The sequence below is a fragment of the Mauremys reevesii genome, linkage group 15 (assembly GCF_016161935.1).
Source record: "Mauremys reevesii isolate NIE-2019 linkage group 15, ASM1616193v1, whole genome shotgun sequence".
Taxonomy (NCBI): Eukaryota; Metazoa; Chordata; order Testudines; family Geoemydidae; genus Mauremys; species Mauremys reevesii.
Window position 1 is genome coordinate 11,992,364 of NC_052637.1, and position 286,220 is coordinate 12,278,583.

A 286,220-nucleotide genomic window follows, 5' to 3' on the forward strand; every position below is an offset into this window, starting at 1 on the left:
ATTCAGGGATGTGAATCCCAGAGAGCCATAGAGAGAGGGAGCAACTTGCCCAGTCCCACAGATCAATAGGCAGCAATGGAAGCAGGAGTGACACTCCCTCTCAAAGGCAGGGGGATCGGATATTGGGGTCTGGTTGCAATTGCCAGCTGTGGGAGGGAGTGTGCAGCAGTGGTTAGTGAAGGGTCCATCCATGGCTCTGACACTCGGTGTGACCCTGAGCCGGTAGCTGAGGCCTGTTTGCCATCAGTAGGGTGGGGGTCCTGTGGCTACAGCCCAGGGGCGTTGGGAGGCTCCAGGAAGGTGTGTAAATTGCTGGGATGTCAGGATCCTGGAGCCATTGTCACCTCCGCACTAGGGCAGTGTTCTGCACCCCGCTGCTGCCGGTTGAGTTTCTCCCTCCCTTGGCAATAAGACAGACTCTTGTTTTCACAGCCAGTCGATTGCTCTAGTGTCATCACCCTGCCTGCTGGCTGGGCAGGGTAACTCCTCAGGTCACCACCCTCTCCAGCCAGCCTTGGGCTTGGAGAGTGAGGAGGAGGCAGAAGTGCCCAGCCTTCTGGCAAACAAATCCAGCTCCTGGCGGAGGCGCCGAGCTGGGAGAGGCCCTGACCAAGGCCAGATGGAGCTGGCTCAGGATGCGGTTTCGCAGACAGGACCCAGCCCAGGAGGGGCGCCGGGCAGGGAAGCTCTGGGGCTTGTTGTGTGGGCAACAGCGGCCCCAGGAGCCCAGCCCTCATTCCCAGCAGGAGGCAGCGCCCTACCCAGTCACTGAGGATCTTCCAGCCCCCTCAGGCCAGGAGGTGGAAGATCCCTGTCCCAGCACCAGCAGCTCAGCATGGGACAGCAGCAGCGCCTGGGACTCTGGCAGCAGCAAGGCCAATGGACGCTTCTGCTTTGTTCCAGGTGAGGAGCCAGGCTGGGCTCGGAGAGGGGTGAGGATGGGGATGTGAACCCCCTGGGCCCAGACACTCTCCCAGTGACATGGCGGGGGAGGGTCCCCATCCCAGGTGTCTGGCCTGAGCCACGTGAACCCCACTGACACCAGCAGCAGTCACACAGCTGCCCCTGCAGCAAGGGGAACTGGAGGTGGGGGCATCAAGAGCTGCTGCCACTTTATCCCTTGATGCTCTGGGGCTGGGGGAGTCGGCACCTCCCCTGGAGTCCTGGACAGTGGGGGAGGGGCTCTCTGCCATGGGCTTCTGAAGCTGTTGGAGGCTGAAGGCATCCCTGAGAGGGAGGTGTGGGGCCCGATCTCCCCTGGGTGCCTGCGGTGGGAAGGGGGGGTCTTTAATCCTACTATCCCCACCACACCCCTGTCCTTCCCCCAAGTGGCAGCAGGCGTCACCCTGTTACCTTCTCTCCCTTGTGCAGGGACCCCCAGGGATTCAGAGGAGGAGGAAGGGATGGACATGTCCACAGATGAAGCTGCTCTCAAGGTCATCAGAGAGCAGCTCCAGTGCAGAGAAAAGGTACAAATGTTCCCCACCTGGGCTGGAACCAAGATTGTCCTGTCCCTTCCCAGCATCCCCACCCCCTGCTGTGGGGCTTGTCCCTGATGATCCACCACCCCTAATGGGGCCTTTTTACATCCATGATGTGGGACCCCCAAAATGGGGGTGCTTGTCCCACAACAGTCGAGGTCTCCTCCCCCCACAGGCACTGTCCCAGTTCCTGATCCTGCTTGTGTAGGAGTCGTGGGGTATTTGGACACTAGGCAGGTCCCCACAATCCCCCATTGAGGTCTGAGCCTTGGAGCTGGTGTGGGTGGGGCAGGAAGGTCCCTAGCTAACAGGTTCTCTCTCACTATACCCCACTCCTGGTGGGTACAGGATGAGGGGAAGCAGCTCATGTTCCTGCAGGCCATCTGCCCCGCGTGACTTGCTGGGCAGGACAGAGGGCAGGACACGCTGGAGCCGCGCTGCTGCAAGGCGTCTGTGGTGGAGAGGATTGTGGTGAATGAGACACGTCATCTGGCAGCTGGAGGGAGGAGAGAGACATGGGATTGGCAGGGGTATCACCGCGCTAATGGGTGGGGGCTGGGTGGTGTTGGAGGAGGCAGGGGCAGCTCCAGGCCCCAGCATGCCAAGCACGTGCTTGGGGTGGCAAGCCACAGGGGGCGCTCTGCCGGCTCCGTGAGGGCAGCAGGCAGGCTGCCCTCTGCGGCTTGCCTGCGGAGGGTCCGCTGGTCCTGCGGCTTTGGCGGACCTCCTGCAGGCACGTGCTTGGGGCGGCAAAATTCCTAGAGCCGCCCCTGGGAGGAGGTAGCAGAGGGCAGGGATTGCTGGGGCTGAAGGAGAAATTGTGAGATTGGGCAGTGGGGGAATTGTGGGGCTAGAGGGCAGCTGAGACTGGGGGACGAGGAATCACATGGTCTCAGCTCGGTAGTTGGGATGGTGCTGAATGGGGGCAGTTTTGACAGGGAGGAGGAAAGAAGGGGATTCAGACTGAGCTGGGCAGGAATCCTGGAAGGGGGACAAGTTTGATGGGCAGGAAGAAATGGGAGGAGCAGGAGATAGTGGGGGATCCTGCTGGCCATGTGGGGCACTGGCTGTGTAATCTCCTCATTGGGAGGGGCCCGAATCTCTCACGCTCCTTTGTCTCCTTCACGTCTCACAGGAGCTCATTGAGGAGCTTCCTAAAGACTCTCCACCCAGCGCCATCCTCGCCAACTCCCTGGTTGCAGTGGGCAACCTCAGGTACCGAGACAGCTCCCCCACCCGCACTGGCTCCCCTTACCCCAGTGCTGCTCAGGCCCAAGGCTGGGAGTCACTGTCCCTCCCACTCCCAGGTCACCTCCCAGGAGTGGATCCTCTCGCAGAGCTGGTGGGGCGGGAAGGTTCACTCTCTCCTGGCTGGGCTGTTCTTTTCACTCCACTAACAACATTCCAGGGGCCTTGGGGAGGGGATCACTCCCGGGCTCAGATACAGGAGGGGCAGCAGGCTCCAGGGAACAGGCGCTATTTCTGTCCTGCCACTGTCTGTCTGTGACACCTTGGCCTTGTCATTCCCTAGCTCAGTGCCTCAGTTTCCATTCTCGCCAGCCTGTGCCTACATCCTTGTGCTTTCGTGTCCATGTTGGCGACAGTCCCACCTCCGTACTGCACAGTCTAATACCAGCTCCTCTCTCTTGCCAGCACCATGAAACCTGCCCTTGAGCCTGACCTAGAGACCCACCTCTTGTGAGATGCCCTTTGCTCCGTCTTCACCCTGGGCACAGAGAAGGACACCATCAACATCCAGGTACATCCTCCTCCTCCATCCTCCTCCTCTTCCAGAGTGGTCCTTGGTCCTGCTCCCTTGATTTGCTGGAGCTCCAGATTTAGGGGTGGAGTAGGCAGAGATGGAACAAGCTGCAGGGTTGGATCCTTCCCTCCAGAGGATTACCCCTCCCTGGGGGATTTCTTTCTTTCTTTCTTTCTTTCTTTCTTTCTTTCTTTCTTCCATATGCCCCGTTTTGTCCAGCAGCCCAGCTTCCATCCATAGCAACTTGGCTGTTTCATACTCTTCTGCCTACAAGGCCCTCTGCAGAGACCTGCTAAGCTCATGGATCAAAGATCCAGGTGTCATCAATCCTTGCTAATTGCCTGCAGTGGGATGTGAAGGAGAGAGGCCAAGAAATGTGTTTGGGAGTCTCACCAGTGCTTCCCAGAGACCCCTCTTCCCATCCTGTGGCAGGGGTAGGCCCAGTTTCCCTAACTCTGACCCATGCTTTGCAGGCTCTGCACAAAGTCATGCCAGAGCTCCTGGATGCCGTGCTGGGGAACCTGCTGGCAGAGTCCCCAGACGCAGACAGGTTCCACTACATCTTGGAGGAGAGCCCCATAAGCAGGGGTGGGAACCAATTTTACCTTAACTCTTTGGGGGACTGGTAAGGAGAGACTGGAAGATCCATTTTCTACTCTGTCCTCCTAGCTGGGTCCCCAGTGGGGCGTCCTTGGCTGGGGAGGTCAATGCAATGTAGTGTCAAGTCCTGCTTTCTTGAGGGACAGAGGAAGGAGCTGGGACTTCAAGCCAGAGTTCTGCCTGGTTCCACAGGGCTCCTGGCTGACTTGGGGAGTGAGAGTCTGAAAACCCACCTCCCCAACACACACACCCCATGAGATTCTGGAGCTGGTTCTCAGAGAAGAGGCACACGCTCCTTCCTAGAGAAACAGGAGGACCCCAGGGAATCAGCCCTTCTCTCTGATGTGATCTGAAATTCCTGGGGGGATTGTACTCTCAGTGACTCCCTACATCCCACCAAGGATTTTAGTAGCAGGGAAGGGTGAGGGTTCAGTTTCCTTTCTGGTGAACTGTTCAGGAATCAGGAGTTCTGGGAGGATGGGACCAGCCCCGACACCGAATCTTGTCCCAATCTAGAGAGACCCTGACAAGTTGTGACCTTCAGGATACAAGCTGCATCCTGGGGGAAAGAATCCCTTTCCAAAGCTCTGTGATCAATCACTCAGCTATTCCCCCCTGTGCATAATGTCTTGGGCCCCTGGGGCTGGGAGTTGGGGGGGCTCATTTGCAAAGCACCACCTGCCCATTAATCCTGACCTGCCTCATTTCCCCACAGCATGTCAACCTCTGGATCGTGTCCAGGGTGTCCCAGGAGAGAGCCAGGGCCATTAGGAGCAGCATGGCCCTGCTCAGATACGCAGTCACCCTCCCTGAGTTTGACGTAAGTGACCTCTGACCCCAGCTTCCTGACTCCAGGCGTAGGCGGGCTGGCTCCAACGGGCTGTAGGATCTGCTGCTGCAGGTGCTGTGGGTTCAGAGTGTTCCTCTTGGGGAAGCAGAGTCAGAGCAGGGAAAGAGATAGGCTGGAGTCAAGTTCTTCTTGTCCTGGTCAAGTGTTGTCCCTGGGCCTTTAAGGGGACCATGCTCCAGCCCCTGCTTGGCATCCCAAAGCAGCTCCTGGCTCCCTTGGCAGCAGAGCAAATGAAGGGTCTATCTAAGGCTCCTCTCCCCCAGCATCTCCTGCAGAGGGGCTAAGGGGAAGGAGCCTTCTGGCCCAGGGGGGACAGGGAGCTGACAGGAAAATGCTGATGGAGTCCCCTCTCCTCTCCCTTCCATTAGATCTCAGCAGAGTTCCCTAGGATGGGTCACCATGTGGCACAGCTGGCTCTTTTTGTCAGTGACCCAGACAAGGACATCAGCTGGCAGGCCAGGGAGGGGACTTACCGGCTGTACCAGCTGCTGCTCCAACAGAGGGGTAAGGAACCCACTGGCACATGGAACCCAATAGGGGACTGAGAGTGACCCCAGGTGGATAATGGGACCCCAGACAATTTCTCTCAGCCTGACCCCAGCTGGAGGACAAGTCTCTCTCTGCCTCTGTTCTTCTCAATTCCACTATGCAGACACCAATGGGATTGAAAAGACACAGAAAGTGCAACCAGAATGATCAAAGGGTCTCTCTCTCTCTCTCTCTCTCTCTCTCTCTCTCTCTCTCTCTCTCTCTTCCAGGGCTGATTATACATGAGGCAGAAGATCTGTGGTGCCACGACTGGCACCAGGACAGCAGGCTCCTGGGCTATAAGAACACAGCCAGGGTGGGGGAGGTAAGGACACTTGTGGCAGGGCATGACCCAGCTCAGGGAGTGGGACTGGCTGGGGTCCCTGCAGTGGATGCCTCCTGGAGACAGGACAAGAGCCCACTCCTTATTTCCAGCTCAGAGTTCCTCATCCAGCACCCAGTGGGACAGGCTGGTGCTAAAGGTCCCACATCGGAACCTCGCTAGTTGCCGTGATTTGAGTGTCTTACATGCAGCCATTGCTACATGGCATAAGCAGAATCCCCGGGTGGCTGAGTTAATAGATGATTATGGCTCTGGGTGTCTCTCTGCTCCTTGTCCCCCTGGCTGATCCCCAAGTGTCTGAGATATCAGAGGGGTAGCCGTATTAGTCTGGTTCTGTCTTATTTTAGTGAAGTCCGTTTGTATGGAAGTTTGGTTATTGATGAGAGTCTCCAGGTTGGAGAGCTCTTTTTTGATGTTTTCCTGTTTGCTGTATAGGATGCTGCTTTGATAGAGTATGGCATAATCTCTCACTGTGGTCTGTGTAGTATATAGATAGCAGTGGAGCCCCAGCGAGAGCAGAAGAACTTTTTTCTCTGGGAAGACCTCTTTGGACTTTCAGTGTGTGACAAGCTGAGCCCCAGAAGCATGGACTAAAGGTGGTGAGCTGGCCAGAGGTTTGAATTACCAGGCAGAGAGACTGCCATGGTGCTGGAGTGACCATTGATGGAGGACCAGAGGGCACCTAACAATGAGTAGATTCATTGATTATTGGCATAGTCAGCAGGACTGAATTCCCTCCGTCATTTGTGAGGGCTCATGGAAGTCGTGGTTACTGAAAGGAAGGTCCGTCCCCCCAAGTGGGATTTCCCATTTGAGTTCCAGGGACTGGTTAAGCAGCCAAAGCAGGGCTCAGGTTTCTCCAACAGCTCCTAGAAACCCAACAGAAGCAGAAGCAAGTGCAGGCAGAGCTACAGATGCAGCTGGTAATCTTGAGGGAGCAACAGCAATACCTGTGCAAAGGGAAATCAACCTGCTATGCCCATGGACAAAAAGAGAGCATGCTGGGGCTGTGCTGAGCAGGTTAGCCCAGGAAAGCAGGGCATGAGAAAGTGTACAAGCATACCTTAATGCCAACATGGGAACAAAAGATCTTTGGTTTGGGTGCAAAGAAGCAGGACATATCGAAAGACCAGGCCTGCATAGGAAATTCCTGAGTGGCAAAAGGAGGGGCCAGGGCCCCAAGAAGGTAGAAAGAAAGGAGAAGGTGTCCTCTTCGACAAACACACATGAGGCAGGCTAGGTGGAGATGGCAGGGATGCCCATGGACCTTGCAGACCCTCCTCCAACACACCTGCTGGGTGCTGCAGGGAGGTGAAGGATGAAATGGTTGGCACAGAGATGAATCAGTCACAAGAGTTGAGCAGTGGTGTGTGCTCAGATCCTGATGGAAAAGGTTTTGGGGGATGCAGCAGCAGTAGAAAAAAGGCTACAGAAGAATCTAGTGGCTTCAGAACAGGGCTCTGCAAGCAGTAGTTAATGAAAATGCGTGGCTGCAGGAAGAGAAGGATGGCCTCTGAGTTCTGGTGAGTACGAGGCTGTACGAGTGCACAGCCAGTGACAGCGATGAGATGGTGAGGGATGAAGATTGGACAAGAGTAGAACTTGCCCCCCAGGTTGGGCCGGATTTTAAGGAGGAGGGTATTTCACAGGATGGCTTGGCCTGTGGCTGCAAAGCCTGGAACTAGGACAAACTGATGACCAAGTGAGCCCCACCTGAGAGGAAACAAGGGAAAACAGCAGCAAAAGTACAGGAGCAGCCCTAGCTGTTCAGTATACGGCCTTGAGCCAAAACCTGGAGTCCAGGGTAGGACTGGGTTCTCCCACCGTCCCTAAGGAAGGGGACATAGAAGACCACAGAAACCCAAGAAGGGCAGATCAAGCCGAAATCAGGCTGAGGAAGAGCTCCCCACGAGGGTGAAAGGCCTAGTTTCTGTTCAAGACATTTCTGGACTTTGTTTGGAAGGAGCGTGACCCAGGAAGGAGTGGACCAAAGGACAGTCACCTGGCTGGATGGCTGAGTTCCCAGCCAACAAGCTGCAAGAGTGACTATCAATGGGGTTGCTAGCCCAGCTAGAAAGCTGTGAGACGAGGCCTGGCCAGGATCTAGCGGTGAGTGAACTCTGGTACAAAGCTGCTTCCATTATGGAAACAGCCTGGTATTGGAGCATGGGTGGGGACACCAGGGAGATGGGAGGGGTTACTGAGGCTGGGGTGGGGAGAAGCTGTGGGGCTGGGAGGGGAAGGACATGGCCCAGCTTATGGGAGGGATCCTGCTGGCTGTGTCTGGAGCACAGTGTAGCCTCTTCTATGGAAAGTTCCCATGGGTCAGTGGGGCCTGAATCTCTCCTGCTCCTTTGTTCTCTTTGGGCTTCACAGGAGATATCTGATGAACTGCTCATGGACTCTGTGCCCAGGACCACTCCGAAATTATTCGCTACCTTCAAAAAAACAGGGCACAGCTCAGCCTGTTAGGTAGGCTGGAGACTCACATTTCACTCACACACACAACACTGAGGTGCTTTGGGAAGCAGAGTAACAAAGAAGAGATTTAAGTGATACTAAGCAAGAGAAAGAGACAAATTTCAACCAGACAAACAAAATAAAACACACTTTGTAGTGACTAAAACTGAATCTTAAGAGTCACAATCTTGGCCTTAGCAGTTTCCAGACTGACATCTCAGCTTTCCTAACAGACCTTATTTGATGTCCCCATACGGTTGTGGAAGCAGGGAAAGCTTCAATAAGGATTTGAAGGGGATTTTAATGCATGTTAGTCAGTTAGCAAGAGTCAGGCCATACTGTAACCCTAATGACGTGAGACTTGTAGGAGCAAAGATAGTGCGAGGCGACAGGATAAGAACTGTGTACAAAGTTATTACGACCTTGCAATCACTAACCAAAATGCAGGCTTGCTTTTCTTAGGCTTATCTTATTGTCTCACTCCTTTCTGCTATGTATAAACAAAATGTAGTTGTTGCTTTTTACTGTCTGTATTATTGCTAGAAATTGTCTGTAACAAAGGTATAAAGGCTTGCTGTGATTGTTTACCAGTTGAGAGACCTGTCCAGGACTGGGGCGACCCTGTGTCCTATGGCACTCTCTCCCTCCATGGTAATTACTGGAGAAATAATAAAGTATTTGATTTTGCTGCACCCAAACAAAAAGCGAGAACTAAGTTTTTCTTTGACAATTTGGGGGCTCGTCCGGGATGGCAATGCCCATGGACCCACAGACAACTACTACGGATCATTCTCCTTCGAACCCCATGGCACCACATGAGAGGTATGAGACCTTTTGAAATCTCTATTGGGGTATCGGAGGAGGACTTTCCGTGAGGACGTCTGTCTCTGTTGGGCTCACGCCATCTGAACTTATTGACTGTGCAGCAGGATCAGATGCAAAGTGGTATTGGGGAGAGGCCCCAATAAGGTTAGTTTATAGCAGTACTGGGAACTGCTGAGTTGGCCAAGGTAAATGCATAAGGTAATGCATAGGTAATGCATTAGAATGCACCGGTGCTGAGGGGTTTTTACCGCCTCAAGAGGGGTTGTCATACCGCCTCATGGTATTGGTCCGGACCAGGTAAAGATGCATCGTGGTTAAAAAAAAAAAATTTAAAAAGAGATAAAAAGGTTAAAAAAGGGTTAAAAAAAAGGAAGAAAAAGAGGCCTTGGTGTGTGTGTGTGTACACCAGTGTGAGTGGCTGTTACCGGGCTAGCCCGGTAACTAGTGGATCTTTAGGAGATCCGCCCACGGTGGGCTGACTCAGCCTGGCATAGTCCGGCGAGGAAGCTGCCTGGGTCTAGGGGTGTGTGAACCCATCTTCCCTCCCCTTTCCCTTCCGTGTGGGCTACTGACAGTCTGATCATCTCCTTAGTTTTTGAGCTGCTAGCGCGGACAGGACACCCTCTCTGTGTGTGTAAGTGGAAAATGGGTAAGGGACAGTCTAAATATTCCACCTCACCCCCTAAGGGTACCCCAGCATATTACATGTACGTACATTATGGTCCTAAAACCTGCAGGTATTTAGCGAATTGGAATCTTCACACGCGTGAAAATCCATCTAAATAATGCCCATTAGAAGGTACCTTCAATCTAGATAAGATCATATATCTCAGTGGAGCTTTAATCACAAAGAAAAACCTCTGACACAGTGTGAGCAATTTGTCTAGGAATGGGTTAATTTGAAATTCGGCTTAGCCCAGAGATAAAGGAGAAGTTCTTTTGTGTTCAAGGTCATGAATCAGTGCGGACTATGCTAAGTGCAAAGAAAACTGCTTTCAGCCCCAGCTGCTTGTGGAAAATAGAGACAGGCAAACCAAAGGCAGTACAAGTTACAGAATTGGAATTATATTTGCAAAGCTTAACTTCCCAGTGAGACATGTGTGAGTATTAAAGTGGTTTAAGGCTTGGGGCATTCATGTTTTTCCTGTGTGAGGTGGGAGCATTCCCAATACTCTCCATTGTTGTTTTATTATTTTTAATGAAGCTTTAAAATTTGATTATATGCTCTGTCAGTCTGATCACCTGACATGAGGGATAAATTAGTAACAGGAATTTGTCACAGTTTGGTGAGCAATTATGTATGGGGGAGCCCTGCAGAATTTACACCATCTATCTGTTTTACCCTTGTTATTTTATGTTTGTTTTGTTTGGTGCTGTTGGTGTTATATGTTAAGAATAGCGTGATTACGGGTGAGCCTTAATAGAATAAGGAAATACTATCTGGTTTTGTTCTGTTTTGTTTAACTGGTTACTGTTGTTTTTCTGCTCTGTTCATTTGGGCGTTGGGTGTGTGAGCGGAACTGAACTTCTCGTTCGTAATTCCTCAGGGTGGAAGCCATGTGTGCGATGAAGCTTTGAGGTTGTCCTGAGATTTTACTGTCCCGCCCCCCTGTAACGGACAATGTAATAAAAGTGGAAAGATCTGGCTTAGACTGTAATTTTCTTTGCTCTCTGTGTAATTTTCTTTTCTGTTTAAGTGTCAGCAGACAAATGGGTGGGTCTCTGGGTAGACCCCCAAAGGGGTTTGGATTATGTGTTAAGTAAATGGCCTTTACCCAATGGCCATGTATTTTTGCCCAGGTGGCAAGCCTTACTAGGGAGGACTCGGGTAGTCTTGTAAGTAAAAATGTTTTAAGGAAAAGACCAGAAGGGTGGGGGCTAGTTGTGAAGCCCACCCTCCTAGCTAAACTGGTAGTGGCACAAGTTGTGCCTAGGATAGGGACGGCTCAGCAAGGAAAAAGGATCGGGCCCAGACGGGCAGGCAACAGACAGACAGATTGGAAAACACGTTGGAAACTTTTGAGGGTGTAGTGGAAAGAAGGAGTAAGTGAATATGAGCATGAGAATTTCAAATACTCAGAAGGATATTTGGAATGGTGATTTGAATTGGTAAAGTGGCTGTTGGAAGGGAGTTGCTGGAGGGAACAGCGGTTGAGCTTTGTAAAAATGCTAAAGAGAACAGTTTTTTGGTGTCTTTGACATGTTTGTGAATGAATTCAGGCACATAAATTTATTAGATTGTAATAATTTGGCTGTGACCAATTTTGTTGAATTAGCTGAAAATGGATATAGTGCTATGTAATTAAAATTGTATTAGGCTCTAACGGCACTGTAAGAGGTGATGTTTTCTGTCAGTGTTTAAAAGCAGGAGTTAACAGGAAAAAAAAGCAAGCCGGAGAGCATCTGTGTTAATGCAAATTAACTAACTGATAAGGTAGAGGCCGCTGAACCAGGGCTGTCTAAGAAGCACATACGAGAAAATATGGGGTAATTCCTCTGTTTTGCCTAGAATCAACAAGAGTATTTGTATATTTTAAGTATTTAACTGCCCCGAAGGGGTGGACCTCTGTTTTTGTCTTTCAGATGATCAAAGAAAATTAATGCCAGCTGCACAGCATTCAACGTACCATGATTTACTGGCACAGTCAAAATTATGTTGTGTGTTCTATGTTCTGTCTTGTGGTGTTTGTCTCATGGCCAGAATTGTTGTGTTTAATATTTTCATGAGATGGTCTGATTTGAAATCAAGCGGAAGTGTTGGATTGAAATGCAGATACTTGTTTTGTTCAACTTAGAATACAAAGTGTTTGGTTACATCAGAAAAATGTGATATACTAAAGTCTAATACATTTTCTTAAGTAAGAGAAAGAAACTACATTGGCCAAATCTTTTAATTTAGAGTGGTTATTAAAATTTGCATACTGCCAGTCTTTGGAAGCAAGGACATGAAAAGTTAACCCACTCCCCGTATTGTACAAGGGATCCTTCTGGTTACTTCAGACTTTTAGCCAGAGGGCTGGGGATGGTGGATAGCTATTGGACTAGAAATTATATTAAGTGAACTTCTCAAAGTGGGTGTGCTTGTCCTGGCTTGTCCTTCCAAAGTTCTGTAATATGGTTATTTTAGTGAAAGGGTATATGTGGCATACATTGAATGATAATACTTCTGTACTGTATAACAGTACTGTTTATGTGTTCATGGTATGAAAAAGGTGTATAAGTAAAGAGTAGAAGTTTCCTTTGTATGTTAACAAAAAAAAAAAGCCAAGAAGGGAGAAAAAAAAAGAGAATGGCTAACATGCGCTGGCCCCAGTCAAGGACACCACTTGGCTGCCTACCAAGGGAAGGGGGGGGGGTATGGTTGCTGCAGTTACACGAGATTGGTGTGCAGCGGCCAGCCCACTCTCCTCCTTGGGGACCTTTTGTAAATATTCAGATTGATTTTATTTAAATGTCTCAATGTTGTGGTTATGAATATGTATTAGTTTTAGTTGCTGTATTTACCACTTGGGTTGAAGCTTTTCCCTGCAGGACAGTAGATGTCTTTGCTTACAGATTTTGTACCACGTTTTGGCATCCCTGTGACTATCAACAGTGATTGTGGAACTCATTTTACTGGACAGATTGTAAAGGAGTTATGTGCAACTCACTGCCCTCACCACCCACGGTCTGCTGGGACAGTGGAACGCCAGAACGGGATTTTAAAGGATAAACTGGCCCAGATTTGTGCTGAAACGAACTTAAGGTAGCCAGATGCCCTTCTTTTGGCACTGATGAGTATGAGATCCATTCCCAAACGAAAGACTGGACTCAGCCCTCATGCAATTTTGACAGGACGCCCAATGTGACTACCAGCTGCACCCCCACTGACCCCAGCTCAGATGGACATTCATTTGACAGATAACATAATGCTTAAGTATTGTCAGGCACTAATGAAATGTGTTAAGTCTTTTTTTATACACAGGTGATGGAAGCACTACCAAAGGATCCTGTGCAACCTTGCCACTTGTTGGAACCAGGAGCCTGGGTCTACATAAAGATCCATCAACGAAAGACTGCCTTGGCTCCACGCTGGAAAGGCCCTTTCCAAGTCCTGCTGTCTACCAACACCGCTGTGAAGTGCCAAAGACTGACTGCCTGGACCCGGGATTCTTACTGCGAAAAGACCCCTCCACATCAGAAGAATTTTCCTACTGATGATTAGCCTGTTTTTCTTCTAGCTCTACTGTGCTTTTGGACAGCAGGAAAAAAGGACAAGGTGACGTACTGGCAACCTCTCCCTTGTCCACTGACAGACCAACTGTGCCTTTAGACTTTTCAAGAAGAAGCAAAGCCATTACAGGGTGATATGTGCTGGCAACCTCTCCCCTGTAGGATGCTAAACCATAATTGTTTTGGGAAAGAAGAAGACACACTCACTCCACTGACATTGCCAAAGTCCAGGAATTCCTGACTGAAAAGGACATTGAGAACTGACCCTGGTGAAGAAACAAAGAATTACATACTGGCAGGAAGAAATTTGTGGGACCCATGCTTGGGACTGTGGTATTAATTGGATTTTGGGGTTTATTCTACAGGCTGCGCCCTGTGTTCTGGATAAATCCTTCAGTATGTATTGCCCTCCCTAATTGGATTTTAAATGACATTGCCCTTATCCATTTTCACATCACTTTTACATACCCAGATTGCTCACAAGGGGCTGCCATTAGATTAGCACAATGGAGAACCTGGAATAAGAGGACATTGGGCAGATCCCTATGGGCTGGGGCTAATAGTGTCGTAGCCATTTGGACTATTCTTAAAGGCCATGGACGAGATGAGAAATTAGGCCAACTAGAAAAGGCCACTAGCCTTATTCTTAAAACTCAGCTATCTTGAGTACGGGCTGGAGTTGGTGAGTACTATGTCATTTCCGCCCTTAGTTCTATGACCCAGAAGTTACTGACAGAGATGGTATTGAATATCACTGAGGCTGGGAAGGCATTGCAGTGGGATCTAGACCAGACTTGGCCCACTGCCCTTACTGTCACATCAGGAGTGCCATCTGATCTGTGGTCATGCAGACATACTTGGACACTTTCTGGATGGAAGTGTGGACATTCACAGTGCTCCTTCCAAGCATATGGACCGGTTAGGGTGGGTGTGGGCTCCCACATACCGAATCCTGCTGGGTCCATGGGGAGGATGCATGTGGAACTGAATTATTTACCGAGACATCTGGGAAATTAGACCACCTGGTATATCCAACTGATTTCTAGACAGTACCCCTAGAATAACTCCTGACATTTTGGATAAGAATAGAGAGTCAATGGACATTTTGGCCGTTAGAACCACCACAGCTCAGTGTATCTATAAACTGAAGCTAGGGGAAGTTGTCACTGTTTATGACAATATTTGTTGAGAGGGTGGAGGTCAGGGAACTACCCTGACGGGACACCCACTTTTTCAAGCTAATGATAGCTGTGTGTACGTTAATGCCACCACTTTACAAGATATACATATTGATCTTACCACTGCTGCAGGCAATTATATCATTTACTGGCCTGCAGATAGAATGCAGGTAGCATGTTGCAAGTAGCTCTTAGATTTCAGGTATATTTTGATTGGACTAGGGTAGTGCCTGATCGGTTTCAAAATTTGCTTTCATTGTTACCAAAGGTTCAAAGAATCTCTGAATTGCAAGGGCAAATTCACATGCTTTAGAATATATATCAAGCTGGAAAGAATGCCTTTCATACAGCTTATAGAGTGTTTACTTTATGTACTAGGTATGATGTTTTGTGCTTTGTAATCACAATTGTACAACAGCCCCATTATATTATTCCTATGGGATTGTTATTGTTTGTAGTGTTGTTAGTTAGCTTGGGATTTATTGTTGTTGTTGTTGTAAAAGACGTGAGAATAGCACTACCTTTCATGTTCATGCTAATCATGCTTTGTCATTACATCCCTTGACAGCCCCTGAGGTTGACATATCTGCTGTAGAATCTGAACTCCACGAATTAATGCAAATGGAGATTTGAAAATATTTGTTGTACTAGAAGTACAAAAGGGGGGAGTGTGGAAGCAGGGAAAGCTTCAATAAGGATTTGAAGGGGATTTTAATGCATGTTAGTCAGTTAGCAAGAGTCAGGCCATACTGTAACCCTAATGACGTGAGACTTGTAGGAGAAAAGATAGTGCGAGGCGACAGGACAAGAACTGTGTACAAAGTTATTACGACCTTGCAATCACTAACCAAAATGCAGGCTTGCTTTTCTTAGGCTTATCTTATTGTCTCACTCCTTTCTGCTATGTATAAACAAAATGTAGTTGTTGCTTTTTACTGTCTGTATTATTGCTAGAAATTGTCTGTAACAAAGGTATAAAGGCTTGCTGTGATTGTTTACCAGTTGAGAGACCTGTCCAGGACTGGGGTGACCCTGTGTCCTATGGCACTCTCTCCCTCCATGGTAATTACTGGAGAAATAATAAAGTATTTGATTTTGCTGCACCCAAACAAAAAGCGAGAACTAAGTTTTTCTTCGACACGGTACAAAAATTCTCTATTGAATCCGCTGTTTTGATTGTTTTGCCTTTTGGTTTCAGACCCTCTGTTCTACTTCTGGGGTGCCTGGACTAGGGTGACCAGACAGCAAGTGTGAAAAATCAGGATGGAGGTGGGGGGTAATAGGAGCCTATATAAGAAAAAGACCAAAAAATCAGGACTGTCTCTATAAAATCAGGACATCTGATTACCCTAGCCTGGACCCTGATTGTAACATCTCTCTTCCAGTCTCTGGCCTAGCCTCTTACACAGATGTATGCTGCAGCCAGCCCAGCTCAGAAAGCAGTTGGGAGAGATGATCTCCTCCTGTCAAATCCAGCAACATGGGTCCCATTGAGGCTTAGATGGAAGATCCCATGCATCTCCTGGAGGTAAGAACCGTTCACTCTTCTGGGCACTTGGGGCTGTTGCAACAAAGAGGGGGCTCCTGTTACACAGTCTAGTTGTCATCATGACTTTTGTTTTTTTTTTATTCTCATAGGATGTGTCCGGGATCCTGGAGACTGTTTCCTGCTGGAGGTTTGAGCGGGGAGAGATCACTCACTGTCATGACCCATGGGTCATTAACCTGGGTCTGCAGGGTTCATGGGAGCAGCCACACTCCAGCAGGCCACCTGAAAGCCTACTAAAAACTGCTTACCTAGGACTTACGAAGTTCAGACCCAGTTTGAGGCTCCATTCCTGAGGCCTATTGGCAGAGTCCCAGAGCAGCTATTCAGCCCCCGGGACCTCCTCAAACCAACAGCAGGAACAAGAAGCTGTCTGAACACCCGAGCTCCCCTGTCTTTTGGACTATGTGTTAGCTGTTCCTGCTCCCACTCCCCAGGCTTGATTTCCTGTTACCATTCCTAATGTCTGATTTGTGTCCATTTATTTTTTTATGTAGAGACGGTTTGGTTTGGCCAATGTACATGGCAGAGGGGCATTCCTAGCACCCCCAGGCAAAGGAAGAAGCTGGCACCTATGGTCTTGTGTGCCTCACTCTGTCCTAACTTGGCTCCACAGGCAGGGTGCTGTGATTAACTTCTAATCCTAGTGGAATTCTGCACCGCTGGGCACACACAGAATTTTTTTTCCAACAGAAAATACATTCTGCTCCAGAAGTGCTGCAGTTCCACCTTTTCCCCACCAGAGGATGTGGTGGTGCCAGAACAGCCTGCTGCGTTCATGCTGCTGGCTATTCTTGTGCCACAGCAGCCTCTGGTGGCAAAGAGGTGGAACTGCAGCACTTCTTGGGCAAAAATGTATTTTCTGCAGAATTTTTTTCTGCAGAAAATAATTCTGCAGGACACATGAACTCAGTGTGTCTGCAGTGGTGAAGAATTGCCTCCAGAAGTAGAAAATGTGGCCAGTTACAGAGCAGGCTGTGTATCTGCTTGCATTTCCAAGAGCATCTCCGGTCAGTGCTTCCTTCCTGCCACAGTCAACTTCACTTTCTCGGGTCCAGGAAGCTGCTTCCCAAACTCCCCAGCCAGGGTCTAAAGGGACCTGTGGCCAAGTACAGAGGGGTTGTTGCACTCAGCAGCTGCAATTCTCACCCTCTTCCCTATGCTCCTCCTCCATTTTGCCCCTTTTGGGTTTCTTTGGTGGACTTTCCAGCTCAGTAACAGCCCCAGACTGGTTTTTCCTTTCTCTTGTGCATGAGGGATGGAGCCCTCTCCCCTCCAATGCTGCTGCTGTTCAAAGCATTCTGGAAATCACGTTGGCATCAATAGCTGCAAATGGCACAGACTTAGGAATTCATCTCTCCAGTCTCCTCCTTGGTGCTCCTGGAGATCATTTCTGTTGCCCTAAAACAAATGGAGGAGGGAGGGAGGAAATGAAGAAAAGCAGCAGAAACTCTGTGGGAGGGACAGTGAAATAAAGTAATCTGGATCTGAGTCCCATTCTGCTCCCCCCAGGCTGGGAGTGAGGCTGATCATCCTGGCAATGAGACCCAGGTAGATTATTACTCAGGGCATGTCTATACTGCAAAATTAAGTCAACCTAACTTGCATCTGCACACAACCATCACAGTCACTGCATCGCTTGTGCCTGTCTGCACTTTGCTCCTTGTATTGGTGGTGCCTGTCCTCACCAGAAGTGCTTGTATCAATTGTACTGTCAGTGTTGGGCCATTGTGGGATGGCTCCTGAAAGCCAGTAACAGTGGATGTAAGCAATGCAGTGTCTACTGGGGCACCAGATCCAGAGGGGCCATGGCCCCAACTTTTTAACATGGGCACTGTTTGAGGGGCAAGGAGCCACATCATTCCCCAAAATGCAAGCCTTGGGCAGATGTGGAATGGCACTGACAGGGGTGGCACTTCGTGGCAGGGGAGCCGATAAGGTGATCAGCTCCCCTCCTGTGAAGTGTAGCCCCTGCTGGCGGTGCCAGCCTCTTCCTGGTGTGGGAGCTGAAGCTGGCCTTAGCCCCCCTGCTTGCCATGAGGCCTGGTCCCTCTCAGTGACCCCACCCCTGCTGCTCCTCCTCTCCCTGAGGTCCTGTCCCCTGGCCTGCTCTGAGTGGCCCGGCCTGCTCTTGGGACTCCTGCCAAGGGAGGTGGAGGGTCTGGGGCACCCCAGGGCAGCCCGGATTCCCTGGGTGGCTCTTACCAGGGGGTTGGGCCTGGGGGGAAGAGGAGGAGCAGGAGTGGGATCACAGAGAGGGGTGGAGTCTCATGCCGCTCCCCCCACTTCTACCAAGGTTCCGGTGGTCCTGGTGTCTACACTGACACTGCCTTGACCTAACTACATTGGGTCTGTGCCTCTCGTGGAGGTGCAGTTATTAAGTCGGCATTGCAGGGTAGTTACGTCAGAAAGAGAGAGACTGAAGTATAGACACTTCCATAGTTCGGTCGACGTAAGCTCACTTGTGTCAACCAAACTCTGTGGTGTAGAGCAGACCTTCATGTCTAGGAAGATGGCTGATACTTTCCCTTCATACCAGGACCATCATACGATAACCCTGCTCTTTCACATTCACCCTCACCCAGGGCCGGCTCCAGACCCCAGCGCGCCAAGCGTGTGCTTGGGGCGGCATTTTGCCATCAGGGCGGCAGGCGGCTCCGGTGGACCTTCCGCAGTCATGCCTGCGGGAGGTCCACTGGAGCCATGGGACCAGGGGACCTCCCGCAGGCATGACTGTGGAGGGTCCGCTAGTCCCGAGGCTCGGGTGAACCTCCCGCAGGCATGCCTGCGGATGCTCCACCGGAGCTGCGGGACCAATGGACCCTCCGCAGACACGTCTGCAAGAGGTCCCCTGGAGCCGCGGGACCGGCGACCGGCAGCGTGCCCCCTGCGGCATGCCGCCGTGCTTGGGGTGGCCAAATTCCTAGAGCCGCCCCTGCCCTCACCTGCTGCTGATTCAAGTCATTAGAGTTAAAATCACTTAGCACAGATGGACACTGAACACTCAGAGGAGAAAATTTGCAGCTTAGGATAAAAGTTGAAAGACTTCACTAAAAAGGCAACTTCTGGTCTGACTAATGTCGGGGATCTCTCTTATCCCAGACGGCTCAGGTTTCATTGTCCGACTGCAAAGAGATAGGCAACGACCAGCAAGAATCCCACTATCAAGTTATTTATTGTAGCATGCCATACAACAGAGAACTGCCCATCTCACTCCATACAGAACCAGCTCCCCTTCACAAATTCAAACTGCTTTTTATTAGCTATTCCATCGCATCATCACTTACGTCGCATTATCACTGTACCTTCCCAGCATTTCTTCCCAGCATACAAAACAAAGAATAACTGTTACTTCTTCATAACTTCATGCTTAGTACAAAAAAGAATACATGTTACTTCAAAAAGTGTCTGTAAACATTTTTTTCCAGACTCTGCAAGCACTGTCTTATCTAGCAAGGTCACCCAGATGGTCTGTGCTGGCCTGTCTACCCCAGCCAGTAAATTTACTAGTAGGCCTTGCTGTGTTATTGCTAAGCAAAACAGGCATCAAGGCAAACTCATCACTAACTCCCAGGGATCCTGTAACTACTGAGGAGATTCTAGCACATTCAAGAGGTACCTAAAGAGTTCTCCCATCTCCCCCCTCCCTTGGGCCTGTGGCTAAGCAGAATCTGTGCTCTGTTCAGGAGGAATTGTGCTGTGGCGACCTGAGCACAGGGTGAAGGATCCCCTGGGTAACGTTCCTGCTCTGCCCCTCTGGGTCAAACCCACCCACATCCTCAAGAGCCAGTGCAACCCCCAACCTGACTTAACCCCAAACTTCAGGCTGCAAGGAGGAGAAGCAGCCCCAGTGCCCCATGGATGGGGGGAATCCAGCACCGCCAAGTAGTGTGACATGTTCCTTTCCAGCCCGCCTGGGTGTTTACTGCATATAACCATGTACCTCAGTAACTGTTCAGGGAGCTCTGGAGGCCACTGGCTGGTGCCAGTGCCTGACAACCTTCAAACGTGCCAGGATGTGAGACTAGCAAGCAGCTTATGAGATGAATGGCTGAAATGTGGCACATTGGTGTTTTGTTGCACATTGCTCATAACTTTTAGATAAAAAACATTTAGAAACCATAAGCCCATTTTAAACAGTTTTCCCCTTATTGTATGAATTAAACAAACCATTAAAAACAACACAAAACACACTGAACTACAACCTTCCTCGGCCTGGGTCTGCTACAGGCCTTGAGCCACGTCACTTCAGATCCCCACCACCCCAGCTCCAGGAACAACTGCTGTGCTGTATGTGGACCAGTCCCTAGCATAGGGACCAATGTTTTGCTGGTGGGTTACATAAAAATTTGCAATTCATCAGTCAAACATCTGTGCTCAGAACTGTGGGCTCCTATGGCCAGCTCTGGTGTGGTGTAACGATTAGTGACAGGAGAGCCAAAGAACAGAGAGTCAACACTCTCAGACTAAAGCTAGTGGGGCTAAGTGAGCTAGAACACGGAGACCCTGGTTCTATTCCCCATTTTAACTTCAGTGACCTTGTGAAACTTCTCTGGTAAATTAGGAGTAAAATGGGCTGCAAAGGTGTCCAATACTAGACTGCCCGCGAGGGCTGGGAAGGTAAAGTGAGAATTGCCCTCATGGTTCAGGGGTGGCAGGTTTGTAGAAATTTCGGTGGGACCCAGAACCTGCCCCCTGCAACTCAGCCCCCACCTGCCTAAGGCTCTGGGGGGGAGTTTGGGTGGGGGGAGGAGGTCCGGGGTGCAGGCCCTGGGCTGGGGCAGGGGTTTGGGATGCAGGACAGATGAGAGGTTGGGCTCTGGGAAGGAGTTTGGGTGGGGGAGGGGATCTGGGGACAGGCTCTAGGATGGAGTTTGTGTGCGGGATGCAGGCTCTGGGGATGAAGAAGGGGATGAGAGGTGCAGGCAGGAGTTTGGATGCAGGCTCTGGGAGAGAGTGGGGGGGTGCGGCACTTACCTGGGGCTACCCCCAGGCATTACCCCCACAGCTTCCTATTGGCCACAGGTGCACTTGGGGCAGGACACAGACCCACCCTCCCAGAGGCTACAGGGAGGGGCGGGCTGCCACGTGGATCGAGCAGGCAGGAAGTTGCTCAGCTCTGCTGTGGATCCGGTCCTGGGCTGTTTTAAATGGCCTGGGAGGCTCCCGAGGCAGAAGACAGGGCCAAGGGGGAGACCTGGGCCTGGGCCAGGAATATTCCTGGTGCCCAGGCACCAAGGGCCCATAGAAGTCACCACCCATGCTCATGTCCTCTCACTTGTTTCACTTTACCCTAGCCCATGATTTTTGACCTAGCTGTTGGAGAGCATCCCCACTCCTCCATCCTGCTGTTCCCCTCAGCAGTCTGGGGATTGTCTCATTGGCACAGTCAGCTGCAAGTGACATGGGCTGAGGGACTCATCTCTCCAGCCTCCCCCTCACAGCTCCTGGAGATCACTTCTGTTGGCCAAAAATAACTGCTTGTCACCTGTGTTTGACTGATGACTGCAACTCTCAGGCAATTCATCAACCAGCAGCAGTGAGATCCTTTGCTTGAGCCTAGCCGGGTGCTCATGAAGTAACCAGCTGCTTCCCTAGCAAGCTTTTCCCATCACAGCTGCAGCTCCTTTTCTGGCTCCAGAAGGCAGCTGGGCCTCAACCATCACCTGGTGGGAGGATCTTGGTCTCCAAACACCACTTAGTCCCTGGCCTTGCTGCTGGGATTGAGAAGAAGGGAGAAAATTGGGCGCAGGCTTTTCTGGGTGGGGGGCGGGGTCACCTGCCCCACTAGGGACCAGGCTCTCAATACAACTACGGCCCAGGCTGAGATCCTAGCACATTACACAGGCCCCTGAGCTGCCATCAGATGGACTTTCATCCTCTGTCCATATGGTGGGGGGGAGACATTGGGTTATTGCCCTGGGGGAAGCTGCTGGGGGAGGGAGGAGATTTACCTGCTCAAAGCCCCAGTGGGCTGGTTTTAAATTTAGCTCTGCACCAGATGATGAGCAGGGAGTGGCAGAGACTGTGGGTGAGGGAGAGATGTTTGTGTCTCTGTTTCTTATCCCTTCCTCCACAGGGATCTGTTCAGAAATGAGGGGTCCCCAGTGGAAAGCTTGTCTAGTGAATGAAAACAAAACTGGAGGGTATGGAAAAAACAAACTCCACTCTCAGGTTGGAAGCAACAAAATCAGAGACAACTTTATTTGAGCAATTGCAAAGGAAGAATACAGCTGGCAGAGAGCAGCTCTGGCTCAGTTTCTCCAAAGTACAAACAATATCACACAAGCATTTATACATTTCAGTGGCCTGCATTAATTAAAAACATCTGCAGTCTGTTTATGTTATGTCCTGCCCATTCCTGTATTTTCTCACTTCTGTTCTCAAAACATCATTATCTCAAGGCTGGGTCACACTGACTCTACTCAGCTGTCTTCCCACCTGCTTCTGATGTGAGCCCTGCTTCTATGGGTCCCACGAGATTAGGCTAAGACTTACCATGGCAGTTGCTCCATTTCTTACAACTGAGAGGCCTGTATTTAAATCCTTTAACCCTGTTTCCACAGGGGAGATGGGGCTGTGGGCAGCTGAGCATAGTAAGTGACTAGGTATCAGACACAGCCTGAGCATTTCAGAGCAGGCCTGAAAAATAGACTCATAGACTTTAAGGTCAGAAGGGACCATTATGATCATCTAGTCTGACCCCCTGCACAATGCACCCACCCACTCCTGCAACAAACCCCTAACCTAGGTCTGAGCCATTGAAGTCCTCAAATTGTGGTTTGAAGACCTCAAGCTGCAGAGAATCCTCCAGCAAGTGACCCATGTTGCAGAGGAAGGTGAAAAACCTCCAGGGCCTCTGCCAATCTGCCCTGGAGGAAAATTCCTTCCAAACCCCAAATATGGTGATCAGTTAAACCATGAGCATGTGGGCAAGACTCACCAGCCAGCACCCAGGAAAGAATTCTCTGTAGTAACTCAGATCTCACCCCATCGAACATCCCATTACAGACCACTGGGCATACTTACCTGCTGATAATCAAAGATCAATTGCCAAATTAGTTGCCAAAATTAGGCTACCCCATCATATCATTCCCTCCATAAACTTATCAAGCTTAGTCTTGAAGCCAGATATGTCTTTTGCCCCCACTACTCCCCTTAGAAGGCTGTTCCAGAACTTCACTCCTCTAATGGTTAGAAACCTTTGTCTAATTTCAAGTCTAAACTTCCTAGTGTCCAGTTTATATCCATTTGTTCTTGTGTCCACAAAATGATTCACTTTCACTCCTGTCCACCTGTAATGGGGTCTACACCCCCTGGCCCATACTGAGCAGAGTTTTGTAGGGGTAGGGGAGCCTCTCCGGCCTGCAGGCAAGCAGCCTGACCACACTCCCACACAGCTGCCTCAGCTGCTAATCATGGAGACAGGCACCCACAGCTGCAACCAATTGGGGAAACAAGGCCTGGGATAAAAGGAGAGAGCCCAGAGCTGGAAAAGGTACAGGAAGGGTAGATAAAAAAGTAAAAACCCCTGTCTCAGGGTTCTCTAGAGACACAGCCCAAAGGCAGTAAAGCAGATTTCTAGGCCTAATTAGATGCCAGGGGCCAATCAGGGGATAGCAGAGCCCCCTGAAAGCCCACATCAGGGAGTGGTGATTTCCCCGTTATCACCTGATTCTGTACAGACTGGCCGAGTGCCTGTGGGGAGTGTCAGTGAGGTGATTATCAGACAAACTCTGTGTCTGTGTGTCCCCATCCGTCTCCTCCTCTTTCTCTCCCAGGTTCTGGCTGCAGAGGGAAAGGTTTGCCCCGTAGTTAAGGTGCTAAGTTAGCCTGCACAGATCCTGGTTTTGCTCTGTGTGAAGTCAGGTAAGTCATTTATTTTGTCTGGGCCTGACTTTCTCCTTTTCTAAATGAGGGTAACAACCTTCCACATGGCACAGCAGCAGAGCCATTGTGTGCAGGGCCGGCTTTAGGCCTATTCCACCAATTCCCCTGAATTGGGCCCTGCGCCTAAGAGGGCCCTGGGCCCAGTGAGAATCCCTTCCCTGGCTAGAGGTGCCTTTTTAATTTTTACTCACCTGGCAGCACTTTGAGTCTTCAGCCGCACTTTGACTGCGGGTCCTTCAGTGCTGCCGAAGACGTGCAGTTAGTGAGGGACCTGCCGCTGAAGTGCCGCCAAAGACTCGGAGCACTGCCTGGTGAGTACAAGCCCCATGTGTTTTGGGGTTTTTTTTAGTCATCCCTGCCGGAGCCCTGCATTTCCTAAAGCCAGCCCTGATTGTGTGGGGAGGAGGGAGACAAATGAACCCATGTGCCTCCCGCACCCCCTGCCCCCAATTTGCTGCTTGGCTTGTAGTGACTATGCTCACACAGACTGAGCATGCTCAGTAACATCAGCTGAAGACACTGCCCTGACTCTGCCCCCACACTACTGGCAGGTACAGGTGTCTTTGCACAGCATCCTGATGAGTCTAAGCCAGGGGCAGCTCCAGGCCCCAGCATGCCAAATGCGTGCTTGGGGCGGCATGCTGTGGGGGGTGCTCTGCCGGTCGCCGGGAGGGCAGCAAGCGGCTCTGGTGGACCTCCCGCTGACGTGCCTGCGGAGGGTCGGCCGGTCGCGCGGCTCCGGTGGACCTCCCGCTGACGTGCCTGCGGAGGGTCGGCCGGTCGCGCGGCTCCGGGAGGTGGAGCCGCGGGACCAGCGGACCCTCCGCAGGCACATCAGCGGGAGGTCCACCAGAGTCACGCGACTGGTAGAGCGCCCCCTGCTGCGTGCCACCATGCTTGGGGTGGCAAAATGGCTAGAGCTGCCCCTGGTCTAAGCACATGGAAGTTTGTGAGTTGCTCAGACAGTGCAGCGCTGGGGGCCAGGTAAGGACCTACAATAGCTAGGAGTGCAGCTGTTTCCTGTCCACATCAAATCACAAAACCATCATATTGGGATTGTCACAGGCTTTCCTGATTTCACACTGACTCCTTCACTAGCTGGTGTTTCTCTTAATGCTACAGCTCTTGGAATCCTGTGATTATGTGACCATCTCAGCTCTCACTTTAACAAAGATCTGTTTCTTGCTCTCAGGGTTGAGTAGAAAAGGTTGAGAATGTGACCAGAGCGAATCCTGACTGCTCACACACAAGCAATCCAGAATATAATTTTTTAGAAGAAAAATCCTCATGTTTTCTTCAGCAGCCTCCTGATTTTTGCTTACATGGTGCTGGCAATAACTCCTTGGCAGTGATTAGTTTGTTTTCAGACCTACTTTTCCAGCAAAGGCTCTAAGGACCTAAATATAAATCTGAGCATTCTAAGTGATTCCGTTACGTCAGGGGGGCTGTGCTCATTTGCTGCTTGGGCCCACAGCCCAGCTCCATGCACATTCCCACACCTTGCCCTCTGTTTCCCTATCTGTTAACTCTGCTGTTTTAGATAAATGATGGCAGTAACTTAGGGGACTTTCCATGGGGGAGGGGGATTTAAGGACTGAGTTCTCAGTGGCACAGTATTGGCAACCCCAAACTTTTGAAAATCACGAGTCAGTACACCCAAAATGATGTGATTCCTTTGGGAGACCAAAATAAAAAAGTAAATGTTGATTTTTCTATTTGCCTTCTGATTCTCACGCTTTAGGCTAACTCAAGTCACATTTTAAGTTTTTCTCTGCAACCAAGAAAACTAGAAACTTCCTTTGTTTCGGTGTCCCTAAGTTCTGTTTGCCAGAAGCTGGGAATGGGTGACAGGGGATGGAGCACTCTATCACCTGTTCTGTTCATTCCCTCTGGGGCACCTGGCATTGGCCACTGTAAGAAGACAGGATACTGGGCTAGATGGACCATTGGTCGGACCCAGTCTGGCCATTGTTAAGTTCATGAGATTCATTATAAAATCATGAATGTTGGCAACACTTTTGACACTGCGTCCCCTTTACACTGAGGCAGAGCTGCCTTAGCCTACGTTAGCATCAGGACTTTGAAACACTGATTCCAGCTTAACCAATGTTTTTGGCCTGTGAATTGAAGATCCCTAGACTTGAAAGGATTAGATTTTATCGGTAGATGTCAGTAAATGTTGATTTCAGTTTGCCCACACAAACTGATGAAAAAACATTTCCATTGATAAGAACTGAAATTCACAAATAGGTAAGGTAAGAAAAATGCTGCTTGAGAACTTACTAGAGTTTAATTTAAGGATATTTACTTAGCATGTTTTGACATGAGATGTTGACAACTTGTGTATTAACAGTTACACTTTTTAACTTTTTTTGAATCTGTGTCTGTCATAAAATAATTGTCTGACTAAAATATTGTCTGATTTCCCCATCCCCCGCAATTTCCCACACTGCTGCTCACCATGTCAAGGTTCCTCCCCCACTCTGAACTTTAGGGTACAAATGTGGGGACCTGCATGGACACTTCTAAGCTTAATTACTAGCTTAGATCTGGTAACACTGCCACCATCCAGAAATTTCAGTGTCTGGATCACTTTCTGTCCCCCCAAAACCTTCCCCTCCCTGGGCAGCCTTGAGAGGCTTTTTCACCAAGTTCCTGGTGAACACTGATCCAATCCCCTTGGATCTTAACACAAGCTAAAAATCAATCAGGTTCTTATAAAGAAAGCTTTTAATTAAAGAAAGAAAGGTAAAAATTATCTCTGTAAAATCAGGATGGAAAATACTTTACAGGGTAATCAGATTCATATAGCCCAGAGGAACCCCTCTAGCCTTAGGCTCAAAGTTACAGCAAACAGAGGTAAAATTCTCTCAGCAAAAAGGAACATTTACAAGTTGAGAAAACAAAAATAAGACTAACCTGCCTTGCCTGGCTATTACTTACACGTTTGAAACATGAGAGGCTGATTCAGAAAGATTTGGAGAGCCTGGATTGATGTCTGGTCCCTCTTAGTCCCAAGAGCGAACAACCCCCAAAACAAAGAGCACAAACAAAAGACTTCCCTCCACCAAGATTTGAAAGTATCTTGTCCCCTTATTGGTCTTCTGGTCAGGTGTCAGCCAGGTTTACTGAGCTTCTTAACCCTTTACAGGTAAAAGAGACATTAACCCTTAACTATCTGTTTATGACAGGAGCCATGGCCACAGACAACCCCGTGAAAAGTCTCCAGGAGGAAGCTACATGCCCCATCTGTCTGGAGTATTTTAAGGACCCGGTGATTATAGACTGTGGGCACAATTTCTGCCGAGCCTGCATCGCCCAGTGCTGGGAGGGATCAAATACAGACAGCTCCTGCCCTCAGTGCAGAGAAACTGTGCAACAGGGAAACCTCAGGCCAAACAGGAAGCTGGCAAATGTTGTAGAAATAGTCAAACGGTTGAATTTACAGGCAGCAAAGGGAGCAGGAGAGGAGAGGGTGTGTGGGGAACACCAGGAGGCTCTGAAACTGTTCTGTGAAGAGGATCAAACTTCTGTCTGTGTGGTTTGCTATCTGTCCCGCGATCACAGAGATCACTGGGTGATTCCCATAAAGGAGGCTGCCCAGGAGTACAAGGTAGGGAATTGCTGTCAAGTTTAATGAGTAATAACTTTGGATTTTAATTACAGGCTGATTTCACTGCAAGTTGCCTGTCATGGGTGTAATGCATCATTCAGCTCTGTAAAGCCTTAATTGTACGGGAGATGCTGTAACAAAATGAATGACCTGGCAGTGTGGTGACAGAATCAGAATATCAAGTCTTAAGATACCTGATGTGGGAAACTTTTCTTTGAGATTCTGCCAGCTTCCACTGCTGAAATAAGGAGACTTTTTACACCACGGTCGGTGTTAACAGTCAGTGAGGTTTAAATCACAAGAGCTGCAGGCCAGTCTATGCAAGTATGTTACCTTCAGACTGGAGAACTGATCATTTAAATATCAACACTGTTAATTATTTTGTTCCCTGTGTGAGAGCAGAGAGGGAGAATTACAGCTCGTCACCATTTATTGCCACTGCTGCCTCCTTCCAGTGCCACAAGAGGATGATGTTAGGGAGATGCCACCTCCCATTTCCCCCCAGTAAAGAAGGACCAGGCCCAGAGAGCCTAGCAGAGTCCAGGGGTACATTCTAGTCCCATGAGGGGAGTCCGGCCCCAGGAGCCCCTTGGAGCCAATCAGCAACTCCATCCTGTTTTGAACAATGCACCATTTGAACATGTTACCGAAATATCGGGTTTGCTTAGCTGAGAGCTAATAACAGCTTGACAGGGATAAGGAAAGATGCTTTATTTTGCAGAAGAAAGGAGAACTTTGTATTAGATACAGAAGACTTTACTGCACACTAAGTGTTTACAAGCTTTTTATATATTTTTAGATAAAGACCATGCCGTGTTCATACTTTATTGGTGGTTATCGGACCCTGTGAAACCGTTATTTGGTTAGGGAAAACTGGCTTGGAGCAAGATTTTTTTTTTGCTTTGCGGCAGAAGAGGAAAGATAGTTGAAAAGTTCAGGGTACTGTGTACGTGAGGTTTTTGGAGGCTTTTGCCTTTACCTCTTGGCCGTTTGCAAAACTATGAAAAGGGCGGGGGGGGGGGGGGGGGGGCGAGCGACACCAAATAGTTTTTACAGGTTTTTTTTTTACAGCAGCCTCCTGCAATACAGAACACTTGTATTGCTTTCTGCCTATACCCATTACTGGAATGCTTTTATTTGTGAGATTTTTTTTTTTTTTTTTTGGCTTGGCAATAACAGTGGAAAGGGCAGCCCCTGAGTCCAAAAGACAAGAATAAGCGGTTTTTCCCAGAGTTAAACGGACCTGGGGGTCTGTGGAGGAACAAACATAAGTGGTAAAGTTATTTGAGTAGGTAACAAGTGGACCCCCGGGTCGCCGTTATTTCTTACCATTGACAGCGTTTGTTCTTTCCATTTCCATTTGTTATTGAGGTCGGGGCTGTCGTCCGGTACGTCGGTTTGGGCACTCTCTTTTCCAGTGACTAAGTTGCTTACAGTAATGGCATATATTATTTGCATGGCTTGGGGGGGGCCCCCCCATGATTTGCCTTTGGTTGTCACTTGGGGGGGGGTCCCTACCTTCCTCCTTGTCTTTCGCTCCCCGCGTTCACAAGGGCTGCTAGCATTCTCACCTGTTTGGTTTTTTGAATTTTATTTTTTTGTGTGTGATACACACGGGTGGCTATGCTTCCCAGTTTTTTTAGGGACTTTTTCTTAGCGCCTTCAAGCTGCTGCAACCACTTCTTAATGTCCGGAGCTGACTGAGAAATAAAAATAAGCCTGACCGTGGACTGTGTGTCCGCAGCTTTGGAGTCTATATTAGTAAAAGTACAAAATGCTTTACAAAGTGTTTTATAAAAATCGGAAGGGTGGGGTTTTTTTTTTGCACAGTATTATGGACTTTTGACCAATTTAGAGGGGTGTTTTTTTTGCTTGTTTTATATCTGTCAAAACATGGATTAGGGATTTTAAGTTTGCCTGTTGGGTTGAATTATTCGGATTCCATTGGGTAGGGTTAGTGAGAGCTATTAAATTACGCCTGTCACCAGCAGCCTCTGCTGCCTTCCGGGCCCCCCTTAGGACTTCTTGCTCTTTCTCCTCCGTGCGCAGTAGGCAATCTAAAAGTTGGCCCATGTCTTGCCAATTAGGATTATAAGACTGAAAAATAGCACGGAATTGCCTGTGAACGATGTCCGGGTCGTCTCTGAGGCGAGGCATAGTGTTTTGCCAGTTCATAAGATCTGCTGTAGTAAAAGGGACATGTACATAATGGTCTACAACCTCTCCATCCATAGTGGGTACCGGGATGGTCCGAAGGGGTGCCTGGGTTTTAACCGCATCCTCCCCATAGACTACTCCCTGTCTCGTACGAGACGGACTAATGGCGGTAGACAGAACAGAGTACCCACTACCCGTTGCTCCACTAGTGGATTCATTAACTTGAATTGTGGTTGCCTCAGTCTTCGGTGGGGGGGGGCACTGTCTTGGGCCCCGTAGACAAGGAAACCTGGTCTGCCACAGCCTGTGATATTGCTGCTGAGGGTGGCCGTGGTCTAGGACAATACATAGGGGGGGTATTTTTCCAACATTCGGCTTCACTTGGGGCAGAAGCTTTCGGGAATAGAGGGGCCTGGATTTTTATTTTTTTTAAAGGACGATGAGCCTCATCGTCCCACAAAAACCAATAGTTTATTTGACCAGGCGCTTGATTTTTTAATATCAGGCGCAAAGGAGTTAAATAAGTCGGAATATCAAAGGAGCCAAATTCAGGCCATGCAGTCCCCAGGGTTGGCCAGTTCTGGGTGCAAAGTTGTACAAAGCGCTTCCTTGATATACCTTTCTGAACACCGGGTAAAGGCCATTTACTTAACATATAATCTAAAGGGCTATCATTAGAGGGCTTTTCCAGAGACCCACTTATTTGTCTGCTGACACTCAATCTGAAAAGAGAATTACTCAGAGATCAGCGGGAATTGCGGTTTAATTCAGATTTTCCTACTTTTATTACACTGTCCGTTACAGGGGACGGGACAGAAGAAACTCTGTGAGGTTGTATTGAGATCCATCGCACACATGGCTTCGAACGAGAAATTACGAACGAGAAGTTCAGTTCCGCCCACACACCTAACACCCAAATGAACAGAACAGAAAAACAACAGTAACCGGTTAAACAGAACAGAACCAGAACCAGATAGTGTTTCCTTATCCTATTAGGGCTCATCTTATCAGAACATGAACCCCAGGGGCCACGGTGAAGCAGAGAAAGAGGGGCTAAACACCCCGTTGGCGCCATTCCCAGTTCGCCGCAGCCGTCCGGAGTCCAATGTCCGAGCTAGGAGAGTCCTGTCTGGAGTCGCCAGAAACTGTTACTGAAATATTGGGTCTGCCTAGCTGAGAGCCAATAACAGCCTGACAGGGATAAGGAAAGATGCTTTATTCTGCAGAAGAAAGGAGAGCTCTGTAATAGATACAGAAGACTTTACTGCACACAAGTTTTTACAAGCTTTTTATACGTTTTTAGACAAAGACCATGCCGTGTTAATACTTCATTGGTGGTTACCGGGCCCAGTGAAACCGTTATCTGGTCAGGGAAAACTGGCTTGGAGCAAGATTTTTCCTCAAGAGGAAAGATAGTTGAAAAGTTCAGGGTACTGTGTACATGAGGCTTCTGCCTCCACCTACTGGCTGTTTGAAAAACTATGAAAAGGAGGGTGGGGGGGGCACCAAATAGCTTTCACAAACAAATCATGGTGTCTCCTTTTGGTGACTCATGTGGGTGGAGCTTATTTTGTGGGTGGAGCTTCAAAGAATCCAGCCACCTTTGTTCCCACCCTCCTTCTGATCCCGGCTCATTTATGCAGATGTTTTGCTGAATGCAATGACTGCTTTTCCTCCTCCTTTCTCACTAGCCCCTGCTGGCTCCCTCCCTCCCACATTGCTTCCCTGCAGCAGCACCGCAGAGGTGTCACCGAACAGCTCCCCAGGAGCTCTCAGCAGCAGCTGGGCCCTTGGGCAGAGAGCGGGAGAGAACTCGAGGGCTCAGAGAAAAGAGAGAGTGAAATGGGGAAATTTCTGGAGGGGGGCTCAGGAGGCGGCTCTGGGGGGCTGCCAGGGGTGCCGCACAGAGCGGGGCTAATGGGAAGAAGCACGTTGCTGTGCTGTGTGAAGGAATCACACGCTGTCAAAGGGGAAGAGAGCCCTGGGGTATTACAGCTCTGGGGCAGTTATAATTATGGGTGGCACATTCCCCCAGACCGAGTGTTCCCTGGTCCTCACTGACCTCCAGCCACATCACAGCTTCACCCCGTGCAGTTAATGGGACTGGGCTGGCTCAGGTGCTTGGCTGCTGCCTGGGGGAGGCCACATGGGAGCCTGGACAGAGGAGAGCACAGTGGGGTCTTGTTCCTGGCCTGGGTCTGGGTACAGTGCAGCGAGGTGCTGCCCCAACCTCTTCACTGGCACCGGCAGGAGGGATCATTCAGAACCTTCCCAGCTGTTTCCCCTCTGGCCTGTGCTCAGTGATGTGAAGCTTTAGCTCAGACACAGGCTCTGAGGAGTCCTGAGTGTCTGTAGGGAGCAGAGCCCCTGCTCTGAGACTGGCGTCTCTGCTCCCACGGGGCCTTTGGGGCTGGCAGAGCCGAGTCTGCTGCCTCCTTCCAGGGTATTTACTGCTCGTGTATGAAATGCCAATATGGACAGTACTGTCCACCCATCAGACAAGCAGACTAATGGCTGTTTATCACACACAATGTCCCTGCAGGAGAAACTCCAGGGAGCCCTGGGCCCTCTGAGGAAGGAGCTGGAAGAGGCCCTGGCCCTGACGTCTAAAGAGGAGAAGAAAACCACAGAGTGGCAGGTGGGTGTCCAGGTTTATTCCTCCCTGAGCCCTTCCCCCTGCAGCGTTCCCAGGAATGACGGGGCTGTAAAGCTCCAGGAGGAGGTTATGAACCTGCTCTGGTTGTTTGCTCCATTTCCCAGGCTTAGTGCCAGCCATGGGCAGCGCATGCCTCCAGCATTTGGGGAGGCCGGGTGTGAGTGCCAGAACCTCCCCTTTGCCCGGATCATCACCCTGCCCACTGCTCCACCCCCATTTGGCCTTCTCTCCCCTAGGCCCTGTCCATGCTCCCCTCCTGCTCTGCTTTGGGGGAAGAGCTGGAGCGAGGGCTCCGGGTGGAGCGCAGGCAGCACTCCAAAGGCAGCAGGTCTGCAGCACCCTCCTAAGGGAGGGGCGCTGCATCCTGTTTGAGGAAGCCCAGCCTCCCCTGGCCTATGATACCTGCCATCCAGGGTGCTGGCAGCATCAGGCTGTGTCTCTGGTGGGGATTTCAGCACAGCAGCTCCTGTAGGCGGAGGAGGGGCAGTTCCTGGCCCTTGTACAGTGGTGCAGACCCACCCTTGAGATCTGATAGGGGCAAATTCTCAATATTGGGTGCAGTGTTTTCACTGTTACATGGCTCCTGTTTCCCTCCTGCAGATGGGGAGGGTGTGTCGGCTGCTACAGCCATCAGTTTTCAGTGGCCTCCGTGACAAAGCTCTGCAGCTTCTCTGCAGCCTGGAGGAAACAGATTGTTCCTCCGCGCTCTGCACCCACCATCCCTGCAGTGAATCTGCCCAGTGCCTGGGCCAGACACTGGAGCTGGGAGGATGATTTGCCCCCCCCCTCCCCCCAGCATCGGTGAGGTTCAGTGTCACTCAGCTGGCTGGGCTGGGGCCATGCTGGGAGCTGAGCTCTTCTGAACATCAAATTCAGTTGCGGGTGTGGAGCTCTGGAAAATCTGCCCCTAGGGTGCATCTACATGGCCCCAACAGCCAGCTGCAGGCTAGACACTGAGTAACACCCAGGGGTCTGGGTGGGCTTGTACAGCATGTGCTGCTGCTGCGGCTTCATAGCTACGAGTACCCGAGCTAGCCACATCAAAGCTAGCCTGGGTGTGTCTACACACGGTGATGTCACACCTTAATTGCTGTGTGGACACCCCCTGAGTGAGCAGAGCCAGGGCAGGTCAGTGTCACGCCAGGCGCCGCTTGGCCACTTTGCAGCCTCTGTTGCCATCCCGTGGCCACTTCATCCCAGTCACCTGCTACTGTTACTGTGACGTTTCCCAAAGAAGTAAATAGCCTTACAAACCTGATACTGACCTAATCCAATGCTTCATGGACAGAGGCCCAGTCCATGTAACTCAACATCTGGCTCATGTTTTCTCTGTGCCTTTACTATTTTTCTATCTCCAGAGCAAAGTGAAGAATAAGAGAGAGATGATTGCAGGTGAATTTAGCAAACTGCACACACTGCTGAGAGAGGAGGAGCAGCTGCTTCTGCAGAGCCTGGAGGAGGAGGAGAGGGAGACTCTGCAGAGACTAAGGGAAAATGTAACCAAACTCTCCCAGCGAAGCTCCTCTCTGCAGCAGCTGATCACAGAGATCGAGGAGAAGTGTCAGCAACCAGTTGTGGAGCTGCTAAAGGTGAGATGGCATCAAAATTCTCCATCCATCCAGAATTAGAACTCAGATCCCTGGGTCTGGATTTCAACAATTAGAGTAAATGTGTTCTGTGGTTTACTGACAAACAGAACATCCGGCTAAGGGCTCCTTCAGTTCCAAAATATCCCAGTTCATGTTAGAGGGGAATTCTCCTCATGGAGACCCAGTGAGGCCATGGGAGATTAAATGGATGATACAAGAATGATACTGAGCTGAACCCATCCCTGCTCTGACTCCAGAACATGGGACCCAACCCAGTCGATAAACACAGATACTGGTGGGTTGGGTCCCTAGAAAGGAGAATCCTTTAGCTAAATTCCTGTCTCACCTACATAAATGAAACCAGTGTTAATGCAAAATGGTGTATGAGATTTTACCACAAAAAAGTGAAGCCTGGGAGGGTTGATCTATTTTCTAGATGAGTCTGATGCCCAGAGTGAGATTCCCTCACTTTTATGCACGTTGTGTTAATACAGAACATTAATTCTCTTTTTCCTTTCAGGATGTGAAAAGCACATTGAGCAGGTGTGTTTCCTATGTTCATTGCTCTTATATTCTTGGTGGTGGTTCTGCGATGATGTGTGTACAGAGCAGCTGAGTGATGATGGGACGTTTTCTTCACAGGAGTGAGAATGTGAAACTCCAGGAACCAGAAGCTGTTTCTATTGACCTGAAGAACGTGTATAAAATTTCTCTTGACGTGAGGGAAGCACTGCAGAGATTTGGAGGTGAGTGGATTTTACTGGGACATTCAGCTGTGTTGTGCCTGCGGCTCTGGACAGAGCCTGGGACACCAGGACACGCTTGCGCCCAGCTGACAGGCTTGGAGCTGTGATAGCTGGATGCTGATGTGCTCAGTGCTGGGCAGTTTGCCTGCTACTTACAGCCACCTGCTGGTACTTGCCCCTGTATCTGACCAGGCCCCATCACTCTGACATCCTGACCCCTCCATGGCTGAGTCACTGGGTGTCCCTGAGCCAGGTGCTGTGAGGCCTTGACTGGGCCCATTGTGCTGGGAGCTGCACAGACGGGTAATGGGTGACGTGTCTGTGCCTCTCTCCTGGGACATGTGAGGGCTGCGTTGTGTGGCCATTGCTCAGCACTGCCTCAGCCCCCATTAGCCAAGGGTGGCCCAGCTTATGAGCAGAAGAGAGGCCAGTCTGGCTGCTGCGGTCTGACCTGAGCCGTGTGTTACTGGGTAACAGGCTGAATCCTACGGGCCCCTCGTCTGCTCTGAGCACAGCCCAGTGTGAGGTTGGGTCAGTGGTTTGCTGCTCAGTGAGTGAAAGTCACAAGAGTGTGACTGTGTCACAACGGCTGAGCGTGAGCTGCCCCCATCCAAACCCCTCCCCAAATCCCCAGCGCAGAAGCCAGGGGAAAAGGCACAAAGCTGACAGCGAGGAGGGACAGAGATGAAACTAAGGCAGAGGAGAGGGGGACTGGGAAGGTTCAGTGAGCTCAGTCTGTGATTGTTGAACTGGCTCTTTCATCCTCCCCTGCCGCTCCTCTCTTCCCACCCACCCCTAGCAGGGGCAGTCAAAGGGGCCAATCTGGATGTGTCAGTCCTGGCTGATGGAGGCTGCGCAGTCGGTGCCGGCTGCAGGGCCAGGATCTCAGGGCTCCGGGGAGCAAGAACCCCAGGCTGTGGGGGAAGCAGCTTCCTCTCTGTGATAGGCTGGAGCCAGCACATCCCTGTTCCCCTCCCCACTCACTGCCCCCAGCCCAGCACAGTCTGTGCCCACTGGGCCCTGAACACGGCTGGGCTCTGGGCCATTCCACACCCCGGGACCCTGAGCCCCTTAGTGCCTCGTTCTAGGGGATCACCAGCCTCTGGGGAGCCTCCTGTCAGCCCCCCAGAAGCCCCTTCCTGGGCAGGGTCCCAGGCCCTGAGTCACTCGCTGGCTGCTCCAGGCTGGCCAGGCCCAGGGTCTCCAGCAGGGCCATTGGTGCTGGCACCGCACCCGCTGCCAGAGCTCCCAGCCCCTGACCTGTGAGGGGGGACACTGCTGCTCTCAATGGCTGAGCCCATCTCTCTGCCGCTGCCTCTGCTGCTGCACTCGCAGACTCAGCCCGTGCCAGGGCCAATGCAGCTGCTGGGGCTGCTCCTTCCCTCGGCACCTGGATTCTCTGTGTCTGGGGCAAATGGCAGATTGAGTGGGCAGGGACCTGCTCAGAGACGCACACCGTGTGCCATCACGCTGGGAGTAACCCTTTCCTTCCCCCGACCCCAGCAACCCAGGCCGGTCAGTGCCACTCAACTGCCCGCGCTGTGACCACAGGGACCTGGGTCCAGCAGCTCGGGAGAGTTGCTGGGTGAATGTGTGGGGCAGAGTAACCAGGGCTCCCTGTGCCCCAGGGTCCCTGTGTGCAATGGGGAAGGCCCCACGCTGTCTTGCAGCCCTTAGGTGCTGGGCAGTGAGTGTTGTTGATATAGCGCCCACGAGTGATCCAGGCACTGCAGAGACAGAACAAGGGGCTGCTGGCCCCACAGGGCTCCTGGTCTGAGTGCAGACAAGGCCCAGCAAGGGCAGCAGCAAACATTGGGGGAGGGGGCACGAGGGTCCCATTGTGGGGCCAGGAACTCCCTGAGCCCATCCTGTGCCTGTCTTCTGGGTGTGGTAGACAGTATTGTAGTGACCCTGATGGCTCCATGCTGGGCCCTGGGTCACCCCCCAGGGAACAGGACAGGGCAGACGCAGCCTGAGGACAGGGGGAGCTGGAGGCTGTGGGGGAGAGGGAGCAGTCTGGGAGCTGGGACTGGGCTACTGGAAGCCAGGTGGGTGCCCAAACCCCTGTGCTGTGTTCAGTCTAGGTTCCCACTCTGATGCAGGCTCTGTTGGGGTCAGATGCTGTGGTGAGGGGCCCACACAGACAGACTGAAGAGTGTTAGGCTCTGTCTGCATGGGGAAGGGGCAGTAGTTCTGTTAAATGGGTTCCAGGTTTGTAGACTCATCATGGGGTGAGACCCTCATGTACCACCCTCAGCCGTTTCAGGGTGTCTTAGCAAGGTTTCTGCCTCAGTTTATTCTCTTCAGCACTCCTTAAATTACACCTCACAGTCTAAAAGATCTGAGAGAAAAGTCCCTTGCTGGGGTCCACTCTGAGTCCAAGTAAACCCCGAAATAAAATCTTTTCCTTCACTCTGCTCCAGCCTGCACCTCTCACTCAAGCTCCTCACTGTCCTCAAGTCAGGAGCCCTCAGTCCTTCCCGGAGCTGGATTTGGATTAGTTTCCAGATGACTCCAGCTCCTACTTCCCGGAGCTGGAGTCATTTCAGTCTGTGCCTTTATTCTCTGCATCCACTTTCTCCAGCCAGGGGCAGCTCTCCTGGGTTCTGTCCTGCTACAGCTGCTACTGTCATTGTCATCTCTGCAGCTCCTCCCCCTTAGGGGAGCTCCTCTGCCTAGGACAGTGGTCCCCAAACATTTTTTATCAAGTCCTCCCTTGCCTGGTTTGCGCCCCTGCCCTGGAAGCTGCTGTCAGGAGCTGGTCCAGGAACGGGGCTCCAGTTGGGGCCAGAAGCTGGGGGCCATGGCTGGGAGTGGACCTGCAGTTGGGGCCGGGAGCTGGGGGTTTCGGCCGGGGGCGGAACCACGTTTGGGGCTGGGGCTGCAGCTGGGTTCTCAGCCTGGAGCAGGGCCAGGAGTCAGTGGCTGAGGTCGAGGCCAGAGATGCAGCTGGGGCTTAGGGTGGGGCCAGAGTGGAGCTGGGGGCAGAGCAGGGCTGGGTTACGTTCCCTTCCCACCACCCATGGTGGCTGGTCCAGGCCCTGCCATGCCCCCCAAATGTTCCTCCACACCCTCTAGGGGGGCACAACCCACAGTTTGGGGACCAGTGCTCTAGGAGCTCCCCTTCCAGGCTCCTTGCTCTGGTGAGCTCTCCTGGGAGCTCCTCTCCTCAGCAGCTTCCTGTCCCTAGCTGAGCCCTGGTTACCCTTTATCAGCCTCATTAGCTGTTTTGCTGCCAACTAGACACCTAGGGATTTAATTACTTCCAGGTTGGTCTGGGTTGTCTCATTCTCCCTTACAGGAGCCTGTCACAGGTAGTCTGGTCCCTGACTCCCATAAAAGAGCCAGCTCTCTTGATACATTTCCCCTCACTCCCAGAGCCAGCCTGTATTCAAAGGGAGGCTTGACCATGGCTGACACTTGGTTATGTTCAGCTAGAAAAGTTTCAGACTCCAGGGAAGTAAATTGGTGGCCACTTACAGGACCTGCACGGAGCTAGGGCAGGCAGGGAGCCTGCCTTAGCCCCAGGCCCCCACTGTGCCACTGAGCAAACTTTTAATGTCCCAGTCCGTGGTGCCAAACGGAGCTGCCAGGGTCTCTTTTTGACCAGGTGTTCCAATAAAATAAAGACGCCTGGCAACCCTATGGACAGGTGCCAACCCTAGGTCCTGTCCACATGGCCCCGTAACACCCTGCTGAGCCAGGTACAGGCAGCCACATGCCAGCCCAGGCCCCTGGCAGGGACGCTGAGCTGCCAGCTGCCATGGTCACGAACAGTGTTAACTCTGTCACGTGCCACTCACCACACTTAGAGCCCCCTGGGCCCAGCCCCAGGAACTGCTGTAACCTAGAACAATAGCAATGCAGGGCTGGAAGGGACCTCGAGAGGTCACCTAGTCTAGTCCCCGACACTAGGTCAGGGACTAGAATATCCCTGGCAGGGATTTGTACAACCTGTTCTTATAAACCTCCAGTGATGGGGATCCTACAACCTCCCTTGGAGCCGGGTCCAGAGCTTCATGGCCCTGAGAATTAGCAAGTGTTTCCTCATCTCCAGCCTCAACCTCCCTTGCTGCAGATTGTGCCCATTGCTCCTTGGACAGGCCCTCGCCCTGCCCGCTGGGGCACTGGCTGTGTCAACAAGCCTGAGCATCGCTGTTATTGCACTGAACGGCTGGTGGCGCTGGGCTGACTCGGGGGGCAGTGAGGGCAGCTGGGGCCTTTCGCTCCCCAGTCACTGATCTCAGCCCAGGTTCAGAGTCCAGTTCCCAGCGGACAGGAGCTCACATCATAACTCACTTTAACGGCCACCTCACCATCCATCTCCGCAGGGAGGCCAAGGCCTGAATGGGCTGCAGGGATGATTCCTCCCCAGGGAGAGGCTCCAGCAGATGTCAGGGCTGAGCCATGTTGGCAGGACAGTGGGGAGCTGACAGGGCCTCTGTCTCCTTAACCTTCAATACAGAGCTCCAGCAGTTGGGGTGTAAAACCCCATTTGTATCCCCAGCACTGAACTCACTGACAGTGCCCCAAGGGTCCTCCCCTACTGGGGTTAGGGAGTGAGTAAGGGGCACTGGAAGAGGGGGCCCAGGGGGCCATGGCCCCATCACTTTTACCAATGGGAGGGCTATTCCCTCCCACTTTTTACCAGCTGTAAGGGTGAGCAACGCTGGGGGAGGGGGCCGAGAGGAGAGACCAGGGGGTCAGGGTGTTGGGGAAGAGGTGGTGTGAAGGCAGGGGCTCAGGAAGAAGGGGCAGTGTGAGAGCGAGGGTTCAGGGGTGCGGGGACAGGAGCTCAGGGAGAAGGGTTGGCATGAGTGGGTGACCCCTCTACTTTTAGGGAGCTTCCATCACTCCTGGGGAGAGCACCATCCCGGATCCTGATCCACGGGCACATCTGTGTGTTTGCCGGGTGTACAGAGCTCTCTGTGTGGAGACACCTTCACGCTCACCCAGGAACCTGTGCTGGGAGGCCCCACTGCCCAGGAGGATGAGGGCTCTCACTCCCCTGCCCTGGAGGTGAAGGGAGGAGCCCTGGGGCTGCTGTTCCCCTTCACCCCCTTCCTGGGATGGGGATGTGGACACAATGTCCCCTCTTGCACTGTGAGGGGCAGACCTGGCTCCACTCTGGGCTTCAGAGCCTGAGCTCCAGCTCCAGCTCCTGAGCTGAAAATCTATGCAGCTGTTTTTACTTCCAAAGAGGGAGCCCCGTAAGCCTGAATCTGTCCACCGTGTTCCAAGACTCACTGCTGCAGACTGTGTAGAAGGACCCAAAGTGTCTTCAGAGTCTGGGTGTGAAAGTTCCCAGTGTGTCTGTCCCAGGGCTGGTTAATGGGAGCGAGGGGGGTGGCTGGCACAGTCATTAGATGGAGACACCTGAGCTCCTAGGGCTCTGAGATGGTCTCTATGACCATTATCCGCTCTGGGAGATGCCCAGGTGCAGCTGTAGAAGATCTGTGCTGCTGGCAGAGTCCATGGGACAAATGGCTCTGGGCAGAGAGTTCAGGCTGGAGCCAAGTCTCCATTTTCAGCCTGATTTGTGGGGGTGAGATCAGGGGCCCCGGGGGCATTTGTCTTTAAAGGGCAAATTAAACAGCAGCTCAGGAGTGTTTCATAGCTGATGTCCTGAGCCTGGCCTGCCTGTAACTGTGTTTCTGGGGATGTTGACAGTCTGTCATTGCAAGTCACTGGGATTGGGGCTCCTAAGTTGCTCAGACAGGTTTGCAGTGGAGCTGGGTGAAATGTTTTGGACAAATAGTTTATTTGCTGCAAAATTATATTTCGGGTCAACAAACTATTCGTGAATCCGTGTCGGGTTTGCTGACTAGTTTCAATTAATAGAAAAAGGTGCCGCCCCTTCCCTTGTAGCCTTTTGCCCAGGGGCTGGGCCCTCAGCTGGGAGCCCCTTCCCTCATCCCCCTGTGCCCACCCCTCCTCTAACCCCACTCTGACCCCTGGCACCTGCCTCTCCCCAATCCCCTCTGCTAACACCTCCCTCTGCCCACCTGCCCTGCCTCTCACCCCTCTCTGCCCCTGGTGCTTGTCCCTCCCCTCCTCTGCCTCCCCGTGCCTGCCCTTCTGCTCAACCCCCTCAATCCCCTGGCACCTGCCCTTTCCCTTCCCCCTGCCCCCTCCTGCTGCCTGCCCCTTCCCTCCTCCTGCCCCCAGCACCTGACCCTCCCCTTGTCCCCTTCCTTCCTGGTGCCCAGCCCCTCCCCACCCACTGCCCCCCTGACCCAGCGCTCCGCTCCCCCCACTGCCCCCCTCACCCAAGCCCCCGTCTCCTTAATTCTTACCCATGCCCCACCCCTCCCCCTATGGCTCTGTGACACCTGCACCCCTCACCACCCCTCCAGTCCCCTGGTGCCAGCTCCTCCTCTGCCCCAAGTCCCAGCTCTACCCTGGCCCCATCTGCCTCCCTGGTGCCTACTGTTTCCTTTGCTTCCTTTGCCTGCCTGGTGCAAGTCCCTTCCCTCGCCCCCCTTTGGGATCCCTGGTCTCAGCCCTTCCCCTCACCTCAGCACTGCCCCACCCTCCTCCCCTCTCCTAACCTCTGGGTCCCACCCTCCCTTCATCCTCTGCCCCCTTGGTGCCCACATCTCCCTGCACACGCCTCTGCCCCCCTAGGGCCTGCCCTTCTCCACACCCCTCTCTGCCCCCCTTCTGCTCACCCGCTCCCTCACCCCCCATTCTGCCCCTTTGGGACCAATGCCTGTTCCTTCCCCCCCCCATGGTTCCACCTCCCCACTCCTCATCGTCTCACCCCCTGGCAGCTCACCCTGCCCTTGATTTCCCCTGGCCCATTGGAGCTCCCCCATTCCCTCACACCCCTCTGCCTCCTGGTGCCTGCCCCATCCCTTGCTTCTCTGTGCCCCCTGGGGTCCATCCCTTTCTTCTGCCCTGGTGCCCACCCCTCCCCTCGCCCCCTGCAGCGCCCTGGAACCTGCCCTTCCCTTCACACCTCTGACCTCCTGGTGCCCCTCCCTTCCCTTATCACCCCATAGCCCTTGTGCCCCTCCCCTCTGCCCCTTCCTCCACCTCCTCTGCTCCTGTCACCTCCCCCTCCCTTTCTTCTCCCAGCATCAGTCTGTCACTTCCCTTCCCCTGCCTCCCCTGACACCTTCTCACCCCTCCCCGGCTCTTCCTGCCCTTTCCCCACATTGTCTCCTCACAGGCAGAGGGATCCTGACTCCCCTCAGGCAACAACCCCCCCTCTCCCCGAGTGATTAACAGGACGCAGGTTAATTTCCCTTTGATCCCAGTGACCAGCCCCTCCCCGCGGCCCTGACTCTGTGACTCTCTCCCCAGTGGACGTGACTCTGGATCCAGACACGGCAAATCCCTGGCTCGTCCTGTCTGAGGATCGGAAACGTGTGAGATACGGAGACAAATGCCAGGATCTGCCCCAAAACCCTGAGAGATTTGATAGATATGCCATTGTCCTGGGCACTGAGGGGTTCACGGGCAGGAGGCGTTACTGGGAGGTGGAGGTGGGAGACAAGACGAGATGGGACCTGGGGGTTTGTAGCGAATCTGTGAGCAGGAAGGGGGAGTTTGCATACGCCCCTGGGAATGGATACTGGGTCGTATGGCTGAGGGATGGGGGATACAAGGCCGGCACCTCCCCCCCGACCTTCCTCCCCATGAGCATCAGGCCCAGCAGGGTGGGGATTTTCCTGGACTATGAGGCAGGTGAGGTCTCGTTTTACAATGTGACTGACAGGTCCCATCTCTTCACTTTCACTGGCACCTTATCCGGGAGGCTCTGCCCTTATTTCTATCCTGGTGCCAATGCTGGGGGTACAAATGCGGCTCCCCTGATAATCTGCCCAGTCCCAGCTCAGGCCGGAGGGAATCTCGGTCCCTGACAGTGACCCCGCGGCACAGACTGGCCCCTCCCAGCCCTGCTGCTCTTCCCGACCCTAGTGGTGGGGGCCAGTTACTGCAGCAACTGGAGATTTTGTGCTGACCAGACGCTGCCAGTTTTCCTTTTCAAGTGGAGGGTCCAGTTGAAAACCAGACACCTGGCAACCCCCAGCCCTCACCTTTCTCGGCCCCTGCTCCTGCCCCAGGGGTAGCAGATGGGGGTGGATGGGGTCGTTCACTCCTGTCAGAATTTTCTACCCCTGTGAAATCTCAATGTAAAAATATGAAAGAAAAATTATTATTCTAATTTAGAAAATATTTGTAAGTCTTTAAGGTGCCAAAGAAAAGAAAGTTACTCCAGGAAATTGATCACAATTCCTCTGGGTTCTCTGTCCACCACCTTCTGGAATGCTCTGTAAAAATAGTGACTGATTGGTTTAATTCCTTGAAATTAATGATTGAACCTAATTTCTTGAAGAGCTACTGAGCAGAGTATATGGGGAAGCACATGGCATTGCTAGGACTACTTTTTGTTTTAAACGTGATGTGTTATGAACATTTTCAATATAATAATTCAGTTCTGAAGATTTACTCACAATATGCCATTCATGGTTGTGTGCCCTAAACTTACCTTGATTATTTGAAAATAAATACCCTAAAATTATCCTGTGATGGATTCATTTGTATTTTATCTTGACTGCTGGTGTCTAGCTGGCATGGGCTGCTGAAGCTATGTGTTTTTACTAGTTTTTAACACAGGGAAATTGTAATCTAAAACTAGATAATTTTCCCCTAAAATCTTCTTCAGAAATATCTGCGTTCCTTTCTCTATTTCATACTGAATTATGTGTAATTACTGTGGTTTCTTATCCAGTCTTATTGTGTTATTACATGGGGAAAATATATTGCCAAATAGTAAAAAAACATGTTATATGTTACCCTATCTGACAAAATGTAAAATTGTGTTGTCACTCACAATTGACAGCATGAAGTGTCATAAAGAGATTGCAGGCAGTGTTTTTTTAAAAATGTATATCTATAAATGGGTTCCCCGATCAGTTCCTGCAACCCCTGGCTGGCAGACCTCTGTGTAAATTAAGCAGCAGGCAGTCTGCTGGGGAACCTCCACCAAGTGTCTGTGTTACTTTTTATGGTGCATCACAACATAGCAGCAGTTACAAGGAGCCTCCTTCCTGCTCCCTGGTTTAGACATTTATACTGCTGTTTTCTGCTCAGCGCTGAGCTAGTGACCTCATTAGGCTCCCTACAGGTGCAAGTGACCCCCTTTACCCTTCCAAACCTGAACTACTCAGTCCCTCCTACTCTAACTGCACCCGGTGCCCTGGGTGTGCTCAGTGAGGAGGGTGCTGGCTTCCAAAGAGCTCAGTTTGTAGCTGCTCACAGCCCCTGTCACACAGCCATGATTGTGTAATTGACCATACAGTGAAAATAACACCAAATGTAAACTGGTACCTCATTATTCAATTCAGAACCTAGATCTGCCAGTATCTGTTCTGTACAGCCATGTTGATATATAATTTTACTTGTCTTCTGCTCCCCCTCATGTGCTGTCATATGTGAAAGTAGAATGAATTATATTGTAAAAATAAGAATGGATTAAAGAAATGTTGTATGTACCTTTAAGCAGAAATAAGAAATGTTCAATTACAGGTGCCAGGAAAAGAAACAGCATCCCATAGTGCTGAGCATGTCTGTGAATGCCACAAGCAATCTCATGGCGTATGCGTTACTCGAGTCAATATCGTCAGAGTCCTCAATGTCAGTTTGGATCTTAAGGAGTAACTCGCCTGCCAAATGTGAAGTGCTGGCGAGACTCGTCAGCATATTCTTCAGCAGTTCGGGCTCCATTCCTGCAGACCGAAACGGAAGAGAGAGGGTGCAGTACAAAAAACATTTAAAGATGGTGCCAAATATGGATGGAAGCACAGGGATTGCTGGGATGCGAACCGATGCATCATGGGGCATTGAGACAGGACCCAGAATGCCCTGCACTGCCCCCCCTTCCTGCAAGCCACAGCGCCAGAATGGGAAGAGGTGCTCTGTGGGATAGCGGCCCATAATGCATCGCTCCCAATGCCGCTGCAACTGCTGCAAATGTGGTCACACCAGTGCGCTTGCAGCTATCAGTGTGGACAGACTGTGGCGCTTTCCCTACTGCAGTCTCCGAAGGCTGGTTTAACTCAAAGCGCTCTATATTTGCAAGTGTAGCCATGCCCTTAGGAACACCTGTACCCACCCCGTCTCCTTTTCACAGGGATTTGGCATCTCTACGTAGCAAGTGAGGTTCAGTTGAGGGTGCTCACCTCAGTCAGGGCAGACTAAGCACAGTTCTGCTGCCCTTTGCTAATGAAATAGGGCTAATGACATTCCATTACCCTGCATTCAATACTGGAGTGTTGTGTAACCCAACACCAGCCAAAAGTAATGATTTTGGCAGAGCAGTTTCTGACCTGATACAGCAGTCAGTATCTCGCTGGAGCAAGTGCTCTAAGGCCTGGTCTACACTACGCACACTACGCTGTGCACTTAGGCATAGTGGGCATATAGAAAACATGGTCTTACTCTGTCCCTAAAGTCTTTCCCCCAGCTCATCGCAAGATGTCAGGGAGAGCTCATTCCAGCCCTGCATATGAATTTTCTAGTGTGGATCAGGCCTCAGCAGTGTGATCTGGGTGCATGTTCCCAGCAGGTCTGTTCTTAGCTCCCAGGGATTCTCCAGCTGCTGGCTCCCCTGGGGGCAGAGAAAGGGGCTCAGATCTCTGTAGAGGGACAAGACTCCTCACATCCCAGCTCACATGAGGGGACTGGAGAGAGGCTCAGACACCCCAGAAAGGGTTGGCCCCACCAGTTCTTGACTTGCTATGTATCAGGGAGAGGGGATTGGATTGATAACACCTAGAAGGGCAGGGCCCCCCACATCTCAGTAAATATATGGGAGGCAGAGACAAGGCCTCCTGGACAACAGGGGGTTTGGGCCCCCCAGATGCTAACACATGCATAAGAAGCACTGAGAGGGACTCAGACAACCACAGAGGGACGGGGGCCCTGTGTGTCCTGGCATAAGTACAGGGGTCAGGGAAAGGGGCTCAGATTCCTCCAGAAGTGCAACCCCTGCCCCCCCACCTCCAACAAAATGTTTATTAATAGAGATAAATAGAAAGTTCCACATTTAGGAACAAGCGACATGGACCACACCAACAGAATGGGGGGGGGGCTGTATCCTGGAAAGCAGTGACTCTGGAAAGGATTTAGGGGTCGCAGTGACTCTAATGGGTTATTCCTGATTTACACCAGAGTCCTGTGTGTTTTCCTGTCCCTGCCCCATGGTGTGTGACTCTGGCTCTCCATTAGTTGTGTGTGGTTTGGAGTTTGATGTTCCTGCTGCTGGTCTCCCAGGCTGGGGGCAGGTCCCTGGCTCCTGCTTGACCTCCCTGAGCTAGAGCCCCCTGGTGGCCCTTGGGGCTGCACCAGGCCTGAGACGTTTACTTAGGGTACTTCTACTCTACGGGATTATTCCGAATTTACATAAACTGGTTAGCAAAACCGATTGTATAAAATCGAGTGCGCGCGGCCACACTAAACACATTAAATCGGTGGTGTGCGTCCACGGTCCGAGGCTAGCGTCGATTTCTGGAGCATTGCACTGTGGGTAGCTATTCCGTAGCTATCCCATAGTTCCCGCAGCCTCCCCCGCCCCTTGGAATTTCCGGGTTGAGATCCCAGTGCCTGATGGGGCAAAAATCATTGTCGCGGGTGGTTCTGGGTAAATGTCGTCGGTCACTCCTTCCTCTGGGAAAGCAATGGCAGACAATCATTTCACTTGTGTGATGAAGTAATAAAGAACGCAGGAATAAGAAACAGTGACTTGTTAGTGAGAAATGAGTGGAAGGCAGCCTCCTGCTGCTATAATAATCCAGACAGGACATTAAGCAGTGTGGGGGAGAGGAGCCCAGCATCCCACTGCTAGTCCAGGGACAATTGAATCTTTTCTTTACACATGAAGGGTGGGGGCTGATGGCTGATGTTGGTGTTGACTGCTGCAGCATCGCGTCTATCTGCAGCATTCAGTAAAGATAGGGTGACATGTAAAAGAGTCAAGAGAGGATTGTTTTCCCTTTCACTTCTGGGGGTGGGGGAGGTGTAAATTGCTGAACTATGCCCTGAACCACCGCGGACACTGTGTTTGACCCTAGAAGCATTTGGAGCTCAGCCAAGAATGCAAACGCTTTTCGGAGACTGCAGGACCTGTGGGATAGCTTGAGTCCTCCAGTCCCCGCTCCCTCCCTCCATGAGCGTCCATTTGATTCTTTGGCATTCCGTTAGGCTTGTCACGCAGCAGTGTGCTGAGTCCCTGCTATGGCGTCTGTCTGGAGATTTTTAAAAAATGATTTTGAATTTCGTCTTCTGTAACGGCGCGCTGATAGAACAGATTTGCCTGCCCTTACAGCGATCACATCCACATGATCCATGCTGGAACTCTTTCTTTATTTTGATTTTTAACTGTTTCACCACCCGTGCTGATCGGAGCTCCACGCTGGGCAAACAGGAAATATTCAAAAGTTCGCGGGGCTTTTCCTGTCTGCCTGGCCACTGCATCCGAGTTCAGATTGCTGTCCAGAGTGGTCAGTGGTGCACTGTGGGATACCACCCGGAGGCCAATACCGTCGAATTGCGGCCACACTAACCCTATTCCGATATGGTAATACCGATTTTAGCGCTACTCCTCTCATTGGGGAGGAGTACAGAAATCGATTTAAAGAGCCCTTTATATCGATATAAAGGGCCTCGTAGTGTGGACGGTTGTGGCATTAAATCGGTTTAATGCTCCTAAAACCGGTTTAAACGCATAGTGTAGACCAGGCCTTAGAGCACTTGCTCCAGCGAGATACTGACCTTGCCTGTGGAGCCAGGGGTCGTGTTACACACTGCTCCCTGTCACAAGCTCCAGCTGGTAGCAGTTACTGACACCGAGCTGGGGTTTTTCCCTGCACTATTGCAATTACCTACATCCACAGTTCCCCATGGGCCAAAGGTAGAAGCTCTGCCAGATGGAAGCACTCCCAGCACAATGAGCTACAACGGTGAAATCGGTTTTAAATTTGGGCACAAAACACATTCTAATGTAACATAATTTTTTAAATTAGAAAAATCTTGTTTTCATTTGTGTCCAAATTTAAAATAGACATTTCACAGGTGTAGCAAATTGTGACAGGAGGAGCTGCTATTCACCCATTTCAAATAGCTACCCATGGAACACATGCAGGTAGAAAAGTCTGACGGGGACCCCCTTGTCAAAGTCAGGACTCAAAGTTGGTCAGACCACTCTGTTTTATTAGCACAGCGCTCTGCTAATAACACCCAGATAATGTGAGCACCATGCAAGACACAAACTATCTTATTTATACAAGTAAAAGGGTGAGAACTTAATAAGATAACAAAGGAAGCAGAATCTGATAAGTTTACCTGGGCTAGGCATGCATATCTTATTTCCTTACTAACAATTACCGATCCTCTGTTAACGTTTCGCCATTAGCACCATTGTTTATGTCTAATGTTTCTTTTCCTGGCACCTGTATTTCAGCATTTCTTATTTCTGCTTAAAGTACATACAACATTTCTTTAATCCATTCTTATTTTTACAATATAATTCATTCTACTTTCACAATGCAGGGGGCAGGGATATGACAATGCCTCTAACGTGTCAGGAAAATTTCAGGGAGTAAAGACAAGAATTTTGGAAGAAAATGCCCAAGCCTATTTTTCTCCATGCAGTGCTCAGACGCTGATCCTCTGTGGCACCCACGCTATGGAAACCAGTGTAGAGGTAAAAACATATTTTGGAAATGTTCAGAAACTCTATAAAGTATTTGCTCTCAGCCCTGCAAGATGGAAAATTTTGCAGACCATTGCAAATATCTCTCTTCACTCTGTATCTAAAACTAGGTGGAGCACAAGAGTTGATGCTGCTCGCTCCCTAATCAAGAATCACACAGGCGTGCTGGAAAGTTTAATTAAAATTGAAGAGGAGCTTCATTTACCTCCCGAAATCCAGGCAGGTGTGGACTGTTTGATTAAGTGGCTACAATATGGTTTAAAGTGCTTCAGTGTATTGATGATAAGAACAAGGTCCTATAAAGTGCCAAATTAACAATGGAAGAGGGAGCTAAGCACATGAGCAACTTAGTCAAGGAAATTCAAACAATGAAAGATTCTTGGCCAATTTTTTTTTTTTTGAAGAAGCCAAACAAGTCACTTCAAGCCTTGGCATTGACCCAAAAATGAAAAGTGACTCAAGGATCTGGAAGAACAAGCGATTCTTTGATGACACAGGGGATGCAGACTATACATTTGACTCTCCCAATATTCAGTTCAAAATACAGGTGATCTTTCCTGACAATGGATTTGCTTCTATCAGAGCTAGGAGGTCTTGGTGAAAGAATGGCTGAAGTCTCAAATTTATTTTCGCCCATTTTGTGTCCACCAGATAAAGTGGATGAATCTTCTATAAAAAGTTTTGTTGACACTTTGGCCTATCCAAAAGATCTCCAGAGAGAAGATCTTAAAGAGGAACTTAGAATGTTTTACAAAATAAAAGAAGATTCCAATTTAAGAGTTGATGGACATATAACCTATGCACTTACACGTCTTAATGCTCTCTTCAAAAAAGGGCTGGAAAATGTGTTTCCAGAGATTTGTGTTTGTTTACACCTACTAACAGTGTTGCCAGTGTCGGTAGCATCGGGAGAGTGTGCCTTGAGTAATCTAACATTGATTAAAAATCATTTGCATTCAGCCACCGGGGAAGAAAGGCTGAACCATTTGCTCACTTTAAGCACAGAATATGAAATGGCCAAAGACATAAGTTTTGATGACATCATTAATGAGTTCACCAAAATGAAAGCGAGGAAAAAAATTGCAGCTGTATAATTAATGTTCAGAACAATTTGTAAAAAAACGATTTCATAAGAAGCATTATGTAGTTACAAATGTATACATACCATTAAAGCACTTAATGTTTTTAAATAATGTATTTTGTGTATTTTCAAATTATTAAAAATTAATTTTTGAATGTATTTCACTGGTTATTTTTTACATTTCCAAATACATGTTACTATAATATTGCAACGTTGCTTTGCTTCAGGCCCACCCAAATCCTCTGGGCAGCCCTGGCCCTTACTGTGCGGCTCAGAACAGCGTGTCTGGCTCCCCAGCAGAGCGCACAGCCCCGTCCCCACCCCTACAGAGTGCCACAGACAGGGCCGGCTCCAGACCCCAGTGCGCCAAGCGTGTGCTTGGGGCGGCATGCTGCAGGGGGCGCTCTGCCTGTCGCCAGGAGGGCGGCAGGCGTCTCCAGTGGACCTCTCGCAGGCGTGTCTGCGGAGGGTCCGCTGGTCCCGCGGCTCCAGTGGACCCCCGCAGGCACGTCTGCAGGAGGTCCACCGGAGCCACGGGACCAGCGATCAGCAGAGCGCCCCCCATGGCGTGCCGCCGTGCTTGGGATGGCGAAATTGCTAGAGCCGCCCCTGGCCACAGAGCAGCGCGCTGGGCAGCAGGGGAGGAGGAGAAGGAAGGAGCTTGAGAGCTCCTGGAGGCCTGATGCGAAGAGCCCGGCAGCTGGGGATCTGAGAATGCAGGGGAGGGGCTCGAGAACTGCCAGGCCGGTGATCACTGAAGCTGCAGGGGCGAGGAGGGGGAAGCGGAGACCCATACGAGTGGCACGATCTGGTCGGCTGCCCTGTCAGCCACGTGCACTCTGCATGGCGGGGAAATCCTGGACATTTGCAAATCCCCCCCCCCCACGCTATTTTTCTATGCAAAAAGCCGGACATGTCCAGAGGATTGGTAACCCTACCCTATCCACACCCCCACCAGGCCCCCTGGGATCCCACCCCCCTATCCAACCCCCCCCCAATTCCCATCCTCATCCGCTGACTGGCCTGACCCCTAGCCACGCCCACAGGGACACCAGGCCTGTCCACCCCCGCTACACTTGCTCCCTATCCCCTGACCACCACCCCTCCCCCAGAACCTCCACCCTCTCCAACTGCCCTCTGCTCCCTGTCCCCTGACTGTCCATCAGGACCTCCTGCCCCTTATCCAACCCCCCTGTTCTCCATCCCGTGACTGTTCCTTGGGACCTCCTGCCCCTTATCCAACCCCACCGTTCCCCATCCCCTTACCATTCTGCTTACAGCAGCAGAAGCTTGCAGCCACGCCACTGCGCTGCCTGGCAGGCTTGGTGGGCCAGAGTGCTGGCAGCGGCATGGTGAGCAGAAGCTGTGGGGGAGGAGCTGGGGCCTAGCCTCCCCAGCTGGGAGCTCAAGGGCCAGGCAGGATAGTCCCATGGGCCAGATGTGGCCCATGGGCTGTAGTGTGCCCACCTTTGTCATAGAAGCTCATGTAATAAGCTCTAGAGATCCCAAGTTCAATCCTGACCACTGGGGTCTATCAGCATTACACAAGCAGACACTGAAATCCAAAAATTTAAAGCTTTATAACCGTTAAAACACAAATTGTCAACATCACATTTCAAAAGATGCAAAATAACTATCCTGAAATAAAACTCTACTAAGTTCTCATGCAGCACTGTTCCTTGTGTGCCTGTCTGTACATTCTGATTATTGTCAATGGAAATATATTGTTGTTGGTTTGCGTGTGTAAAATGAAATCAACATTTATCACCATTTACTGATAAACTCTAATCCTTATAAGCCTATGATATTAAATTCACAAGCTAAAAACTTTGCTAATCTGGCATCAGTGTTTCAAAGAGCTGATTTTCACTTACATTAAGGCTGCTCTTGCTCAGTGTAAACAGGCCTCAGTGCAAGCACTGTCACCACCTCTCATGACTTTATCATGAGTCGCATTACATTTGTTGTGTTTGTTACAGCCCCAGCTCCTGGAAGCATGTGATGAGGTGAGACTCTCAGCTTTAGTTTTCTAAGCAATGGCAGTTTCTAGCCTTTTCAGTCTTTCCCTGCCAATTAGGGACTACAGAACCCTGCCTGGTTGTGCCAGACACGCTAGCCAGCTACAAACACAGACCCAGGTCAGAACCACATCCCACAAACCGCAGGCTTAACTGAAAGCAGCTTAAGAAGTGTTCTTGTCTCTAACATTCAGATGCCCAGGTCTCAATGGGGTCCAACCCCCCAATAAATCCGTTTTACGCTGTATAAAGTGTATGCAGGGTAAACTCATAAACTGTTCGCCCTCTATAACACTGACAGAGAGAGATGCACGGCTGTTTGCTCCCCTGGGTATTCATACATACTCTGAGTTAATTAATAAATAAAAAGTGATTTTATTAAATACAAAAAGTAGGATTTAAGTGGTTCCAAATAATAACATACAGAACAAAGTGAATTACCAAACAAAATAAAATAAAACATGCAAGCCTATGCCTAATACAGTAAGAAGCTGAACAGAGATAAAATCTCACCCTCAGAGATGTTCCAATAAGCCTCTTTTACAGACTAGCCTCCTTCTAGTCTGGGTCCAGCAATCACTCACTACCCTATCGTCACTGTCCTTTGTCCCAGTTTCTTTCAGGTATCCTTTGGTGTGGAGAGGCTCCCTCTTAAACCAGCTGAAGACCAAATGGAGGGGTATCCCAGGGATTTAAATAGATTATCTCTTGTGTGTGGATACCCCTCCCTTCCCCTGTGTAGAATTCCAGCTACAAGATGGAGTTTTGGAGTCACCTGAGCAAGTCACATGTTCATGCATGACTGAGTTCCTTACCAGTCAAGCCACATTCCTGCGAAAGCTCAGATGTGGACTGGCATCTCCAAGTTCAGTGCTGGTTTAAGAATTTCTTGATTGGGCACTTGCTGAGAATAGTCTTTCTTCAGGAAGCTGACCAACTGCTTCACTGAGGCTATTTAAAATTAAACAAGTACAAAGCCAATATTCATAACTTTAAATACAAAAATGATACATGCATACAAACAAGGTGAATGTATTCAGTAGATCATAACCTTTGCAGAGATATGCTATATGGTATAGGTAACATAAAACATATTCCATGTAATGTCATATTTATATTCATAAGCATATTTCCATAAAGCATTATGGGGTGCAACGTCACACGTTCTACATCTGTAAGTGTATCCATGCCCCTGGTCTTTCCTTGGAGGCAGAGCAAAGGAGTAGCAGGGGCTGGGGAAACTCAGAATCTTCCCTGACTGCAGGAAACTCCCATTCCTGTTGGGGAGCGGGCAGACAGCCACCAGGCAGCTTCAGAGCAGTTATTTGTCTGCCCATCTCCTCTCCACTTCCCATGCAATGATCCTGCAGCCTTCAGCTATGAATGCAATGCATGCAGGGAGTCAGCCACCTGTGTGCCTAGGGGTGTAGCAATGACAGTGATGGCCTCTTTGCCCAAGAACACTATCGCATATGATAAGAATGGGGAGACATGAAGACAGGGAGATAGTGGTGTAGAAAGGGTGATGGCCCCAGGGCCATGGAGGGATCTGGTGAGAGTAGCAGAGACATCAAAGACATGGTGGAGAGTGTAAAGAAACCATGTTCCAGGGGAGTCAGAATGGTCTAATGGTTCTGGTACTGGGCTAAGAATCAAGAGACCTGGGTTCTATTTCTGCCTTGCTGCGTAAGTCAGAAATCCTCAGTGCACAGACTGTAGATTAAAATAGGTTTGACTTCTTCAGGGACAAGAAACTGTCCAGAGCTGTGGCATTTGAGGCCCTTTCAATTATCATGTGCTGGTTCCATCTGACTGTTTGTGTTTCCACTGCTTGGTTTGGGTCCCTCTTAGATCTCCAAGGAGACCTTTGAATGCTCTGAGTAAGGCTCTCTGGTGTCATAGGAAAGACAGCAGAGAAAACCCAGGGAGTTAGAGAAGGTTCTGATCACCCTGGTGCCTCTGTCATATGCTTTGCAGCAGTTCCTACAGGATATCATGCCATGCAAATGTCCTGCTTAGATTGAACTTAACTTTACAAGCCCTGCAATGAAGTGGACCTGAGTGGATGGCTCCCTGTTAAATTATCTTTCCCCATGTTAAATACCTCTGAAGTGTTTTTAAACATCAGCCAAGCTAATTGTTTATCATTATCTGTATTTATTATTGCTGCACAATAAAGCCTCTAATCAGCTATTACAAGTGAATTAATGGATGATATGGTGCAGCAACGACTTCTATTGCCCATTGTGCTGGCCCAGCGTCACAGGGGCAGCAGGTTTGTATAATTTTTGGTGGTGCTCAGAATGGGTCCAAGTCCCAACCCACCCACCTGCCTTGTAAGCCGATCTCAATTTTTTAAAATAATGTAAAAATGAACTGGAAACAGTAAGCGTTTAACAATTTCCCACCGTTGCACAATATCACTATAGTAAGAACATTTATTTAACTAATAATATCAACTTTATTAATACCCTTTTCAGTACAGAAACAACCGAGTGGTCTTGGATCAATAACCCTCAATAGCAAATACTTTCTAAAATTAAAACAAAATGTAGCCCCTTCTTTTGCGATGTTCTTCAGGAATCAGCAAACGCTTTTCATCATTGTTCAGTGGGGGATGGGGCTGCCCCTTGCCCAGCCTGGGGCAGGAGCGGTGACTGCGGGGGGGGGGAGGGGGAGCAGGGTGTCACGACACTCACCCAATCCCCAACTGCTCAGGTCCAGGCCCCTTGTGGTGGGTGCTGGTGGAGGGGGGAGCTTTGTTTGATGTAGCCAGTTTGATGTGGCAGTGGCCGGAGAGGGACTGCAAAGCAGAGCAGCAGGAGGTCACTAGCTCTGCACTGAGAAGAAAGCAGCAGAATAAAAGTCTGAATCAGGGAGCAGGAAGGGGGCTCCTTGTAACGGCTGCTATGTTATGATGCACCATAAAAAGTACTAAAGACACTTGGTGGAGGTTCTCTGGCAGACTGCCTGCTGCTTAATTCACACAGAGATCTGCCAGCCAGGGGTTGCAGAAACTGATGGGGGAGCCCATTCAGAGTTAGAAATTAAAAATGAACATTGCCTGCAATCTCTTCATGCTGTCAATTATGAGTGACAACACATTTTTTGTCTTGTCAGATAGTGAAAACCGTGTTGCATATTAACCTATTTGCCAACATATTTTTCCATGTAATAACACACTAAGATTGGATAAGAAACCACACTAATGACACATAATTCAGTGAGAAATAGGGAAAGGAATGCAGATATTTTTGGAGGAAATTTTAGGGGTAAATTATCTATTTTTAGATTAAAATTTCCCTGTGTTAAAAACTAGGAAAAACATATATCTTCAGGAGCCCATGCCACCTAGATACCAGCAAACTGGTTAAAAGCCACAAATGAATCTATCGAAAGATAATTTTAGGGTATTTATTTTCAAATAATCAAGGTAAGTTTAGGGCACTCTGTCATAAATGGCATATTGTGAATCAATCTTCAAAACTGAATTATTACATTGAAATGTTCATAATGCGCATGCTCCGCTCAGCTAGCTCTTCAAGAAATTAGGTTCAATTGCTAATTTCACGGAATTAGATCAATCAGTCACTATTTTTACAGCGCATTTCAAAAGGTGATGGACAGAACCCAGAGGAATTGTAATGAGCAACTTTCTTTTCTTTGCACTCTAAACTTCACATGACAATAAAAATGTCACCCTTTCGACTGATTTATGGCTGAGAAGAAAGGTTTCCCAAGAAAGCTTTACCAAATTTCATGTTGTGTGTCATTAAGTGGCAGCATCTTTAATACAATGAAGTTAATTTGTTATGATTGAGTAAAGGAATACAACCCCTTCTCTATTTCTATATCAAACTACATTTGTTGTGTCCTTATAACCAAGAACACAAAGAGCCTGGCAGCACATTGAAATCAACAGTGGACACTGACAATCCATTGCCTGCAAATAATATTTCTAAAGAAAAATAAACTAAAAAATGGAGATTGAAGAAGAGATTTCTATCTGCAGGAAAATAGCATTTGAGGTTGAGGACTGGGTTTTGTAAATTGATGTGAGAAAAAGAAAGGAAGGGTCATATCTTGATATGTAGCTAGAAAGTTAAAAATCCTATGAACTAATGCTGACAGAAGTTCAAAGATTATTTTATAACCTTGTGTGAGTTAACTTAAATATATTGCTTATTTAATTCTATCATTTTTTCAACTATTAATTTTCAAAGGTGTAGTGCAGGATGTGAGTGTATATGCCCTGCCTTCCAGAGAGAACCAGTCAAGACAATAAAGAGAGGGGGAGAGAGAAAGCAGCTGCACATGTGTGGAGTTGTGATGTTTATGACACAAGTCAGACAATTTAATAGTTTATTTTGTTAAGATAAATATTTTGGATTTCTTGAAATTTCACAGTTGAAATACAAATGACGTTATTTAAAGACATTAAACTTCAATATAGATTTGAGGGAAGAATAAAAAATAAATGTAAATAATTCCATTTCTAAAAATATGTTTAGATGCTTGTTTCTGAAATATTGTTGAAATGTAAATTAAAATATTCTTGAATTTACACCTTGTTACAATAATATTTTCTAAATTAAAATATATATATTTTTCATATTTTACACTGAGATTTCACAGGGGTAGAAAATTCTGACCGGAGTGAATGACCCCATCCCCCACCACCTGCTACCCCTGGGGCAGAGGACGGGGAAAGGTGGGGGCTGGGGGTTCCCAGATGTCCAGTTTTCGACTGGAAACTCCAGTTGAAAAGGAAAACTGGCAGCGTCCGGTCAGCACAGAAAGTCCAGTTGCTGCAGTAACTGGCTCCCACCACTGGGGGCGGGAAGAGCAGCAGCGCTGGGAGGGGCCAGTCTGTGCCGCGGGGTCACTGTCAGGGACAGAGATTCCCTGCGACCTGAGCTGGGACCGGGCAGATTATCAGGGGAGCCGCGTTTGTACCCCCAGCGTTGAGACCTCTAGTCCTCTTTTAAATCCTGTTATAGTCCTAGCCTTCACAACCACCTCAGGCAAGGAGACCCACAGGTTGACTGTGCGCTGTGTGAAGAACTTCCTTTTATTTGTTTTAAATCTGCTGCCCATTAATTTCATTTGGTGGCTCCTAGTTCTTATATTATGGGAACAAGTAAATAACTTTTCCTTATTCACTTTCTTCACACCACTCATGATTTTATATACCTCTATCATATCCCCCCTTAGTCTCCTCTTTTCCAAGCTGAAAAGTCCTAGCCTCTTTAATCTCTCCTCATACAGGACTCATTCTAAACCCCTAATCATTTTAGTTGCCCTTCTCTGAACCTTTTCTAGTGCCAGTATATCTTTTTTGAGATGAGGAGACCACATCTGTATGCAGTATTCGAGATGTGAGTGTACCATCGATTTATATAAGGGCAATAAGATACTCTCCGTCTTATTCTCTATCTCTTATTCTGTTTGCTTTTTTGACCGCCTCTGCTCACTGCATGGACATCTTCAGAGAACTATCCACGATGACTCCAAGATCTTTTTCCTGACTCGTTGTAGCTAAATTAGCCCCCATCATATTGTATGTATAGTTGGGGTTATTTTTTCCAATGTGCATTACTTTACATTTATCCACATTAAATTTCATTTGCCATTTTGTTGCCCAATCACTTAGTTTTGTGAGATCTTTTTGAAGTTCTTCACAGTCTGCTTTGGTCTTAACTATCTTGAGCAGCTTAGTATCATCTGCAAACTTTGCCACCTCACTGTTTACCCCTTTCTCCAGATCATTTATGAAGAAATTCAATAGGCTTGGTCCAAGGACTGACCCTTGGGGAACACCACTAGTTACCCTTCTCCATTCTGAGAATTTACCATTTATTCCTACCCTTTGTTCCCTGTCTTTTAACCAGTTCTCAATCCATGAAAGGATCTTCCCTCTTATTCCATGACAACTTAATTTAGGTAAGAGCGTTTGGTGACGGGCCTTGTCAAAGGCTTTCTGGAAATCTAAGTACACTATGTCCACTGGATCCCCCTTGTCCACATGTTTGTTAACCTTTACAAAGAACTCTAATAGATTAGTAAGACATGATTTACTTTTACAGGAACCATGTTGACTTTTGCCCAACAAGTTATATTCGTTTATGTGTCTGACAATTTTATTCTTTACTGTTATCTCAACTAATTTGCCCGGTACCGACGTTAGACTTACCTGTCTGTAATTGCCAGGATCACTTCTAGAGCCCTTTTAAAATATTGGTGTCACATTAGCTAACTTCCAGTCATTGGGTACAGAGGCCGATTTAAAGGACAGGTTACAAACCTTAGTTAATAGTTCTGCAACTTCACATTTGAGTTCTTTCAGAACTCTTGGGTGAATGCCATCTGGTCCGGGTGACTTGTTAATGTTAAGTTTATCAATTAAGTCCAAAACCTCCTCTAGTGACACTTCAATCTGTGACAGATCCTCAGATTTGTCACCTACAAAAGCTGGTTCAGGTTTGGGAATCTCCCTAACATCCTCAGCCATGAAGACTGAAGCAAAGAATCCATTTAGTTTCTCCGCAATGACTTTATCGTCTTTAATCTCTCCTTTTGTATCTCGATCATCAAGGGGACCCACTGGTTGTTTAGCAGGCTTCCTGCTTCTGATGTACTTAAAAACATTTTGTTATTACCTTTGGAGTTTTTGGCTAGCCCTTCTTCAAACTCCTTTTTGGCTTTTCTTACTACATATTTACACTGAATTTGGCAGTGTTTATGCTCCTTTCTATTTACCTCACTAGAATTGGACTTTCACTTTTTAAAAGATGCCTTGTTATCTCTCACTGCTTCTTTTACATGGTTGTTAAACCACGGTGGCTCTTTTTAGCTCTTTTACAATGTTTTTTAATTTGGGGTGTACATTTAAGTTGGGCCTCTATTATAGTGTCTTTGAAAAGTGTCCATGCAGCTTGCAGAGATTTCACTCTAGACACTGTACATTTTAATTTCTGTTTAACTAATTTAATAATTTTTGCACAGTTCCCCTTTCTGAAATTAAATGCCACCGTGTTGGGTTGTTGAGGTGTTCTTTCTACCACAGGGATGTTAAATGTTATTATATTATGATCACTATTTCCAAGCAGTCCTTTTATAGTTACTTCTTGGACCAGATCCTGTACTCCACTCAGGACTAAATTGGGAATTGCCTCTTTCCTTGTGGGTTCCTGTACCAGCTGCTCCATGAAGCAGTCATTTAAAGTATCAAGAAATTTTGTCTCTGTGTTTCATCCTAGGTGACATGTACCCAGTCAATATGGGGATAATTGAAATCCTCCACTATTATTGAGTTTTTTATTTTGATAGCTTCTCTAAGCATTTCATCATCCCCTAGCATTTCATCATCACTGTCATTGTCCTGGTCAGGTGGTCGATAATAGATCCCTCTTGTTATATTCTTATTAGAGCACAGAGATTCTATGGAACATGTGGATTCATTTAAGATTTTTACTTCATTTTTTCCTACATTTTCTTTCACATTTAGTGCCACTCCCTCCACCCATGACTTGTTCTGTCCTTCTGATATATTTGGTAACCCAGAATGATTGTGTCCAATTGATTGTCCTCACTCCATAGAAACCTGGTGATGCCTATTATATCAATATGCTCCTTTAACACGAGGCATTCTAGTTCACCCATCTTATTATTTAGACTTCATGATCCTGGCAAAGAGCCCTCTACCACCATGCTCAAGGTTTCCAACTTTGTGAACGGGACAATAGACAGCAGTCTGAGTGATATCCTCCATCCACCCCTGGCTCTCCAATGATGTGTTTGCTACCCAAATCCACCAGATCCTGACTGATGTGGGTATCTGACCGAACTCTATATTCTGACTATAGAATGGCCTCCTCTATCACAAGGGTTGTATTCAAGTTCCAGAGCAACAGCCTCGGCTTCAGGAATTGAAACTATGCACAATTCACCACTTCAGGGCCATTTTGGCCAATTCAAGACCTCTGTAGCCTTAGTCTATTATATAAATGGACTTCATCATAGAACTGCCCTGCTCCCAGGGAAAACTCGGTAATCCTGGTTGTTGTTGACTTCCTAACAAAGATGGTGCAGTTCATCCCATTTGGTATTGTTCCTATTGCACAGGAAATGGCATGGTTCTTCCTGAAAAAATGTCTTCTGCTACCATGCGTTAACAATGGGCATTATATCAGACCAGGGCCCCAGTGCATCTCCCAAATATGGTGTCAATTTCTAGACTCTTTGGCATCAAGTTCCTCACCTCATCCACCTATCTCCCCCAGACTAATGTGTAAACAGAGAGGGTCAATCAAATCTTGGGGCAGTAGCTTTGCTGCCTTTTGAGTTATCACCAGGATGAATGGCATCTCCTGCTGTGCTATGCAGAGTTTGCATATAACAATGCAAGCCACACCTCAGTCCAACATAGCCTGTTTTTTACAAGCCATGGCTTTCACTCCCGCTACCACCCAGACTTGCCTGTGAGTTTCCCAGTATCAGCTGCTGCAAATTTAAACTCCCATCTACACTGAGTGCAGCAGGAAATCAAGGAACATTTGCAGTCCCCCAAAGATGCCTTTAAACACCATTCAAATCAAGACTGTTGGGCTCTTCCTTGTCTTGCCATGGGGGACAAGATGTGGTGCTCTCTGCCCACAACCTTCAGTAGAGCTACCCATCCATCAAACTAGACTTCCAGTACCTGGGCCCCTTCAAGATTATAGAATGGTTGAACCCACTGCCTCTCCGGTTATAGCTGCCTGAGTCCTTGAAGATCCACCCCATCTTTCACATCTCACTTTGAAAGCCCCAGACCAAGAACCCAGAACCCTAACTGCTCCAACTCACCACCACCACCCATAACAGTCCAGGGACAGGAGGGGTACTTGGTCCACTGAATTCTCAACTCTCAGCAAGTTAGGGGAAGGCTCCAGTACCTGGTGGACTGGAAAGTGTATAGTCCCAACGTGTGGTCTTGGGATTCAGTAGAGAACATTCATACCCAGGATCTATTGCAAGAGCTCCCTGGGAAGTACCACACAAAACTGGCCTATGAGGCCCCTATGAGTTGCCATCAGGGCCTGCCAGTCTCTTGGCAACCTAACCAGTTCAGCTGGCCTGTAGTAAGCTGTCTGATTGGCTACACTGCTTGATTTCCTTGGAAGAGTCAGCAGCCCAGCTCTTAAGTCCACCAGCAAAAGTGGCTCAGTGGCTGCTCAAACCATTATCCAATGGCTGGGCTGTGTCAGCTCCTGCACCGGCTTGTTTCCAGTCTTGTTCCTGTCTTATTCTAGCCCCGCTCCTAACTCGGCCCAAAACTTGCCCCTCTTTTGTCTCATTCCAAGTAACCCAGTTCTGATCCTCGGCTCTGATTCCTGACCTCGGACATCAGTTCTGACCCCTGGGTCTGGCATCAAGCTTCTGACTCCTGTTCTGACCCTGGGCTCTGACTCCTAGGCATGGTCACCCATGTCCTGGTCACAGACACTGAGGGCTTGGCTACACTTGAGAGTTGCAGTGCTGGTGGAGGCTTTCCAGCAATGCAACTTAGTAACTGTCCTCACCTGCAAGGCACATCCGGTGCTGCAACTCCCTGGCTGCAGCACTGGCTGTACACCTGGTCTGCTTGGGGTATAACGAGTGCAGCGCTGGTGATGCAGCGCTGCTCGTCAGGTGTGGCCACATACCAGCGCTGTTATTGGCCTCCAGGGTATTAGGAGATATCCCAGAATGCTTTTAACTAAATTACTCTCTTTGTTTTGTTATGATGCCTCTTTGTTTTGTTGTGAACTTGGGGCTCTGGGAGCTGCTTATCTAAAAAACAAACACAGCTCCTGTTTGCTGTGATCAATCTGTAACTGACTGTGAACAATCAACTGAGATAACCCACTACCTTTCTGTGAATGAGGCAGGCAGGGGGATGAGTGTTTGCTTGAGGAGAGAAACAGCGGGGGGTGGGGGAGAAAGGGAGTCTGTTGGAGCAGCTGCTTATCTGGTCTGCAGGTTGTTTGCAGTTAAGAGTAAATGAGGGGTCAAGGAAATTTTCAGATTTTGCAAGGCAGGGAACAGTGTCGGCTCCAAAAATCCACTCTCTCTCTCTCTCTCCCCTGCTCCCTGTCACACTCCACCCCACCCCCCTCTTTTGAAAAGCACGTTGCTGCCACTTGAACGCTGGGATAGCTGCCCATAATGCATCACTCCCAACAGCGCTGAAAATGCTGCAAATGTGGCCACACTGCAGCGCTGGTAGCTGTGAGTGTGGCCACACACCAGCGCTTCCCCTACACAGCTGTACAAACACAGCTGTAACTCCCAGTGCTGCACATCTGCAAGTGTAGCCAAGCCCTGAGGGATTTAATGCTTGTTTTGGTTCAGTCTTCACTAAAATTGTGACCAGATACTCAACACAATTAATATTAACAGCAAGGGGAAGGAATGCCATCCGAACTAGGGAAAAAACAGGTTAAAGTATATTTAGATAAGTTAAATGTATTGGAGCTGTCAGAGCCTTATAAAATTCACCCCAGGGCACATAAAGAACTCCCTGGAGCAATCTCAGAACAGTTAATAATTATTGTTGAGAACTAGTGGAGGACAGGTAAGGTCCCAGAGGGCTGGAGAAGGCACATTGTACCTATCTTTATGGAAGGGAACAGAAATGACCAAGGGAATTATAGACCAGTCAGCGAAACTTCAGTACCTGGAAACACACTAGAACAAATTATTAGCAAGCTCCCCTAAGAGGTGTGGGAGACCCCAGATCAAGTCCTTTCTCTCCCTCATACAGAGGGGAAGCGAACCTGGGTCTCTTCATATTGCAGGCCAATGTTCTAACTACTGGGATGGCACATCCTCCTCTGGCCAGATTTTGTCTGAGACTGGATCTGATGGTTGGCCTCTGAGCAGACCTGCTGGATCAGACCCTGCAGGTGAGATAAGCAGAGGAGCACTTGTCTTCTCCAGGGTCATGGTTCCTGCTAGGGATTGGGCAGGAGACAGGCGTGTGGGTGCCTAGTGGGGGAACAGTGCACATGACTATAGACAGAAATAAGCACCTAGGGGGCTGCTACTGCAAACACTTAGGATCCAGCCTCCAAGTGAGGTTCGGTTTTTGCTACTGGTAGCAAATTCCGATGGGAAGCAGCTCCGGACACACTGGCCAGCTTCAGCTGCGTGGATCTCAGCCCCTTCCCCACCTGGGCTCCAGTGCAGAAGTCCCCCACCACCACCCACGCTCAGATCCCCTTCCCGGATCCCGCCTTCCCCTGTATGAAATATGGAGCAATAATATATGAGAGAGCCCACAAGGGCCTGATCCTGCAAACCCTCCCGTTTGACACCTCACGTTGGTCTCAGGGGCGGGCTGCTGTGACTAAGGGCTGCTGGGGAGGACGCAAGAGGCGTCGGTCACTGGGAGCATCTGTGCTGAGCAACAGGGACACCGCACCAGATCTGGGCTCTGCTCCCCGCCTGCTCTCCGGGCTGCGGTTACAGCGTAGCAGTGCCGGGACCCGCTGCCTGCCCCCAGGATCCGCCTCCAGCCCCAGCCCTGAGCCCCCGGAGCTTTCACCGACACTCACACTTGGCCATTGCACTCCGGGGGGCGACTTTCTCCGGGGGCTGGAACCGGCCCCTGCGGCAGCCCTGAGCTCTGCCGACAGCAGCTCCGGAGCCTGCAGGTGATGGGGAGACCCGGGGGGCGAAGGGCGGGGCAGGAAAGTGACTCTGCAGTACCGGCCCCTCCTCTGCTCCCTGGGGGCTGCGAGTCCCAGAGCTGCTGCTGCCCCCCGAGCTTCTGCCGGAGCCGCCATTAAGTCACTTCTGATCCCCTCCCGTCCACCACCATTGACCAGCTGTTATTTCCCACCCCCATTCCCAGTCAGTGATTCCGGATTTCAGCCCCCCTCCCCCCCGCAGCATCCGCCGCACTTTCCTCATTCTGCCTCCATTCAGGGCCGGGGCGGGGCACTGGCTGGTCCTTTTTGCTGCTGCAGCTGCTGTGTTTCCGCAGGCGCGGGGGGAGGTTACTGAGAACCCAGCGGTCGCTGGGGAGCAGGAACAGCAGGGGAGGTGCCCTGCGGGGCTGCTACTTTCACAGCAATTTGCTCTGCTCCAACCAGCCCAGGATAGGGACCGGGACTTACACCGGCGGGGGGCGGGGTTCGGCCCAGTCAATTCAGCTACAAATGTAACAGGAATAACGCTAACGGGTCGGGTCTCAACCCTCCGGCGTCGTGACTCTCTGTACGGAGCGGGTGCGGCAGCCTCGGTGAGTGACATGGCGATTTATGGTGCAAACTCTCCCCAGGGAATGGCCGAGTCCCCCCTCCCACCCCCGACACTTTGTTATAGCCAGAGACAGTGAATCCCTCCCAGCCCCATCCCAGTCTGCAGGGCTATTGCCCGGGGCAGGGCAGGTGCTGTTACTACTGCTGCTCATATTACAGGCCCCTGCCAGGGCAGGAGGTGCTTCACCTGCCCCCCAGAGCTCTGTCAGTGGGGGTCGCTGGGGGGAGGCCCTGAGTCTGTGCCAGTGATTTCCCCAGGAATTGAAGTTAGGGGGCGAGGGATGTTTGAATTTACAGGGGGTGTCAGGACCAATGAAATATATAAAAGAGATATGAATAAAGTACATGTTTTGTTAGGATAATGCAAATTTAACATAGGATAATGCAAGTTACACCAAAACACATAACAGGGCTAGATTTCTTTAAAAAACATATTTTTTAAAAAATGTATTTAATGTAAATTGACTTTTGAAAAGAAAGCTATCATGGGGTAAGAGGGAAGTCCTCTCATGGATCAGTAACTGGTTAAAAGATGGGAAACAAAGGGTAGGAATAAATTATCAGTTTTCAGAATGGAGAGAGATAAATAGTGGTATCCCTGAGAGGTCAGTACTGGAACCATTACTGTTCAACATATTCATAAATGATCTGGAAAAATGGGTCAACAGTGAAGTGGTAAAAATTTTCAGATGATACAAAACTATTCAAGATAGTTAAGTCCCAGGCAGACTGCTAAGTGTTACTAAGGGATCTCACAAAACTAGGTGACTGAGCAACAAAATGGTAGATGAAATTCAATGTTGATAAATGCAAAGTAATGCACATTGGAAAACAATCTCAACTATACATACAACATGAAGGAGTCTGAATTAGTTGTTACCACTCAAGAAAGAGATCTTGGAGTCGTTGTGGATAGTTCTCTGAAATCATCCACTCAATGTGAAGCGGCAGTCAAAAAAGCCAACAGAATGTTGGGAACCTGAGCCGGTTTTTGTAGGTGACAAATCTGAGGAACTATCACATATTGAAGTGTCTCTAGAGGAGGTTTTGGAATTAATTGATAAACTCAACATTAACGAGTCAAGGGACCAGATGGCATTCACCCAAGAGTTCTGAAATAACTCAAATGTGAAGTTGTGGAACCATTAACTAAGGTTTCTAATCTGTCCTTTAGATCAGCTTCTGTACCCAATGACTGGAAGTTAGCTAATGTAACACCAATATTTTAAAAGGGCTCTAGAGGTGATCCTGGCAATTACAGACCTATACCAACGTTAGACTTACCATCAAATTAGTCAAAACAATAGTTAAGAATAAAATTGTAAGACACCTAGAAAAACATAAACTGTTGAGCAATAGTCAACATGGTTTCTGTAAAAGTAAATCATGTCTTACTAATCTATTAGAGTTCTTTGAAGGGGTCAACAAACATGGACAAGGGGAAATCCAGTGGACATAGTGTACTTAGATTTCCAGAAAGCCTTTGACAAGGTCCCTTACCAAAGGCTTTTACGTAAATTAAGCTGTCATGGGATAAAAGAGAAGGTCCTTTCATGGATTGAGAACTGGTTAAAAGACAGGGAACAAAGGGTAGGAATTAATGGTAAATTCTCAGAATGGAGAGGGGTAACTAGTGGTGTTCCCCAAGGGTCAGTCCTAGGACCCTATTCAACTTATTCATAAATGATCTGGAGAAAGAGGTAAACAGTGAGGTGGCAAAGTTTGCAAATGATACTAAGCTGCTCAAGACAGTTAAGACCAAAGCATACTGTGAAGAACTTCAAAAAGATCTCACAGAACTAAGTGATTGGGCAACAAAATGCAAATGAAATTTAATGTGGATAAATGTAAAGTAATTCACACTGGAAAAAATAACCCCAACTATGCATACAATATGATGGGGGCTAATTTAGCTACTACGAGTCAGGAAAAAGATCTTGGGGTCATCGTGGATAGTTCTCTGAAGATGTCCATGCAGTGTGCAGAGGCAGTCAAAAAAGCAAACAGATGTTAGGAATCATTTAAAAGGGGATAGAGAATAAGACTGAGAATATATTATTGCCCCTATATAAATCGATGGTACGCTCACATCTCGAATACTGCATACAGATGTGGTCTCATCATCTCAAAAAAGATATACTGGTACTAGAAAAGGTTCAGAAAAGGGCAACTAAAATGATTAGGGGTTTGGAACGGGTCCCATATGAGGAGAGATTAAAGAAGCTAGGACTCTTCAGCTTGGAAAAGAGGAAACTAAGGGGGGATATGATAGAGGTATATAAAATCATGAGTGATGTGGAGAAAGTGGATAAGGAAAAGTTATTTACTTATTCCCATAATACAAGAACTAGGGGTCACCAAATGAAATTAATAGGCAGCAGGTTTAAAACAAATACAAGGAAGTCCTTCTTCATGCAGAGCGCAATCAACTTGCGGAACTCCTTACCTGAGGAGCTTGTGAAGGCTAGGACTATAACAGCAACAAAGAATCCTGTGGCACCTTATAGACTAACAGACGTTTTGCAGCATGAGCTTTCGTGGGTGAATACCCACTTCTTCGGATGCAAGTGGTGGAAATTTCCAGGGGCAGGTTTATATATGCAAGCAAGAAGCAAGCTAGAGATAACGAGGTTAGTTCAATCAGGGAGATGAGGCCCTGTTCTAGAAGTTGAGGTGTGAAAACCAAGGGAGGAGAAACTGGTTCTGTAATTGGCAAGCCATTCACAGTCTTTGTTTAATCCTGAGCTGATGGTGTCAAATTTGCAGATGAACTGGAGCTCAGCAGTTTCTCTTTGAAGTCTGGTCCTGAAGTTTTTTTGCTGCAGGATGGCCACCTTAAGATCTGCTATTGTGTGGCCAGGGAGGCTGAAGTGTTCTCCTACAGGTTTTTGTATATTGCCATTCCTAATATCTGATTTGTGTCCATTTATCCTTTTCCTTAGAGACTGTCCAGTTTGGCCGATGTACATAGCAGAGGGGCATTGCTGGCTTATGATGGCATATATTACATTGGTGGACGTGCAGGTGAATGAACCGGCGATGGTGTGGCTGATCTGGTTAGGTCCTGTGATGGTGTTGCTGGTGTAGATATGTGGGCAGAGTTGGCATCGAGGTTTGTTGCATGGGTTGGTTCCTGAGCTAGAGTTACTATGGTGCGGTGTGCAGTTACTGGTGAGAATATGCTTCAGGTTGGCAGGTTGTCTGTGGGCGAGGACTGGCCTGCCACCCAAGGCCTGTGAAAGTGTGGGATCATTCTCCAGGATGGGTTGTAGATCCTGATGATGCGCTGGAGGGTTTTAGCTGGGGACTGTATGTGATGGCCAGTGGAGTCCTGTTGGTTTCTTTCTTGGGTTTGTCTTGCAGTAGGAGGCTTCTGAGTACACGTCTGGCTCTGTTGATCTGTCTCCTTATTTCCTCGTGCGGGTACTGTAGTTTTGAGAATGCTTGGTGGAGATTTTGTAGGTGTTGGTCTCTGTCTGTGGGGTTAGAGCAGATGCGGTTGTACCTCAGTGCTTGGCTGTAGACAATGGATCTTGTGGTGTGCCCGGGATGGAAGCTGGAGGCATGAAGGTAGGCATAGCGGTCGGTAGGTTTTCGGTATAGGGTGGTGTTAATGTGACCATCAATTATTTGCACCGTAGTGTCTAGGAAGTGGACCTCCCGTGTAGATTGGTCCAGGCTGAGGTTGATGGTGGGGTGGAAGCTGTTGAAATCGTGGTGGAATTTTTCCAGAGTCTCCTTCCCATGGGTCCAGATGATGAAGATGTCATCAATGTAGCGTAGGTAGAGAAGGGGCGTGAGTGGACAGGAGCTGAGGAAGTGTTGTTCCAGGTCATCCATAAAAATATTGGCATATTGTGGGGCCATGCAGGTGCCCATAGCGGTGCCACTGATCTGGAGATATATATTGTCATCAAATTTGAAATAGTTGTGTCTGAGGATAAAGGCACAGAGCTCAGCAACCAGCTGTGCTGTGGACAGTCTCTAAGGAAAAGGATAAATGGACACAAATCAGATATTAGGAATGGCAATATACAAAAACCTGTAGGAGAACACTTCAACCTCCCTGGCCACACAATAGCAGATCTTAAGGTGGCCATCCTGCAGCAAAAAAACTTCAGGACCAGACTTCAAAGAGAAACTGCTGAGCTCCAGTTCATCTGCAAATTTGACACCATCAGCTCAGGATTAAACAAAGACTGTGAATGGCTTGCCAATTACAGAACCAGTTTCTCCTCCCTTGGTTTTCACACCTCAACTGCTAGAACAGGGCCTCATCCTCCCTGATTGAACTAACCTCGTTATCTCTAGCTTGCTTCTTGCTTGCATATATAAACCTGCCCCTGGAAATTTCCACCACTTGCATCCGAAGAAGTGGGTATTCACCCACGAAAGCTCATGCTGCAAAACGTCTGTTAGTCTATAAGGTGCCACAGGATTCTTTGTCGCTTTTACAGATCCAGACTAACACGGCTACCCCTCTGATACTAGGACTACAACAGCATTTAAAAGAGAACTGGATAAATTCTTGGTGGTTAAGTCCATTAATGACTATTAGCCAGGGTGGGTAAGGAATGGTGTCCCTAGCTTCTGTTTGTCAGAGGATGGAGATGGATGGCAGGAGAGAGATTACTTGATCATTGCCTGTTAGGTCCAGTTCCTCTGGGGCACCTGGCATTGGCCACTGTCGGTAGACAGGATACTGGGCTAGATGGACCTTTGATCTGACCTGGTATGGCGGTCCTTATGTTCTTATGTTATGTTGTTATGAATCATTAAAAAAAGGGATAGATAATAAGACAGAATATATCATATAAATCCATGGTATGTGTACACCTTGAATACTGTGTGCAGATCTGGTCACCCCATCCCAAAAGAGAGAGATTGGAAATCGAAAAGGTACTGAGATGGGCAACTAAAATGATTTAGGGGTATGAAGCAGGAGGAAAAATTAAATTACTGGGAATTTTCAGCTTAGAAAAGAGAAAACTAAGGGAGGATACTATAGAGGTCTATAAAATCTTGACTGGTGTGAAGAAAGTGAATAAGGATATGTTATTTAATCCTTCACATAACACAAGAACTAGCAGTCACCCAATGAAATTAATAGGCAGCAGGTTTTAGAAAAACAAAAGGAAGTACTTTTTCACACAACATAAAGTCAACCCATGGAACTCTTTGCCAGGGAATGCTGTGAAGACCAAAACTATAACAGGATTTTAAAAAGAACTAGATAAATTCCTGGAGAATAGGTCCATCATTGGCTATTAGCCATGGTGGGGAGGGATGCAACACTATGCTCTGAGTGTCCCTAGCCTGTTTGCCAGATGCTGGGAATGGGCAACAGAGGATGGATCACTTGATGATTACCTGTTCTGTTCATTCCCTCTGGGGCATCTGTCCTTGATCACTCTCGGAAGACAGGATACTGGGAAATGTGGACCATTGGTCTGACCCAGTATGACCATTCTTATGTAAAAAATAATTATAATAATAAAAATGTTTAGTACAGAAACTCCCCAACATAATGACCTCTCATGATAGCAATGATGTGAGATAACAAGCTTGGCAAATACTGCATTTTAAAAATCTTGGCCTACTAGGAAACATATTTATATACATTTTCATTCCCAGTCACAAATCTAGCATTCTGGAGCAAAGTCACTAAAATAAAGTCCATCAAACAAATGTTTACTTAACGTGCCCCTCACTTTTCCCTCCACCACACCCCATTCACCAGTGTTGTCCTTGGTCAGTGGAGACTCAGAGTTCAGAGATGCTTTCACGTGAATACACCTCCCAGGTGAGGGGCAAGAAGGCCCCGTGCTCATTCCTCACCTGCTCACTGTTTGCTCTGGCCATGGCTGTTCGTTGTGCCACCGTTTACTCCACCACTCTGTTGCCAGTGGCCTTGCGCAGTCACCTTCTGCTGCCACCTGCCACTGTGACCTCAGCGAGTTGGTCTCTTGAGGTTCCAACAGCTCTCAGTGATTTCAGCTGAGCTCTCAGTGGGGAACCTCACTGCTAGTGCAGTCTGGGCCATCTCTTCCACAGAAACACTGTCCCCACAGCAGGACTAAGCACTTAGACCTGATTATCGGTGATTTCAGCTGCAGTGGTCACTTAACAGAACAAAGGACTCCCTATGGAGCCTAATCAGCTCTGTCTTTAAACAGTGGAGAGGGGAAAATCCTCACCCTCTCTCTTGATGCCCTTAATCAGCACAGGCTAAGTACAGTTCTACTGCCCTTTACTCATACAATAAGAACATTTCATTCCCCCCCCCTGCATTCAAGTGATTTGTAACCCGACCCCAGCCAAAATTTATCACTTGAGCAACGCAGCTCTGTTTGCTGGATACCTAGGTAGATTAGGTGTGGATGTAAATACAGTCTGGTCCTGAAGCCTTTCCCCCCAGTCCATAGCTCATCACTAGCTGTCAGGGAGAGCTCATTTAGCCTTTGCTTACAAATCACCGTTTGAAATTATGAGATTGGCCAACATCACCAAAGTGAATGCACTGACATTGTCATAAAAAACAACAGCTATATAAGGAAGCTAGTCTATGTTCATACTTTTGAAATCTATTATACTTTTTCAGATATATGTATTTTATTATACACTGTATATGCTTTTAAAATGTGTATTAATGTTTCAATTTCAATTCAAATTTCCAAACAGTCACTAAATTGGCATGTTTCAGAGTAGCAGCCATGTTAGTCTGTATCTGCAAAAAGAACAGGAGTACTTGTGGCACCTTAGAGACTAACACATTTATTTGAGCATAAACTTTCGTGGGCTACAGCTCACTTCATCAGATGCATAGAATGGAGCTTATAGTGAGGATATATATATATATATATATATATATATACACATACAGAGAACATGAAAAGCTGGGAGTTGCCCAACCAACTCTAAGATGCTAATTAATTAAGATGAGCTATTGTCAGCAGGAGAAAAAAAACTTTTGTAGTGATAATCAAGATGACCCATTTTTGACAGTTTGACAAGAAGGTGTGAGGATACTTAACATGGGCAAATAGATTCAATGTATGTAATGGCTCAGCCATTCTCAGTCTCTATTTAAGCCTAAATTGATTGTATCTAGTTTGCATATTAATTCAAGTTCAGCAGTTTCTCGTTGGAGTCTGTTTTTGAAGCTTTTCTGTTGAAAAATTCCCACCTTTAAATCTGTTACTGAATGGCCAGAGAGGTTGAAGTGTTCTCCTACTGGTGTTTCAATGTTATAATTCTTGACATCTGATTTGTGTCCGTTTATTCTTTTGCATAGAGACTGTCCGGTTTGGCCAATGTACATGGCAGAGGGGCATTGCTGGCACATGATGGCATATATCACATTGGTAGATGTGCACGTGAATGAGCCCCTGATGGCGTGGCTGATGTGATTAGGTCCTATTATGGTGTCACTTGAATAGATATGTGGACAGAGTTGGCACTGGGCTTTGTTGCAAGGATAGGTTCCTGGGTTAGTGTTTTTGTTCTGTGGTGTGTGGTTGCTGGTGAGTATTTGCTTCAGTTTGTGGGGGCTGTCTGGAAATGAGGACAGGCCTGTCTCCCAAGATCTGTGAGAGTGAGGGATCATCCTTCAGGATAGGTTGTAGATCTTTGATGATGCGGTGGGGAGGTTTTAGTTGGGGGTAACGGTAACGGCTAGTGGCGTTCTTTTATTTTCTATGTTGGGCCTGTCTTGTAGTAGGTGACTTCTGGGTACTCTTCTGGCTCTGTTAATCTGTTAATTTTTTTTCACTTTAGCAGATGGATATTGTAGTTTTAAGAATGCTTTATAGGGATCTTGTAGGTGTTTGCCTCTGTCCGAATGATTGGAGCAAATGCGGTTGTATTTTAGAGCTTGGTTGAAGACAGTGGATCGTGTGATGTGTCCTGGATGGAAGCTGGAGGTATGTAGGTAAGTACAGTGGTCAGTAAGTTTCTGGTATAGGGTGGTGTTTATGTGACCATCGCTTATTAACACAGTAGTGTCAAGGAAATGGCCCGCTTGTGTGGATTGGTCCAGGCTGAGGTTGATGGTGGGATGGAAATTGTTGAAATCATGGTGGAATTCCTCAAGGGCTTCTTTTCCATGGGTCCAGATGATGAAGATGTCATCAGTGTAGAGTAGGGGCATTAGGGGATGAGAGCTAAGGAAGTGTTGTTCTAAGTCAGCCGTAAGTCAGTTGGCATACTATGGGGCCATGCGGGTACCCATAGCAGTGCCACTAACTTGAAGGTATATATTGTCCCCAAATGTGAAATAGTTGTGGGTGAGGACAAAGTCGCAAAGTTCTTTGGCATGTAATTAGTTCACAAAACTGGCGGGGTGTTGGGGAAATTCAAGGGAGGTGTAAGAAAATCACTGGTCTATGCCCTGAAGTCCTGCTCAGGCCCCTTCCTGGCCACTTTGTGGGCAACACAGGCACTTGTGGCTGTCCCAGTCTAGGGGAAGTTACAGGCACAGCCTGGTTGCTGGGCGGATTTTACATCACCGCACAGCCCAGCAGGGGTCACATGGCTGGGGGCAGCATGAGCCTAAATCTCTTTGTCTCTAAGGGTGTGTCTACACTGCAGCTGCGGGGTGTGATTCTCACCACAGACAGAGAGACCCGTGGTTCCTTTGCTCAAGTTAGTGCAGTAAAAGTAGTGGTGTTAGCACGGGGAGGGGGATAGCATGGGTGAGGGCTCAAAATAGTCACTCAAATATATACCTAAGGGGGTCCAGGTGGGTTTGTTCTCGGGCACATAACCTGAGCTGCTGCCTTTGCTACCCCAGCTAGGGCTACATGCTAGTTTAGCTGTGCTAGCTCCAGCAGAGCTATCGCATGTCTCCCTACCCCACGGGGAACTCACTCCCAGCTGCAGTGGAGACATACCCTGAGAGAGGTATAAATGTTACAGATACGAGGGGCCACAGAGCTGAGGTGACCCTGTTCAGAATTCATCCCTGACATTTGCGCCAAGGCCAGAGGCAATGAGGGTGTGTCACTGGCATGTAAAATCATCAGCGCCAGGGACTGATCTGGGAGGTCCCCAGAGAGCCCTCACCTGGGACAGGTGTGGTCAGGTGGTGGAGCCACTTTACTCCAGCAGTCAGTGGCCATTCGTACCACACTGGCTTGTTTTCCTTAAGATGTCCCGTTCACAGTAGTGTCTGAATGCCCCAACTGAGATGGGGACCCCATTGTGCTGGGCGTTGGATACACCAATACTGAGGGACCGTCCCTGCTCTCCAGAGCATATTACAATCTATATTAGACCAGACAGCTCCACGAGTGCAGCCATGGACATCAAACCCTGCTCAGAGCCAGGGCAGATGAAGACTGTGGGGGAAATCCCTTCCCTTCCCTTCTGGTGCATGGTAGGCAGCAGTGAGACTTGTTACCTCCTCCCCACTGCCCTGTGTCACTGTCACTGCATCCCACTCACTCGCTGTCTGGTTTGTTATTTCTCCTGTTCCCCAGACCCAGCTACGATGACGGGGAAGGTTCCCTCGTTCTCCCCCAGCTCCACTGTGAGCTCCGCTCTGCCCGGCTACGTCGCTCTCTGCCTCGCTCTACAGGTTCACAGGCTGGAGTCAGGTAGGAGCTGCGGCCTCCTCACTGAGTTTGCTGCTATTACTATTGCTGGTCATCACCGTCCATCTACATCACTGCCTTGTTTTGTAAACCACGTCTGCTCAACCTGCCAACAACCAGTCACATGGAGAAACCACAGGGCACTGCTGGGTCCCCAGTAGCCATGTTTGCTACCTATACGCAATCTTGTCAGGCCTAGCTACACGCATGCTGCTGCTGTGACTGGAGGCTTCTAAGACAAAGAACATGGTGAGCGTCATTACAGGGCTCACCAACTATTTAAAGGGACATGACTAATTCCTATAGACTGCACTGCCAGACTGACTGTAAGTCACAGATCAGACTCTTCAGCCACAAACAGATCATGAATCCCTGACTCTGTGGCTATGAAATGAAAACCCACAAGTCACTCATACTGCACTAGGCACTTCTGACTAGGGCTGAGAGCAAGACCTCCTCTCACAATGAGGATGTGAGGATATTTGCTGGCTTCTTCATTCTGTACCCTTGGTGAAGGCCTTATTATGTCCCACTCCACCCCTGGGGCTGCCTGCACAGCTACTTGGGCATTTTCGTTTCTTCCTGCTGTGGTTTCTGTAATGATCTTGGGGCTCATTAAACAACAATTCAGTGAATGGGAAAGGAATAAAACAAGCTAGACAGCTTTTGTGGTGACCAGCTGTGCACAGCTACACTGTGTTCTCAACCTCAGATTCCAGGGCACCTCTCTAAATTCTGTTATTCATAATATTGTCCCTCATGAGGGGGCATCTCTAAGTTATAATCTTCTACAAACATATCTCTATATCTTCCCTCTTTAAAAAAAACAAAAAACAATTTTAACTCTTGTATATGTATATAGAAACAGCAAACCGCTACCTAATAACACATGCATTAAATTCTCAGCCCATCTAGTACGTTTCCATAAATCACATGTGTCACTTACCTAGAGATGTGATGTTACCAGTGTATCTCTCTGGAGTGAGTCTTTACTGCTCACTTTCCTCCAATTCCCCTTCTTCAGGCAGGTTAGCAAGTCTCTGGGCTTGGCTACACTTGCAGATTTGCAGCGCTGCAGCAGGGTGTGAAAAAACACCCTCTCCAGCGCTGCAAATTGCGGCGCTGCAAAGCTCCAGTGTGGTCAAAGCCCCAGCGCTGGGAGCTGCGCTCCCAGCGCTGTACGCTAATCCCCACAGGGAGGTGGAGTACGGACAGCGCTGGCGCTCCGACCACACTCGCACTTCAAAGCGCTGCCGCGGGAGCGCTCCTGCGGCAGCGCTGTGCAGCGCTAAGTGTAGCCATAGTCTCTGTGAGTATTTCAGGACATTTAATCTCCCTCTCTGATCTTCTCAGTATCATCCTTTCATTAGAGTCTGAGTTGTTATCTTGTTCCTTGTCAGTTTCTCCTTTGTCTGTTGATGATAAAGGATCAGTCAGTTGGGAAATGCCAGAGTCCACATCGACTGTCAATGTGTTGGAACTTTCTGGGATTATTCATAGATCCCTTTGATTGCGTCAAAATGTGTCCCTTTGATTTGTCTGAACTACAATCTATGGCAAATTGCCTAAAATCTGCAATGGAAAATGGAAGCCCATTATTGCTAAAGACTTCATCTAGAATTCCATGTCTGGAGAAGATTCCCTTCATGATGGCTATCACTGACTTACTATTAGTACTGTGCAGTGTGCAAATCTCTGGATACAGAGACTCATCCTCTGTGACTATTAAATAATCCTTTGATTGCCAGGTAAATAAGTCAGTGCCTGCCTTCTCAGAAGGGCTTTGTGGAACTGGATGAGGTCTCAGTGGCTCTGCTTGTTTGCATGGCTTCTATTTCAAGTAGTTTCCTACCACTTTAGTGATGATGTGATTGATCCATGGCCAATACAGCACTTCTCATGCTCATTGTTTGCACTTAAAGCCTTTTTGGCATGCAGTGTTCCTCCAGTTTAGTCAGTATTTTACTTAACTTCATGCTTTCACGTTCTTCAAACTTAAAGTTGATATAAATATCCAATGCTTCCACCTAAACAACAGGCAAAAAGATTGATACTTTCACTTTATCATTTTTCTCTTCTGCCCCTCTGGCTGCTAAATACAAGTCAAATCTCTGTCTGAATTTTTTCCAGTTCTCTGCAACATTGCCTGACAATTGCAGGCTGAGTGGAGGCTGGGACACATCCATTTTTGGCTCCTCCCCACCCCATCTTAAGCTAGTCAAACTTCTATTGTGCTCACAAAATACAAACAAAAGCCTTTCTCCTTCTCTGTTTGCTGCTGCATGTGCTCCCCTTGCCTCTGCTTTCAGTTGCAAACACAGGAGTTAACTTCAGAATGACTATTGTGTCCTTCTCATTCAGCACTTCTGACCCCATGTAATGATCTTGGGGTTCAGTAAACAACAAACCGGTTTATTAGAAATAAATCTTTTAATAAAACAAACCAGAGAACTTCTGTTGTGAATTGCTGAACACGGCTACACTGTGTTCTCAACCCCGGCATCCAGGGCACATCTCTAAATTCCTGTGTTTCACAGGGGCCAACTTTCAGCTTTCCCTGAGGGGTGCTCCACCCCTGCTCCATCCCGAGACCCTGCCCCCACGCCGCCTCTTCTCCCACAGCTCCACCCTTGCTCCCCTCTTCCCGCTCCTGCTTCTCCTACCCCAACTCAGCCCCCTCCCCTAAGCGTGCCCTGCCCCTCGCTCTGCCTCTTCCCATCCTCACTCCTCCCCCTCCCCCCAGCACCTCCTGCCCACCACCAAATAGCTGATGAGCGGCAGGTAGCAGGTGCTGCGGGGGAGGAGCTGATCTGCAGGGCCCTCTGAACAGCTGATCAGCAGGTGGCTGGTGGGTGATGAGCACCCACTATTTTTTTCCATGGGTGCTCCAGCTCCGGAGCACCAACGGAGTTCTCACCTATGGTATTCATAATACTGTTCCTTAGGTTCACCGGGGGAAGGAGACCAAAGCCCTGAGGTAACTGGGGAAATGGGACACTGGGAGGAAGCAGGAGAGTGCAAGAGGGGAGGACTCCTGCCTCATACTGAGAAAGCGGGACAATCAGCGAGTTATCTTAAGTGCCTATACACAAATGCAAGAAGCCTGGGAAACAAGCAGGGAGAACTGGAAGTCCTGGCACAGTCAAGGAACTATGATGTGATTGGAATAACAGAGACTTGGTGGGATAAGTCACATGATTGGAGTACTGTCATGGATGGATATAAACTGTTCAGGAAGGACAGGCAGGGCAGAAAAGGTGGAGGAGTTGCATTGTATGTAAGAGAGCAGTATGACTGCTTGGAGCTTCGGTATGAAACAGTAGAAAAACCTGAGAGTCTCTGGATTAAATTTAGAAGTATGAACAACAAGGGTGATGTCGTGGTGGGAGTCTGCTGTAGACCACCAGACCAGGGGGATGAGGTGGACGAGGCTTTCTTCCGTCAACTAGCAGAAGTTACTAGAACGCAGGCCCCGGTTCTCATGGGAGACTTAATCACCCTGATATCTGCTGGGAGAGCAATACAGTGGTGCACAGTCAATCCAGGAAGTTTTTGGAAAGTGTAGGGGACAATTTCCTGGTGCAAGTGCAGGAGGAACCAACTAGGGGCAGAGCTCTTCTAGACCTGCTGCTCACAAACCGGGAAGAATTAGTAGGGGAAGCAAAAGTGGATGGGAACCTGGGAGTCAGTGACCATGACATGGATGAGTTCGGGATCCTGACACAAGGAAGAAAGGAGAGCAGCAGAATATGAACCCTGGACTTCAGAAAAGCAGACTTTGACTCCCTCAGGGAACTGGTGGGCAAGATCCCCTGGGAAAATAACATGAGGGGGAAAAGAGTCCAGGAGAGCTGACTGTATTTTAAAGAATCCTTATTGAGGTTGCAGGAAAAAACCATCCCGATGTATAGAAAGAATAGTAAATATGGCAGGCGACCAGCTTGGCTTAACAGTGAAATCCTTGCTGATCTTAAACGCAAAAAAGAAGCTTACAAGAAGTGGAAGGTTGGACAAATAACCAGGGAAGAGTATAAAAATATTGCTCAAGCATGCAGGAGTGAAATCGGGAAGGCCAAATAACACTTGGAGTTGCAGCTAGCAAGAGATGTTAAGAATAACAAGAAGGTTTCCTCAGATATGTTAGCAACAAGAAGAAAGTCAAGGAAAGTGTGAGCCCCTTACTGAATGAGGGAGGCAACCTAGTGACAGAGGATGTGGAAAAAGCTAATGTACTCAATGCTTTTTTTGCCTCTGTCTTCACGAACAAGGTCAGTTCCCAGACTGCTGCATTGGGCAGCACAGTATGGGGAAGAGGTGACCAGCTCTCTGTGGAGAAAGAAGTGGTTCAGGACTATTTAGAAAAATTGGACGAGCATAAGTCCATGGGGCCGGATGCGCTGCATCCAAGGGTGCTAAAAGAGTTGGCGGATGTGATTGCAGAGCCATTGGCCGTTATCTTTGAAAACTCATGGCGAACGGGGGAGGTCCCGGATCATTGGAAAAAGGCTACTGTAGTGCCCATCTTTAAAAAAGGGAAGGAGGAGGATCCGGGGAACTACCAGGCCAGTCAGCCTCACCTCAGTCCCTGGAAAAATCATGGAGCAGGTCCTCAAGGAATCAATTCTGAAGCACTTAGAGGAGAGGAACGTGATCAGGAACAGTCAGCATGGATTCACCAAGGGCAAGTTGTATCTGACTCACCTACCTGCCTTCTATGAGGTGATAACTGGGTCTGTGGATGAGGGGAAAGCAGTGGATGCGTTATTTCTTGACTTTAGCAAAGCTTTTGATACTGTCTCCCACAGTATTCTTTCCAGCAAGTTAAAGAAGTATGGGCTGGATGAATGGACTATAAGGTGGATAGAAAACTGGCTAGATCGTCGGGCTCAATGGGTAGTGATCAACGGCTCCATGTCTAGTTGGCAGCCGGTTTCAAGCGGAGTGCCTCAAGCGTCGGTCCTGGGGCCGGTTTTATTCAATATCTTCATTAATGATCTGGAGAATGGCGTGGACTGCACTCTCTGCAAGTTTGCAGATGACACCAAACTGGGAGGAGTGTTAGATACGGTGCAGGGTAGGGAAGGATACAGAGGGACCTAGGCAAATTAGAGGATTGGGCCAAAAGAAACCTGATGAGGTTCAACAAGGACAAATGCAGAGTCCTGCACTTGGGATGGAAGAATCCCATTCACTGTTACAGACTAGAGACCGAATAGCTAGGAAGCAGTTCTGCAGAAAAGGACCTAAGGGTTACAGTGGACGAGAAGCTGGATATGAATCAACAGTGTGCCCTTGTTGCCAAGAAGGCTAACGGCATTTTGGGCTGTATAAGTAGGGGCATTGCCAGCAGATCGAGAGACATGTTCATTCCCCTCTACTCAGCACTGGTGAGGCCTCTTCTGGAGTACTGTGTCCAGTTTTGGGCCCTACACTACAAGAAGGATTGTGGAAAAATTGGAAAGAATCCAGCGGAGGGCAACAGAAATGATTAGGGGGCTGGAGCACATGACTTATGAGGAGAGGCTGAGGGAACTGGGATTATTTAGTCTGCAGAAGAGAAGAATGAGGGGGGATTTGATAGCTGCTTTCAACTACCTGAAGGGCGGTTCCAAAGAGGATGGATCTAGATTGTTCTCAGTGGTACCTAATGACAGAACAAGGAGTAATGGTCTCAAGTTGCAGTGGGGGAGGTTTAGGTTGGATATTAGGAAAAACTTTTTCATTAGGAGTGTGGTGAAGCACTGGAATGGGTTACCTAGGGCGGTGGTGGAATCTCCTTCCTTAGAGGTTTTTAAGGTCAGGCTTGACAAAGCCCTGTCTGGGATGATTTAGTTGGGGATTGGTCCTGCTTTAAGCAGGAAGTTGGACTAGATGACCTCTGAGGTCCCTTCCAACCTTGATATTCTATGAAGTAAAGTGTCAAAATTATAATCTGAAACACATCTCTACACACCCCAGCAGCAGTCATTGTGTTAGGTGCAGCTGTATTGAATGGTGGAGACATTAGCTGGAGCAGCTTGGTAGAGCTGTGCTTGTGATATGAAGAGATCTGGGTCTGAACCTCCCCCCCACACCAGCGTGTGATGAAAGGAGAGAAGTGCAGGTGTACCTTGAGGGATCCTGCATCCCTTAGTTCAGCACTGAGCTGTGTATTTGTGTCAGTAGCAGGGCTCAGGGGTCTGCTTGCCACGGGGATTGTGTGTGTGTTTAATGCTGGGTAAGGGAACATGTAGTGCTAGATGGAATCCTGGGAGTGAGGGTGAAGGGCTTGTAAGAGAGGGTGAAGGGTTTGTAAAAGGTAACTAATGTGGGGCTGTTTCTGGGCAGTCGCTCAATGTTGAGGGCAGAACAGGGGTGGGTAGCAGCTCACCTAAAACAAATGTTTCCTCAGCAAGGAGGTGTTTGTGCTGCAGTTGTCATGTGCCCTGATCTCTGAGTAACATGCTCTGTCTGCACAGGCAGGGTGTGGGTCTGTGCGCCAGGAGTTTATCAGGTCATCGCTCAAACAAGGCAGAGTTAAGGTCGCTTTGGCATGTACCTTAATTCGGCATTTGTTGGTTTTCAGAGGCCTGAGTTTTGCTGAACCCAGTTTTCTGGAAGGACCTGAGATACCTCTGGGAACCTTAACTCTGCAGTAGCGAAGATTTTTGTCAGTGACTTTCCTTCCTAGTTTCTTGAACAGAAAAAGGACTCTTTGCAGTAGACCGTAGTGGCCATTTAGGCAGTTGTAGTTCTTACTTAGGTTTGCAGTTGATACATGACTGTGGCTAGGTAATAACAAAAATCCCTAGCTTTTCTATAGTGTTTTTCATCAACAGAGCTCAAGGAACTTTATTCATTATTCCCATTTTACAGATGGGGAAACTGAGGCACAGAGCAGTGAAGAGACTTGCCCAAGGTCATCCATCAGGCCAGGGGGAGTGGGTGGGTGCAGGATAGCTCAGTGGTTTGAGCATTGGCCTGCTAAACCCAGGGTTGTGAGTTCACTCCTTGAGGGGGCCATTTGGGGATTTAGTTAGGGATTTGTCCTGCTTTGAGCAGGGGGTTGGACTAGATGACCTCCTGAGGTCCCTTCCAATCCTGATATTCTATGATTCTAAGTATAACAGAAAACTGCTGAGTCTGTCTCCTTCTCCACCCCCTGCCGCACCATCTCTCACAACATGTAGCCTCTCCCCTTCCCCTCCAACATTCCAGCTCTCCCTCCCCTTCCCACACCACTAAGTCATTAGTTAGCACTGTAGAAGCCTTTAATTTGTAAGACGTTGCTCCTTGCTGTCTCCAGATGGGGTAGAAATACCTGCGCTAGCTCTGATCAAGCTGTCCTGCTATAAATGGCAGAGTAGACACAGTGGCATGAGCAGCCTCCCTGAATATGTACCTAGGGCCCTGGGCAGGATCATACCTGGGGAGCTAGCCCTTCCCCTGCTCATACCACCACAGCTACACTTTCTCACACTAGCTCAGTCAGAACTAGTGGGTCCATGTCTACCCCTACTGGAAATTACACCTCCAGCTGAAGGAGTAGACGTCCCCTCAGTGTTACCAGCTCACAGCATTTTATCACAAGTCTCATGATATTTGATGTGTTTTTTAAAGCCACAACTCCTGCAGGCCTATGATTAGGTGAAAATCTCAGCTTTCATTTTGCTTTAAAGTAAGTTTCTATCCCTTGTGGTTGCAGATAAATGCTTGGAAATGTGACCCAAGTGAACTTTAAAGGTTCAGAAATCAGAAGGCAGAGAACAAGCCCAATTTTATGATTTAAAAAAAGTCTCTATTTTTAAGCCAATCCCATGATTTTTTGGGGGGCTGACTCCTGATTTTTGAACACTTCAAAGATGGCAATAGGCACCCTGCTGCACTTACATTCCTGTCTGTCTTGGTTCCTCTCCAATTTAATTTTCTTTTCCCCCAATATATTTCACAGCACAGTTTACAGTGACTGGACCTGGCCATCCGATCACTGTCTCCCTAGGTGAGGAGGCCGTCCTGCCCTGCCACCTCTCCCCCAGGATGAGCGCTGAGAACATGGAGCTGAGGTGGTTCCGATCCCTGTTCTCTGCAGTTGTGCACCGGTATAAGGATGGGCAGGATCAGTATGGAGAGCAGATGCTGGAATATCAGGGAAGGACAGAGCTGCTGAAAGACAATATCACCAGTGGGAGTGTTTCCCTGAGAATACGCAATGTCCAGCTTTCTGACCATGGACAGTACACGTGTTTCTTTCAATCCCATGTCTCATATGAAGAAGCCTTACTGGAACTGCAGGTGGCAGGTCTGTAGCTTCTTTTACCTCACTAACAGTGTAATAAATGGGGCAGGAGAGCTCATTGTGAGAGGATTCTGGATGCTTCTCATTCACACATTGATACCCAGAATCCCCTTTCAGATTCTAGTTACTGAGCAGCAGATGCTCTCTGAGAATGAACTGGAGCAATGTCACATCTGTGCTCTGCACTCTGCATATTTTCCTAAACCTGGCTTTGTTTTAAATCGAATGGAATAGAGTTAAAACATTCCTCAGCCATTAAAACAGCCCCACAATTCCCATGTCCCAGGCTCTGTTTCTATCAGGTCACTTTCTCAGTTTTGCTTATTTAAATATACAGTGTGCTCTGTACAATGTTCCCAGGATATTTCCATTTTATGAACCAGAGGTGGGTTGGTGCTGAGCGCTGGTGATTCCCAATGAAGTGCCTGAGCTGCTCAGCACTTCTCAGGAGCTGGGCACATATTTATTTATTAACTTGCCGTTTTCTCTGTTCGCTTTCTATTGGAATTGCCTTATTATTTTCCATCGAGGATACATTCAGGATCTAAGTTCCAAAGGTAGAAACAAGTATCAGGAAATTTATAGAGGAGGGAAAAGATCTCCCGATCCTCTGAGAAACACTTGCCATGCATGTTGACATAGTTTCCGGTGATCCCAGGTTCTGTACATGCAGAGGGAGAATTAATTCACTCTGCCTCCTCTTGTTCTCTTTGCTAAATGCATAGAGTTAACACAGGTTTATTCCATTTGACTCTAGTTTCAGGCTCTGACCCCCACATCTCTGTTGATGGTTACCAGGACAGAGGGATCCGGGTTGTGTGTCGATCAGCAGGCTGGTACCCAGAACCCAAGGCCCAGTGGAGAGATCGCCATGGGCAGCTGCTATCATCTGCCTCTGAAAAAATATCCAAGGAGGCCAGTGGCCTATTTCAAAGCCAGATTTCTATTGTTATAACAGAACATTCCAACCAGGGCTTGTCCTGTTCCATCAGGAACCCGCTCCTCAACCAAGAGAAAATATCAACAGTTTCCATAGCAGGTCAGTGCCCGCCCACACTGTGCCGGGGATAGAATGGATGTGGCAGATGTCAGTGGGGTGTTGTGTGATTGTGTGTTTATATATTTTTTTCTAGATACTCTCCTAGGAATGTTTCATGTAGTACATGCCAAAAAACTAAATCTGGTTAATGGAACCACCAGGGACCCAGGCCTGCAGTCCAAATTCAGGCAACACTCTCACTGGCTTAGCTGAGAGCTCTGTCTGAGTAAAGACTGAGGGTCTAAACTGTCACTATTATATTTGTGACCCGAGATGCCTAGGATAGGCCACCCTAAAAATGCTAAGGTCAGGGTAGGCTGTAAAAAGAAGAGCAGATTCTCCCAAAGGGCCACATTGCCAAATCAATACAAGTTAACCAAAATACCATGCTGCCAGCCAATCCTTAAGTAACTAAGGGTACGTCTATGGTACGAAATTAATTTGAAGTTATTTTATTTGAATTTCCAGAATCGAGTTCATACATTCGATGTTGTGTCCCCACTAAAGCGCGTGAATTCGGCGGAGTGCGTCCCCAGTACCGAGGCTAGCATTGCACTGTGGTAGCTATCCCACAGTTCCCACAGTCTCTGAGGCCCATTGGAATTGTGGGTTAAGCTCCCAGTGCATGATAGGGCAAAAACATTCTCGCGAGTTTTTCTGGGTGTGTGCCATCACTCACTCCTACCTCTGTGAAAGCTACAGCAGACTCCATGCTGCCAGCAGATGGTGCAGCACGGTGCACCGCCTGTCTCCTGGTATGTTGAATCCGCTGTGAATGTCCTCTCCTCTTTCTGTCTGCTCTTTCATCTAACCATTTCCCATGTTTCTCGGCCATCGTGAACAGAGCCGCACAGCTTCCGCCGCTTTCTCCAGATTGTCTGTCTTGGGCTACCGTGGCAGCTACAGAAGGCAACAATTCCTGCCCGTTTCTCATCCGTCATGAACAGAGCCACACAGACAATCTTGAGAAAGCAGCAGAAGCTGTCCTGGGCTCCTGTGGAAGCTACAGAAGACAACCATTTATCGCCTTTTATCAGCCATCTTGAACTGAACAGCTCATTTTGTGCCATTTTTCAAGGATTACCAGTGCAGGCGCCATTGCGCAACAAACATGGAGCCCACTCAGATCTCTGCTGCAGTTTTGACCATTGTAAATGAGCTATCATCAGCAGGATAAAAAAAAAATCTTTGAAATCTATTTCCCTATGTTAAGTTCTCCTCACACCTTCTATGGGTCATCTCGATTATCACCTCAAAGGTTTTTTTTCTCCTGCTGATGATAGCTCATTTCAATTGATTGGATTCTTCCAGTTGGTATGCGTACTTCCACCTTTTCATGTTCTCTGTATGTATAAATATCTCCTGTCTGTGTGTTCCATTCTATGCATCCGAAGAAGTGAGCTGTAGCCCACGAAAGCTCATGCTGAAATAAATTTGTTAGTCTCTAAGGTGCCACAAGTACTCCTGTTCTTTTTGCGGATACAGACTAACATGTCTTCTACTCTGAAACCTGATATTTAGGATTCTGTTTATCTCAAGAGCTAAGGTCTGCACTGTCATATCTGAATTTGGTCTGAATTTCCTGACTCCTATTTTGTGGCCATTAATCTCAGAAAACACCCTGTATGGCCATACTCTGCATGTACAATCCTCTTGGGGCTTTTACATGTACAGTAGAACCTCAGAGTTATGAATACCTCAGGAACGGAGGTTGTTCGTAACTCTGAAACGTTTGTATTCTGAACAAAGCGTTATGGTGGTTCTTTCAAACATTTACAGCTGAACATCGACTTACTACAGCTTTGAAACCTTACTATGCAGAAGAAAAATGCTGGCTTCCCTATGTTTTTAGCAGTTCACATTTAACACAGTACTGTGCTGTATTTGCTTTTCTATTTTTTGGTCTCTGCTGCTGCCTGATTGCATACTTCCGGTTCCAAATGGCGTGTGTTGTTGACTTGTCAGTTCATAACTCTGGTGTTTGTAACTTCGAGGTTCTACTGTATCTAAAAGAAGTGCTGTCATTCAACCGCGGCTACTGGATTTGAAGCAGGAATTAATTCAGGGCATTTCTTTGGCCAGTGTTGTGCAGGAGGACAGACTTAAATCAGGGGTTCTCAAACTTCATTGCACTGTGACCTCCTTCTGAAAATAAAAATTACTACACGATCCCCCCTGAATCTGAAGCCTGAGGGCTAAGCCCTGGGTGGCAGGGCAGTAGCCCAAGCCGTGCTGCCCTGGGCTGGCATTAAAAGGAGGTCGTGACCCACAGTTTGAGAACCATGGACTAACTGATCACAGTGGTCCCCTCTGGCCTTAACATCTATGAATCGATGACATATTTTAGTAAAAAGAATGTGTAAGAGTGCAGGAGAGGCAGGGAGGTTCTACACATGTCTACACATTGGCAAGGACTGACCACACATTGGCAAGGAGTTAAAGCCCTGGGCAGTGTGGCTTTTAAGACCTCAGGGAGCGAGATAACAGAAGCAGGAATCAGCATGAGGTCTCACTCCTTCCTAACACAGTCTGCAGAGCACTGGCCACAGGCTACCAGGAACATCAAGGGCCAATGCTCAGCCCAACCATGGCTAGGGCTCTAGTTTTGTACCTAAGGTATTTTCCAGGGGAAAACATCTGTGGGGGTCAGTTGAATGTCTAAGTTCCTGACTGCACATGTTTCAAGAGTACATCCTTTGGTGAAAGGGCATTTTCACTCTACTGTTCTGGTGCCACCTCAGCTTAGAGTTCAGAGTTTTCAGTCTGAGAATCTCCTCGTGCGTGAACATACTTCTGCATGTGGTGACCGATTGGATGATGAGTTTATAACCAGCGAGGCTCCCCCTTCCCTTCTGTCCTCTGTGTGTGTGTGTGTGTGTGTCACACTGATGTGTTGTGGGAAATGGGATCCACACCTCTCCATCCAGCCCTGGCATAGGGTCATGGGTTCAGGGGTAACTCTGGTTTCATTTGTTTTCCTGTTTCCTGCACATTGTTTTCTCACAGCTCTGACATTAAGAGAGACATTTTCACAAGCACCTCAGTGAAGTGACTTGAAACTCTCATCCCCACGGTCTCTGCTCCTCCTGGGCCCATCTACACTACAATTACAGCCATGGCAGGGTGTCACCCAGACCCAGTTACAACACAGCTCCGATCTGAAGTATAGTCAGGATGTCAGCCCTATTCCAGAGCTAAGATAAGACCTGGACTCCCCCGGCTTTGTAATAAATAGAAAATCCCAAAAAGTGTGTGTGTGTGTGGGGGGTGCCCAGTGCCCAAACTGTGGCCCTGCCTGCACCCCACCCCTTCCCCCTGAGACCCCACTCCCACATTGCCTCTTCTCCCTGAGACCCTGTTGTAATGCCACCCATTGCTTCCAGGGCCCTGCCCTCACACCACCTCTTCTCCCAAGGCCCCACTCCTACAATGCCTCTTCCCTCCATGACCCCAACCCCACTTCTCTCTGCTCCTCCCCCCGTTGCTTGCCCTTACGGCCAGTAAAAAATGGAAGGCCTTTGCTTTTAAAAGTGATGGGGCCATGCCCCCCTGGCCTCTCCTGTTCCAGCACCCCTGAATGGAGGAGCCATATCTCACCATGACATCCACTGGGGACTCCCATAAGATTCCTTCAGCCAGTCACTGGCAGTGTTGTCACCGATCACCAAAATCCAGCATTTCCCCTCAGTGGCCCAGATTCACAAAGAGACCGAGACACTGTGCGACTGAGCATTGCAGTGCTTAACCTTTAGGGACCTAGAAATCACTGGAGCAACACTGGGATCTGCAAAGCCGGAGTTAGGCACCCAGGCTCCCTGTGCAATGAATGGGGGGGAGACAGGTACCTAAGAACGGGATCCACAAAAGCAAGTACTCAAGGTGGAGAGCTGCCTTAGCTAGCCGCTGGGAGATGCTGATGAGAAGGGTGTTTCCTAAGCTCTGCCCCTATCCCAGAGTTCAGTGTCAGATGCAGGGAGGCACCTATCTCGGCTTGTGATCCAAGAATGGGAGCCCCTTGAGACAGGTTGCTCCCACTTTTGCAATGTCACCTGATGTATTGGGGTTCCACTGAGCCCACCTGTTCCAGCAGCTTGGGCTCCCTCACCCTGTCCTGCTATTCCAGGCCCTCATGCCTCCTTTAGTGCAAACACGGGTAGGGACACACCCAGCTCAGCTGCAGAAAGCGCCAGACACTGAAATCAGGTCTGCATGGGAGGACTCAGCTAGGAATTGCCCAGTACTCAGTGCACACCACCCTTGTAATGTAAACCCAAAATTGTATTGTCTTGCACTGCACAGAGAATTGTGCAACGTGAGCTTACTGAAATGCTCCCCCTCCCTGAATGTGGAGGAAGATGTGCACAGCTATTTGCCCTCCCCCACTTATGAATTCCACAAACTGGGTTTAAGGAAAACAAAACATGTTTATTAACTACAAAAGATAGAATTTAAGTGTTTATAGGGGACAGAAAACAGATCAAAAGCAGAATACTGAGCAAATAAAACAAGCACACAAACTAAGGTTAATACACTAAAAAAACTGGCTAAAAGTATACCTCTACCCCGCTCTAACGCGACCTGATATAACACGGGTTTGCATATAGTGTGGTAGCAGTGGGGCTCCAGTGGCACTTTAAAGGGTCTGGGGCTCTGGCTGCTGCAGGGAGCCCCGAGCCCTTTAAATCACTGCTGGAGCCTCGCCACCACTACCCTGGGGCTGCAGCAGCGGGGCTCGGCCAGCAATTTAAAGGGCCTGGGGCTCTGGCTGTTGTGGGGAGCCCTGAGCCCTTTAAATCACCACTGGAGCCCTGCTGCCCCTATTCCAATATAATTCAGCTATAACATGGTAGGGATTTTTGGCTCCCCACAACCGCGTTAGAGCAGGGTAGAGGTGTAGTAATTTTCTTACCCTAAATGTTTTAAGCATCTCTTTCACAGGCCAGACACCTTTTCCAGCCTGGGCTCAGTCCTTCCTTCCCCAGTTCAGTCTTAGGTGTTTACAGCAGTAATCTTGGGTGAGGATTCCATGAAGAGAAGATTTAACCCTGATTATCTCTCTCCCCAGCCTTAAATAGGATTTACATAAGGCAGGAATCCTTAGTTTCCCAGTTTGACCCTCACCCCCTCCTAGTGGAGGAATCCTAGCAGTCCAAGATGGAGTCCAGTACCAGGTAACACGATCACATGATCCTGCAGTGCCCATACTGTTTTCATACTGTCTGGTGGGTAATTGTCGCATAGTCAATATTCCTAACTTCAGATACAGAATTGATACATGCATACAAATTGGATAATCATATTTAGTAAATCAGAACCTTTCCAGAACCTCACATGATCCATTATGCATAAAACATATCTTAGTTATGCCATATTCATATTATAACAATAGCTCTATGAAGAATATGAGGCATAATGCCACACCCCTCACCTGGGGTCAGGCAGTTTAGGCAGCTAAGTTGTTTCTCGTGAGAATGAACTAGGGGCTAGCTTCACCCTGCACAAAATGGCCAGTGGAGGAGGAACCCTCCTTGTGTCTTTTCACCCAGTGGTTAGAGAAAGACAGGATTTGAAGAGAGGTTTCCCCCTTGCAGGGGAGTGCTGTAAGCACTGAGCTATGGGATACTCTGAGGTGGGTCTCTCTGTCTCTTCTGTTAAAGCTGATACACTTTGGATAAATAATTATAGAGACACGGGAGCAGGACACTCATCTCCCACATGGGTGCCTTAACCACCTGGCTGTGGAGTCACTAGTACTGCCTTTTTCTCTGTCCCAGGGACTATTAAGTAGTTAATACAAGCTGGTACAGCTTTAACTGGAGAGATTGAGGGTGCTCCAGACACCAGAATGTGCCTTGGTTAGTGCAGGCCCCTCAGCTATGAAAGTTCCCCGCTCAAATCCTGTCTCCCTACGCAGTGGATGGGGGGAACTGAACCAGGCCCCAGCATCCTGGGTGAGTGCTCCAACCACTAGGCTGGAAGATATAAGATGGGTGACACTACCTACTCTGGTTGGATTTTGAATAGAAACTGATAGGGAGAGGTATCTGGGTTCCTAGAGCGAGGCAGCAGTGAGCATGCCCAGAGGTATGTAGGGAACTTTTACCCTGAAAGGTTAGGCACTGAGTGAGTTTAGATGCCTGGAGGGACAGGGGAAAGCCAAGCAGAGGTTTTCCAGGTTGCAGTGGTGCTTAAAACTGGGGTTTAGGTGTATAAGCACCATTGTGGATCTGGGTCTCAGTGTTTGCAAACTAATGGTACTTTCCTTTGAAGAGCTGTTTTTCCCAAGAGTCAATCCCTGGATGGTGGCTCTGGGCGTGATCCTGTCTCTCCTGGCTGTTCTCATTGCCCTGACCACATACTGCTTCTGGAGGCAACACAGAGAGAAAGGTAAAGTGACAAGAAGGGAGAATTCAGTGTGACCAGAGGGACAATGTCATTAAAAACAAACCATGGGAATGAATTGGTTCAGGTAATTAATTCAGTGTTCTAAAGAGAGTTTGGAACAATCGGAGATGGACAGAGGCTGTGGGAGATGGAGGGGTTGAATTAATTATTATTCAGAAACAAAAAAGCTTCATTTAATGTGAATTCCAGTTGCTCTCATCAATAAACCGAACCATAAAAAATGAAGAAATACAACGTAAATGATTAAAAGTCAAGTACAATCTCCAATAAAACAACAAAAAGCATGTACGATGTCTTTAGAAAATGAAACACGACTCTTAGCTCCAACCAAACTACATCATAATGTATTGGTGTTAATATTTACTTTCAATTTTAATAACTATTGGTTTATACTAATTATATCATAGTATTTTTTCTTTATTAGTTATTTTAATGGTCCTTAAAATGACCAAAACATCTGGTTAAATAGTACCATTATTACAGTAATTGTAAAGATGACTCATTTTAGCTGTATTTCGTATTTATTGTATACATGTTTCTTATCTTTATCATCTGTATAGAATGATTGGTGGTGGCGCTCGGGCTCAGCCTTTGGCCCCAGCAAGTCTAATGCCACCCCTGGCAACCCCATTAAAATCACGACCCACAGTTTGAGAACTGCCGCTGAAGCTGAAGCAGGCTGGGCAGAAACGCTATCCCACAACAAGTGATTTCAGCTCTAGCAATCACTTAACAAAACAAAAGACTCCTAATAGAACCTTAACAAACTCTATCTTTGAACAGGAGGGAGGAACTGGTTACCTGTGCCTAGGGCTATGTCTACACTACACAGCTTTTAGCTGTGTGGTTGTGTCGCTACAGCCGTGCCGCAAAACTCATGCAGTGTAGCTGCTATTTGTCAACTCTCCTTCTCATAAAAAACTTCCACCCCCCACGAGCAGCGTTTGCATGGTCGGCAGGAGAGTGAATTTGTTGTTTAATTGCCAGTGTAGACATAGCCTAGAGCAGCGGGAGGCAACCTATGGCACATGTGCCGAAGGCGGCGTGCGAACTGATTTTCAGTGGCACTCACACTGCCCAGGTCCTGGCCACCCATCCGGGGGCTCTGCATTTTAATTTAATTTCAAATGAAGCTTCTTAAACATTTTAAAATCCTTATTTACTTTACATACAACAATAGTTTAGTTATGTATTATAGACTTAGAGAAAGAGACCTTCCAAAAACATTAAAATGTATTACTGGCACGCGAAACCTTAAATTAGAGTGAATAAATGACGACTCGGCACAGCACCTGAAAGGTTGCTGACCCCTGGCCTAGAGACTCTCAGGCAGAGTCCTGCCTCTCAGCAGGGACACTGGTCTCCACTGGTCTCTTCCCTTTCACAGGGTTCTGGCATCCCAGCCCCCTGCTTAGCGAGTTCATTTCAATTAAGAGAGACCCCCTCAATCAGGACAGGCTAAGCACAGTTCTGCTGCACTTTACTCATACAATAAGGATAACAACATTTCATTACCCCTGCACTCAGTACTAAAGTGATTTGTAACCCAGCACCAGTCAAAGTTGATCACTTTGGGCAAAACAACTTTGTCTGCTGGATACCTAGGCAGAGTCAGTGTGTTCATGTAAATACAATCTGGTTCTGAAACCTTTTTCCCTCCCCAATTAGCTGTCGGGGAGACTTCATTCAGACCCTGTTTACATCCTCCCCCCAGCTGAGAATGTGTTGTCCCAGCCAGTCACGCTCCGGTTTATACCAATTGCATGAGTTTGCCCCAAAAGATTTGAGGAAACCTATATGGCTTCCACAAGCCTGTGAGCTGAGTGTATTGCTTCTTCACTAATCACCCCAGGTGCATCGTAAACTATCCTGTTTACTGGCCTCATAAGCCTGTTGTACCTGTTGAGAGTGGGTATGGCAGGGGCAGGGGGAACTTCTTCTTGGGTTGGGGATGGTGAGTGTTCCTTGAGGTACCTCAGCTACTGGCACAGCCCCCTTCATTTCTTCTTCTGATATTGGAAGGTCCAGGGTACCAGGGACACCTTCCATTTGTATGTCCCCTCTGTCCAACAAGCTAGGTGTGTCATCACTGGCCTGTTTTTCTTCCAGGAGATCTGGGAATGTGGGTGGGACAAGCTCGTTATCCCAGGCTGATCTCATTGTTGGCAGGGCTGTGCCAGTAACAGGCCTAAATGCTTCTGCCATGGGGCTCAGAGCGCTGTGCCCAGGCCGTGAGCTGGCTGCAGTAGTTCATACCTCCATTGTAACCCTGCCAGGGACACGGTGGCTGATGATGTCATCATGCTCCGTGCAACAGTGTGTCTCTGCCTGTTTTCACTTCTGTGCTGATTGGCTGCCAGCTCCAACCCCCTCCCACCCAGTCCCATCACCCCAAACTCACCCGCACCCCATCCTGCTCCCCTCCCTTCCATTACAATAGAGAGGGGTTGGCAACCTTTCAGAAGTGGTGTTCTGAGTCTTCATTTATTCACTGTAATTTAAGGCTTCGTGTGCTGGTAATACATTTTAACGTTTTTTAGATGGTCTCTCTATAAGTCTATATATTATATAACCAAACTACTGTTATATGTAAAGTAAACAAGGTTTTCAAAATGTTTCAAAATGTTTTCCTCGTATGCAGCCTTCACTATCCCAGACTGGGGATAGTGGGCCACAGCGTAGAGGGGGCGGCTGCAGAGCCCTGATCCAAGGCCAGGAGCAGAGCCCAGGGGGGCCTGCTGGAACTCCAGGCCGGGAAGCAGGCTGAGCAAGGCTGGAGATCCAGACCCCGGCTGCAAGGGCGTCAGCGGCTCGAACTCCAGACCAGCAGCTGGGGTGAGTGGAGCTGGCGGCTGGTACCCCAAACCAGCAGCGGGCTGAGCAGGGCCGGAGGCCTGGACCCTGTCTGGCAGGGGGCCTGTGCTGGAACTCCAGACCAGAAGCAAGGTGAGTGGGACTACAGTGGGGAACCTGGATGGCAAGGGGCCAGCAGTTGGAATCCCAGAGCTACGGCGGGCTGAGTAGCTCAGCCCACTGCTGCTCTGGGGATCCGGCCACCGGCTCCTGCTAGCCGGGATCTCAGCCCGCTGCCAGCCTGGGGTTCCCTTCACCCAGGCCAGCAGCGGGCACTGAGTGGGGCCAGCAGCCGGAACGCCAGAGTGACGGCGGCTCAGCCTGCCGCTGCGTGCCATCGAAAATCGGCTCACGTGCCACCTTTTGGCATGCGTGCCGTAGGTTGCCGACCCCTGCAATAGAACCTCAGAGTTATGAACACCTTGAGAATGAGGTTGTTTGTATCTCTGAAATGTTCATAACTGAACAAAACGTTATGGTTCTTTCAAAAGTTTACAACTGAATAATCACTTAACACAGCTTTGAAACTTTACTGCAATTGCCCATCACCTCAGCCTCACTCCATCCCCTGTCCTGCTCCCGTCCCCCTCCCTTTCCATATAGCTCATCCCCTCCCCCCCGCACAGTGCAGTGTGACTGTTAAATGGTGGCACTGACGTGCCATTTGCACCATTGCTCTGCTCACTCTGCTTGTACGTTCTGCGCCTTCCCTGCCTTGTGCCTGTCCTGTCTGGTTAGACTGTGAGCTCTTCGCAGGAGGGACTGGTGGCTCCTCTGTATCTGTGCAATGCCCAGCACTGGCCTGGGCTGGCCGCTAGGCACTGCCATATCACAGAGAGGGGCACGTGATTTGTTAGCCATGTAGGCTGAGCTGTATAACCAGGTGGGCCCTCATCCCACTACGGCCAGGTCCTTCACCCCACCCCCCATTCGGGGCAGATCCCTGTTGATCTGGGTGAAAATTGGAAAACCAAATTCCATTAAATGTGGCTTTTCCATGTTTCTGATTTCCACCAAAATCCATAGGGTTCTGCACAGGGCTGGAGTCAGGGAGGGGAGGGGTCTGGCTGGATTGGGGACAAGTTACCTGGCTGAGGCAGTGGCTGGAGGGGGATGAGAGGCACCCTGACCCTCACCCTAAACTCTAATCCTAACCCTGAGGTCACTTCCTTGCCCTGTATCCTGAGATTTTAGTGGAAATCAGGCTTTTACAGGTTTCTATTTTTCACCAAAATCCAGAAGGTTCTGCCCACTGATGCCTAAAACATGCCCTGAAATGGAGCTGATGGGACGTGGTTTTCAAAAGTTATCACGTTGCAGACAGACAGACAGACAGAAATGCCATCGAGTTGAGTGTGGAGCCTCACTTCCCTCAGCCAATAATAATAGTTGAGCTTTAATCTCAAAGTAGTTGTTTTCTTTGGTGATAATTATCCAAACAGGCCTTTAGTGTGTGTTCACTAGGGCCCCAGTTCAGCAGTTAAGCACATGCTGCACTTGAAGCCCAGGAGTCAGTCCTTCCCTGTTCAGCGTGTGCTTAAGGGTTTCACTGAATCAGGCTCTAAAACAGAAGCACTAGTTGCTTCAGGAGAAGGTGTGAGAAACCCCCTAGTGGCTGATGACAGACTAACCTGCCCCCAGGGAAAGTTTCCTCCTGACCCCAGTCAGTTAGCAATTGGTTTGTGCCCTGAAGCCGGGGGGTGGGGTGTTCTCTACCTTCCAGAATGGTTGCATATTTTGAGAACTGTGATAAGTCTGGAGATTCACATTTCCATATCAATGCCTGGGCTTTTTTGAATCCTTTGCCCCTTTGGTTTTTTTCCCCTTTGCTTGTCTGTTTTGTTTTAATTCTACCCAGGAGAAATCTGTATGTTCTCATTATCAGTCTAAGGGTATGTCTACACTACGGGATTATTCCAATTTTACAGAAACCGGTATTTGGAAACAGATTATATAAAGTCGAGTGAACGCGGCCACACTAAGCACATTAATTCGGGGGTGTGCTTCCATGTACCGAGGCTAGCGTCGATTTCCGGAGTGTTGCACTGTGGGTAGCTATCCCATAGCTATCCCATAGTTCCTGCAGTCTCCCCCACCCATTGGAATTCTGGGTTGAGATCCCAATGCATGATGGGGCAAAAACAGTGTCGCGGGTGATTCTGGGAGGGGGTACTGAGGGCTCCAGCTATCCCACATCCCCGCAGTCTCCGAAAAGCATTTGCATTCTTGGCTGAGCTCCCAATGCCTGAAGGGTCAAAAACATTTTCCCGGATGTTTCAGGGTGTATGTTGTCAATGTACACCCTTCCCCCCCCCAAAAGAAAAGGGAAAAAAATCGTTTCTCGCCTTTTTTCAATGTCACCCTATGTCTACTGCATGCTGCTGGTAGACGGGGTGCTGCAGCGCTGAACACCTGCATCCTTTTCCCGGTGGCAGATGGTGCAAAATGACTGGTATCAATTGTCATCATCAGCCCGTGAGTGCTCCTGGCTAGTCTTGGTGAGGTTGGCTGGCGGCACTTGGGTAAAAATGGGAATGACTCCCAGTCATTCCCAGCAGACGGTACAGAAGGCTTGGTAACCGTCCTCATGATAGCAGCTGGAGGCTGAGCTCCATCAGCCCCACCCCCTTTCATGTCTAAAGAAGATTCTGTACTCCCTGGACTATCATAGCAGCTGGAGGCTGCGCTCCTCTCCCCCTCACCCTTTAATGTCCTGGCTGGACTATCATAGCAGCTGGAGGCTGCCTCTCCCTCATTTTATTTCACTAAAAACTCAGCGTTTCTTATTCCTGCATTCTTTATTACTTCTTCACACAAATGAGGGGACACTGCCATGGTAGCCCAGGAGGGTTGGGGGAGGAGGGAAGCAATGGGTGGGGTTGTTGCAGGGACACCCCCTAGAATGGCATACAGCTCATCATTTCTGTGGGATCTCTGGGGCTCTGACCTGGAGCGGCTGTGCTCTCTGGTTCTCTAGTACACTTGCCCCATATTCTAGGCAGGACTGACTCTATTTTTTGACAAAACATAAAGAAGGGAATTACCCGGGGAGTCATTCCCATTTTTGTCCATGTGCCCCCGGCCGACCTCAGCGAGGCCAATCAGGAGCACCCATGACAGCAGCAGATGGTACAAAAGGATTGATAACTGTCATTGCCAATTTCCAAATGCAAATGGTGCAAAATGACTAATAACCATCATCTCATTGCCAATTTACAATGGCAGATGGTGCAATAGGGATGGTAAATGTCTCTGCTACCTTGCAAAGGCAAATGAATGCTGCTGTGTAGCACTGCAGTACTGCGTCTGTCAGCAGCATCCAGTACACATACGGTGACAGTGACAAAAGGCAAAACAGGCTCCATGGTTGCCATGCTATGGCATCTGCCAGGGCAATCCAGGGAAAAAGGGCGTGAAATGATTGTCTGCCATTGCTTTCACGGAGGAAGGATTGAGTGACGACATTTACCCAGAATCACCTGCGATGATGTTTTTGCCCCATCATGCATTGGGATCTCAACGCAGAATTCCAATGGGCAGGTTACACTGCGGGAACTATGGGATAGCTAAGGGATAGCTACCCACAGTGCAACGCTCTGGAAATCAATGCTAGTCTCGGTACATGGACGCACACCGCCAAATTAATGTGCTTAGTGTGGCCGTGTGCACTCGACTTTATACAATCTGTTTTACTAAACCGGTTTCTGTAAAATCGGAATAATCCCATAGTGTAGACATACCCTGGGTCTCTTTCCTGAGTAGTTACAGTTACAATTTAGAACCCTATAACCGGTCTGAATAGCTGTAATTATTCCTTGCAATGTGCCTGACCTTACTTTGATCAATACTGAGTTTCATCAGCCCTCATGCTGCCCAAGCTTGGTCCCTCTGAAATAACTTAAGAGTTCTCTGGCCTTGTCTAACCTAAATAGTTCTGTGACATCTGCAAATGTTGCCACCTCTTGGCTTATCTCTTTTTCCAAGTACTGATAACTAGTGAACATGTGTCCTAACCGAAGACCCAACACTGAGGCACCTCACTGCTAACTCTTTTTCCATGAAAAAATTTCACCATTTATTCCTGCTCTTAGTTTTCTGTCTTTGAGCTGGTTTCTGATCCAGGACCATACTTTAGCCCTTACCCCATGATGACTTAGTTTCCTTAATAACCTTTCATGAAGAACGTTGTTAAAGGCTTTTGAAAGTCCACATCAGTTAGGCCAATAGAGTCTCCTTTGTGCACTATTTTACTGACATACTGAAAGCAATTTAATAGATTAGTGGGACACAGGTTTCCTTTCCAGCTCTGCTAGTCAGACCTTACCCTGTCATTCTCATAGAGCTGTTTTAGAATCTGTTTTAGTTCTTGTTTCAACCTGTATAGCAGGCACCGACATGAGCTCACTGGGCTGTAGTTTTCAGGATTACACCTACCAAAATGTTGAAGTTGTCTACAACATTCCCAGCCCTCCGATTCTCCAGACATGTAGCTGATTTTAATGAGAGATGTGTATTATTGTTAGCAGCTCAGCCCTATCGTCCTGATGTCATTTGAGAGCTCCTGGGATTTGCTATCTGGCAGGGATCTACACGGCTCTTGGTGGCTGCTGGCTCTTTAGTTTGTCAGTTTGTTCCAATATCTCCTCTTCACGCTTTGATTCCTGGTCTTTATTTCCTGAACAGAGCAGGACATGGTCCTCCCCAGGGCAGGTCTCTCCCCAGCAACCTCTGCGGTGGAAACTGATGCAAAGAAACCAGTCAGTCTCTCAGCATTGTCCTTGCCCTCCCCAATTGTTCCCTTTCCCTGCTACTGATCCAGGGGACCCATCGATTCTCTCACAGGGTTCCTGATTCTGATGGACTGAAATAATTCCCTGGTATTTGTTTTATATCTCTGGCTGCTGACTTTGCTAATTCCATGTTAGCCTCCTAATTCCCATCATGCACTTCACGCGATGTACTGCATACTCCTTTCTGCTGGCTTCACAGGGTTAATATTTTCCATTTGCAGAGGGATCCCTGTTTGGGTCTAACAACCGCCTGCACCTGACCAGGTGAGGTTACAGTATTTCTCCCCTTGCTGATTCCTTTGTTGCTCAGGGGTTGCAGGTCTCTGGCTGCTGATGTAGCCTCCAGGATGAGTCTAAAGATTGTAACTTCCCCACTTTAAGGTCTTTTTTACTCATTTTTCTTCTGCAAGATAATGTGATATTGACTCATTTTTCTGTGTTTTATTTTTAGACAAACTCCAGGCTGAGCTCAGTAAGTTCCATTCCCCCCCCCTCCCCCCGTTATCACCCTGTGTGACATTATCTCCTGCTCAGCGTGCTGGTGTTCAGGGGAGTTCTCACCCCTCTGTCTGTGTTTGGTTGCAGGGTGGAGAATCGCCCAGCTCTTCGCAGGTACTGTACATACCATTGATGTTTTATCCATAGTGAGGCCCCACCTCCCCCTGGTAGCGCTCTGCTCCCTTCCCTGCATAAAGCATTTTCCTATGACAGTCAATAGGCTGGAAACAGCAATGTCACTATGAGCAGATGGAAAGGGGCAGACAAAACCCAGGTTTATTGCAGAGCAGGGAAATGTCCCCTCTGGGAAAAGGCTGATTGGTGATGAAATGTTGCCCACTGGTGACTGAACTGCCAAGCTCTCTCCTCCCAGCAGCAGGCTCAGACCAGGCTTTTGCCCACAGCCTCCTTCTAGCGTAACAGGCCCAGACAGGAGCTGTTCAATGTCTCCCTCGATTTGGTGGGGAGGAAGGCCCTGTCCCTACTGCCAGGGCAGACACATTTTTATAACCAGCTTGTGACACTCCCCTGACCCAAGTTACAACAATCTGTGCCTATGCGGCAGCTTTTCTGCCTCACAGCCGTGTGCGTGTGTTTGTACCCAGCATGCAGCGTGACCATGCGTGTGCCCTGGTGCCAGGGCCGCCCAGAGGGGGAGGGGGGGGCAATTGGGGCAATTTGCCCCAGGCCCTGCAGTGGCCCCCACAAGAATACAGTATTCTATAGTAATGCATCTTTTTCTTATGGAAGGGGCCCTCAAAACTGCTTTGCCCCAGGCCCCCTGTATCCTCTGGGCGGCCCTGCTTGGTGCATGCTGGGAGAGTCTGGGCAGCTCCAGCAGGGATCGGAGAGCCCAGGGGCCATGCACACACATTGCCGCACCACTGGCCCAGGGGTCCATACACTCCGGGGTATCCGACCGCACAGAGCTGCGGGGGAGAGGGGGACACATCCCAGTCAGTTACACAAGCACTGCTGAGGGTCCTGTTAGGGTCGCCACCTCTGAGGTGCAAAAAACCCAGGACATCTGCCTGCTCCACATACACCACCTGTCCCCTCACCCTGGACACTGTCTCCCTATCCCACCCCCTGGTACTGTGTCCCTATCCCACCCCTGGGAGAGGGCGCCAGCCCCCATGGGCTCTTGTTCCTGGGACTGTGCCAGTCACCAACCTTGCCAAGCAGGACATGGTGCCAGATCTACTCCAATCCCCATGCCCCCACCCTGGCAGTGACCCCCACATCTGGTACCTGCACAGTGCAAATGAGCCCTGCTGGCCTTGAGCTCCCGATCTCACTCGCTGCTGCCAAGCTGCCCCATCCCTGCAGCTCCCAGACACTCTGCACCCAGAGCTCCCTCTGTGCAGGCACCGCCACCCTGCAGCTCCCCTGCTACAGCCACTGACACACCCGGAGCTAATAGTGTCCTGGGCAGACTCACAGATTTCCCAGGACAGCGGCCTGAACAAAGGGATGATCCTGGGAAACCTAGACTGCTGCCAACCCTATGTCCTGTCCACACAGCACAGTAACACCCAGCTGAGTCGGGTACAGGCAGCCAGACACGTGCCAGCCCAGGCCCCTGGCAGGGACACCGAGCTGCTAGGGTCACTAGCTGTGTTAATTCCCCCACATGCCCCACACCAGGCTTAGAGCCCCCGGGCCCAGCCCCAGAACAGCTATAACCTAGACTCATAGCAATGCAGGGCTGGAAGGGATCTCGAGAGGTCATTTAGTCCAGCCCCCCATGTTGGGGCAGGGCCTATCCCCGACAGGGGTTTGTCCTGTTCTTACAAACCCTCAGTGATGGGGATCCCACAGCCTCCCTCGGACCTGGGTCCAGAGCTTCACTGCCCTGAGAGTTAGAAAGTGTTTCCTCATCTCCAGCCTCAACATCCCTTGCTGCAGATTGCGCCCATTGCTTCTTGGACAGGCCCTCACCCTGCCCGCTGGGCACTGGGGGTATCACCAACTGTGAGCACCGCTGTTACTGCACTGCGGGGGGAAGGGGAACCAGCTGGCTCAGTGGGGCAGTGATGGGGGCCGCGGCCTTTCACTCCCCAGTCACCGATCTCAGCCCAGTCTGAGAGTCCAGTTCCCAGCGGACAGGAGCTCACATTGTAACTCACCTTAACGGCAGCCTCACCAGCCACCTCTACAGGGAGGCCAAGGCCTGAATGGGCCCCAGGGACGATTCCTCCCCAGGGAGAGGCTCCAGCAGGTGTCAGGGCTGAGCCATGTTGGCAGAACAGGGCGGGGCTCACACAGCTGCTGTGACGTCCTCGTACCCTCGATACACAGAGCTCCAGCAGCCGGGGTGTAAACCCCACTCGTACCCCCAGCACTGAACTCACTGACGCTGCCCCAAGGCCCCCTACCCGCCTGAGGTTGCGGGCAGGGGCGGCTCTAGGCACCAGCGGGCCAAGCGCCCGCTTGGGGCGGCATGCTGGGGAGGGCGTCATTTGGCTCCGGTGGAGCTCCCGCCGGCATGCCTGCGGCAGGTCCACCGGAGCCCGGGACGAGCGGACCTGCCGCAGTCATGCCTGCGGCGGGTCCCGTCTTCCCGCGGCTCCGGTTGAGCTCCCGCAGGCATGACCGCGGCAGGTCCGCTCGTCCGGGCTCCGGTGGACCTGCCGCAGGCATGCCGGCGAGCTCCACCGAGCAAATGACGCCTCCCAGGATGCCGGAGCCGCGGGAAGAGGGGACCCGCCGCGGGACTGGGGAAGGGCGGCGCAGCGCTCCGCGCTGCTTGGGGCAGCCTACTTTGTAGAGCCCCAAATCGCTCTGGACAGAGAGTTCAGGCTGATTTGTGGGGGTGAGATCAGGGCCCAGGGGGCATTTGTCTGCCAAGGGTAAATTAAACAGCAGCTCTGGAGTGTTTCATAGCTGATGTCCTGAGCCTGGCCTGCCTGTAACTGCGTTTCTGGGGATGTTGACAGTCTCTCGTTGCAGGTCACTGGGATTTGGGCTCCTAAGTTGCTCAGACAGGTTTGCAGTGGAGCTGGGTGAAATGTTCTGGACAAACAGTTTATTTGCTGCAAAATTATATTTTGGGTCAGCAGAATCTATTCATGACTCCGTGTCGGCTTTGCTGACTAGTTTCAATTAACAGAAAAAGGTGTCGCCGCTTCCCTTGTAGCCTTTAGCCCAGGGGCTGGGCCCTCAGCTGGGAGCCCCATGTTCAGTCCCCCCGTGTGATGCCATGAGAGCTTGAACCGCTGGGCTCTGAGTATCTGATGACGCCCCCCTGTGTCTAAACACTGCCAGGGGCACTGGGCCAGGGTGTGGGAGTGAGAATGACTCTACAGTCCAGTGTGTCAGCCCCCACACCCCGGAGACCCAGAGTCCAGCTCCCCTGCTCCAGTGATCCTGTAATTATTGATCCATAACCCCAGTGAGATGAGAGGGTTATGACCCCTGGCACAGCAGAGTCTCACTCCATGTCTGCCGGGGTTTCCTTGCACTGAAGTAGCTGCACTGTTCAGAGCAAACCCCTAGTGCAGACATGCTGTGTGGGTATGAACTGAGACTGACGCCTGGTGCAGCTTATCCCAGATGGAGGGGGCAGTAAGTGGGGAAATGCCCCCTCCCCTTCCTTCTGCCCTGGCCTCATTAGCAACAGCCCATTAGTGCACATTTATACCCTCCCAGAATCTTCCACTGTACTGCCCTCCCAGTGAGTCCAACCCAGACCACTGCCCCATGGGGGAGGGGCTGGGCCGAGGGAGGGGAGGGGCTGGCTATGGGGTTTTCCTGGCTGGAAGTTGGGGCCTCTGGGGCCTGCCAGCATGGTGAGTCCCAGCTGCTCCCCCTGGGGCAAGGCTGCACCCCCAGGGTATATGGGGACAGCATGGACCTGCTCTTAGCGAGAAACCAACCACACATGACCAAAAAGTAACAGAGAGGCCCAGGGAAGTAGAGCAGTCAACGGGAGCAGAGGAAAACCTTCCCATAGTTGGGACCCTCTTTCCAGATGGCACTGGGGTTGCCTCTCGCACTGAGGCTACTTCTCCGGGGGAGGGAACTCCAATTGCTAGGAAAAGGCAGGTGTTAGTAATGGGAGATTCGATCATTAGAAACATAGATAGCTGGGTTTGTGATGACCGGAAGAACCGTATGGGTGACTTGCCTGCCTGGTGCAAAGGTTGCGGATCTCTCGAGGCATCTAGACAGACTTAAGTGTAGTGCTGGGGAGGAGCCGGTGGTCGTGGTACATGTAGGTACCAATGACTTAGGGAAGGGTAGGAGAGATGTCCTGGAGGCCAAATTTAGGCTGCTAGGGAAGAGACTGAAATCCAGGACCTCTATGGTGGCATTCTCAGAAATGCTCCCAGTTCCACGCGCAGGGCCAGGTAGGCAGGCAGAGCTTCAGAGTCTCACTGTGTGGATGAGCTGATGGTGTAGAGAGGAGGAGTTTACATTCATTAGGAACTGGGTAAACTTTTGGGATGCAGGGAGCCTATACAGGAGAGATGGGTTCCACCTAAACCAAAGTGGAACCAGACTGTTGGCACTAAACATTAAAAAGGTTGTAGAGCAGTTTTTAAACTAGGAGATGGGGGACAGCCAATAGCTGCAGAGGAGCATGTGGATCGGACAGAGACTTCTCTTAGGGGAGAATCTGATGATAGAGAATCTCCAGGTTATAGTCAGGAGCAGAGGATGGGAGAGGATAATGTAAGGGCCGGATCAGATGATAAACAGTCACATAAGAAAGATTTTGACACATCAGAAAAGGGCAGACAAATAAACAGTGACAAGTTTTTAAAGTGCTTGTACACAAATGCTAGAAGTCTAAATAATAAGATGGGTGAACTAGAGTGCCTCGTTTTAAAGGACGATATTGATATAATAGGCATCACAGAAACCTGGCGGACTGAGAGCAATCAATGGGACACAATCATTCCGGGGTACAAAATATATCGGAAGGACAGAACAGGTTGTGCGGGGGGAGGAGTGGCACTATATGTGAAAGAAAATGTAGAATCAAATGAAGTACAAATCTTAAGTGAATCCACATGTTCCATAGAATCTCTATGGATAGTACTTTCATGCTCTAATAAGAATATAACATTAGGGATCTATTATCGACCACCTGACCAGAACAGTGACAGTGATGATGAAATGCTAAGGGAAATTAGAGAGGCTATCAAAATTAAGAACTCAATAATAGTGAGGGCTTTCAATTATCCCCATATTGACTGGGAACATTTCACTTCAGGACGAAATGCAGAGATTAAATTTCTCGATACTTTAAATGACTGCGTCATGGAGCAGCTGGTACGGGAACCCACAAGGGGAGAGGCAACTCTAGATTTAGTCCTGAGTGGAGCGCAGGAGCTGGTCCAAGAGGTAACTGTAACAGGACCGCTTGGAAATAGTTATCATAATACAATAGCATTCAACATCCCTGTGGTGGGAAGAACATCTCAACAGCCCAACACTGTGGCATTTAATTTCAAAAGGGGGAACTATGCAAAAATGAGGGGGTTAGTTAAAGAGAAGTTAAAAAGTACAGTGACTAAAGTGAAATCCCTGCAAGCTGCATGGACGCTTTTCAAAGACACCATAATAGAGGCCCAACTTCAATGTATACCCCAAATTAAGAAACACAGTAAACATAGGCAGCAGGTTTGTATAATTTTTGGTGGGGCTCAAAATGGTGGTGCCCCCCCGCTCCCACCCTATAAGCCGATATAAAATGAAGCTACAACGCATCAGTGCCACAAGATTACAAGGGTCAATTAAAAGTGGAAAGTCAGAAGCAGCACTTGCCTACTTCAATATACAGTATTATATTTTGTTGCACCTGTTGTGACAAAGTGGGAATGTTCTTAATGTTTTCTCTGAATACTGTGTGGGTGCCTCAGTTTCCCCTGCAAGATACCAACTGAAGGTGTTGGGGACAAAGAGATCAGGTGGCCTCCTTGTCCGGAAGAGACACAGAGGCCAGAGGAGGGAGTGTCAGTTTGGAGCTGGCTGGGGAAATGGGGAGAGACCCAGAACTTGGTTCTGGGCTCCCCACCCCCCAAGATGGACCTGACAGAGGGGTTCTGTTTTCTGTACCAACAAGCTCTGTTTAAACTGTGTTCCCGTCATCTAATAAACCTTCTGTTTTACAGTCTGGGTGAGAGTCACATCTGACTGCAGAGTTGGGGTGCAGGGACCTCTGGTTGCCCCAGGACCCGCCTGGGCAGACTCACTGTGGAAAGTGCATGATGTGGAAGGGCATGCTGAATGCTCCGAGGTCAGACCCAGGAAGGTGTAAGTTTCTTTCCCTGGAGACAGTATGCTCCGAGAGAGGAGGCTCCCCCAGAGTCCTGACTGGCTTTGTATGGATTTGTTCCAAAGCATCACAGCATCCCCTTCCACACCATGCACTTCCCAGAAGTCCGCACAGGCACTGACACTCCCTCCTCTGGCCTTTGGCCTGGTCTACACTAGGCGTTTAAACCAGTTTTAGGAGCGTTAAACCGATTTAACGCCACACCCGTCCACACTAAGAGGCCCTTTATATCGGTATAAAGGGCTCTTTAAACCGGTTTCTGTACTCCTCCCTAACGAGAGGAGTAGCGCTAATATCGGTATTACCATATCGGATTGGGGTTAGTGTGGCCGCAGATCGACGGTATTGGCCTCCGGGCGGTATCCCACAGTGCACCACTGACCGCTCTGGACAGCAATCTGAACTCGGATGCAGTGGCCAGGTAGACAGGAAAAGCCCCGCGAACTTTTGAATATTTCCTGTTTGCCCAGCGTGGAGCTCCGATCAGCACGTGTGGTGATGCAGTTAAAAATCAAAATAAAGAAAGAGCTCCCGCATGGACGATGCGGACGTGATCGCTGTAAGGGCAGGCAAATCTGTTCTATCAGCGCTCCGTTACAGAAGACGAAATTCAAAATCATTTTTAAAAAAATCTCCAGACAAATGCCATAGCAGGTACTCAGCGCACTGCTGCGTGACAAGCGTAACAGAAAGCCAAAGAATCAAATGGACGCTCATGGACTGGAGGACTCAAGCTATCCCACAGTTCCTGCAGTCTCTGAAAAGCATTTGCATTCTTGGCTGAGCTCCAAATGCTTCTAGGGTCAAAAACAGTGTCCGCGGTGGGTCAGGGCATAGCTAGGCAATTTACGCACCCCCCCCCCCCATGCCCAGAAGTGAAAGGGAAAACAATCCTCTCTTGACTCTTTTTACATGTCACCCTATCTTTACTGAATGCTGCAGATAGACGCGATGGTGCAGCACTCAACACCAACGTCCTTGCTCCCCCCAGGCTATGGATGGCTGATGGTACAATATGGCTGGTATCCGTCCTCATCATCAGCCTATTGGCACATGGGGCAGTGCAAAAGGACTGGTAACCATGCTGACTAGCATCTGTTAGGTTGATCAAGGGCGCCTGGCCCTAATTTTTCCTGGTAGATGGTACAGTATGGCTGATAACCATCATCATCATAGCAACAGGGGGCTGAGCTCCATCAGCCCCCGCCCTTCATGTGTAAAGAAAAGATTCAATTGCCCCTGGACTAGCAGAGGGATGCTGGGCTCCTCTCCTACACACTCCTTACTGTCCTGTCTGGACTATCATAGCAGCTGGAGGCTGCCTTCCTCTCATATCTCACTAACAAGTCACTGTGTCTTATTCCTGCATTCTTTATTACTTCATCACACAAGTGGGGGGACAATGCTACGGTAGCCCAGGAAGGCTGAGGGAAGAACGGAATCAACAGGTGGGGTTGTTGCAGGAGCACCCCCTGTGAATAGCATACAGCTCATAATTTCTGCAGGATCTGACACAGAGCAGCTGTGCTCTCTGGTTCTATGATACAGTGGTTCTCTAGTACACTTGCCCCTTTTCTAGGCAGGACTGATTCTATTTTTAGATACCAAAAAGTAGGGATTGACTCAGGGAGTCATTCCCAATTTTGGCTTTTGCGCCCCTGGCTAAGAGCAGCCAGGGGCACTTATGACAGCAACAGATGGAGCAGTGCAAAAGGACTGGTAGCCACGATCATCTTATTACCAATTTATGGAATGGTAGATGGTACAATATGGCTGGTAACCATCTCTGCTATCATGCAAAAGCAAAAGCATGCTGCTGTGTAGCGCTGCTGAATCGCCTCTGTGAGCGGCATCTAGTACACATACGGTGACAGTCACAAAAGGCTAAACAGGCTCCATGATTGCCATGCTATGGCATCTGCCAGGGCAATCCAGGGAAAAAAGGCACGAAATGCTTGTCTGCCGTTGCTTTCCCAGCGGAAGGAGTGACTGACGACATTTACCCAGAACCACCTGCGACAATGATTTTGCCGCATCAGGCACTAGGATCTCAACCCGGAAATTCCAAGGGGCGGGGGAGGCTGCGGGAACTATGGGATAGCTACAGAATAGCTACCCACAGTGCACTGCTCCAGAAATCAATGCTAGCCTCGGACCGTCGACGCACACCACCGATTTAATGTGTTTAGTGTGGCCGCGCACACTCGATTTTATAAAATCTGTTTTGCTAAACCGGTTTATGTAAATTCGGAATAATCCCGTAGTGTAGACGTACCCTTAGTCTCTTTTCCAGCATTAGGAGGCCACCCAATCTCTCTGTTCTCCAACACCTTCAGTTGGCACCTTGCAGGAGAGTGGCCCAGGCCATCAGTTACCAGGAGACAGGGTTTCAGCCATTCTCTGTGCAGACAGCTCACACTGTCCCTCTAGGGCTCTACAACAATCATACCCCCTTATCCCACCATCTAGATCCTTGAGAAATGCAGAGAGGAAACTGAGGCACCCACATAGTATTCAGAGAAAACATTGAGAACATTCCCACTTTGTAACACCTGGTATACGACTAGTTATATACTTTAAAGGGGTGTAAAATAGTCAAGTATCGTGCTAAACAAAATGATACTCCAAACTGACCACCAAATTTAAGTTGCACGTTTTTCCCCTCAGGTGAGGGCTCTGGGGTTGGGCTGGGGATGAGGGGTTCACAGTGCAGGAGGGTGCTCACTGCTGGGGTGCTGGGGGCTCAGGGACTGGGGTGGGGCAGGGTTGGGGATAAGGAACTGGGGATGCAGACAGGCTGCCCCAGGGCTATGGCCAGAGAGGACTCCCCCCCCCCGTTACCGGCAGCCGCAAGCTCCAGGGGAGGGACCCCACCTCCACCCCCACCCCCCGCAGCACACTCACTCTGCACCACAGTCACTGCACATGCTCCTAGGGCCTCTCTCAGGTCCAGAAAGCCCACTCACCTCCCCTATGGTGGGTACCGGGTGTCACGGAGTCCCTGGGTGATGCTCTGGAATTGCTCCTCACAAAGCCAGTCAGGACTTCGGGGAGCCTCCTCTCCCTTGGAGCAGACTTTTTCAGGGTGTCGAAGAAAAACTCAGTTCTCACTTTTTGTTTGGATGCAGCAAAATCAAATTCTTTATTATTTCTCCAGTAATTACCATGGAGGGAGAGAGTGCCATAGGACACAGGGTCCTGGACAGGTCTCTCAACTGGTAAACAATCACAGCAAGCCTTTATACCTTTTACAGACAATTTCTAGCAATAATACAGACAGTAAAAAACAACAAATACATTTTGTTTATACATAAGCTTTCCTCCTATCTCACTAGAAAAACAAGACTGCAAGACTGCACATTGCAAGGTCGTAATAACTTTCACACAATTCACTCTGTCTTACATTATCTTGCTTCCTCACGTCACCAGGGTCACAGTTAACCTAACTCATGCTAACTAACATTCATTAAGATCTCTTCAAAACCTTGTTAATTATTTACTGGCTTCCTCCCCCTTGTGTACTTCTAGTACAACAAACATTTCAAATCCCAATTTGCATCAAACCATGGATATCAGATTCTACAGCAAATATGTCAATCTTAGGGTTTTCATGGGATGTAATGACAATGCATGATCAGCACGAACATGAAAGGTATTGCTATTCTTACGTTATTTACAACAACAACAACAACAATATAATCCTAAATTAACTAACAACACTACAAATAATAACAATCCTATAGGAATAATATAATGGGGCTGTTGTACAATCGTGAACACAAAGCACAAAACATCATATCTAGTACATAAAGTAAACACTCTATAAGCTGTATGAAAGGCATTCCTTCCAGCTTGATATACATTCTAAAACATGGGAATTTGCCCTTGCAATTCAGAGATTCTTTGAACCTTTGGTAACAATGAAAGCAAATTTTGAAACCAATCAGGTACTATTCTAGTCCAATTAAAATGTAGCTCTTAGATTTCAGGTATATGTAACATTCTATCTGCAGGCCAGGAAATGATAGGATTGCCTGCAGCAGTGGTAAGATCAATATGTATATCTTGTAAAGTGGTGTCATTAACGCACACACAGCTATCATTAGCTTGAAAAAGTGGGTGTCCCGTCAGGGTAGTTCCTTGACCTCCACCCTCTCAACAAATATTGTCATAAACAGTGACAACTTCCCCTAGCTTCAGTTTATAGATACTCTGAGCTGTGGTGGTTCTAACGGCCAAAATGTCCATTGACTCTCTATTCTTATCCAAAATGTCAGGTGTCATTCCAGGGGTACTGTCTAGAAATCAGTTGGAGATACCAGGTGGTCTAATTTCCCCAGATGTCTCGGTAAACAATTACAGTCCCACAGGCATCCTCCCCATGGACCCAGCAGGATTCGGTATGTGGGAGCCCACACCCACCCTAACCGGTCCATATGCTTGGAAGGAGCACTGTGAATGTCCACACTTCCATCCAGAAAGTGTCCAAGTATGTCTTCATGACCACAGATCAGATGGTACTCCTGACGTCTGTAAGGGCAGTGGGCTAAGTCTAGTCCAGATCCCACTGCAATGCCTTCCCAGCCTCAGTGATATTCAATACCATCTCTGTCAGTAACTTCTGGGTCATAGAACTAAGGGTGGAAATTACATGTAACTCAGCAACTCCAGCCTGTACTGAAGATAGCTGAGCTTCAAAAATAAGACTAGTGGCCTTTTCTAGTTGCCCCAATTTCTTATCATGTTCGTGGCCCGGAAGAATAGTCCAAATGGCTACTACACTATTGGCCAGATGAAATAACCCAGCCCACAGGGATCTGGTCAATTCCCTTTTTGTCCAGAGGAAATAACCCAGGCCTTTTTGTTGTGCTAATCTAATGGTAGCCCCTTGTGAGCAATCTGGGTATGTAGAAAGCTGGATAAGGGCAATGTCAGGTAAAATCCAATTAGGGAGGGCAATACATACTGAAGGATTTATCCAGAACACAGGGCGCAGCCTGTAGAATAAACCCCAAAATCCAATTAATACCACAGTCCCAAGCATGGGTCCCACAAAGTTCTTCCTGCCAGTATGTAATTCTTTGTTTCTTCACCAGGGTCAGTTCTCAGTGTCCTTTTCAGTCAGGAATTCCTGGACTTTGGCAATGTCAGTGGAGTGAGTGTGTCTTCTTCTTTCCCAAAACAATCGAGGTTTAGCATCCTACAGGGGAGAGGTTTCCAGCACATATCACCCTGTAATAGTTGTGCTCTTTTCTAGAAAAGTCTAAAGGCACAGTTGGTCTGTCAGTGGTCAAGGGAGCTTTTTCCCTGCTGTCCAGAAGTACAGTAGAACTAGAAGAAAGAATAGGCTAATCATCAATAGGAAAATTCTTCTGATGTGGAGGGGTCTTTTTTGCAGTAAGAATCCTGGGTCCAAGCAGTCAGTTTGTGGCACTTCACAGCGGTGTCGGTAGTCAGCAGGACTGGGAAAGGGCCTTTCCAGCATGGAGCCAAGGCAGTCTTTCGCTGATGGATCTTTATGTAGACCCAGGCTCCTGGTTCCAACGAGTGGCAAGGTTGCACAGGATCCTTTGGTAGTGCTTCCATCACCTGTGTATAAAAAGACTTAACACATTTCATTAGTGCCTGACAATATTTAAGCATTATGTTATCCAGAAAATGAATGTCCATTTGAGCTGGGGTTAGCAGGGGTGCAGTTGGTAGTCAGCATCGGGTGTCCTGTCAAATTTCATGAGGGCTGAGTCCAGTCGTTTGATTGGGAATGGTTCTCATACACCTCAGTGCCAAAAGAAGGGCATCCGGCCACCTTAAGTTCGTTTCAGCACAAATCTGGGCCAGTTTATTCTGTAAAATCCCGTTCTGGCGTTCCACTGTCCCAACTGTGGGTGGTGAGGGCAGTGAGTTGCACATAACTCCTTCACAATCGGTCCAGTAAAAATGAATTCCACGATCACTGTTGATACCCACAGGGATGGCAAAACGTGGCACAAAATCTTTAAGCAAAATGTCACAACAGTCCTGACACCTGCTTTCCTGCAGGGAAAAGCTTTAACCCAATTGGTAAATACATCAACTAAAACAAATACATATCCATAACCACAATATGTAGACATCGAAATAAAATCAATCTGAATATTTACAAAAGGTCCCCAAGGAGGAGAGTGGGCTGGCCGCTGCACACCAATCTCGCGTAACTGCAGCAAACATTTCCCCCCCCCCCCTTCTTCCCTTGGTAGGCAGCCAAGCGGTGTCCTTGACTGGGGCCAGCGCATGATAGCCATTCTCTACTTTTTTTTTTCTTCATTTAACCTACAAAGGAAACTTTTACTCTTCAATTATACACCTTTTTCATACCATGAACACATAAACAGTACTGTTATACAGTACAGAAGTATTATCATTCAATGTATGCCACATATACCCTTTCACTAAAATAACCTTATTACAGAACTTTGGAAGAACAAGCCAGGACAAGCACACCCACTTTGAGAAGTTCACTTAATATAACTTCTAGTCCAATAGCTATCCACCATCCCCAGCCCTCTGGCTAAAGTCTGAGGTAGCCAGAAGGATCCCTCGTACAATATGGGGAGTGGGTTAACTTTTCATGTCCTTGCTTCCAAAGACTGTCAGTATGCAAAGTTTAACAACAATTCTCAATTAAAAGATTTGGCCAATGTAGTTTCTTTCCCTTACTGAAGAAAATGTATTAGACTTTAGTATATCACATTTTTCTGATATAACTAAACACTTTGTACTCTAAGTTGAACAAAACAAGTATCTGCATTGCAATGCAACATTTTCGCTTGATGTCAAATCAGACCATCTCATGAAAATATTAAACACAACAATTCTTTGGCAAAACACCACAAAACAGAACATAGAACATACAACTTAATTGTGACTGCCAGTAAATCATAGTATGTTGAATGCTGTGTAGCTGGCATTAATGTTCTTTGATTATCTGAAAGACAAAAACAGAGGTCCACCCCTTTGGGGCAGTTAAATACTTAAAATATACAAATACTCTTGTTGATTCTAGGCAAAACAGAGGAATTACCCCATATTTTCTCGTATGTGCTTCTTAGACAGCCCTGGTTCAGCGGCCTCTACCTTATCAGTTAGTTAATTTGCATTAACACAGATGCTCTCCGGCTTGCTTTTTATTTCTTTTAACTCCTGCTTTTAAACACTGAAAGAAAACATCACCACTTATAGTGCCTGTAGGGCCTAATACAATGTCATTACATAGCACTGTATACATTCTTCAACTGATTTAACAAAATTGTTCATAGCCAAATGAGTGCAATCTAATAATTTCTTTGCCTGAATTCATTCACAAACATGTCAAAGACACCAAAAAACTGTTCTCTTCAGCTTTTTCACAATGTTCAAGTGCTGTTCCCCCCAGCAAACACAGAGTTAATTTTTCATTTTCCCTTAAAAATCAATTGCTTTCTCCTTCCAACAGCCACTTTACCAATGCAAATCACCATTCCAAATATCCTTCTGAGTATTTGAAATCCTCATGCTTATATTCACTTACTCCTTCTTTCCACTACACCCTCAAAAGTTTCCAAATCTCTCTGTCTGTTGCCCGCCTGCCTGGGCCCGATCCTTTTTTCCTCACTGAATCGTCCCGTCCATGGACACTAGCTTGTTCCACAACCAGTTCTTAGCTAGGAGGGTGGGCTACTCAACTAGCCCCCACCCTCCTGGTCTTGTCCCCAAAACATTTCTACTCACAAGACTACCTGAGTCCTTCCTAGTAAGGCTTGCCACCTGGGCAAAAATACATGGCCATTCACTTAACACATAATCCAAACCCCTTTGGGGGTCTACCCAGAGACCCACCCATTTGTCTGCTGACACTTAAACAGAAAAGAAAATTACACAAAAACAAAGAAAATTACAGTCTAAGCCAAACTTTTTCTACTTCTATTATATTGTCCGCTACGGGGGGGCGGGACTGTAAAATTTCAGGACAACCTCAGAGCTTCATCGCACACATGGCTTCCACCCTGAGGAATTACGAACGAGAAGTTCAGTTCCACTCACACACCTAACGCCCAAATGAACAGAGCAGAAAAACATCAGTAACCGGTTAAACAAAACAGAGCCAAAGCTAAATAGTGCACCAAAACCAAATAGTGTTTCCTTATTCTATTAGAGCTCACCTATAATCATGCTATTCTTAACACAAAACACCAACAGTACCAAACAAAGCAAACATAAACTAACAAGGGTAAAACAGATAGATGGTGTAAATTCTGCAATTGCTCACCAAACTGTGACAAATTCCTATTACTAATTTATTCCTCATGTCAGGTGATCAAACTGACAGAGCATATAATCAAATTTTAAAGCTTCATTAAAATAATAAAACAACAATGGAGAGTGTTGGGAATGCTCCCACATCACTCGGGAAAAATATGAATGCCCCAAGCCTTAAGCCACTTTAATACTTACACATATCCAGACTGGCATGTCTGTGTATAATGTTCAGAGAAGGGAAATAGGTGGACGGGAGATTATCCTGTATACAGCTTGTCCAGCATTTCCAACATGCTGCCACTCTTGGGATGGCTGTTCTTTTACACCCTGGAATCTCCTGCGGCGTCTCTTTCAGAGATTCCAGTTCAGGTCAGCTGCCTGTCCGGCTTCAGGGTTGCAAAAACTGTTGGATCTCACTGAACCGTTAAGCTTTGCAAATGCAATCTCAGTTTTGTAACTTATACTGCTTTTTTTGGTTTGCCCTTTTTTTTTATTTTCCACAACCAGTTGGGGCTGAAGCAGTTTTACTTAGCACTTAGCATAGTCCGCACTAATCCATGACCTTGAAGACAAAACAACTTCTCCCTTATCTCAGGGCTAAGCCGAATTTCAAATTAACCCGTTCCTAGACAAATTGCTCACACTGTAACAGAGGTTTTTCTTTGTGAATAAAGCTCCACTGAGATATATGATCTTATCTAGATTGAAGGTACCTTCTAATGGGCATTGTTTAAATGAATTTTCATGCATATACAGATTCCAATCATTTAAATACCTGCGGGTTTTAGGACCATAATGTACATACATGTAATATGCTGGGGTACCCTTAGGGGGTAAGGTGGAATATTTAGACAGTCCCTTACCCATTTTCCACTCACACAGGAGAGACTCACAAGGAAAGGGGAGGGAAGATGGGTTCACACACTCCTAGACCCAGGCAGCTTCCTCGCCGGACTATGCCAGGCTGAGTCAGCCCACCGTGGGTCGGATCTCCTAAAGATCCACTAATTACTGGGCTAGCCCGGTAACAGCCACTCACACTGGTGTACACACACACACCAAGGCCTCTTTTTCTTCCTTTTTCTTTTTCTGTCTTTTTTTTAACCCTTTTTCAACCTTTTTATCTTTTTTTTTTTTTTTTTTTAAACCATGATGCATCTTTACCTGGTCCGGACCAATACCATGAGGCGGTATGACAACCCCTCTTGAGGCGGTAAAAACCCCTCAGCACCGGTGCATTCTAATGCATTTACCTATGCATTACCTTATGCATTTCCTTGGCCAACTCAGCAGTTCCCAGTACTGCAATAAACTAACCTTATTGGGGCCTCTCCCCAATACCACTTTGCATCTGATCCTGCTGCACAGTCAATAAGTTCAGATGGCGTGAGCCCAACAGAGAGACAGACGTCCTCACGGAAAGTCCTCCTCCGATACCCCAATAGAGATTTCAAAAGGTCTCATACCTCTCATGTGGCGCCATGGGGTTCGAAAGGGAATGATCCGTAGTAGTTGTCTGTGGGTCCGTGGGCGTTGCCATCCCGGACGAGCCCCCAAATTGTCGAAGAAAAACTCAGTTCTCACTTTTTGTTTGGATGCAGCAAAATCAAATTCTTTATTATTTCTCCAGTAATTACCATGGAGGGAGAGAGTGCCATAGGACACAGGGTCCTGGACAGGTCTCTCAACTGGTAAACAATCACAGCAAGCCTTTATACCTTTTACAGACAATTTCTAGCAATAATACAGACAGTAAAAAACAACAAATACATTTTGTTTATACATAAGCTTTCCTCCTATCTCACTAGAAAAACAAGACTGCAAGACTGCACATTGCAAGGTCGTAATAACTTTCACACAATTCACTCTGTCTTACATTATCTTGCTTCCTCACGTCACCAGGGTCACAGTTAACCTAACTCATGCTAACTAACATTCATTAAGATCTCTTCAAAACCTTGTTAATTATTTACTGGCTTCCACAAGGGCAAGAAGCTCACACGGCTTCACCTCCTGGGTCTCTCTTTGGAGCATTCAGCATCCTCTGCCCCTCCATGCCCTTCCCACAGTGAGCCCGCCCCGGCGGGGTCCTGGGGAAGCCACAGGGTCCTGCCCCCCCACTTTGCAGTCAGATGTGACTCTCAGCCAGCCAGTAACACAGAGGTTTATTCGATGACAGGAACAGGGTCTAAAACAGAGCTTGTAGGTACAGTGAACCAGACCCCTCAGCCGGGTCCATTCTGGGTGCAGTGAGCCAGAATCCCCTTGTCTGCACTTCACGCCTGGTCCCCAGCCAGCTCCAGACTCCCAAACCACCTCCAGCCCCCACTCCTCTCTGCTCAGTTCCTTTCCCCAGCCAGGAGGTCACCTGATCTCTTTGTCTCCAACACCTTCAGCTGGCACCTTTGCAGGGGAGGGGCCCAGGCAATCAGTTGCCTGGAGACAGGGTGTCGGCCATTCTCTGTGCAGACAGCATCACACTGGCCCTCTAGGGCTTTATAACAATCACACCCCCTTATCCCACCATCTAGAGCCTTAAGAAATGCATTGGGGAAACTGAGGCACACAGACAGTATTCAGAGAAAACTTTAAGCACATTCCCACTTTGTAACACCTGTATATGACCAGTTACATACTTTGAAGGGTGTAAAATAATCAAATATTGTGCTAAATACAATGATACTCCAAACTAACCACCAAATTTAAGTTGCATGTTTTTCCCCTCAGGTGAGGGTTCTGGGGTGGGGCTGGGGATGAGGGGTTCACAGTGCAGGAACGTGCTCGGTGCTGGGGATGCAGGCTTTGAGGTGGGGCAGGGCTGAGGATGAGGAACTTGGGGTGCAGACAGGCTGCCCCAGGGCTAGGGCCAGAGAGGACTCCCCATCACCACCACTGGCAGCAGCAAGCTCCGGGGGAGGGACCCCTCCTCTCCCCCCCTGCCTCCCACAGCACACTCACTCTGCACCACAGTCACTGCACATGCTCCTAGGGCCCCTCTCAGGTCCAGAAAGCCCATTCGCCTCCCCTATGGTGGGTACCAGGGCGGGGGAGGAGGTTGCCATCACAGGTGGCCTTCCACGTTGCTGCCCCTCACCATAACTTCATTGTGGATGGGGGATGGGACTGCCCCTTGCCCAGCATGGGGCAGAAGTGGGGTCTGCAGGGTGGTGGCTATGGGGCGGGGGAGCAGGGTGTCATAAAATTCACCCAAGCCCCAGCTGCTCAGGTCTAGGAAGCCTTCCTCTCCCATCCCTCCTGTGGCGGGTGGGTTGGTGGGTGCAGGGGGAGAGGGCATTGCCTTCACATGTGGCTTCCTGCCTCCTCTGTGCAGCCTGCTGCCCCTCACCATAGATTCACTGGGGGACGGTGGGAGGGGATGGCATGGGGCTGGCCCTTCCCCAGCGTTGGGCAGGAGTGGGGGCTGGGGCTGGGGCTGGGGCTGCGGCAGGGGGGGAATCATAGGGTCAAACACTCATGGAAGCCCCAGCAGCTGCTAAGGTCAGTGATGTCCGTCTCCTGGCCGGAAGTCCCCATCGCGTCTCCTCCAGGTAGGGGCAGGGGACGGGAGGGGAGGGCTGCCAAGCACAGCACGCCCCCATCCACTCCCCTCCTCCTCCTGAGGTGCTACAGCAGCAGCTAGCATTGCTCTTATGCTGTAGCCCAGGCCTGCACAACTCGTAAAGTGGCGAGGGCCACATTCCTCCAAAGAAAACAGCCGAGGGCTGAAACCTCCCGGCCCCGCAGAAACACCCCGCCCCAGGGCTGTCCAGCCCTGCAGAAACAAACCCTCCTTCCCCAGCGCCGCCCCACCAAAACAGCTGTGGGCCAAAAAGGAAGGTTGGGGGTGGGGAGGTGATACCTTATTTTAAATCAACCGGGGGCTCCCAGCTGAAGAGGTGGCTGGGAGCCCTCAGGGTCAAATTAAAGGGCTCGGGGCTCCGGCAGCTGGGGGAAGCCGGCAGTGTCAGCTCTAGGTTTTTTGCAGCCTCAAGCAAAAATATTTGTCTGCCCCCCGTCCCAGCCCTGGGCTCCCCCCTGTACCCCCCTGCTGCCCCAATCCTGGGCTCTCCCCACACTGACCCACACCCCCTGCCGCCCCAGCACTGGGCTTCACCCTTTCCTCCCAACCAGTGCCCCAGCCCTGGGCTCCCCCACACCAGTGCCTCCCCCACACACACACCTCCTGCCTCCCCAGCCCTGGGTCACTGGTAACGCTCCCAGGGCAGGTCATTCAGCAGGAATTTTGTATGTGCACAAAACACAGACTGGATTGGTTCCCATATGGTTACAGAGGTGCAGTAAAGTGGAACAATTTTCAGCTTGTGTGATTGGAGGATATCTGGATGTATATTATAAGACTGTCCTCCATAAATGAGGAAAAGTTGAGGTGCCTTTATTATTCTTTTGTTCCACTCTTTCTTTCTATGGGGAATTTGCCAATGCAATATCACTGTCTTCCTTAAACAAACAAAAAGGCAATGGCTGTTGAAAATAGCAATTCCAGTGCTAATAAGCATTTCTTGCTCAATTTTATCCTATTTTTTCTACAGCAAGTTACAGTGGATCAGCATATTTGATCTGGGAGAAATGAAGTAACAGCTGCCCAAACTGAGCTTGAGCACTCCTGAATTTTGAGGTGTTCAAATCTGGAAGGCAGGTGCTGCAGGGGGGCTTGTGGGCTCCACAGGGGAGCATGGCAGCAATGTGTATGGAGCTGCATGGAGCCAGACACGCTGGTCTGAGTGGCACAGTAAGGGTGCTGGGGGTTGGAGAAGGGGTAGGGAGTTCCAGGGGGCAGTCAAGGGACAGGAGCAGGGGTGGTTGGATGGGGAAGAGGTTCAGGGGGGCAGTCAGGGGACAGTCAGCAGTTGGATAGGCATAGGAGTCCCAGGGGTTTATCAGGGGACAGGTAGGGGATGGGGTCCTGGGGGAAAGCTGGGGGGGGTCTCAGGAGGGGGCAGTTGGGGACAATGAGAAGGGAGGCTTAGATAGGGGATGGGGTCCCAAGGGGAAGTTGGAGCAGGGGTCTTGGGAGGGAACAATCAGGGGACAAGGAGCAGTAGCATTTAGATAGGGGGTGGGGTCCTGTGGGGCAGTTAGGGGCAGGAGTCCCAGGAGAGGGGTATCAGGGAATAAGGACCACCAGCAGTGTTAGATAGGGGGTAGGGGTCCTGGGGGGCAGTTGGGGCAGAGGTCTGGGGAGGGGGCAAACAGCGGCTGCATGCTGGGATTTAAACAGCCCTGGGCTGCTGGCAGCCGCGGGAGCCGTGAGCCCTTTAAATCCCAGCCATGGCTTGGAATCTCTGCGGGCAGACCAGAGCCCTCTGACTCCCGGCTGCAGCTGAGATTTAAAGGGCTCTGGGCTCCCTGCCACTGCAGGCAACCCAGAGCCTTTTGATTCCAGGCCGCGGCTGGGATTTAAAGGGCTCAGGGCTCCCCACGGCTGCGGGCAACCCAGAGCCTTTTATTTCCCAGCCGCGGCTGGGATTTAAAGGGCTCTACTCTCCCCGCCGCTGCAGGCTGCCCAGAGCCTTTTGATTCCCTGCCGCGGCTGGAATTTAAAGGGCTCTACGCTCCCCGCCTCTGCGGGCAACCCAGAGCCCTCTGACTCCCGGCCGCAGCTGAGATTTAAAGGGCTCTGGGCTCCCCGCGGCTGCGGGCAACCCAGAGCCTTTTAATTCCCGGCCGCGGCTAGGATTTAAAGGGCTCTACGCTCCCCGCCGCTGCGGGCAGCCCAGAGCCTTTTAATTCCCAGCCACGGCTGGGATTTAAAGGGCTCTGGGCTCCCCGCCGCTGCGGGCAGCCCAGGGCCTTTTGATTCCCCACCGCGGCTGAGATTTAAAGGGCTCTGGGCTCCCCGCCGCTGCAGGCAACCCAGAGCTTTTTGATTCCCCACCGCGGCTGAGATTTAAAGGGCTCTGGGCTCCCCGCAGCTGTGGGCAACCCAGAGCCTTTTGATTCCCTGCCGCGGCGGGGATTTAAAGGGCTCTACGCTCCCCGCTGCTGCGGGCAGCCCAGAACCCTCTTACTCCTGGCCGCGGCTAGGATTTAAAGGGCTCTATGCTCCCCGCCGCTGCAGGCAGCCCAGAGCCTTTTAATTCCCGGCCACGGCTGGGATTTAAAGAGCTCTGGGCTCCCCGACAATGCGGGCAGCCCAGGGCCTTTTGATTCCCCGCTGCGGCGGGGATTTAAAGGGCTCTGGGCTCCCCGCTGCTGCGGGCAGCCCAGAACCCTCTTACTCCTGGCTGCGTCTGAGATTTAAAGGGCGCTGGGCTCCCCGCGGCTGTGGGCAACCCAGAGCCTTTTGATTCCCAGCCGCAGCTGGGATTTAAAGGGCTCTGGGCTCCCCGCCGCTGTGGGCAACCCAGAGCCTTTTAATTCCCGGCCGCGGCTGAGAGGCGGGGGTGGGGGGGCACTTCAAGCAGGGGAGAAACCTAGCTCCAAATATTGGTGGAGCAGAGCCCCTGACTGTGAATATTCCTGGGGCTTTAGCCCCAGGAGCCCATATAAGTTGGCGTCCATGACAGTAACAGAACTAAAAAAGAGCCACCATGGCTTAACAACCATGTAAAAGAAGCAGTGAGAGATAAAAAGACTTCCTTTAAAAAGTGGAAGTCAAATCCTAGTGAGGCAAATAGAAAGGAGCATAAACACTACCAAATTAAGTGCAAGAATGTAATAAGAAAAGCCAAAGAGGAGTTTGAAGAACGGTTAGCCAAAAACTCCAAAGGTAATAACAAAATGTTTTTAAGTACCTCAGAAGCAGGAAGCCTGCTAAACAACCAGTGGGGCCCCTTGATGATCGAGATACAAAAGGAGCGATTAAAAACGATAAAGTAATTGCGGAGAAACGAAATGGATTCTTTGCTTCAGTCTTCACGACTGAGGATGTTAGGGAGATTCCCAAACCTGAGCCAGCTTTTGTAGGTGACAAATCTGAGGATCTGTCACAGATTGAAGTGTCACTAGAGGAGGTTTCGGAATTAATTGATAAACTTAACAGTACATCACTGGGACCAAATGGCATTCACCCAAGAATTCTGAAAGAACTCAAATGTGAAGTTGCGGAACTATTAACTAAGGTTTATAACTTGTCCTTTAAATCGGCTTCTGTACCCAATGACTGGAAGTTAGCTAATGTAAGACCAATATTTAAAAAGGGCTTTAGAGGTGATCCCGGCAATTGCAGACCAATAAGTCTAACTTCGGTACGGGGCAAATTAGTCAAAACAGTAGTTAAGAATAATATTGTCAGACACATAGAAAAACATAAACTGTTGAGCAATAGTCAACATGGTTTCTGTAAAGAGAAATGGTGTCTTACTAATTCATTAGAGTTCTTTGAAGGGGTCAACAAACATGGACAAGGGGGATCCAGTGGACATAGTGTACTTAGATTTCCAGAAAGCTTTTGACAAGGTCCCTCAACAAAGGGTCATACGTAAATTAAGCTGTCATGGGATAAAAGGGAAGGTCCTTTCATGGACTGAGAACTGGTTAAAGGACAGGGAACAAAGGGTAGGAATAAATGGTAAATTCTCAGAATGAAGAGGGGTAACTAGTGGTGTTCCACAAGGGTCAGTTCTAGGACCAATCCTATTCAATTTATTCATAAATGATCTGGAGAAAGTGGTAAACAGTGAGGTGGCAAAGTTTGCAGATGATACTAAACTGCTCAAGGTAGTTAAGACCAAAGCAGACTGTGAAGAAATTCAAAAAGATCTCACAAAACTAAGTGATTGGGCAATAAAATGGCAAATGAAATTCAATGTGGATAAATGTAAAGTAATGCACATTGGAAAAAATAACCTCAACTATACATACAATATGATTGGGGCTAATTTAGCTACAACGCGTCAGGAAAAAGATTTTGGAGTCATCGTGGATAGTTCTCTGAAGATGTCCACTCAGTGTGCAGAGGCGGTCAAAAAAGCAAACAGATGTTAGGAATCATTAAAAAGCGGGTAGAGAATAAGACCGAGAATATATTATTGCCCTTATATAAATTGATGGTACGCCCACATCTCGAATGCTGCGTACAGATGTGGTCTCCTCATCTCAAATAAGATATACTAGCACTAGAAAAGGTTCATAAAAGGGCAACTAAAATGATTAGGGGTTTGGAGAGGGTCCCATATGAGGAGAGATTAAAGAGGCTAGGACTCTTCAGCTTGGAAAAGAGGAGACTAAGGGGGGATATGATAGAGGTATAGAAAATCATGAGTGATGTGGAAAAAGTGGATAAGGAAAAGTTATTTACTTATTCCCATAATGCAAGAACTAGGGGTCACCAAATGAAATTAATAGACAGCAGGTTTAAAACAAATACAAGGAAGTTCTTCACGCAGCGCACAATCAACTTGTGGAACTCCTTGCCCGAGGAGGTTGTGAAGGCTAGGTCTATAACAGCCTTTAAAAAAGAACTGGATAAATTCTTGGTGGTTAAGTCCATTAATAGCTATTAGCCAGGATGGGTAAGGAATGGTGTCCCTAGCCTCTATTTGTCAGAGGATGGAGATGGCTGGCAGGAGAGAGATCACTTGATCATTGCCTGTTAGGTCTAGTCCCTCTGGGGCACCTGGCATTGGCCACTGTCAGTAGACAGGATACTGGGCTAGATGGACCTTTGGTCTGACCCGGTACGGCCGTTCTTATGTTCTTCTGAGATTCCCTGGGGCCTGCCTCTCCCTTAGGGTGACCAGAAAGCAAGCATGAAAACTCAGGACGGAGTGAGGGGTGGGGGTAATAGGAGCCTATATAAGAAAAAGATGCAAAAATCGGGACTGTCCCTATAAAATCAGGACATCTGGTCACCCTACTCTCCCTCACCTCTCTGCCCCCTGGTGCTTCTCCATCCCTGTGTCTGCCCCTCTGCTCAATCTCTTCAATCCCTCTGGTACCTGCCCTTTTCTCTTACCTTCCACGTCCTTCTGGTGCCTGCCCCCTCACTCACTCCTCTTGTCCCCCAACACCTGACCCTCCCCTTGGCCCCTTCCTCCCTGGTGCCCATCCCCTCACCACCCTCTGCCCCACTGACCCTGCTCTCCTCTCGCCCCTCTGCCACCATCGCCCATGCCACCTTCTCCTTATTTCTCACCCCTGCCCCTCCCCTCGCCCTCTGGCTCCGTGACACCTGCACCCCTCACCACCCCTCCAGTCCCCTGGTGCCAGCTCCTCCTCTGCCCCAAGTCCCAGCTCCAACCTTGCCCCCTCTGCCCACCTGATGCAAGGCCCTTCCCTCGCCCCCTTTGGGACCCCTGGTGTCAGCCCTTCCCCTCACCTCAGCACTGCCCCACTCCTCCCCTCAGCCTCTCCTAACATCTGAGTCCCATTCCTCCCTTCATCCTCCCTCTGTCCCCCTTATGCCCACATCTCCTTGCACATGCCTCTGCCCCCCTAGGGCCTGCTCTTCTCCCTCTCTCTGCCCCCCTTCTGCTCACCTGCTCCCTCACTCCCCATTCTGCCCCTTTGGCACCAATGCCTCTTCATTCGCTCCCCCCCCATGGTTCCACCTCCCCCACTCCTCATCATCTCACCCCCTGGCAGCTCACCTTGCCCTGGATTTCCCCTGCCCCATTGGAGCTCCCCATTCCCTCACCCCCCTCTGCCCCCTGGTGCCTGCCCCTCCCCCACAGCCTCCTGGGGTCTGTCCTTCTTCTCCCATGGATCCCCCTCCCTTCACTCCTTGCAGCCCCCGGGAACCTGCCCGTCCCCTCACCGCACGCTGTCCTCTTGGTGCCTGCTCCTCTTTCCACCCCCATGCCCATGTGCCTGCCCCTCCCCCTTCTACTCCTGTCACCTGCCCCCCTTTCCTCTCCCAGCATCAGCCTGTCCCCTCTCCTCCCCCACCCCCACTGACACCTTCTCACCTCCCCCCCACAGGCTGATGGGCCCTGATTCCCCTCAGGCAACAACCACGCGCCCCCCCTTTGACCAGCCCCTGCCTCCGACACTGACTCTGTGACTCTCTCCCCAGTGGACGTGACTCTGGATCCAGACACGGCTCATCCCAACCTCATCCTGTCTGAGGATCAAAAATGTGTGAGACACGGAGACAAACGCCAGGTTCTGCCCAAAAACTTTGAGAGATTTGATCGTTGTTCCTGTGTTCTGGGTGCTGAGGGGTTCGCGGGCGGGAGGCGTTACTGGGAGGTGGAGGTGGGAGACAAGATGAGATGGGATCTGGGGGTTTGTAGGGAAACTGTAAACGGGAAGATGGACATCATATACACACCTCACAATGGATTCTGGGTCATGATGCTGGAGGATGGGGAATACGTGGCCTGCACCTCCCCCGCGACCCCCCTCCCCGTGAGCGTCAGGCCCAGCCGGGTGGGGATTTTCCTGGACTATGAGGCGGGCGAGGTCTCGTTTTACAATGTGACTGACAGGTCCCATCTCTTCACTTTCACTAACACCTTCCGCGGAAAGCTCCGCCCTTATTTCTTTCCTGGTTTCAATGCTGGGGGTACAAACGCGGCTCCCCTGATAATCTGCCCAGTCCCAGCTCAGGCTGGAGGGAATCTCGGTCCCTGACAGTGACACCCACATCACAGACTGTCCCCTCCCAGTGCTGCTGCTCTTCCCGCTGGACTTTTTGTGCTGACCTGACGCTGCCAGTTTCCCTTTTCAATGGGAGGTTCCAGTTGAAAACCAGACACCTGGTAACCCCCAATCCTCACCTTCCCTGTTCCCTGCCCCAGGGGTAGCAGATGGGGGTGGATAGGGGACATTTACTCCTGTCAGAATTTTCTACCCCGTGAAATCTCAATGTAAAATATGAAAGAAAAAAGATTCTAATTTAGAAAATATTATTGTAACAAGATGTAAATACAAGAATATTTTAATTTACATTTCAAATCTATATTGAAGTTTAACTTCTCTAATTAACGTCATTTGTATTTCAACTGTGGAATTTCAAGAAAATCGAATATTTATCTTAACAAAATAAACTACTAAATTCTCAGACTAGGTTGTTCAGTGACAATGTACATGTGTCATAAGCATCACAACTACACATGTGCAGCTGCTGTCTCTCTCCCCCTCTCTTTATTGCCTTGACTGGTTCTCTCTAGAAGGCAGGGCACATACACCCGCCTCCTGCACTACACTTTTGAAAATGAATAAGTGAAAAAATGATAGAATTAATTAAGCAATATATTTAAGTGAACTCACACAAAATTATATAATATTCATGTGATTTTTTAACTTTCTAGCTACCTATATTTGGTAATCAAGATATGACCCTTCCTTTCTTTTTCTCATCTCAATTAACAAAACATGGTCCCCAACCTCAAATGCTCTCCTCCTAAGCACAGAAATCTCTTCTACAATCTCCATTTTTTGGTTTATTTTTCTTTAGAAATATTATTTGCAGGCAATGCACTGTCAGTGTCCACTGTTGATTTCAGTGTACTGCCAGGCTCTTCATGTTCTTGGTTATAAGGACTCAACAAATGTAGATTGATAAAGAAATAGAGAAGAGGTTGTGTTCCTTTACTGAATCATCACAAATTAACTTAATTGTATTAAAGACGCTGGCACTTAATGACACACAACATGAAATTTGGTGAGGCTTTCTTGGCAAACCTTTCTTCTCAGCCATAAATCAGTTGAAAGGGTGATATTTTTGTTGTCATGTGAGGTTTAGAGTACAAAGAAATAAAGTTGCTCCAGGAAATTCATCACAATTCATCTGGGTTCTGTCTACCACCTTCTGGAATGCTCTGTAAAAATAGTGACTGATTTGTCTAATTCCCTGAAATTAGCTATTGAACCTAACTTCTTGAAGAGCTACTGAGCAGAATATGAGGGAAGGCACATCACATGGCGTTGCTAGAACTACTTTTTGTTTTAAACGTGATGCATTATGAATATTTTCAGTATAATATTTCAGTTTCACAATATGCCATTCTTGGTAGAGTGCCCTAAACTTACCTTGATTATTTGAAAATAAATACCCTAAAATTGTCTTGTAATCCATTCATTTGTGTTTTTATCCAGTCTGCTGGTGGCTAGGTGGCACGGCTTGCTGACATTATGTGTTTTTCCTAGTTTTTTAACACAGGGAAATTTTAATCTAAAAAAAGATAATTTTTCCCTAAAATTTCCTTCAGAAATATCTGTGTTCCTTTTTCTGTTTCCCACTGACTTATGTGTAATCACTTTGGTTTCTTATCCAATCTTATTGTGTTATTAAGTGGGAAAATATGTTGGCAAATAGTAAAAGCCATGTTGTATATTAACCTTTCTGCTAAGACATACAAATGTCCATCCATTTCTTCTTTCACCCCATCTCCCCTCCCGCTGCAATTGAAGGAAGCAACAGCCCTTTGCTTCCAGATGGCTGGACAAAGCTTTTCGCTTTTTTTACTTCTGACTATCTGATGAACTAGTTTTAAACAAAATCAGTACCTTAGTAAGATATAAAATCCTTTGTTATGCCTAAAACCTTTGGAAACATTTTTTAAAGTTGGTGAAATTTCATAAACATGTATTGTTATGGAGATCACACACAGTAAATTAGTGTTCCCTTTTTCTAAAAGCAATGAACATTGTTATGAACACACTAAACCTCTGTGACTGATTAATTTAAAATAATGTCTGTTTCAGTGAGTTAAATAGGTAGTAATGTGGAATGATTACTTTATGAAGGCTTAAGAGTACATTTAAAATATAAAATCAGCTTAGAAATACTGATTAAGAAAATGTAAAACAGAGAAGAGCTGCATCATGTATTCCATCATATTTAATGTTGTATTCAGCAAGACAGCTGACTCACCCTTACTACAGAGTTTTTGCAAATAAATATCTGACAAACTTCAGGGCATATCAAAAAACCTGTGACTGACATTTTTTATTCCCAAGTTTAGTGCTTTTAATTAGGTACCTTCTGCACGTCCATTCTGTGTGAGGGAGAGGGTACAGGGGTCTCTGTGGGGAACTGTGACTCTCCGCCACCGTGAGGCGGGCCGGGCATCTTGTTAGTCTTTCTGCCTTGTCCCTCTGCCCCCGCTGGGCTGCAAGCTCAGGCTGCCCTGGGGCATGGGGCACCAGTTTAACAATACTGCATAGGGCCCCATAAATCCTAAGGACGGCCCTAGGGGTGCCAAAAAGTGGTGCTGGGGCTTGGCAGGGAGGATCTGCCTTCTGGAGGCACTGGAGAACCAAAATGTCGGCTTGTGGGGGCGGCGAGCCCCAGCTATGGGAGAGCTGGCGCGGCACCGGGGGGCAGCAGCCCTTCAAAGGTGGCGGCGCCGCTAGCAGGCAGCAGCCGTGCCCCCTGCCCCTTCTGCCCAGGCTGGGGCCTGGCACCCCCCCCCCCCCCCCGGGCTCCTGCAGGCTGCAGCAAACGCATGCGGGCAGAGGCCCCGTGTGCCCCCCAGCTCCCCACTCACTAAGGTGACCAGATGTCTCCATTTTATAGAGACAGTCCCGATTTTGGGGTCTTTTTCCTATATAGGCTCCTATCCCCCCCATCCCGCTTTTTCACATTTGCTGTCTGGTCGCCCTACCCCTCACCATGCTCGGGCTCTGCGGCTCCTGGGCATGTGAGCTGCTGCTGGGCACAGGACCCTGAGCCTGCTCCAGGAGGGGCAGTGGTGGCGGTAGCTCACAGAGCCTGAGGGTGGCGAGGGAGGAGCGGGGGGGGGGCACACAGGGACCCCAGAAGGCAGCCCCTCCCTGCCGAGCTGCTATAGCGGCACAAGCCCAGCAAAGCCAGTGAGTGGACTTGGGGTGGGGGCCACTGGGGTGGGGAGGGCTCATGGGGGGGCTGTGCACCCTCCAGGGGAGTTCGGGGGCGGGGATGGGGGAGCCTGGTCTGGGGAGCAGTCCTTGGGCACGGCTGGCCCCTGGGGTCTATAAAGGCTGGTTGGGATTTGCCCTTCAATTAACCTATGTTATGAACACACTAAACCTCTGTGACTGATTAATTTAAAATAATGTCTGTTTCAGTGTGTTAAACCCTGGGCATGTGGGCAAGACTCACCAGCCAGCACCCAGGAAAGAATTCTCTGTAGTAACTCAGATCCCAGCCCATCTCACATCCCATCACAGACCACTGGGCATACTTACCTGCTGATAATCAAAGACCAATTGCTAAATTAATTGCCAACACTGACCGCTCTGTGGGCAATACTGGCACTGGCGGCTGACCCAGTTTAGGGGAACTTATAGGCACCTTCTGTTTTTTGGGAGGATTTTACACCATTGCACAGCCTGGCAGGGGTCGCATGGCTGGGTGCACTGTGAGCCCAGAGCTATTTGTCTCTAAGGGTACATCTACACTGCAGCTGGGAGGTGCAATTCCCACCATACACAGACAGACACATGCTTAAGCTAGTGCAATAAATACAGCAAGGTAGCATGGGTAGCAGCGCGAGCTAGCTGCCCAACATACCCACTGTGATCCTGGCATGTAACCCGAGCTGCTGCCTGGGCTACCAAAGCTACACTGCTGTGTTTTGTTCTGCTGGAACTAGCACACGTCTGTCTACCCCCCGGGGAAGCTCGCTCCCAGCTGCACTTGGAGACATATCCTTAGAGTGGTTTAAATGTTGTGGATCCCAGGGAGCACAGAGACATGGTGACCCTACTCAGAATTCATTCCTGACATTGCACCAGTGCTGGAGGCAATGAGGCTGGGTCACTGACATGTAAAATCATCGGGTCCAGGAACTGATCTGCTCCTTGGGAGATCCCCAGAGGTCCCTCACCCAGAACAGGTGTGGTTGGGAGATGGAGCCTAATTTTCCCACAGCAATCAGTGACTGAGGCCATTCATACCACATTCAATGGCCTTGCCTGCACTGGCTTGTTTTCCTTAAGATTTCCCATTACACGGGAGTATCTAAATGCCCCAAGCAAGATGGGTGCCTGATTGTGCCGGGCACCATACACACCAGTAGTGAGGGACCGTCCCTGCTCTCGAGAGTGTATTAAAATCTAAATAAGACCAGACAGCTCCACGGCTGCCAGCCATAGCGTGAACATGGTATGGGCTCATTGTTGGCACAGTGACATCTAACCCTGCTCAGAGCCAGGGCAGACGAGGACTGTGGGGGAAATCCCTTCCCTTCTGGTGTATGGTATGCAGCGGTGAGGCTTCTTACCTCCTCCCCACTGCCCAGTGGTACTGTCACTACATCACACTCACTCGCCATCTGGTTTGTTATTTCTCTGTTCCCCAGACCAAGCTACGATGACGGGGAAGGTTCCCTCGTTCTCCCCCGGCTCCACAGTGAGCTCTGCTCTGCCTGGCTACGTTGCTCTCTGCCTCGCTCTACAGGTTCCCAGGCTGGTGTCAGGTAGGAGCTCCAGCCTCTTTGCTGGGTTTGCTGTTACTATTGTGGGTCATCACCATCCATCTCACATTACTGCCTTGTCTTTTAAACCACATCTGCTCAACCTGCCAACAACCAGTCACATGGAGAAACCACAGGGCACAGCTGAGTCCCTAGTAACCATGTTTGCTACCTATACACAATTTCGTCAAACCTAGCTACACACACACTGCTGCTCTGACTGGCGGCTTCTAAGACATAGAACATGGTGAGCATCATTATGGGGTTCACCAACTATTTAAAGTGACACTACCCAATTCCTTTACACTACACTGCCAGACTGTATAAGATCAGACTCTTCAGCCCCAAAGAATCATGAATCCCCAACTCTCTGCTTATGAAACAAAAACACACAAGCCGTTCATACTGCACTAGGCACATCGGACTAGGGCTGAGAGCTAAACCTCATGTCTCAGTGAGGATATTTGCTGTCTTTATTCTGTGCTGTTGGTGAAGGCCTTATAGTGGCCCACTCCACCCCCAGGGCTGTCTCCATAGCTACTCGGGCATTTTGGTTCCTGCCTGCTGTGGTTTCTATCCTGCTAATTTAACCAACTCTCTCTGTATCTCCTGATGCTGAGTCTCTGCCCTGAGACCCTCCTTTCTGTGCAGTTCCACAATGGCTGGTTCTCTGCCCCCTGCACTTTTCTATCTGCCTCCTCCCCACTCTCCTTTAACTGACCTCTGACTTGCCTATAAAACCACCATTTGCAGAATAGTGAAGATCTGTTTTCATATCTTTTCACCTTGCAGGCCCTTACACCTCCCTACACCAGTTGGGAAGGCCCCTGCACTGGAGCAGCAAGAAAAATATTTGGTGTAACAGAGAACCAGGACCCCCAGTATCCATTATACCCAAGGTGTCCATAAGAAGTCAGAGCCCTGTTCAGATATAATTGGGAAATAGTCTAAAGTTCACATGTGAACTCTGTGTGACAGATATTGCAGCCACATGTGGCATTTAGAGTACTGTCAAATTAACTCTATGAATGTTCTGTATATTTTTGTACCCCCTTTATAAATAGGATCTATACGTGCTATGTGTAACTTTGTGGGCTCAGGATTGTAATATATTCCATGGGGGAGGGTACCCCGTCTCCTCCAGGATTTACAAACCATGGGGGATTGTTTCTTCTGGGACAGCTAACAGCTCCAGAGAGGTACTACCCCTAGGGAAAATTGCTTAAACTAGTTCAGACCAGGTCCCAGAAGCCAAAGAGAACACAGGCTTTTGGTACAAACCCTTGAGGCCTGGGATCTTGGGCTAGAAACCGACAGGATCTGTTAACCAACAGGGCAAACCCTTAGAGAAAGGTTTGAAAGACTTTGGACCCTACTAGAGCATCCCATGTGCCAGCTGAGAATCGTTTGGGATAAGTGTAATGTGTTCAGACCTTCAGTTGGTTTATGCTAATTTTACTCAGTCAAGCTTTTGTCCTTTAAGTTCTCTGCTTTGAATGAGCTGTTTGGTTACTGGTAACTGCTGGCATATGCTGTTCATAGCTCTGAGAGAGAAAACAAAGCACAAGTGCTAGACTTCGATCAGGCCTACTGGGAAAACCACAGTGAATTGCAAAGGGCCTGTAATCCTAAAACCCCAGTGTGGAGGGAGAGGGACATGGGTCCCTTTCTGTCCAGAGAGAGGCGACAGTTGAAGGCCTGAGGCTGAAGGGGATATTCCTGGAGCAGGCCACAGAGGGAGTCAGAGGTGAAGTTACCCCAAGCCTGTAACTCTCTGCACACATAGACATGTCTACGGCACTGCCTGGGTATGGGGTGTTCACTTCCAACAGAGGGAACTGTCTTACTGTGAGTCTTCCTGCTGAATTAATGCCACTCCCAGCCCCTCGCCAATTTAATTTCCATTTTTCATTGTACATTTCACAGCACAATTCACAGTGACTGGACCTGACCGTCCAATCACTGCCTCCCTAGGTGGGGAGGCCGTCCTGCCCTGCCACCTCTCCCCCAGGGTGAGTGCTGAGAACATGGAGGTGAGATGGTTCTGATCCCAGTTCTCTGCAGTTGTGCACCTGTACCATGATGGGCAGGATCAGTTTGGAGAGCAGATGCCGGAATATCGACGAAGAACTGAGCTCTTGAAAGATGACATCACCAATGGGAGCGTTTCCCTGAGAATACGCGATATCCAACCCTCTGACGATGGGCAGTACAAGTGTTTTTTTCAGTCTAATGTCTCTTACAAAGAAGCTTTACTGGAACTACAGGTGGCAGGTCAGTAACTTGTTCTGATACTTTGATGTCTTCAAGAGGGTAATAAGTGGAGTCAGAGGGTTCATTGTGAGATGATACCTGATTTTTCTCATTATAGTTGGACAGTAGCTCTGCTCTGGTTAAGGCTGATTCTAGTTTACTGTTTAATGGCTGTTTTTTTCCTTAGGGCTCTAAAATCCAGACATATACTCAGCTTGTCTTGAAAATTGCTGCAACACATTGGAGTCTGGGCTAGGGTTAGTGGACTAAATTTGAGGTCATTAGAGCAAGGAATTAATGAGATACACAAACACAAATAAAAAGTCAGGTGATATTAACATGTTGTGGTTATTACAACTTTTTTGTGCACACCTGGGGCCAAACAATGGCTGATCTTCCCCACACTGATGCCACCAGCTGGGATTGATCTTGGCAGGTGTCTGGTGCCCACAGGGTAACAGTGGTTGATGCACAGGGGCCAGTATCCCAGAGCCTGGTATAAGAGTGAGAGAGTTGAGGAATTTCCACCCCCCCATTCCCCAGGACAGGTGAAGGCAGGAGGCCTGATGCCTGAAGGTGCTGCCAGAGAGACCAGAAGGGGACAGGTGCAGTAGCATAGCTGTGGGGGGAGGAGGTGTAGCAGCCACCCCCCCTGAGCACATTATGCAAAAGTGGCACCTTAGGCACTGACTCTGTGGGTGCTCCGGGGCTGGAGCACCCATGGGGAAAATTTGGTGGGTCCCGTCCCCTGGCCCCAGCTCATCTCTGCTCCGCTTCCTCCCCTGAATGCTCTGCCCTGCTTCTCCCCCCTCGCCGCCATTTCCCACGAATCAGCTGTTCATGCAGGAAGCCTGAGAGGACGGAGAAGCGGTGAAGCGGCTTGGCGCTCAGGCTTAGTGAGGCGGAGACAGAGCCGAGGTGATCTGGGGTGTGTGCAGGGGAACCGTTCCCTGTCCCAGCTCACCTACCTCCCTTCCGCCTCCCGGGGCCTGAGCGCGAAGCTGCTGCTTGCTTCTGAGCCCTTCCACACTTCCCGCATGAACAGCTCATTCGCGGGAAGCGGGGGGGCTGTGAGCTCAGCCTGACCCGGTGCTCCAGGTGCAGCACGGCGGCGTGGCCTCCAGCGGAGCCTTGCGGCTGTAGCACCGCCAGCCACCTCCAGGCAGCACGGTAAAGGGGTGTGGATTGAATGGGGCAGGAGCGTGGGAGGGGGTTGAATGGGGCAGGGGTCCCAAGAGAGCAGTCAGGAAGGGGTTGGATGGGGTGGCGGGGGCAGTCAGGGGAAGGGGTTCCGGGGGTGGTCAGGGGACCGAGAGCAGGGGAGGTTGGAGGGGGCAGGGGTCCCAGGGGCCATCAGGAATGAGAGGAGGGGTTGGATGGGGCGGCGGCGGCGGGGCAGTCAGGGAAGGGGTTCCGGGGTGGTCAGGGGACAGAGAGAAGGGTGGTTGGATGGGGCAGGGGTCCCAGGGGGTCCCTCAAGCATGAGAGGAGGGGGTGGATGGGGCGGCGGGGGGCAGTCAGGGGACAGGGAAGGGGAGAGGATGGGTTGGGGTCCCGGGGAGGGGCGTCAAGGAAAGTGGGGGGGTTGGATAATTGACAGTGCAACCACGGGAGAGCCTGATCTGTGTACCTGTGCGGGAGAGCCTGCTCTGCTGTACTGCTGGGGAACATGCCTGGAGGGGATTGGTCATGGGGACAGTCCCAGCCCTGCAACCGCACCCACTGGCAGCTTCCTCTGGTAGCAGAAGTGGGGCTGTGTGGCCCCCAAGCAGAGACATGGGTGAGCTCTGTCCACCAAGATGAACCCTGGATCTGCTGGGTCAGCCCTTAGCCTATAGCAGTGGTTCTCAAACTTTTGTACTGGTGACCACTTTCACATAGCAACCCTCTGAGTGCAACTCCCCCTTATAAATTAAAAACACTTCTTAATATACTTAACCTCATTATAAATGCTGGATGCAAAGCAGGGTTTGGGGTGGAGGCTGACAGCTCACAACCCCCATGCAGTAACCTTGTGACCCCCAGGTTGAGAACCCCTGGCCTATAGCACCAGCTGGCCTCTGCTAAGGTTGCAACAATGATCTATACAGTCACAGTTTATGGCAGTAACATCACACCCTCCTCTTGAACTTACTGCCAGAGTCGTGAACACTGCCCATGACAGAGGCAGTACATGTAAAATCCCTGTTTGTATCTGGTCACACACCCTCCCAATACCTTTAAACCCTATGATGTCATTCATAGGTGTCCTAGCAAAGTTCTGGGTTTCTGGTCTATGGGAGCCTGAAAACATGCTGGGGTGCAGTATTGCTAACAGTATGCAGGTAGCTACATTGGTTAAAGTGTAGGAGTTTTGGCATTTAGCCACCAATGCCATGAGGTGGTGTGCCTCAGTTTCCCCTGCCACACAGCAGCGTAGGCCTGTTATGCTTTTGCTGCTGTGCCAAACTTCCAGCCTGTTTACAGGTATAGGCTGAAAAGTAACATGCTTGTGGGGCTGTCTTCTCACCGTCCCTAGCATGTACAAAAGTTTTTTTTCCACAAATCAGGTATGTCCCATATTTTTAAAGGGTTGACCCCTAGTATTAACTCCTGTGTCTTGACCCCCAGATGATGTAGCAAAAGACGCAAGATTAACAGCAAATCTACGGTGGACAGGGTCTGTTCCCACAATTTAGCTTGTTTAGTGTCTATTGCATTTCCCAATTCCTTTGTGTACCATGGTAGATGCTCTGATACAGATTCTTTTGCCCCTTTGGAGAAGGCATTCAATTCAGATGTGTGTTTGAGGGTTTGGCAAGGAAAGGGTGCACTGCAATCATGCTTGTCCTCGGCCCCTCCCTCGGGGATTTCTTTGGATTGGAACCCACCCCCTTGTGAAGCTACCCAAATGCAAAGCTTTCCCCCCCCAGCCTGGAAGAGACTGTTATCTTCTACAAGGGTACCAGGAATAACATTCTTTAATGGAGTGCTTTGGATTGGTGAGATCTCCGTTACTCTCCACTCTCTGCTCCCTACAGGTCAGCTGGGTGGACTCTCTCCTCCAGGAGATCTAAACCCCAGTCTTTCGTTAAAACCTGATCCACAGGAGAGGGGTCTGGCATTTTAGATGCAGATTTTTTACCCTCCTTCTGGGAAAAAGCCTCCCTACAAAAGGTGGGTGGACCCCCTCACCTTCTGTCTGGACGTCCCTCTCTGGGCTCCCCTCTGGGTCAGACACTCCTGTGTCCCCCAAAAGGGAAGGTGATCCTGGTCTAGCTGTGGGCTCACAGCTACCAGCTATGACAGACCCTTCACTGGCCAGCAAAATCCCCTCCCCCTTTCTCTCAGTTATGGCGTGCTTCCAGCTACAGAGTCCTTGGGGTCTGTTCCCACCTCAGCAGACACCAGGACCCCAACTTCCATCTCCCAGGTACATGTCTGTGCACCTCAGGGAAGAACCTGTCCCCTGCTGACTTGCAACTTCCTAGCAGTCAGCAGCTGGGAAGGCCTCCCTGTTACAAGGTGGAATATCCCCCTGCTCCAGGACAGGACAGGACTTGGCTCTATGCAGCCCCTCCTGCAGGGACTTGCCTGGAGCCCCAGGGCTACAGGAACTACTTTCTGACCGCTCCTTCCCCCAAAGCTGCATTTTCTACCGTTACAGAGGAATTAGAGACACTCTCTTATTTCCCCAGCAGAACATGGGGCTGGCTCACCAGGGCTGGCTCCAGACCCCAGCGCACCAAGCGCGTGCTTGGGGCAGCAGGCCGCGGGGGAGGGGGGGGCGCTCTGCCTGTCACCGGGAGGGCGGCAGGCAGCTCCAGTGGACCTCCTGCAGGCGTGCCTGTGGAGGGTCCGGAGGTCCGTGGCTCCGGTGGACCTGCTGCAGGCGTGCCTGCAGATGCTCCACCGGAGCCGCGGGACCAGCGGACCCTCCGCAGGCATGCCTGCAGGAGGTCCACTGGAGCCACGGGACCGGTAACTGCCAGAGCGCCCCCCGCGGCATGCCGCCGTGCTTGGGGCGGTGAAATTACTAGAGCCGCCCCTGGACTTCACCCTCCCTTCTGAAGCTTTCAGCACAAGATTCCTTCTTGCTGCTAACCAACCCTGGGACAGATTTTGCCACATCAAAGAAATCATCCACCAGCAGAAATGGTGCAAAGTTGTGTGCCATTGCTACAACAATCAGCTCAGCCTGCAAATCACCAGTTTCCATGTGTACCTTATCTAAAGGTGCAAGGACTTTGTAACCTCCCATCAGTTCTAATTCTGTGTTTATGAAAGGGAGAACCAGTCCCTTGTCTCTGCTCAGGAAACTGCAGGATTATGTAGCGGCCCCCAATGATTGGTAGAGAATATGACGAACATGTAGGTAAGCTAAAACAGTAGTAAATGAGAGGCAGAGTTGTCTGGTGGATAGCTCAGTGCACTGAGTGTCAAGGGACAGAGGTTCTAGTCTTGCCTTCACTACTGAGCTGTGTATGGACTTGGGCAAGTCTCTGTGCCTTTGTTTCCTCTCTCACCCTCTGTCCATCTTTCCTATTTAGACTGTAAACTCTTCAGGGCACTGACTGTCTCCTATGATGTGTGTATGGTGCCCAACACATCTGGGCCCCAGTCTCAGCTGGGACCTCTAATTGCTATTGTAAAACAATCACAGCCAGTAACTCTGATACACTTGTACTTAAAACCCTTCCAGTCACTCACTCCCATCCACAGCACAATAACTATCAGCTATGGGTAACCTGAGCTGCCAATCACGGTCACGACTTTATATTATACAGAATTCACTTTATTACCACAACAAGGTCATTCCCTTGTGTAATGTACATGTAACCAACCAAACCTTGGTTACACAAGTACCTGCTATAATTCCATGTTACTGCAGGAAGAGTGAGCAGGTTCAGTCTGGTCTGACAGTGGAACTCCCACCTGTGAATAAAAACACATGAGATAAAAATGCACATTTGGATGGTTATGGACACCTGTACCCTGAGTTGCTCCAGTCTGGAATAAAGACACCACAGTTTAGTAAAGCTGCTGAAACTGAAACAATCCTTAGGTTTATAAGAAGACAATCTGAGGATTAACTGAGACTCCCCATTGTTGTGTATTTGGTTGTCATGGTTTTTGTTGCTATGGCAACTGAGTTAGATTATTAGGGGATAGCTCAGCCTGTTTCGGCCGGCTGGGTTAGCTCTATGTCTGTAAATAAAATGGTAGTTTTGTTAGCTGTCTGCTCCAGGGCCGCCCGGGGGGGGGGGGGGGGGCAAAGGGGGCAATTTGCCCCGGGCCCTGGGCTCCGCAGGGGCCCCCAAGAGAACAGCTAAGGCTCCCGCCTCCGCCCCTCTCCTGGAGCCCTAGCACATCATGTCTCCGCCGGGGCCCCTGAGCCCCGCCCCGCTCAGAGCCGCGTGGTGAGGGGGCGGGGCTGGGAGCTCCGGGCTGAGCTCAGCTGCCTCCGCTCGGCGTGGAGCCCACACCCCCGCCCCCCCACCGCTCGGCTCTGAGCGGGATGGAGCTCAGGTCCCGCCAGACACACGCTGCAGCTGTCGGGCGAGGCGCTGAGACTCCGGGTGAGGAGGGAGCCAGGGGTAAGAGGCTGGGGCTGGGGCTGGGGCCGGGGGTGGGGGTTGGCTAAGGGGTAGGGAGTCCTGGGGACACTCAGGGCACAGGGAGGGGGAAGCGGTCAGGGGGCAGGGAATGAGGGGGGTTGGATTGTGGATGTTCTGGGGGGGGTGGATAGGGTCAGGGCCGCCCAGAGGGGGCGGGGCAAGAGGGCGTAGGAGTGTCTTTGTTCCCGGAGAGGAAGGACCCCCCAGTGGCGAATTACCGCCGAAGCAGGACCCGCCGCTGACGTGCAGCCCGGTCTTCGGCAGTAATTCGGCGGCGGGGGGCCCTTCCGTTCCGGGACCCGCCGCCGAAGTGCCCCAAAGACCCGAGGTGGGGACGCCCCCCGCCGCAGAATTGCCGCCGAAGACCGGGCTGCACTTCGGCGGCGGGTCCCGCTTTGGCGGTAATTCGGTAATCCTCTGGGCGGCCCTGGTCTGCTTTCTGGCCTCAAGTGATTTCTTCCTAAACTGGCTGCCCCCAAGGATATAACAAGTGGCGACGATGGATGGGATCCCGGTGCTGCTCCAGTAACAGAAGGAAGTAGAAGTCAAGGTGTTGCCGGCTCAAAGAGCCCGAGGCGGAGCAACAGCAGGGTTCGTTGCCCGGTGTGCGTCGCACTAATTATCACACCAGGGTGGAGAAGCAAAACCAGGTTTATTTGGGCCCCAAATATGGTGCCAGGGAGAAAAGCATTCTCAAATCCTGCACACCCGCGCGCAGGCGGGATCCCAGCATTTATACCCCCCTTGTTTGTGTAAGCCTTTTGTTCGGTTTTCCCCCTCACCCCTCCCTTCCCAGCAGCAGTTATTTAAAACATTACATTTCAGCGTGTTAGAAAACGTTCTCATCCATAAGCTTATCTGTTGGCCTTCACAGAACACAGACTGGAAGAGTATGGCCTACGAGTTCGCAAAGACAAGTGTGAATTCTTCAAGCCCTCTGTTGAATATTTGGGACACATCATTGATTCTGCAGGTCTTCATAAGGCCCCTGCAAAAGTTAAAGCTATTGTGGAGGCTCCCCCACCTGGAAATGTAAGCCAGCTGCGCTCGTTTTTAGGACTACTGAACTATTATGGAAAGTTCATCTCACAGTTAGCCCCACTGCTAAAACCACTTCATGAGCTCCTTGGGCAGAACAAGGCCTGGAAGTGGACTGTGATGTTGCATTTAACAAAGCTAAGGATGCATTGCTAAATTCTGAAGTTCTAACGCACTTTGATCCGTCCTTACCCCTGCAATTGGCCTGCGATGCCTCTCCTTATGGAGTGGGAGCAGTCGTGTCACATATTATGCCTTCGGGAGAAGAGAGACCTAATTGCTTTTGCTTCACACACTCTAAGCAAAGCAGAAACTAACTATGCCCAAATCGAACATGAGGCATTAGGAATTGTTTTTGGAATTTGGAAATTTCATCAGTACCTGTTTGGGTGAAAGTTTACTCTTCTCACAGACCATCGACCTCTGATGTCAATTTTTGGACCCTACACAGGCATTCCCCCATTAGCTGCTAGTCGTATGAAATGTTGGGCATTGTTACTTTCAGCACACACATATGAAATCAAATATCGGAAATCCACTCTGCACAGCAATGCAGATGGCCTCTCAAGGTTGCCTTTGCCAGTCAAACATCAAGATAGTGCCCAAAAGGAAATCTTCTACTTTGAACAGGTAGAGAATACACCCATCACTGCTACTCAGATAAAGAAGGCAACTCGCGTTGACCCAGTATTGTCCCAAGTTATGGACCTGGTGATGCATGGAAAATCTCAACAAACCTCTCCGGTCTCACCCGACCTTGTTACCTACATGTCCAGGAGGACGGAGTTATCGGTCCAATCTGGTTGTTTGTTGTGGGGGAGACGTGTCATTATTCCACCACCATTGAGATCACAGATGTTAGAACAGCTCCATTCCAGTCACTGTGGAATAGTGCGCATGAAGGAAATTGCACAAAGCTCTTTTTGGTGGCCTGGATTGGACAGTGCTATTGAAGAGAAGGCAAAAGCTTGTATGTCATGTCAGAGTGTGAGGAATGCACCCCAGTGGGCACCCCTACACCCATGGGACTGGCCTGAAAACCCGTGGCAACATATTCACGTTGACTTCGCTGGCCCCCTTGAAGGAAGCATGTTCTTGGTGGCAGTAGATGCCCATTCTAAATGGCCAGAAGTCTCTATAATGCAGGCCACTACTGCAGAGAGTACTATCCAAAAACTACGAGGACTCTTTAGTCGTTTTGGTCTGCCAGAACAACTTGTGAGCGACAACGGATCGCAGTTCATCTCTCAGGAATTTCAAAATTTTATGAAGGCAAATGGGATACACCACATCACGTCAGCACCATATCATCCATCCACCAACGGATTAGCTGAAAGATTTGTGCAGACAATGAAACACGCTTTGACATCAGCAAGGGGACAACACTCCATTCAAAAGCATCTGGATACCTTCTTACTTTCCTACAGAAACACACCTCATGCTACGACCCAGGCATCCCTGGCCTTTCTAATGATGGGACGACAGCTGCGCACTTGCTTTGATCTGCTGAAACCTTCTGAACCCCAACAAATTGCGCAACATCAGCAGCAATATCAAGTCATCAGACGGGCACCCAGAGCAAAAGACCGAACCTTTAGCCCGGGACAGCCAGTTTTGGCTCGGAATTATACTTCCAGAGCTAAATGGGTCCCTGCCACAATCATCACTCAAACAGGACCTGTTTCCTACACAGTCCGGACTGCAGAGAATCTTACCTGGTGGCAACATGTAGATCAGCTGTTGCCAGGTCATGCCAGTCCTCAGGACACATCTGCAGTTGAGGGGTCTGACTTCACCTCTCCTAGTGAGACATCGAATCACGAATCACCTGTTCCTGACTGTTCTCCTCCATTACTGCCGCCGGCTGAGATACCCCTTTGCCCAGCATGAGCTGATACCACCTCCTCACCCGTTCGTGCTGCGGACCCTGAGCCCATGGTACTTTCAGGTGCAACAACACCAGAAGTTCGCCGTAATCCACCTAGAGACAGAAGGCCTCCTCATCGGCTGGATCTTTAGCTAGGGCGAACCCACAGTTATGGGGCAAAATAATCCCCAGGGTTTAGCTGGGAATGGAGGCAGTCTACCCTCCTTCTCTAGTCTAGTGTGTGTTTTATTTAGGGGATGTTCTTATTGGGGGGGGAGGAATATGTTGTGTATTTGGTTGTCATGGTTTTTGTTGCTATGACAACTGAGTTAGATTATTATGGGATAGCTCAGCCTGTTTCGGCCGGCTGGGTTAGCTCTATGTCTGTAAATAAAATGGTAGTTTTGTTAGCTGTCTGCTCCCTGGCCTCAAGTGATTTCTTCCTAAACCGGCTGCCCCCAAGGATATAACACTCCTAAATCTAGACACATTCTTATCATTACATATGCTGAATGTTCCAAGGTCAGACCCAGGAAGGTGAAGCCGTGTAAGCTTCTTGCCCTGAAGACAGTCTGCTCCAAGGGAGAGGAGGCTCCCCAAAATCTTGACTGGCTTTGTGGGGAGCAGTTCCAGAGCATCACCTGAGGACTCCATGACAACTGGTGTCAGAGGTGGGATATACTGCTCCCCGTGAATGGCGCTTCTTGCAGTAAGTGACTGGGGAGCAGTAAAATGAAGGGGGGATGGGGACCAGGCGTGCTGAAGGCTCAGAGAGGTACGGTTCCAGGGAGCGATTAACCTCTGGGAGTGTGTGACCAGCAGGAAGGATTGTTGGAGTAACGGGGTCCCCCTGAGGACTGCAGCGAGGAGTCTCAGGGGCGGAAGAGCCTGCCACTTGACCCTGGGAGAGAGAAGGACTTCTGCAGTGACAGGATTCCCCTGGGGATTGCAGCGAGCAGTCCCATGGGCGGAGGAGTCTGAAGCTCGACCCTGGCAAAGAGGTGGTGACCATGAGAAGGGCTGGCACATGGGGGAGCTGAGAGCACATGGGCCTCTGAGTCCAAAGCAACTTGGGAACAACGGTGTGATGGCCTATCACCATCTCTTTAAGAAGGACATTGTAATCCTGTGCACAAAGATGGGGTTACGCATTGGGAAGTTCACCAAGGCCAGATAATCTTGCAACTGGAGGACTGGGACTGCTCTAAGGAGCAGATTCCTGACCCAGAGGGGACTACAGGAGGATCTGGAAGCAGCAGGAGCAGTAGCCAGACATCCTCAAGAGTCTGGTCCCCAACTGGATGGGGGTCTTCACGATTGGGTTCCCCATCGGGGGGTTGGACACAGATGAGACTGGAGCTGAGTCCGAGAGAGCAAGAGGACCATGTGAGAGAGCAAGAGCCTGAGAAAAAGCTGCAGAAGAAGCAACAGCATGGCTTGGCGATGGTGGAGCAGAGAGGTATAGGGGGCTTCCCAGGGGGGAGTGGGGATAGACCCCAGGCTGCCAATTCTGCAGGGAACCTCAACACTAAATTGCTGCCCCTGGTTAAGGAGCGGGGGATGTGGATGCCCACCACACTGCCTTCGAGCAGGCTGGGTGATTTGGATTGGAGGACCCTGCGGAAAAGCCCCGGTATCTAGCTCCCTTGCTGGGTCCAAAGGCCATAGATGCTGTAAGCCAGATGGGTGGAGTGGTGGATAGGCTCCCACTCCTGGCCCCAGCCTATATGTTGGCATGGTGTCTCCTGGGCTCAGGCCCCTCGGACCCCCAGTGGGAGTGGAAGGTGGTGGTCAATGGGGGGGGGGGGTGACTGGGGTGGTGAGACTCTGGGACAGAGAGAACTGTTGTCAGACCCCGGGTGATGCAGCCGCAGATGCTGAGGGACTGGGAATCCTGGGTGAAGGTCCCTGGGATAAAGGCCCTCACCCTGCCTATGGCCCAGATCTCTATGCAGACACAGGAGAAGTCAGGCTGGCTGGTAGTTAAGGGTCTCCAGGATATCAGCTGTGAGGTCCTGTCATGGGATGACTGTCTCTCTTTGGCACAGGATCCAGGCCCCACTCCTGTAATGGCCAAGGATTTGAATTTGAATCCCAGGAACAAATTGGCTAAGATGGAAATGGCCAGTGAAAATGCAAATGACCTGGCTGGCAGGAGGGAGGGAAGTAGAACTGTGGGGAATCGGGAGGCAGCTGGTGGTGCCCCAGGAATCCACAAGGTTCTTCCCTGTCGAGCTGCTGTATGGGAGGAAAGTGAGGGGATGGGACCTGGAAGGGGAGGATTGGGAGGAGGAGGAGGAAGACCCCTTGGTAGATCTCTTCCCTGAGTGGGAGCCAATCTCTCCATCAGGTGTTCCCCATTCAGAGTCACTGGGAAAGCAGCCCAAAAGCTGGACATGCTGGCTTTAGATGTGATCCAGCCATTCAACACCCAACGGTCCTCACCCGTGGGGCTAGTCCCCAAGGAAGACAGGATTATTTGGTTTTGTGGGGTCTATCGGAAGCTTAAAGCCCTCACAATGTCTGATGCCTACCCCATGCCTAGGCCTGGGGAGATATTAAGCTGAGGGGGATGGAGAACTTGGCCCTGGCGTACAATAACATGTGTGTCTTTAGCCAGACCTGGGAGGAACATGTGTCCCAGATGAAGAGGGTGCTGGGCTGCCTCAAGGAGGCAGGACTGACGGTAAAAGCTGAAAAGTGCAAGGTGGAGATGATCAGAGATTGGCCCATTCCCCAGACCAAGAAACAAGTCCAGGAAGATGGGGTGCTACTGGAGGTTTGTACCCCACATTAGCCCCCTAGCTGCCCCCATCCCTGAGCTATGACCGAGCAGTGCCAGAGGGCTCTCTGTGCACTAATCCAGGGCCTGGTAAATCTGGTAATCCCAGACTTTGCCAAGCCTTTTGCAGTGTTCACCGACGCCTCAGATGCAGGGCTGGACATGGTGCTGATGCAAGCCAATGCTGAGATGGGGAGACACCTCATTGCAAGGTGAGCAAGAAACTGCTGCCTTGGGAGCAGAACTATGCAGCCTCAGAGAAGAAATGCCTGGCCATGATGCAGGCCCTTAGAAAGCTGCAGCTGAATCTGTTTGGGCGGCACTTTATTGTGTATACTGACCACTCCCCTCCGATGTGGCGGCGTCAAATGCAAGGGGCTGATGCCGAGCTGCTGGTGACAGAGACATCTGTTCAGAGGGTGGCCAAGGTCAAGATGGGGGCTCTTAACCAAGAGAGCCTGAATTGAAGCCCTCTGAACTGGAGCACTGGGAAAAGACCCAATCTCAGTTTAAACCCCACGGTATTGGGGTGGCAAAAGGGTACGGGCTGCATAAACCTTCCCACATGCAGCCTGGAAGCGCCATCAAGCACAAAAGACCTACGAGAGGGTATGAAACTGGAAGGACCTGGTGTAACTCCCACCAAAGAATGGGAGAGGTGATGGGGCATTCATGGGAATGTTGGTGGGTTTGAACTTCTCTAGGTCACCAGCTAAAGTGACCTCACTCAGTTCAGTCTCGAAGAGGGGAGAGATGTGATGAAGTGGGACTATTCTTAATGTTTCCTCTGAATACTGTGTGGGTACCTCAGTTTCCCCTATGGATTTCTTAAGTCTCCAGTGTGCATAAATGGCTGGCACTCTGTATCCTGGCAACAAATGGCTGGGGCCCTTCCCCCCTGCAAGGGAATAGCTAAAGGTGAACAAAGAGATCAGGTGATCTCCTGGCCTGGGAAAGAGACAAAGACAAGAAAGGAGGGGCTGGAGGGGGGTTCAGTTTGGAGCTGGCTGGGGATGGGAAGTAAGTGCAGACAGCGTTGTCTGGCTCGCTGGGCTCCAGAATGGACCCGGCTGAGGTGTCCCATTCTTTGTACCTACAAGCTCTGTTTTAGACCGTGTTCCTGTCGTCTAATAAACCTCTGTTTTACTGGCTGGCTAAGAGTCACGTCTGACTGCGAAGTGGGGGTGCAGGACCCTCTGGCTTCCTCAGAACCCCACCTTGGCGGACTCGCTGTGGGAAGCGCACCGAGGGGCATATGCTGAATGCTCCAAGGTCAAACCTAGGAAGGTGGAAGCTGTGTGAGCTTCTTGCCCCGAAAACAGTCTGCTCCAAGGGAGAGGAGGCTCCCCAAAGTCCTGACTGGCTTTGTGGGGAGCAGTTCCAGAGCAACAGGGCTGGGAGCTGGGGGAGCAGAGCGGGTTGGGACCAGGTTGATCTGCTTCCCACTGCCTGGGGGGATGGGCCCGGGGGGATGGTGAGTGCGGGGGGATGGGCCCGACTCCTGCTGCCGGCGCCAGGCCCCCTGCTAATCCCCTGCACTGCCCTGGGCCTCCCTGCTCTGCTGCTGCCCCCAACAGGTCCTGACCCTGCACCCTGCAGCCCTTGAGCGCAGCACCCCCCTCGTGGAGCAGCTGCTCCCCCCACAGGGAGGGGGGGTGCAGGTGCTCAGGCTGCATAGGGCACCACTGTGACAGAATAGAGAGTGGGGAAGATTGACCTGGGAATGTTGCGTGGGAGTTTTACTGATACTGTCTGCATTGGTGATGGGATATCAGGGTGTGACTTCACCTGAGGGAGGATACCTGAGCATGTAACCTGAGCCAGGACGGGGCTGGGGCCAGGTGACACCTTCTGCCCGGGAAACTGGATAAAGGCTGGAGGAGGAGCCAGGGATGGTGGTGGTTGGGTGAGACTGCTGGAGAGGGTTTCAGTTTGGAGCTGGGTGGGGAAACGGAGGGAGACCCAGGGCTGGGGTCTAGGCTCCCTGCCCCCGAGATGGACCTGACTGAGCGGGTCCTCTGTTGTATGTACCTACAAGCTCTGTTTTGGACTCTGTTCCTGTCATCTAATAAACCTTCTGTTTTACTGGCTGGCTGAGAGTCACAGTGAATCAGAGGAAGTGGGGGGTGCGGGGCTCTGACTCCCCCACACTCCATGACAACCACCATAGGTAGGGTCGGCCCTGCTCAGACCTTACAATATGGCGGCAGGAAAGGGCCTCAGACCTTACACCTGCTAGTCTCCGATTAGCTGGAATCAGTGAACTGTTTAAAAGGAACAGCCACAGAAGCACAGGGTGGGTGGGAGGGGTTACATAATTTTCACTTTAGGCCCTTTAATCTCAGTTCTGTCTGTGGCTCTTGGGCATTTCCCATGAGTCTGTCGGACCAAAGTCTTATGAGTCACGTCCCTTCTGGGAGAGGACTCCGCAGCCTGTGCTCTTCTGGTCAAGAATCCGAGCGGGAGGGCTCCAGACACCCATCCCTCTTTGTCTCTCCTTGTAGATTGTTTCCCTCTCTAGGATGGTCTGTGTGAAATTTCCAAACCATCTAAGGGCCTCTCTTCACACAGACTGACCCTGCAATAATGAAATCAGTTTGAATTCACACCTTTGGGTAAGGTACAAGACTTGCTTCAGATTAAGATAATTTTATTTCAGTTTAGCTAATAGGTAATAAAAAAAAAAAACAAGTGTGATCTGGTGTGTGAGGCGTGACCTTAATCTGGTATTCCTTTTATCTAATGTTTGTGTTTCTGTTTTGCTGAGAGCATTTCCTGGCTTTCAGAGGTATCAGTTTTCTGCTATGCACTTCTGCACTCTAGAAGGGTACAAGGCCGTGCCAAGGCAACCTGAACTCCCCTATTTGTTAATTAATGTAAGGCTTGTTTACACATACATGTGCACTGGTTTCGATGAACTAGTGCAAAGCTCTGTGTGGTCACTCCTAAATGAGTTTGGAAATGACATATTGATTTTGCTTGGGTCAATTCCTTCCTGATTTAAGAGTGTTCACACAGGGATTTGCACTTGATTAACTAAACCAATTTAACTAAACTGGAGCAAGTTTGTGCATAGAGAAGCCCCGACATTAACATTAACTTTACTGTATATCAAATAAGAATCTGACCAGATTAACTGACTAACCACACACATGGACTCACATTTGGTTATTAGTTTAATAGGAAATATCTTTTGATAACAGTGTAATAAAGCATTTGGCTCACTACTGGGCACTGCAGGATTATCACAAGTTCATTTATTTCATCTGTAGGTTTGGGCTCTGCTCCTGACATCTCTGTGGTGGGACATCAGGACAGAGGGATCCGGGTTGTTTGTCGATCATCTGGCTGGTACCCGGAGCCCAAGGCTCAGTGGAGAGATCTCCAGGGGCAGATCTTACCATCCGCCTCCGAAAAAATATCCCAAGAGGCTGATGGCCTGTTTCAAACAGAGATTGCCATTGTTATAATGGAAAAGTCCAACCAGAAAGTGTCCTGCTGTTTCAGGAATCCCCGACTCAACCAGGAGAGAGAGTCAGCGATTTCCATAGCAGGTCAGTGCCCATCTGTTTCGCACATGGATAGACTGAGACCCTGCAGACATGGGCAGAGAGTATTTATCATTGTGTCTCCTGTTTATTGGCCTGAACCTTCTAGGTGCTGAGCACGTCTTGTAAAGTTCTGAGCAACCTCAGTTCTTAAAACCCATGGCTGCCGAAACCAGCTGACTCAGGCTAAGTGGCTCAAGCTAAGGTGCTATTAAATTGTAGTTTAGATGTTCGAGCTTGAGCTGGAGACCAGACTGTGGGACACTGTAAGGTGGGGGAGTCCCAGAATTCAGGCTTCAGCCTGAGCCTGAATGTCTCCACTGCAATTAAACAGCCCCATAGCCTGATCCCATGAGCCTGAGTCTGTTGGCACGGACCAGCTGCTGGTGTCTAATTACAGTTTAGGCAACCTATGCACATGTGCCAAAGGCGGCACGCGAGCTGATTTTCAGTGGCATTCACACTGCCCGGGTCCTGGCCACTGGTCCGGGGGGCTCTGCATTTTAATTTAAGAAGTTTCATTTAAAATTAAACATTTAAAAAACCTTATTTACTTTCCATACAACAATAGTTTAGTTATATATTATTGACTTGTAGAAAGAGACATTTTAACATTTTTAGAAGGTATTACTGGCACACAAAACCTTAAATTAGAGTGAATAAACGAAGACTTGGCACAGCACTTCTGAAAGGTTGCCAACCCCTGGTGTAGACATACCCTTTGACTCCAGTAGGAGCTGAGGGTGTTTAGCACCTTGCAGGCTGGGATGCCATTGGCCAGATTTTCATGACATCTCAGCATCCAGCAATCATCCTTCTTCTCATTGGGGCTGAGGGAGGGAATTCTCCTTTGTTCTTGTAGTATAGAGAGGACTGTGTTGGAATTGCAAGCTATCACTTTAGGAGAGGGAGGTTCCAGGTCCTGTTTCCAGGCTAGAGGGCTCTAGCAAAGCATGGGAGCAGAATCAGGGCTTGTCTACAGGAACAGTTATTTTGTGGCAAGCTGGGATGTAAATCTGCCTCTCACTAACCTGGTGTGCACTAACTGTCTGTGTGGACCCTGCTACATGCATTAAAAATTCCACGGTGTGCTTTGATCTACCCCACTTTGAAACGGGAACAGATCAAAGTGCACCACGGAACTTTTAGTGCAGTGCAGCAGGGTGAACACAGCCCGTTAGTGTGCAGTAGGCAGGTGCACGGTGGATTTACACCCCAGCGTGCTGCATGCTATCTGTGGCTATAGATGAGCCACTGTAAGGCAAGATGGGGTGAATTGTGCCCACAGCCTTAGGGAGGTGCCTCCCTCTCTGTTCTGGGGTTCTTGTGTATTCAGATTCTGGATTCTAAAACATAGAGTCATGATACACTGCAACCTTCCAGCAGGAGTATTTATGTTTGTATCTGTGTGTGTGTGTGTGTGTGTGTGAGGATCACAGTTCTCAGTGTGAGTGGGGGAGGGAATTCTCCTTTGTTCTCAGGTAAAGCTGTGGGTTCTGAGTATTTATGAGAATCTGGGTAATAAAGTCATTTTTCCTGACTAGCACAAGAGACCCCTGGGTATGGTCTGAGCATTGCTACTTAGATTACATCTCAAAATACCAGCAATAAAAGTTCAGGCCCAAAATATGCAGAAACAAAATCTTACCTAAGAGCACCTTAATTTTTAAAGAAAAAGGTTGTGATTTTATGTATTATCATCTACCAAATACCTTGTTTACTATCGAATAATAGTAAGAATGTTGTATTTGTAAAGCACTATTCATCTGAGGTCTCATAGTGCTGTACTTCTGGTTAGTCTATGATATGCCCAGTATTACCTGATTGTTATGTTCACAACACACACACGGATAATTAAATACTCTTCCTGAAAGGCTGCAATGTAACACTGCTTTATTTCTAATAATCCAGAACTCTAACAGCCAAATACAGAGAGAGACAAAGCAGGCTGCTCCCTAAGGCAGAAGCAAACCCATCCTGCTGTAGGCTGGCTCTTTGCAGACTGACTGCAGAAGACCCAGATGCACGTTCCCTACAGAGCCCTTTAGCCTGCAAGTAGGACCAGGAATCCCCTCAGTATTTAAAGTGACACTTGTAATTTCAAGTGTCAGCTTGTAATATTTACACAGTTTTCAGTACACGACACTAATCACTTAGCAAGGACTCTCTAGACAGCCATTGCTCCAAGGCCCTGGAAAGAGGACACTGGAGGAATTTTTAGTCTGAATCTCCAGGCTTGAGTTTTGTTTTAATGAATATCCTATATTAATGTATTTTGGGCCAAATTCTTTCATGTGCTGAACCCCACTGAGCACAGGTGAGTTGGGGTGTCAGGAAGCTGATCACAACTCTCTGATTCGGAGGGCCAGTCTGCACTGGCTGCAGTCTTGGGATCAGTTAGAGCAGCCTCGGGAATGCCTGTGGGGGACAGTGTAGCATAACGGAGCTGCACTCTACCCCCTCCCTACCCTCAACACACCCCCTCCCATTAATTAACCATGTTCAGTAACCAGGCTAAAGGTTGGGTTTTTATTGGCTTAATAATAAAGCACAAAGCAGCCACATCTCCCTGTGTATTTCCCTGTGAGACTCTTTTAACTAGTCACATTGTCACCACTGTCACAGAGTCCTGCCTTCATTCTGTGCATGTTTGCTCCCAAGTCAATGGCACTTTCTCTTGCAGAGCTGTTTTTCCCACAAGTCAATCCCTGGATGGTGGCTCTATGGGTGATCCTGGCTCTCCTGGCTGTTCTCCTTCTCCTGGCCAGTTACTGCTTCTGGAGGCAACACAGAGGAAAAGGTGATGTAACAAGATGGGGGAACTTGGTGATTGTTTATTTTATATATATATATAAAACCAAAAGTAAAGATACAGGGATTAAGGGGCTTTGATTCAATGTTTGGAGAAGTTTCAGGCAATGGGAGCTGGGCTGAAGGCAAAGAGGGAGCTGAATAAATTATGATCATGCTTGAACCAAGAAGTGTCAAGTGGTTTCACCCCTTCAGATCAAATGTGATTCTGAACTGTTCCCTGGGGATCAGCATGGCTCAGTTTGAAACACCATGTGAGGCTCAGGTTACTGGACTTGGAGCACTGACATATGTCACTTGGCTACTTACAGGAAAACCAGAATGCAAAGCCGGGCAGGGAGTACTTATGGCCCAGTTCCCCCTTTCAGTCTGTGCATGAACCCCCTGCCCCATCTCCCCATGCAGGTGAGTAGGAGCTGTGGATGGGCAAAGTAATGGCTGTGCTAACAGAAAGGGTAGCAGTTACCTTATCTACCCTAAGGGTATGTCTACACTGCTCACCTTACAGCACAGCTGTGGGCAAAAAGCACCCCAAACGAGCGGTAGTAGCTTTATCGTCAGGAGCGCGGCTCCCAGTGATTAAAGCGCTGTCTATACTGGCACTTTTCAACACTAAAACTTTTGTCACTCAGGGGGGTGTTTTTTCACTCCCCTGAACAACTAAAATTTTAGCGCTGAAACTGGTAGTGTAAACACAGCCTAAGATTTGTTTAACCTGAGATCCTGCTGCAGCAACAGGGCAATTAACTCTCTATTGCAATATAAGTGCTCAGATGTAGGTTTTTTTCCCCTTTAGTTCTAAAAGGCAGAAATTGTCCTTCAGTGATCTTTGTGTTTATAGGGCAGCTGGAGTTTCCAACGCTGCATAAGGGGTCTGAATGCCCGATTTTTGTTTAAAGTAATGGGCACTGAATGTGCAACCCCCCAAAGCAGCTGTGAAAGTCCCACCTGGAAGGTTTTCTCACCTGAAGTGCTGTGAACTGTATATAGAAATATACTAGTGCTGGAAGAATTGGGAAGGGGAAATGTCTGTTCCAATGATTTCCCAGTGTTGATGGAACCAGGTAATTCAGAGAAGCAGAGAGGAGTTGTGCTTTGTACTTGTGAAAGTTGGAACTGGATGTTGCACCTTTAGAACTGTTGCCTACACACTCTGTCAGCACCAGGTGCGAACTGGTTTAGTTTGTGACCTGTTACTTAATGAGGGGAGAAAAATAACAGAAATGTGGAAATGGCAGAGGTGCTTAATGACTTCTTTGTTTCTGTTTTCACCAAGGAGGTTGGTGGTGATTGAACGTCTAGTGTAGTGAATGCCAGGGAAAATGAGGTAGGATCAGAAGAGGCTAAAATAGGAAAAGAACAAGTTAAAATTACTTGGACAAATTAGATGTCTTCAAGTCACCAGGGCCTGATGAAATGCCTAGAATACTCAAGGTGCTGACTAAGGAGATATCTGAGCCATTAGTGGTTATCTTTGAAAAGTCATGGAAGACGAGAGAGATTCCAGAAAACTGGAAAAGGGCAACTATAGTGCCCATCTATGGGTATATCTACACTGGCAAGTATCTGCGCAACAAGTTACACCACTTTTATTAAAGTGCTGGAAATAAACCGCTGCTGTGTATCCACACTGGGCTCCTTGTGACGATGGAGCACATCCACATTAGCAGCTCTTGCAAGGGCAAAGAGAGCAGTGCACTGTGGTAGCTATCCCACCATGCAACTGGCCACAGGGTGCTTTGGGAAGGGTTTGCAATGCCTCATGGGGCAGGCACAGCATCACATGATGCAGATTTCCCAATCCCATTGTTCCATGGGCATCCTACTACAGCTGCTGTTCAACTGAAGTGTGTGACAGGGAGTGTGTGTGTGTATGGAGGGGGGGAGAGACAGTGTGTTTTAGGGGACAGAGATGAGTCAGCATGCTGTCTTGTAAGTTCACACAGCAGCAGCAAGCAACCAGTTTTGTGGTAGGGGGAGGGGGAAACCCCAACATCAGCACCCGCCTCCCTCCCCAGCTCTCTGCACAGCACTTGCCTCTCTCTCTTACACATTCAGGCCCCGTCTACACTGGCAAGTTTGTGCGAAGTAAAGCAGCTTTGAGTGCTGTAACTCCCGAGGTGTACACACTGCCAAGCCACTTAGTGCGCAGAATCTGTGCTGTTGTAGCACTCTAAAAAAACCCACCCCAACAAGAGGCGCTGGGGCTACAGCGCTGTGGTGCCAGTGTAGACAGTGTGGCGATTACAGCCCTGTGATTGGCCTCTACGAGGTGTCCCACAATGCCTTTTCTCACCTCTCTGGCCATCAGTTTCAACTCTACTGCCCTGCCCTCAGGTGACCATCAGCCCCAGCCTGTAAATTCTTTTACAAATTTGAAAGTCCCCTTCCTGTTTGCTCGGGGACAGGTGCAGTGGTCTCAGAGCATCTTTCCAGGTGGCCATGCCTGCTCCATGCACCAGGCCATCCCCCACTTGGAGCAATGCTGAGCTGCTGGATCTCATCAGTATTTGGGGAGAGGAGGCAAATACAGTGCAGTCAGAGCTCCACTCCAGCTGTTGGAATTATGATACCTACGGACAGATTTCTAGATGCATGACAGAAAGGGGCCATGACCGGGACACACTGCAGTGCAGGGTCAGAGTGAAGGAGCTGCGGAACGCCTACCACAAGGTGCGGGAGGCAAACTGCCGCTCTGGTGCTGCACCCACAAGCTGACAGTTCTATAAAGAGCTGGATGCGATACTCGCTGGTGACCCCACCTCCACTGCAAAGGACCCTGTGGATACTTCAGTGGCTTGCATGCCAGTTGACAATGCACCGAGCCAGGAAGAGGCAATCTTGGATGAAGATGGGGAGAGGGAGCCAGAGGCAGAGGATGACTCAGAGACCAGAGATGCATGCAGTCAGGAGCTCTTCTCTACCCCGGAGGAGCCTTCCCAGTCACAGCAGTCAGAGCTTGGCGAAGTGCAAACAGGAGAGGAGGCCCCTGGTAAGTGGATCTGATTTTGGGAATTGCTGAAGCGAGTTGTTGAGGGAAGAAGGGTTGCAGAAAGCAGGCTTGTCTCCCACCTCATGCCTAGTCTGAGCAGTGGAACAGGCTGTTGATACGCTCCCTCACTTCACAGGAATCTCCCTCGGAGATCTCCAGGAAACTCTCATGGAGATACTGGGCAATCTGCTGCCACAGGTTCCTCGGCAGAGCTGCTTTGTTTCTTGCCCCATTAACGGTATCTTTCCTGCGCCACTGTGCTGTCATGGGCGGGGGGCGAGAGGAACCATAGCTGCACACAGGCTAGCTGCATAGGGGACAGGCTGGAAGCTGCAGGCTTGGAGAAGACCTTCCCTTAATTCTCTGCTCACCCTCAGCAGCAAGATATCTTCCATAACAAACACCTCCCATGGAAAGTGTGGGGACAGGGCTGATTATCAGGCCCACCCTACAGAGTTGGCTCTCCCCAAGTGCCCAAGTGCCACGTGCTCAGTGTACAGCAGGGTCTGGGAACAGTGATTTACCCTCCCCCTGTTTTGGGGGGTCTTCTGGCTCATGTGTGCTTGCCTGGGGGTCAGCCAGTTAGTGACAGGTGTCTGAGTACTGGCTGTGTTTTCAAGCACTGAAACAGTGTTGTCTGTGTTGCAAACAATCCCGCTTCTGTAAAATGTTGCATTTAAACTTCACAGAGATGATCTTGGGAGCAGAGCCTCCCTCTTCGTTATTGGCGGCAGAATGACTGGGCAGAAATAGAAAGCGTCCAAGGAGAACTAAGGAGGACTTTATGCGTGAGGTTATGATGCACTCCGCCGCTGACAAACAGGGATTGAAGGAGTGGCGGGATAGTGAGAAGAGGGACCGGAAAGAGAACGCGGCACACCAGAAAGAAGCTACGGGATGGCTGTTAACAGTTAGGGAGCACCGAGCGGAAATGCTCCAGGTGATATTAGCTCTTCAAATTGAGCAGCTCCGCGTCCATCCACCGCTGCAGCCACTGTTGCAAAACTCTTTCCCATGCACGTCCCAGACACTGCTAACACAGGCCTGGTCTACACTAGGCATTTAAATCGGTTTTAGGAGCGTAAAACCGATTTAACGCCAAAACCGTCCACACTAGGAGGCAACTTATATCGATTTTAATGGCTCTTTAAACCGGTTTCTGTACTCCTCCCTAACGAGAGGAGTAACGCTAGTATCGGTATTAACATATCGGATTAGGGTTAGTGTGGACGCTGATCGACGGTATTGGCCTCCGGGAGCTATCCCACAGTGCACCAGTGACCGCTCTGGACCGCAATCTGAACTCGGATGCAGTGGTCAGGTAAACAGGAAAAGCCCCGCAAACTTTTGAATATTTCCTGTTTGCTCAGCGTGGAGCTCCGATCAGCACGGGTGGCGATGCAGTCCGAAATCAAAATAAAAAAAGAGTTCCCGCATGGACCATGCGGATGTGATCGCTGTAAGGGCAGGCAAATCCGTTCTATCAGCGCTCCGTTACAGAAGATGAAATTCAGAATCCTTTTTTAAAAATCTCCAGACAGACGCCATAGCAGGGACTCAGCGCACTGCAGCGTGACAAGCGTAACGGAAAGCCAAAGAATCAAATGGATGCTCATGGACTGGAGGACTGAAGCTATCCCACAGTTCCTGCAGCCTCCGAAAAGTATTTGCATTCTTGGCTGAGCTCCAAATGCTTCTAGGGTCAAACACAGTGTCCGCGGGTCAGGGCATAGCTTGGCAATCTACTCACCCACCCCCCACCCACCCCCAGAAGCGAAAGGTAAAACAATCCTCTGACTCTTTTACATGTCACCCTATCTTTACTGAATGCTGCAGATAGACACGATAGTGCAGCACTCAACACCAACATCCTTGCTCCCCGCCCCCCGCCATGGGCGGCTGATGGTACAAAATGATGGAAATCCATCCTCATCATCAGCCTCAGCTGATGGTACAAAAGGACTGGTAACCGTCCTCGTCATCAGCCTATTGGCCCTAATTTTTTCTGGTGGATGGATGGTGCAATATGGCTGGTAACCATCCTCATCATAGCAACAGGGGGCTGAGCTCCATCAGCCCCCACCCTTCATGTGTAAAGAAAAGATTCAGTTGCCCCTGGACTAGCAGTGGGATGCTGGGCTTCTCTCCTACACACTGCTTAATGTCCTGTCTGGACTATCATAGCAGCTGGAGGCTGCCTTCCACTCATTTCTCACTAACAAGTCAGTGTGTCTTATTCCTGCATTCTTTATTAATTCATCACACAAGTGGGGGGACAATGCTACGGTAGCCAAGAAAGGCTGGGGGAAGAACGGAATCAACAGGTGGGGTTGTTACAGGAGCACCCCCTGTGAATAGCATACAGATCATAATTTCTGCAGGCTCTGACACAGAGCAGCTGTGCTCTCTGGTTCTATGATACGGTGGTTCTCTAGTACACTTGCCTATATTAGGCAGCACTGATTCTATTTTTAGATACCAAAAAGGAGGGATTGACTCAGGGAGTCATTCCCAATTTTTGCTTTTGCGCCCCTGGCTGATCGGCCAGGGGCACTTATGACAGCAGCAAATGGTACAAAACGATGGAAGGTGCAATATGGCTAGTAACCAATCTTGGCTTTTGCGCCCCTGGCTGATCGGCCAGGGGCACTAGCAGCAAATGGTACAAAAGGACTGGTAGCCATGATCATCCTCAGTTCCAATTTATGGAAGGGTTTGGATGGTGCAATATGGCTAGTAACCATCTCTGCTGTCATGCAAAAGCAAAAGCATGCTTCTGTGTAGCGCTGCTGAATCGCCTCTGTGAGCGGCATCTAGTACACATACGGTGAGAGTCACAAACGGCAAAACAAGCTCCATGATTGCCATGCTATGGCATCTGCCAGGGCAATCCAGGGGAAAAAGGCACGAAATGCTTGTCTGCCGTTGCTTTCCCAGACGAAGGAGTGACTGACGACATTTACCCAGAACCACCCGCGACAATGATTTTTGCCCCATCAGGCACTGGGATCTCAACCCGGAAGTTCCAAGGGGCGGGGGAGGCTGCGGGAACTATGGGATAGCTAGGGAATAGCTACCCACAGTGCAACGCTCCAGAAATCGACGCTAGCCACGGACCATGGACGCACACCACCGATTTAATGTGCTTAGTATGGCCGCGCTCCACCCAATTTTATAAATTCTGTTTTACAAAACCGGTTTATGCAAATTCGGAATAATCCCGTAGTGTAGACGTACCCACACTGTTATAAACATCTTGGCTTCACTCTCTACCGGCAGCATTCCACTCCTCTCTCCTCACAGTCCAGCAGTGTGGACTCCGAATACCCACTGCATTCAACACCTATCCCTCTGCAGTTTGGCCCTGCCGAAGTACAGCACCCGCTGCATCCAGGGCCGGCTCCAGACCCCAGCGCGCCAAGCGCGCGCTTGGGGCGGCATTTTGCCGGAAGGGTGGCAGGCGGCTCCGGCGGACCTTCCGCAATCATGCCTGCGGGAGGTCCACCAGAGCCGCGGGACCAGCGGACCTCCCGCAGGCATGACTGCGGAGGGTCCGCTGGTCCCGCAGCTCGGGTGGACCTCCCACAGGCATGCCTGCGGATGATTCACTGGAGCCGCTGGACAAGCGGACCCTCCGCAGGCACGTCTGCAAGAGGTTCTCTGGAGCCGCGGGACCAGCGTGCTTGGGGCGGCCAAATTCCTAGAGCCGCCCCTGGCTGCATCATACTACTAAGGAGAAGGTTGGGTATGATCCCTGGACACACACAAATCTGTAGTCGTTCCAGGCCCCCTCCGCCTCTTGAGACCTTCCCTTCCCCCATCCTCTTCCCTGCTGATGATTTTTTTCATTTGACTCTCTCCTCTGGTTGTTGTCTTTCCATAAATGAATTGTGCTGGTTTGAAATCAATCTTTATTCTATTAAGTGAAAGCAAAGAGAGCACTGCAAAGCAACTTACAGTTATGTTAAGGCCTTCTCTTGCATCACGTGCACCAATCACCTCCTAGCATTACAAGCACTGCAATCCCGAGCATAGCAACAGATAATAGTGGCTTTCGGCTTCAAATTGTTGCCTCAAAGCATCCCTGATCCTTATGGCCCCGCTCTGTGCCCCTTTAATAGCCCTGGTCACTGGCTGTTCACACTCAGCCTCCAGGCACTGAGCCTCTGTGGTCCAGGCCTGAGTGAAGCTTTCATCCTTCCCTTCACAAATATTATGGAGTGTACAGCACTTGGCTATAAGCATAGGAATATTGTCATCTGCCATGTCCAGCTTCCCATACAGGCATCACCAGCGGGCTTTTAAATGGCCATATGTACACTCCACAGTCATTCTGCACTTGCTCAGCCTGTTGAACAGCTTCTTGCTGCTGTCAAGTTGCCCAGTTTATGGCTTCATGAGCCACGCATTCAGGGGTAGGCTGGGTCTCCCAGGATCACAATGGGCATTTCGACTTCCCCTACAGTGATGTTCTGATCAGGGAAGAAGGTCCCTGCTTGCAGCTTCTTGAACAGGCCACTGTTCCGAAAGATGGTTGTGTCATGCACCTTTCCAGACCAGCCTGCATTAGTGGCTGTGAAATGCCCACGATGATGCATAAGCAACTGGAGAACCACTGAGAAATATGCCTGGTGATTAATGTACTCGGAGGCTAGGTGGTCTGGTGCCAGAATTGGAATGTGTGTGCCATCTATCACCCCTCCGCAGTAAGGGAAGCCCATTTGTGCAAAGCCATCCACAATATCACACACGTTCATAGAATCATAGAATCTCAGGGTTGGAAGGGACCTCAGGAGGTCATCTAGTCCAACCCCCTGCTCAAAGCAGGACCAAACCCAACTAAATCATCCCAGCCAGGGCTTTGTCAAGCCTGACCCTAAAAACCTCTAAGGAAGGAGATTCCACCACCTCCCTAGTAACCCATTCCAGTTCTTCACCACCCTACTAGTGAAGAAGTTTTTCCTAATATCCAACCTAAACCTCCCCCTCTGCAACTTGAGACCATTACTCCTTGTTCTGTCATCTTCTACCACTGAGAACAGTCTAGATCCATCCTCTTTGGAACTCCCTTTCAGGTAGTTGAAAGCAGCTATCAAATCCCCCCTCATTCTTCTCTTCTGCAGGCTAAACAATCCCAGTTCCCTCAGCCTCTCCTCATAAGTCATGTGTTCCAGCCCCCTAATCATTTTTGTTGCCCTCCGCTGGACTCTCTCCAATTTATCCACATCCTTCTTGTAGTGTGGGGCCCAAAACTGGACACAGTACTCCAGATGAGGCCTCACCAGTGCTGAATAGAGGGGAATGATCACATCCCTCGATCTGCTGGAAATGTCCCTACTTATACAACCCAAAATGCCATTAGCCTTCTTGGCAACAAGGGCACACTGTTGACTCATATCCAGCTTGCCCAGAGTCATGGTCTTTCAGAGCAGAATGAGATTACTGGCCCTGCACACTTCCATCAACACGATTCCAATGATCGACTTTCCCACTCCGAACTGTTTAGCGACAGATCGGTAGCCGTCTGGAGTAGCCAGCTTCTGCAGTGCAATTGCCACGTGCTTCTCCAGCAACAGGGCAGCTCTCATTCTCATGTCCTTGCATCACAAGGCTGGAGGAGCTCATCACACAGTCCCATGAATGTGGCTTCCTCATCTGAAAGTTCTGCAGCCACTGCTCATCATCCCAGATGTGCATCATGATGTGATCCCACCACTCAGTGATTGTTTCCTGAGGCAAAAGCGGAGTTCCACCGTGGTCAGCACCTCTGGGAATTTCACAAGCAATCTTGTGTCATAGCTGGTATGCGTGGCGAGATCAATGTCACCCTCCTCTTGCCTTTGTAGTTTAAGGAATAGCTCCACTGCCATTTGTGACGTGTTGGTCAGTGCGAGCAGCATTCTGGTCAACAGCTCAGGATCCATTCCTGCAGCCTGAAGAGGCAGGGCGCAGCACACAAACCATTGAAAGATGGTGCCAAATGTGGACGGGAGCACACCTATTACTGGGATGCGAAGCAATGCATCACGGGGCATTGGGACAGGATCCAGGATGCCCCGCGACTCCTTCCACCTTCCCACAAGTCTTAGCAGCAAAAGAGAAAGAGGTGCTCTGTGGGATAGCTGCCCAGAGTGCACCGCTGTGAATAGCGCTGCAAGTGTGAACACGCTATTGCGCAGGCAGCTGTCAGTGTGGACACACAACAGCGGTTTCCCTTCTGTGCTGTCTGAGCAGCACTGTAACTTTGCCAGTGTAGACGTGCACACACACACACACCCTCTGCCTCCGTGTTCAACAGCAGGAGCATTCCATATTAGAGGTTTGCTTTGTGTCCCGGAGCAGATAAGCACAGCACGCAGGGGCTGTCAGAAATGGAGCTTTGAAAGAGGAGTGGCACAGCAGCTCATTGTTTTGAATTCGGCTGCCTGGGAGATTATGGGCTGCCCTTGAGGGATTATGGGACACTTCTGGAGGCCAATTGATTGCTTTCTGCACTATAATGTGTTTCCACTGCCAATACAGTGCTGGAGCCTCTGCGCTTTAAGGCTCACGACTCTTGTCAAGGTGTTTTGTTTTGTAAAATTGCAACTGAGGAATTTCTGTGCACAAAGTGGCTTGGCAGTGTGTACACCTCGGGAGTTACACTGCAGAAAGCTACTTTACTGCTCAGTAACTTGCCAGTGTAGCCAAGGCCTATAAAAAAGGGGAAGAAGGACAATCCAGGGAATTACAGACCAGTCAGCTTAACTTCTGTGCCCAGAAAGATAATGGAGCAAATAATCATGGAATCAATTTGCAAACATCTAGAAGATAATAAGGTGATAAGTAACAGTCAGCATGGATTTGTCAAGAACAAATTGTGTCAAACCAACCTGATAGCTTTCTTTGACAGGGTAACAAGCCTTGTGGATGGGGGGAAGTGGTAGATGTGGTATATCTTGACTTTAGTAAAGCTTTTAATACTATCTCGCATGACCTTCTTGTAAACAAACTAGGGAAATACAACCTAGATGGAGCTACTATAAGGTGAGTGCAAAAGTGGTTGGAAAACCGTTCCCAGAGAGTAGTTATCAGTGGTTCACAGTCATGCTGGAAGGGCATAACGAGGGGGATCCTGCAGGGATCAGTTCTGGGTCCGGTTCTGTTCCATATCTTCATCAATGTTTTAGATAATGACATACAGAGTACACTTATAAAGTTTGCGGATGATACCAAGCTGGGAGGGGTTGCAAGTGCTTTGGAGGGTAGGATTCAAATTCAAAATGATCTGGACAAATTGGAGAAATGGTCTGAACTAAATAGGATGAAATTCAATAATGACAAATGCAAAGTACTCCACTTAGGAAGGAACAATCAGTTGCACACATACAAAATGGGAAATGACTGTGGAAGGAAGGAGTACTGCAGAAAGGTATCGGGGGGTCATAGTGGACCACAAGCTAAATATGAGTCAACAGTGTAACACTGTTGCAAAAAAAGTGAACATAATTCTGCGATATATTAGTAGGAGTGATGTAAGCAAGACACGAGAAGTAATTCTTCTGCTTTACTCCACGCTGATTAGGCTTCAACTGGAGTACAGGTCTGTCTCATCTTACGCTGGGGTTACGTTCCACAGTCAGCCCGAAAAGCGAAAATCGTGTATAGTCAAAATTACATTGAGTGTAATGGCGAGCGGAATCGCCCACACTACAGAAACAGTATTTAAATTGTTATTTTTCTCATTTTTTTCTTGTTTTTGCCAACTGTGTAAAGCTGAAATCATGCATATTAAATGTGCCTAAGATGCGACAGACCTGTATTGTGTCCAGTTCTGGGCACCATATTTCAGGAAGGATGTGGACATATTGAAGAGAGTCCAGGGAAGAGTGACAAAAATGATGAAAGATTGGGTTTGTTTAGTCTGGAAAAGAGAAGGCTGAGAGGGGACATGATAACAGTTTTCAAGTTTGTAAAAGGTTGTTACAAGGAGAAGGAAGAAAAATTGTTTTTCTTAACCTCTGAGGATAGGACAAGAAGCAATGGGCTTAAATTGCAGAAAAGGCAGTTTTGGTTGAACATTAGGAAAAACTTCCTAACTGTCAGGGTGGTTAAGCACTGGAATAAATTGCCTCAGGAGGTTGTGCAGTCTCCACCACTGGGGATTTTTAAGAGCAGGTTAGATAAACACCTGTCAGGGATGGTCTAGATAATACTTAGTCCTGCCATGAGTGCAGGGGACTGGACTAGATGACCTCCCTTCCAGTTCTATGATTCTATGTGGCTTGAGTCCACAGTATCATAGGTGCCGACTGTGTGGGTACTCTGAGGCTGGAGCACCCACTGGGAAAAATTAGTGGGTGCTCAGCACCCACTGGCATCCAAGCTGCCCCCTCCCCAGAGCGAGTCTCAGTTGCCGGAGGCCCCACTGACCAACTCCTCCCTCTCCCTCCCAGCCCCTCCTGCCCACCACGAAACAGCTGTTTTGCAGCATTCAGGATGCTCTGGGCTTGGGTGAATAGTGGTGGAATGGGTTGGGAAGAAGCGGGGTGGGGGCTTGGGGGAAGGGCCTAGAAACGTACTTTTTCTTCAAGAAGAAAGTCTGTGCTCAGCAGCAACTGGCAGACATGACGTGACCTCCATTTCCAGCAACGTTGGTACCCCAGGGCTGACGCACCCAAGAGGACGAGCTCCCAGTGGAAAGAGCTGATCTTAGAGGCGATGCCTGTAGTGGCCCATCTACACCTCACTCCGTGGCTCACGCTGACCTGAGCACCCAGCTAAAGAAAGACACCTCCACCCCATTCTTAGCTGGGGAACCTCCCACTTAACCTGGCCTTACAGGGAGCTGTTCCCATCTATCATTAGGACCAAGGAGGCAGGCACCATCCTCAAGATTAGAAGTTGGCCTGGGATGGGAGTGCAGGGACCTTCACAGACAGGCCCTTCTGTGTCTCTCCCTTTGTTCCTCTATTTCATAACTACAGCAGAGCTGCATTAAACAATAATAGGAACTTTACCATAAATATGATGGAATGAAATCTCATCTCTCCCTCTTTTCTCCCCCTAGAGACGCTGCAATCTGAAGTGGAGAGTGAGAAAGTTCAGTGTCTGGGCTAGTTACATTAACTGATGTAAGGGTTATTCCTAGAAATATGACAGGGGAATCTCACTTCTCACCCTTTTTTCTCTCTAGAGACTCTGCAATCTGAACTGAAGAGCGAGAAAGGTCAGTGTCTGGGGCCAATGGGGTGGGTTACAGGTTATATGAGAATGTTTCCCAAAAATGTGGCGGGTCAGTAAACTAGAGATTGCCGGGCAGGGGAGACATTTGGAATGAAGCCAAAGGGAGGCAGGGACCCAATGTAAAGATTGTCACAGCTGGGGATTCGGGGGCTGCAGCACCTGCAGCAGGGACACAGCAGAGCAATGGGGAGCAGTGATGGGTAGGAAATCAGTAGAGCTCCTCCCTTCAGCAGGCGTTGTGGGGGAAGGTATTCGATTCCAATGGGGAGGAAGGGTAGAGGGAGAGTAAATGCGTGTGTTGGAGAAAGTGCAAAACACCCGTGGGATGGAACAATTACAAATGACCTGCTGGTGTTTGAAGGGGTGATGGGGAATGTCTCCGTATCGGCACCAGAGCCCAAGCAGTGAGGCCAGGGCTGCTCACGCTGACACAGACGGGCTCTGCAGGGGAAGGGGCCACTTGTCCTTAAACCCCATGGAAATTACAGACACAGCACCCTGAGCCCAGGCCCTGAATAGCCCTAGCCCAACCAGGACAGAGTCATTACTGGGGGCTGAGACTTGTCCGGTATTTAACAGAGTCCCTCACATGGGGATCCCCCCATGTTCTGGCCTTTCCATGGCTGTGTAAAGAGGGAAGGGGCAGGATTTCACCCTCAGTGACCATGTGCTGCAAGGTGTGTGTGTTTGTTCTGGTATCCAGGACCATGATGCATTTTGTACTTATGGGGAGGGAGGGAGAATGTATCTCCTCTCTTCCCTCCCTGTTTTACCATGCACAGAGGTCACACTGTATTTGGATAGAGAAGGGAGGGGCCTGAATTCTCTGTTTCTCACCCCAGCAATCTTTGATGACAGGTAGCTGCCCCACTGCCTTCTGCCCCAATATCTGACATTGCCCCATTGCTACCTTCCCCAGTACCTGTCCTCATCCAGCTATGAGAGAGACACACAGAAGTTGGATGTTTCTGCTAAAATGATCAGCAGTGAGAATGGTGACAATTAAATTGTCATCGATCAGGCCTTAGTGTCAGCATCCCCACCCCACTGTCCTGAGTGTGAGCAGCAAACAGCGCTGCCTGCGGACTCAGGCAGATCTCACTGGGCTGGAGCACTGCTTACACTGAGATCACCCGCTCAGTTATACCTTCATACTCATCAAAGCTGGGCACATTGAAAATAGGATTCTAGGTCACCACAGAACTGTATCATATTCGTGGGGGTGGAGGGGCCCTCTATTTTCGACATCTCAGACTTAAGAACACACCTCTGAACAGCATAATAACCCACAGAGACCTTCCTACCAACACTACAAAAAGGATTCTGGGTGGATTCTTCCTGAAGGTTGAAACAACTGACTGGACTTCTACATAGAGTGCTTCCGCCGAAGTGCACGGGCTGAATTCGTGGATAAACAGCATTCAGAGCACCCAGGATCAGGGGGATGCAATGTGGGCTTAAAGCTGCTGTAGCCGTCCTGTGCCCTGGGCTACGGGTTCTGAGCACAGAATCTCACCCTGACAGCTTAGATCACGGAGCACATTTATGTGACAATTCTGTAACTAGAGGGTTGCTTACTTCGCTGTGTAAGCGGGGGAATGGTCCCGCTATTGTGGGGAACTTTCCTGGTTTATACACTGCCCCAGTGAAGTGGGCTAGCGAAAGGATCTGAGTCCTCGATCCCACTCCCTGTCTGACCTCAAGGGCTCCCCTTCCACTCTCCTGTGTGGCAGAGTCCTCATAACCCCAACAAGGCTGTGCCCATGATTCCAGGGGGGCTTGACCCCCAACCTTGTTGTGGTCACCTAGGACAGGGGCTAGGGTGTCCCCACTCCGGGGTGCTCCCTCTGCACTGGATGCTTCCCTGACTCACTGATCATTGGAAATGGGAAAGGTTAAAGGAAAACACGTCACCCTGCTCTGTGGCACAGGGGCATCACAACCAGCGTCTCTGGAATGTCAGGGAAGTTCAGTCTGTTCCTCACAAGTCCCAGGCCCCTGCCCAGGCCCTGGCTGTGCTGCAGGGACACTGTGGGTCAGACACTTGCTCTGGCAGTATCCACACACTCTCAGGCTCCAGGTGGCAGGACCCTTCTTCCCAGCATCGCCCCTGCCCTGTCAGGGTTACGACCTCCATCCAAGTCTGGCCTGCAGGGCCTCTTGGCTGAGGGCGTCTCCCTGTACTGGGCCTTTTGCTCAGGGTCCCCCTCACTCTCCCCAGCTGCCCACCGCACCCGGCTCTGGACTGTTCCAGCCTCAGCTCCAGCTCCAGCTCCAGCTCCAGCTCCAGCTCCATTCGGCCTCAGCACGGCTGCTGCTGCTGCTCTGCCTTCAGCTCCCTGGGCTGCTTCTCTGGCTCTGGTTGCTACAGCTCTGCTCCCAGCACAGGTCTGCTCTGTAGGCTGCTTCTGTGACTCTGCTCCCAGCACAGACCTGCTTCCTGGGCTTCTTGTCTGGCCCCTCTGGCTGGCGCGACTCTGCTCCCCAGCTCAGCTTGGGCCCCTGCTCTCTCCTTAGCTTGGCCCCACTCTGTCTGACCAAGGCAATTCCAGCTCACACAGAGGATGGGACCCCCTGGCCTCCTGACTCCCTGATTAGCCTGCCCACCCTGTCAATCAGGCTGAACTGGAGCATTGGCCTCTCCCCATTGTTCCTGGGGACTGTCAGTCTCAGGGTCCTTTCTTTTGGTAGTGGGAGCTAGCCAACCAAAGCACCCCCACTGAGTGTTAGTCAGGGGCAACAGTCCCCTTACAATTGCTTACATAGGCCCAGGGGCTGCATCCAGCTGGGCTCCTCACCCCAGCCCCTCAACCTTCAAATGGGTCCCTCTCCTCCCCCCCACCCCCATTGTAGCTCTAACCCTACTGATTTTCGTGAAAAGCAGAAAACTGGAATAACTAATTTCCACTAAAATCAGGCTTTTTCTGATTTTCACCCACATCCGTCTGAGCAGGGTGGGGAGGCAAGGGGCCTGACTGGAATATGGGGGTGAGGAGTCCAGCTGGCAGGGGCTGGTTGAAGAGGAGGCAAGAAGCCCAGCTGGGAAGGAGGTGACTGGAGTAGAATGATGAGCCTGTTAACCCTAACTCTGACCTCACCCTCACCTTAAACTCTGACCCTGAGGCCACTGCCTCACCCTGTATCTCGAGGGATCAGATGGTGATTTTAGTGGGAATCGGGCTGTTACAAATTTCCAGTTTTCATGAAAATCAGAAGGTTCTTCCCACTGATGCCCAGAACATGCCCTGAAACACTGGCACAGATGGAACCTGATTTTCAAAAGTTCTCCCGTTACAGACAGACAGAAACACCATCGAGTTCAGTGTGGGGCCTCCCTTCACTCAGCCAGAGGGGAAAGGAGACACCATTTACTCAGTGTTTTACCTGCACTTGGCCTTGTGTCCCCAGTATAAGGGGGGCAGTGGGAATAGCTAGAGGCAGAGCCCCTGTGTGTGTTCTGCTTTCGACCAGCAGAAAAATGACTCCTATAAGTTTGCAATAATTGAGTTAAATCTTCTGCCTTGTAACCCACCTCTCCTGTTATTCACTTCCAGCGGCGCATCGTGCAGAGAATGGTGAGTCTCTTTGTTCATGTCACTGGGGAGGAGAGGGGAAATCTCAGACTTTACAAGAAGTTTCATAGACCCTCTGGGCAGATCTCAGAGCCCTCGCTGTGAACAGAAAGTCAGTCTGGTTTGTGCGGTGCACAGAGAAGCTCGGCCCCTCGGCCCTCACACTCAGGACACAGAGCGAACAGACCCAAATCCCACTCACTGAACTCCCAGGGGTTTGTTGCTCCAACACAGCTGGGGGGCTGGAGCAGGTTTGGGCTCACTCTGCATGTAGCCAGCGCTGTGCCCAGGCTGTGAGCTGGCTGTTGTAGTTCACATCCTCGGTGTAACCTTGTCAGGCAGATAGTGGCCAGGGACATGGTGGCTGATGATGTCATCATGCTGCTTGTGACAGTGTCACGCTGCTTATCTTCTCTCCTATGCTGATTGGCTGCCAGCTCTGACCCTACTCTGTGCCTGGGCTGGCTGCTAGGCACTGCCATATCACAGAGAGGGGCACGTGATTTGTTACCCATGTAGGCTGAGCTGTACACCCAGGTGGGCCCTCACCCCACTACGGCCAGGTCCTTCACCCCACCCCCCATTCATGGCAGATCCCTGTTGATCTGGGTGAAAATTGGAAAACCAAATTCCATTAAATGTGGCTTTTCCATGTTTCTGATTTCCACCAAAATCCATAGAGTACTGCACAGGGCTGGAGTCAGGGAGGGGAGGGGTCTGGCTGGATTGGGGACAAGTTACCTGGCTGAGGCAGTGGCTGGAGGGGGATGAGAGGCACCCTGACCCTCACCCTAAACCCTAATCCTAACCCTGAGGTCACTTCCTCGCCCTGTATCCTGAGATTTTAGTGGAAATCAGGCTTTTACAGGTTTCCATTTTTCACCAAAATCCAGAAGCTTCTGCCCATTGATGCCTAAAACATGCCCTGAAATGGAGCTGATGGGACGTGATTTTCAAAAGTTATCACGTTGCAGACAGACAGACGGTCAGAAAGAAACGCCATCGAGTTGGGTGTGGGGCCTCACTTCCCTCAGCCAATAATAATAGTTGATTTTCATAAAAGCTTTAACCTCAAAGTAGTTGTTTTCTTTGGTGATAATTATCCAAACAGGCCTTTAGTGTGTGTTCACTAGGGCCTCAGTTCAGCAGGATAGTTAAGCACATGCTGCACTTGAAGCCCAGGAGTCAGTCCATCCCGGTTCAGCGTGTGCTTAAGGGTTTCACTGAATCAGGCTCTAAAACAGAAGCACTAGTTGCTTCAGGAGAAGGTGCGAGAAACCCCCTAGTGGCTGATGACAGACTAACCTGCTCCCAGGGAAAGTGTCCTCCTGACCCCAGTCAGTTAGCAATTGGCTTGTGCCCTGAAGCCGGGGGGTGGGGTGTTCTCTACCTTCCAGAATGGTTGCATATTTTGAGAACTGTGATAAGTCTGGAGATTCACATTTCCATATCAATGCCTGGGGCTTTTTGATTCCTTTGTCCATTGGGTTTTTTTCTTTGCTTGTCTGTTTTGTTTTAATCCTACCCAGTATAACTCTGTGTGTTCTCATTATCAATCTAAATGTCCTTTTGTTTTACTTCTGCTAAACTCCTGGCCTCAATGCTATCTTGTGGCAACCTGTTCCACAGGCTAATTATGCATCCTATAAAACAGTGTTTCATAGGGTCATACAATCATAGGACTGAAGGAACCTTGAGAGGTCATTTCCTCTTACAGTTTGAAATTTGTTGCTTTTCTGTCTATTTGAGTTTCCTCTTGTTCTTGTATTAGGAGAGAAGGTAGTTGTGAGCACCCAATTTCTCTCTCTCATTCACTGCTTTGTGTTTCTCTGTCATCATGTCTCCTATCGAAACTAAAATGTGGCATCTTTTTAAATCACTTCTTATTCGGACGTGTCTTCAGGGCTCTAATTATTATTGTTGACCAGCTCTGTAATGTCCTTTCTGCAGGGCCGGCTCTAGGCACCAGCAAACCAACAGGGCCGGCTCCAGACCCCAGCGCGACAAGCACGCGCGTGGGGCGGCACTTGCCGGCAGGGGCGGCAGATTGGGCCGGCGGACCTGCCGCAGTCACGCCTGCGGGAGGTCCACCGGAGCCCCGGGACGACCGGACCTGCCGCAGGCATGACTGCGGAGGGGGCGCTCCTCCCGCGGCTCCAGTGGACCTCCCGCAGGCGTGACTGCGGACAGTTCGCTGGTCGCGCGGGTCAGCTGGACCTCCCGCAGGCATGACTGCGGCAGCTCAACCACAGCCGCCGGACCAGCGAACCGCCCGCAGCTCCGGGAGGTCCAGCCGAGCCGCGCGACTAGCGGACCCTCACCAGTCAAGCCCGCGGGAGGTCCGCTGCTCCCGGGGCTCCGGGGCGCCTCCCGCGCATGACTGCTTGGGGTGGCGGAATATGTAGAGCCGCCCCTGCAAACCAAGCACATACTAGGGGTGGCCCTGGCAGCAGCAGCAGCGCGTCCTGCGTGGGGGACGCCCAGGGGCCACTGTGGTTTGCATCGGGGAGCAGCACCCACACCTTGTGGCCAGGTGGGCTCTGAGCGTTGGACACTCAGGCTGGGGGCCACCCTGCGCGGCGCACAGAGCTGCCTGCCAGTGCTGCAGGGTGGCCGTCCCCCAGTGCTGCAGCTGGGGCTGGGCGAAGTGGCCTGAGCTACCCAGGGACTGCGGCAGGGCGGCCAGGAGCAGCAGCAGCAGCAGGGACATAGAGGGGACCGGTGACTGGGGTGCTGCCATACGGGGCCGGCATCCTGCTGTCCGGGACTCCGCTCACTCTGGGGCTGCCCTGCTCTGACTCCTCAGCCCTCTGCCAGGCAGTCCCCCGGCTCTGCCCTCCCAGGTCCCAGCCGGTCCTGGAGGCGGGAGCCCCGGCTGGAGGGACCCTCGGCTGAGGTGTGGCTCAGGAGCCCCACTGCTTACCCTGACCCTACCAGCGCCAGACCAGCTGGAGGCAAGGGGAGAGCAAGCAGAGTCAGCACTGGTGGGGGGGAGCCCAGAGCTGGGGCAGCAGGGGGTGCGGGTGGGGTGAGAGCCCAGGGATGGGGTGGCAGGAGGGTGCAAGGGGGAGCCCAGGGCTAGGGTGGGGGGCAACCAAATTTTTTTTTTGCTTGGGGTGGCAAAAAACCTAGAGCCGGCCCTGCCTTTCTGAGATGGGGTGACCAGTACTGTCACAGTGCTCAGGTGAGGGACTAGATAAATATAGTTTTCTATCTTGTTCTTTCTGCATCCTAACTCTTCATTCTTTAAACCATTGCTGCACACTGAGCAGAGATCTTCATGGAACTGTGCACAATGATGCCTGGGTCTCTTTCCTGAGTAGTTACAGTTAATTTAGAACCCTATAACCAGTCTGAATAGCTCTAATGATTCCTTGCAATGTGCCTGACCTTACTTTGATCAATACTGAATTTCATCAACTGTCGTGTTGCCCAAGCTTGGTCCGTCTGAAATAACTCAAGATTTCTCTGGCCTTGTTTAACCTAAATAGTTCTGTGACATCTGCAAATGTTGCCACCTCTCGGCTTATCCCTTTTTCCAAGTCACTGATAACTATAGTGAACACCTGTCCTAACCGAAGACCCAACATTGAGGCACCCCACTGTTAACTCTTTTTCCATGAAAGGGGGAGGGATAGCTCAGTGGTTTGAGCATTGGCCTGCTAAACCCATGGTTGTGAGCTCAATGCCTGAGGGGGCCGCTTAGGGATGTGGAGCAAAAATCAGTATTTGGTCCTGCTAGTGAAGGCAGGGGGCTGGACTCAATGACTTTTCAAGGCCCCTTCCAGTTCTAGGAAATAGGTATATCCTAGTATTATTATAAAAAAATCACCATTTATTCCTGTTCTTTGTTTTCTGTCTTTGAGCTGGTTTCTGATCCAGAACAATACTTTACCCCTCACCCCATGATGACTTAGTTTCCTTAATAACCTTTCATGAGGAACATTGTTAAAGGCTTGTGAAAGTCCACATCAGTTAGGCCAATGGAGTCTCCTTTGTGCACTATTTTACTGACATACTTAAAGCAATGTAATAGGTTAGTGGGACACAAGTTTCCTTTCCAGCTCTGCTAGTCAGATCTTATCCTGTCATTCTCATGTAGCTGTTTTAGAATCTCTTTTAGTTCTTGTTTCAACCTGTGTACCGGGCACTGACGTAAGGCTCACTGGGCTGTAGTTCTCAGGATTACGCCTACCAAAATTTTGAAATTGGCTATAACATCCCCAGCCCTCTAATCCTCCAGACGTATAGCTGATTTTAATGAGAGATGCATATTATTGTTAGCAGCTCAGCCCTATCATCTGATGTCATTCGAGAGCTCCTGGGATTTGCTATCTGGCAGGGATCTACACGGCTCTTGGTGGCTGCTGGCTCTTTAGTTTGTCAGTTTGTTCCAATATCTCCTCTTCACGCTTCGATTCCTGGTCTTTATTTCCTGAACAGAGCAGGGCATGGTCCTCCCCAGGGCAGGTCTCTCCCCAGCAACCTCTGTGGTGGAAATTGATGCAAGGAAACCAGTCAGTCTCTCAGCATTGTCCTTACCCTCCACAATTGCTCCGTTTCCCTGCTTCTGATCCAGGGGACCCATCCATTCTCTCACAGGCTTCCTGATTCTGATGGACTGAAATAATTCCCTGGTATTTGTTTTATACCTCTGGCTGTTCACTCTGCTAATTCCATGTTAGCCTCCTAATTCCCATCATGCACTTCACACGATGTACTGCATGCTCCTTTCTGCTGGCTTCACAGGGTTAATATTTTCCACTTGCAGAGGAATCCCTGTTTGGCTCTAACAATCGCCTGCACCTGACCAGGTGGGGTTACAGTATTTCTCCCCTTGCTGATTCCTTTGTTGCTCAGGGCTTGCAGGTCTCTGGCTGCTGATGTAGCCTTAAGGTGACCAGATGTCCCAATTGTATAGGGACAGTCCCGATTTTTAGGTCTTTTTCTTATATTCTTCTTCTTCTTATTTACTCCCTGTGGAGCATAAGGCGCCAACCACTCTCCTCCATTCATTTTGTTCTTGAGCGAGACAGCAGATTTCATCCCACTTCATTCCCATACCTTTCATTTCCTCTTCAATGGTCCTTCACCACGTCCCCAATGGTCTACCTCTCCTCCTTCTTCTTTGTGGTGTCCATCGTAGGGCAATACGAGGGTGTCTGTCAGTATCCATTCTCAACACATGCCCCAGCCACCTCCATCTTCGTTGTTTGGCTTCATCCACTATATTATTGATGCCCGTCAATCGGCTCACTTCAACATTGGTGATACGCTGCGGCCAATGTATGTTAAGAATTCGCCTAAGACACCTTCCTTCAAAGCCCCAAAGCCGACTTTCTATCTTTTTGTTGGTCCTCCATGTTTCCGCCGCATAGAGCAACACAGAGCGGACATTCGACCTGTAGATCTCTACCTTGGTTCTCATTTGCAAGATGGTTGACCTCCAAATATTCTGAAGTCTATAAAATGCATTTGCTGCAAGACCGATTCTGGTAGATATCTCCTTCTGAATATTGCCATCAGCCGATATGTAACTACCAAGATATTTGAAGTCGTTCACCTCCTCCAATTCTACGTCGCATAACACTGTCTTCGTCGAGCTGGCTGTTTTTACTTTCATTATTTTGCTCTTACCGGCATGGATATTAAGTCCTACGCACCTTGCTACTCTACCTACTCTATCAGTCTTCTCTTGGAGGTCCGTCTGAGAGCTTGAAATCAGGGCGATGTCATTCGCAAAGTCACAGTCTTTGACATGACCAGAGGGTCCCCATACGATCCCTCTTGGCCTATCTTCAGTGGCTTTCCGCATCACCCAATCTATGACCACAAGAAATAGGATGGGCGAAATAACACACCCTTGTCTAACTCCCGTTCTCACATGAAACCACTCGCTCTGCTGTCCTTCATGGCGAACACAGCACTTATCGCCGGCATACATATCTTATACATATCATAACCAAACTTCCATACAAACGGACTTCACTAAAATAAGACAGGAGATCTACATTACCCACTTCACCTCTCTAAAAAGGAAAAAGGACTGTAAGCTGTCTAAACTCCTACCTGCCACATGGGGCCACAACCGTGATACCCCTAACCCACCCAGCAATATCGTCAATCTATCCAGCCACACACTCAGCCCAGAAGAACAGTCTGTCCTATCTCGGGGACTCTCTTTCTGCCCTGCCACCCCCACCAACATGATACAGTTCTGCGGCGATCTGGAAGCCTACTTTCGCCGTCTCCGACTCAAAGAATACTTCCAGGACAACACTGAACAGCGCACTGATACACAGTTACCCTCCCACCAACAGCACAAGAAGAAGAACTCCACATGGACTCCTCCTGAGGGTCGAAATGACAGTTTGGACCTATACATTGAATGCTTCCGCCGACGTGCACAGGCAGAAATTGTGGAAAAACAACATCGCTTGCCTCACAACCTAAGTCGTGCAGAACGCAATGCCATCCACAGCCTCAGAAACCATCCTGACATTATAATCAAAGAGGCTGATAAAGGAGGTGCTGTTGTCATCATGAACAGGTCTGACTACCAAAAGGAGGCCATCAGACAACTCTCCAATACCAAATTTTACAAGCTACTTCCCTCAGATCCCACTGAGGAATACACTAAGAAACTGCACCATCTACTCAGGACACTCCCTACACTAACACCGAACAAATCAACATACCCTTAGAACCTCGACCAGGGTTATTCTATCTACTACCTAAGATCCACAAACCTGGTAATCCTGGACGCCCCATCATCTCTGGCATTGGAACTCTCACTGAAGGACTGTCTGGATATGTGGACTCCTACTCAGACCCTATGTTACCAGCACTCCCAGCTATCTCCGTGACACCACTGATTTCCTGAGGAAACTACAATGCATTGGTGACCTTCCAGAGAACACCATCCTAGCCACCATGGATGTAGAGGCTCTCTACACAAACATCCCACACACTGATGGAATACAAGCTGTCAGGAACAGTATCCCTGATGATGCCACAGCACAACTGGTTGCTGAGCTCTGTGCCTTTATCCTCACACACAACTATTTCAAATTTAATGACAATATATATCTCCAGATCAGTGGCACCGCTATGGGCACCCGCATGGCCCCACAATATGCCAATATTTTTATGGCTGACCTGGAACAACGCTTCCTCAGCTCCTGTCCACTCACGCCGCTTCTCTACCTACGCTACATTGATGACATCTTCATCATCTGGACCCATGGGAAGGAGACTCTAGAAAAATTCCACCATGATTTCAACAGCTTCCACCCCTCCATCAACCTCAGCCTGGACCTATCTACACGGGAGGTCCACTTCCTAGACACCACGGTGCAAATAAGTGGTGGTCACATTAACACCACCCTATACCGAAAACCTACAGACCGCTATGCCTACCTTCATGCCTCCAGCTTCCATCCCGGGCACACCACAAGATCCATTGTCTACAGCCAAGCACTGAGGTACAACCGTATCTGCTCTAACCCCGCAGACAGAGACCAACACTTAGAAAATCTCCACCAAGCATTCTCAAGACCACAGTACCCACATGAGGAAATAAGGAAACAGATCAACAGAGCCAGATGTGTACCCAGAAGCCTCCTACTGCAAGACAAGCCCAAGAAAGAAACCAACAGGACTCCACTGGCCATCACATACAGTCCCCAGCTCAAACCCCTCCACCGCATCATCAGGGATCTACAACCCATCCTGGACAATGATCCCACACTTTCACAGACCTTGGGTGGCAGGCCAGTCCTCGCCCACAGACAACCTGCCAACCTGAAGCATATTCTCACCAGCAACTGCACACCGCATAGTAACTCTAGCTCAGGAACCAACCCATGCAACAAACCTCGATGCCAACTCTGCCCACATATCTACACCAGCAACACCATCACAGGACCTAACCAGATCAGCCACACCATCACCGGTTCATTCACCTGCACGTCCACCAATGTAATATATGCCATCATATGCCAGCAATGCCCCTCTGCTATGTACATCGGCCAAACTGGACAGTCTCTAAGGAAAAGGATAAATGGACACAAATCAGACATTAGGAATGGCAATATACAAAAACCTATAGGAGAACACTTCAACCTCCCTGGCCACACAATAGCAGATTTTAAGGTGGCCATCCTCCAGCAAAAAAACTTTAGGACCAGACTCCAGAGAGAAACTGCTGAGCTCCAATTCATTTGCAAATTTAACACCATCAGTTTAGGACTAAACAAAGACTGTGAATGGCTTGCCAATTACAGAACCAGTTTCTCCTCCCTTGGTTTTCACACCTCAGCTGCTGGAACAGGGCCCCATCCTCCCTGATTGATCTAACCTCGTTATCTCTAGCCTGCTTCTTGCTGGCTTATATATACACACCTGCCCCTGGAAATTTCCACTGCTTGCATCCGAAGAAGTGGGTATTCACCCACGAAAGCTCATGCTGCAAAACATCTGTTAGTCTATAAGGTGCCACAGGATTCTTTGCTGCTTATACATATCTTTGAAGATGTTAATCACTTTCGAAGGGAATCCATATATTTTTAAGATATTCCAGAGAGATGGATGGTGGACGCTATCAAATGCCTTCTCGAAGTCGAGGTAATTAATAAACAGTGGCGAGTTCCATTCAAGAGATTGCTCCATTATCGTACGTAGTACAAATATCTGATCAACGCATCCTCTCCCACTCCTAAATCCTGCTTGTTCTTCCCTCAGGATCTCTTCTACTGCATTATCCCCCACCCCCTGTCCCAGTTTTTCACACTTGCTGTCTGGTCACCTTATGTAGCCTCCAGGCTGAGTTTAAGGATTTTAATTTCCCTGCTTTAAGGTCTTTTTGACCCAATTCTCTTCTGCAAGATAATGTGATATTGACTCATTTCTCTTTGTTTTATTTTTAGACAAACTCCATGCTGAGCTCAGTAAGTTCCATTCCCCCCAGTATCACCCTGTGTGACATTGTCTCCTGCTCAGCGTGTCGGTGTTCAGGGGAGTTCTCACCCTCTGTCTGTGTTTGGTTGCAGCATGGAGACGCGCCCAGATCTACGCAGGTACTGTACATACCACTGATGTTTTATCCATGGTGAGACCCATCTCCCCCTGGGAGGTCTCTGCTCCTTTCCTTGCACAAAGCATTTTCCTATGACATTCAATAGGCTGGACACAGCAATGTCACTGGGGTGGATGGAAAGGGGCAGGAGACCCGCCAGATTCATTGCAGAGCAGGGACATGCCCACTTTCGGAAAGGGCTGATTGGTGAGGGAATACTGCCCCCTGGTGTCACCTTTGCAGTGGGTACCTGGGCTCTGCAGGATGGACATTTTTATCTGTCCATAATTGAACTGAACTGCCAAGCTCTCTCTTCCCAGCAGCAGGATCAGACCGAGCTTTAGCCACAATTTTCTTCTCATGTAACATGCCCAGACAGGAGCTGTTCAATGTCCCCCTGGATTTGGGGTGAGGAAGGCCCTGTCCCCACTGCAAGAGCAAATACATTTTTATAACCAGCTTGTGACACTCCCTTAACCCAGTTACAACAAATTGTGCTGACCCAGCAGCTTTTCTGCCTCACAGCCGTGGCAGAGCTGTCTCTGTATGTGTGTGTTTGCTCCCAGCCTGCTACCTGACCGTGTGTGTGCCCTGGTGCATTCTGGGAGAGTCTGGGCAGCTCCAGCGGCTGTGTGCACATATTACACCACCATTGGCCCAGGTGTCCATGCACTTCAGGGTATCCTACCTGTGATACAGAAGGGCCAGGAAGTAGTGGGAGAGTGGTGGAGGGGAAGTATAAAAGCTCTAGGCTAATTAAGGCATGGTTCCCTGTAGATTAGGGAGGGTTGCTATGGGTTAATTGGAGCACCTGTACTCAATTAAGGCCCTGTTAGCAACCTAATAAAGCCCCCTGTTTCAGGCCCTCAGGGGAGGAGGAAGAAGAAAGGACTGGAGCTTGGAGATGTGTTGTGAAACTTGGAAGATCAGAAAACTTGAGTGAGGGTGGCCCACAGGGGAGGGAGACTCCCTCTCCCAGAGTCCAAGGACTGAAGGTGCCCCACCCAAGAGGGAAGAGGATAAGGACCCACAGGGGTTGAGAGGGGCTGGGACGCTGAGTGAGGCGCAAACCAGACCCGCTTCCCTCCTTTACCACCTTCCTGGGCCACTAGTGGAGCCCTTGGTTCCCCAAGAGCAGGGTCAAGGGTGGTATCTTAACCCCCCACCAAGAAAAGCGCAGGACCCACCATACTACATTGGCCATCTTGTCACATACCATGCCAAGCTGGGTGGGTAGGTGCCCAGGACAGTTACACAAATACTGTTAGGGGTCCTGTTAGGGTTGCCACCTCTGCTCCATGTATACCACCTGTCCCCCCTACCCAGGGCACTGTGTCCCTATCTCACCCCCGGGAGAGGGCACCAGCCCCTGCAGGCTCCTATTAGTTTGACTGCCCCAGGCACCAACCTCACCAAGTAGGACATGGCACTAAATGTCCCCTGCTACCCTCAGCGGTGACCCCCACAGCTGGTACCTGTGTGGTGGTGAATGGGCCCTGCTGGCCCCGAGCTCCCCATCTCACTCACTGCTCCCAAGTTGCCCTGTTCTCATGGCTCCCAGACTCTCTGGACCCAGAGCTCCCTCTGTGCAGCACCGACACCCCGCAGCTCCCCGCTACAGCCACTGACACCCAGGACTTGTCATGTCCTGGGCAGACTCACAGATTTCCCAGGACAGTGACCTGAACAAAGGGATGATCCTGGAAAAACCTTAACAGGTGCCAACCCTAGGTCCTGTCCACACAGCACAGTAACACCCAGTTGAGCTGGGTACAGGCAGCCAGCCCCGTACCAGCCCAAGTGTTACCTGCGCACATTAGGACACCCCACCTTTTCCCAGTCCGTAGGGCTCCAGGAGAAAAGCACCCACCCGTGCCTAATTCGTAGGGCTCAGGGCCACCCGTGCCCAATTCACAGGGCTCAGGGTGTAACTAACCTGGTCAATGTAAGTACCCACCCCCTTTCCCTATACGTAGGGCTCTGGGTGTATACTACTTCTGCAGGTGTGCCGGACCTTTTACCAGTGAAAGAGCCTTACACAGTAATATCCTGATCTTCTGTTTATTAACAATTACCAAGCAGAATACACATTAAGCAAACAATGCCATGCTCACCAATCCTGATCATGCAGGCAGACTTTCCCTGTTGGCCAGTCAAGGTTGGTCTTGTCTGGGTCCTAGTTGCTGCACGTCACGGTTGTGCAGAGGATTCTTAACAGCTCTGATCTTATGCTGAGTCTTGGGGGTGAGATTTTCTTCTTCCAGGTTTTTTCTTCTTATTCTTCTCTTCCCAGCAGGTCTCCTCCTTGGACCCCAGTTTATATAGTGAAACTTGAATCCTCCTTAGCTATACCTTAACCAGGCATTTTATTGAACTCTATCTGACCAGTGCTAACATATTGTAACATAATTCTCTGACCAATTATATCCCGCTACCCAAATTAACTTACACCCAGCAAAATTAATTATACAGCAAACAGGAACAATTAGAGAACCAGATAGAGGCCATACAGATAAACAATAGGGAGTGGGGACCATAATGAAAGAAATGAGGATTTCACAACCACAACTGTTAAGTGATTTCTTGCCAGACAGAATCCTGTCAAACTATGTTTTCTTTAACCATCTTAAGATCTGTTTCTTTATCTGGTGATTGTGGGTACCTTTAGGACAGGATCTCCTTCTTAACAGCCCCATCTTGCATTGTTTTAATGTAATTTAGATGGAATGTGAGGATGTGACTTCCTGCTTCTCAGCTAATGGCTGGTGCTCGGCTGCTTTTTTAATCCTTGTCCTTACACAGGCTCCTGGCAGGAAAACTGAGCTGCCAGGTCACTAACTGTGTTAACTCCCCCACACCAGGCTTAGAGCCCTCTGGGCCCACCCCAGAACAGCTGTAACCTAGAACCAGAGCAATGCAGGGCTGGAAGGGACCTCGAGAGGTCACCTAGTCCAGCCCCCCGTGCTGGGGCAGGGCCTAAACCAGCCCTGGCAGGGGTTTGTCCTGTTCCTACAAACACCCAGTGACGGGGATCCCACAACCTCCCTTGGAGCCTGATCCAGAGCTTCACAGCCCTGAGAGTTAGGAAGTGTGTCCTCATCTCCACCCTCAGTCTCCCTTGCAGCAGATTGCACCCACTGCTCCTTGGACAGGCCCTCGCTCTACCCGCTGGGAGTGTCACCAACTGTGAGCATCGCTGTTATTGCACTGCAGGGGGAACCAACTGGCTCAGGGGGGCAGTGAGGGCAGCTGGGACCTTTCACTCCCCAGTCACTGACCTCAGCCCAGGCTGAGAGTCCGGTTCCCAGCAGACAGGAGCTCACATTGTAACTCACATTAACGGCAGCCTCATGGTGGCAGGACAGTGGGGGGCTCACACGGCCACCGTGACGTCCTTGTACCCTCGATACACAGAGCTCCAGCAGTCAGGGTGTAAACCCCACTCGTACCCCCAGTACTGAACTCACTGACACTGCCCCAAGGCTCCTCTCCTCCTGGGGTGGGAGGGGGTGAGTAAGGGGCACCAGAAGAGGGGTAACAGGGGGCCATGGCTCCATCACTTTTAAAAGTGAGAGAGTTAGGCCTCCCACTTTTTACTGGCCATGAGGGTTAGGGTTAGAGTTAGAGAGAAGCGACTGGGGGGTCAGGGTCTTGTGGGGAAGAGGCAGCACGGGGAGCAGGGGTAGTGTGTGGACAGAGGCTTGGGGAGAAGGGGTGGCATGGGTGGGCAGGACCATGGTTCAGGCTCTGGTGACCCCTCTGCTTTTAGGGAGCTTCCGTGACTCCTAGGGAGAGGACCATCCCAGATCCTGATCCCAGGGGCCAGAGGTGCCAACTTTCTAATGTGCCAGAGGGTGCTCGACCCCCACACTGCCCCAGGCCCCAGCCCCGCCCTGCCTCTTCCCACCCTGTTCCGCCCCTCCCCAATGCACGCCCTGCCATTGCTTCTCCTACTCACCCCAGTGCCTCCTGCAGGCTGCTGACCAGCGGATCGTGGCAGGCAGGAGGGGAGGTGCTGATTGGCAGGGCTGCCAGTGCATGATCAGCACCCACCATTTTTTTTCTCATGGGTGCTGCAGCCTCAGAATACCCACAGATTCGGTGCCCATACACATCTGTGTATTTGCGGGGTGTGCAGAGCTCTCTGGGTGGAGACAGTTTCACACTGACTCAGGAATTGGTGCTGGGAGGACCCACTGCCCAGGTGGCTGAGAGCTCTCACTCCCCTGCCCTGGGGGTGAAGGGAGGGGCCCTGGGGCTGCTGTTCCCCATCCCAGGAATGGAGTGAAGAGGACATGGAGACAGACAATGTAGGCGCTGTGAGGGGCAGACCCGGCTCCACCCTGGGCTTCAGAGCCTGAGCTCCAGCCTGAGCCTGAATGTCTACGTGGCTATTTTTAGTGCCAAAGAGGGATCCCCACAAGCCTGAATCTGTCCACCCTGTTCCAAGACTCACTGCTGCAGGCTGTGTAGATGAACCCAAAGTGTCTCTAGAGTCTGGGTGTGAAAGTTCCCAGTGTGTCTATCCCAGGGCTGGTTAATGGGAGTGAGGGGGGTGGCTGGCAGAGTCGTTAGATGGAGACACCTGAGCCCCTGGAGCTCTGAGATGGTCTCTGTGGCCATTATCCGCTCCAGGAGATGCCCAGGTGCATCTGCAGAGAGTCTGTGCTCCTGGCAGAGCCCATGGGACAAATGGCTCTGGGCAGAGAGTTCAGGCTGGAGCCGAGTCTCCATTTTCAGCCTGATTTGTGGGGGTGAGATCAGGAGTCCAGGGGGACTTTTTCTATCCAGGGCAAATTAAATAGCATCTCTGGAGTGTTTCATAGCTGATGTCCTGAGCCTGGCCTGCCCGTAACTGTGTGTTTCTGGGAGTGTTGACAGTCACTCATTGCAAGTCACTGGGATTTGGGCTCCTAAGTTACTCAGACAGGTTTGCAGTGGAATTGGGTGAAATTTGGGTGCAAATAGTTTGTTTGCAGAAATATTATATTTCCGGTCAACTGAAACTATTCGCCAATTCATGTTGAGTTTGCTGAATAGTTTCAATGAACAGAAAAAGATGCCACCTGCCGCTTCCCTTCTAGCCTTTTTGCCCAATGGCTGATCCCTCAGCTGGGAGCCCCAGGATCAATCCCCCCATGCGATGTGGGGCAGGAATTAGAATGTGGGTCTTCCCCCTAAGGTGAGGGCTGGAACTGCTGGGCTCTGATGTGGGGCTCCCTCAATATCTCCTGCTGCAGTTGTCCCGCTGTGTCTAAACACTGCCATGGGCACTGGGCCAGAGCGTGGGAATGAGACTGACTCTGTAGCCCAGTGGGTCAGGCCCCACCTGGGAGCCCAGAGTCATAAGCGCTGACTCCATGGGTGCCTCAGCATCCACCGGCAGCTTCCCCCCCCCACTCCAGCTCACCTCCGCCTCCTCCCTTCCAGCGCTTGAGCCGCGAAACAGCTATTTCACAGGTCAAGGAGGGAGGGAGGTGGGATGAGGGAGAATGTGGCACATGGGGGAAGAGGCGGGGCCAGGGCGGGGATTTGAGGAAGGGATCCAATAAAGGCAGGGATGGGGTGGAGTTGGGGTGGGACTTTGGGCAAGGGGTTGGAATTGGGGTGGGACCAGGGGCGGGAAACGGTGGAGTCAGGGCGGTGCCAGGGGCAGGGGGGCACGAGCACCCGCCGGTGCCAGAGAAAGTTGGCGCCTATGCCCAGAGTTAATTATTGATCCATAACCCCAAGGAGGGGAGGGGTTATGGCCCCCGGCACAGCAGTGTCTCAGCCATGTCAGTGCCCACTGCAAACCCCTAGTGCAGATGCACTGTGTGGGTGTGAACTGGGACTGGCCCCTGGTGCAGTTTCTCCCAGATGGAGGAAGCAGGATCCTGTCTGAGGATTGAAAACAGGTGAGGTGCAGAGACACACACCAAGATCTGCCTGACAATCCCTAGAGATTTGATTATCTGATTACTGTGTCTTTGTCCTTTGTGTGGGGATGGCACCAATCTGCTCTTAGTAGCAAACCAACCACACACGGCCCCAGACCAACAGAGATTCCCTGGGGCCTGCCCCCTTCACTCCTCTACACCCATGGCACCTGCCTCTCCCGTAACCTTCCCTCACCCCTGTGATCACCTGGCCCCTGCCCCTATCCTCCACTCCCTCCTTTCAACCCCTTTCTGCTCCCCTTGTCCCCTGCCCCTCTCCCCTCACTTTATCTCCCTGGCACGTGCCTCTGCCCATCTAGAACTCCCCATCCCTTTGTCCCCCTGACCTCTTGGCACCTGCCCCTCTCCCCCAAATGCCATCTGAACCCTGGGGCCCACCCACCACTTCACCCCCTTCTACCGCCTGCAGCCCTCCTGACAGCAATTCTGGGCCCCAGGCATGCACACGCTGTGCCCGTGTGGGCGCCGTTCGCCTGACATTAGGGCGGTGCTGCGCCTACGCTGGCTGGGGTCCAGCGAGCTACCAGCTGCCTTGCTGGCCACGCTCTTCTGGCACGGCCAAGGCTTCCACATGCCCACCTGGTAGGGTTGCCAACTGTCTAATCACGCAAACCCAAAGACCCTGGCTCAGCCCCTTCCCTGAGGCCACACCCTTGTGCCACCCCTTCTCTGAGGCCCCACCCCTGCACTCTCCATCCTCCTTCCCTTTGTCGCTTGCTCTTCCCCACCCTCACTCACTTTCACCAGGCTGGGGCAGGGGGTTGGGGCGCAGGAGGAGGTGTGTGGAGTCAGGCTCTGGGAGGGAGTGTGGGCCCTAGCCTAGGACGCGGGTTGGGATGCAGGGTGGGGTCAGGAGGTCAACACTTACCTCGGGTGTCTCCCGAAAGGGACCGGCACACCGCTCTGGCAGCGGCTCCTAGGCGGTGGGGCCAGAGGGTCTCCAATACTGCTGCCAGCAGGCCCCGCCCCCACAGCTCCCATTGGCCGCAGTTCCCGGCTAATGGAAGCTGCGGAGTCAGTGCTCAGAGCGGGGGTAGCAGGTGGAGCCCACCCCCCAGGGGCCGCAGGGACGTGCTGTGCTGCCAGCCGCTTTCGAGAGTGGGGTGCAGCGAGGGTGGGCAGGAAGCGCTGCTAGTGGAGGCTGGGGTCCCTTGGGCCCTTTTACATCCCTGGGCCCCTGGGCAATTGCTGCCTTTGCCCCACCCCCACCCCTTTGGCGGGCCTGATCCCCTGGCATCCACCTCTCCCTTTCCCCCTCTAATCCCATGTCTCTCACCCTCCCCGTTGCCTGCATCTGCCCTCCTGTGCCTGCCACTGCCCTCGCCCCCGATTCCCACCCCACCCCTCATCCTCCTCTGCTCTCCTGGCTTCCACCCTTCTCCTCACCCCCATCCCAACCCTCGCCCACCTGTGCCCACCCTTCTTCTAGCCCCATTCTGATCCCCTTTGCCCATCTGGAGTCCTCCTGTCTACTCACCCCGGCCTCTGCCCCACTGGTGTCAGCCCCTCCCCACTGCCCTCCTTTTGTCTGCCCCCTGTTCAATCCCCCTGGCACCTGCCCCTCCTTTTCCCCCTTCCTGCCTGGTGCCCATTCCTCTCTCCCCACTATCCCCCCCCATCACCCACTCCTCTCTCCCTACTGTCCCCCCCATCACCCACTTCTGCCCTCCCCCCTTTTCCTCCTTTTCTTGTCCCTTTCCCTCCCCTTTTATCCCCTGGCACCTTCCCCAACCCCTGCCCCTTTGGCACCCACCCCTTCCCTTGTTCCCTCTACCCCCTCCTGCCTCCCCCTCCCCTTGCCCCTTGTTGGCCCTGGTCCCTGCCCCATCCCAAACGCCAACACTGTCCTCCCAGTGCCCACCTCTCCCCCACTCTGCCCCCCAGTGCCTGCCTCTTCCTTCTCCCACAATGACCCCCTCCCCTTGCCCCCAGCACAAGCTCCTTCCTCACCCCCTGTGCTCTAGTTCATCCCTTTTCCTCACTCCTTCTACCCTCTAGGTCCTGCTCCTCCCCACATGTTCCCTTGGCTGCCCTGGTTCCCACACCTCCCTTCACACCCTCTGTCCTTGTAGGGCCTCCCCTTTTCCACACTCCTCTCTCTGCCCCTCTTGTGCTCAACTGCTCCCTCACCTCCCGCCCTGCCCTCCTTGCGTCTGGTCCTCTGCTTGACCCCCCCAACCCTCCTGGGGTCTGCCCCTTCCCACCACCACCCGCTTGGTGCCCACCCTCCCCTCACTCCCCATTCCCCTCTGGTGCCTGCCCCACCCCTCACTGCTTTTGTCCCCTGGTCACCTGCGCCTTCCCCCTCCTTCCTTTGCCCACGTCATGCCCGCCCCTTCCCTTGCTCCCCTCTAGCCCCCGGTGCCAACCCCTCCTTTTTCACCCCCTCTGGCTCCCTAGTGCCTGTCCCTCCATTCACCCCTTGTGTCCCCTGGTGCAACCTCCTTCTCTTGCCCCCCTTTGGCCCCCTGGTGCCCACCCCTCCCATCATCCACCCTCTACCGGCCCCACCCCTTCCATTCCGCCCCCCCCCCCACTCTGTCCCCTGGCACCAGCCCCTCCCCTCTCCCGACTCTGCCCTCCAGTGACCATCCCTCCCCTAGCCACTGCCTCTCCTACAGGTTCCTGCCTCACTCTGTCCCCCTGGTGCCTGCCTGTTCCCTTCCCCACTCCCCGCATGATCCTGGTGCCTGCCCCACTCCTCATCTCCCCACCCCTGGCACCTGTCTCTCCCCTCAACTCCCATCTGCCCCTCTGGAGTGCACCCCTCTCCTCATTTCCCCTGCCCCTTGGAGCTCCCCCATTCCCTTACACCCTTTTGCCCCCTGCTACCTGCCCCCTCCTTTGCTTCCCTGTGCCCCCTGGGGTCTGTCCCCTTCTTCTTACCCCTGGAACCTGCCCTTCTCCCCCCCAACACTGATGGTGCCTGCTCCTTCCCTTGCCCACCATTGTTCTTGTGCCTGCACCTCCCCTCACTCATCTCTGCCCCTCCCCTTTCCTCTCCCAGCATCAGCCTGGCCCCTCCCCTCCCACCACTGACACCTCCCCCCCACACACCCTCCTGTTGTTCCCCTCAAGTTTGCTCTCATGGGCAGATGGGCCCTGACTCCCCTCAATCAACATACTCCCAGCAATTAATGGGACACAAGTTAATTTCCCTTTGATTCCAGCCCCTGCCCCCAGCACTGACTCTGTGACTCTCTCCCCAGTGGACGTGACTCTGGATCCAGACACGGCTCATCCCAACCTCGTCCTGTCTGAGGATCGGAAACATGTGAGACATGGAGACACACGCCAGGATCTGCCCGACAACCCTGAGAGATTTGATTCTTATCCCATTGTTCTGGGCACTGAGGGGTTCATGGGCGGGAGGCGTTACTGGGAGGTGGAGGTGGGAGACAAGATGAAATGGGACCTGGGGGTTTGTAGGGAATCTGTGAGCAGGAAGGGGTGGGTCACAGTCACACCCGAGGATGGATACTGGGCCCTGCGGCTGCGGGATGGGGGATACAAGGTCTGCACTTACCCCAGGATCCCCTTCCCCGTGACCGTCAGGCCCAGCCGAGTGGGGATTTTCGTGGACTATGAGGAGGGCAAGGTCACATTTTATAATGTGACTGATATGTCCCATCTCTTCACTTTCACAGCCACATTCTCTGGGACGCTCCGCCCTTATTTCAATCCTTGTCCCAATGCTGGGGGTACAAATGCGGCTCCCCTGATAATCTGCCCGGTCCCAGCTCAGGCCGGAGGGAATCTCGGTCCCTGACAGTGACCCCGCAGCACAGACTGACCCCTCCTGGCACTGCTGCTCTTCCCACTCCCAGTGCTGGAGCCCAGTTACTGTAGGTAACTGGACTTTTTGTGCTGACTGGATGCTGCCAGTTTCCCTTTTCAATGGGAGATTCCAGTCAAAAACCAGACCCCTGGGTACCCCCAGCCCCCACCTTTCCCCGTCCCCTGCCCCAGGGGTAGCAGATGGGGGTGCATGGGGATCATTCACTCTGGTCACAATTTTCTACCCCTGTGAAATCTCAGTGTAAACTATGAAAGAAAAAAGATTATTCTAATCTAGAAAATATTATTGTAACAAGGTGTAAATACAAGAGTATTTTAATTTACATTTCAACAGTATTTCAAAAACAAGCATCTAAACACTGTTAGAAATGGAATTATTTACATTTTTTTTATTCTTCCCTCAAATCTATATTGAAGTTTAACTTCTCTAAATAACGTCATTGGTATTTCAACTGTGGAATTTCAAGAAATCCAAAATATTTATCTTAACAAAATAAATGATTAAATTGTCAGACTGGTTGTTTATTGCAATATACATGTGTCATAAACATCACAATTACACACATGTGCAGCTGGTCTATCTCTTCCCCTCCCCCTTTTTTATTGTCTTGACTCCTTCTCTCGGGAAGGCAGGACACATATACCCACCTCCTGCACTACAGTTTTGAAAATTAATAGGTGAAAAAATGATATAATTAAGCAATATATTTAAGTTAACTCACACAAGATTATATAATATTTAAACTTCTGTCAGCATTAATTCATGCTATTTTTAAGTTTCTAGCTACGTAATCAAGATGTGAGCCTTCCTTTCATTTTGTCACATCAATTAACAAAACATAGTCCCCAACCTCAAAAGGGGTTGTATTCCTTTACTGAATCATCACAAATTAACTTAATTGTATTAAAGACGCTGGCACTTCACATGACATGAAATTTGGTGAATCTTCCTTGGCAAACCTTTCTTCTCAGCCATAAATCAGTCGAAAGGGTGATATTGTGGTTGTCATGTGAGGTTTAGAGTACAAAGCAAAGAAAGTTGCTCCAGGAAATTCATCACAATTCCTCTGGGTTCTCTGTCCACCATCTTCTGGAATGCTCTGTAAAAATAGTGACCGATTGGTCTAATTCCTTGAAATTAGTGATTGAACCTAATTTCTTGAAGAGCTACTGAGCGGAGTCTGAGGGGAGGCACATAACATTGCTAGGACTCTTTTTTGTTTTAAATGTGATGTTATGAAAATTTTCAATGTCATAATTCAGTTTTGAAGGTTTATTCACAATATGCTATTCATGGCAGTGTGCCCTAAACGTACCTTGATTATTTGAAAATAAATACCCTAAAATTATCTTTTGATGGATTCATCTGTACTTTTTATCCAGTCTGCTGGTGTTGAGGTGACATGCGCTGCTGAAGCTATGTGTTTTTTCCTAGTTTTTAACACATGGGCATTTTAATCTAAAACTAGATAATTTTTCCCTAAAATTTCGTTCAGAAATCTATGTTCCTTTCCCTATTTCTCACTGACTTATGTGTAATTACTGTGGTTTCTTATCCCATCTTATTGTGTTATTACATGGAAAAATGTTGGCAAATAGTAAAAACCATGTTGTATATTAATCTATCTGACAGGACAGATAAATGTGTTGTCACTCACATGAAGTGTCATGAAGCGATTGCAGGAAACGTTCATTTTTAAATTTCTAACTCTGAATGGGCTCCCCCATCAGTTCCTGCAACCCCTGGCTGGCTGACCTCTGTGTGAATTAAGCAGCATTCAGTCTGCCAGGGAACCTCCACCAAGTGTCTTTATGATTTTTTATGGTGCATCACAACATAGCAGCAGCTACGAGGAGCCCCCTTCCTGCTCCCTGATTCAGACTTCTATGCTGCTGCTTTCTTCTCAGTGCTGAGCTAGTGACCTCATCAGGCTCCCTACAGGTGCAAGTGATCCCCTCTGCCCTTCCAAACCCAAACTACTCAGTCCCTCCTACTCTAACTGCACCCGGTGCCCTGGGTGTGCTCAGTGACCAGGGTGCTGGCTTCCAAAGGGCTCAGTTTGTAGCTGCTCACAGCCCCCTGTCACATGGCCCTGATAGTGTAACTGACCATATAGTGGAAATAAGACCACATATAAACTGGTACCTCATGATTCAATTCAGAACCTAGATCTGCCGCTCTCTGATCTGCACAGGCATGTTGATATATAATTTTACATGTCTTCTTCTCCCCCTCATGTTCTGTCATAGTTTTAAGTGGAAATTCTTCTACCTATTTTGAAAAATCATCTGTAGCTGTCAGTACATACTGGGTATCACTTCTGTGGTACTGGATAGAGCCCGATTAAATCTGCTCCCAGCAATTCCCAGAGTTTAATTACCTAAGTGCAAGAACACAGGCTAAACTTATCATCTGGATCTTCTCTACGACATTTTTATTATAATCCCATCTATAGTAAGCAAAGTAAATGTTATTATGTGGTTTCCCTTTCTACCAAGGAAAGGACCACTTGGAGTTCCTCTTCCCCCAAAATATCCCCCCGAGCCCTTACACCCCCTTTCCCGGGGAGGCTTGAGAATAATATCCTAACCAATTGGTACAAAGTAATCAAAGACCCAAACCCCTGGGTCTTTGGACCATGGAAAAATCAGTCAGGTTCTTAAAAGAAGGGTTTTATTAAAAAGAAAAGGAAAAAATTATCTCTGTAAAATTAGGATGGAAAATATCTTTACAGGGTAATCAGATTCAAAGAGCGCAGAGAACCCCCCTCTAGCCTTAGGTTCAAAGTTACAACAAAACAGGGATAAACATCCCTCTAGCAAAGGTAAAATTCACAAGTTGGGAAAACAAAGATAAACTAATACGCCTTGCCTGGCTGTTACTTACAAGTTTGAAATATGAGAGACTTGTTCAGAAAGATTTGGAGAACATGGATTGATGTCCGGTCCCTCTTAGTCCCAAGAGCAAACACCACCAAAACAAAGATCACAAACAAAAACCTCCCCCCGCCGCTCAGGATTTGAAAGTATCTTGTCCCCTTATTGGTCCTTTGGGTCAGGTGTCAGCCAGGTTACCTGAACTTCTTAACCCTTTATAGGTAAAAGGATTTTGGTGCCTCTGGCCAGGAGGGATTTTATAGTATTGTATACAGGAGGGTTCTTACCCTTCTCTTTATAGTTATGACAAGGCCACTCTGGACCAAGATAAGTGTGTCAATATTGGGTTTTACACTGGTTAAGTAAACTAGTGCAACTTGGAATCTAGGCAAGGCCTCGTCTACATCAGACAGTTGCACCAGTTTCATTGAAATTGTGTTTTAAACCAATTTAGTTAAACCAGAGCAAATCCCTGTGTGGATGCTCCTCTTATTTCATGTTAAAAGCAGCTTACTGCAGTTTAGATTAACCTGATTCCTAATTGATTTAAGATGAACTGAAATAAGCCTTGTTCAAACCACAATAAGTGTCCACACAACCTTTCACTCAGGTTTAACTAAGCTGGTTTAAAAACTTATTTAAGATGCATCTCTAGGCAGGCCATTTGTCCGGTTTTGAGTCGGACTGTGCTGTTTATGGAAATTTTTGTCTCTCTCCAATACCAGACGTGGTCTTGTCTGGTATTATTATGGAGGATGCCATTTTGCAGAGCTTGCCACCCTGCTCCTGCCAGTCTGACCTCGGACACACTGGCGGGGGTGTTAGCCAAACAGCCCAAACCCTGACGAAGTTCCCTCACTCTGTTAAGCTTTTTTGGATTTATTAAGTTAGCAGTAATTTGTTTTAGAAGCTAAAGTAGTAATATGAAATGGATTTGCATCAAAATCATGATGTTCTGTTAGAAGCCTGCTTGTTAGAAAATGATTTAACAGCCCCTGTGCTCTTTCCTCTCATTGCTTGGTAAAAGAATGGACAGCTGTTCTGTGTGTGAATGAGGTCTGTGTGTGTAGCAAATAAGAGATAGGACGTTAGTAGCCTAATTACCGAAGAAAGAGTGAAGGAAACAGAGACACCAGTATCACCCTTGCCATGATGATCCAAGGAGGGCAAATTGACAACCCTGAAGCCCAAAGGCATCCTCCCCAAACTAACAAAGTATAAGATAAGGAGCAGCTGTGTAAACATCCAGTACCCAGTTTGTGATTAAGGATCCAAACATCAGTGATGGAAGGTGACTGTGAGAACAGCAAATTTATGATTCACAAATCCCAGCTGACACAGCAAAATCCATAGATTTACATGAGAGGCAACTGCTATAAAGATGGGCAGGAGCCGGGAGACTTTGGATTCGTTCTGCACCAGCAACGACGCATTGGAGGTGTCCGATGGAGGCCCAGCTCCCACTCGTGTTCGGTCTAGCTGGCCACTAGGCTGACTCGAGCAATGATAAGGACTGGTTTGGTGTGTATGTGCACGTGTGTGTGTGTGTGTGTGTGCATATATACTTTTTTTAATACATTTAACATTTTACATAAACACGGCATATTGCCTGTTCCCTGAAAAAGATTCTGTGAGTTTTTAATAAACATAACATTTCTGGTGGACAATTACAAGTCTGGGATGACGAGCAGTGGCTGCAGAAGTTTTGGATGAGAAAACTTCTGGAAGTTTCATGGAACTGTGTGAAGAGTTCGCCCCCACCCTGCGGCACAAGGACATGAGATTGAGAGCTGCCCTGATGGTGGAGAAGCGGGTGGCTATTGCAATTTGGAAGATTGCATGATGATGTGATCCCACCACTCAGTGTTTGTTTCCCGAGCTCAAAAGCGGCATTCCACGGTGGTGAGCATTTCTGTGAATGCCACAAGCAATCTCATGGCGTCTGCGTTACTCAAGTTGATATCATTGTTGGAGTCCTCACTATCAGTTTGGATCTTAAGGAGTAACTCAACTGCCAAACATGACATGCTGGCGAGACTCGTCAGCATGTTCCTCAGCACTTCGGGCTCCATTCCCGCAGACCAAAAGGGAAGACAGAGCGTGCTGCACAAAAAACATTGAAAGATGGTGCCAAGTGGTCCATGGAAAAAAAAGTTTGAGAGTCACTGCTCTCATTGATCATCACCTTAACAACAAAACAACATTAATTGGGACGACTTTAAGTGAGGAGTTACTATATATTGACTTAAAAGGCTGGGGGTGGGACAGGACTTGGACATTTCTGGGCAGCACCATAAATTACACAAACCGATTGCCCCTGCATGGGGACATGTTCTCCCATGGCACCTTCCAATGGAGGGAAGAATGTGACACATGAGTTGGAGTCTCTTCCTGGCTTCCAGATAACCAGTGATGACCTGTGCCTGCCAATAGTGGTGGTGGGGGTGGGGAGAGTGAGGGCATCTGGCTTCAGCTGTGTTATTGAGCATGCTCAGTCCATGTGAGCATGCTGAGTACAAACCTAGCAGCAACTCGGGGTGTGGGGAGGCAGAGGCAGGGGCGGCTATAGCAAGCCTGCGGCAGGTCCACCAGAGCTGGCTGCCACCCTCCCGGCAACCGGCAGAGCGCCCCCCGTGGCATGCCGCCCCAAGCATGCGCTTGGTGTGCTGGGGCCTGGAGCCGCCTATGGGCAGAGGATGTGACACTAGGTGCCTCCTCCCCCGCACATCGCCTCCGCCGATAACCCTCCTGCAGTAACACAAGTGTGTGCTCAGGAGAATGCTGTGCTGCAGTGTACATACCCTGCAAGATACTCACTGGAAGCATGAAGGGAAGTAACACTGCTTTTACCACGGGAGTCTAGGCAAGAAGGAAGAGAAGCTGGAAATTCTCATTGTGGAGGGGAAAGTGGATAGAACGGGGAAACCTGGTGGGACGATGTGTATTATTGGAATGTTAGTGTCACTGGTTACAACCCAAATAGGAAGGGGAGAGATGAAAAACAGTGGTGGGCTCGGAGGCACTTGACATTAGACACATCATTACCTGTTTAAATTTCTTGGTTATAGAGACCCCCAGGACCTCAAATGAACAGGGCTCAACCTGCTAACTAACATGGCCTAGTAGGGGAATCAGTAGGGGCTGGTACAATTCACTGAATCCAAACCAGAGAAGGTTCAGTTTCTCCTTTAGCACCTGTTTATGACTTGTGGGAAGACAATTGGGTTAGCATAGGGGACTTCCTATTTGGAGACAGATGGGTGAGGTCTCAAGTAGCCATTAGTAAATCATCCTTGGAGATTTAAAAAAAATTACAGATACTTTTCTAAGACTCTATTGTGCATCTCACCGTGGTGGTGATCACTGGCCTGCATGTTAACAGTTGCTCTGGGGCCAGTGATCGTGACTTGATTGTATTCAGTAAGAACCAATAGAGGACAGCTCCAACCAGCCCTATTTACATTTGGTGCATTGAACGGGCTAACTTTTCAAACATCTCTTTCCTTCTTGTGGTGGCGGCTGCCTCCTCTGCAGACTTGGCCCTCCAGCCCAGTCACTTCCAAACTTCTCCCCTTCCGGGGTCATCTAGAAATAAAAGCCAAGGAATCAACACTCAACAACTGGCTAGTAGGTGTGAGGGGAAAATGCCTCCTATGACGAAGTGAGGGGGGTTCTTGTTTTTTCCATGTTTTCCGGTGGGTTGCATGCAGAGGGAATGGGACTCAGTGTCCCCGGGTGTTACTGGTTTAACAAGCTGAGGGGAGAGGTTATTACAGAGGACCGGAGAGGGAACTTGGGACCCCAGCCGATGGCCTGGAGGATGGATAACCCAGTGACTGGTGACCTGGTGACCTGGAGATGCAGCTCAGGAGTCACAGCTGGGTCTGGCCAGTGAGAGGACAATGGGCTACGAAGAGAGGAGCCCATTGACCTGACCAGCCAGTTCAAGCCAGAGGGGGCCAGAGGAGGGCTGAAAGGAGAGGAGGCCCAGACCACCCAGTTTACAATCCTGTTTACCTGGAAAAAAGAGAATGGACAGAGGCAGGGCTTGGAGCCAGGGATATCAGAGGCCCAGCTGGGAAGCAGGGGGGCTCTGGGCTGGAGAGGGGGAGCAGACAGAGCCCACCAGCATGCAGGGGGACTGGGATGTGCTGTGCTGAGGGAGGCCAGGCTTGAGGCCCTGAGAGTTGCCTGTGCTGTGTTCAACCCTCAATAAACCCTCCTGTTTTACGCTGGCTGAGAGTCGCTCCAGTCTAGAGAACAAGGTTGCATCAACACCTTCGGGGGTGGAGGCCTGGGGTGTCCAGAGCGAGTGGACTCCCTGAGGGGGCCCATGGCGAGAAACAGGTGTGCTATAGCTCAGAGAGGTGCGGCTCCAGGAGATGGAGGGGCCTGAACTGTAGAGAGAGTGGACCCCCGAGAAGGGCTGTCACACTGGAAGGGGTGCCCTCCACAGACCGCACAGGGCCACGAGTGGGCACAATCTGTGAGTCCGTGACACCTCCCTCTCTGGGTATAACAGATGCACGTCCTCTCTTCCCTCAGAGAGGGACCTTCAGGCAGTTGCTGAGGGACAGAGCCAGCCTTCCCTCAGGGCCTGCCAGATAAAGGACCATCCTCTTGCCAAGTCTGCCCACAAGTGAGCTGTTCTGCTCCCTTTTAAATCCTCCCTTCGGTCTGTGCTTCCCTGCAGCTGTGTTGGGGTGGGGCTGGCTGAGGCCAGAGCAGCTCCTTAACCCCTTGTTGCCCAGTGTGAGATTTGTATTCCTCATGACAAGTCCAAACAGAGGGGAAAAAACCTTGAAGGTACAACTTTCCATACTGTTAATAGCTAACAAGCCTAGCAAGTCTGAGAGTCTATTTGGGCAAATTATTACCCCAACTAGCAGTAACAATATTAATTTGAATCCTTTATTTTATCCTGGCTTCTCTTTAACTCCTTGGAAGGTGATTTTAGATGATGCTTCATGCATCAAACATTCTTTTGCCCTGTGTCATCCTGGCATCTCTGTTGCCGGGCTCGGGAGGAGGGTTAGAGAGAATCCACTCTGCCGGAATAGGGGCTGCAACCTGGCACACTCTAGTTAAATGTGCAACAGGGTTTCCCTTCTGCCACAGAAGGGGCAGGTGTCCAGGATAGGGGTAAACCGTGTGAAGTTCATGCCCGTGCTCACGACCCTGTGGAGGAGCCACCAACTGATATCCCCGGCTGGCCTTGGAACCAGGATGGAGTATAGGCTGGTCCACCGGGACTTCTCACCCTCGAGAGGTGGCAGGAGGTCCCGTCACTTTGTGTTGGGGCAGGACGCGAGGGTGAGGAAGTGAAGGGTGTGGCACACGAGCATGTACAGATGTTTCCTTGGTTCAGTCTGGAATGGAACTGGCTGAAAATCGTGCAACCAGCTCAAGGTGAAAGGGCGGGAGGGGGGCGGTTGGATCTATGGGGCAGGGACCCGATGAAAAGGTCCAGAGGATCTGGGGTGGAGGGTGGATGGGGCGTGCCCTTTCGCTGGACTCTTCCTGGCAGATGCTGTGCTTTCATTCCTGGACACTACCAGGAGGCCCAGCTTCCATCCCTAGCAGCTTGGCTGTTCCATCCCCTACTGTGAACCTAACCTGCCTTTAAAGGACTATTCATGCCCCTCCCAGGCCTGCTTCAGTCTCTCCTGGTGGAGCACAGGCTGTCCTTATATCACCCAACAGGCCTGGATCCTAGTTGCATGCTGCTCTTTCTCCTGTGAGTCCTGCACATATTCCTTTCACCTGGGGATAGGTTCAGTTGAGCTGCAACCCCTTTAATGGCCATCTCACCCTGGGACAGCATGAAACTGGAAACCTGTGGGCTAATAGTAGCTGTTTCTATGAAAGGTGCTGAAGACACAGTGGAAGAGGAAATCCTTTGGACTGGATTTTAATTATTCCAAAGGAAAGTGAATGTGAGAAAATGTCCAGCATTATCCTCCTAGCAAAAGAAAAAGTTTAAGGTCAGAAAGGACCATTATGTCCATCTTCTGTATAGCACAGGCCCTAGAACGTCACCGAGTGCTTCCTCCAGAAAAGCTAGGACATGTGACTGAGCCAGAGCACATCTTCTGGAAATACATCTACATGCATTGGAGCCAACTGGTAAGAAAACAATCTTTCTTCTGCAGTGACGTGAAGTTAAAGAACATGGAGAAGAAGAAAACCTCTACTCGGGTTGTTACTGGAGCTGAAGCAGAGAGGCCAGGATAAACACAGCTAGGTGCCAGGACTGACTAGCAGCAGATCTGCCATTTTCTATTCCTGGCTTTTTGACCATGAGTGAATCTCTTTGCTTCTGGGTGCCTCAGTTTCCACAACAATAACTATAACTAGCTAATCAAGGTTCTGTTTTTTCTCTCTCCTATTTTGCAAGACGGAAAACTTAGATACATTTGGGGCCTGTCTACGCTACCGGTCTAGAGTGTCTTTTTAAGCTGATGACCTCCACATGTTGTTCAGAACCTATGGATAACACAAGCTCCTAAGTTTATTCTGTGCTTAACCTCTATGGAACAGCTGGGCTGGGTGGCCTTTTCTTGCTGGGCTGTGCGGAGCAGGTTCTGGGCACTAGGGATATGAAGAGGCTCTCAAGGACTAATTCTTGAAAATAAATATCAATCAACTGCAACACAATATAAAATCACTGCTGCTAACAATGGCGGGTGATAAAATACTAGCAGAGTGGTAATTAATGCTGTGGACAGGGCAGTGACACAGAGCAATCGGATCCCTTGATAAGCTAGCCCCATTCAAAGAAAACAAATTTGGAAAGAACCAAATGAAAGGTCCTATCCCTAGCAGCAAAGCATGCAGGCTGAATCTACAGAATGGGGACTTGTATCCAGGAAAGCACTAACTGTGAAGAGGATTTAGGGGCCATGCTGGGCAAGCCATTCAACATGAGCACCCAGTGTGATGCTGTGGTGAACAGGGCTAACACCATCTTTAGATGTATGAAAAGTGCAGTGAGTAGCACAGGGAAATGACACACCATCAGTAAGACTGATCTTGGAATACGGCATTCAGTTGTCTTTTGACAAAAGATTTTGAAATATTGGAGATGGGGCAGCAAAAAGCAATGAAAGGTTTTGAGGGGTGGAGAAAAATGCCTGCTAGCGAGCTATTGAAAGAGCTCAGCCTGTTTAGATTATCAAAAAGATTGGGAGGTGACATCATTAAAGTGTTGAAGTGACTTAATGGAAAGAAAATATTGGGCATTAAAGGGCTCATTAGTCTAGCAGAGAAAAGCATAACAAGACCCAGTGGCTGGAAACTGAAAGAGACCAATTCATATTAGAAATAGGACACAAATATTCAACAGTGAGGATGTATCACCAAAGGAACAAACTAGAAAGGGAAGTGGTGGAAATTGCCCATTTCTTGATGTCTTCTAATGAAGACTAGATGCCTTTCTGGAACATGTTTAGTGAAAAACTAGCTACCATGCTATACAGAAAGCATGTGATATGCAGGGTGTCAGATTACATGCTCTAATTGTCTCTTCTGTCCATAAAGTCTGCTAATTCATGAACAACTGAGCGTAGCATGGGGAAGAGCATCTCATGTTCTACTATGTAGTCGGTGTCATCCCCACAATGAAGAGTCATTGAGTGGGGTGATCCAGGGGAAGCAGCTCAAACATCTAGTGTGGCTGGACAGGGGCAGGACATCAGCACTGCAGGGGAGGGCTGGGTGTGGCAGTGACATCACAAAGGCCTTTGGCAGGACCTCCGCCTATTGGACAAATGTGGTGGGGAGGCGATGATCTCACAGAGAGATCTTGACATCAGCCAGGCAGGACAAGGGTGCAGGACAGAGGCAACGTTGGAGATCCCTGTGGCTTTGCTTCAGCACGTCTCCTTCTCGAGGTCTATCCTTGAGGACTGAGAGAGAATTCACTTTCATGTACGTGAGCACAAGGAGGACCCTCTTTGGAGTTTTCTCCTTTTCTTTTCTTGATTTTGCTAGAAAACAGACATCCCTGTATAGAAGGTAAGAGCCTCCGAGAGGTTTGGAACCTGTTCAGTCTGATCCATGAGATGCCGGCTGATTTTTAGGAAAGGAAAACACTAGATTGTGGGAGCAGCATTTTATTTCTGACCTAGGACTTTGTCCCTGAGAATTACTGGGGACATTGGGGTTTCTCCATTTTGTTTTCCCTTTTCCTGTCTCTCCCTCCTTTCTCTTCTTCTCTTGCATCTCTGTCCTTTTCTCCTGCTCTCCTTTCACCACCAGGACCTGTCTGTGCATGTGGAGTGGGGAGCGAGGAGGGGTGGGTTGCGCTCCAACTCTCTTTGCGGGAGGCCCTCCCAAAGACATGTGGCTGGAATAGTGCTCTAAGAGTGACTCTCTCCAGTGGTGACCTGGGACAGCTGGTGAGAACTCTCAGCCCTCTGATTCTCAGAGTCTCAGTGCTGATTGAGTGAGCATGGGGCTATTGTGAGGGAGGAAACTCAGGTCCTTGTTACTCTCTTTTGAGAAGACCAAGGAAATAAGCCAGAACCAAACATGTTTTTGATTACTCTTGCTGTTTTTCTCCATTCATTGTCTTTGAGTAGTTCGTGATTCTCTCTCTAATGGGCTAGTTCTTCTTAAATAGTTACTGAATAATTAGGTTTTAACAAAGCCATATGCAAACCCATGCTTCCAGTAACAAAGGAGTCAGACGACACCCTACAGAATGGGGGACAGTCCGCTGGAAAGCAGTGACCATGAAAAGGATTTAGGGGCCATACTGGACGAGCTGCTCAACATAATTTGTCAATGTGAAACTGTGGTAAAAAAGGTTAAAGCCATTCTTGGATGGATAGAGTATTGAATATGGAAAGGTAAGTGATCCAGCATTGGTGAGACTGATATTGGAGTGTTGAATCCAGTTCTTGTGTCCACATTTTGAGTATTATGTTACAAAAATTGGAGAGGATAGAGAAAAGATTCATAATTGAGTGATGGGGATGATGCCTAATAACGAGACATTGAAAAAGCTCAATCTGTTTAGTATGTACAAAAGAAGAATGAAAGGTGAGTTGCTTGAGTTCATGGAGAGAAAATGTTGAGTATAAAAGGGCTCTTTTATCTAGCAGAGACAAGCATGAGACAAGCAGAGACCCCATGGATGGAAGCAGAAATCAGAAAAAGTATAATAACAATAAGACCCAGATTTGTAAGAGGGTTATTCATCATTGGAACAAACTACCAAGAGAAATCATGGCTTCCCCATCTCTTGAGATCTTCTAATAAAGACTAGATGCCTTTCTGGAAAATGTTTGAGTAAAAGAAAAAATCAGCTTTTCTGACATACAGGAGGCCTTAGGATATGCAGGGGATCAGATAAAATGCTCTAATGATTCTTCTGGCCATAAAGTCTACTAACTTATGAAAACCTGATTGCAGCCTGGGGAAGAGCCTCTCGTGTTCTACTGTGTAGTCGGTGTCATCCCCACAATGAAGAGTCATTGAGTGGGGTGATCCAGAGGAAGCAGCTCAAACATCCAATGTGGCTGGACAGGGGCAGGACATCAGCACTGCAGGGGAGGGGTGGGTGTGGCAGTGACATCACAAGGACCTTTGGCAGGACCTCAGCCTATTGGACACAGGTGGTGGGGAGGCGATGATCTCACAGAGAGATCTTGACATCAGCCAGGCAGGACTGGGGTGCAGAACAGGGGCAACCTTGGAGATCTCAGTGGCTTTGCTTCAGCACATCTCCTTCTCGAGGTGTCTCCTTGAGGACTGAGAGAGAATTCACTTTCATGTATGTGAGCGCAAGGAGGACCCTCTTTGGAGTTTTCTCCTTTTCTTTTCTTGATTTTGCTAGAAAACAGACGTCCCTGTATAGAAGGTAAGAGCCTCCAAGAGGTTTGAAATCTGTTCAGTCTGATCCATCAGGTGCCAGCTGAATTCTAGGAACGGAAAACACTAGATTGAGGTGGCAACCATAGGACTTGTCCCTTAGAATCACTGGGGACATTGGGGTTTCTCCTTTTTGTTTTCCCTTTTCCTCTGTCCCTCCTACCTTTCTCTTCTTGCTTCCTTTGTCCTTTTCCTCTGCTCTCCTCCCACCACCAGGAGCTCTGTGTGTGCAGCGGGGGCCAGGTGGGGGGGGGGGCGTTGCGAGAGGCCCTCACAGAGAGGTGAGGCTGGAATAGTGCTCCGAGAGTGATCCCCTCGGTGGTGACCTGCACCATTCTTTGGGCTATTTGATGAGAACCCTTAGCCTCCCACCCCTCAAAGTCTCAACCTTGATTGGCTGAGGATGGGGCTATTGACAGGGAGGAAACTCTGGTCTTTGTTGTTCTCTTTTATGACCAAGCAGATAAGTCACAACCAGTTATATGTTTGACCAATGTTGATGCTTCTCTCCATTCATTGTCTCAGAGCAGTTCATGATCCTCTCTAACATTCCAATTCTTCTAAAATACTTACTGAATAATTACTATGAACAATTGTTGGTCTGTAGCTCATTTGAGAGCAACTCTACTACTGACTGGCTGCATCAGCTAAGACAAGTCACTGTTCCTTTCTCAGCCTTAGTTTCTCCTTCTGTCAAGTACAAATAACAATCCTCTCCCACCTACCTCTTGATGGGTGGATGATGGGGATCCATTGAAGAGTGTCACTAGTAGCAGTGCAGAATAGGAGGTGTCCTATCACATTGAACCATATCAGATTATGATATAATATTCTGTTTGATTGGTATTTTATTCTTTTGAAATTGTTAAGACCAGCAACTACTTAGCTCAGACTGAAGCATCTCATCTAACTTTCTAGATCACAGCGTCTCCTCTTTGTGTATGATGAGACAGTTTAATGCACTATGACAAACAGGAGATGATCTTGTTTTGCAAACAAATATTTGTTTGCAAAAAATTTTTATCCTACGTGTTATGATTTCAAGAAACAAAGTGGTTTAGTCTGAATGGAGTTTCTGACAGAAAATGGTTCCCATGAAAATTTTCACCCCTTATTTCCTGGGCTCTATCCCTGCCTCCATGGGGGTTGTTGTCTGTTAGTTAGAACAGGAGTCAGGACTATTGGTGTCTCTTTCTGGTTCTGTCACCACTTTGCTGCATGACACCTTGGGTAGGTCCAATGGGAGTAGGGACAATTCTCTAACTCCAGGCAGCAGTGAGCCTGGGTGAGAAGGGATGCTCAAGCTGTCTGCGAAGGAGAAAGGGATGTTTCCAGGTGTTGAACATCAAGAATTCTAAACTTTGCTAAAATGGCTAGTGTAGAGAAACAAGAAAGAGTTGGGGCCAAACTTTAACCATTGTCTTTTTTAAAGCTCATTCAGGGATGTGAGTCCCAGAGAGCCATAGAGAGAGGGAGAGCAACTTGCCCAGTCCCACAGATCAATAGGCAGCAATGGAAGCAGGAGTGACACTCCCTTTCAAAGGCAGGGGGACCAGACATTAGGGCCTGGTTGCAATTGCCAGCTGTGGGAGGGAGTGTGCAGCAGTGGTTAGTGAAGGGGTCCATCCATGGCTCTGACACTCGGTGTGACCCTGAGCCGGTAGCTGAGGCCCGTTTGCCATCAGTAGGGTTGGGGTCCCATGGCTACAGCCCAGGGGGGTTGGGAGGCTCCAGGAAGGTGTGTAAAGCGCTGGGATGTCAGGATCCTGGAGCCGCTGTCTCCTCCACACTAGGGCAGTGTTCTGCACCCCGCTGCTGGTGGCTGACTTTCTCCATTCCCTGGCAATAAGACAGACTCTTGTTTTCACAGCCAGTCGATCACCCTAGTGTCATCACCCTGCCTGCTGGCTGGGCAGGGTAACTCCTCAGATCACCACCCTTTCCAGCCTGCCTTGGGCTTGGAGAGTGAGGAGGGCGAGGGACATCTGCTGACCCTGAAAATCCATCATACCATCACCTAGAGCAAGTGAGTGGCATTAGGGTTCCTCGGTGGCTTCCCCCGTCTGTCTGGGGAGAGGCAGAAAGAGGGGGAGAGAACATCTCCAAAGGGGGATTTCATTTGCAAACAGCCCGCAAGAGCCCCTCACTCTCCGACTGGGCAGGGGCTTCTCCAGAGCCGTCTCCAGTTTGTTTGGAAAGGTCCCAGCAATGGAGCTCCCAATCCCTCCCTTGTGGGAAACTGTTCCCCAGGCTGAGAGTCTTTGAGATGGGCCAGACCCTGTGAGCTGCTGAGCATGGAAATCAATGGGGAATGAGGAGGGCCCTGGTCTTCCTGTGCCTTGGGATTTTGTGACTTTGACGTGGGGAATGGCTTCCCTGGAGAACTCCGGACTCCTGGGTTCTGTTCCTTTTCTAGCCTGGGCAGGGGACTGTGGCCTGGGATGACAGGAGGGGGTTGCTTGTCCAAAGTAACCGATGGTCTTTGGGACTGACCCCATTGCTCTAAAAGGATGAGACTTGCTGGATATTGCAGCAGCAGCAGCTGGGATTAGGAGGGGGAACATTGGGAGCAGCTCATGCAATGAACTCCTGCCAGTGTGTGTAGCTTGCACTCCCTGCACTCCTGTGGGGGGAGAAGGGGCTGCTCTGGTTGGAGCAGGGCTGAGGAGGGACCGAAAAGGCCCATGAGTGAAAGGCTGCCTTGAGCCCAGCCTCACACCTGCTCCCCGCTCAATTCCAGGATGGCCAGGCTCCTGAGGATGTTCAGGAAGAAGGCTCTGCAGGTGGCCCCAGAGCCTGAGGGAAGCAGCTGCCATCTTCCTGAGGGGCAGAGCCACCTCTCCGTCCCCGCTGGCGGGGAAGCAACTCCCGTCCAGGCCAGAAGGCGGAAGTGCCCAGCCTTCTGGTGAACAAAACCAGCTCCCGGTGCAGGCTCCGAGCTGGGAGAGGCCCCGACCAGGCCCAGATGGAGCTGGCTCAGGATGTGGTTTCGCAGACAGGACCCAGCCCAGGAGGGGCACCGGGCAGGGAGGCTCTGGGGCTTGTTGTGTGGGCAGCAGCAGCCCCAGGAGCCCAGCCCTCATTCCCAGCAGGAGGCATCGCCCTGCCTGGTCACTGAGGACCTTCCAGCCCCCTCAGGCCAGGAGATGGAAGATCCCTGTCCCAGCACCAACAGCTCAGCATGGGACAGCAGCAGCACCTGGGACTCTGGCAGCAGCGACACTGGACGCTGCTGCTTTGTTCCAGGTGAGAAGCCAGGCTGGGGTCAGGGAGGGTGAGGACGAGGATGTGAACACCCTGGGCCCAGACACTCTCCCAGTGATGTGGGGGGGGAAGTCCCCAGCCGAGGTCTCCTCCCCCCACAGGCACTGTCCCAGTTCCTGATCCTGCTTGTGTAGGAGTGGTGGGAGATTTGGACAATAGGCGGGTCCCCACGATGCGCCATTGAGGCCTGAGCCCTGGAGCTGGTGTGGGTGGGGCAGAAAGGTCCCTAGCTAACAGGTTCTTTCTCGCTATCCCCCACTCCTGGTGGGTACAGGATGAGGGGCAGCAGCTCATGTTCCTGCAGGCCATTTACCCCGCGTGTCTTGCTGCACAGGACAGAGAGCAGGACATGCTGGAGCCGCGCTGCTGCAAGGCGTCTGTGGTGGAGAGGATTGTGCTGAGTGAGGCACATCATATGGCAGCTGGAGGGAGGAGAGAGACATGGGATTGACAGGGGTATCACCGGGCTAATGGGTGGGGGCTGGGTGGTGTTGGAGGGGGCAGCAGAGGGAAGGGATTGCTGGGGAGAAGAGAAGGGAGAAATTGTGAGATTGGGCAGTGGGGGAATTGCGGGGCTGGAGGGCAGCTGAGACTGGGGGACGAGGAATCACATGGTCCCAGCTCGGTAGTCGGGATGGTGCTGAATGGGGGCAGTTTTGACAGGGAGGAGGAAGGAAGGGGATTGGGACTGAGCGGGGCAGGAATGCTGGAAGGGGGACAAGTTTGATGGGCAGGAAGAAATGGGAGGAGCAGGAGGTAGTGGGGGATCCTGCTGGCCATGTGGGGCACTGGCTGTGTAATCTCCTCATTGGGAGGGGTCAGTAGGGCCCGAATCTCTCATGCTCCTTTGTCTCCTTCGCGTCTCTCAGGAGCTCACTGAGGAGCTTCCTAAAGACTCTCCACCCAGCGCCATCCTCGCCAACTCGCTGATTGCAGTGGGCAACCTCAGGTACTGAGACAGCCCCTCCCCGCCTCGCTCCCCTAACCCCAGTGCTGCTCAGGCCCAAGGCTGGGAGTCACTGTCCCTCCCACTCCCAGGTCAGTCACCTCCCAGGAGTGGCTCCTCTGGCAGAGCTGGTGGGGTGGGAAGGTTCACTCTCTCCTGGCTGGGCTGTTCTTTTCACTCCACTATCATTCCAGGGGCCTTGGGGAGGGGCTCACTCCCAGCTCAGATACAGGACGGGCAGCAGGCTCCAGGGAACAGGCGCTATTCCTGTCCTGCCACTGTCTGTCTGTGACGCCTTGGCCTTGTCATTCCTTAGCTCAGTGCCTCAGTTTCCATTCTCGCCAGCCTGTGCCTATATCCCTGTGGTTTCGTGTCCGTGTTGGCGACAGTCCCACCCCCGTACTGCACAGTCTAATACCAGCTCCTCTCTCTTGCCAGCACCATGAAACCAGCCCTTGAGCCTGACCTAGAGACCTGCCTCTTGCGAGCTGCCCTTCGCTCCGTCTTCACCCTGGGCATGGAGAAGGAGACCATCAACATCCAGGTACATCCTCCCCCTCCATCCTCCTCCTCTTCCAGAGTGGTCCTTGGTCCCTGCTCCTTTGATTCACTGGAGCTCCAGATTTAGGGGTGTGGTAGGCAGAAATGGAACAAGCTGCAGGGTTTGATCCTTCCCTCCAGAGGATTACCCGAGGGATTTCTTTCTTTCTTTCTTTCTTTCTTTCTTTCTTTCTTTCTTCCATATGCTGTGTTTTGCCCTCCTCAGATTTGCAGTCACCCTCCCTGAGTTTGACGTAAGTGACCTCTGAGCCCAGTTTCCTGACTCCAGGCGTAGGCGGGCTGGCTCCAACGGGCTGTAGGATCTGCTGCTGCAGGGGCTGTGGGTTCGGAGTGTACCTCTTGGGGAGGCAGAGTCAGAGCAGGGAATGAGATAGGCTTGAGTCAAGTTCTTCTTGTCCTGGTTAACTGTTGTCCCTGGGCCTTTAAGGGGACCATACTCCAGCCCCTGCTTGGCATCCCAAAGCAGCTCCTGGCTCTCTTGGCAGCAGAGCAAATGAAGGGTCTATCTCAGGCTCCTCTCCCCCAGCATCTCCTGCAGAGGGGCTAAGGGGAAGGAGTCTTCTGGCCCAGGGGGGACAGGGAGCTGACAGGAAAATGCTGATGGAGTCCCCTCTCCTCTCCCTTCCATTAGATCTCAGCAGAGTTCCCTAGGATGGGTCACCACGTGGCACAGCTGGCTCTGTTTGTCAGTGACCCAGACAAGGACATCAGCCGGCAGGCCAGGGAGGGGACTTACCGGCTCTACCTGCTGCTGCTCCAACAGAGGGGTAAGGAACCCGCTGGCACATGGAACCCAATAGGGGACTGAGAGTGACCACGGGTGGATAATGGGGACCCCAGACAATTTCTCTCAGCCTGACCCCAGCTGGAGGACAAGTCTCTCTCTGCCTCTCTTCTTCTCCACTCCACTGTGCAGCCACCAATGGGATTGGAAGGACACAGAAACTGCAACCAGAATGATCAAAGTGTCTCTCTCTCTCTCTCTCTTCCAGGGCTGACCATACACAAGGCAGAAGATCTGTGGTGCCACGACTGGCACCAGGACAGCAGGCTCCTGGGCTATAAGAACATGGCCAGGGTGGGGGAGGTAAGGACACTGTGGCAGGGCATGACACAGCTCAGGGAGTGGGGCTGGCTGGGGTCCCTGCAGTGGATGCCTCCTGGAGACAGGACAAGAGCCCACTCCTTATTTCCAGCTCAGAGTTCCTCACCCAGCACCCAGTAGGACAGGTTGGTGCTAAAGGTCCCACATTGGAACCTCGCTAGTTGCCGTGATTTGAGTGTCTTACATGGAGCCATTACTATGTTGCATAAGGAGATCCCCCGGGTGGGTGAGTTAATTTAGGATTATGGCTCTGGGTGTCTCTCTGGTCCTTGTTCCCCTGGCTGATCCCCAAGTGTGTGAGAGGAGAGCACTGAGTCAGTCTGTTACTATTGCTTGATCAGACCCTTGTTTAATTCCCTGCACCCTGTAGAAGCAGAGAAAGGAGATGGGGGTTTGCCCAATTCCATTGCCAGTCAGGAAGCAGAATGTACCAACCTGGGAACTGGGTAGGGGACACAGTGAGCTCCAGAGCCAATATGGACCACATGCACCCCCCTCATGTCTCCAGACCCGGCCAGGGAATGGCAGAGTATCTGGACCTCAGCCACTGTTCCAAAGAAGCACATTGTCACTGCCCCAAGTTGCGGCTACTTGCTGCACAAGTAGAAAATCAAAGACACTCCCCCACCCCTTCCCCCGTCTCACAACTGTGGTGAGAACATCCAAACCTTGGAACACACCATAACCCAGTGCCCCCAGATTGGAATCAAAGGTGAAATGGGTGATTTCCACAACATCACAGAGGAGACCTTGGAATGGCTCCTGGAGCTACAAGTGCATCTACAGAATGCTGCTCTATAGACGCCATGTGAGAGAGACTGTGTGAGCTTGTCCTGCCTCCCACAAGCTGAATGGCTGCAGCAGAAGAAAAGTTTCCTAGGAGTGTTTGTGATGGGGACAGGGACATGAGTCTCCTTATCCTTGTCAGGTTGCAGATTGGATTCCTTTTGGAAGAAACCAAGGAGCTGCAGAGGCCTTACCCAGCGACTAGAGAAATCACTAATTTGGAGGGAATAGACCTTTGGTCTGTCAGCTCCAAACCCCACCCATGCGCACACACACTCCTCTAGCCACTGAGGTGCAGGAGATCTCTCTGCTGGAAGCAATACAGAGTCCCCTATCATCTCTGGGTGCTGCACAGCAGAGTGGGCCCTGCTCACCCACATTAGAGATCCATTTCCAGCCCATCATGGCCCCTGCGATAAATTGCCCTCCAGAAAGAGCCGCTCGAGGCTTTGGTCCCTAAACATCTGCCACCTTTTAATAAAGGGGCTTCCCTGAGCCATGGGACCCTGAAAGCCTCCTGGGGAATGAACAGCCTTGGCTACAGCAGCTCTCTTACCCTCCCTTTGGGGCACCAGAAGCTGAGGCCATTCTATCTCCAGGACTTGGAGGCTGGCTCTGGGCAATCTGCTAAAGCATCATGTCCTGTTGGTTTTAGGTTTCTGGAAAATTCTTCTCTGAGGGGCAGAGAAAATATTTCCTCCAGACAGCAATGCTGGCGATCCATGACCCCCTGCTGCGTGTCAACCAGGCTGGGCTGCTCCTCATATACTCCATCCTGGGGGAAGCCCAGCAGCTGATGGGGGACAAGGTGAGCAGCTGCATTAGACTCAGGAGCTTGGGGCAGGGCTCAGGCCTCATTCCCATCATATCACCATTGGCTGGCCTGGGAGCAAGGAGCCTAGTGGGGACTTGTGGACTTCATGGACTTGTGTTCTTAGGATGTGATGCTCTGCTATCACTCCTGGGAAGGGCAGGAGAGTCCCCTAAGTGCCCTCTGTGAACCTCTCCTGCCCCACAGAGCTGCAACCATTTCCCCATGGCCTAGTGTCCATGTCACCCAAGCCACCACCCATCACCGGCAGCCTGGGAGGCCAAGGACTGATGGGTGATGGCAACTGGCCAGGCAGGTCTGAGGCACATGGGTGGGGGAAGCTTATCCTGCTGCTGGCAGGGCTGGACCAGCTCCAGAGAGAACGGATTCAGTCAGCAAGGGCTGCTGACCTGCCCTTTTCACCAGGGCTGCCATCCTGTGGCTTCAGCATTTGTCACTGGGGTGACTTGGGGAAAGGTCTCAACCTCCCCATATCCCACTTCACTGCTGCCAGAATCCCTCCTGCCCCCCTCCCTGCCCTACCTGGGTGGGGATGGAGGTAGGGGTGGAGGAGAGGGTTCTACGATCTTGAGCGGTGTCCCCAGGTGGGTTGGAGGTGGAACAGCTGTCAGGGGCACCGAGGGGAGGTGGCAGGAGCTAACCCTACAAGGTTGGTTGTAACCAAGGAGGTTGGTTGGCACTGGAGGTCACTAGAGAGGACAAGAAGCCTCCATCCTGGGGATCAGGAGCATGAATCAGGAGCATGAATCTGGAAATGGTGCTGGTTCCAGGTGCCCTTAATCCTCCCTGATTCCTGGGCAGTGTCTCAGTCTCTGACATGTTCTCGTTCCTCTGCAGCTGGAGGATGACACAGCCAAGGTGATGTGCCAGCTCCGCATCATCCGGCACTTGCACCAGGTGCCCGAGGCGCTGCAAGGGCTGCGCCTCATCTGATGCCCTTAAAGGTTCCCCTCCCATGTTCAGCAACTCCCGCTCCCTGCTGCAGGTATTGCTCTGTCTCACTGTAAATGGGGGCTAGTGGAAGGGGAAATGGAGGCCCCTGTCACTGACAGAAACCCTCTTCCCTCTCTGTGCACCAGACTCCTCCGCTCTGACCCCAAACTTCCTTCATCTGGGGCATGAGCTCTTCCCCTCACTCCCATACCCCTCCCCTCTTTCCTTGCTCTGACCCCCATCCCATTCCCCCTGCTCCCAGGCAGAGATCTCCCTGCCCCATATGGCGCAGAAGGATCTTTGTGTCAGGGCTACAGACTGTCTGCCCAACTGAAGCTCAGGAAGCTCCACATTTGAGGAGGTGAGGATGGGGCAGAGGCTCAGGGCCTGCTTCACCTCCTGCCCTTTATTCTTCCTTTGGCCCTTCTATGGGCTCGCAGAGGGTGACATGAATAGGAACCTCCTTTCCACCTGTCTTTTAGGCCCTGGGGGGTGTGACAGCCTCCCAGATGGGTGCAGTCAGAAGCTGAGCCACCTCAAGGAGCAGTGGGGACAGGTCACCTTGTCCTATGAAATCAAGCAGTGCTAGTTCCCAAAGAGGCTGAGAGGGAAAACCCCGCTCCCTCATGGAGGTAAGAGCCATTTACTTCTTTGGGCATATGGGTCTCTTGAGGGAGAAATGGGATCCCAGCTGCATAGCCTGGTTGGGAGCTTCGCCCATCCCTGGAACAGAGACATCTCCATCAATGTGCCACTTTTGTTTTTTTCCTACCAAGAGGCTCCCCAGAGATGTCCTCAAACCTGTTCTCCTGGGAGCATTTCTGGGAGGAGGCTCCCATCCCTCAGTCTCCAACTCCATCATGAAGTCTCATTCACATCACAACTCCGCTCTCCAGCTCCACTTCCCGCAGCAGGACAAACGAACCTTCAGCTCCTAGAGACCTGACTCTGACCTCCTTCTGATCAGCAATGAGGTTTCACCATCCCCTCAACAAACCTGTCAGCCTCTGAATGATGAATGTCAGAGTCACCAGAACCAGCAAAACTTCAACTGCAGCCAGTCGTGCCTTTGTGAAGACAGCCCCTCTGGAAACCAGGTCTGAACTGGGGAGGTCTGAACTCAAAGACTCCTAGACTTTAAGATCAGAAGGGACCATTATGATCATCTAGTCTGACCTCCTGCACAATAGAATCTGACCCACCCACTCTTGTAATAAACCCCTAACCTATGTCTGAACTATTGAAGTTCTCAAATAATGCTTTAAAGACTTTAAGGTGCAGAGAATCCTCCAGCAAGTGAACCACACGTGCCCTATACTGCAGAGGAAGGTGAAAAACCCCCAGGGACTCTGCCAATGTGCCCTGGAGGAAAATTTCATCCCAAGCCCAAATATGGCGATCATCTAAACACTGAGCATGTGGGCAAGACTCAGCTCACCCCAGTAAGAGCAGGACTGGGCAGTGCAGGTCTGTAACAGGGAAAGGAGAGTGCTTTCCCCTGGGCTGCAGAGCCTGGGGCTTAGCCAAACTGATTACAGAATGAGTCCTACCTCAGAGGGACCATGTATTGGCCCCAAAAGAACCAGACTTCAGCAGTGATAAAGCCCAGCTGGGCTATGAACTGGAATGAGAACTAGATAGGAAGCTGAAAGCAGCAAGGAAAGCCTAGAAGGGAACTTGAGAAGAGAGGTAGGATGTGCCCAGGGAAACCTGCAGCAAAGAGAAAAGAGCAGCCCTAGCTGTTGAGTACAGAGCCCTGGGCTGCTACCAGTGTCAGGGTGGGACCGGGTTCCTCTACTGGCCCCAAAGAAGGGGACATACACGCACCCAGAGAGGGTTACCAAGCCCAGCAAGGGGGCTGCAGCCTCAGCCAGAGCAGAAGAACTTTTTTCTCTGGGAAGACCTCTTTGGACTTTCAGTATGTGACAAGCTGAGCCCCAAAAGCATGGACTAAAGGTGGTGAGCCGGCCAGAGGGTCGAATTACCAGGCAGAGAGACTGCCATGGTGCTGGAGTGACCACTGATGGAGGACCAGAGGGCACCTAACAATGAGTAGATTCATTTTGGCATAGTCAGCAGGATTGAATTCCCCGTCATCCCTGAGGGCTCATGGAAGTCTTGGTTACTGAAGGAAGATCCGTCCCCCCAAGTGGGATTTCCCATTTGAGTTCCAGGGACTGGTTAAGCAGCCAAAGCAGGTCTCAGGTTTCTCCAGCAGCTCCTAGAAACCCAACAGAAGCAGAAGGAAGTGCAGGCAGAGCTACAGATGCAGCTGGTAATCTTGAGGGAGCAGCAGCAATACCTGTGAGAGATCCTGCAAAGGGAAATCAACCTGCTACGCCCATGGACAAAAAGAGCAGACTCGGAGAGCATGCTGGGGTTGTACTGAGAAGGTTGGCCCAGGAGTGCAGGGCATGAGAAAGTGTACAAGCATAGCCTAATGCCAAGATGGGAACAAAAGTTCTTTGGTTTGGGTGCAGAAAAGCAGGCCATATCGAAAGACCCGGCCTGCATAGGAAATTCCTGAGTGGCAAAAGGAGGGGCCAGGGCCCCAAGAAGATACAAAGAAAGGATAAGGTGTCCTCTTGGACAAAAACACATGAGGCAGGCTAGGTGGAGATGGCAGGGATGGCCGTGGACCTTGCAGACCCTCCTCCAACACACCTGTCGGGTGCTGCAGGGAGGTGAAGGATGAAATGGTTGGCACAGAGCTGAATCAGGCACAAGAGTTGAGCAGTGGTGTGTGCTCAGATCCTGATGGAAAAGGTTTTGGGGGATGCAGCAGCAGTAGAAAAAAAGGCTACAGAAGAAGCTAGTGGCTTCAGAACAAGGCTCTGCAAGCAGTCGTTAATGAGAATGAGTAGCTGCAGGAAGAGAAGGATGGCCTCTGAGTTCTGGTGAGTACAAGGCTGTATGAGTGCACAGCCAGTGGCAGCGACGAGATGGTGAGGAATGAAGATTGGACAAGAATAGAACTTGCCCCCAGGTTGCGCCGGATTTTAAGGAGGAGGGTATTTCACAGGGTGGCTTGGCCTGTGGCTGCAAAGCCTGGAGATGACCAAGTGAGCCCCACCTGAGAGGAAACAAGGGAAAACAGCAGCAAAAGTACAGAAGCAGCCCTAGCTGTTCAGTATACGGCCTTGGGCCAAAACCTGGATTCCAGGGTAGGACTGGGTTCTCCCACCGTCCCTAAGGAAGGGGACATAGAAGACCATAGAAACCCAAGAAGGGCAGGCCAAGCCGAAATCAGGTTGAGGAAGAGCTCCCCACGAGGGTGGAAGGCCTTGTTTCTGTTCAAGACATTTTTGGACTTTGTTTGGAAGGAGAATGACCCAGGAAGGAGTGGACCAAAGGACAGTCAGGTGGTTGGAGGGCTGAGTTTCCAGCCAACAAACTGCAAGAGTGACTATCAACGGAGTTGCTAGCCCAGCTAGAAAGCTGTGAGACGAGGCCTGGCCAAGATCTAGTGGTGAGTGAACTCTGGTACAAAGCTGCTTCCATTATGGAAACAGCCTGGTATTGGAGTGTGGGTGGGGAGACCAGGGAGATGGGGGGGTTACTGAGGCTGGGGTAGGGAAGAAGCTGTGGGGCTGGGAGGGGAAGGACATGGCCCAGCTTGTGGGAGGGATCCTGCTGGCTGTGTCTGGAGCACTGTGTAGCCTCTTCTATGGGAAGTTCCCATGGGTCAATGGGGCCTGAATCTCTCATGCTCCTTTGTTCTCTTTGGGCTTCACAGGAGATGTCTGGTGAACTGCCCGTGGACTCTGTGCCCAGCACCACTCACAAATTATTCGCTACCTTCAAAGAAACAGGGCACAGCTCAGCCTGTTAGGTAGGCTGGAGACTCACACTTCACTCACACACAGCACTGAGGTGCTTTGGGAAGCAGAGTAACAAAGAAGAGATTTAAGTGATACTAAGCAAGAGAAAGAGAGACATTTCAAACAGACAAAGAAAACAAAACACACTTTATAGTGACTAAAACTGAATCTTAAGAGTCACAATCTTGTCCTCAGCAGTTTCCAGACTAACATCTCAGCTTTCCTAACAGACCTTATTTGATGTCCCTGTATGGTACAAAAATTCTCTGTTGAATCCACTGATTTGATTGCTTTGTCTTTCAGTTTCAGACCCTCTGTTCTCCTTCTGAGGTGCCTGGACCCTGATTTGTAACATCTCTCTTCCAGTCTCTGTCTCAGCATCTTACACAGATGTATGTTGCAGCCAGCCCAGCTCAGAGAGCAGTGAGGAGAGATGATCTCCTCCTGTCAAACCAAGCACCATGGGTCCCATTGAGGCTTAGATGGAAGATCCCATGCATCTCCTCGAGGTAAGAACTGTTCACTCTTCTGGGCACTTGGGGCTGTTGCAACAAAGAGGGGACTCCTGTTACATAACCTACTTATCATTGGGGGGAGGGATAGCTCAGTGGTTTGAGCATTGGCCTATTAAATCCATGATTGTGAGCTCAATCCTTGAGAGGGTCACTTAGGGATTTGGGGCAAAAATCAGTTCTTGGTCCTGCTAGTGAAGGCAGGGGGCTGGACTCAATGACTTTTCAAGGTCCCTTCCAGTTCTAGGAGATATCCTATTATTATGACTTTGTTTTTTTTATTCTCAGAGGATGTGTCCAGGATCCTGGAGACTGTTTCCTGCAGGAGGTTTGAGCAGGGAGAGATCAGTCACTGTCATGATCCATGGGTCATTAACCCAGGTCTGCAGGGTTCATGGGAGCAGGGTTCACTCCATCAGGCCACCTGGAAGCCTCCTAAAAACTGCTTATGTAGGACTTACAAAGTCCAGACCCAGTTTGAGACTCCATTCCTGAGGCCTATTGGCAGAGTCCCAGAGCAGCTATTTGGCCCCCAGGACCTCCTCAAACAAACAGCAGGAACAAGAAGCTGTCTGAACACCCGAGCTCCCCTGTCTTCTGGACCATGTGTTAGCTTTTCCTGTTCCCACTCCCCAGGCTTGATTTCCTGTTACCATTCCTAATGTCTGATTTGTGTCCATTTATTTTTTTATGTAGAGACTGTTTGGTTTGGCCAATGTACATGGCAGAGGGGCATTGCTAGCACCCCCAGGCAAAGAAAGAAGCTGGTACCTATGGCCTTGTGTGCCCCACTCTGTCCTAACTTGGCTCCACAGGCAGGGTGCTGTGATGAACTTCTAATCCTGGTGGAATTCTGCACCGCTGGGCACGCACAGAATTTTTTCCCCACAGAAAATACATTCTGCTCCAGAAGTGCTGCAGTTCCACCTTTTCCCCACCAGAGGATGCGGTGGTGCCAGAACAGGCTGCTGAGTTCATGCTCCAGGCTATTCTTGTGCCACAGCAGCCTCTGGTGGCAAAGAGGTGGAACTGCAGCACTTCTTGGGCAGAAACGTATTTTCTACAGAAAAGCATTCTGCAGGACACATGAACTCTGGGTCTGCAGTGGTGAAGAATTGCCTCCAGGAGTAGAAGATGTGGCCAGTTACAGAGCAGTCTGTGTATCTACTTGCATTCCCAAGAGCATCTCCAGTCAGTGCTTCCTTCCTGCCATAGTCAACTTCACTTTCTCGGGCCCAGGAAGCTGCTTCCCAAACTTCCCAGCCAGGGTCTAAAGGGACCTGAGGCCAAGTGCAGAGGGGTTGTTGCACTCAGCAGCTGCAATTCTCACCCTCTTCCCTATGCTCCTCCTCCCTTTTGCCTCTTTTGGGTTTCTTTGGTGGAGTTTCCAGCTCAGTAACTGCCCCAGACTGGTTTTTCCTTTCTCCTGTGCACGGGGGATGGAGCCCTCTCCCCTCCAATGCTGCTGCTGTTCAAAACATTCTGGAAATCATATTGTTCGCACCAATAGCTGCAAATGGCACAGACTTAGGAATTCATCTCTCCAGTCTCCTCCCCAGTGCTCCTGGAGGTCATTTCTGTGCCCTAAAATAATGGAGGAGGGAGGGGGGAAATGAAGAAAAGCAGCAGAAACTCTGTGGGAGGGACAATGAAATAAAGTAACTCTGGATCTGAGTCCCATTCTGCTCCCTCCAGGCTGGGAGTGAGGCTGATCATCCTGGCAATGAGACCCAGGTAGACTATCACTCAGGGCATGTCTATACTACAAAATTAAGTCAAACTAACTTGCATCTGCACACAACCATCACAGTCACTGCATCGCTTATGCCTGTCTGCACTTTGCTCCTTGTGTCGGTGGTGTGTGTCCTCACCAGAAGTGCTTGTATCAATTGTACTGTCAGTGTCAGGCCATTGTGGGATGGCTCCTGAAAGCCAGTAACAGTGGATGTAAGCAATGCAGTGTCTACTGGGGCACCGGATCCAGAGGGGCCATGGGCCCCCCACTTTTTAACATGGGCACTGTTTGAGGGGCAAGGAGCCACATCAACCCCCAAAATGCAAGCCTTGGGCAGACGTGGAATGGCACTGACAGGGGTGGCACTTCGTGGCAGGGGAGCCGATAAGGTGATCAGCTCCCCTCCTGTGAAGTGTAGCCCCTGCTGGCAGTGCCAGCCTCTTCCTGGTGTGGGAGCTGAAGCTGGCCTTAGCCCCCCCACCTTGCCATGAGGCCTGGTCCCTCTCAGTGGCCCCACCCCTGCTGCTCCTCCTCTCCCTGAGGTCCTGACCCCTGGCCTGCTCTGAGTGGCCCACCCTGCTCTTGGGAATCCTGCCAAGGGAGGTGGAGGGTCTGGGGCACCCCAGAGCAGCCCAGATTGCCTGGGTGGCACTTACCAATGCCTGACTCTGGCTAGGGCTGGGAAGGTAAAGTGAGAATTGCCCTCATGGCCAAGGGTGGCAGGTTTGTAGAAATTTTGGTGGTGCCCAGAACCTGCCCCCTGCAACTCAGCCTCCACCTGCCTAAGGCTCTGGGAAGGGGAGTTTGGGTGGGGGGAGGAGGTCTGGGGTGCAGGCCCTGGGCTGGGGCAGGGGATTGGGGTGCAGGACAGATAAGAGGTTGGGCTCTGGGAGGGAGTTTGGGTGGGGGAGGGGATCTGGGGGGTAGGCTCTAGGATGGCATTTGTGTGCAGGCTCTGGGGGTGCAGAAGGGGATGAGGGATGCAGGCAGGAGTTTGGGTGCAGGCTCTGGGAGGGGGTGGGGGGTGCAGCACTTACCTGGGGCTCCTAGGCAGGGTGGGCCAGGAGTCTCCATGTGCTGCTACCCCCAGGCATTACCCCCACAGCTTCCTATTGGCCACAGGTGCACTTGAGGCAGGACACAGACCCACCCTCCCAGAGGCTACAGGGAAGGGCGGGCAGCCACGTGGATCGAGCAGGCAGGAAGTTGCTCAGCTCTGCTGTGGTGCTGGTGCCAGTCCTGGGCTGTTTTAAATGGCCTGGGAGGCACCCGAGGCAGAAGACAGGGCCAAGGGGGAGACCTGCGCTCAGACATTGCTGGAGCTGGGCCAAGGCCAGGGCCAGGAATATTCCTGGTGCCCAGGCACCATGGGCCCATAGAACTCACCACCCATGGTCATGTCCTCTGGCTTGTTTCACTTTACCTCAGCCCATGATTTTTGACCTAGCTGTTGGAGAGCATCCCCACTCCCCCATCCTGCTGTTCCCCTCAGCAGTCTGGGGATTGTCTCATTGGCACAGTCAGCAGCAAGTGACATGGGCTGAAGAACTCATCTCTCCAGCCTCCCCCTCACAGCTCCTGGAAGCTACTTCTGTTGGCCAAAAATAACTGCTTGTCACCTGTGTTTGACTGATGACTGCAACTCTCAGGCAATTCATCAGCAGAAAACCAGCCAACCAACCAGCAGCAGCGAGCTCCTCTGCTTGAGCCTAGCCGGGTGCTCATGAAGTAACCAGCTACTTCCCAAGCAGCATCTCTGCCCAACAGGCCTTTCTCATCACAGCTGCAGCTCCTTTTCTGGCTCCAGAAGGCCACGCCCCAGATTCCCTTGGCCATTGGGCCTCAGCTATGACCTGGTGGGAGGAGCTTGGTCTCCAAACACCACTTAGTCCCTGGCCTTGTTGCTGGGATTGAGAGGAAGGGAGAAAATTAGGGGCAGGCTTTTCTGGGTGTGTGAGGGGTTACCTGCCCCACTAGGCCCCAGGCCCCCAATATGACTAGGGCCCAGGCTGAGATCCCAGCACATTCCACAGGTCCCTGAGCTGCCATCAGATGGACTTTCAGCCTCTGTCCATATGGTGGGGGAGGTATTGGGTTATTGCCCTGGGGCAGCTGCTGGGGGAGGAAGGAGATTTACTTGCTCACAACCCCAGTGGGCTGGTTTTAAATTTAGTTCTGCACCAGATGAGGAGCAGGGACTGGCAGAAACGGTGGGTGAGGGAGAGATGTTTGTGTTTCTGTTTCTTATCCTTTTCTCCACAGGGATCTGTTCAGAAATGAGGGATCCCCAGTGGAAACTTGTCTAGCAAATGAAAACAGAACTGGGGGGTGTGGAAGAAACAAACTCCACTCTCAGATTAGAAGCAACAAAATCAGAGACAACTTTATTTGAGCAATTGCAAAGGAAGAATACAGCTGGCAGAGAGCAGCTCTGCCTCAGTTTCTCCAAAGTACAAACAGTCTGTTTATGTTATGTCATCAGTCAAACATCTGTGCTCAGAACTGTAGGCTCCTAAGGCCGGCTCTGGTGTGGTGTAACGGTTAGTGACAGGAGAGCCAAAGAACAGAGAGTCAACACTCTCAGACTAAAGCTAGTGGGGCTAAGTAGCTAGAACATGAAGACCCTGGTTCTATGCCCCATTTTAACTTCAGTGACCTTGTGAAACTTCTCTGGTAAATTAGGAGTAAAATGGGCTGCAAAGGTGTCCAATACTAGACTGCCTGCGAGGGCTGGGAAGGTAAAGTGAGAATTGCCCTCATGGTCAGGGGTGGCAGGGTTTGTAGAAATGTTGGTGGGGCCCAGAACCTGCCCCCTGCAACTCAGCCCCCACCTGCCTAAGGCTCTGAGGGGGAGTTTGGGTGGGGGGAGGAGGTCTGGGGTGCAGGCCCTGGGCTGGGGCAGGGGTTTGGGGTGCAGGACAGATGAGAGGTTGGGCTCTGGGAAGGAGTTTGGGTGGGGGAGGGGATCTGGGGACAGGCTCTAGGATGGAGTTTGTGTGCGGGATGCAGGCTCTGGGGATGAAGAAGGGGATGAGGGGTGCAGGCAGGAGTTTGGATGCAGGCTCTGGGAGAGAGTGGGGGGGTGCAGCACTTACCTGGGGCTACCCCCAGGCATTACCCCCACAGCTTCCTATTGGCCACAGGTGCACTTGGGGCAGGACACAGACCCACCCTCCCAGAGGCTACAGGGAGGGGCTGGCAGCCACGTGGATCGAGCAGGCAGGAAGTTGCTCAGCTCTGCTGTGGTGCCGATCCTGGGCTGTTTTAAATGGCCTGGGAGGCTCCCGAGGCAGAAGACAGGGCCAAGGGGGAGACCTGGGCCTTGGCCAGGAATATTCCTGGTGCCCAGGCACCAAGGGCCCATAGAAGTCACCACCCATGCTCATGTCCTCTCACTTGTTTCACTTTACCCCAGCCCATGATTTTTGACCTAGCTGTTGGAGAGCATCCCCACTCCTCCATCCTGCTGTTCCCCTCAGCAGTCTGGGGATTGTCTCATTGGCACAGTCAGCTGCAAGTGACATGGGCTGAGGGACTCATCTCTCCAGCCTCCCCGTCACAGCTCTTGGAGATCACTTCTGTTGGCCAAAAATAACTGCTTGTCACCTGTGTTTGACTGATGACTGCAACTCTCAGGCAATTCATCAGCAGAAAACAATCAAACCAACCAGCAGCAGTGAGATCCTCTGCTTGAGCCTAGCTGGGTGCTCATGAAGTAACCAGCTGCGTCCCCAGCAAGCTTTTCCCATCACAGCTGCAGCTCCTTTTTTGGCTCCAGAAGGCTGCTGGGCCTCAACCATCACCTGGTGGGAGGAGCTTGGTCTTCAAACACTACTTAGTCCCTGGCCTTGCTGCTGGGATTGAGAAGAAGGAAGAAAATTGGGGGCAGGCTTTTCTGGGTGTGTGAGGGGGGAGGGAGGGAGGGTCACCTGCCCCACTAGGGACCAGGCCCTCAGTATGACTAGGGCCCAGGCTGAGATCCCAGCACATTACACAGGCCCCTGAGCTGCCATCAGATGGACTTTCATCCTCTGTCTATATGGTGGGGGGGAGGCATTGGGTTATTGCCCTGGGGGAGCTGCTGGGGGAGGGAGGAGATTTACCTGCTCACAGCCCCATTGGGCTGGTTTTAAATTTAGCTCTGCACCAGATGAAGAGCAGGGAGTGGCAGAGACTGTGGGTGAGGGAGAGATGTTTGTGCCTCTGTTTCTTATCCCTTCCTCCACAGAGATCTTTTCAGAAATGAGGGATCCCCAGTGGAAAGCTTGTCTAGCGAATGAAAACAGAACTGGAGGGTGTGGAAGAAACAAACTCCACTCTCAGGTTGGAAGCAACAAAATCAGAGACAACTTTATTTGAGCAATTGCAAAGGAAGAATACAGCTGGCAGAGAGCAGCTCTGCCTCAGTTTCTCCAAAGTACAAACAATATCACACAAGCATTTATACATTTCAGTGGCCTGCATTCATTAAAAACATCTGCAGTCTGTTTATGTTATGTCCTGCCCATTCCTGTATTTTCTCATTTCTGTTCTCAAAACATCACTATCTCAAGGCTGGGTCACACTGACTCTACGCAGCTGTCTTCCCACCTGCTTCTGATGTGATCCCTGCCTTTATGGGTCCCATGAGATCAGGCTAAGACTTACCATGGCAGTTGCTCCCTTTCTTACAACTGAGAAGCCTATATTTAAATCCTTTAACCCTGTTTCCACAGGGGAGATGGGGCTGTGTGGGCAGCTGAGCACAGTAAGTGACTAGGTATCAGACACAGCCTGAGCATTTCAGAGCAGGCCTGAAAAATAGACTCATAGACTTTAAGGTCAGAAGGGACCATTATGATCATCTAGTCTGACCCCCTGCACAATGCAGGCCACAGAATCTCACCCACCCACTCCTGCAACAAACCCCTAACCTAGGTCCGAGCCACTGAAGTCCTCAAATTGTGGTTTGAAGACCTCAAGCTGCAGAAAATCCTCCAGCAAATGACCCATGTCCCATGCTGCAGAGAAAAGCGAAAAACCTCCAGGGCCTCTGCCAATCTTCCCTGGAGGAAAATTCCTTCCAAACCCCAAATATGGCGAGCATGTGGGCAAGACTCACCAGCCAGCACCCAGGAAAGAATTCTCTGCAGTAACTCAGATCCCATCCCATCACAGACCACTGGGCATACTTACCTGCTGATAATCAAAGATCAATTGCCAAATTAGGCTACCCCATAATACCATCCACCCCATAAACTTATCAAGCTTAGTCTTGAAGCCAGATATGTCTTCTGCCCCCACTGCTTCCCTTGGAAGGCTGAATCTAGTGTCCAGTTTATATCCATTTGTTCTTGTGTCCACAAAATGATTCACTTTCACTCCTGTCCACCTGTAATGGGGTCTACACCCCCCCCCATACTGAGCAGAGTTTTGTAGGGGTAGGGGAGCCTCCCTGGCCTGCAGGCAAGCAGCCTGACCATGCTCCCACACAGCTGCCTCAGCTGCCAATCATGGAGACAGGCACCCACAGCTGCAACCAATTGGGGAAACAAGGCCTGGGATAAAAGGAGAGAGCCCAGAGCTGGAAAAGGTACAGGAAGGGTAAATAAAAAAGTAAAACCCCTGTCTCAGGCTTCTCTAGAGACACAGCCCAAAGGCAGTGAAGCAGATTTCTAGGCCTAATTAGCTGCCAGGGGCCAATCAAAGGAAGCCAATCATGGGATAGCAGAGCCCCCTGAAAGCCCACATCAGGGACTGGTGATCTCACCATTATCACCTGACTCTGCACAGAGTGGCCTAGTGCCTGTGGGGAGTATCAGTGAGGTGATTATCAGAAAACTCTGTGTCTGTGTGTCCCCATCCATCTCCTCCTCCTTCTCTCCCAGGTTCTGGCTGCAGAGTGAAAGGTTTGCCCTGTAGCTAAGGTGCTAAGTTAGTCTGCACAGATCCAAGTTTTGCTCTGGGTGAAGTCAGGTAAGTCATTTATTTTCTCTGGGCCTGACTTTCCCCTCTTTAAATGAGGGTAACAACCTTCCACATGGCACAGCAGCAGAGCTATTGTGTGCAGGGCTGGCTTTAGGCCTATTCCACTAATTCCCCTGAATGGGGCCCCGTGCCCAGTGAGAATCCCTTCCCTGGCTAGAAGTGCCTTTTTAATTTTTACTCACCTGGCAGTGCTTTGGGTCTTCAGCCGCACTTTGAAGGTGAGTCCTTCAGTGCTGCTGAAGACCTGCAGTGAGTGAGGGACCTGCTGCTGAAGTCTCGGAGCACTGCCCGGTGAGTACAAGCCCCATGTGTGTTGGGGTTTTTTTTAGTCATCCCTGCCCGGGCCCTGCACTTCCTAAAGCAGGCCCTGATTGTGTGGGGAGGAGGGAGACAAATGAACCCATGTGCCTCTCCCCCCACAGCCCCTGATTTGCTGCTTGGCTTGTAGTGACCATGCTCACACAGATTGAGCATGCTCAGTAACATCAGCAGAAGGCACTGCCCTGACTCTGCCCCCACACTACTGGCAGGTACAGGTGTCTTTGCACAGCAGCCTGATGAGCCTAAGCCAGGGGCAGCTCCAGGCCCTGGCAAGCCAAGCGCGTGCTTGGGGTGGCATGCCGTGGGGGGTGCTCTGCCGGTTGCTGGGAGGGCGGCAGGCGGCTCCGGTGGACCTCCCGCAGATGTGCCTGTGGAGGGTCCGCTGGTCCCGTGGCTCCTGGAGGTGGAGCCGCGGGACCAGGAGATCCTCGGCAGGCATGGCAGCCGGAGGTCCACCGGAGCCACGGGACCGGCGACTGGCAGAGCGCCCCCTGCGGCGTGCTGCTGTGCTTGGGATGGCAAAATGGCTAGGCCCTAAATATAAATCTGAGCATTCTAAGTGATTCCTTTACGTCAGGGGGGCTGTGCTCATTTGCTGCTTGGGCCCACAGCCCAGCTCCATGCACATTCCCACACCTTGCCCTCTCTGTTTCCCTATCTGTTAACTCTGCTGTTTTAGATAAATGATGGCAGTAACTTAGGGGGCTTTCCATGGGGGATGGGGATTTAAGGCCTGAGTTCTCAGTGGCACAGTATTGTCAACCCCAAACTTTTGAAAATCACGAGTCAGTACACCCAAAATGATGTGATTACTTTTGTGAGACTAAAATAAAAAAAAATGTTGAGTTTTCTATTTGCCTTCTGATTCTCATGCTTTAGGCTGGTAATAAAAAAGGTAATAATTGAAGATATACCAATCTCATAGAGCTGGAAGGGACCTTGAAAGGTCATCAAGTCCAGCCCCCTGCCCTCACTAGCAGGACCAATTTTTGCCCCAGATCCCTAAGTGGCCCCCTCAAGGATTGCACTCACAACCCTGGGTTTAGCAGGCCAATGCTCAAACCACTAAGCTATCCCTCCCCCTGCACTCAGGTCACGTTTTAAGTTTTCCTCTGCAACCAAGAAAACTAGAAACTTCCTTTGTTTAGGTGTCCCTAACTTCTGTTTGCCAGAAGCTGGGAATTGGCGAGAGGGGATGGATCACGCGATCACCTGTTCTGTTCATTCCCTCTGGGGCACCTGGCATTGGCCACTGTCAGAAGACACGATACTGGGCTAGATGGACCATTGGTCTGACCCAGTCTGGCCATTGTTCAGTTCATGAGATTCATTATAAAATCATGAATGTTGGCAACACTTTTGACACTGCGTCTCCTTTACACTGACTGAGGCAGAGCTGCCTTAGCCTACGTTAGCATCAGGCCTTTGAAACATTGATTCCAGCTTAACCAATGTTTTTGGCCTGTGAATTGAATATCCCTAGACTTGAAAGGATTAGATTTTTATCGGTAGATGTCGGTAAATGTTGATTTCACTTTGCCCACACAAATTGATGGAAAAACATTTCCATTGATAAGAACTGAAATTGACAAATAGGTACGGTAAGAAAAATGCTGCTTGAGAACTTACTAGAGTTTAATTTAAGGATATTTACTTAGCATGTTTTGACATGAGATGTTGACAATTTGTGTATTAACAGTTACACTTTTTAACTTTTTGAATCTGTGTCTGTCATAAAATAATTGTCTGTCTGACTAAAATATTGTCTGATTCCCCCTCCCCCCACAATTTCCCACACTGCTGCTCACCATGTCAAGGTTCCTCCCCCACTCTGAACTTTAGGGTACAGATGTGGGGACCTGCATGGACACTTCTAAGCTTAATTACTAGCTTAGATCTGGTAACACTGCCACCATCCAGAAATTTCTTTGTCTGGATCACTTTCTGTGCCCCCAAAACCTTCCCCTTCCTGAGCAGCCTTGAGAGACTTTTTTACCAAGTTCCTGGTGAACACCGATCCAACCCCTTGCTTCTTAACACAAGGAGAATTTAACCATCCCCTCTCCCTTCCCCCACGAATTCCTGGTGAGTCCAGATCCAATCCCCTTGGATCTTAACACAAGATAAAAATCAATCAGGTTCTTAAAAAGAAAGCTTTTAATTAAAGAAAGAAAGGTAAAAATTATCTCTGTAAAATCAGGATGGAAAATACTTTACAGGGTAATCAGATTCATATAGCCCAGAGGAACCCTCTCTAGCCTTAGGCAAACAGAGGTAAAATTCTCTCAGCAAAAAGGAACATTTACAAGTTGAGAAAACAAAAATAAGACTAACACTCCTTGCCTGGCTATTACTTACACGTTTGAAACATGAGAGACTGATTCAGAAAGATTTGGAGAGCCTGGATTGATGTCTGGTCCCTCTTAGTCCCAAGAGCGAACAACCCCCAAAACAAAGAGCACAAACAAAAGACTTCCCTCCACCAAGATTTGAAAGTATCTTGTCCCCTTATTGGTCCTCTGGTCAGGTGTCAGGCAGGTTTACTGAGCTTCTTAACCCTTTACAGGTAAAAGAGACATTAACCCTTAACGATCTGTTTATGACAGGAGCCATGGCCACAGACAACCCCGTGGAAAGTCTCCAGGAGGAAGCTACATGCCCCATTTGTCTGGAGTATTTTAAGGACCCGGTGATTATAGACTGTGGGCACAATTTCTGCCGAGCCTGCATCGCCCAGTGCTGGGAGGGATCAAATACAGATGTCTCCTGCCCTCAGTGCAGAGAAACTGTGCAACAGGGAAACCTCAGGCCGAACAGGCGGCTGGCAAATGTTGTAGAAATAGCCAAACTGCTGAGTTTACAGGCAGCAAAGGGAGCAGGAGAGGAGAGGGTGTGTGGGGAACACCAGGAGACTCTGAAACTGTTCTGTGAAGAGGATCAAACTTCTGTCTGTGTGGTTTGCCATCTGTCCCGGGATCACAGGGTGGTTCCCATAAAGGAGGCTGCCCAGGAGTACAAGGTAGGGAATTGCTGTCAAGTTTAATGAGTAATAACTTTGGATTTTAATTACATGCTGATTTCACTGAAAGTTGCCTATCATGGGTGTGATGCATCATTCAGCTCTGTAAAGCCTTCATTGTACGGGAGATGATATAGCAAAATGAATGACCTGGCAGTGTGACGACAGAATCAGAATATCAAGTCTTAAGATACCTGCTGTGGGAATCTTTTCTCTGAGATTCTGAATGTTTTTCAAACCCAGCTTCCACTGCTGAAATACGTGGAATTTTTACACCACGGTCGGTGTTAACAGTCAGTGAGGTTTAAATCACAAGAGCTGCAGGCCAGTCTATGCAAGTGTGTTACCTTCAGACTGGAGAACTGATCATTTAAATATCAACACTGTTAATTATTTTGTTCCCCGTGTGAGAGGGGAGAGGGAGAATTACAGCTCGGCACCATTTATTGCCAGTGCTGCCTCCTTCCAGTGCCACAAGCGGGTGATGTTTGGGAGATGCCACCTCCCATTTCCCCCCAGTAAAGAAGGACCAGGCCAAAGAGCCTAGCAGAGTCCAGGGGTACATTCTAGTCCAGGGGTCGGCAACCTTTACTATCAAAAGAGCCATTTTGCCCCCTCTTCCACTAAAGAAAAATAGTCTGGAGCCGCAAAACATAACACTGCTTATAAACTGTTAAAAGTTTTAATCTTTTTTTAATTTTACCTGTTACAACAACAGAATACAACAAACAGAAGTGCAGTGTGCATGTGTAGGCCTACTTTGAAATAAATTAAACACTGAACTATGCAGGCCTTTTTGAGTCCTTCCCGTATTTGTGTAAAATTAAAATAAAACGTAGCCCACTTTAATATAAAAAAACATATAGTTGCAGCTTAGCAGTTTTAAAAAAGTAAACATAAAATTAGGAATGTTTTTTGACAAGTCCATTTCAGTGTGCTCTCATCCTCTTCGGGTTTCTTTCTCGGCCAGCAATCAACCGAAGCACCTGAACATACAATAAAAAACTACATCAGCTCTGGGTCTGAAATAAATGTTTTTTTCTGAATAATAATAGCCTATTAAATGCTAGTGTTCTCACCTGTTTAATGTGACTTCTGTTTCTGAAGCTCGATGCTGATCTTCCCTATGTTGGGGCTGTAAGATGTGACTTTGATCTTCACACAGGACTGTAGGCTCTCATTTGTGAGGCGGGAGCGATATTTGGACTTTATGAAGTTCATGCTCGAGAAAACTTGCTCGCATAAGTATGTTGAGCCAAAGATGGACAGGACTCCAAATGCATACTTTTTCATGTTCATATACGTGTCGGGAATGGCACTCCATGTTTCAAAAACAAGTTTGTCGGGTTTGGGGAGGTTTTCAATATCATTCCATTTGTGCTCTTTAGCGAGAGTGGCCTTCTGACGGGCGACTTCTTCGAGATCCGCTGTCAGGCTTTTGAACTTGGACACCCATAAGTCTTTATCCGCTATGTCGGCCAGTTCAATTTCAAGATCGGGCTGACTTATCCCTGTGAATGCGGATATGTTCAGCAGGGATGGGTCGATGTCCAGCGGTGTGACAGAGAAGGACAGAGTGTTTTTTTCCTTTCTGAACTCGCTGAATCTTTCTCCAAATGCAGCTTGCATTGCCATAATTGCACGGTGTAAATAATCACAATTTATGTGATTGTTCTCTTCTTTGAACTCTCTCAGGGAGGGGAAGTGAGAGAGCGTACCTCTCTGTACATCTCTGGCAAACACTGTCATCTTGCGCTCAAACGGCAGAACATCCTCCAGCAACTGCAGGGCCGTGCTTCCCTTTCCCTGGAGATTTTTATTCAGCGTGTTTAAGTGACTTGTCATATCCACCATGAAATAAAACTTTTCCAGCCAATCGAGGTCTCCCAGTTTGGGATAGCTGAGGCCTTTGCTTTCCAAGAAGGTTGTCTGGAACATGTGAAAAGCAGCGAAGCGTTTCAGCATGTCTCCCCTTGACAACCACCGAACTCTGTTGTGCAGCAGGAGATCCAAATATGCGCTCTCGACTTCATCTAACCATGAACAAAACTGTCGGTGGTTTAACCTGTTTGCAATTATTTTGTTCGCTATCTTAATAACGAGGTTTATCACTTCCACACATTCAGGGGGGAATGTTTGAGCGCACAGTGCTTCTTGGTGCAAGATGCAGTGAAACGTCATCAGCTCTCGATCCAGCGACTTTTGAAGTAAATTCACAAAGCCCTTCTGTGCTCCTCTCATACGGGGTGCACCATCAGTAGACACTGACACCAGGTGAGTGGTGTTTATTCCTTTGGCTTTTAGACAACTCAAAACAGCCTCACAAATGTCCTGTCCCCGCGTTTGGCCCTTTAGCGGTATGAGTTCAATCACATCTTCCTGCGGCCCATCAGAGTTCGCATATCTGCATAACAGTGCTGTCTGCTCAATATCGTAAACATCACTTGACTCATCACAGGCAATTGAATATGTTTGAGCTGAATTGATGACATCAATTCGCTTACTGGTGATGTTTGTTGCCATTTTAATGGTCCTGTCCTTGACGGTCTTTGCAGAGAGAGGCATTTCTTTAATTTTCTGAATAATTTCCTGTTTGTTTTTGAATTCGGAGAATAGATGCTCTGATATTTTTATGAACGATTCTTTCATGTATTCTCCGTCTGTGAACGGCTTCCCCCTCCTTACGATCTCATGAGCTGCCACAAAACTAGCAGCTGTAGTTGAGTTTGGAGAGTTGATCCACTTCTTGAAAGTATGTTTGCTCTGCTCAACTTTCCGTAGTAGTTCTGAAATCGCTCTCTTTTGCCCATCTTCAGTTGGGTACTTTTCAGAAAATGCTGAGTGCTTGTTTTGAAAATGTCTTTCAACGTTACATTTTTTGTTGTTTGCTAATTTCTCGCCACATATCAAGCACACAGGTAAGCCAGCGTCGTTGGCAGTGAAGGCAAAGGAATCTGTCCATGCAGAATTAAACTCTCTATTTTCTTCTGAGATTTTTCTTTTTTGGGATGTATTCATGGTTAGCTTACCGCGGGGGTCGCACACTCAAGAAGCCGCCTGCAGGTAAAGGCAAGGGCTATAGACGTGGATGTGATGCATATTTTAATTGACAAATTATAAAAACTTTTTAAAAATTCGATGTTAAAATATCACCTCGAACTTCAAGATAACTGTGCAACAAAATAAACAAAAATAAAATATATAAATAAAAATTAAATTAATAAATAACCGTTATTCTTTTTTTTTCTTTTTTTTTCTTTTGTCAAGGCTGAAGGGAGCCACAACAAGGAGGCTGAAGAGCCGCGGGTTGCAGACCCCTGTTCTAGTCCCATGAGGGGAGTCCGGCCCCAGGAGCCCCTTGGAGCCAATCAGCAACTCCATCCTGTTTTGAACAATGCACCATTAGAACAGATCATGGTGTCTCCTTTTGGTGACTCACGTGGGTGGAGCTTCAAAGAATCCAGCCACTTTTGTTCCTACCCCCCTTCTGATCCCGGCTCATTGATGAAGCTGTTTTGCTGGATGCAAAGGCTGCTTTTCCTCCTCCTGTCTTACTAGCCCCTGCTGGCTCCCTCCCTCACTGCTTCCCTGCAGCAGCACTGCAGAGGTGTCACCGAACAGCTCCCCAGGAGCTCTCAGCAGTAGCTGGGCCCTTGGGCAGAGAGCGGGAGAGAACTCGAGGGCTCAGAGAAAAGAGAGAGTGAAATGGGGACATTTCTGGAGGGGGGCTCAGGAGGCGGCTCTGGGGGGCTGCCAGGGGTGTTGCACAGAGCGGGGCTGACGGGGCAGGAGCACGTTGCTGTGCTGTGTGAATGAATCACACGCTGTCAAAGAGGAAGAGAGCCCTGGGTTATTACAGCTCTGGAGCAGTTATAGTTATGGGTGGCACATTCCCCCAGACCGAGTGTTTCCTGTTCCTCACTGACCTCCAGCCGCATCACAGCTTCACCCTGTGCAGTTAATGGGACTGCGCTGGCTCAGGTGCTTGGCTGCTGCCTGAGGGAGGCCACATGGAGCCTGGACAGAGGAGAGCACAGTGGGGTCTTGTTCCTGGCCTGGGTCTGGGTACAGTGCAGCGAGGTGCTGCCCCAACCTCTTCACTGGCAACGGCAGGAGGGATCGTTCAGAACCTTCCCAGCTGTTTCCCCTCTGGCCTGTGCTCAGTGATATGAAGCTTTAGCTCAGACACAGGCTCTGAGAAGACCTGAGTGTCTGCAGGGAGCAGAGCCCCTGCTCTGAGACTGGCGTCTCTGCTCCCACGGGAACTTTGGGGCCAGCAGAGCCCAGACTGCTGCCTCCTTCCAGGGTATTTACTGCTCGTGTATGAAATGCCAATGTGTACAGTACTGTCCACCCATCGGACAGGCAGACTAATGGCTGTTTATCACACGCGATGTCCCCGCAGGAGAAACTCCAGGGAGCCCTGGGCCCTCTGAGGAAGGAGCTGGAAGAGGTTCTGGCCCTGACGTCTAAAGAGGAGAAGAAAACCACAGAGTGGCAGGTGGGTGTCCAGGTTTATTCCTCCCTGAGCCCTTCCCCCTGCAGCGTTCTCAGGAATGACGGGGCTGTAAAGCTCCAGGAGGAGGTTATGAACCTGCTCTGGTTGTTTGCTCCGTTGCACAGGCTTGGTGCCAGCCAGGGGCAGCGCATGCCTCCAGCATTTGGGGAGGCCGGGCGTGAGTGCCGGAACCTCCCCTGTGCCCGGATCATCACCCTGCCCACTGCTCCACCCCCATTTGGCCTCCGCTCCCCTAGGCCCTGTCCACGTTCCCCACCTGCTCTGCTTCGGGGGAAGAGCGGGAGCGAGGGCTCCAGGTGGAGCGCAGGCAGCATTCCAAAGGCAGCAGATCTGCAGCATCCTCCAAAGAAAGGAGCGCTGCATCCTGTTTGAGGAAGCCCAGCCTCCCCTGGCCTATGATACCTGCCATCCAGGGTGCTGGCAGCACCAGGCTGTGTCTCTGGTGGGGATCTCAGCACAGCAGCTCCTGTAGGCGGAGGAGGGGCAGTTCCTGGCCCTTGTACAGTGGTGCAGACCCACCCTTGAGATCTGATAGGGGCAAATTCTCAATATTGGGTGCAGTGTTTTCACTATTATGTGGATCCTGTTTCCCCCCTGCAGATAGGGATGGTGTGTCGGCTGCTACAGCCATCGGTTTTCAGTGGTCTCCATGACAAAGCTCTGCAGCTTCTCTGCAGCCTGGAGGAAACAGATTGTTCCTTCTGGCTCGGCACCCACCATCCCTGCAGTGAATCTGCCCAGTGCCTTGGCCAGACACTGGAGCTGGTAGGATGATTTGCCCCCCCTCCCCCCAGCATCGGTGAGGTTCAGAATCACTCAGCTGGCTGGGCTGGAGCCATGCTGGGAGCTGAGCTCTTCTGAACATCAAACCTAGTTGCGGGTGTGGAGCTCTGTGGAAAATCTGCCCCTAGGGTGCATCTACATGGCCCCAACAGCCAGCTGCAGGCTAGTCATTGAGTAATACCCAGGGGTCTGGGTGGGCTTGTACAGCCTGTCCTGCTGCTGCGGCTTCATAGCTACGAGTACCCGAGCTAGCCAGATCAAAGCTAGCCCGGGTGTGTCTACACACGGTGCTGTCACACCTTCATTGCAGTGTGGACACCCCCTGAGTGAGCAGAGCCAGGGCAGGTCAGTGTCAAGCCAGGCGCCACTTGGCCACTTTGCAGCCTCTGTTGCCATCCTGTGGCCACTGCATCCCAGTCAGCTGCCACTGTTACTGTGACGTTTCCCAAAGAAGTAAATAGCCTTACAAACCTGATACTGACCTAATCCCCTGCTTCATGGACAGAGGCCCAGTCAGTGAAACTCAACATCTGGCTCATGTTTTCTCTGTACCTTTACTATTTTTCTATCTCCAGAGCAAAGTGAAGAACAAGAGAGAGATGATTGCAGGTGAATTTAGCAAACTGCACACACTGCTGAGAGAGGAGGAGCAGCTGCTTCTGCAGAGCCTGGAGGAGGAGGAGAGGGAGACTCTGCAGAGACTAAGGGAAAATGTAACCAAACTCTCCCAGCAAAGCTCCTCTCTGCAGCAGTTGATCACAGAGATGGAGGAGAAGTGTCAGCAACCAGTTGTGGAGCTGCTAAAGGTGAGACTGCATCAAAATTCTCCACCCATCCAGAATTAGAACTCAGATCCCTGGGTCTGGATTCCAACAATTAGAGTAAATGTGTTCTGTGGTTTACTGACAAACAGAACATCTGGCTAAGGGCTCCATCAGTTCCAAAATATCCCAGTTCATGTTAGAGGGGAATTCTCCTCATGGAGACCCAGTGAGGCCATGGGAGATTAAATGGATGATACAAGGTTGATACTGAGCTGAACCCATCCCTGCTCTGACTCCAGAACATTGGACCCAACACAGGTGATAAACACAGATACTGGTGGGTTGGGTCCCTAGAAGGGAGAATCCTTTAGCTAAATTCCTGTCTCACCTACATAAATGAAACAAATGTTTAATGCAAACAAGACTTTACCACAAAAGAGTGAAGCTTGGGAGGGTTGATCTATTTTCTAGACGAAAGTTTGATGCCCAGAGTGAAACTCACTCAGTTTTATGCACATTGTGTTAATACAGAACATTGATTCTCTTTTTCTCTTTCAGGATGTGAAAAGCACATTGAACAGGTGTGTTTCCCATTTTCATTGCTCTTATATTCTTGGTGGTGGTTCTGGGATGATGTGTGTACAGAGCAGCTGAGTGATGATGGGACGTTCTCTTCATAGGAGTGAGAATGTGAAACTCCAGGAACCAGAAGCTGTTTCTACTGACCTGAAGAACGTGTATAAAGTTTCCCTTGACATGAGGGAAGCGCTGCAGAGATTTGGAGGTGAGTGGATTCTACTGGGACATTCAGCTGTGTTGTGCCTGGGGCTCTGGACAGAGCCTGGGACCCTAGGACACGCTTGCACCCAGCTGACAGGCTTGGAGCTGTGATAGCTGGAGGCTGATGTGCTCAGTGCTGGGCAGTTTGCCTGCTACTTACGGCCACCTGCTGGTACTTGCCCAGGTATCTGACCAGGCCCCGTCACTCTGACATCCTGACCCCTCCATGGCTGAGTTACTGGGTGTCCCTGAGCCAGGTGCTGTGAGGCCTGGACTGAGCCCATCGTGCTGGGAGCTGCACAGATGGGTAACGGATGACGTGTCTGTGCCTCTCTCCTGGGACACATGAGGGCTGTGTTGTGTGGACATCACTCAGCACTGCCCCAGCCCCCATTAGCCAAGGCTGGCCCAGCTTTCTGAGCTGCAGGAGGGGCTGGTCTGGCTGCTGTGGTCTGACCTGGGCCGTGTGTTACTGGGTAACAAGCTGAATCCTACGGGCCCCTCGTCTGCTCTGAGCAGAGCCCAGTGTGAGGTTGGGTCAGTGGTTTGCTGCTCAGTGAGTGAGACTCACTCACAAGAGTGTGACCCTGTCACAACGGCTGAGCGTGAGCTGCCCCCATCCAAACCCCTCCCCAAATCCCCAGCGCGGAAATCGGGGGCAAAGGCACAAAGCTGACAGGAGGGACAGAGAAGAAACTAAGGCAGAGGAGAGGGCGGTGGGAAGGTTCAGTGAGCTCGGTCTGTGATTGTTGAACTGGCCCATTCCTCCCACTCCAGCCCCTCCTCTCTTCCCACCCACCCCCAGCAGGGGCAGTCGAAGGGGCCAATCTGGATGTGTCAGTCCTGGCCAATGGAGGCTGCGCAGTCGGTGCCGGCTGCAGGGCCAGGATCTCAGGGCTCCGGGGAGCAGGAACCCCAGGCTGTGGGGGAAGCAGCTTCTTCTCTGTGACTGGCTGGAGCCAGCACATCCCTGCTCCCCTCACCGTTCACTGCCCCCAGCCCCGCTGGGCCCTGAACACGGCTGGGCTCTGGGCCATTCCACACCCCTGGCCCTGAGCCTGTCGGGATCCTGAGCCAGTCACCTCAGTGCCTCGTTCTAGGGGATCACCAGCCCCTGGGGAGCCTCCTGTCAGCCCCCCAGAAGCCCCTTCCTGGGCAGGGTCCCAGGCCCTGAGTCATCCGCTAGCTGCTCCAGGCTGGCCAGGCCCAGGGTCTCCAGCAGGGCCACTGGTGCTGGCACCGCGCTCGCTGCCAGAGCTCCCAGCCCCAACCGAGCCCGGCCTCTTGCCCCAGCACTGACCCCTCCCCTTTGGGTGGGGACGCTGCTGTTCTCAAAGGCTCAGCACGTGCCAGGGCCAATGCAGCGCTGCTGGGGCTGCTCCTTTCCTCGGCACCTGGATTCTCTGTGTCTGGGGCAAATGGCGGGTGAGTGAGCAGGGAGCTGCTAAGAGAAACACACACCATGTGCCACCGTGCTGGGAGTAACCCTTTCCTTCCACCCACTCCAGCAGTCCCTGCCAATCAGTGCCAGTCGACTGCCCGCGCTCTGACTGCAGGGACCCGGGTCCAGCAGCTCAGGGGAGTCGCTGGGTGAATGTGTGGAGCAGAGTAACCAGGGCTCCCTGTGCCCCAGGGTCCCTGTGTTGCAATGGGCAAGACCCCACGCTTTCACACAGCCCTTAGGTGCTGGGCAGTGAGTGATTATAAGTGATATAGCGCCCACGAGTGAGCCAGGAGCTGCAGAGACAGAACAAGGGGCTGCCGGCCCCACAGGGCTCCTGGTATGAGTGCGGACAAGGCCCAGCAAGGGCAGCAGCAAACCTTGTGGGAGGGGGCACGAGGGTCCAATTGTGGGGCCAGCCACTCCCTGAGCCCATCCTGTGCCTGTCTTCTGGGTATGGCAGACAGTATTGTAGTGACCCTGATGGCTCCATGCTGGGCCCTGGGTCACCCCCCAGGATACAGGACAGGGTAGAGGCAGCCTGAGGTCGGTGGGAGCTGGAGGCTGTGGGGGAGCGGGAGCAGCCTGGGATCTAGGACAGGGACATTGGAAGCCAGGTGGTTGCCCAAACCCTGTGCTGTGTTTGATCCAGGTTCTCACTCTGATGCAGGGTCTGTTGAGGTCAGACCTTGCGGTGAGGGGCCCACACAGACAGACTGAAGTGAGCGAGGCTCTGTCTGCATGGGGAAGGGGCAGCAGTTCTGTTACATGGGTTCCAGGTTTGTAGACTCATCATGGTGTGACACCCTCATGTACCACCCTCAGCTGTTTCAGGGTGTCTTGGCAAGGTTCCTGCCTCTCTTATCCTCTTCAGCACTCCTTAAATTACGTCTCACAGTCTAAAAGATCTGAGAGAAAAGTCCTCTGCTGGGCTCCACTCTGAGTTCAAGGAAACCCCGAAATAACATCTTTTCCCTCACTCTGCTCCAGTCTCCTGCTCTCACTGAAGCTCCTCACTGTCCTCAAGTCAGGAGTCCTCAGTCCTTCCTGGAGCTGGGTTTGGATTAGTTTCCATCGTGGAATCAGATGACTCCAGCCCTCCTTCCCGGAGCTGGAGTCATTTCAGACTGTGCCTTTACTCTCTGCATCCACTTTCTCCAGCCGGGGGCAGCTCTCCAGGGTTCTGTCCTGCTACAGCTGCTGCTGTCATTGTCATCTCTGGCAGCTCCTCTCACTTAGGGGAGCTCCTCTGCCTAGGACAGTGGTCCCCAAACATTTTTGATCAAGCCCTTCCTTGCCTCGTTTGCGCCCGAACCCTGGGAGCTGCTGTCAGCAGCTGGGCCAGGAACGGGGCTCCAGTTGGGGCCAGAAGCTGTGGGCTGTGGCTAGAAGTGGACCCGCAGTTGGGGCCGGGAGCTGGGGGCTTCGGCCAGGGGCGGAACCATGTTTGGGGCTGGGGCTGCAGCTGGGTTCTCAGCCTGGAGCAGGGCTGGGAGTGGGTGGCTGAGGTCCGGGCCAGAGATGCAGCTGGGGCTTAGGGTGTGGCCGGAGTGGAGCTGGGGACAGAGCAGGGCTGGGTAACAGTCCCTTCCTGCCACCCATGAGGGCTGGTCCAGGCCCTGCCATGCCCCCCAAATGTTCCTCCACACCCTCTAGGGGGTCACAACCCACAGCTTGGGGACCAGTGCTCTAGGAGCTCCCCTTCCAGGCTCCTTGCTCTGGTGAGCTCTCCTGGGAGCTCCTCTCCTCAGCAGCTTCCTGTCCCTAGGATCCCTTCAGCTGAGCCCTGGTAACCCTTTATCAGCCTCATTAGCTGTTTCTCTGCCAACTAGCCACCTAGGGATTTAATTACTTCCAGGTTGGTCTGGGTTGTCTCATTCTCCCTTACAGGAGCCTGTCAGAGGTAGTCTGATCCCTGACTCCCCTAAAAGGACCAGCCCTCTTGATACATTTTCCCCGCCCCCCAGAGCCAACCTGTATTCAAAGGGAGGCTTGACCATGGCTGACACTTGGTTATGTTCTGCTAGAAAAGTTTCAAACTCCAGGGAAGTTAATTGGTGGCCACTTCCAGAGGCTGCACAGACTTAGGGCAGGCAGGGAGCTTGCCTTAGCCCCGGGCCCCCGCTGCGCCACTGACCAGACTTTTAATGTCCCAGTCGGTGGCGCTAACCGGAGCCGCCAGGGTCCCTTTTCGACCAGGCATTCCAATAAAAACACAGACGCCTGGCAACCCTATGGACAGGTGCCAACCCTAGGTCCTGTCCACATGGCCCAGTAACACCCTGCTGAGCCAGGTACAGGCAGCCACATGCCAGCCCAGGCCCATGGCAGGGACACCGAGCTGCCAGCTACCATGGTCACTAACAGTGTTGACTCTGTCACCTGCCACTCACCAGGCTTAGAGCCCCCAGGGGCCTGGGCCCAGCCCCAGAACAGCTGTAACCTGGAACCAGAGCAATGCAGGGCTGGAAGGGACCTCGAGAGGTCACCTAGTGCAGCCCCCCGACCTAGGTCAGGGACTAGACCATCCCTGGCAGGGATTTGTCCAACCTGTTCTTACAAACCTTCAGTGACGGGGATCCCACAACCTCCCCTGGAGCCAGGTCCAGAGCTTCACGGCCCTGAGAATTAGCAAGTGTTTCCTCATCTCCAGCCTCAACCTCCCTTGCTGCAGATTGTGCCCATTGCTCCTTGGACAGGCCCTCGCCCTGCCTGCTGGGGCACTGGCTGTGTCACCAAGCCTGAGCATCGCTGGTATCGCACTGAATGGCTGGGGGTGCTGGGCTGGCTCAGGGGGGCAGTGAGGGGAGCTAGGGCCTTTCACTCCCCAGTCACCGATCTCAGCCCAGGCTTAGAGTCCAGTTCCCAGCAGCCAGGAGCTCACATCGTAACACACTTTAACGGCCGCCTCACCGGCCACCTCCGCAGGGAGGCCAAGGCCTGAACGGGCCGCAGGGACGATTCCTCCCCAGGGAGAGGCTCCGACAGATGTCAGGGCTGAGCCATGTTGGTAGGACAGTGTGGGGCTCACACAGCCTCTGTTTCTTATACCCTCAATACACAGAGCTCCAGCACCCGGGGTGTAAAACCCAATTCGTATCCCCAGCACTGAGCTCACTGACACTGCCCCAAGGTTCCTCTCCTCCTGGGGTTGGGGGGTGAGTAAGGGGCACTGGAAGAGGGGGCCCAGGGGCCATGGCCCCATCACTTTTACCAGTGGGAGGGCTATTCCCTCCCACTTTTTACCAGCTGTAAGGGTGAGTGACGGGGGGGAGGGGCCCAACAGGAGAGTCCAGGGTGTTGGGGAAGAGGTGGGGTGAAGGCAGGGGCTCAGGAAGAAGAGGCAGTGTGAGAGCGAGGGATCAGGGGTGCAAGGACAGGAGCTCAGGGAGAAGGGCTGGCATGAGTGGGTGACCCCTCTACTTTGAGGGAGCTTCCATCACTCCTGGGGAGAGCACCATCCCGGATCCTGATCCACAGGCACATCTGTGTATTTGCTGGGTGGGCAGAGCTCTCTGTGTGGAGACACTTTCACGCTCACCCAGGAACCTGTGCTGGGGCCCCACTGCCCAGGAGGCCGAGGGCTCTCACTCCCCTGCCCTGGGGGTGAAGGGAGGGGCCCTGGGGTTGCTCTTCCCCATCCCAGGAAGGGGGTGAAGGGGATGTGGACACAATGTCCCCTCTTGCACTGTGAGGGGCAGACCTGGCTCCACCCTGGGCTTCAGAGCCTGAGCTCCAGCCAGAACCTGAAAATCTATGCAGCTATTTTTACTTCCAAAGAGGGACCCCCGTAAGCCTGGATCTGTCCTCCCTGTTCCAAGACTCGCTTCTGCAGGCTGTGTAGAAGGACCCAAAGTGGCTCCAGAGTCTGGGTGTGAAAGTTCCCAGCGTGTCTGTCCCAGGGCTGGTTAATGAGAGCGAGGGGTGTGGCTGGTGCAGTCATTAGATGGAGACACCTGAGATCCTGGGACTCTGAGATGGTCTCTGTGACGGTTATCCGCTCTGGGAGATGCCCAGGTGCAGCTGCAGAGGGTCTGTGCCGCTAGCAGCATCCATGGGACAAATGGCTCTGGGCAGAGTGTTCAGGCTGGAGCCAAGTCTCCATTTTCAGCCTGATTTGTGGAAGTGAGATCAGAGGCCAGGGGGCATTTGTCTGCAAAGGGCAAATTAAATAGCAGCTCTGGAGTGTTTCATAGCTGATGTCCTGAGCCTGGCCTGCCTGTAACTGCGTTTCTGGGGATGTTGACAGTCTCTCATTGCAGGTCACTGGGATTGGGGCTCCTAAGTTGCTCAGACAGGTTTGCAGTGGAGCTGGGTGAAATGTTTTGGACAAATAGTTTATTTGCTTCAAAATTATATTTCGGGTCAACAGAAACTATTTGTGAATCCATGTCGGGTTTGCTGACTAGTTTCAATTAATAGAAAAAGGTGCCGCCCCTTCCCTTGTAGCCGTTTGCCCAGGGGCTGGGCCCTCAGCTGGGAGCCCCAGGTTCAATCCCCCCCATGTGATGCTTACTCCCCTCAGCCCTCCTGACGCCTGCCCCTCTCCCCACCCTCTCTGACCCCTGGCACCCGCCCCTTCCCTCGTCCCCCTGTGCCCACCCCTCCTCTAACCCCACTCTGACCCCCTGGCACCTGCCTCTCCCCAATCCCCTCTCCTAACACCTCCCTCGACCCACCTGCCCTGCCTCTCACCCCACTCTGCCCCCGGGTGCGTGTGCCGTCCCGCCTCTGCCCTCCCTGTGCCTGCCCTGCTGCTTAACCCCTCAATCCCCTGGCACCTGCCCTTCCCCTCCCCGCACCCTTCTGCTGCCTGCCCCTTCCCTCCTCCTGCCCCCCAACACCTGACCATCCCCTTGTCCTCTTCCTTCCTGATGCCCAGCCCCGCATCACCCTCTGCCCCACTGACCCTGCTCTCCTCTCGCCCCTCTGCCACCATCACCCATGCCACCTTCTCCGTATTTCTCACCCCTGCCCCTCCTCCCCTTTGGCTCTGAGACACCTGCACCCTCACCACCCCTCCAGTCCCCTGGTGCCAGCTCCTCCTCTGCCCCAAGTCCCAGCTCTACCCTGGCCCCATCTGCCTCCCTGGTGCCTGCTGTTTCCTTTGCCCCCTCTGCCTGCCTGGTGCAAGTCCCTTCCCTCGCCCCCTTTGGGATCCCTGGTCTCAGCCCTTCCCCTCACCTCAGCACTGCCCCACCCCTCCCCTCCCCCCCACCTAACCTCTGGGTCCCACCCTCCCTTCATCCTCCCTCTGCCCCCCTGGTCCCCACATCTCCCTGCACATGCCTCTGCCCCCCTAGGACCTGCCCTTCTCCACACCCTCTCTCTGCCCCCTTCTGCTCACCTGCTCCTCATCCCCATTCTGCCCCTTTGGCACCAATGCCTGTTCATTCGCTCCCCTCATGGTTCCACCTCCCCACTCCTCCTCATCTCACCCCTGGCAGCTCACCCTGCCCTTGATTTCCCCTGGCCCATTGGAGCTCCCATTCCCTCACCCTCCTCTGCCCCTGGTGCCTGCCCCTTCCTTGCTTCCCTGTGCCCCTGGGGTCCGTCCCCATCTGCCCTGGTGCCCACCCCTCCCCACCCCTGCAGCCCCTGGAACCTGCCCTTCACCCCCTCTGCCCCTGGTGCCTGCCCCTTCCCTTGTCCTCTTCTCCCATGCAGCCCAGCCCTCCCTCCCCGTGCAGTACCCTGCAACCTGCCCTTCCCTTCACACCCCTGTCTTCCTGGTGCCCTCCCTTCCTTATCACCCCATAGCCCTTGTGTCTGCTCCACCCCTATGTCCCTCCCTCCCCTGCTCCTGTCACCACCTCCTCCCCTTTCCTTTCCCAGCATCAGCCTGTCAATTCCTCCCCGACACCTTCTCACCCTCCCCGCTCCTCCTGCCCTTCCCCCTCATTGTCTCTTCACAGGCAGAGGGGCCCTGACTCCTCGGGCAACAACCCCAGTGATTAACAGGGATGCAGGTTAACTTCCCTTTGATCCCAGTGACCAGCCCCTCCCCCCGGCCCTGACTCTGTGACTCTCTCCCCAGTGGACGTGACTCTGGATCCAGACACGGCAAATCCCAACCTCGTCCTGTCTGAGGATCGGAAACATGTGAGACACAGAGACAAACGCCAGGATCTGCCCGACAACCCCGAGAGATTTGATAGATATGCCATTGTCCTGGGTGCTGAGGGGTTCGCGAGTGGGAGGCGTTACTGGGAGGTGGAGGTAGGAGACAAGACAGGCTGGGACCTGGGGGGTTGTATGGAATCTCTGAGCAGGAAGGGGTGTTAGACAAAAGGGCCAGATATATGCTTAAGCCAAATAAGGCCAGATATATGCTTAAGCTAAATATATGCTCAGGCATTTGTCATCTTCCCCTCCTGTTTTTCCAGTTGCTACCCCCGTCCAAAGTTTCATGGACACAAGATATATATATAATGTATACCAAAAATGGGAATGAGTTAAACAAATGTTCCACGACCATGGAAAAGGAATATGAGGAGGGGGTAAGGGGGAACAGATGCTTCCTAATTATTACCAGGCACAAATGAAAAGAATGCATAGGTTAGCAGAATTTGACATGCGAATCGAAGGTATAAAAGGACCTGTCTCGGACCTGTATAGTGTGCTCCTTTCTCAGGCACGAGCCGAGAAGGACACCCGCTCAGCTGACCGAATAAAGAATCTGGTAACCGTCCCCCCTGTCTCTCCGTGCCTCCTTGGGGTAATTGGAAAAGGCTCCAGGGAGAACGAGCCTATTTGGCTAACAATGGCACCCCAGATGGGACTTCTCTCCCTGTAGGGGGTGCTTGACCGGCGGCCGAGGACGACCTAGGAGAGTGGCCACCTCGGGCTGTGGTTTGCTCGAGCTCCAGGTCGCCTCAATCGGCCGGGACGGCTGCGCCCCCTCTATAGAGAACTCCACAGGTCACGGAAGCAGGGCGGACGAAGCAGAGGGGAGTCCAACTGCCGGACGCGGCCACTCCAGGCGGTAAGTGCGTTTGCCTGTCGGGTTTGAGGTATAATACCTAACAGGAGCGCCCCTGCAGTGTAGGTTGGACACAGGAACCCTCTAGGTAGCACGTGCATGGGATAGTGGACTGCAGTATGCTATGTTGTTATATCAAATGTGTAATGTTCCTTGTTAAATGATTACTTGCCAATGACTAACTCCACCAGTTCGTGGGCTGTTCTGGGCAATTACTGGGACTTGGAACAACCCCAGGGATTGATCCTGTTTTTGACAACAGTTTTCTTGTTCTTTCTATTAATGTTTTGTTGGAAACCGAAATTATAATCATTTGAGTAGGCAGTTAGGGAACCTGTGTGTGTATGAAAGGAGTGAATGCCGCTGACCAGGTCTGGGACTTAAGCTGATCCTAGCCGCCCCAAGATTTCAAGTAGAGGAAACTCGATGACCAGAAAATCTTGATCGCAAGGGGGGTCAGCCGAACCTCGTGACCCAGTGGAACCCTGAATGAATGATACTCCTCCTCTTCTTTCCCTCTAATAGATCAGGTCAAAATATAATGGGGTCCTCTCAAAGCACCTTTCTTGGGACACCCCTAGGTGTATGTTGAATAATTGAAAGCGTGACGCCAGGCTGATTATGGCATTGTATTATGTAAGGACAGTCTTATAAAGTTCTGTACTCTGGAATGGGCATCACTTGGGGTGGAATGGCCCGAGGGGGGAACACTCAAACCAGAGATCGTACAAGCTGTGCATAGCACTGTGACCCGGAATGGCAATTGGGATCAATATCCTTATATAGATATTTGGCAGGATCTCGTGGCCAACCCTCCCCCATGGTTGCAAAAATGTAGAACACAAAATCTTAAAACTCTGATGGCCCGTGTCCCCGTTAAAAAGCCCAGTCCCCCCATTAAGAAATCTTGTCCGCCAACTATAATTCCTTCTGCCCCTGATTATATGCCTCCTCCCCCTTTGTATCCTGGCCTCCCGGTCATAGCAGACAGCCCACCCCCTGCGAGTAATTCCCTAGACACAGGAGAGGATACCAACTCTGATCAGGACTTTTCCGATCAGGAGCCCTCCCCAATTGCCAGCCGCCTTAGGAACAAGCCTAAGAGTGGAGCTGACTCTGGAGAAATCCAGGTGAAGAGGGACGGGAGCTCAGCTCCCGATTGTAACCCTGAAAACAAGGTGACGGTTTACCCTGGTCCCACAATGACCCCCAAAAAGAGGGTGCGGAAAATGGCACCCAATTATACACCTGGGGACACTCAAGTAACCCTTACTCGCTCGTACACGATGCCCTTAAGGGAGACTTTGACCTCAAACGGTCAACTTACTATGCTTTATGTCCCCTTCACTAGCAGTGATTTATATAATTGGAAGCACCAGAATCCCCCGTTTTCGGAGGATCCAGCCCCGCTAACAACAGTATTCGAGACCTTGATCTCGGCCCATAATCCTACCTGGGGCGATATGAGAGTAGCTCTAAATACCCTACTCACTGCCGAGGAAAGGCGTTTAGTCTTCTTAAAAGCCCGTGAACAGCTAGAAGAGACAGAAAAAAACGCAGCCAAGCTGGCAGAACTATTGCCAGAAAGCCCTCCTGATTGGGGGCATGGTAGCAATGACTTAGATAAGCACCGCAACTATGCCGCCGCTGTAGTACAGGGCATGAAGCGCTGTATTAGAAAAACACCAAATTGGGCTAAGCTGTATAATGTTCGACAGGAAAAGAGTGAGAATCCAGCTGTTTTATGAACGTCTGTGTAACACTTGTAAGAAATACACAGACATTGATCCGACAGTGCCAATGGAAAGCAGGTGTTGATTCCTCTTCATTGGACAATCTTATGAGGACATCAGGAAAAAGTTGCAAAAATTGGAGGGGGCATCGGGTAAAAATATAAGGAGCTTTAGAGATTGCAATAAAGGTTTATGATCGCAGAGACGATGAGGAACGAAAGAAAGGGGCCCAGCTTGGCACTGGCCCTAAGGGAGGGAAATGAGGAGAAGGGGGCAAGGCTAAAGGACGACCGGGCCACTGGTAAAAGTAGGGGAAAGGGTCCCCATTTAGGTGAAATCAATGTGCTATCTGTAAGGAGGAGGGACATTGAAAACGAATGCCCCGCGACATGCCAAAGGAAAAGAGTACACGGACAGGGTTTTTCCTCCCCGTTTACTACAACGGTACAGGACTTTCGGAGAGAGATCTTCCCCATAGGGGGCTGGGGACCCAGCGGCCCCTCCTGGCAGCACAAGCTGCCAGCTTGGATCCCACGGTAAAAATTAAAGTGGAGGGCCGCCCAATTGAAGCCCTAATCGATACTGGGGCTACCCTTAGTCTACTCCCCCTCAATAAGGCTCCCCGGGGTAGAGCTCAGGGACGTGCCATTGTTCAGGGGATTGAGGGACAGACCACAGCTTTGGAGAAAACTCTCCCTCTCCTAGTAAAAGTCGGGGATCAACAAATCTCTCACCAGTTTGTTTGCAGTCCCTCTTGCCCCATAGCATTGCTCGGACGAGACATCCTCACTAAATTACAGGCGGAGATCTCGTTCGAGAACGGGAAAATGGAAGTTAGAATCCCGAAGCAACAAACCTCTAACTACCAGATGGCTCTCATAAGTGCTGGAAATCACTCCTCGGAATGTCAGGAGAGTGACGAGAGCCAGCTGCCGGGGGTTAATTCTGAGGTTTGGGCGGAGGGGGGAGGGACTGCCCGAGCTAAGAATGCTGCACCAGTCCACATCTCCCTTAAGGCGGGAAGTAGCCCGGCCCGAATTCGACAATACCCCCTTAAGTTAACCATTCGAATCGGGCTGAAACCTCTGATTCAAAAATTCCTGCAGTGTGGATGGCTAAGGGAAGGCACGTCCCCATACAACACTCTGATAATGGGAGTGCCTAAGCCTAATGGACAGTATCGATTGGTCCAGGACCTGAGACAGATTAACAAACTAATAGAAGCCCCCTACCCAGTTGTCCCAAATCCCCATACGATTTTAGGCCAAGTACCTAAAGACCACGGCTGGTTCTCGGTAATAGATTTAAAAGACGCCTTCTTTTCCATTCCCCTTGATTTAGAATCTCAAAAGTTGTTTGCTTTTGAATGGGAGGATCCGGACACCCACTACAAGGCCCAATATCTCTGGACCGTTGTCCCACAGGGGCTTACCTGTGCGCCTGAGATTTTTGGTAGCCAGCTAAAAAGGGACCTGGCCCCATTCCTAGCTAACCACCCTGCATGTAACATAGTCCAGTATTGTGATGATTTGCTCTTAAGTACTGAGACAGGGGCAGCCTGCAAGGAGCACACTATAGAGCTCCTTAATTACCTTGGGGAACAAGGATATAAAGTTTCACGGGAGAAAGCTCAATTAGTTAAGCAACAGGTCACCTTCCTCGGGTATCACCTCTGCTAAGGGAGTCGCAGTTTGGGGAAAGAAAGAATTCAGGTTATACTCGACAGCCCTCAGCCCCGGAACCCCCGAGAATTAAGAGCATTTCTGGGACTGACTGGCTTTTGTCGACTCTGGATTCCTGACTATGGGGGAAAAGCTAAACCATTATATGAGTCCCTAACTAAGGAAGGTTTGCTTCACTGGGTATGGACCAAGGAAATGGAAAAAGCATTTCGAGAGCTTAAAGAAGCCTTGGTTCAGCCTCCTGCTCTGGCTCTCCCAGATTCCCAAAAGCCATTCACCCTATACCTTCATGAAAGGAGAGGGGTGGCAGCTGGAGTCCTGTGCCAGAGGTCAGGGCCAACCTGGCGACCCATTGGGTACTATTCAAAAGTCTTGGACCCGTCAAGGGATGGCCTGCCTGTTTACGGTCAGAAGCGGCAACCGCCTCCTCGTACAGGAAGCCGAAAAATTAACCCTGGGTGGAGATACTGAAGTTGTGGTCCCCCACGGGGTGCCTCAGATACTGGGAACTGGTGCTGGGGAAAAGCATCTAAACCCCAGTCGACATACTAGATATGAAGTGGGGCTCCTGTTGGCCCCCAATCTGACCTTTAAGACAGTCAGTTCCCTTAACCCGGCCACTCTACTGCCCGACCCTCAGGCCTCCTCTGAGGCCGGTCCTATTCATGACTGTATTGAAGTCTTACAACAAGAGACCAAACCCCGATCTGATCTCTCAGACCTGCCCTGGCCCAACCCCGATGTTGAGGGATATGTTGACGGGTCTAGTTATGTGGTAAATGGCAAGCGATTTACTGGGGCGGCAGTAGTGATTAAGGATAAAGGGATACACAAATTTAAACTCAGCCCCAACTTATCTGCTCAGGCAGCAGAACTAGTGGCTCTCATTGAAGCTCTCCGCTTGGGAGCCGGGAAAACCCTTAACTTGTATACTGACAGTCGGTATGCCTATATGGTAGTGCATGCACATGGGACCCTGTGGAGAGAAAGAGGATTCATTACGGCCTCAGGCCAAAAGATTGCACATGGGAGCCTCATTAAAATGTTGCTCGAGGCCCTAATGCTCCCTCTCCAGGTTGCCGTGATACATGTGCGTGCCCATGGGAAAGCCCCAGAGGCCGAACAGCGGAGGTATAATCAGCTGGCTGATCAGGCCGCGAAGGAGGCCGCCCGAGATGGGGCCCTATGGCTTCTCATGGTTCAGGACACTGAGGCTAAAACCCCTCCTCCCCAATACACGGCCGAGGAGATAGGTCAAGCCCAGGCTGCGGGAGGCCGGCAGGTTTCCTCTGGATGGTGGAGACTGCCTGGGGGAGAGGTTTTTGTCCCCAGGCCAGTACTCCAGGAAATCTTCCGGCTCTTGCATAGAGAGGGACATTTGGGGTCTGGGGCAATGGTTGATTTGGCCTCCAGATCCCTTAAGGGGCTGGGTATGCACATGGAGGCCCAGAGAATTGTTAATAACTGTGCCGTCTGTCAACAAACTAACCAGAAGGGATGTGGCCCTCCTGCCCCGATGGGAGGCCGACCATGGGCTATGTTCCCTTTTCAAAGGTGGCAAGTTGACTTCGCTGAGGTGCCCCCTTGCAGGAGCTATAAATACCTGCTTGTATTTGTTGATCAACTTACGGGATGGGTGGAATGTTACCCCACCCGGCATTGTCAGGCCCGGGCTGTCACCAAGGCCCTGGTACAAGAAATACTTCCTCGTTTCCATCTCCCCGAAGTAATTGAGTCTGATAGGGGAAGCCACTTTGTTTCACAAGTGGTCCAGCAGGTGTCCCAGGCTCTCGGCATACAGTGGAAACTACATACACCCTGGAGGCCGCAGAGCTCGGGTCAAGTGGAAAGGATGAATAGAACTCTCAAAGATACTCTTACTAAAATATGCACAGAATCTAACTTAAAGTGGCTCGATGCTTTGCCACTCGCCCTCACCCGCATTCGGAGGGCCCCGCGAAAGGGTCTTAAACTTTCACCCTTTGAGCTGGTCTTTGGGTTTCCTCCCCGAGTACTTATCCCAGGGTTCCGGGAGGATGTAACCTGGGAAGTGGGAAACGACTTATTATGGAAACAGGTTTCCGGGTTGCAATCTGTTTTGTTACAGCTGCATCGATACGCGGCGCCTTTCCAGGCCCTTCCCTTGGACCAGACCGTGCATCCATTCCGGATCGGTGACCAGGTCCTTATCAAAAAGTGGAAGCGTGACCCTCTCACGCCGAGGTGGGACGGTCCACACACTGTTTCGCTCATCAGCCAAGCCACGGTTAAAGTCCTCGGGAGCGACAAATGGACACACCACACACGGGTTAAGCGGTTCCTGAACCCGAACCTGGAAGCCGACTCAACAGAAGATGACATCAGCCCTCTGTCCGCCCCGGCTCCGGAGGCCCGGGGTGGCACGGGCGAAGACACCGTCTGGGAATATCAAGGACTTGACGGACTGAAAGGACTATTTAAGAAAAAACGATAATGAACTTATTACTGATAATATTGCTTATGTATTCACACTGCTACTATGGTTGGGAAAATAGGTTTGTACAACTAGGGGAAACAATAGCTAATTCCTTTAATCTTAGTAGTTGCTGGGTATGTGGGGGCCCAGGGGATTGGAATGAGTGGCCTTGGGTAGCCCAGCCAGTACAAGCTAAATGGTGGATTAGTAATTTGAGTATAGTCCATGATGGAACGGGACATTGGACTGAGGATAGCAGTCCTTGGCGCCTCTATTCTTCTGGAGTAGGGATCCTTTGTCTCAATCGGACTCGACCAGAGGGAGTGTATGTGGGAGAAAGCCGATGTGACTGGACCCTATCTCTAGGGTTTGACTGCTACGATCACCCTAGTTGCCATACGTATGACTGTTCTAAATATCAAGGGCGATGGAACGACACCCACGTACAACTCACTAATCATAGCTGGGTACAGTGTTCTTTCCAACATCATCGCAGCGAGGGTTGTAAGGCAGTAGCAGGGGATCATTTCTTTGATTCCCTCTTTATAAGCTGCCAGCGCGATGATACCATCAGTAAGGACCATGTGGTACGCTGGTACCAATGGGCATGGCAACACTCTAATGGAATTCGGGTAGCCCATTTCAACCATTTCTGGTCTACAACCAATAGCCCTAAATTCGGTTGTAATTGTGGTTGGAGGGAAGGGGCTGGGGCATGGAAATGTGAATATTGCAATCCCGAAGGTACGTCCATCGTACTAGGGGGTCCCCTAGAGATGGGTAACTCTTTATACTATGAAGAACCGGGCCCCGAAGACGACCCCGAAACCTGGGAGGGCCCCTTTGCAAAAGGAAATTGGGCCCTAAAGGGTCACTATTGGATATGTGGGCAATACGCTTATCGAAGACTGCCCCCAAATTGGTCAGGAATATGTTACGTCGGCTACATTAGGCCCTTGTTCTTCCTGCTACCCCAGGTACAGGGAGGCAAATTGGGAGTCAAGGTGTACGATGATCTGATTAGGGAGAGGCGGTCTGTGGATTCCTCATTGACCGTTGGAAGCTCCCAAACGTGGGGAGCTCAGGAATGGCCCCCTGAGAGAATTATAAAACATTATGGGCCAGCTACATGGAATCCAAATGAATGGATCGCAGGGGCAAGAGAGCCCATTTACAACTTAAATCGGATAATCAGGCTGCAAGCTATCTTGGAAATAATAACTAATCAGACGGCTGAGGCTCTTGATCTCTTAGCCGATCAGTCCACTCAGATGAGAAATGTGATCTATCAGCATCATCTAGCTCTTGATTATTTGTTGGCAGAGGAAGGAGGAATCTGTGCAAAGTTAAACGAGTCTAACTGCTGCTTACAAATAGATGACAATGGAAAAGCAGTAAAACAAATAACAAAGGAATTGAGGAAGTTAGCCCACGTCCCGGTCCAAACCTGGGGTGGTTGGAATACGGATTGGTTTACGTCCTGGTTGCCGCAACTAGGATGGCTGCGAGAAGGTTTTCTTCTCTTTGTGCTTTTTATTACAACCCTACTAACCCTAGCTTGCTTCGCTCCCTGTGTAGTCACCTTGGTTCGACGAATGGTGAATCGAATGATACATCAACGGATGATGGCTATGTATCAGCCAGTAAAAGCTGAAGACTGGGGGCCGTAAGGCTCTCAAATTGCTTTTTAGGGGGGAATTGTTAGACAAAAGGGCCAGATATATGCTTAAGCCAAATAAGGCCAGATATATGCTTAAGCTAAATATATGCTCAGGCATTTGTCATCTTCCCCTCCTGTTTTTCCAGTTGCTACCCCCGTCCAAAGTTTCATGGACACAAGATATATATATATAATGTATACCAAAAATGGGAATGAGTTAAACAAATGTTCCACGACCATGGAAAAGGAATATGAGGAGGGGGTAAGGGGGAACAGATGCTTCCTAATTATTACCAGGCACAAATGAAAAGAATGCATAGGTTAGCAGAATTTGACATGCGAATCGAAGGTATAAAAGGACCTGTCTCGGACCTGTATAGTGTGCTCCTTTCTCAGGCACGAGCCGAGAAGGACACCCGCTCAGCTGACCGAATAAAGAATCTGGTAACCGTCCCCCCTGTCTCTCCGTGCCTCCTTGGGGTAATTGGAAAAGGCTCCAGGGAGAACGAGCCTATTTGGCTAACAGGGGGAGTACACATATGCCCCTGGGAATGGATGCTGGGTCGTGTGGCTGCGGGATGGGGGATACAAGGCCGGCACCTCCCCCCCGACCCCCCTCCCGTGAGCGTCAGGCCCAGCCGGGTGGGGATTTTCCTGGACTATGAGGCGGGCGAGGTCTCGTTTTACAATGTGACTGACAGGTCCCATCTCTTCACTTTCACTGACTCCTTCCGTGGAAAGCTCCAGCCTTATTTCTTTCAGGTCTCAACGCTGGGGGTACAAATGCGGCTCCCCTGATAATCTGCCCGGTTCCAGCTCAGGCCGGAGGGAATCTCAGTCCCTGACAGTGACCCTGTGGCACAGACTGGCCCCTCCCAGCCCTGCTGCTCTTCTCTCCCCCCCACCCCAGTTGTGGGGGCCAGCTACTGCAGCAACTGGACTTTCTGTGCTGATCGGACGCTGCCAGTTTCCCTTTTCATCTGGAGGTTCCAGTAAAAAACCAGACACCTGGGAACCCCCAGCCCCCACCTTTCCCCGTCCCCCCCGCAGGGGTAGCAGATGGTGGGGGATGGGGTCATTCACTCCTGTCAGAATTTTCTACCCCTGTGAAATCTCAATGTAAAATATGAAAGAAAAAGGATTATTCTAATTTAGAAAATATTTGTAAGTCTTTAAGGTGCCAAAGAAAAGAAAGTTACTCCAGGAAATTCATCACAATTCCTCTGGGTTCTCTGTCCACCACCTTCTGGAATGCTCCGTAAAAACAATGACTGATTGGTTTAATTCCTTGAAATTAATGATTGAATCTAATTTCTTGAAGAGCTACTGAGCAGAGTATATGGGGAGGCACATCACATGGCATTGCTAGCACTCCTTTTTGTTTTAAACCTGATGTGTTATGAACATTTTCAATGTAATAATTCAGTTCTGAAGATTTACTCACAATATGCCATTCATGGTTGTGTGCCCTAAACTTACCTTGATTATTTGAAAATAAATAGGCTAAAATTATCTTGTGATGGATTCATTTGTGTTTTTATCCTGTCTGCTGGTGTCTAGGTGACATGGGCTGCTGAAGCTATGCGCTTTTACTAGTTTTTAACACAGGGAAATTGTAATCTAAAATAGATAATTTCCCCCTAAAATCTCCTTCAGAAATGTGTTCCTTTCCCTATTTCACACTGAATTATGTGTAATTACTGTGGTTTCTTATCCAGTCTTATTGTGATATTACATGGAAAAATATATTGGCAAATAGAGTAACATACAACATGTTTTTTTACTTTCTGACAAAATGTAAAATTGTGTTGTCACTCATAATTGACAGCATGAAGTGTCAGGAAGAGATTGCAGGCAATGTTCTTTTTTAAATTTATATCTATGAATGGACTCCCCCATCAGTTCCAGCAACCCCTGGCTGGCAGACCTCTGTGTGATCATACAGTGAAAATAACACCAGATGTAAACTGTTACCTCCCTATTCAATTCAGAATCTCTATCTGCCAGTATCTGCTCTGCACAGCCATGTTGATATATATAATTTTACATCATCTTCTCCACCTCATGTGCTGTCATAGTTCTAAATGGAAATCCTTCTACCTCTTTTGAAAAATCATCTGTAGCTATCAGTACGTACTGGTATCGCTTCTGTAGTACTGGCTACAGCCCGATTAAATCTGCTTCCCGCAATTCCCAGGGTTTAACAACCTATGTGCAAGAACACAGGCTAGAGTTCTCATTTGGATCACATCGACATGCAAGTCTGGGATGGTGAGCAGTGGCTGCAGAACTTTCGGATGAAAAAAGCCACTTTCATGGAACTATGTGAGGAGCTTGCCCGCACCCTGTGGCGCAGGGACACGAGATTGAGAGATGCCCTGACGGTGGAGAAGCAGGTTGCTATTGCAATATGGAAGAATGCATGATGATTTCATCCCACCACTCAGTGCTTGTTTCCCAAGCCCAAAAGCAGCGTCCCATAGTGCTGAGCATGTCCGCGAATGCCACAAGCAATCTCATGGCGTATGCGTTACTCGAGTCGATATCGTCAGAGTCCTCACTGTTAGTTTGGATCTTAAGGAGTAACTCGACTGCCAAACGTGAAGTGCTGGCGAGACTCGTTAGCATATTCTTCAGCAGTTCGGGCTCCATTCCTGCAGACTGAAATGGAAGACCGAGCGTGCAGTACAAAAAACAGTTAAAGATGGAGCCAAATATGGATGGAAGCACAGGGATTGCTGGGATGCGAACCGATGCATCATGGGGCATTGAGACAGGACCCAGAATGCCCTGCACCGCCCACGCCCTTCCCGCAAGCCACAGTGCCAGAATGGGAAGAGGTGCTCTGTGGGATAGCGGCCCATAATGCACCGCTCCCAATGCCGCTGCAACTGCTGCAAATGTGGTCACGCCAGTGCGCTTGCAGCTGTCAGTGTGGACAGACTGTGGCGCTTTCCCTACTGCGGTCTCCGAAGGCTGGTTTAACTCAAAGCGCTCTACATTTGCAAGTGTAGCCATGCCCTTAGGAACACCTGTACCCACCCCGTCTCCTTTTCACAGGGATTTGGCATCTCTACGTAGCAAGTGAGGTTCAGCTGAGGGTGACTCACCTCAGTCAGGGCAGGCTAAGCACAGCTCTGCTGCCCTTTGCTAATGAAATAGGGCTAATGACGTTCCATTACCCCGCATTCAATACTGGAGTGTTGTGTAACCCCGCACCAGCCCAAAGTGATCATTTTGGCAGAGCAGTTCCCTCTGCTGTGCACTTAGGCATAGTAGGCATATATAAAACATGGTCGGTCTTTGTCCCTAAAGTCTTTCCCCCAGCTCATCGCAAGATGTCAGGGAGAGCTCATTCCAACCCTGCATATGAATTTTCTAGTGTAGAGCAGGCCTCAGCAGTGTGATCTTGGTGCATGTTCCCAGCAAGTCTGTTCTTACCTCCCAGGGATTCTTCAGCTGCTGGCTCACATGGGTGCAGACAGAGGGGCTCAGATCTCTGTAGAGGGACAAGACTCCTCACATCCCAGCTCACATGAGGGGACTGGAGAGAGGCTCAGACACCCCAGGAAGGGTTGGTCCTCACCAACTCTTGACTTGCTGTGTAGCAGGGAGAGGGGATTGGATTGATAACACCTAGAAGGGCAGGGCTTCCCACATCTCAGTAAATATATGGGAGGCAGAGACAAGGCCTCCTAGACAACAGGGGGTTTGGGGAGCCCCAGATGCTAACACATGCATAAGAAGCACCGAGAGGGACTCAGACAACCCCAGAGGGACGGGGGCCCTGTGTGTCCTGGCATAAGTACAGGGGTCAGGGAAAGGGGGCTCATATTCCTCCAGAAGTGCAACCCCTGTGCCCCACCCCCCAAAATGTTTATTAATAGAGATAAGTAGAAAGTTCCATATTTAGGAACAAGCGACATGGTCCACACCAACAGAAGGGGGGGGGGGCTGTATCCTGGAAAGCAGTGACTCTGGAAAGGATTTAGGGATTGCAGTGACTCTAATGGGTTATTCCTGATTTACACCAGAGTCCTGTGTGTTTTCCTGTCCCTGCCCCATGGTGTGTGACTCTGGCTCTCCATTAGTTGTGTGTGGTTTGGGGTTTGCTGTTCCTGCTGCTGGTCTCCCAGGCTCAGGGCAGGTCCCTGGCTCCTGCCTGACCTCCCTGAGCTAGAGCCCCCTGTGGCCCTTGGGCTGCACCAGGCCTGAGACCTTTACTTAGAGAACTTGCTCCAGGGAGCCACTGACCTTGCCTGTGGAGCCAGGGGTCCTGTTACAAACTGCTCCCTGTCACAAGTTCCAGCTGGTAGCAGTTACTGACACCCAACTGGGGTTTTTCCCTGCACTATTGCAATTACCTACATCCACAGTTCCCCATGGGTGAAAGGTGGAATCTCCGCCAGATGGAAGCACTCCCAGCACAATGAGCTACAACGGTGAAATCGGTTTTAAATCTGGGCACAAAACACATTCTAATGGAATATAATTTTTTAAACTAGAAAAATCTTTTTTTCATTTGTGTCCAGATTTAAAATAGACATTTCACAGATGTGGCAAATTGTGACAGGAGGGGCTGCTATTCACCCATTTCAAATAGCTACCCATGGAACACGTGCAGGTAGCAAAGTCTGACGGGGACCCCCTTGTCAAAGTTAGACTCAGGACTCACAGTTACTCAGACCACTCTGTTTTATTAGCACAGCGCTCTGCTAATAACACCCAGATAATGTGAGCACCATGCAAGACACAAACTATCTTATTTATACAGGTAAGAGGGCAAGAACTTAACAAGATAACAAAGGAAGCAGAATCTGATAAGTTTACCTGGGTTAGACATGCATATCTTATTTCCTTACCAACTATTACCAATCTTCTGTTAACATTTCGCCGTTAGCACCATTGTTTATGCCTGTTTCTTTTCCTGGCACCTGTATTTCAACATTTCTTATTTCTGCTTAAAGGTACATACAGCATTTCTTTAATCCTTTCTATTTTTACAGTATAATTCATTCTACTTTCACACCCTTCTGTCACAAATTACTTCCCCTGGACCACAAGATGGGCAACCCAGGAAATCAGTCAGCATTGAAATCACAGGATCACAAGGAATAAACTTGTGCTATTCCAAAAAACCAAAACTTCAATATTAAAGATACTAAATGACAGAAGAAACATTATAAGAGCAACACAAATAACACATTTAAAAGTGAATAATTAATTTGAATGAAACTACATTCACAGTGGGTGACATGAACCAGATTTAGGGAACCAGAACAGTAGATAAGACAAACAGATGAACAGCTCTGAGGACATATGTAGACGTGTCCCCTGTATGGAAACTGACAAGGAATTTTGCAAGTACCAAAAACAAAATTCTGACTTTTTTTTAAGGTGGAGTGTGTGTGTGCGTGCATGTGCATGTGTGCATGCACATAGGTGTGTGTGTTTGTTCATGAGTGTGTGTGTGAGGGGACTCCCATGGGAATCATCTTACTGGTCTGTGGGGGAGGGCTCTTGCCATGACTAATGGCTGCAGGGCAGAGGGGGCAGTAGCAGGTTGTGCTGGGGGAAGGGGCAGGGGATGCTGTGCAGAGGGGGCAGGGGGCACTGTGCGGAGAGGCCAGGGACACGGGGTGCTGGATGGAGGGGGTAGGGGCAGTGTGCTGAGCAGAGGGGGATGTTGCAGGGGGTCTCTGGTTGGGAGTGTCTGTCTGCACTGAGCAGCAGGGGCATGGCCCCATCTGGGCTATTTGCTTCCCCTCCTGCATCTGTTCCCTGTTGTGGAGGCCACTAGGGTTGGGGGGAGGGATCATGGGATTGATCAGAACCCAGCCCATTAGCTCAGCCCCAGAGATTCCATGGACATGGCCCAGCCCTCCCCTCAATCCCTGCTATGGGGGGCTGGGAGGGTCCCCCTCTCTGGGCTGCTGCTGCCCTGACCAGTGCAGTAGTGATCAGACCCTGCCACCTCCCACCTCAGCCCCCAGCAGTTGCCTTCAGCACCAGCCCTGAGCCACCTAGAGCTTTCATGAAAACTCAAGAGTTGGCTGTTAAAACTCCTGGGGGTGGGAGGGGAGAATGACTTTGTATGGTGTCTGGAACCAGCCTCTGGGGCAGCCCCAAGCTCTGCCAACACCAGCTCCCGAGCCAGAGTCTGCAGCTGAGGTGACAGACCCGGGGGGAGGGCCGGGGCCAGGCAGGAAAGTGACTCTGCATCAACGGCTCCTCCTCGCCCCAGCTCTGCTACTGCCCTCCCTAACCCTCCCCCCCACCCAGGCTCTGCTCCCCTGAGCACCTGCCTGAGCCGAGCCAGCCCCGGGAGAGCAAACACCCCGGGCCAAGGACTGAATCTCCCAGCCCGAGGGGAGTGGGGGAGGCAAGAGACGGGGAAGAGACTGGAAGAAGCAGCAGGAGCAGTCAGTGGGGAGGGAAGTTCCCATCTCCCAGATCCTGGGGAGATGCGATGGGGGAGGGGAGGTTTCCAGTCCCTCTGTGCAGATGCCCCAGGCAGGAGAGAGTTGGGGGGCTCCTTTCCCAAAGGGAATTTCACCTTGGGGATCCCCCTCTGCACAAACCCCTCCCCCTGGGGATAAAAACCCTGGTGGCCCCAAACAAGCCCTGAGCCTGAGCCACATGCAGCCCCCAGTTACTGATAGGCCCTGCCCAGCTGCTGTCCTACCCTGGCCCTGGGGGCCAGTGAGCCCAGCTGTCTCCCCAGCAGGGATCCCTCATCAGCCCTGTCCCAGCTACATGAAGACAAATCGCTTTTTATCTTGGAGAGAGTCAGAGACATGCAGGTCCCTGAATCTGTCTCCCTGGGATGAGGCTCTGTCCAGGCTCAGGGCCTGAATGAAGAGATGGTTAAGGTGGGGCTGATCAGTCCTTACTGTCCGTCTCTGGGCTCAGTGTCTCCCCAGGCTCTGTATGGCCCTGGGAGCTGGGCCCAAGCTCAGTGCCTCTCTTTGTGCCCTGGAGTGAGCAGCTCTGTGCTGTCTCCGCCCAAAGGCACCACCCACCCTTGGGCCTGGGAAGAACCGCCCCCAGCCACAGCAGCCCAGCCCTGTCAGGATGTGTCCCCCCCATCCCGCTCTGCAGGGAGCAGCTGCTGCAGACTTATCGATGACATAGGCCACTTGGCAGCTGCATCAAATTTACTTGGCCCTGTTCTCCTGCGCACCCCTGTGTGAACCAGGAATAACAGGTTTAATTTCACATCCTTGTTCCCATGAAAGTGCTGCCCTAACAGCAGCCGGCCATTTCCCTTCTGTCAGCTGCCTCCTGCTGTGGGCTGAGTTGGGAATAGTCATTAGGGACAAAGAGACACGTCCCATCCTCATATCACCCAGTTCCTGCAGCTTGGACTCTCCTCGGTTCCAGCCAGTCGCTCCATCTTCTCTCGGTGAAGACGCTGTACAGGGAACCGTGGTGCATGTGAGCACTGTACATTGCTCTCCCTCAGTCAGACTGTGTCTACAGTACAGTCTATGCCGGCACAACCTCTTTATGTAGATGCAGCCTGCAGCAACAGGGGTTTTTCCATTGGTGTAGAAACAGCACCTCTCTGAATGACATTAGCCATGCCTACAAAAGCCCTCCTCCAGCCTTTACCCTCTAATATCCAACATGGCCAGTTCTCCACAGAACTGGGGGCTGTGGCCCAGATCCACAAAGGGACTTAGACGTTGCCATGCCTAATTTTTAGGCGCTTGGAACAGCAATGGAACAGCCTTGTGATCCACAAAGCCTGTGTTAGGTGCCTGGGCTCCTTATACCGTGCATGGGGAGAGAGACAGACACCTGAGAAGGGGATCCACAAAAGCCAGCATGTTGGGCCAGGAGCCTCCTGTGACTAAGTGGGAATTTTCTGTAATACTTTTATGAATCCAATGTGTGCCACAGTTTCCCCTATATGCTGCACTGTTACCCAGTGGGTGAGAAAGGACTGTTTGCTCTCAGGACAGATGTGAATGTGATCTAGCTGTCTTGAGACTCAATGGGTCATTGGAAAAGGACTGACTGAGGCCAACCTCATATTAATGGAGAATCCTAGAAGACAATGGGAAACCATTACCCGGTGTGACAGAGTCCCTGGGGTGCAACCTGGACTGTGGGACCCCTGAGCCCGCCAAACCCACCAACTGGGGCTGCCTCACACTGTGATGCTGATGTGACGCTCCAAGCCTCTAGCAGGCACTGCACTTACACAGCCATGCACAGGCAGGGACACACCCAGCAGTGTTACATGAATGATCTCCCTGCCACTCATGAACAATCAATAGGGAGGCTCCAACCAATTCCCCCCAGGTCCACAGTCTTGCATACCAGAACTGTACCATCTTGTGCTGGTCAGAAGCCTGATCAGTGTAAGTTCATTACCTAGTTCACCACTTCATCAAAGGAAAGTGGACATGCACCAGCCTTTGTAACTTGAGCAGTTTCCCAAGCACTTTAGACAAACTTACTGGTCGGGATAAAACATTAAAATAAGTTTGTTAACTAGAGAAAGATTGATTGTAAGTGGTAAGCGTGAAGGTCAGAGATAGTTACTTTAAGAAAATAAAACGTAAACACGCATTCAAAATCCTAAACTTTTAGTCTAAGCAAGAGTTGAATCAAACAGCTTTTCTCACCCTGACAGATGGTAAAAGCAGGTTACAGTTCCTCAGTACACAGGCTGAGACTGCCTTCCTGTCTGGGAGCAAGCTTCCCCAGTTCAAAGCCTTGTCTTTCAGCTGTGCTGCTAAGTGTTGAGAGAGGCCAAGGGAGGATGTCACTGTCTCTCTTTTATGCTTTCTTCCAGCTTGCTAGAAAGATCTTTGCTGTACATGGGTTAGTCCTCCCCCATGGCGTACATGCCTTCTCCGAGAAGTCTCTGGGATAGTGGATTGTGCATTGATGAGCCATAAAAGCTGTTTGGCTTTTGATGGCTACTCCTTTGTTGTACCTGAAAGGCTGGTTGTGGCTTTTCCCAACCTCACAACATATTTCAGAGACACATACAGCAACACTTCATAACTTTCCATACAATGAGAGCACAGACAATCCAACAGGATATTATTTTTCAACAGATGAAGACTTTTAGAACGGTGCCTTGCAAGACATACTTATTACAAAACCTATCATAGTCATATCACAGTGGTGAATATGGGGTGGTTCCAGGTTGCTGCTCTGAGAAACAGAGTGTCACACCCGGACACTGCCACCTAGCAACCAACCACTCAGAGGCAGATGGAGTCCCCCACACCTCAGCAGGGAAGTGGAGCAAATATCCCCCATCTCGAGAACAAAAGACTGGAGTAGTGTGAGGTGGGGAATAAGAGTTGGCTGTGGAAGGACTTGGGGCTCTTCCCTGCGATCTGATCAAGGTGGTCAGAGGGAGAGACAGACAGAGCTTGAACAATGGGGTTCCCTGCAGCTTGGCTGGACTCTGGGCTGACCAGAAATGTCTATGCTTAAACCTTCAGTTCTCTGTGCTAACCTAAGGACTTCCTGTGCTGTTTCCAGATGATTAATAAATCTTTTGAGTGTCACTACAAATGCCAGATGAGGTGCATTAGTTCGTCAAGCATGGACATGTCTCTCCCAGAAGTCTATCTCAACTGCACTCACTGAACATGGCTCCTGGCGTGAAGTTGAAGTGCTGGAGCTCAGAGGCAAGGAGGCAGTATGGCTTACCCTGGAGGAGGAGTGAGCCTCCAGGGGGTCTGGCACACTGAACTGATTCCTCTTAGAGACTGTTTCAAAGCTGGGGGCTTAGCACTGATCCTGTGGATCTGTGACACCTCCTAAGGTAGCCAATGGGAGATGCTGGTGAGAAGGGAATGTCCTAAGCCCTGCCCCCCTCACAGAAATAGGTGTCACACTTCAGGGTAACTGCATCTCCCCTCAGTGATTCAGCAAGGGCACCACTCTCAGGCTCCCAGCGCTTCATAGAATGTCAGGATTGGAAGGGACCTCAGGAGGTCATCTAGCCTGACCCGCTGCTCAAAGCAGGATCCATCCCCAGACAGATTTTTTTCCCCCAGATCCCTAAATGGCCCCCTGAAGGATTGAACTCACAACCCTGGGTTTAGCAGGCTAATGCTCAAACCATTGAGCTATCCCTACTACTAGTAAGTAGTTTATTACCTGACCAGGGACTTGAACTTTGGACCCTCAGATTAAAAGTCTGATCTTCTACCAACTAAGCTCGTCAGGCCTCTGTTGGGTGGAGACCCCACGTCATTCTCCCATCTGACCAGGGTATATCCAGGCCGCACAGTGCCCGGCCTCCACTGTGTAATTCCCAGCAGCACAGACATGTTGCCCTGAACACCTGCTTGCTTTCCCTTCAGAGATGGATACAATGTAATTGCTACAGCAATAAAACACCACCCAGCTCTTCCTAAGCAAGCTTAGCTTTATTCTTAAAGTAAAAAGATGACATTAAATACAATAGAAGGACCTACACACATATTAATAAGCTCACCACACATCCCCAGGCTCATCAGTGCTTCAGCTCAGAACAAGCACCCAATGTAATGAGGCCTCAGCAGGCCAAGTCCTTCCAATCCTCCCCTAAGGATTGGGGCCCTCGGGGGACCAGGGTTCTGTCCATTTGCTGGACTAGGAAGAAGGCCCTGAGTCATTTTAAACTCAGGCTTTTATACAAGAAGCTTTTCTTTGTCTCTGGGTCACTAGAGAATCCAATTCCAACTAGCATATGTATGTCTCAGGTGCGGGCGGGGGTGGGGGGGGAACGGGCGACTTCAAGGGTGATAATGGGGGAAGTTCATTAGCATGCCCCCTCCCTACGTACAATGCAACAACAGCACTCACGGAATTGCATTTTTAAGACAATGGACCCCAAAAGTATTAACCCTAATTCTATAAGGTCTAACTTAATTCAAGCAAGTTTATCTTAATTCCATAAGGTGTGTTCAGGATATTACAGGATATTGTCAGTTTGTCACATCTCCCCCCTACCGAAGTGGAGGTAACGAGGGTGATGACCGGCGCCCTAGGGAACCCATTGGCTTATTGCCTTGATGGGTGTATGCCCTGGATGGCAGTTCTGCCATTGCTTTTCACAGTTTCATATTTTACCTGTTCAGATAACAAATATTCGGCTACTAAGCCGGCAGCATCCTTCTAAAATCCGTAGAGTCACTTGTCAACCATCCTGAATAAGTTCTCAGTTCAGACCCCAGGGGCTGAGCTTTCACATGCCAGTTCTTACCCTTGCTAGAGCCCAAAATCTTTGCATGTAAACTTGAGACCTGATTCTCCCCCTCCCTCCTCCCATGTGGTGTCTAGGGACTTTGTGGTGGTCCCTTTGTCCCCCAAGGGGTTGGCTGCCCCAATGCTGGATGGAGATTCCCCACCCGAGTCAAGGTGAGCTGAATTCCCTCTCCCCTCTGGCTCAGGATCCTTCACCATCTCCCAAGCAACTTCTGATCCACCTCTTGGGCATTCCCCCCTGGGTGGGTGCCATAGATTGGCAGTGCACTGCAGCTGCCTCCATGTCCTTACTTGTATCTGGAGACACTGCCAACCTCATGGTCTGTACAGCTCGTGGGTCCCTCCGATGGGTTAGCAGAGAGCTTAATTCCCTGAGCTGAGCTGTAGGGCCCAGGGGATTTTCCTTTCAGTCAGTAAGTCTTGTCCCTTCTCCGAAGCAGCAGGGATCTCACCCCTTTCCTCCTCAGGCCTTTGCCTGCAAACCTGGGGGTGTCACCTAACTCCTCTGGGACATGGGCGATGGGTGAGTCACCGGCACAGGGAGGCTAGGCCCCAGCCCGACCTTCTGCCTGAGCCCCGCCTCTCCCTTCCCCTTATCCTGAAGCCCAGATCCCTCTGCAGCTGTGATTGCCCCCCCCTCCAAAGCGCCAAATACCCCCCTTAACCCCAGAGCACTGGGCTGGAGGGCACCATGCAGCCCCCCAGAGCATCGAGCAGGCACGTGTTAGGGGGCTTATTCCTTCACTCTCACCCTTCCCTGGTCCTTCTCGCATGAACAGAGAGCAACAATACCCAAAGTCCGAAGGTGCAAACAATTCAATGTTTATTGGGGTGAACTTCCAGTAAGTTTAAATTTAAGTTCCTTTTCCTTATTTTCGAATCCCCACTTACTTCCTGTTTGCCCCTAATTTATATAGTAATATTTTCAGCTATACCTTAACCAATCATTCTACTAAAATTTACCTAACCAATCCTAACGTATTGTAACATGATTAGCTAACGAATTATATCCCACCACCTTAATTAGTTTACACCCAGCAAAATTAATTATACAGCAGACAGAAACAATCACAGAACCAGACAGAGACCATGCAAATAAACATACAAAACAATACAGAAGTGAGGGTTTCACAACTACAGCTATACAGACATAAGGGTTCTCCAGCTGTGTCTATTGATAAGTGAGTTCTTACCAGACAGAAAACTATCAAACTAAATTTCTAGGCTCTTCCCTTTCCCTGGAGGTGATAGATCGAATCACCTTCCTAACAGCCCCAGATTGCCTTATTTTATTATGACTAGTTTGGAATGTGGGGACGTGACCATACATTTCCCAGTTTATGGCTGCTAAAGAACCAGGCCTCAGACTGTCACAGTAAGAGAAGGCCACTACACAGACAGTGATTTTTGATTCTTTCTTTTATACTCTATAACTAGCTAAGTGATAAGAATACACCTAAGTTCTTAAAGTCTAGGCCTTTGCAGACAGGCCTGAATATCTATATCCTAACAGCACGTGGCCCCCATCCCTGGAGCACCAGGCGGGCACATGCCCCCCCAGCCTCAAAGCATCAGCCCCCCAGAGCACCGGCTGTGCACAGACCCCCCCCCCCCGCCTCCAGCCCCATAGTGGCAGGTGGCGCACAGCCCCCCTTTGCCCCCAGCTCTGGAGCACTGGGCGGCATGGCCCCAGTGCCAGGGCCCCACAGCACTGGGCAGCCCCAGATACGCCAAGTCCCTGGCCCCAGCCCCAGCAGGCTTCCCTTCCTGGCAGAGGAGCGGCCTGTCTGGACTGGGGCCAAGTAGCAGCAGAGGGAGGGGGCCTCTGGACCGAGCACGTGCGGGGCCACGCGGGGCTGTTTAGGCAGGCTCAGCCTTCCCCTGCCTATTAAACATGCGGCCCATGCTCTGGGAGTCTAAACAGGGGAATGTGACCCCCTTTCCCCATCAGCTATTCTATCTGCGGTTTGCTCACACGTCCTTTTGCCTGTCTGGAGCTACCTGAGGGGCCTGATTCAGCCCTTCTGAGTTCACAGCCATAACATCATTCCCCACAAGCAAAGACTGTGGAATACCGGACACCATAGCTACAGTCCGCACCCCCGACCCTTCCTGGGGCTGTGTAGAAACCTGTGACACAGGCAGCATGAAGCTTTTACACCCGGCGCCTCAATCCATATTTCACATCCTGGGAGCATCTGACAGGGTGGGGTGTGTGGAAGTAGGGAAAGAATTAATAAGGATTTGAAGGGGATTTTAATGCATGTTAGTCAGTTAGCAAGAGTCAGGCCATACTGTAACCCTAATGACGTGAGATTTGTAGAAGCAAGATAATGTGAGACAGAGTGAACTGTGTACAAAGTTATTGCGACCTTGCATTGATAACCAAATATGCAGGCTTGCTTTTTCTTAGTAGTAAGACAAATAAGATATCAGAAAAGCTTATGTATAAACAAAATGTATTTGTTGCTTTTTATCGTCTGTATTATTGCTAGAAATTGTCTGTAACAAAGGTATAAAGCTTGCTGTAATTGTTTACCAGTTGAGAGACCTGTCCAGGACTGGGGTGACCCTGTGTCCTATGGCACTCTCTCCCTCCATTGTAATTACTGGAGAAATAATAAAGTATTTGATTTTGCTGCACCCAAACAAAAAGCGAGAACTGAGTTTTTCTCTGACAGGTGTCACTACATGGGGCTTATCTATGGTCTTAGAAATCCCCGTATCTCTCCTTCCAGTGCATGTCTGTCTCCCCATTAACCGTCACCCACTCCAGCAGAGGCAGCTCTAGGAATTGCACCGCCCCAAGCAGGGCGGCACGCCGCGGGGGGCGCTCTGGCGGTCGCTGGTCCCGTGGCTACGGTGGACCTCCTGCAGACATGCCTGCGGAGGGTCCGCTGGTCCCGCGGCTCTGGTAGACCTCTGCGGGAGGTCCACCGTAGCCACCTGCCGCCGTCCCGTGGCACGCTGCCCCAAGCACGCGCTTGGCATGCTGGGGTCTGGAGCTGGCCCTGCACTCCGGTCTCCAGAGCCTGTACTCCGTCTCGGAGGGCCAGAAGTTGCTTGTACCTAATGCCCACATACACCACCTGCCCACAAGGCAGGCATTCAGTGCAATAAACTGGAGAGCCCCCATCCTGCTGCTGGACGTCTGCCTGCATTACTTTGATTCTTGTAGGGGGGGTTATAGACTGTTTATTAGGTGTCTCCGGCTATCACGCTCCCTTTCTAAATTCCCTCACAGAACTCCCTTGTTTGCTGCATCTCTCCACTGGTGCCTCTAGTTGTTCATGAGCTGGCTTTTTAACCCCCTGATCTCCCTGAATTAGCCCTCCCCATCATGAAGGGATCCTAAAGGGATCAGGGGAGATGTACATGTGCAGGTGGTGGGATAGGCAGGGCCGTCTCCAGGCACCAGCAAAGGAAGCAGGTGCTGGGGCAGCCAATGAAAAGGGGCGGCACATCCGGGTCTTTGGTGGCAATTCGGTGGCGGGTCCCCCAGTTCCTGTCGGAGCGAAGGACCCACCGCCAAATTGCTGCCGAAGAATGAAGTGGCGCAGCTGAGCTGCTGTCGAAATGCCACAGATCGGGGCCTTTCCAATCTGGTAATCAAACAGACAGAGTTCAGCAGAAAAATAGAAGTATGAACTTGCCCCTTGGCCTAACCATTGCCAGATGGTAATGGCTTGATGGCACCATGGCACAGGTAGATTAACTGTGCAAAAAGAGGGGAGTGTCAGGCTTTACGGTTTCTGCAGCCAGATAACAGGTCTACACTAGAAGCACTACGGCAGCACAGTAGGAAATCCACCTCCCAAGGTCGACAGAAGCAATGTACCATGGACCCAGCACTGTTTTCGCCAGGGTTAGGTTGGCTTAGCTGCATCTCTCAGGGGTATGGATTTTTCATACCCCTGAGCAATGGAGCTGGGTCGACCTAATTTTCAAGTGCAGACCTGGCCTGTGGCTGTGGGCCTGTTAGAGCTCCCACCTACCTGGAAACTCCACGAACAAACACTCATTTAGACAGAGTCCTCCCCCAGTAAAGAGCACTCCTTGCACAGGGCATACAAATGGTACACCGGGGCGGGGGTGAGAGGCTGGTGCTGGCACAGGACAGAACTAGGGCTGTTTGGTGACCTAACTGTGCATTTGCAGACTGTCTAATATTGGGGTTTGTTTGAAAGTGTCGCCTTAACTTAGAATCTCCAGGCTTTTGAACCTTGGTTTGTTCTGAGAAAACTACAGAATTCCCTTAGTCCTGAGAGTTTTCCCCTTCAGTGACACTTCTCTCCCCTGCAGCCTTTAGCTCCAGTTTAACAAAAGAGCTCCCCTCCCCCAATCTAAGAATTTCCTCAGGTCTTTGAGAATGGCGCGGCGGGGGTGGGGGCGGGCGGAGGGAAGGGATTTTTCAAGGTTTGTTCTGTAGCAGGAATTTTTGCAGGGGTTTAATTGCCAGATCAGGCCCAGATGGAGCTTAACATGTCTCCACTGGACTCTGCCCTGGTCCCTTCAGGTCCTGCTGAAATAACAGCTCAGCCTGGCCCAAGACTCTGGCCCTTTGTGCTCCATAGCGGCAGGTGGGTGAGTTAGTATCTGCAGCAGCTGCAGGGTTAAAGGAAACCATCTCTCATGTGTAGGGAGCTGCAGCCCCAGCACGTCTGCATTGAGAGTGTTTGTGAAAAGAGGGGAAGTGCCCCAGCAGCAGAGAACAGCACAGCAAGAGCTAGGACTGGCAGAGCCTGTTTCCATATAGAATTAACTTATGGGCTCAAATTTTCAGAACTGGAGAATGGAGCTTCGTGCCCTGAAAATGGGAGCTCAGCTCTGTTCCTGCTTCTGCCTGGAGACTGCAGAATGTGCCTGCGAAGAGCCTCACTGCACTGGCTGGTTGTGGGCATAGAGCTCCCCATGGGCCCCATCCTGCAGCCCTGGGTCAAGTGAGACTGAGAGCTGCCCTGCCGGTGGAGAAGCACATGGCGATTGCACGTTTGGAACCTGGCTACTCCAGACTGCTAGCGATCAGTCGCTAACCACTTCGGAGTGGGAAAGTCGACTGTTGGACTCTGAAAGTCCGTGACTCTGGGCAACGTGCGTGACATTGTGGATGCCTTTCCACAAATGGGCTTCCCTAACTGCCACTGCTGCTTCACTCTGCCACTGCCTGTTCCTCCTCTTCCTTCTCCTCAGACCACACACAACAGCACCCTCTTCCTCAGCACCGCACGCAGCCCTAATCCCAGCCAAGTGCCGAGGGGAGGCCAGAGGGCAGGGGGCTGGAAAGTAAGCCCAGCTCACACTCATCCTGTAGTGGTATGTCCTGTCCCATGGGGCTGTGCCTGGCTCCCCACTGCAGCTTGAGTGAGAGGCAGGCTCACGCTACAGCCCCTCCCCACACTGCCCCAGGCTGGGTTTAGGGTCACAGTGGAAGGTGCTGCTGGAAGTGGTCAGACCCCCAGGTCACCACACCCCCAGCAGGGAGCCAGGCCCAGCCCTGTGGGACAGGAGACACCACTGCAGGGTTTTGGGGTGTCCGTGTGCCCATGAACCGCTGATAAAACCACCCTGATATCAACTTCTCCTCATGTCTGTGCTCCTCCCACGTCTCATTCTTTATAAACCACTAGATGGGCTCTCTGGTCTGTGAGCCAGACATCAGCAACAACTTGATGTTTGCAGTCAGGATGTTCTTGGCAGGTATCTGAAGAGATGTGCAGCTTTCTGAGTCAGGGCAGACACCGTAAATTCCTCCAACCAACCTGAGTGTGCCCCCAGAAGCAGGTCATGGGGCTCCCAGAGGGGAACATCCCCAAGCCACTTCCTTCCCATGCCCTCCTGAGGTGTGCAGCTCTGAGCACGGTGAGATCCATGGCTACAGCTGCATAAACCAGAAGGGGCAGGGATCAAAGATAAAACCCAACTCCATCTACAGCCTGACAACGTGGGTCCCCAGACTGTGCCATCAAAACAGAGACACTCAGGCTGTGCCTTCAAACGGAGATCAACTCTAGCTTGTCAGAGTAAGCCACAAAGTCTGGACACCGATGGCTTCTGGGAAAACAATGCAGCAAAAACCAAGGTGCAGCACTGGAACTTTCTAGCAGTTGGCCCCAAGCCCCCAAATTCAATTCCCTGTATAGGGCTTGATCCTGCTTCTACTGAAATCAATGTCAACATTCCCACAGAGCCCACAGAGAAATGAAGCTACTGTTACTGCACTAAACATCGTGCCTATGATGCTCTAACCTGACCTGTTGACTCTTGATGCTGGTGATCTGGCTGTTCAGGCACCTTAATTCTGGCATTTCACATTTGCATGCTTGACTTCACCAACGTAACCATTTTTAATGTAGTTCTCTGTGTGGAATTGAATATCAGCTGTACCATTATGCAGTTCCAGTGTGTACTGTATTGCCTGCCTGCAGAGTGCCGTCACTGCATGCAAGGCAGAGTTCTGGGACTATAGCTTAGTCTACACTTGCAATTGAAGGACAAAACAACAAAAGTTTTGCCCCGGCAAGTGCAAGTGCAAACAGCACTTTGTCGACACAGCCTTGTTGCTAAAAGCTGTGTAGTGTAGACATAGCCTCAACGTTCTCCAGTTTACACTGTCTGAAGGACAGGAGGGTTTGACCAAAGCTTGCCACACAAAGCAAAGAGGTTCAAAACTGGAGGGGCTTTGAATTCTTAGTGTTCTGTAGCATTTATATTTACAGAAATTTCCAAAGCATCCGTAACCCTGACTTTCTATGTGAGCTTCGTGACACCCCCTCCTCTCCTGAGGGAGTGGAAAGATCCCTTCAGTGCACTTGTAACCCTCTGGTGAGAGTGTGTCACACACACCCCTGGATGGCTGAGCCACAGGGTTTGTAGGTTTTACAGCTCTGAACTTCACAGACTGACTCTAGCTCCAGCTGTAGAGACTTGTGCTAAGCGCTGCAGGTCCCCACTTCAATCCCCAGTGGGTGTTGGGGTGGGTTAGACAGTTACTGCCTGTGGAGCAGGGGATATGCTCTCCCTTCCAGGCTTACAGCAATGCACATCAGATTGGTTCATACTCTTCCCCCTCTCTCCATTGCCCCCTGTTCTCCCATCCCTTCTCCCCACCTCCAGCCATTCCTTCTCTCTTGCCTTTACCCTTCTCCCTGTCCTTCCCCCTCTTTTACTCTCACTCAGTTTCACTTTCCTGGTTTCTCCCCCTCCTCCTCTTGACTCCTCCTTTTTCTTCTCCTTCTGTGGCTGGGACTAGCAATACTTGCAGGTGGCCCTCCTGTTGAGTATTTGGTTTTCATGGTTTTTGTTCCTATGGCAACTGAGTTAGATTATTAGGGGATAGCCCAGCCAGCTTTGGCCTGTTAGGTGAGCTTCATGTCTGTAAATAAATGGTAGCTTTGTTAGCTGTCTGCTCTCTGTTCTCAAGTGATTTCTTCCTAAACCGGCTGTCCCCAAGGATGTAACAAGTGGCGACGAGGATGGGATTCCGGTGCTGCCCCAGCAACAGAAGGAAGTAGAAGTCAAGGTAAAGAACAAATAAACAAACAAAAACTGCTTGTTTGCACTAACTGTGATAGTGAAACTAAAAACCATGGCTACTCTGACTGGGCCACTGGAACCTTTTGATGAGAATATAGAGCAGTGGCATGTGTATACTGAGCATTTTGAGCTTGTTGTTATTGCAAATGACATTACAGAAGAGAAGAAGGTGCCAATATTCTTAAGTGTTGTAGGGGCTAAAACCTACTCCCTGCTACGCAGCTTACTACACCCTGTTAAGCCTGAGACTAAATCTTACAGTGACATTGTGGAAATCCTGGGGTCCCATTTTCCCCCAAAACCACTGGTAATTGCTGAAAGATACAGGTTCCACAAAAGAGACCAAAAAGAAGATGAAACAGTTGTACAATTTGTAGCAATTTTAAAAAAGCTAGCAGAACACTGTGAATTTAAGGAGATGTTAAATGATGCCCTGCGTGACAGGTTAGTGTGTGGCCTGCACAGTGAAGCTATATGGAAGTGCCTACTGACAGAGGCTCAGCTTACCTTACATAAGGCTGTTGATATTGCAGTCTCCATAGAACTAGCTACAAGGGAGGCGCAATCCATCGGTGCATCCCCTAGGGTACAAAAAGTGTCACAAGAACCTACCCACAAAACTGTGCAGAGTCAGGAATGTTACCGCGTGGTAAGCCGGGTCACCAGGCATCAGAATGCTGGTGTAAGGACCTGGTGTGTCGACACTGTGGCAAAAAGGGACACATTGAGTGTGCCTGTAAACAAAAGAAAAAGAGGCCTGTGGTCTGGCCGACAAAAAGAGGAACCCTGCATACCCTAGAGCAGATCCAGGATGATCAAAGTGACACCTCATCGCAAGAGGAAGTGCCACTGCATGTTTTGTCTTTGGCAATGGGCTCACATGAATACTGGGTAACCCCATTGTTGGATGGCAAACCTATACGCATGGAACTGGACACTGGTACAGCTGTCTTGCTGGTCTCCGAGACTGTGTATAAAGAAAAGCTACAGCATCTTCTGCTTAAGGCAACAAAAACTGTTCTGAAGACTTATACGGGAGAAGCTGTGCCCATGTTGGGCACTATTGATGTTAAGGTGGAGCTCAATGGACAGGCTGCTAAATTGCCACTGTTTGTGGTGAGAGGTTATTACCCAGCCTTAATGGGTAGGTCTTGGCTTGGGAAGATTCAGCTGAACTGGGCAGAAGTGCACCGGATGACTAAAGAAGAAGCCAGTCTAACCCCTATACTAAGGAAACATGCTGCTGTTTTTAGAAATGATCTGGGAAGTATGAAGGGAATTACTGTGACATTGAACATTAAACCTGACAATCCACCAAAATATCTGAAAGCCCGAACCGTGCCATATGCCATCAGGCCAAAAGTTGAAACAGACCTTGAGCGCGTGGTCACCAATGGAGTCCTAATACCAGTTACCCATAGCCTATGGGCCACTCCTATCATTCCAATAGTGAAGAAAGATGGCTCTCTCCGGATTTGCGGTGATTTTAAAGTCACTGTCAACCCAGTGTTGTGTGCAGAGCAATACCCGCTTCTCCGCATCAATGACCTCTTCGCAGGCCTGGCTGAGGGACAAAAGTTCAGTAAGATTGATCTGAGTCAAGCATATTTTCAGATGCACGTCGATGAAAAGTCCCAAGAGCTGTTGACTATTGTGACTCATAAGGGGCTTTATCGATACTGTTGCCTACCATTCAGAATAACATCTGCTCCCGCCCTGTTCCAGAGGGCTATGGACCAGTTCTTGTGTGGCTTGTCAGGAGTTCAATGCTATCTGGATGATATCCTGGTCACTGGAAGGAATGAAGAGGATCACTTGAAGAATTTAGAGGTTACCCAACAAAGACTGGAAGAGTATGGCCTACGAGTTCGCAAAGACAAGTGTGAATTCTTCAAGCCCTCTGTTGAATATTTGGGACACATCATTGATGCTGCGGGTCTTCATAAGGCCCCTGCAAAAGTTAAGGCTATTGTGGAGGCTCCCCCACCTCGAAATGTAAGCCAGCTGCGTTCGTTTCTAGGACTACTGAACTATTAAGGAAAGTTCATCTCACAGTTAGCCACACTGCTAAAACCACTTCACGAGCTCCTTGAGCAGAACAAGGCCTGGAAGTGGACTGAAGCCTGTGATGTTGCATTTAACAAAGCTAAGGATGCATTGCTAAATTCTGAAGTTCTAACGCACTTTGATCCATCCTTACCCCTACAATTGGCCTGCGATGCCTCCCCTTATGGAGTGGGAGCAGTCATGTCACACATTATGCCGTCGGGAGAACAGAGACCTATTGCTTTTGCTTCACGCAGTCTAAGCAAAGCAGGGACTAACTACGCCCAAATCGAACGTGAGGCATTAGGAATTGTTTTTGGAATTCAGAAGTTTCATCAGTACCTGTTTGGGCGGAAGTTTACTCTTCTCACAGACCATCGACCTCTGACATCAATTTTTGGACCCTACACAGGCATTCCCCCATTAGCTGCTAGTCGTATGCAACATTGGGCATTGTTACTTTCAGCACACACATATGAAATCAAATATCGGAAATCCACTCTGCACGGCAATGCAGATGGCCTCTCAAGGTTGCCTTTGCTGGTCAAACAACAAGATAGTGCCCAAAAGGAAAGGAGAATACACCCATCCCTGCTACTCAGATAAAGAAGGCAACTCATGTTGACCCAGTATTGTCCCAAGTTATGGACCTGGTGATGCATGGAAAAACTCGACAAACCTCTCCGGTCTCATCCGACCTTGTTACCTACATGTCCAGGAGGACGGCGCTATCGGTCCAATCTGGTTGTTTGTTGTGGGGGAGACGTGTCATTATTCCACCACCACTGAGATCACAGATGTTAGAATAGCTACATTCCGGTCACTGTGGAATAGTGCGCATGAAGGAAATTGCACGAAGCTCTTTTTGGTGGCCTGGATTGGACAGTGCTATTGAAGAGAAGGCAAAAGCTTGTATGTCATGTCAGGGTGTGAGGAATGCACCCCAGTGGGCACCCCTACACCCATGAGACTGGTCTGAAAACCCATGGCAACGTATTCACGTTGACTTCGTTGGCCCTCTTGAAGGAAGCATGCTCTTGGTGGCAGTAGATGCCCATTCTAAATGGCCAGAAGTCTTTCTAATGCAGTCCACTACTGCAGAGAGTACTATCCAAAAACTACGAGGACTCTTTAGTCGTCTTGGTTTGCCAGAACAACTTGCGAGCGACAACGGACCGCATTTCATCTCTCAGAAGTTTCAAAATTTTATGAAGGCAAATGGGATACACCACATCACTTCAGCACCATATCATCCATCCACCAGTGGATTAGCTGAAAGAGTTGTGCAGACAATGAAACACGCTTTGAATTCAGCAAGGGGACAACACTCTATTCAAAAGCGTCTGGATACCTTCTTACTTTCCTACAGATACACACCTCATGCTATGACCAAGGCATCCCCGGCCTTTCTAATGATGGGACGACAGCTGCACACTTGTTTTGATCTGCTGAAACCTTCTGAACCCTGACAAATTGTGCAACATCAGCAGCAATATCAAGTCATCAAACGGGCACCCAGAGCAAAAGACCGAACCTTTAGCTCGGGACAGCCAGTTTTGGCTCGGAATTATACTTCCGGAGCTAAATGGGTCCCTGCCACAATCATCACTCAAAAAGGACCTGTTTCCTACACAGTCTGGACTGCAGAGAATCTTACCTGGCGGCGACATGTAGATCAGCTGTTGCCAGGTCGTGCCAGTCCTCAGGACACATCTGCAGTTGAGTGGTCTGACTTCACCTTTTCTGGTGAGACACCGAATCAAGAATCACCTGTTCTTGACTGTTCTCCTCCATTACTTCCGTCAGATGAGATACCCCTTTGCCCAGCACAAGCTGATACCACCTCCTCACGCGTTCGTGCTGCGGACACTAAGCCCATGGTACTTTTGGGTGCAACAACACCAGAAGTTTGCCGTAATCCACCTAGAGACAGAAGGCCTCCTCATCGGCTGGATCTTTAGCTAGGGCGAACACACGGTAATGGGGCAAAATAATCCCCAGGGTTTAGCTGGGAATGGAGGCAGTCTACCCTCCTTCTCTAGTCTAGTGTGTGTTTTATTTAGGGGATGTTCTTATTGAGCGGGGAGGAATATGTTGTGTATTTGGGTGTCATGGTTTTTGTTCCTATGGCAACTGAGTTAGATTATTTAGGGGATAGCCCAGCCAGCTTCGGCTGGTTAGTTGAGCTCTGTGTCTGTAAATAAATGGTAGCTTTGTTAGCTGTCTGCTCTCTGGCCTCAAGTGATTTCTTCCTAAACCGGCTGCCCCCAAGGATATAACAATTTTGTGGGTGGAGCTTCAAATAATCCAGCCACCCTCCTGCACCGCATTCTGATCCCTGCTCACTTACGAAGCTGTTTTGCTGGATGCAGAGGCTGCTTTTCCACCTCCTGTCTCTCACTAGCCCCTGCTGGCTCCCTCACTCACTGCTTCCCTCCAGCAGCACCACAGGGGTGTCACCAAACAGCACCCTAGGAGCTCTCAGCAGCAGCTGCAGCAGCAGCCTGGGCCCTTGGACAGAGAGGAGGAGAGAACTCGAGGGCCCAGAGAAAAGAGAGAGTGAAATGGGGAGATCTCTAGGGGGGGCTCAGCAGGGGGCTCTGGGGGGCTGCCAGGGGTGTTGCACAGAGCGGGGCTGACAGGGCAGAAGCACGTTGCTGTGTGAATGAATCACACGCTGTCAAAGGGGAAGAGAGCCCTGGGTTATTACAGCTCTGGAGCAGTTATAATTATGGGTGGCACATTCCCCCAGACCGAATGTTCCCTGTTCCTCACTGACCTCCAGCCACTTCACAGCTTCACCCCGTGCAGTTAATGGGACTGCGCTGGCTCAGGTGCTCAGCTGCTGCCTGAGAGAGGCCACATGGGAGCCTGGACAGAGGAGAGCACAGTGGGGTCTTGTTCCTGGCCTGGGTCTGGGTACAGAGCAGTGAGGTGCTGCCCCAACCTCTTCACTGGCACCGGCAGGAGGGATTGTTCAGAACCTTCCCAGCTGTTTCCCCTCTGGCCTGTGGTCAGTGATGTGAAGCTTTAGCTCAGACACAGGCTCTGAGAAGTCCTGAGTGTCTGCAGGAAGCAGAGCCCCTGCTCTGAGACTGGCGTCTCTGCTCCCATGGGGCCTTTGGGGCTGGCAGAGCCCAGTCTGCTGCCTCCTTCCAGGGTATTTACTGCTCGTGTATGAAATGCCAGTATGGACAGTACTGTCCACCCATCGGACAGGCAGACTAATGGCTGTTTATCACACGCGATGTCCCTGCAGGAGAAACTCCAGGGAGCCCTGGGTCCTCTGAGAAAGGAGCTGGAAGAGGCCCTGGCTCTGACACGTAAAGAGGAGAAGAAAACCACAGAGTGGCAGGTGGGTGTCCGAGTTTATTCCTCCCTGAGCCCTTCCCCGTGCAGCGTTCCCAGGAATGACGGGGGGCCGTCCAGGATGAGGTTATGAACCTGCTCTGGTTGGTTGCTCTGTTGTACAGGCTTGGTGCCGACCATGGGCAGCGCATGCCTCCGGCATTTGGGGAGGCCGGGTGTGAGTACCTGGATCATCCCCTGTGCCTGGATTATCGCCCTGCCCACTGCTCCACTCCTGTTCTGCCCTATGCCCCATGCCCCGCTCCCACTCAGACCCCCTCCTCAGAGGCTCCCTGTTCACTGTTGCAGCTTGCTCCTCTCCCGCACCTCATAGGCTCCAACTCCGTAGGCACCAACTCCAGCCCCAGAGCACCCATGGGGAAAATTTAGTGGGTGCTGTGCACCCACCAGCAGCCAAACTCCCCTCCCCACCTCCTCCCCTGAGCTTGCCGCGTCCCTGCTCCTTTGCCTACTTCCCAGCGCTTGCCACCGCCAAACAGCAAACTCTGGGAGGGACGGAGGGGGGAGGAGCGGGAACACAGCATGCGCAGGGGAGGAGGCGGGGAAGAGGCAGGGGTGGTTATTTGAGGAAGGAGTTGGAATAGGGCCAGGGAGGGGGTGGAGTTGGGTCGGGGCAGGGGTGGAGTCAGGGTGGGGCCACGGGGCAGAAAGGGGTCAAGCACCCACCGGCGTGAGCAGAAGTTGGTGCCTATCCCCCACCCCTTCTGCCCCCAGGCCTTCTCGCCTGCCGCTTGCTCCTTTCTGCTCCCTCCTGCCTTAAGGGTGAGTGACGGGGGCGCACAGGAGCAAGTGACAGGGCCCCCCATACAGCTGACAGGCAGCAAGCGGCGGGTGCTGTGGGCTTCAGGGGAAGAGCAGGAGCGAGGGCTCTGGGTGGAGCGCAGGCAGCACTCCAAAGGCGACAGGTCTGCAGCATCCTCCAAAGGGAGGGGCGCTGCATCCTGTTTGAGGAGGCTGAGCCTCCCCTGGCCTATGGTACCTGCCATCCAGGGTGCTGGCAGCATCAGGCTGTGTCTCTGGTGGGGATCTCAGTGTAAGCGGGGGAATGGTCCCGCTATTGTGGGGAACTTTCCTGGCTTCTGTGCTACCCCGGTGAAGTGGGCGAGCGAAAGGATCTGAGTCCTCGCTCCCACTTCCTTTACCCAGAGGCCTCCCTGCCCTTGAGGACTCTCCTGTCTGGCAGAGTTCTCGTAGCCCCAACAAGGCTGGGCCCAGGATTCCTGGGGGGCTCGACCCCCAACCCTGCTGTGGTCACCTAGGACAGGGGCTAAGGTGTCCCCACTCCGGGGTACCCTCTCTGCACTGGGCACCTCCCTGACCCACTGATTATTCCATACAATATAAAGCAAATACAAGTTGTTTACTTAACAATTAATTTAAAGAAAAGAATAAGAAAAAACGGAAAAGGTTAAAGGAAAACACATCACCCTGCTCTGTGGCAGGGAACATTACAAACAGTGTCTCTGGACATCAAAGCACTTTGCAGTCTGTTCCTTGTAGGTCCCAGGCCGCCTTCTCAGGCCCTGGCTGTGCTGCAGTTATGCTGCCGGTTAGACACTTGCAATGGTGGTGACCACACACCTCCAGGCTTTGGGTGGTGGGACCCTTCTTCCCAGTGCCAGCCCCCCAGTCAGGTTAAGATCCCCCTCCCAGCCTGGCCTGCATGGACCCTTGGCTGGGGTGTCTTCCTGCACTGTGCCCTTTTACCAAGGTTCCCCCCTTGGCTGGCCCCAGTTGCTCACCACACCTGGCTCTCTGGCTGCACCTCCGCTCCCAGCACAGGGTCTGCTCTCTCTGCGCTGTGCCTCTGGCTCTCTGGCTGCAGCTCTGGCCCCTCTGGATCTGGCCCAGCTCTGCTCTCCAGCTCAGCTTGGGCCCCTGCTTTCTCCTTAGCTCGGCCCCCGCTCTGTCTGACTCAGGCACATTCCTGCTCACAAGGAGGACGGGACCCACCCTGGCCTTCTGTCTCCTTGATTAGCTGGCCCTCCCTGTCAATCAGGCTGACCTGGAGCATTGGCCTCTTGCCATTGTTCCTGGGGACTGTCAGTCTCAGGGTCCTGATTTGCCATCGATCCCTCCCCTTTTAGTGCTGGGAGCTAGCAACCAAAACACCCCCACTGAATGTTAGTAAGGGGGCAACAGTCCCCTTACATCAGCACAGCAGTTCCTGCAGGCAGAGGAGGAGAGGCAGTTCCTGGCCCTTGTACAGTGGTGCAGACCCACCCCTGAGATCTCTGAGAGGGGCAACTTCTCAATATTGGGTGCAGTGTTTTCACTGTTACAGGGCCCCTGTTTCCCTCCTGCAGATGGGGATGGTGTGTCGGCTGCTACAGCCATCGGTTTTCAGTGCCCTCCATGACAAAGCTCCGCAGCTTCTCTGCAGCCTGGAGGAAACAGATTGTTCCTTCTCGCTCGGCACCCACAATCCCTGCAGTGAATCTGCCCAGTGCCTGGGCCAGACACTGCAGCTGGGAGGATTTTCCCCCATTGGTGAGGTTCAGTGTCACTCAGCTGGCTGGGCTGGAGCCATGCTGGGAGCTGAGCTCTTCTGAACATCGAACCCAGTTTTGGGTGTGGAGCTCTGTGGAAAATCTGCCCAATCTGCATCTACATGGCACAAACAGCCAGCTGCAGGCTAGTGACTGAGTAATACCCAGGGGTCTGGGTGGGCGTGTACAGCCCGTGCTGCTGCGGCTTCATGCCTACCAGTGTCCGAGCTAGCTAGATCAAAGCTAGCCTGGGTGTGTCTACACATAGTGCTGTGTCACCTTCATTGCAGTGTGGACACCCCCTGAGTGAGCAGAGCCAGGGGCAGGTCAGTGTCAAGCCAGGCAGCGCTCGGTCACTTTGCAGCCTTCTTGCCATCACGTGGCCACTTCATCCCAGTCACCTGCTACTGTCACTGTGACCAGGGCTGCCCAGGGGGGGTAAGATGGGCAATTTGCCCCAGGTCCCGGGTCCCACCGATGCCCCATGAGAGTTTTTCAGGGACCCTGGAGCGGGGTCCTTCACTCGCTCTGGGGGGCCCGGAAAACTCTTGCAGGGCCCAGGCCCCCGGATCTTCTTCCACTCCCGGTCTTCGCCGGCAGGGGGTCCTTCCGCTCCGGGGCGGAAGGACCCCCCGCCGGCGAATTACCGCTGAAGTGGGACCCGCTGCTGAAATGCAGCCGGGTCTTCGGTGGTAATTCGCCGGTGGGGGGGCCCTTCCATTCTGAGACCTGCTGCCGAAGTGCCCGAAGACCAGCGGCGGTGCCCCCGCCGCTGAATTATCGCCGAAGACCCGACTGCATTTTGGCAGCGGGTCCCGCTTCGGCGGCAGGGGGCCCCCGCCGCGGGTCTTCGGGGCACTTCGGCGGCGGGTCCCGGAACAGAAGGGGCCCCCTGCCACCAAAGACCCCAGGCCCCCGGAATCCTCTGGGCGGCCCTGACTGACTTTACCTGTGATAGACACAGGACCAGGATGACAAAGGGTTTAAGCACCTAAAGAAGGTGCAAGGTGCCTTGTGGGATTTACAATAGCGTCTGAGCAGGTCAGGTGCCTAACTCCCACTGAATGTTCATAGGATTTACCCACCTGGCTCATTTTGGACCATTGATAAATCCCAGTAGGTGCCTGTCACCATCTTTTAATCCTGGGCCACAGATAACACAGAAGTTGGGCTGGAATCAGGGAACCCTGCTGTAGATCATACGCTCTGTGTTATGCTGGGGTCAGACTAGAGGATCAGAATGGCTTTATCACCTTTTGGCTTTAAAACCCTTGTTTCTGTGCCCTGGCCTCTGGGTCTCTGCTTCTGAGCTGTGCTGGGCTCCAGGGCGTGAGGAGATAGACATGGATAAATCACCTTCCCACAGCATCAGTCCTTTAATGCCAGTGCAGCTCAAAGCCAGATACGCACAGCTCGTCTGCAGAGAGCAACAGGTTTGAATCTAGTTCAATCGCACAATGAGGTGTGAAAGGATTCTCAGATACCTGTGCCATTAACTTCTAGATTCTGGTCTATAGATAGATATTGACCAAAACATCCTAGTGCTGGATGACTGAATGTGTCTTCTGTTGGGAAGAAATCCACAAGGACTAATACAGGAAGTTTGCTATTTCAATTAAATATGTTGGGGGATCAACATACAGGGGAAAATTAAGATGATAAATATGAATTACAATATGAACTGCTTAAGATCTTTACTATGAGTTTAATCAAATACCTACTGCTGATTGGAATTTTTCCTCCCATCGGGATTTTTTTTTATTTTTCACTGAAAACCATAAATCCATATTCCCCCAGTTATTGGCAAATGAAAACTTTCAGATAAAAATTGATTTGTTTTAAATCTCAAAACCAAAACAGTTTGTTTTTTTAAGTTTTAAGTTTTTTTACCAAACAATCCCAAAATGTTTGAGAAAAGCAGACAGATTCTGAGATTTGTTGTTGTTCAGCTGAAAAACCACTCTCCATTAAAAAGAACACAGCGGAAAATTTCTAACCAGCCTTAAACTTTAAATGAATTGGGGAACATTAATAGTGCCTGATAAGAGCCTGATTTCAAACCCATTTATTCTATTGCAGCTGTGTGATTTCTCTTTCAAAGGGATAGTTGTGAGGAGGTAACAAGTGAATAAACAGTAAAGTTGGCAGAACACAGGATATTTTATAGAGAAGAGCCCCTTTAAACCCTGGGTTAGAGTTGAACCAAGCAGCCAAGGCCTGTCTAGCCTGCTACCATTCAACGACATACGGGATCTCACAGGGAGTAGAACCCAGAACTCCTGGCCTAGCTCCAAACTGCATCTGGCTGAGTATAAATGGTGTAAATGGGTGTGCAGAAGAGAAACAGAGTAAGACATGGGGCTACATTTCCAAAGGTATTTAGGTGCCTAGTGACCTTTTCAGAAGCACCTAGGAGCTCACAACTCATTGATTCCAAGGGGTGTTGGGGCCCTGATGCTTTTGAGAATCCTACTAGGTGCCTCAATACCTTTAAAAATCTGCCCCAGAGTTCCTCTCTGAAAGCCCTTACAGTCCTAGTAGACACGGCGGGGGAGAGAGGGGGTTGAAACAGAGGCAGAAAGAAGGGAAATGATGGGTCCAAGGTCACAGAGCAGGTCACTGGCAGAGACAAGAACAGAGCCCAGGTGACCTGACAGCCAGTGCACCACACAGCAGAGAGTAAACGATACAACGTTTACTACTAGTCCTTTGTTAGACGCAGGCAGAAGTGCTGCTGGGAGTTGGTGCCATAAATCAATTTGGGAGCAGAGAATCAGCCGTCTAGGCATAGAGTTTGGGGTAGAAAAATTACAGATGAGCTGCTATTCACGATTCTAGTTGAGTCTACGTCATATTGCCCTGCAAAGGGGGAATCAAGCTGTTAGAATTTTAGTTTCAGTTTTATACCCAAGTTTTGAGCTTGTTGATGGTCGCAATAGAGGGACCTTCTTTACAAGAATTATTGGATTTGGAGTGTGCTTTGTTCCATCCTTCATATTGTATTTTATCAAGCCACCCCATGGGCAAAATCCTCAAATGGGATAAAGTGATGCAGCTCCATTGACTTTAAAGGAGCTGACCCAATTTACAGTAGTGTGGTAATGTGACTTATTGATTGTCAGAGGCAAGGAGCATTAACAACACCTAGTCATTGTAAGTGATGAGTTCTGTGCACCTTTGACATTCATATAATGAGATATTAGGGAAAGGGGGATCAGGGACATTCCCACTGTTGCTCTCATCCTGACCATTATCCATCTCATTCCCTCCACAGCCATCACACGATGTACTGAGGAAGAAAATGTCCAACCAAACCGTCGTGACCAAATTCCTTCTCCTAGGATTCTCTGATGTTCTGGAACTGCAGATTTTACCCTTTGGTGATTCTAGTGCTCTACCTGATATCCCTGCTGGGAAACTTTCTCATCATCACAGCCATAGCCCTTGACCATCCCCTTCACACCCCCATGTACTTCTTCCTGATGAATCTGTCCATCCTAGACCTCAGCTCCATCTCTGTCACCATCCCCAAATCCATGGCCAATTCCCTCATGAACAGCAGATCAATTTCATATTCTGGATGCGTCACTCAAATTTTTCTAGTCGTCGTCTTTGTTTCAGCAGGTTTTGCCATACTGACCGTCATGGCGTATGACCGATATGTTGCCATCTGCCAACCACTGCACTATGAGATGGTGATGAACAGGAGAGCTTGTGTCCAAATGGCAGCCAGTGCCTGGATCCGTGGTATTCTCTACTCTGCACTACACACTGGGAACACATTTGCAATATCTTTCTGTGGAAGCAACACGGTGGATCAGTTCTTCTGTGAAATTCCCCAGCTACTCAAGCTCGCCTGCTCTGACTCATACCACTTTGAAGTCGGGTTTCTTATCTTTAGTATGAGCTTAGCCTCCAGCTGCTTTGTTTTCATAATTGTGTCATATGTTCAGATCTTCAAAGCAGTGCTGAGAATCCCCTCTAAGCAGGGCCGGCATAAAGCCTTCTCCACCTGCCTCCCTCACCTCTTTGTGGTCTCTTTGTTCCTCTGTACTTCTGCCTTGGCCTACCTGAAACCCACCTCCAGCTCAACATCAGGTCTGGATTCACGGTGGCTGTTCTCTATTGTGTTGCCACCAGTGATGAATGCGATCATCTACAGCATGAGAAACAGAGATCAAGGATGCTCTGAGTAAATGGATAGGTTGAAGGTTAATCACTAAGAACAAAATGTCCATATTTCTCCTTCAATAGCAATTTCATTCTATGTGTCTTTATAAATATAATCAGCTGATGACATTATTGCTTCCATGAGAAAATACTGTGCAGTCAGTTTATGCAGAATTGGGTATTTCCACTAGTAAAAATACAGACAAACATGACTCAAGAATAAAAGGAGTTTCTATATGTTTACACAGCAATGTAAATAAGATCGTAATCTATCTATCGTGTACTGCTACCAATTACCATAGTATCTGAGACCGTTGCCTATAAAATCAGTAGCCATAGCAAAGTCCATAGGGAGGTGTCATAGGTTTATTCCCCACTTTGAAATTTAGCGTCCAAAAGATGGGGACCTGGATGGATCCTTCTAAGCTTAAATCCTAGCTTAGATCTGGTACTTCCTGCCACCAGCCAGGTTTCAGTGTCTGGCACACTCTCTGTTCCCCTTTCCATGGGAACATAAATCCAAACTCCTTGGATCTTAACACAAAGGGAAATAAACCATTCCCCACCTTTCTTTCCCCACCTGTCCCTGGTGAGTCAAACTAATCCCTGAGGTTTCAAACAAGGGAAAAATCAATCAGGTTCTTAAAAGAAAAGCTTTTAATTAAAGAAAGAAAATAGTAAAAAACTCTCTCTGTAAAATCAGGATGGAAGTTTACAGGGTACAGCTTATAAAAACAAAAGGGACTCCATCCCCCATAGCTTAAGTACAAGTTACAGCAAACAAAAAAATAAAATATGGTTCCAGCAAACACATATTTGCAAATACAGAAATTAATCAAAAGACTAATTTGCCTTTCTAATACTCACTATACTGCATGAAGAGAATATTTCAGGAAGCTTGGAGAGCCTGGATATACGTCTGGCCCCTCTTAGATCCAAAGAGAGAACAGCCCCCAAAACATAGAACACAAACAAAGACTTCCCTCCAATCCCTGAAATTATCTTGTCCCTTGATTGGTCCTCTGGTCAGGTGTCCGTCAGGTTTACTGAGCTTGTTAACCCTTTACAGGTAAAAGAGACCTTAACTCTTAACTATCTGTTTATGACAGGAGGTCTCTGGCTCGTCTTATATTTTGGGATAATAACACAGATTGAGGTATCAATGCATTTGTTCTTTGTGTTTTTGGTTTGTTTGTTTCGTTATTTGTGTATTTGTCACATTTTTAGCTGATTTTTGCTAAACTGGTTGGTTGGTGGTTTGGTTTGTTTCTTTGTTTTAGGAGGTTTTGAAGGTGGAAAAGCCTGAGGAGATTATGAGTGTTTGGTGAGACAGAATTTTAATGTTTGTCCTGTCTTGGGAGTGTCAATATGTCATCTCTTTGATGGAGTTTTCTGAGCAAACTGAAGGTTTACTCCCCACAATGATAAGAATGCAAAAGGGGTTTCTGGGTGGCTAAGTTCCTGCTGAAATGATTATGTGTATACTGTTGGGATATTATTGTATTATTAAAGATGTTAGGCATCTTTTTATTATTTTAACCTAAATGAATATGTAAAAACTGTCATTCTTGCTATGGTGGAAAGGCTGTTTGAAAGAAAACTTTTCCAGAGTTTCCTAAAGAAAATCTGACTCAGAATTAGAAAGCCAAATTAGGTTTCCATGGAAGTGACTGGGGTTTAGCCTCACATCAACAACATCAAGATTAGGCCAATAGCTTATATACACAAGGATCCAGATTTGGCTGACAGCACTCCGGAGAAAGTGAGTGTGACAGAGATGTAAGGGTCAGATTTCCCAACGCAGCTAGACCAGCACCAATGCAGTTTAATACTGATGAGGTTCTGGCCCAAAGTCTCTGGGCTACACTTAGTAGTGACATGAACAATGGTGTAAGTTTCTTGTCTGGGGTCATTTTATTCTAACTCTGGTTTAAGTGCACTGCTCTGATGTGGATCTACTCACTTCTAAGCTGAGAGATGATCTCAGAACTTGGCCAGTTATTAGTATTAGAATATCATTTTTGTGCATGGTTGTGTACACTACATATATGACAGACAAAAGCAGAGTATGTGATTAAGTAGACAGACAGACAGGACCATTCCTTGTCTTAACACACAACCTTTTTTTAGTCATAATGATAGATTTCTATTTGATTGTGAATTATGTTAGTTAGCTAGATAATGAATAATCTATGGAAATTATTATTATTCTTTTCCTATTAATGATTGTCTATGTCCAGATCATAATTTTCTTACAAGCACTCCTTATTAAACCATTATTTAACAAGGATTTTTTATGACTATAACTTACTCCATCGCACATTTACAAACAGCTCATCAAAAGTACTTGGTGCCAGACTCTGACACTGTCTCCATTTCTCTCCTTTCCCAGTCAACTAAAGCCTTACAATTGCTGCATTGGAATTACTCTCCCCTTCTGGCTTCTTTCAATAATTAGGATTCTGGGACCTGACGTGTCAGTGACTTTTGGCACCACACCGATGAATGGAGTAGAGAGAGAGAGATCAACATTGACAAGGACTTGCACAGAGAAAGGATGCAGTGCCACTGTCCATGTCATCAGTGTGAGGGGTATTCTGATGTGAGGGTCCCACAGTCACTCCAGTTGAAGCGGTTCCACTTTGGAAAAATAATTAAAGAGTTATTGGAGCAGGGGAACTGGACACTGGGTCTGCCAGGTGAGTGCGCTGACCACTAGGCTACAGGGTAATTCTCATGTTCTCTCTCTCTCCCTCTCCGACCCAACGATTCTTTAATTATTTAATCCAAAGTGGAACAACTTGAACGGATTGAGGGAGCCCCACATTGGAATATCCCACAGCCCAGTGATTAGGGCACTGGGTGGCAGATCCCCCTTCAAATCCCTTCTCCTTGGGCAGAGGGGAGACTTGTACTGGGGTTGTTCCCCATGCCAGGTAAGTACCCTAACCACTGGGCTAAAAGTTAAACAGGAGGGCCTTCTCCTTGACACACAACACCATAAGTGCCTGACCCCAAGGATAGGGTTCCCAGTTATGGATCACAAACAGGGATAGGTGACACCCACTAGCTCGACCTAGGCAATTATCTCTGTGAGGGGGTGGGGATTGGCATCTTGTCATCTCCCATTGGTTAGGTTAGGCGCCCCCACCGCATGCTGGCAACTGTGGATCCCATTTAGGAACAGGGATCCTGGGCTCCGAACACAGGCTTTGTGAATCATGGTGATTTTCTAAGTGCCTAAAAGTTAGGTGCTGCAACGCTCAGTGTTAGAATACCGAAGGGCAAGATTTTAAAAGGCATTTAGGTGTCCAGGTGGGATTTTCAAAAGCATTTAGGTACCTAAATCTGATTGAAATCAAAAGGTGTTTTGAAAGTCCCATTAGATGCTTAAATACCTTAAAAAATCAGAGCCTAATTCCTTCTGTGAATCTATCCCTGAGTGTCTGAGATCCCCTAAGAGGCTTTAACAATATCATCCCAGAATGCTGGGGACAGATCCAAAACCACTATTTTTGAGCCCTTCCTGACACTGAAGGGCTTTGTAAATGGCAGCCATATCCAGAAATGGGTTCTACAAATGGTCCTGTCTCTTTAACATGAGCCGAACACAGACCCCAGGACCAAACACTCATGAATTTGAGGTTTTAAAATATAGGCCTGCTCCCATCTCAGCTGGGACCATCTGACCTCTACATCATGCAGAACAATCTGGTGCCAGCAGGGTATAAGTAAAAGGTTGTTATTCATCAGATATCTGACAGTCAGTGGTAGGTGGACAGCTTTGAAAATAAGGCTGCTTTGAAAATACCAGCTGAGGCTTTGTCAAGTGGAAACTTATCTATTGTCAGATTTTACAAATGGCCCCTCTCTTCATCCTTGGCCAAACAGAAACATCCATCCCTCAGCTTTGCAGTGTTCAGCATCCAGCCTTGCATTCATCACTGCCTAGGGGCGAACAGGGACCATTCCCCCGCCAGGCCGCTACTTACTATGTTGGCATAAGCATAAAAGTTTGTGCCTTGTGATGGCTTAATAGTGGCCTTAAGAAATGGACTAGGGATCTTTGTGCAGTTCCTAGAAGACGTGTCCCCACTGAGCTTTTTAGTTTAGTGCTGTCTGTAGTAAGAGAAAAATTAATGTAATGGCTGAGACAGAATGAATGAAATTCTGGGCCATTCATAAGAACATAAGAATATAAGAAAGGCCGTACCGGGTCAGACCAAAGGTCCATCTAGCCCAGTATCTGTCTACCGACAGTGGCCAATGCCAGGTGCCCCTGAGGGAGTGAACCTAACAGGCAATGATCAAGTGATCTCTCTCCTGCCATCCATCTCCATCCTCTGACGAACAGAGGCTAGGGACACCATTCTTACCCATCCTGGCTAATAGCCATTTATGGACTTAGCCACCATGAATTTATCCAGTCCCCTTTTAAACATTGTTATAGTCCTAGCCTTCACAACCTCCTCAGGTAAGGAGTTCCACAAGTTGACTGTGCGCTGCGTGAAGAAGAACTTCCTTTTATTTGTTTTAAACCTGCTGCCTATTAATTTCATTTGGTGACCCCTAGTTCTTGTATTATGGGAATAAGTAAATAACTTTTCCTTATCCACTTCCTCAACATCACTCATGATTTTATATACCTCTATCATGTCCCCCCTTAGTCTTCTCTTTTCCAAACTGAAGAGTCCTAGCCTCTTTAATCTTTCCTCATATGGGACCCTCTCTAAACCCCTAATCATTTTAGTTGCTCTTTTCTGAACCTTTTCTAGTGCTAGAATATCTTTTTTGAGGTGAGGAGACCACATCTGTACACAGTATTCGAGATGTGGGCGTACCATGGATTTATATAAGGGCAATAATATATTCTCAGTCTTATTCTCTATCCCCTTTTTAATGATTCCTAACATCCTGTTTGCTTTTTTGACCGCCTCTGCACACTGCGTGGACATCTCCAGACAACTATCCACGATAACTCCAAGATCTTTTTCCTGACTCGTTGTAGCTAAATTAGCCCCCATCATGTTGTATGTATAGTTGGGGTTATTTTTTCCAATGTGCATTACTTTACATTTGTCGAAGAAAAACTCAGTTCTCACTTTTTGTTTGGATGCAGCAAAATCAAATACTTTATTATTTCTCCAGTAATTACCATGGAGGGAGAGAGTGCCATAGGACACAGGGTCCTGGACAGGTCTCTCAACTGGTAAACAATTACAGCAAGCCTTTATACCTTTTACAGACAATTTCTAGCAATAATACAGACAGTAAAAAACAACAAATACATTTTGTTTATACATACGTTTTCCTGCTATCTCACTAGAAAAACAAGACTGCAAGACTGCACATTGCAAGGTCGTAATAACTTTCACACAATTCACTCTGTCTTACATTATCTTGCTTCCTCACGTCACCAGGGTCACAGTTAACCTAACTCATGCTAACTAACATTCATTAAGATCTCTTCAAAACCTTGTTAATTATTTACTGGCTTCCACACTCCCCCCTTTTGTACTTCTAGTACAACAAACATTTCAAATCCCAATTTGCATCAAACCATGGATATCAGATTCTACAGCAAATATGTCAATCTTAGGGTTTTCATGGGATGTAATGACAATGCATGATCAGCACGAACATGAAAGGTATTGCTATTCTTACGTTATTTACAAGAACAACAACAACAATATAATCCTAAATTAACTAACAACACTACAAATAATAACAATCCTATAGGAATAATATAATGGGGCTGTTGTACAATCGTGAACACAAAGCACAAAACATCATACCTAGTACATAAAGTAAACACTCTATAAGCTGTATGAAAGGCATTCCTTCCAGCTTGATATACATTCTAAAACATGGGAATTTGCCCTTGCAATTCAGAGATTCTTCGAACCTTTGGTAACAATGAAAGCAAATTTTGAAACCAATCAGGTACTATTCTAGTCCAATTAAAATATACCTGAAATCTAAGAGCTACATGTAACATTCTATCTGCAGGCCAGGAAATGATAGGATTGCCTGCAGCAGTGGTAAGATCAATATGTATATCTTGTAAAGTGGTGTCATTAACGCACACACAGCTATCATTAGCTTGAAAAAGTGGGTGTCCGTCAGGGTAGTTCCTTGACCTCCACCCTCTCAACAAATATTGTCATAAACAGTGACAACTTCCCCTAGCTTCAGTTTATAGATACACTGAGCTGTGGTGGTTCTAACGGCCAAAATGTCCATTGACTCTCTATTCTTATCCAAAATGTCAGGTGTCATTCCAGGGGTACTGTCTAGAAATCAGTTGGAGATACCAGGTGGTCTAATTTCCCCAGATGTCTCGGTAAACAATTACAGTCCCACAGGCATCCTCCCCATGGACCCAGCAGGATTCGGTATGTGGGAGCCCACACCCACCCTAACCGGTCCATATGCTTGGAAGGAGCACTGTGAATGTCCACACTTCCATCCAGAAAGTGTCCAAGTATGTCTTCATGACCACAGATCAGATGGTACACCTGACGTGTCTGGAAGGGCAGTGGGCCAAGTCTGGTCCAGATCCCACTGCAATACCTTCCCAGCCTCAGTGATATGCAATACCATCTCTGTCAGTAACTTCTGGGTCATAGAACTAAGGGTGGAAATTACATGTAACTCAGCAACTCCAGCCTGTACTGAAGATAGCTGAGCTTCAAAAATAAGACTAGTGGCCTTTTGTAGTTGCCCCAATTTCTTATCATGTTCTTGGCCTGGAAGAATAGTCCAAATGGCTACTACACTATTGGCCAGATGAAATAACCCAGCCCACAGGGATCTGGTCAATTCCCTTTTTGTCCAGAGGAAATAACCCAGGCCTTTTTGTTGTGCTAATCTAATGGTAGCCCCTTGTGAGCAATCTGGGTATGTAGAAAACTGGATAAGGGCAATGTCAGGTAAAATCCAATTAGGGAGGGCAATACATACTGAAGGATTTATCCAGAACACAGGGCGCAGCCTGTAGAATAAACCCCAAAATCCAATTAATACCACAGTCCCAAGCATGGGTCCCACAAAGTACTTCCTGCCAGTATGTAATTCTTTGTTTCTTCACCAGGGTCAGTTCTCAGTGTCCTTTTCAGTCAGGAATTCCTGGACTTTGGCAATGTCAGTGGAGTGAGTGTGTCTTCTTCTTTCCCAAAACAATCGAGGCTTAGCATCCTACAGGGGAGAGGTTTCCAGCACATATCACCCTGTAATAGCTGTGCTCTTTTCTAGAAAAGTCTAAAGGCACAGTTGGTCCGTCAGTGGTCAAGGGAGCTTTTTCCCTGCTGTCCAGAAGTACAGTAGAACTAGAAGAAAGAATAGGCTAACCATCAATAGGAAAATTCTTCTGATGTGGAGGGGTCTTTTTGCAGTGAGAATCCTGGGTCCAAGCAGTCAGTTTGTGGCACTTCACAGCGGTGTCGGTAGTCAGCAGGACTGGGAAAGGGCCTTTCCAGCATGGAGCCAAGGCAGTCTTTCGCTGATGGATCTTTATGTAGACCCAGGCTCCTGGTTCCAACGAGTGGCAAGGTTGCACAGGATCCTTTGGTAGTGCTTCCATCACCTGTGTAAAAAAAGACTTAACACATTTCATTAGTGCCTGACAATATTTAAGCATTATGTTATCCAGCAAATGAATGTCCATCTGAGCTGGGGTTAGCGGGGGTGCAGTTGGTAGTCAGCATTGGGTGTCCTGTCAAATTTCATGAGGGCTGAGTCCAGTCGTTCGATTGGGAATGGCTCTCATACACCTCAGTGCCAAAGGAAGGGCATCTGGCCACTTTAAGTGTGTCTCAGCACAAATCTGGCCAGTTTATTCTTTAAAATCCTGTTCTGGCGTTCCACTGTCCCAGCAGATTCTGGGTGGTGAGGGCAGTGAGTTGCACATAACTCCTTTACAATCTGTCCAGTAAAAATGAATTCCACGATCACTGTTGATACCCACAGGGATGGCAAAACGTGGCACAAAATCTTTAAGCAAAATGTCACAACAGTCCTGACACCTGCTTCCCTGCAGGGAAAAGCTTTAACCCAATTGGTAAATACATCAACTAAAACAAATACATATCCAGAACCACAACATGTAGACATCGAAATAAAATCAATCTGAATATTCACAAAAATTCCCCAAGGAGGAGAGTGGGCTGGCCGCTGCACACCAATCTCGTGTAACTGCAACAACCATTTCCCCCCCCCCCCTTCCCTTGGTAGGCAGCCAAGCGGTGTCCTTGACTGGGGCCAGCGCATGTTAGCCATTCTCTACTTGGCTTTTTTTTTCTTCATTTAACCTACAAAGGAAACTTTTACTCTTCAATTATACACCTTTTTCATACCATGAACACATAAACAGTACTGTTATACAGTACAGAAGTATTATCATTCAATGTATGCCACATATACCCTTTCACTAAAATAACCTTATTACAGAACTTTGGAAGAACAAGCCAGGACAAGCACACCCACTTTGAGAAGTTCACTTAATATAACTTCTAGTCCAATAGCTATCCACCATCCCCAGCCCTCTGGCTAAAAGTCTGAGGTAGCCAGAAGGATCCCTCGTACAATATGGAGTGGGAGTGGGTTAACTTTTCATGTCCTTGCTTCCAAAGACTGTCAGTATGCAAATTTTAACAACAATTCTCAATTAAAAGATTTGGCCAATGTAGTTTCTTTCCCTTACTGAAGAAAATGTATTATACTTTAGTATATCACATTTTTCTGATGTAACCAAACACTTTGTACTCTAAGTTGAACAAAACAAGTATCTGCATTGCAATGCAACATTTTCGCTTGATGTCAAATCAGACCATCTCATGAAAATATTAAACACAACAATTTTTTTTGGCAAAACACCACAAAACAGAACATAGAACACACAACATAATTGTGACTGCCAGTAAATCATAGTATGTTGAATGCTGTGTAGCTGGCATTAATGTTCTTTGATTATCTGAAAGACAAAAACAGAGGTCCACCCCTTCGGGGCAGTTAAATACTTAAAATATACAAATACTCTTGTTGATTCTAGGCAAAACAGAGGAATTACCCCATATTTTCTCGTATGTGCTTCTTAGACAGCCCTGGTTCAGCGGCCTCTACCTTATCAGTTAGTTAATTTGCATTAACACAGATGCTCTCCGGCTTGCTTTTTATTTCTTTTAACTCCTGCTTTTAAACACTGAAAGAAAACATCACCACTTATAGTGCCTGTAGGGCCTAATACAATGTCATTACATAGCACTGTATACATTCTTCAACTGATTTAACAAAATTGTTCATAGCCAAATGAGTGCAATCTAATAATTTCTTTGCCTGAATTCATTCACAAACATGTCAAAGACACCAAAAAACCGTTCTCTTCAGCTTTTTCACAAAGTTCAAGTGTTGTTCCCCCCAGCAAACACAGAGTCAATTTTTCATTTTCCCTTAAAAATCAATTGCTTTTCCTTCCAACAGCCACTTTACCAATGCAAATCACCATTCCAAATATCCTCTTGAGTATGTGAAATCCTCATGCTTATTTTCACTTACTCCTTCTTTCCACTACACCCTCAAAAATTTCCAACCTGTTTTCCAATCTCTCTGTCTGTTGCCTGCCCGTCTGGGCTGATCCTTTTTCCTCGCTGAATCGTCCCGTCCATGGACACTAGCTTGTTCCACAACCAGTTCTTAGCTAGGAGGGTGAGCTCCTCAACTAGCCCCACCCTTCTGGTCTTTTCCCCAAAACATTTCTACTCACAAGACTACCCAAGTCCTCCCTAGTAAGGCTTGCCACCTGGGCAAAAATACATGGCCATTCACTTAACACATAATCCAAACCCCTTTGGGGGCATACCCAGAGACCCACCCATTTGTCTGCTGACACTTAAACAGAAAAGAAAATTACACAAAAAACAAAGAAAATTACAGTCTAAGCCAAATTTTTCTACTTCTATTATATTGTCCGCTACGGGGGGGCGGGACTGTAAAAATTTCAGGACAACCTCAGAGCTTCATCGCACACATGGCTTCCACCCTGAGGAATTACGAACGAGAAGTTCAGTTCCGCTCACACACCTAACGCCCAAATTAACAGAGCAGAAAAACATCAGTAACCGGTTAAACAAAACAGAGCCAAAGCTAAATAGTGCACCAAAACCAAATAGTGTTTCCTTATTCTATTAGAGCTCACCTATAATCATGCTATTCTTAACACAAAACACCAACAGTACCAAACAAAGCAAACATAAACTAACAAGGGCAAAACAGATAGATGGTGTAAATTCTGCAATTGCTCACCAAATTGTGATAAATTCCTATTACTAATTTATCCCTCATGTCAGGTGATCAAACTGACAGAGCATATAATCAAATTTTAAAGCTTCATTAAAATAATAAAACAACAATGGAGAGTGTTGGGAATGCTCCCACATCACTCGGGAAAAATATGAATGCCCCAAGCCTTAAGCCACTTTAATACTTACACATATCCAGACTGGCATGTCTGTGTATAATGTTCAGAGAAGGGAAATAGGTGGACGGGAGATTATCCTGTATACAGCTTGTCCAGCATTTCCAACATGCTGCCACTCTTGGGATGGCTGTTCTTTTACACCCTGGAATCTCCTGCGGCGTCTCTTTCAGAGATTCCAGTTCAGGTCAGCTGCCTGTCCGGCTTCAGGGTTGCAAAAACTGTTGGATCTCACTGAACCGTTAAGCTTTGCAAATGCAATCTCAGTTTTGTAACTTATACTGCTTTTTTTTTTATTTTCCACAACCAGTTGGGGCTGAAGCAGTTTTACTTAGCACTTAGCATAGTCCGCACTAATTCATGACCTTGAAGACAAAACAACTTCTCCCTTATCTCAGGGCTAAGCCGAATTTCAAATTAACCCGTTCCTAGACAAATTGCTCACACTGTAACAGAGGTTTTTCTTTGTGAATAAAGCTCCACTGAGATATATGATGTTATCTAGATTGAAGGTACCTTCTAATGGGCATTGTTTAAATGAATTTTCACGCGTATACAGATTCCAATCATTTAAATACCTGCAGGTTTTAGGACCATAATGTACGTACATGTAATATGCTGGGGCACCCTTAGGGGGTAAGGTGGAATATTTAGACTGTCCCTTACCCATTTTCCACTCACACAGGAGAGACTCACAAGGAAAGGAGAGGGAAGATGGGTTCACACACTCCTAGACCCAGGCAGCTTCCGCGCCGGACTATGCCAGGCTGAGTCAGCCCACCGTGGGTCGGATCTCCTAAAGATCCACTAGTTACTGGCTAGCCCAGTAACAGCCACTCACACTGGTGTACACACACACACACCAAGGCCTCTTTTTCTTCCTTTTTCTTTTTCTGTCTTTTTTTTTTTTTTTTAAACCATGATGCATCTTTACCTGGTCCGGACCAATACCATGAGGCGGTATGACAACCCCTCTTGAGGCGGTAAAAACCCCTCAGCACCGGTGCATTCTAATGCATTTACCTATGCATTACCTTATGCATTACCTTATGCATTTCCTTGGCCAACTCAGCAGTTCCCAGTACTGCAATAAACTAACCTTATTGGGGCCTCTCCCCAATACCACTTTGCATCTGATCCTGCTGCACAGTCAATAAGTTCAGATGGCGTGAGCCCAACAGAGAGACAGACGTCCTCAGGGAAAATCCTCCTCCGATACCCCAATAGAGATTTCAAAAGGTCTCATACCTCTCATGTGGCGCCATGGGGTTCGAAGGGAATGATCCGTAGTAGTTGTCTGTGGGTCCGTGGGCGTTGCCATCCCGGACGAGCCCCAAATTGTCGAAGAAAAACTCAGTTCTCACTTTTTGTTTGGATGCAGCAAAATCAAATACTTTATTATTTCTCCAGTAATTACCATGGAGGGAGAGAGTGCCATAGGACACAGGGTCCTGGACAGGTCTCTCAACTGGTAAACAATTACAGCAAGCCTTTATACCTTTTACAGACAATTTCTAGCAATAATACAGACAGTAAAAAACAACAAATACATTTTGTTTATACATAAGTTTTCCTGCTATCTCACTAGAAAAACAAGACTGCAAGACTGCACATTGCAAGGTCGTAATAACTTTCACACAATTCACTCTGTCTTACATTATCTTGCTTCCTCACGTCACCAGGGTCACAGTTAACCTAACTCATGCTAACTAACATTCATTAAGATCTCTTCAAAACCTTGTTAATTATTTACTGGCTTCCACACATTTATCCACATTAAATTTCATTTGCCATTTTGTTGCCCAATCACTTAGTTTTGTGAGATCTTTTTGAAGTTCTTCACAATCTGCTTTGGTCTTAACTATCTTGAGTAGTTTAGTATCAGCTGCAAACTTTGCCACCTCACTGTTTACCCCTTTCTCCAGATCATTTATGAATAAATTGAATAGGATTGGTCCTAGGACTGACCCTTGGGGAACACCACTAGTTACCCCTCTCCATTCTGAGAATTTACCATTAATTCCTACCCTTTGTTCCCTGTCCTTTAACCAGTTCTCAATCCATGAAAGGACCTTTCCTTTTATCCCATGACAGCTTAATTTACGTAAGAGCCTTTGGTGAGGGATCTTGTCAAAGGCTTTCTGGAAATCTAAGTACACTATGTCCGCCGGATCCCCCTTGTCCACATGTTTTTTGACCCCTTCAAAGAGCTCTGATAGATTAGTAAGACACGATTTCCCTTTACAGAAACCATGTTGACTATTGCTCAAGAGTTTATGTTTCTCTATGTGTCTGACAATTTTATTCTTTACTATTGTTTCAACTAATTTGCCCGGTACCGACGTTAGACTTACCGGTCTGTAATTGCCGGGATCACCCCTAGAGCCCTTTTTAAATATTGGCGTTACATTAGCTAACTTCCAGTCATTGGGTACCGAAGCCGATTTAAAGGACAGATTACAAACCTTAGTTAATAGTTCCGCAACTTCAAATTTGAGTTCTTTCAGAACTCTTGGGTGAATGCCATCTGGTCCCGGTGACTTGCTAATGTTGAGTTTATCAATTTATTCCAAAACCTCCTCTAGTGATACTTCAATCTGTGACAGTTCCTCAGATCACCTACAAAAGCCAGCTCAGGTTTGGGAATCTCCCTAACATCCTCAGCCGTGAAGACTGAAGCAAAGAATCCGCAATGACTTTATCATCTTTAAGCGCTCCTTTTGTATTTTCATCATCAAGGGGCCCCACTGGTTGTTTAGCAGGCTTCCTGCTTCTGATGTACTTAAAAAACATTTTGTTATTACCTTTGGAGTTTTTGGATAGCTGTTCTTCAAACTCCTCTTTGGCTTTTCTTATTACACTCTTGCACTTAAGTTGGCAGTGTTTGTGCTCCTTTCTATTTGCCTCACTAGGATTTGACTTCCACTTTTTAAAGGAAGTCTTTTTATCTCTCACTGCTTCTTTTACATGGTTGTTAAGCCACGGTGGCTCTTTTTTAGTTCTTTTACTGTTTTTCTTAATTTGGGGTATACATTGAAGTTGGGCCTCTATTATGGTGTCTTTAAAAGGGCCCACAACTTGCAGGGATTTCACTTCAGTCACTGTACCTTTTAACTTTTGTCTAACTAACCCCCTCATTTTTGTATAGTTCCCCCTTTTGAAATTAAAGGCCACAGTGTTAGGCAGTTGAGATGTTCTTCCCACCACAAGGATGTTGAATGCTATTGTATTACGGTCACTATTTCCAAGCGGTCCTGCTATAGTTACCTCTTGGACCAGCTCCTGCGCTCCACTCAGGATTAAATCTAGAGTCGCCTCTCCCCTTGTGGGTTCCCATACCAGCTGCTCCATGAAGCAGTCATTTAAAGTATCAAGAAATTTTATCTCTGCATTTCATCCTGAAGTGAAATGTTCCCAGTCAATATGGGGATAATTGAAATCCCCCACTATTATTGGGTTCTTAATTTTAATAGCCTCTCTAATTTCCCTTAGCATTTCATCATCACTATTACTGTCCTGGTCAGGTGGTCGATAATAGATCCCTACTGTTATATTTTTACTAGAGCATGAAATTTCTATCCATAGAGACTCTATGGAACCTGCGGATTCGCTTAAGATTTTTACTTCATTTGAATCTACACTTTCTTTAACATATAGTGCCACTCCTCCCCCTGCATGGCCTGTTCTGTCCTTCCGATATATTTTGTACCCCGGAATGATTGTGTCCCATTGATTGCTCTCAGTCCACCAGGTTTCTGTGATGCCTATTATATTTATATCCTCCTTTATCACAAGGCACTCTAGTTCACCCATCTTATTATTTAGACTTCTGGCATTTGTGTACAAGCACTTTAAAAACTTGTCCCTGTTTATTAGCCTGCCTTTTTCTGATGTGCCAGATTCTTTTTTATGTGACTGTTTATCATCTGATCCGGCCCTTACATTATACTTCTCATTCCTCTGCTCCTGACTATAACCTGGAGATTCTCTATCATCAGACTCTCCCCTAAGAGAAGTCCCAACAGAAGTTGAACATCAGATACTAGAAAACTGCAACACTGAATTCCTCCAAGGTTCTATCCCTAGTGGGACTGAACTATTGTCCATCACCAATAAAAGTTACTCTTGTAATTAAACCCATGGGGCAAAGAGCTAAGAAAGTGTGGACTGGTTCAGAACCTTTGAATCAGCTTCAGATCAGATT

At 49.8% G+C, this 286,220-nt stretch overlaps 4 protein-coding genes, 1 long non-coding RNA gene and 1 pseudogene across 16 annotated transcripts; 5 read left to right on the forward strand and 1 right to left on the reverse strand.

Annotated features, from left to right (window-relative positions):
• Nucleotides 1-23,299: 23,299 nt before the first annotated feature.
• On the forward strand, nucleotides 23,300-43,228 carry LOC120383798 (E3 ubiquitin-protein ligase TRIM39-like). 2 transcript variants are annotated; one of them, XM_039502055.1, is made up of 7 exons: nucleotides 23,300-23,654; nucleotides 26,867-27,288; nucleotides 31,988-32,083; nucleotides 33,460-33,690; nucleotides 34,211-34,233; nucleotides 34,333-34,436; nucleotides 41,745-43,228. In XM_039502055.1, exons 2-7 carry the CDS (start codon nucleotides 26,872-26,874, stop codon nucleotides 42,302-42,304), a joined length of 1,431 nt encoding a protein of 476 aa, XP_039357989.1. In that variant the 5' UTR covers nucleotides 23,300-23,654; nucleotides 26,867-26,871; the 3' UTR covers nucleotides 42,305-43,228. The 2 variants fall into 2 exon arrangements, with proteins under 2 accessions (XP_039357989.1, XP_039357990.1); XM_039502056.1 differs by having other exon boundaries at nucleotides 23,300-23,503.
• Nucleotides 43,229-63,416: 20,188 nt separating this feature from the next.
• Nucleotides 63,417-181,702, forward strand: LOC120383794 (annotated as a pseudogene).
• LOC120383815 lies at nucleotides 146,456-162,899 on the reverse strand. The gene is made up of 2 exons (XR_005588533.1): nucleotides 162,506-162,899; nucleotides 146,456-146,722 (listed from the first exon to the last, which is right to left on the reverse strand). It is a non-coding gene; the product is annotated as an uncharacterized LOC120383815 (long non-coding RNA).
• A 12,264-nt stretch (nucleotides 181,703-193,966) lies between the features above and the next one.
• Nucleotides 193,967-210,932, forward strand: LOC120383810. Of its 8 annotated transcripts, none has more exons than XM_039502079.1 (13): nucleotides 193,967-194,100; nucleotides 195,982-196,137; nucleotides 196,852-197,357; nucleotides 198,245-198,324; nucleotides 198,760-198,865; nucleotides 199,514-199,649; nucleotides 199,875-199,969; nucleotides 201,429-201,581; nucleotides 202,443-202,590; nucleotides 203,021-203,170; nucleotides 206,663-206,868; nucleotides 208,567-208,605; nucleotides 210,869-210,932. In XM_039502079.1, the coding sequence occupies exons 5-9, from the start codon at nucleotides 198,764-198,766 to the stop codon at nucleotides 202,536-202,538; spliced, it is 582 nt and encodes a 193-aa protein (XP_039358013.1). In that variant the 5' UTR covers nucleotides 193,967-194,100; nucleotides 195,982-196,137; nucleotides 196,852-197,357; nucleotides 198,245-198,324; nucleotides 198,760-198,763; the 3' UTR covers nucleotides 202,539-202,590; nucleotides 203,021-203,170; nucleotides 206,663-206,868; nucleotides 208,567-208,605; nucleotides 210,869-210,932. The 8 variants fall into 8 exon arrangements, with proteins under 8 accessions (XP_039358013.1, XP_039358012.1, XP_039358008.1 ...); XM_039502078.1 differs by lacking the exon at nucleotides 196,852-197,357 and adding an exon at nucleotides 197,650-197,776; XM_039502074.1 differs by lacking the exons at nucleotides 193,967-194,100; nucleotides 195,982-196,137; nucleotides 196,852-197,357 and adding an exon at nucleotides 206,275-206,370 and having other exon boundaries at nucleotides 198,131-198,324; nucleotides 206,726-206,868.
• Nucleotides 210,933-214,194: 3,262 nt separating this feature from the next.
• On the forward strand, nucleotides 214,195-240,897 carry LOC120383805 (E3 ubiquitin-protein ligase TRIM39-like). Of its 4 annotated transcripts, XM_039502066.1 has the most exons (8): nucleotides 214,195-214,561; nucleotides 217,501-217,913; nucleotides 222,319-222,414; nucleotides 223,791-224,021; nucleotides 224,538-224,560; nucleotides 224,660-224,763; nucleotides 232,238-232,498; nucleotides 240,771-240,897. In XM_039502066.1, exons 2-7 carry the CDS (start codon nucleotides 217,506-217,508, stop codon nucleotides 232,483-232,485), a joined length of 1,110 nt encoding a protein of 369 aa, XP_039358000.1. In that variant the 5' UTR covers nucleotides 214,195-214,561; nucleotides 217,501-217,505; the 3' UTR covers nucleotides 232,486-232,498; nucleotides 240,771-240,897. The 4 variants fall into 4 exon arrangements, with proteins under 4 accessions (XP_039358000.1, XP_039357999.1, XP_039358002.1 ...); XM_039502065.1 differs by lacking the exon at nucleotides 240,771-240,897 and having other exon boundaries at nucleotides 232,238-232,891; XM_039502068.1 differs by lacking the exon at nucleotides 240,771-240,897 and having other exon boundaries at nucleotides 214,195-214,411; nucleotides 232,238-232,891.
• LOC120383796 (endogenous retrovirus group 3 member 1 Env polyprotein-like) lies at nucleotides 233,024-240,772 on the forward strand. The gene is made up of 2 exons (XM_039502054.1): nucleotides 233,024-233,185; nucleotides 238,705-240,772. Exon 2 carries the CDS (start codon nucleotides 239,070-239,072, stop codon nucleotides 240,720-240,722), a length of 1,653 nt encoding a protein of 550 aa, XP_039357988.1. The 5' UTR covers nucleotides 233,024-233,185; nucleotides 238,705-239,069; the 3' UTR covers nucleotides 240,723-240,772.
• Nucleotides 240,898-286,220: the final 45,323 nt, after the last annotated feature.

Excerpts from the sequence above, each read along its gene's own strand:
- LOC120383798 (XM_039502055.1), top strand. The coding sequence starts at position 26,872 with ATGGCCACAGACAACCCCGTGAAAAGTCTCCAGGAGGAAGCTACATGC. Across the intron at positions 27,289-31,987 it reads AGGCTGCCCAGGAGTACAAG|GAGAAACTCCAGGGAGCCCT; the intron begins GTAGGGAATTGC and ends ATGTCCCTGCAG. Across the intron at positions 32,084-33,459 it reads AGAAAACCACAGAGTGGCAG|AGCAAAGTGAAGAATAAGAG; the intron begins GTGGGTGTCCAG and ends TTCTATCTCCAG.
- LOC120383810 (XM_039502074.1), top strand. The coding sequence starts at position 198,215 with ATGCTCCTTTGTCTCCTTCGCGTCTCTCAGGAGCTCACTGAGGAGCTT. Across the intron at positions 199,970-201,428 it reads ACATGGCCAGGGTGGGGGAG|GTTTCTGGAAAATTCTTCTC; the intron begins GTAAGGACACTG and ends TGTTGGTTTTAG. Across the intron at positions 201,582-202,442 it reads AGCAGCTGATGGGGGACAAG|CTGGAGGATGACACAGCCAA; the intron begins GTGAGCAGCTGC and ends GTTCCTCTGCAG.
- LOC120383805 (XM_039502066.1), top strand. The coding sequence starts at position 217,506 with ATGGCCACAGACAACCCCGTGGAAAGTCTCCAGGAGGAAGCTACATGC. Across the intron at positions 224,022-224,537 it reads CAGTTGTGGAGCTGCTAAAG|GATGTGAAAAGCACATTGAA; the intron begins GTGAGACTGCAT and ends TTTCTCTTTCAG. Across the intron at positions 224,561-224,659 it reads GTGAAAAGCACATTGAACAG|GAGTGAGAATGTGAAACTCC; the intron begins GTGTGTTTCCCA and ends TTCTCTTCATAG.
- LOC120383796 (XM_039502054.1), top strand. The coding sequence starts at position 239,070 with ATGAACTTATTACTGATAATATTGCTTATGTATTCACACTGCTACTAT.